Source organism: Engystomops pustulosus, chromosome 5 (genome assembly GCF_040894005.1).
Source record: "Engystomops pustulosus chromosome 5, aEngPut4.maternal, whole genome shotgun sequence".
Classification (NCBI taxonomy): domain Eukaryota; kingdom Metazoa; phylum Chordata; class Amphibia; order Anura; family Leptodactylidae; genus Engystomops; species Engystomops pustulosus.
The window spans coordinates 166,069,786-166,284,087 of NC_092415.1; the positions used below are offsets into that span (position 1 = coordinate 166,069,786).

The window sequence follows — 214,302 nt, forward strand, 5'->3', positions numbered from 1 at the left end:
TTTGTTTTTTTTCCTTGACTCGAGTAGTAAGCCGAGTTAGGGTTTTTAAGCACATTTTTTGTGCTGAAAAACTAGGCTTATACTCGAGTATATATGGTACTTAATTCTCTACACAGGTCCTCATTAGTAATCTGAAAACCTATCTCCTGCATCATCTCACCGGCCTCTCTAACCCCTGTATGGGTGGGCCTGCTACAATATTTGTTACAGTCTCCCTTTTGGCTCTCAACTTCACTAGTGAACCTGTTAAAAACCTATTTAAAACATCTGCAATTTCCTGATCTTCTCCCAGGTTATCTTTCTTTGTCTGTAAGCCAGTAATAAGTTTCATGCCTCTCCACACATCACACGCATGATTACTGGCCAATTTTTGTTCTAATTTTTCTTACTTTTCTATAACCCTGTACTGATCCTTGTCCTTTGAATGAAAAGCTTTTTATTTCCACCTTAGAAGCAGAGCATGTGCAACACCCTCGCCGATGCAATGGCGAGGTAGGGTTTGCGAATACGTCCCACCTGCATATACCCACATCACACTACATGGTCCTGATAGGACATAGGGGTATTGCAGTGGTGAATCCTGCCTGGCAAGGCAGAGGTTAAGTATTTTGTATGATGCAAGATGCTGTTGTCCAATGATATGTGTTACATCCTGTGCTCTGTAAGCTGAGATGTGATTGGAGGAGCAGCCACCACCTGACCAAAGGGAGGTAATAAAACCTCTGGCCAGGAATGTTCTGGAGACTAGATTATTCTAGTAAGGAGTTAGTGATTATTCTAGTGTGGAATCCTAGGAGAATCAGTGAGTGAGTGAGTAATCTCTGTCTAGCCCATACCAGAGCAGGAAGAGCCTAGCCCCTGCCTCTGAAGAGTGGAGTAATAGATTAGAGTTAGTGTAGTGAGGAAAAGGGGTATCATCTTACCTTTAAAGGTGATACCTGAAGCCCTACAGGACAAGCTGAAGCTTCCTACCAGGACACAGCTGCCTCCCAGCCTGCCCTCTACATCCAGGCTGGTGAACTATCTCCTGAGGCTCCCTCCAACTCACATCTCAGCACTCCATCTACCTGTTAAAGGCACGTTTGCTGCGGTTCCTGCGGTTCAAATAAAGAACTGTAAGTTGTTTTCTTCAACTTCTGTCTCCGTCTGGTCCCTGCTAATACGGCTGCCTTCATCACCGGCACCCTGTCCATCACCCAGAGACTCACACTCGGGACATTAAGGGGTTGCCCCAGGGAGATCCGCTATAGCAGCCGCTCCCTCATCTTTTCTTGCCAACACCACCCTGCTGGAGACCTGCCAGGCTGTAGGACAGCCCTCCGGTTCCCCCGTACCAAGCACCGTGACAATAGCGTGCTTAGGCCGCAACCGCCAGCCACTCCGGTACCGCGGGCCCCGGCTGTCTCCAGGCCGCACCTCAAGGGCTAGGCCCCGGTGGGGGATGTTGCAAGTGGCGTCACGAACAGGATTGATACTTCTGTGCCTTATTACGGCATTAAAGACTTTCCTTTATTGAAAAGACTGTGCTGCCTAACCCTGCTGCCATCCGGGTTTAGGCCCAAGTAATTGTGTGTTTCACATTGAACTGTTATACTGCTGCCACGTGCTGTCGAGCGCCGCTCCAGCACTCCAGAGGTTAATCCCTGCAAGAACTGTTTCAGCTCTGCTACATCCGGCGCTGCTGCGCCTGAAGCATTTACCTCAGAGGCGTGTGGCGCAGCAAGTATTTCCAGCCCGCCAAATCCTCACTGGCGGGAACTCCAGAGACGTCACTAGGCTCCGCCCCCTGCGCGAGTGGCGCGAACTACCGTGGAGGAGGAGCTGGAGCGAGTGCGGCCGGCAACGAAGAGGGTTAATCGGCCATCTTGGATTTCGGCGCAGGCGCAGGCCGCGCCTGAAGCCTGCCAGCAGTGTGCGCCTCATCCGGAGATCCGGCGCACATGTCCTGCGACTGGAGAACACCGCTGAGCATCACCGAGCCCTGCTGCCTGCCGGACATCGGGAACGGAGACCTTCGTGTACCGGAGCTGTCCTGTCACCGCGGCTGATCCTGAGTACCGCTGGGGAAGTTAAAGGGGGGTAGAGATTGTTTCCGACGCTAGGTTATTGGCTCACCTCCCAGGGAATAGTGACTGTGTCTTAAGGTGCCCACGTCCCATTCTAGCCATCGCCCATAGCAACGGACATTGTGTAACCCTACAGGCTTCCCTCAGCTAGGCCAGTCATGTCCGCCCAGGACGAAGATACGGGACTGGCGCAAGTCCCGTCCCCTGGTCCCTCCTCAGGGTACCGGAGCATGTTAAGTCCTCCAGAGAGTCCCTTCAGCCCTGCTACAGCTAGTGTCCCTGGGACTCCCACCATGATGCCTCTGACTATGCCCTACTATCTGGGGGCCCCCTGGTTACCCTACTACGAGGGAGAATCACATACTCTCCCTGAATTCAGGGACAAGTTGTTAGCCACCTTCACCTTGCTCCCATTCACAGAGGAACAGAAAGTGGGCATCCTCATCGGGCAGTTGAAAGGACCCGCTCTCCGGGAAGTCAAGTCTTGGCCCCGAGAACAGTGTCAGAACGTGGTCCGGATTCTTGATAGGCTACGCAACACCTTTGACAAGTGTACTGTCTCCGAGTTGAAGCAGAAATTCTTCGGGAAAAGACAGAAGCCCCAAGAGTCCCTCCGAGACTTTGCCCTCTCCCTACAGGAGACATGGAAGGCCATCACCTGCCTTGAGCCCAAAGACGCTGAAACCTCTGATCAAACCTTAAGGGAACAATTTATTAATGGACTTGTTGATAGAAATCAAAGGTGTCAACTAAAGATCATCTCTTCTCAACATGCCCAGGCCTCCTTCCTTGAGTTTAAGGAAATTGCCATTGACATATTAGGGGACCGACCGCCTACTGGACCGCAGAAAGAGCCTGAATCCGTGGAAATGGAAGAATCTGCTCTCGCTTGCTACCCAACGCAGTCGACATCACCTACTCCTGCGGCTACGGAAGTTGCTGACTTAGCAGGACAGGTCTCTAATCTGGCGGACACCCTGCATAAAATCCTCGATCGGTTGACCCAGTTGGAAGTGACTGTCTCCGCTATGAGGAGGAAACCTCCAGAGAACCCGGTACGGTCAGCTACTCCTCGTGAATCTCCGACTAAACAGCGCCCAAAGGAAGCGAAGTCGTTAAGCACCCTTAGTCAGAAGAAACCCCGCCAGCGGTGCAGCTACTGCCATAAATATGGGCATGAAGAGAATGATTGTCGTCAGTTAAACGACAAACCCTTGGAGCTAAGGGACGACCTCCAAGGGAAGAACTTGTAAGTCCCCGAGATGCTAACTGGATGCCCAGGTTCGTGGGGACTCGCCCCATGGTTCATGTAACCATCAATGGAGTTACCCTACCGGCCTTAATTGATACCGGCTCTCAAGTGACCACCCTCCGGAGTGCTGCCTTCGAGAAATGCCGAGGAAAAGCATCCTTAGTCCAGCCTCCAAAAGCTTACTTGAACATTATTGCTACGAACGGAAAACCCGTACCCATCCGCGGCTACTGGGAGCCCACGCTAACCATTGGAGACACTGAGTTAACCAGACAGGGCGTAGTGGTGACACGTGTGCCCGAAAACGGTAACTTCTCCCTGGTACTGGGTACCAATGTCCTCCGCAACTGCTACCCTGAAGTGCTGAAGGCTCTCCACGACTCCCTGCCAACAGTGCCCAACGGTTCCCGGAAGGTAATTCAGGAGACTATGCAGGTTCTAGCGGCGCAACAGAAGTTTGCTGGCCCTAATGGAGAAATCTGCAGAGCCCGGATCAAGGATCCCCAACCTGTCCGCCTTCAACCTGGGACTGAGACGTTAGTATGGTGTCGAGCCTGCATGGGCATCCAAGGTCAAGACTACCAAGCGATAGTAGAGCCTCTACCAGCTGATGAAGACCTGCCCATTCTAGCCGCCAGGAGCCTAGTCATGGTATCCCGAGGACAAGTGCCCATTCGATTACTAAATGTGGGAGACTCCCCAGTGGATCTGAGAAAGTACCAGGCCGTAGCCACTCTCTTCAGTGTCCATCCTGAAGACTTGGTGGAAACCTCTCTGTCTGCCTCCCAACAGTTGGAAGTGAAGCAAGGTGCTGAAGATGAGCCTGCCGAGCAATCCTGGTGGCTTGAGCTCAATATTGGAGACGACGATTTTACTCCTGCAGACCAAGTACAAGGTGTCCTGGATGTCGTTATGAAGCACCATCAGGCCTTCAGCAAACACCCACTGGATTTTGGGCAGACTACTCTGATCCAACACACCATCCCTACTGGCTCTCATCCTCCTATCAAGGAACGATATCGGCCCATACCTCCAGCCCGTTACCAAGAGGTGAAGAAGCTGGTACAAGAGATGAAGACAGCCAACGTTATCCGGGAGAGTCGCAGCCCATGGGCTGCCCCGCTGGTCCTTGTGAAGAAGAAGGATGGAACCCTTCGATTCTGTGTTGACTATAGGAAAATCAACAATATCACCCACAAGGACGCCTATCCTCTGCCTCGAATCGAGGAATCCCTCGCAGCCCTAGGGTCAGCTGCCTACTTCTCTACCCTGGACCTGACCAGTGGCTACTGGCAAGTGGCCATGGCGCCAGAAGACCGAGAGAAGACGGCTTTCACCACCCCAATGGGCCTGTTCGAGTTCAACAACATGCCGTTCGGGCTATGCAACGCCCCAGGCACATTTCAACGGCTGATGGAGAGATGTTTGGGTCATTGCAACTTCGAGACCGTCCTGCTATATTTGGACGACATCATCATCTACTCCAAGACTTATGAAGACCACCTCCACCATCTGGCGGAAGTCTTCCAAATCCTGACCCAACATGGGTTGAAGGTCAAGCCATCCAAGTGCCACCTGCTACAACCTAGCGTCAAGTACCTGGGACATGTAGTGAGCGCTCATGGAATTGAGCCAGATCCAGAGAAGATTGCAGCTGTTCACGACTGGCCTACCCCATCAACCGTACGGGACATCAAAAGCTTCCTGGGATTTGCCAGTTATTACAGGCGTTTCATCCCGAAGTTTGCCCAGCTGGCGGCTCCCCTGCAAGAGCTTCTAAGGGGCCTGCCAAAAGAGAGCCAACGTTCCCGAGTATCCATTGAGTGGACGACCGAACGAGAAGCTGCCTTCCAGATGCTCAAGCAACGGCTGACTGAACCTCCGGTGTTGGGATATCCAGACTACAGTCTGCCTTTCACCCTATACACTGATGCCAGCAAGCAAGGTCTAGGGGCGGTATTATCCCAGCTCCAAAACGGAACTGAAAGGGTCATAGCCTACGCCAGCCGTTCCCTCCGAGAACCGGAGCAAAACGACCAGAACTACAGTTCCTTCAAGTTGGAGTTTCTGGCGTTAGTCTGGGCTGCGACCGAAAAGTTCAAGGACTACCTAGCTGCATCATCTTTCACTGTCTTCACAGACAATAATCCGTTGGCGCATCTGAACACCGCACGTCTTGGAGCACTGGAACAACGGTGGGCCTCCAGACTTGCCAATTTCAGCTTTACCATCAAGTACCGGGCTGGTAAGACCAATGACAACGCCGACGCTCTGTCCCGTCTCCCTGACCAGTGGGAGGGACCCTCCACGGATGCTCAGTGGGAAGATGTGGAGATGCCAGCGTTCTATGCCCGGTTTGTGCGTCAAGATGCCCAGAGAGTTTACTCCCTACCGACAGAGGCAGCGCCAGCTACTCCTCAAGAAGAGTCAGAGCCCCCTGCGGAAAAGGACCTCTGGATGAGTCTTCAGGCTGATAGCCGTGCCATAGGAGAAGTAATGGACTATCTCTCTAGTGGGCGAGTGCCTGAAAGAATCCGGCGCAGAAGAGCTGATGGAGAACTGTCTCAATTGTGGCGCCAGAGAAAGACTCTGAGCATGCACCAGGGTCTGCTAAAGAGAAGAACTCTGGACCCTATCACTTATGACCGGCTGTACCAGATTGTGATTCCCAGGAGGGATGCCAAAATAGTACTGGAAATGTACCATGACCAGTCCGGACACTTTGGCGCTCAGAAGACTGAAGCCACCCTCCGAAGGCGATTCTTCTGGGTCAACATGAAGTCCGACATTGAAGCCTGGTGTCGAGAATGCCCAGCCTGCGCCATCGCTCGAGGAGAGCGACACAATCAAAGGGCCCCTCTACGTCCCATTGTGAGCCAACGGCCCTTGGAGATCCTGGCATTGGACCACGTGAAGTTGGAGCCCAGCAGATCCGGTCACAGTTATGCCCTTACGATCATCGACCACTATACCAAATTTGTGGTTGCAGTACCTGTCAGAGATCTGTCTGCAAGGACCACCGCAGCGGCCCTGTGGAAGAGCTTCATCCTCCCCTATGGCTGTCCGGACCAGATCCTTACAGACCAAGGAACAGCATTTGAGTCCCAAGTCTTCCAGGAGCTGTGCACTCTATATGGCTGCAAGAAGCTGAGGACCACAGCCTATCATCCCCAAGGCAACGGGCTGTGTGAAAAGATGAACCAGACTCTAATCAATATGCTGAGGACTCTGACCCCTGCAAAAAGGGCTGACTGGCCAAAACTGTTGCCCGAATTAGTGTACCTGTACAACAATACCACTCATTGCTCCACAGGATACACCCCGTATTATCTGATGTTCGGGAGACACGGCCATCTCCCTGCTGATATGACCTGGGACATGGAGTCCCCTGATTCCCAGTCTTTACTCCCCCAGACTGACTGGGTTCACGAACACCAGAGGCGCCTGGCGGATGCCAGAGAAGTTGTGGATCTGCGGTTGGAAGAGGCCCGAGAGAAACAAAAAAGGGACTTCGATCGTAATGCCTGTGCTGAGCCTTTTGCCCCAGGAGATCGAGTGTGGCTGCGCAACAACCATCCTACCAGTAAGCTAGATGGGCGTTGGGAGCGTGAGCCATACCTAGTTAGGGACAGTCTCTCCCCTGAAGTCTACGAGATTTCAAGAGGAGACCGTCCACCACTCCGGGTACATAGGAACCGGCTGAAGAGATGTCTTCGTCCTTTTGCCCCTATGTCCACACCTCTCACCTCGACCCCCAACTTACAGACCTCCTTGTGTTCACCTACCCCCAGTTTCTTGGAACTTGTGACTGTGCCTCAATTCTGTTTTGTTTCCACTCCAGTAAGAGGTACCTCGGAGAGACCATCATCCCCACCGCAGTCTCCAATACTGCTGCCTGTGGAGGATGATCCGGCTCCAGTGTCTGCAACCCCTGAAGCATCAGAGGCAGCTGAGACTCCGACTCCAGTGCTTGACTCAGAGGAGGACGATGAGGAGGTTGTTATCTTCTCCAGGCCGGAACTTCGAAGGTCTCAAAGGGAGACAAAAGGTAAAGCTCCTGCGTACCTGCAGGAGTACCAGCTGGTGACACGCAGAAGCAGGAGGCAGGTACGTTTTTCTGACACCGAAGTACTTACCACCGAAGAAGATGCAGAGTAACCCCTGAAGGGCTGTAGCCCACTTCAGGTACTGTACTATGTACATATTGTATATTTCTGTCCTTACCCCAACGAGCCAGAGACTTTCCTGAGACTCTTACCCTTATTTATCTCAGTCAAGAGACATACCTTGAACTGATTATTGTCCTGTGCTATGATAGCACCCTTCCTCTGCCACAGCAGAGATTTCTTCAAAGGACTCTGTCCCTCTACACATAGAGGAGACCCTTTGCTTCTCAGTGCACTTTTCCCCACATCAAGGGCTGTACCCAGAAGATGGACTTTATCATTAGAGACCTTCTGTGAGACTTTTGCCAGATACTACCAGGAAAAGTTGCCACTTTATTTATTAGTATTTTGCACTTAATGCCTTCCTTTTTAGGTATGGACATTATGTTTGCACTCCCATGCCTTTTCTTTGCAGGAAAAGAGACATTTGCTATCGCGCTACCCTGAGTAGCCTATCTACCTCTGTAACGTTTGTAACGTTCAAGATGTGTACCCATTGGGCTCCTAAGCCAATGTGAATTAATCTGTTGCACACTGTCATATATGCCAGTAGTCTGCATTAACCCTTTCATAGGCTTTTCAGGTTGTAGTGTGGCTGTGTCGGACCGTCTTTTATGTAAAACACTGACCGCTACCTGATCCCTCAAACCGAGGTTTGCACATGGGGGTAGTCCGTAAACTGCGGGTCCTACGGGGACCGGGGGTGTTACAGAGATAGCACCTGGATGCCACTCATACTATGGGTAAGGATACCAGTCAGGAGGTACTTGTGTCGCATATGCTAACGCAATGCAGATATACACACTATATAATTGCCGCCAGGGAAGAAGCGTTGATAAAACAAATATACAGGCCTTGGTGCAAGGAGTGGATTACAGGACATGACACCACACCTTTCCTACTGTACAGTTCGGTTTAATGGCGTCAGCGACCAACTGTCATACAGCTACATGTTTTTGTCTCAGTCCGACACCAACCCAGGTGCCTGTCTCCAGGACCATGGGCGGTTTGTCCTTACACCTCACACAGCCTGCACTTCCCAGAAGTGCCTTTAGCCCCCTCTGTGCCCCAAACATCTGTAGTCGAGCCGAGGGCGGCTCTTTCAATTGCCCCCGGGGTATGCAACACCCTCGCCGATGCAATGGCGAGGTAGGGTTTGCGAATACGTCCCACCTGCATATACCCACATCACACTACATGGTCCTGATAGGACATAGGGGTATTGCAGTGGTGAATCCTGCCTGGCAAGGCAGAGGTTAAGTATTTTGTATGATGCAAGATGCTGTTGTCCAATGATATGTGTTACATCCTGTGCTCTGTAAGCTGAGATGTGATTGGAGGAGCAGCCACCACCTGACCAAAGGGAGGTAATAAAACCTCTGGCCAGGAATGTTCTGGAGACTAGATTATTCTAGTAAGGAGTTAGTGATTATTCTAGTGTGGAATCCTAGGAGAATCAGTGAGTGAGTGAGTAATCTCTGTCTAGCCCATACCAGAGCAAGAAGAGCCTAGCCCCTGCCTCTGAAGAGTGGAGTAATAGATTAGAGTTAGTGTAGTGAGGAAAAGGGGTATCATCTTACCTTTAAAGGTGATACCTGAAGCCCTACAGGACAAGCTGAAGCTTCCTACCAGGACACAGCTGCCTCCCAGCCTGCCCTCTACATCCAGGCTGGTGAACTATCTCCTGAGGCTCCCTCCAACTCACATCTCAGCACTCCATCTACCTGTTAACGGCACGTTTGCTGCGGTTACTGCGGTTCAAATAAAGAACTGTAAGTTGTTTTCTTCAACTTCTGTCTCCGTCTGGTCCCTGCTAATACGGCTGCCTTCATCACCGGCACCCTGTCCATCACCCAGAGACTCACACTCGGGACATTAAGGGGTTGCCCCAGGGAGATCCGCTATAGCAGCCGCTCCCTCATCTTTTCTTGCCAACACCACCCTGCTGGAGACCTGCCAGGCTGTAGGACAGCCCTCCGGTTCCCCCGTACCAAGCACCGTGACAATAGCGTGCTTAGGCCGCAACCGCCAGCCACTCCGGTACCGCGGGCCCCGGCTGTCTCCAGGCCGCACCTCAAGGGCTAGGCCCCGGTGGGGGATGTTGCACATGTATTGTAGTACATGTACAATTCAAACATTTTGACTTCAGGCTACCCTTAAAGTTGCTATTCTTAACCCCCCACACCCCTTTCTTGGTCTTCACCATTTCACCCAGTGGGCCACAAGATACCATTATGCAACCCCTGCAGAACAATAAAAACAATGGTTAAGGACAGGCCGAAGTCAGGGAATGCAGAATTCATGCAGATTCAAGTGGACCAAGGGTCCTGTACAGGATCTGAGGTCACGCTGAGGGTTTCAGAACTGCCAATACAATTGAAAGCTGTAGCAGAATAGGGAGCAATGAAGCCCTTTATGGCTGTAATGTAGTTTGGGCGTGTGAAGGAAAACGTGATGTTTTGGACGCAGGAAGTGATTAAGAGTTGTCCACACAACCTCTGGATATGGCACAACAATAAATCAGAACCCTGAATGGCTGAAAGACCCCTTTCACTAGCCTTAGTGAAACAGAACCTTATCAACCCAAATAAGCTGCCACCAGTTCTCCTTTAATATAAGCCCAGTCCGTAATGGGATTATATAGGGTGAGGAACCAACCCAGTAGCTATATATAACCGAGACACAGACGTGGGGATTCGTGGACGAAGTAAAAGAGCAACACAGGTTAAAACAGTACACACAATATATATATATATATATATATATATATACATATATATATATTGTGTGTACTGTTTTATCCTGTGTTGCTCTTTTACTTCTGCATTCCCTGACTTCGGCCTGTCCTTAACCATTATTTTTATTGTTCTGCAGGGGTTGCATAATGGTATCTTGTGGCCCACTGGGTGAAATGGTGAAGACCAAGAAAGGGGTGTGGGGGGTTAAGAATAGCAACTTTAAGGGTAGCCTGAAGTCAAAATGTTTGAATTGTACATGTACTACAATACATGCTCTGCTTCTAAGGTGGAAATAAAAAGCTTTTCATTCAAAGGACAAGGATCAGTACAGGGTTATAGAAAAGTAAGAAAAATTAGAACAAAAATTGGCCAGTAATCATGCGTGTGATGTGTGGAGAGGCATGAAACTTATTACTGGCTTACAGACAAAGAAAGATAACCTGGGAGAAGATCAGGAAATTGCAGATGTTTTAAATAGGTTTTTAACAGGTTCACTAAACAGAATACAAAATAAAAAGGTAGAACTACAAGTATCAGCATGCAGTATGTCAGTTCCCTTGTGCGGGTCTAATGGGAACAGATAGCCAACCAACACTTCAAGCTCATTCCTGCGATTGTGATGGTAAGAGGTTCCGCAGAAAAAAGACGCTGGGTCTCAAGGATGCTCTGATTATATTAGGTGCAGAAACACCCATGCACACCCCGAGGAGAGCTTTATGGACCCTCCTATCTGGCATCAGGTCCAGAACCTTGGAGAAGTTTTAGCTTCTCAAGGGGAAGTCATAGGGTCAGCGTTCTGATCTCATTGGATCCGGGTGAATCCCTGGATCACATTGATACCAACCCAATCTATTTGCTATGGTTCAATTCAAATATATATGTATCTCTGTGCCCAAGACTGCTAGAAACTAGTGAGTCAGAGTTAAACAATCCTGATACAGATTCCTGATACATTCCCTTGGACTGAGATGGACCATAACTAACATGTTGGACTGGGATTTTATTATAATCCTTTGTCTGTTGCCAAACAAAATGGAGGTAAGCCTCTGAAACAGTGGGTGCCTGGCCGGCTGCGAAACTCCTTTGAGGCTATTCCTCCTGTGAATCCCTCTTATACATATATGTTCATCACAGGGCACTTAGCCTTTAAAAGGTTCACCATGACTGGTATGGGAGGTACCTACTTGGGATCCACATGTACAAGTCAGAGAAGAGTTTTTATTGAGAAGGTCCTCCATTATCATATAGAACAAAATGAAACTCTTCATTAGAATTTTCTGTTTAAAACTACTTTTTGCAGCGTTCCATAGAGAATATTGATGGGGGAATTGTGAATAGGGGTGTAATGATCGCCGTCTTAGGGTGACCGTGGGCAACTGTGACCTGGCCTGGCCTGGTTGTGGAGTGGCCCCACATCTGCCTGAGGTAGGTTCGGGCCTCCTCCACCACTTAATGAGGTGGAGCCTCTGGAGCCGGTGACGGCATCACGCTGTCCTTCTCATTAAAGAATACAGATATACCTCTGCTTGTGGCCTCGATATTATTTTTTTTAATGGCCACTAACGTAGCCATTGAATTATTTAACTTTGAATTATTTATTAATGAGGGGCCACTTATAAATATATAAATTTGGGGTGCTATGAGATGAGGAGGTTCTAGAATGAATTATATGTACATGAAGGAGTGCTACATAGTGCTATATATGGTATATATATATATATATATATATATATATATATATATACACACAATCATTCACGCATATACATATATATCTATTTTAATAGCACCCTCTCATGTATATATACCGTAGTTCATTCTAGCCACTCCCCACTCCGCCTGTGACTCAGGAAACGTCTTAGACCACGTTTTGAGCCGAAATTTTCACCCCGTGCTTTCCAAATTCCACTAATTACCCACCAAATAGAGGAGCCAATGTCTGCTGCTGTGGCAGTTGGAAGCTGAGCCGTGATTAGTTGCTGTACTGCCACAGGTCATTAATATGAGCTCTGAGCTGTGATTGGTTACTATAGGCAATGAGACACTTATGTGTGAGGTAAGATGGATAGAGATACAGAGATAGAGGGAGATTTATCAGAAATGTCTCAGGTAAAACTGTTCCAGTTGCCTATGGAAACCAATCAGAGATCCGCTGTAATTTTATAAACAGCTGTGTAAAAAATGAAACTTGAGGTCTGATTGGTTGCCATGGACAACTGGAGCAGTTCTGCTCTCAGACACTTCTGATAAATGTCCCCATAGACAAAGTGACAGTCGGAGACAGAGACAGTCACTGGAATGAGAGTGCCCAAGACCGACAGTCACTAGAATGAGAGTACCCGAGACCGACAGTCACTGGAATGAGAGTGCCCGAAACAGACAGTCACTAGAATGAGTGTACCCGAGACAAACAGTCACTGGAATGAGAGTCCCTGAGACCGACAGTCACTGGAATGAGAGTGCCAAAAACAGAGTCACTAGATTGAGAGTGCTCCAGACACAGTCACTGAAAGAGACTGCCAGAGATAGACAGTGTCAGTGTCAGTCTAAAGATACATATAAAATATTTTTGTTAACACTCTCTTCGTGTGCCCCCAGAGCCCGGCAGCTCTTACCTCCCATGGCTCCAGCGGCAATCTCCGCTGCTCCTGTGGCCGATAATTGGCGCTAGCCTGATATAAATTCCTGCCCCTTCCTGTGACCCTTGCCGGATCTTCAAGCCTTCCACTGAAGAGAAAGCTCTCCTGTGATTCCTGCGTTCCTGTGATTCCTGCGTTCCTGTGATTCCTGCGTTCCTGTGTGCCAGCCCATTCCTGTGATTCCGGCATTCCTGTGTGCCAGTCCGTTCCTGTGTTCCTGACCTGCGTACCAGCTCCTGTGGTTCCTGATGTGAGTCCTAGTGTGCCTTCCTGTGCTATTCTCCTGCCGTCACCCCGGGTACAGACTGTCTCCTGTATTACTACCTTGGCAGCCACCAAGGGCTAGTCACACCTGTGGAACGAACTGGGACCGGAGTCTAAGTGGCACCTGGTCTTCACCAGAGCATACCGCAAAGCGGGATTGACCCGCTGCGGTGGGCTCTGGTGAAGACCGGGTGCCACTTAGACTCCGGCCCCAGGTCGGCTAGTACCATCTCCCACAGTGGTCCAGGGGGTCCACAGACTCCCAGCCCTGACAATATATATATGGGTGCTAAAATGAATTATATATGTCTGAATATATGCATGAGGGGGGGGCTTGAATCAATTGTACTTTATATAGATGATGTGGTGCCACTATAAAATATATATTAATAATGGGTACTGGTACTGTATAAAGATTTGTGTATGTTGTATATAAATATATTTCAGTGGATAAAATATATACACAACTCCTCAAAAGTTTGGGGTCACCCATACAATTTTTCAAGAAAACTCATATTTTTATTTTTCATAAGTTGTAAAATGAATGGACAATATGGTCCAGACCTTTTATAAATATTAATTATTAATATTAATCTTTTCCATTTATTAGCCAGTCTTAGATAAGTCTTTTTCTTTGCCACTCTGCCCTGAAGACCAGCATCCTGGAGTCACCTCTTCACTGTGGAGGCACTAGCATTTGGCAGGTACTATTTAATGAAGCTGCTAATTGAGGACCTGTGAAGTGCTGGTTTCTCAAACCAAAGACTCTAATGTACTTGTCTTGTTGCTTAGTTTTCAGCGGGGACTCCCACTTCTGTGCTAAGTAAGTGATCTGTGCTACATTTATTGTTGCATTATTTATATATGCAGCATATTAAATGCTGGTATATATAAATGTGTGAAGTAGATTAATTTGGGTATATTTGCATTATATTCACTAAACATATACTGATGCATGTATTGTTTATATAGTAAATGTTTGTAATGTGTGGTTTGTGGACATCGATAAGGGTTTTGGTATATGGAGCCCGGACTCAAAGTTTGCACCAGGGCCCATCACAGTCTTGTTAAGCCACTGATTGTCAACAACACACTCCAAGTTTGTCACATTGCTATCCAGGCAGCATAGAACATATCTGATAGAGAGTTATCTGTTGTGTTCCCCCGTTAGGCCTTACCACTACTCCTTGATTCACATTGTCATGACAGAATATATTATACAAAAAGCAAATTAAGAATGCAATGGAAAGTATAAATGCAAATGAAATAATATTGTCTGTCATATCCCTTGCAATATAGCCTTCCTTTCATAGATCCCAAACTCCCCTAGCACCAATAATGTGAAGCCCAATCAAACCACCCTTTAGAGGTGTTGTCCACTTTCAGCAAATAATTGATATGGTTTGTGTAAGGAAAAGTTATACAATTTTCTGTATCAATTCCTGATGGTTTTCTAAATCTCTGCTTGCTGTCCTGCTATAGAAAGCTTCTATGTTTACTTGTAGTGGATAGAAATCTGACTGTGGTCACACAAGTGCACAGCTCAGTAGTATCACTGAGAGTAATCAGAGCTGTGTGTTGTAAAGAGCTGTGCACCTGTGTGACATCACATGACCAAGGATAGGTTTCTATTCACTAGAAGTGAACACAGAAGCTTTCAACAGCGTGCCAACAAGCAGAGATCTGGAGATGAGGAATTGTTACAGTAAGTATATTGGAAAATTGTATAACTGTTCCTTAAACAAATAATATCAATTACTTGCTGAAAGTTGATAATCGTTTTAAGTTTTCCAAATACAGACGGTCCCCTACTTCAGAACACCTGACTTACAGAAGACCCCTAGTTAGAAACACACCTCTGCATGATGGTAATTCACTGTACTTTAGCCTTAGGCTATAAATAATCAGCTGTAGGAGTTATAAATGGTGTCTGCAAATAAGTTTTATAGTTAATCCTGGTTCCTGTGACAATCCAACATTTTTAAAATCCAGTTGTCACAGAGACCAAAAAATTCTGGCTGGGGTTACAATTATAAAATATACAGTTCCGACTTATAAATTCAGCTTAAGAACAAACCTCCGGAAACCTATCTTGTATGTAACTTGGGGACTGCCTGTAGTACCAGCGAATGTGCTGAAAAGGTGTTATTGTAAGGCATTTATCAAATTGGACCCAGATTGTGCTATAATTTTCAATGGGATGTAAGATTGTGGTGCAAGGGGTTGATGAATTGGCGCAGGACGGAAAAGCTTTAGAACTATCTCCACATTCATGATGGTGAAATAGAACCGCACAGACCAGCTTTTGCAGCTAAAAAATTTGCCAAAAATGTCGGAAAACTAGATGTGCAGGAAAAGTGTCAGATTCCCAAGCTGCACCAAAATTGTATGCCCAAAAAAAAAAAAAATTGTGAGTTTCGGAAAACTAGCGGACGCTTAATAAACAGGCGCAGCTAGGGAAAAAAAACAACACCAGTTTTGTGAAGTCTCCTGGAAGCTGAAGTGATGTCCCATCTGAGAAGGCCATTCATTGGCTGAAGCAGTGACCACTCAGAACTTCCAACTGGACACAGGCCAGAAAACTTGAGGTATTGGAGAAATATGGGAGCCAAGAGCTAAAGCTGGGTTATGCACTTCTTTTCTTACCCGCCCCGGGAATGCTGCTAAGGGTGCTCCATGTCTGCCTAAGGCGAGTTGAGCCTCTTGCCTTAGGCAGCACTCCCTGCTGCAAGGTGGGGGACTATATCAGGAGTGAAGTCACCTGCTATAAAACAGGACCACCTGTAGGAGTACAGACCTACCTAAAAAATAACCCAGTATATTACTACAAGACAGGGAGGAGGAGCACTCAGGCTGCAGAGTTTAGGTTTACCCCTGGGTGTGGATCACAATGGGTGAGAACATATCATTGAGAGAAACTGCTATGCCTCATTTTATCACTCCACCTCTGGTTTGGAGATCAAAAACTGCATCTGAAAAACTGAACGTGTGAACACCCCCTTAGGGTTACCCTCAGTAAAATCACTTAAAATTAACCTACAGGAATGGGCAGTATCAAAATAGTGGGCAAGTGCAAAACTTGATTCTGGTTGCATGGAAAGCAGATGAGCATTTTTTTTTTTACATAAAAGTTACGGATGCTCTTATTTTATTTTTTGGGACACCAGCATGGGACTCCCATGAATGCATTGCCCACCATGAAATGGCAGAAACGTTCTGTAAAATACAATGTACAATGTGCATTAGCCCTCCCTGGCTGCCCAATACTTGTATGAGGAATGAAAGCAGTGACAGCACTTCCCCAGAGTCATTAGATAAAGTGATTGTACAGTTCCCAGAGCTCCATTCAATTATGCTTATGGCTCTGAGTTATGGTATATTGACTTATCTGCTCTTTGGCAGTTTTATGGCACTACGGGTGCTGCAAGATAATGAAGCGAAGCACACGCCTTAAAAATATTAGAAAATACAAGAAACAAGCTAATTGTAGTACAAAATCTTGAAGCTTCGGCTACGACCAGGTACCTAGAGTATCGCATTCAGCAGTAAAGATACCGGCCAATGCTTCCACTTCATTGTGGGTGATACATGAATTATGCACTTACTCACGGATACATCCTTCAAGGAATAATTCTTTTCATTTGTGTATTGATGGCTGGCACAAGGCCAGGGACCAGTAGGCCAAAGCGAGAGCAAGTTTTGCTGCATAGTCATTACATCTGCAGTTCCTGGGATCCAGAGAGCGATCAGCAGCCAATATGCAGAGAAAAACAAGCTGTCTAAATGATGTTAGAGGAAAGCGCTCTTACATTAAACTAATTACTGATGCTACCATACCGTCCATACTCCCCAATGTGCCCTGAAACAAGAGTGCATTAACGTCTTCACTGCTGGTAGGAGAGGAAGAATGAAGCATTGAAACTGGAAATGTCAGCTGTTGTAAATGGGGATTTTTGTAACAATGGGGATATTCTACATCCGGGGTGTCAAAATCATTACATTCAGCCATTTGTGGGTAGTTACAGAACTGAACTCCACTAAAGCAGCCACAGGATCCCCAGCACCCCACCCCTAGCAGCCACAGTGCCCCCCAGTAATCACAGTGTCCTCACTAGCAACACTGCTCCACAGTAGCCATAGTGTAATGTCTTTAGCTACAAAATCCAAATTCTGTTTTGCATCAGATGAACGTCAGTGCTTCAGTTCTGCTGTGATGATCTGGGGAGCCCCGCCATACATCAGTTTGTTATCACTAGTAATGATACAAGGAACCCTAAAAGCTTGACATGGAGGATCTGGCATTTTTCAGCAGGATGACTAGCAGGACTTCCTTGGCCTGCAGGTTACTAGATTCTGTTGCCAATGAAACATTTGTCAGCCCAGCCCCAATACTGACGCATATCTACTGCGAATACAAGTGTGCTTTCATGCCAAATAAAAACTCTATGCCTCTATGCCCAACCATTTGTGATCTGAAAATTGTATTGGCCCAGGACTGTTAAGTTTCTCTAAGGTGGACGTTAATAAAAAAAAGTAAATCCGCACAACTGCTCAGTTTGCCATCCCTTAAAGCCTAATTAAACTATTAAAACATGTCTCAATCAACAGTGCAGATAATAATAGTAAACCTGGTTATATACTTTTTTTAAAGAAATATTTTCCTGCGTCCTTTTTTTCCCCCTGCCTTTCTTCTTTAAAGGAAACCTACCACTTGTAGTGGCAGGTTTCTGATGGAAATACCAGGCACCAGCTCAGGGTGCCACTACAAGTTGTAGGTTTCCTTTAAGCAGTTTGTGTAAATCAACTTTCTGTCTTGTATCCACTGACTAATAAGAGATAATGAAACCTGATAATGTGTCCCTCAATACTCTTATTACTTCTGAAGTATAAATCATCAAGGAAATATCCACAAGTTATGGAAAGAGATATTCCTTAGTCTCCTTTCCTCATCTCTGCAGTGTACAGGACAGATCCACTGCTCACTACAGGACAAAGAAGAGCAGAAAAAAGGAGCAGAGGCCTGGACTCATCCCTCTCATCTCAGGTTACTTGAATGTTCTCTTATAAGTCTCATATGACTCTGGGGCACCACAAAATGTTACATGTTTCAAAGTGCTGTATGTCTATTATATGGGCTCAAAGTTAAAGAAACTCATTGCTGAGGTCTCATCGTATTGCAGTATTTTGTTACATATTGTGAATGTGATCTCTACCTGGGACATCAGTTACATTTAGCAATGGTGGATTGTAGCAGAAGCTGCACATAAATCTTGGTTTATCTGGAAACATAACACAACTGTTTGACTTTATTAAATTTCCGATGTGCTATTTTTAGTACTTACTTACAAATCCCTTTCCACATGGGAAGATTAGGGATTACTCTCTCTAATGTTTTTCTAACCCCCTTCTGATTCATCAGCCAGAGTACAAGCTCCCTCTGCTGGACACAAGGAGTAGGACAAGGAGTTAATAGTAAAGGACATTTCATACCAGTTTGTTCACAATTACAATAAAAAAGGAGAAATAACACACAAAACACAACGCAAAGCTTTCCATTACATCTTATCTCTGTGGAGTTGCACTCCTGGCTTGGTCCTACAATAATTGATGCAATAAGAATAAAAAAAAATTATTAAATAACTGAGGTGTGAAATTTTTCATTACATATTTTTAGTGTTCAGATAATAAACAGCAACAGTTTCCCAAAAATTTACAACAAGTGCAAGGTCACAAATGTGACGGGGAAGCCTCACTCTTACAGGAGTAATAGTCCATAGGGAAGTCAAACTTTTTTCCCCTCTTTTATTGCAACTTTTCTTGTGACTTTTGTTGCCGTTTCTTCATGTTGGTTTTTCCAGTGGAGCGCCTTATTAGTCATAAGTTTCCAGATGTGAATGTATGAAAAAAGTCGCAATTCTTAGCACAATTGTAGAAAAAAGTCGCATTTTTTTGCGTAATTGTAACTAAGCTTCACACCAACAGACTATCATGCCTCTTTTATCAAACACTAAAGCTGCATTCAGACGAACGTTTGCCCACCGGGCCATAGCCAGGTGGGTATAAGTCTGGCAACATGAACCACCATGAACTTCCAGCAAATCTATTTATTTCTGGGCAGAAAAGTGAAGACACGGAAAAATCTATCTGAGAATGGAGCAAATTATGACGTTTCCTTCAGTTTCCTAATCTGCTCTAAAGTTGCCTTTGAAATCAGTGGCAAAAGGTCAAGGGTGAGGTCCCTATAATGAGGCGACCACCCTTTGTGGTTTTAGCTGCGATTCCGCACAATACCTTTTTTTTCTCTAAAGCAATGGTAGACAGATTGAAAGTTGTTTTTCGAGCACATTCCAATGCAAAAGAGGCCTCCAAAAAACTGTGTGAACAACTTTCATAGGGCAAAGTATTTTTCTTCATTCCTAACCAGCTGGAGTTTTCTTCTGGACTTCATTCTGTGCCCATACATAAGATATCAGACAGCTGAATAAGCTGGAAATATAAATTAAACAATATGGTATCTCAGACTACAGACAGCAGATCCATAGTCCGCAGTGTGTAATCCACTGCCGATCCGTATGTCCTCAAAAAGGGGACATTTTTATGTGCCTCATCTATTTTTGCGGATCCACAGGAAAAAAAACCCCCCCAAAAAACAGAAGTCTTCCAATTTATGTAACAAGTAACTAGCAACTGATCCACAAATTCGGATCGCACACAAATCACACCTATGTGGCATCCGTCTTTTTCACATTCCCATGAAAAGGCCCAAGCCACAAAGACAACAGGAATAGGACTTGTTCTGAGTTTTCTCTATCGGATATCACATGCATGAAAACATTGTCTATGTGCATGTACAGTGACATGAAGACAAGATTCTTAAGCATAATATATATATATATATTGCTTAAACAAATGAACACGCTGGGGCTCATTTACTAAGGGTCCGAATCGCGCATTTTCATCGAATATTTCCGATTTGCGCCAAATTGCCCCGGGATTCTGGCGCACGAGATTGGATTGTCGTGCATAGGCGCCGGCTTTCACGCGACAGAAATGGGGGGCGTGGCCGTCGGAAAACCTGACGATTCGGAAAAAATCCCGGCAGAACCTGAATCAATGTCGGACAACACGCCGCGGGATCGCGAATGGACTGGGTAAGTAAATGTGCCCAAATCTCTAATCCACTGTTTTATCCAGCGGAGGGCGAGGCATAGAAGAGTTGACTGTGTATGTTATAGGTCAGTTAGCAGAGCGGAGTGTGTCATTGGGGCAGATTTACTTACCCGGTCCGTTCGCGATCCAGCGGCGTGTTCTCTGCGGTGGATTCGGGTCCGGCCGGGATTCACTAAGGCAGTTCCTCCACCGTCCACCAGGTGACGCTGCTGTGCTGAAAAGCATCACTCCGCACTGGAATTCACCGGGCCGGACCAAGTGAAGGTAAGCGCGTCCCAAGCGACACTTTTTTTGTTTTAAATGCGGCGGTTTTTCCAAATCAATCGGGTTTTCGCTCGGCCACGACCCCCGATTTCCGTCTCGTGCATGCCAGCGCCGATGCGGCAAAATCCAATCGCGTGCGCCAAAATCCCGGGGCAATACAGGGAAAGTCGGCGCAAATCGGAAATATTCGGGTAACACGTCGGGAAAACGCGAATCGGGCCCTTAGTAAATGACCCCCATTATGTTTTAAATCCTGGATCTCATTATCTCTCATCTCTGATCCTAGTAGACTGTTCAGTAGCTAAATAAAAGTGTCGATAAACCCTGTACCGTAATAATCTAAGCACATTGTCAGCACACGGCCTGTCACAGCACAGAGGTATCATGAAGTGTCTGCTCAGATAGTTCCCATTTTACACTAAGTTATAGGAGCTGAAACAGCAATAAAACTGCAGAATATTGTAAAGGGGGTTTCAAATGATCTTTATTGTGCAAACATCAATAGGGGTTTCAAATTTGACAACTTTCTTTCATGGGAAAACCCCTTTAACAGAGGTAAAACATACATGGACATACAGCAGAGCGCTCACTTTGCGAAATACTAATATTGTGGAATATTTGAAATATAAAAGTATATCTTTTAGTGTGCAGTATAGATAGAAGGTCAAATGTCAGCAAAAGGAAAATACCAAGGTGCAGAAGATGGGGCCATGTAATATAATAGTTATGAAAAATTGCTGAATATAATGTTGATGGAAACAACATCATGAAAACGGGAAACAAAAGAAGCCATTGATCTCTGGCCTTCCTGAGAAAACAGTGAGCGGTATGAATTTCACCTTAAATTATGTCAACTAATTTAGCATCTGTTCCTGTGGTGTTAATATTATCAGCTCGCCTGCAGTCTTCCTAGAGTAGACATACCGTACATACTTTCCTATAGGTCATAGTTTTCCACTTGGTTTTGCTCAACAGCTGGTACCCAGACTCCTTCCTGCAAGTGAGAAGTGGCTCATGGTGTGGCTGCGGCCTGCAGCGTCTTCTCCGCAGCACTCACAATCCCCCCGGAGTAACCCCATAGTAGCCCTAGTGGTATACAACACCCTGCCAAACTCCAGACACAGACTCTCCCAGGCATCAGGGGGCAGCACAATTTCCTCAAAGAGCATGTTGTTTGAAATGTAGAAATAAGGAAGCGCATGCACATATTTATACAGAATAACACAACAATGTGTGGTACAGACGCTAGAAACAACCTGAAGCCTTGTCATTCAGCATTGAAGTGGTTGTCTGGGGATGAAAAACATGGGTGCTTTCTTCGGAAAACAGCTACTCCATTCATTTATATTGAGCTGAGCTGCAATACCACCACATACCATGGTCAGGTGTGGCGCTGATTCGAGAAGAAAATAGCCATGTTTTCCTTTAAATTGCCTGAAGGCTGAAATTCACATGTGACGGATTCCGTTCCATGGGAGGAAATTATCAGAAGTGTCTGAGAGAAGAACTGCCAATCAGAGTTCAGCTTTCATTTTATAGACAGCCATAGGAAATGAAACTTGAGCTTTGATTGGTTGCTCTCAGACACTTCTGATAAATCTCCCACCAATGTGTGTGTAAATGGAACTTTAAAGGGGTATTCCCACCATAACTACTACAGTTAATTCAATCCCTAATCCCCCAAAAAACATTTCTCCAATTTATTATTTTAATAAAATTACCTATATTCCCATAATATACGGTAAACGGGGCGCTTCTTTCCCTTTGTTTACACTAGATATGGCCACTGCCGCTCATCAGCAGCGGTGGCCGTGCAGGCGCTTAGAATGAGGCTCCTCTGAATCCGCCGGGAATAAGTGAACATTTATAGCTAGCGCATGCGCAGTTCGAGTATTCCTGGCCTACTCACTTGCTACATCAGGACAACTGCCAGACATGCGCAGTAGCTTTACAGCTGTCCTGATCGTTTGAGCCTTACCGTGGGACGGCTGTGTACTGCAGCAAGCCGGCACTGGTAAGTTCTCTTCATCTAGTAGTGCTGGCTTGCTGCAGTACACAGCCGTCCCATGGTAAGGCTTGAACATTCAGGACAACTGAGCATGCCCGGCAGCTGTCCGGATTTAGCAAGCGAGGTTTATGTGAATTGCGCATCCACTAGCTATGCATGTTCACATATTCCCGGCAGGTTCAGAGAAGCCTCATTCTAAGCGTCTGCACGGCCAGAGCTGCTATCGAGTCAACAGAGGGCCGTTACTAGGGGGAGGTAAGCCCCAGTTACAGTATTGTGGGAATATAGGTAATTCTTTTAAAAATAGCAATAAATTGAAGAATTTTTGGGGGGCAATTAGCTGTAGTAGGCGAGGCGGGAATGCACCTTTAAAGCAATCCACGCACACAACTACTACCGAAACAATCTTATGCTTCGGGTTTTACCGTTATAAAGGGTAACTAAATCTTTTAAGCCAATTTTATTTATTGCTGAATAGAATAGTACAGGTAACAATGGTAAACTCTGTAACATACTTCATTAACCCCTTAACAACTTATTATTAGGTCACAAGTATGTTACGGTTGTATGGGGAATTCTCATGGGCCGAGCCCTCTTCATTAGAGGTGTGTGTTTGCTGGATATTGCAACAAACACCCACTGGTACCACCTGCAATCTGATTTTGGGTGTTAACCCTTTGATTTCCGCCAGCAAAGCAGCTGCCTGCAGCTTGCCCACATGTTTGGACTCGCATGTGGCAGGGAGCACGGAAAAATGTAATATAGTGTTTATATTTAATAAGGGCCGTGCGCCAGTTTTCTGTCGGACTTTGCGCGTGCTTTTAGGTATTTGAATGGCATATGCCCATTTTGTGTTGCGGGCATCATGTGGCACAAATTTCTTCATCGAAATGGCTGTTCCTGTGTGCATTCGGACCGGGAGCCACATCTATCATGCAAAGTCAGACAAAAAAGGTTGGTGCACTCTTTAGGAGCAGTGCTGGGGCCACCAGATTTATAAAGAATGTGCGAAGCAATCCTAAATCTGGCACCCCCTGCACACTACAAAGGCAAAACGCACCTAGTGTTTTTTAAACATGCTTGCACTATGTATTGCTGTGTCTACGGGAACCTGTCCCCTGCTCAAAAAAAGGCCTTCTGGTGACAGGTGCCCTTTAATAAAATATATTAAAATTTACTATTATCATTGGTACTATTTGACAGTATGAAATTTATGAAAGTTTAGTTTCTTGATGACCTTCATTCTCATCAGGACAACCTTTGTCCATATGTACCTCAAAATAAAGGGAGAGGTTTGAATTGGTGAATACAGATTGCTATTGGGAGCTAAGGGTCCAAGATAATATATATATATATATATATATATATATATATATATATATACATATATACACACACACATTTTTTTTGCATCATATAATATATATACATATATTTATTATATGATGTAAAAAAAAAAATAAAAAAAATAAAATAAAAGATTCCATTTGGACAAATAAAACAGCGGTAGACATGGGGGCAATATACAAAATCCATTTTACCATTTATTAAATACCCTTAATAAAGCAAAGGCCCAAAGCCAATAAAACTGGAGACAGGAGTACGTCCTGAGAGTTGTGGATATACAGAACATCGGTGTTACATCCTATGATGCCGGGCAGGGCTTGCGGTCTGAAGATCCCCAATTTTTGCTTTGCTCCTAAAGGGGCTATAGCAACAAGTCAAATTTTTGGTACTTAAAAAACATAATTATAAAAAGCTGCATCTCGTTCATGATAATGAAATCCATAAATAAAAATCAAGATTACAATAAAGAGATCCTAGATCCTCAGATTCCTAGATACAAAACTGGATTGTGAATGCTGAAGGCCACTTGTATCCACGCTGAGATATAGTAGGCCACGGAGATCGTCCATTCACCTCCTCACTAGTGCTCAGAGTAGAATATTACATCTCAGAATCCTAAGAGGTCACTGGTCATACAACTTCATCCGATTCTAGACCGTGCTCTTCATACAGAACATCCAAGATATTCAGCTGTCTCTCCATTGCCGGCAGGTAAATGTTAAGATCCCTCATCATGGCGTCATAGAAAAATTCATCTTTCTCGTCTCCTTCTGTTACAGTCAGTGCAGCCACGAATCCCTCATATGATGGGGCGGCTTTTAAGGCCAGCTGTAAGAAACGTGCAAAGGAGGAAGACAAAGAATTTGTTTGTTACCAAGGTTGCAGCAAATGCACATTACGCGTCCCTCCAGATTTGCCATGGCCATGATCGCATGAGTGAGATTTAAATCAGCAAATGTGTCTGAATTAATTTCTTATGATGTGCACGCATGCTTATTGATTAGAAACACGCAGCCAACACACACTAAAAGAGGATGTCTTGAATCCTACCCCAACACAAACCAAGTCTTGTGGGGTTTCTTCAGGATTGAAGCCTTTAAGGGTGGTGACACACATGGCGTTTTTAGTCCGTTTTTGGTCCATTTTCCAATTATCTTAATAGATAAACAGGTTGTAAGCAGCCAAATGCATGGTAAACTGGCAAAACGGACTGAAAATGGATGTTTAAAAACAGACCAAAACACCATGTGTCACATCACCCTAAGGCACATCATTAGTCAAGGTCATTTAAATAATCAATGGTCAAACAGCCAATCAAGGATTAGGCCAGGTGTAGGACCCCCACAGATTTGATGCTAGAGATACATCACTAGTAGTTCACAGTGATCAGCAAGACGTTATGTAATGTCAAAGCGGACAAAAGGGTAAACTGAAATGAAATGGCAATACTGCCCTTAGAAAGGGAGTCCATGGGAACATAACCTGTTCCAGACTGCCATCTACAGGTCTACAAGGGTACATCATCCTCTTGGACAAAGCGTCTGCCATAGACTATTGCAAATACAATTTCCAAGGTGTTGGGTGGTAAACAATGCCTCCTTTGGTTACCTTGAAAGGCAGCCACCTTAACATCAAGTATGACTTCCAAGAAGTCTAAAAACATGATGTGGGATTAAGCCAAAGCAATATATCTATTCCAGAAGGGGGCTGCCTTTCAAGGTAGCAAAAGGAGGCATTGTTTTCCATTTAACACCTCGAAAAACTTATTTGCGTATTTCCCAGAATTCCCTAGAGGAGCATCTATGGCTTTAAGTCTCCACAAGCCTTTAAGGTGGCCTTAATTGGTAATCTCTCCAGAAGGAGAACACCTACCGCCTGTCCATAGACTATTATCATATTCAAACAAATACACCCATATCTTCTTTTTGTCATGTTCACCGTTCTGTCAGGCCTTCAGTTATTAATAATGAACTAAAAATCTACAGCGGACAATCTCTTTTTTTACACAATAAATAACAGAAGCGTAACAGAAGGTGCATGGAAGCCAATGGGGAACAAAAGATTCAGTTTCCAGTTTCTATTACGTTCTACTCAAACGTAGAATGTAAAGGAAACCGCTAATGTGAACTGAACCTTACACGACAGACACTAACTGTACCCAACAAAGTCCACTTACCGCAAACACACCTCTAACCACCCAGCCATGATACTGACGCAACGTCTTACCGTATGCACTACCTGAAAAGATAAGTTATAAAGTTACATATGATTCACCATAGTCTAATACACACTTCCAATATATTCTTCCTATAGTAAATACAATGAGAATCCAAATCACCAGAATACCCCTTGGATATGTGATCATTCATATAGGCCCCAAATTGATATAAATTAAAACGTCAGCGTGTACCTCAAAAAAACGACACCTTACACAGGTGCGTACACCAAAGTGTGAAAAAGTTATTGGCCTCAGAATTTGAAAAAGTTTTTTTTTTTTATTTATTTTTTTTTTAAATCTACTAAAACCTATATAAATTTGGTATCCCTGTGATCGTACCACCCCAAAGAATAAAGAGGAAGTATGAAATGAAGTGCAAAATGAAAGCCATAAAACAGAGCCCGCTAAAAAAATGTGCAAATGTGTTTTTTTGGTCAATTTCACCACACTTCCAATTTTTTTTTCCAGCCTTCCAGTACATTGCAAGAAATATTAAATGGTGTCACTAAAAATTACAATTTGATCCAATATATTACAATTTGCTTACTTAATGCTGTTTGAATGTTATTTTCACCATTTTTCACTTCCATTAAAAATTGAAACAGGAATTTCAGTCCTCTGCAACAAGGAAAAGAAAGTTAGGATTTAGTGACTTGAGGTTCATTCAGTATTTCAAACCCTTCACCAAACATTAGGATAGTAAGTTTTCACTGGTTCTCATTTATAGTATACAGAGATATTCTCATTGCTTGAATACACAATTATTAGTTATGTACTGGGGCCATCACTGACCCAAATTCCCTTTTAGGCTCTTAAGAGAGACAAACAAAGTAGAGGTAAAAAGACAAAGGGTAAACACTCTTCCCCTGCCAGTGTGTCCAACATCTGTCCCATCTTAATATGGATACGGCTTCCTATTACTGAATGTCCGGTCACTTCGCTCACCTGTCAACTTTATCCCCCCCCGTGTCCACAGGGCAGGTTACTGGGGGCCATCTAAACAATACTGACCTGAGGAAATGGGCCGCAGCCGATAGTGATGTTGGTTGTGTCTATGGAAACTAACAGCATTACCCATACATAACTCTGGTATTCTCAGGATGACAACCCCATCGAGTGTGGTGGTGGGATGGAGTATCTAATCCAAGTATAGGGGGATGGCAAATCTGATCACTATGTGGAAGGAACACTATAGTGTAAATACAGCCATAAAGGGGCTATCACTTTAGCTAGTCATCCTGTACCTCTCTCATATGAAAACAAGCCAAGCGTGCATGTATTCTGAATAGAAGAGGGACATAAGGCAATGGCAGGTATTTCCATCAATGTCTAATTTACCTTGAAAACTTGGCTGCCCTCTAATGTGGAAGGGTACCATAATATTTAAGTAGGGGATGTTACATTAACTGACATATTTTGGAGCATGTTACCAATTCATTACATTCAGGCTACGTGTACATGACTGATATTGTCACAGCCACAATAGAGGTCTAGGGCACCGGGTCACGGTGTACTGAGCACAATTTTTCTCATTGCACCATTACCTGGTGGACAGGTCTTATCAGTTGCCGGATTGCGGCTGCTTGGGTATCCATGCAGAAGGGAGGGGTACAGTGCGCTCTCTCCCCTCTTTTGCACTTGTCCGGGTGCTAGCCTGGGATCTTACCTGGGCGAGCACACGGTAGGGTGCATGTAGCCTTAGGCCTCTTGCCCATGAGCTAGTTTGATGCGTCAAACATGCATCGGGAGCTTGCTGGAACGTGTGGCTCGATGCTCAGAAACTGACATGCTGAGATCAGTTCTGGTTTCTGAGCATTAGGCAGGACGTTCCAGCAAGCTCCCGATGCAAATTTGAGTCTGTGATCACTGATGCATGCTTCCGCTTCACACATCCGTCTCACCTTTTCAGCCACAGCAGGGCTTCAGTCGCAGAATTCCGGACTTGGGCCAGGTTATTGTTAACTTCATGGAGAACGATCTTCTGAAGCGTTGTCAGTTCTTCCTTATTGGTTATGTATTTCTGATTTATTTTCTGATAGGTTGTAATAAAAATAAAAATAATAATCAGCCCGGAGGGGCAATGTGGGGGGTGAAAACTGGCACATCTAATATCCATTAATGAGGGCCTGGCCTCTGGGATTTCTTATACATATCAGAACAATGAAGAGCGTGAAACAACCTCATCTGTCTCAGAGCTGCATTATTACCTTATTAATCAATTGTACTAAAAATACTGGATTCATCACTAGCTACCAACGCAAACTTATTCTGAAATATTTCCTGCTTCTTTACTTGCCTTCTTAATCTTAGGCGGATCTATACACATATAGCATATAAGGATGGAGTAGAAAATCCAGACAAAATTAGCTCTGAATTTAGTCTCACCTTTATGTTTCCAACAAAATCCATTTTCACAGGAGCGAATACCGTTGGTCCGAGCTTATCTGTGGAGACACAAATGTTACCAGCCCTTAATCCAATCAGACGTTTAAATAAAACTTACAACACGTATTTCAATAAATAATGTAACAAAACCGAAGTATCTAACCAGATCTAACCGGAGTGCTGCTCTTCTGCTCGTATTTTCTGGATATTCCCTGGGGCTTGAAGACGAACCCTTTGATCCAGCACCCACATCAGGTTATAATCCTATTGCTTTCACTGTGCCGACTACACTTTTTTCCTAACCATACACAGAATAGTGCAGTCACTTGTGGCTTTTGTACGGTATTTACAAACGCGATTAAAGTGCGGTACATACACCACTAGTGACTACACCCTAAAGGGGCAGTACCTCAAGTGACACTTGTACCCTCTTCTGTGCATAAAGGATAATCATCTAAACCCTGGGGTCTGACTACTCGGCACCCGCACTCAAGTTACTACTCTCTGGAGTCCTGGAAGACCTTTACAATTGAATGGAGTTGATCATGTGTACCCATCTTCCATTTGGTATGGGGTGTGTGTATATTAATAATTAAAAATAATAAAAAAAAAATAAAAAAAAAAATAATAATAAAAAAAAAAAATATATATATATATACACACACACATACACACAAAAGGACCTAATATATGACCATGTTAAACCATCAGAAACAAGAAGATACAAGCGATAGAACACATACCCAACACTGGGACTATTGCATAGCAAGAGTCCAAGAAATATTCTGTAGGAATACCATCTTCATCTTCATAGACAAGGTCATTGAATCTTAAAAAAACAAAAAAAACAAAACAAAGGTAAACATTGTGTTGTGGTACATGGATCACAGGCTCAGCATTTTCATTGATCATGAAATCCCAGCACACCAAAATTACACTTAAAAGATAGTATGTATTTTCGGCCATGTCTCATATAGAACGTGACGTTCGGGCTGTCACAGCAGCCATTGTCAAACACTGAAACGTAGAAAATACAAGTATAATGACATAAATGGAATGTCAATATCACATCGGTGCAGTCATGTCAGTACATGCAGAAAGTGAAAACAGGAAAGGAGAGGATTTAAAATTTTTTTTTTGTAATTTCTGGGGTTACATTTTGTCCTGTACTTTGGTTGTTGGTGCATCTAGGGTGCTGGTTACAGATGCGGCCCATTAATGTTGATCAGTATGACAGTGCGGCCCTTGGACCAATAAGTGTTGCTCATTAATATAACAAAGATTTCAAGGAAATTTCAGAATTTTAATAACATATTCTAGGTTTCTGGAATCAGTTGGTCTATTTTATCACAACTCCATCAAAATGGTCACCGACCGACTCTACAGCCCTGATTATTTGTCAGCTTTTAGATTTCCCTCTACCATTGACTTGAATGGTATAAAGCATTGTCTTCAGTTAAGATCACTCAAAAGCAGATCTGTCTAAAGATGATAAAAATAAGTCAGATGCATTTTTATGGGCAGTCGGCCCATACACAGGGCTGTAGAATCCATGGCTGTGGGCATGACCCCATAGAAGTAGCACGGTGACTGAGTGGGTAGCACTTATGCCTTGCAGCGCTGCCACATCTGCAAAGAGTTTGTACGTTCTCTCTGTGTTTGCGTGGGTTTCCTATGGGTCCTTCGGTTTCCTCCCACACTCCAAAACATACTGGTAGGTTGTTTAGATTGTGCGCCCCATGGGGACAGGGACCAATTTGCCATGCTTTGTGCAGCGCTGCGTAATGTGTAGGCGCCGTGTAAAAGAATTATTATTATTATTAAATGGGGATGTGTACTAGCTGCCGAAACAATGACTAGCACTCCAGCCATGTGCATAAGGCCGAAGATTGAGGACACACATTCGTACCTGTGAGTCATGGTGCTGAAAAACGTTTGGGGCAGATCTCTACCATTGCCCCCTCCTTCATCTCCATTCCCTTCTCCATCTTTTTGCAAGGCACCAGTGACTGTGTGCGAAGCTACATTTGCGTCATGTCCATTGTTTTGTAGGGCGCAGTCACCGGGTTCCTCTGGCCTTGACTGAACGCTATGTACATCATCTTCTGATCCTACAAGAAAATAATTACCAGCAGTTGCAAACTTCAAAGTGTTAAAATAATGTTACCCAGGTTTACACAGCCCCTAACCTCAACCCCCTTTTTTAAAGGGATTTTTACATCTTAGCCATACACAGGTGAGGTAGAAATAAACCACTGGGGAAAGAGCCTGATGCGGTTTTATAACTTATGTCTTTTAACCCTTAAAGAAGTGGACTGGAATAACGGAAACAGTAAAGCAATGAACTACACTGCCTCCATAATGTCTAAAGTTACGGAGACAACATGCGTCACAGCTTTTGTTACTCCAATCACCTCTAAGGGATTGGCCCAAATGTTGAGCAGCTCCCTTTCTTTTTTCTTTCCCGTTTTTACTTCACAAGGTGATTGAAGAACCATGTGGGAAGTGTAAGTTCCTAGTTTCATATGCTTAACTAGTGTGTACTTAAAGGGGTTGTCCAGTGGTTGAAACACATGGCTGCTTTCTTCCACAAACAGCGGCATACCTGACCATGATTTGTGTCAATATTTCAACTCAGTTGCATAGAGACGAAAAGAGCCAAGTTCCAATACCAGCACAAACTGTGGTCCGGTGTGGCGCCTTTTTTGGTAGATAGCAGCCATGTTTTTCTACCGCCAGGCCAACAGCATCCGCTTATTAAAGGGGTTAATATGAAGACAGTCGAGATACATAGTTTTACCTTCCAGGTTTTTCGATTTCTCATTTTCCTGTGGAAGCACAGGGGCAGTCTCAGAAATTTCCATACCAAGAACACGAATATTTTCAATTATGGAATGGTCGTGATGATTGGTCTCCTCTTTATAAGAGTTGTTTTCATGGTTATTATTCAGTTCCATTTTCCTGTAGGATTTGAAAGAATTACATAGCAGATAAGTTGAAGAAAATAAATTATATGCATCTCAAAATATAGTAAATTCAATATATAACTAATGGGAAAGTCTAATAGTAGATGAGAAGACAAAGTATTTGCTGCTTCTTGATAAATGGTTTTGCAAATGTCTCTTTGGTTCAAAACTTTAAAAAGGATGTAAAGGAAATCTACCATCAAAAGAAAGCATGGATAAACCTGGGACACTTAGGCCCCATGACTGTGGTAATCGTTTTATATTTGCTATCCATGGCCTTCTTCCTTCAAAAATCAACTTATAAAATTATCCTAATGAGCCAGAAGAGCTCCTGGGGGTGTTACCAGAGCCCTTCTGTGCTGCAACTTTACAGGCTGTTACACTCTCTCCCCCTCTACTCCCTCAACACTCCCCCCTCCCTCTGCCTGATGTCATCTCACATCAGCAGAGGAAGTTTAAGCACACAGTGGCGGGAGCCAACGCTACCTTGCACACTGTAACGGCTTATGAAAGTGGAGCCCAGAGGGGCTTAGATAACACCCCCCCAAGGAGTCTCTCTGGCTCACTAGCATAGATTTCAAAGTTGATTTTAAGAGGAAGAAGGCCATGGATACCACAGTCACAGTGCCTGGATCTATGAATAAGTGTAAGTAAGTTTTCTTTAAAGAGAACCTATCAGGGCAATTTGGAACACTTAACCAACTACAAATCTTTATGGACCTGTGGTTTAGTGTCCCAAATCACCCTGTATCATATTGTTCCATGACTGCTATAAAAACATTTGTACTTATCTGGAGAAAAGTCTGATAAGGTGCATCTCTGGTGCTCTAGACAACTGTGTGATGCTTCAATGAAGCCAACGTAGCCAATCCCAGCATCATTGTGCATGTGGTGTATGTACAGCGTCGGCTTCATTGAACTACCATGCAGGTGCCCAGAGCTCCGGATTTCGCTAAGTGCGAGTGATCAATGGTTTTATTTTCATTGCGGGACTGAAATAATAAAGGCTAATTTGCGATTCTAAACCACTGATCCGTAAAGACCTGTGGATGGTATAGTATCTGAAGTCGCTCCCCAAAAATGGGTCTCTTTCAGCCATCTTTGAAAATTATAGTCATCCATCAATGTATTATATTCTATACACTTACTTTTGTGATGAAATCTGACTTGATAAAGTAGATCGGCGTACCTAAAAAGAAAATAATAATAATCATAAAAAAACCAAAAAACGCCACATTTACACTGCTGTTGACTTCTGTTTTTTCATCATGTGATGCTTTTGCTTCATTCAGTGCTCTAATTATTATTATTAGTTTATCAGGTCATAGAACTACCTGCATACACCTTGCAGGAAGGATCCAGTGGCCTGAACACCTTTTAAATGTGACATTTTTCTTGATTACTCCATAGAGATAATGTATTCGTTCTACATGTTTTATAAAACACCTCCATTAGGAGTTCTTGGAAGAACTTCAGGCTTCATAAATTGTTTTTTTTTTTTTTTTTACCAGAAGTACATTATTCACGGTCTCATAAATTGTAAGCGCTCTCAAGCAGGGCCCTCACTCCTATTGTTTTGTATGACTGTTATTAATATGTAATATTAAATATTTGTGTATGTCCCCCATGACATGAAAAGTTCTGCGGTACATGATGGCGCTAGATAAAATGTTTTATTATTACTCTTATGGGCTATCCGTTTACTATGCCAAGATCGTGACCTTGACATACTTTCTAGGATAAGTTCCTATCAGGCTATCCATGCAGTGTATGACTAGTGCAGGCGTGTTAGATGTCACACATTACCTTGTTCGGTCTAAGGGCAGAGAGATGTGGAGATCCGGGGGGAGTGGCGTACACCAGGCGAGAAGTGAAGGTGTTATTTGCAATCTGCATACACTCCTCCAGGGTTTTCAGGAAAGTATTACAAGTCGACTTCAAAAGAGCTCCCATATCAAGGTTATCCTATTACAACAGCAAAAAAATAAAAAAGATTTATGGTCCTCTCAGCGGTGTAACATGAAGCTGCCTGTCCCCCAATGTATTGTTTATAATACTAGTCTTTTTATAAATGAATGGTATTGGCCATAAGGGCCCCAGTGGCCTCTCAGGCCCGGTTGCAACCGCACCTTTAGATCCCCCTCAATTTACACCCCTGTGTCCTCTACATTACACAAGTTCTTGTTCTAACAGAGATTGGAGTGATAAACAGTCTACCCAATGTAAGAAATACATGTATTAGAGTAATTAAAACGGATAACGTATTGTAAAAGGTATAGGATATGGTTTAAGCCGCTGCAGAACATCTTTCAGTAGAGGAAATATAAAAGTGATTCTTTCCGAACTGGGATATAAGGGGAAAAAGTATCCACAAATTTCAGGTTTTTAAGACAAAAGCTGGACAGAAGATAAAAAACCGTACAGGACAGATGATTATTTCTGAACATATACACATGCGCTTAGATATTGACTTATTGTAATAACTGCAGGTGCGGCTGATGCACCAGACACAGGTCTATGAGATGTTGCATTTGGCTTTAGTTACTCATTAACAGACCACAGGCGTCTGTGCCGTTACCTGAGCCTAACTACAAGGACAACAAGCCGGCCACACATATACATACCGGAGACTCCTGTGAGACGACAACAGAAGTCTCTTTCGTCTTATTCACTTGCTGGACCAAGATATCACAATACAGTCTCAACTCAGACATCTTTGTTTTAAGAGCTTCTGTGCCATCACTAAAGTCTGCGGAACAAAAAAAATAAAAAAAAACATTTTATGTAATTAAAGAAATCCTGTTGGTTTTTATAATTGTATAATATTTGCATTTCTTGGGAAATTCTGGATCACTATTTTCCATAACTACCAGAAAACCTGAGGCAACACATTCAGCAGACAGACGAACATAGATTTGCTTTGGGCGCAGTCAACACGGTGTAATCACCACACTGTAATTGTGCCTATTGCTTCCCATGGACATCAGGGTGGGGGCGGTGAGCACTTCTATGTCCCCTCGCTGGACCTTGTTTGTACCAGAGGTCTGAAAGTGATAGACTGTGGAGGGACATCCCTTATAAAACTAGTACCACCAGGTCGTAAATGTATTCATAAAGGAAAGAAAGATATTTGGCAGCGCAGTCGCACCACACTGATCCTCTTTTACGCAGGCGGTATAGTGACTGCAACTACACCCTGGAGATCAAAATGAGAGAACAATGTATGATCACTTGATTTTTTCAGATTTAATGTAATCTATATTGATAAACATTTCAAAGATATTTAGTCTTTAAGTTTATCAACATAAAACCTTTGTTTAGCAAAAAAACGTGATGTTCCTAATTAGAGAACATCAATGACCGTAGCACTGAGAAAGATTAGAACTACATTTTCTGAAGGTTACACCAGTCACCAATCAGTAGGACGTACACAGGCCTTTGCTATGGATGACTTCAGCACATCTGTGGACGTCACTAGTCTCTCACACTGCTGTGGTGGGATTTTGGTCCACTCTACTTCCAGTCCCTGCCATAGTTCTGTGAGAGATGGGGGCTCCTGAAGTGACACTACCCTGCAACCACTAAAGTTGACTCATCTCATACAAAAATGAGGTGATAAGAGTCATATTTGCCTGACTTTGGAGGAGATTCTTATAGGTAACCTAGTGAGATTTTATATAAAAGAGGGAATTCTAGAAAAGTCATCGGGGGATAGTAGTTTAGTGGGATTAAATCTGACGATGGGTGCTCCTTAAAACAGGTGATATTGCTCATTTACCTACTGTGCAGCTGCCATGGGCGTTAGTCCACCAGTTTGGGTAACAGTACTGTATTTTGCCCCCTGCTGGTGTTATGTCCCAGCAGCGGTGGATGCCATGTGATGCTGCACCCACTAACATAGAGACCAACTGCAACGAGGTCCTCTTAAAAAATGTTAGTGGGCTTATACAATTTGATCAAAATGTAGCGAAGATCTTGAATTTGATTTGTTAGCGTAACCTAGTGGCCATAGATCGTTGTATAATGTGTGGATGTGCGGTCCAGATCTTTCTCCAAATGTAGGAACAAGAATATGTGCTACAATAACCTGCTACAGAATATCCCATGTGCATCACCGGATTTGAGGAGGTGGCAGGTCACCAATTTGCAGATTATACATTCTAATCAGAAGATTAAATCTCTAGTGTGACAGATGTGACGTGGGCTGAGAGCGGCTCCTGCTTATGATGTGTAACATAAGGTCTGGAAGAGATTGCTGTCCTAGCTGATATACAAGGAAGGATTGTAAATATATGAACACTAAAGGGATATCCCAACCTTAAGAAGTGATTTACCTTTCTCCTTCTTTGTCCTGATGTCAGTAATACAAGCTTTTGCAGAGCCCAATGCCACAAGCCATTGTTGGCGCTCTGCCGCCGTCCTGGCTTTCAGATAGAAGTACTGCTCCCCGGGGATTGCCAGGTCCATCCGAGTGTTATCCGTGGCATTTACTGTCAACACAGAAATGTATAATTATACAGTGCAGGGGGCATTATGTGTCCATACGTTATACAGTAACAACATAATAAAATATATACAATATTTGTGAATTTCTGGGCAAACACTTTTCTGAAAGTATGGTGTGTAGGGGGTTAATCTTGGGCTAGAGGGGGGAAATATAGGAATACTTGTAAGGGGCTAGAAGCGAAGGCAAGAAAAAAAAAAAAGTTTAAAATCCAGAAGTTTTAGCGATCACAATGTTTGATGTGATCTAAATAAAAGGCTGTGTCACCTTTTTATATGATAGCATCATAGTAGACAAGGTTGGAAAGTCCAACCTTTAAGAATAAATGAATGTTTTAACCTTATACACAATATTCCATGTGTGGTCTGACCAGGGATTTGTATAAGGGCAAAACTATGTCTTTATCATGAGAATCTATTCCTCTCTTGATACATCCCATAATTTTATTTGCTTTAGCAGCAGCCGCCTGCCTCTGGTCACTAAAATTAAGTTTACCATCCACCAAGTCTTTTTCAGCTCCAGTTTTACTAAGTAATTGACTGTTCAGAACATAATTATACTATTTGTTTCCATGGCCCAAGTGCATAACTTTATATTTATCTACATTAAACTTCAACCATTTATCTGCCCACTCCTCAAGCTTCCACAAATCCCTCTGTAATGCTACACTATCGACCTCAGTATTTATTACTTTACACAGCTTAGTATCATCTGCAAATATTGAAACTTGACTGTGTAAACCCAATACAAGGTCATTAATAAATATATTAAAAAGAAGTGGCCCCAATACTGACCCCTGTGGCACTCCACTGGTAACATCAACCCAATCTGAGAATGTGCCATTAATGACCACCCTCTGTTTTCTATCACTAAGCCAATTACTTATCCAAATACACAGATTTTCCCCTAGTCCCAGCAGTCTCATTTTATGTACCAACCTTAAATGCCTTTGAAAAGTCCAGATATACAACATCCTCAGGGCCCCCCAGATCCAGTCTGGAACTTACTTCCACATAGAAGCCAATCAGATTAGTCTGACAGGACCGATCTCTCATAAAGCCATGCTGATACTGGGTTATAAGGTTATGTACAGGGTGTCCAGAACAGCATCTCTAACAAACCCCTCAAATATTTCCCCACCACAGCAGTTAGACTCACGGGTCTGTAGTTTCCAGGATCGCTATTTGATCCTTTTTTGTATATTGGTACCACATTTGCTATGCGCCATTCCTGTGGAACATAACCAGTCCTTAGTGAATCTTCAAATCTAAAAAATAACGGTCTGTCTATCACCGTACATAATTCATGCAGAACCTGGGGGTGTATGCCATCTGGCCCCGGTGATTTATCTATCTTAGTGGTTGTGAGGCAGCACCGTACCTCTTCCTGGGTTAAACTGTTGATATTCCAAAGAGAATTTACATCATTCCTCATTGTGTCTTCCACCAGGGGATTTTCATGGATAAAGACAGTAGAGAAGGTGCCAGTCAGGTAATACGAAATCAATGATATTATGATCACTATTACCCAGGTTCCCCCTAACCTGTAATTTTGATACCCTGTCAGGTCTGTTGGTTAGGATAAGGTCCAGCAGTGCCCCCCCTCTTGTTGGCTCCAGGACTATTTGCAACAGGTAATTGTCTTTTGTTGTTGACAAGAACCTGCTAACTTTGAAGGACCTGCATATTTCTGCCCCCCAGTCAATATCTGGGTAATTGAAGTCCCCCATGATAAGTACTTCACCTTGCTTTGAAGCCGCATCCATTTCACTTATCAGCATTTCCTTTGCTGCCTCCATTATATTTGGAGCCTTATAACAAACCCCTAGTAATATTTTATTATTCTTTTTTTCCTCCCCTCCCCCGAACATTTCTAAAAAGACTATAACCATCTATAGTAACAGCCCAGTCATAGCTACTGTCCAGCCATGTCTCGCTGATTCCCACTATATCATATTTGCGCTCCAACATCAAGAGTTCCAGTTCCTCCATTTTGTTTGTGAGGCTTCTGGCATTTGTGTACATGCACTTTATATGGTTTTCCCCTATTCCTATTCCTTTTGTTCTTATTCCCCAATCTTATTCCAGCCCCCCTTCCTCCCCCATGGACTATGACTATTCCCAGCTCTCTATCTACACTGTCTTTTTGCCCTGCACAAGTGTAGTTGCCCTCCCCCCAGGACTCTAGTTTAAACACTCCTCCAACCTTCTAGCCATTTTCCCCCCCCAAAACATCCCCCCCCCCATTGAGGGGCAGCCCATCCCTACTGTAGAGCCTGTAGCCGACACAAAAGTCAGCCCAGTTCTCCATGAACCCAAAGCCCTCCTTCCTACACCAACTTTTGAGCCAATTATTTACCTCCATAATTTTATGCTGCCTTTCTGGTGTAAGGACCTTCCACCTACCTCTTACTTTGTCATTAGTGCCAATGTGGACCATGATCGCTGGTTCCTCACCAGCCCCTCCCAGTAATCGGTCAACCTGATCCGCAACATGCCGAACAACACACTGGTCTTTGTGACAGATTGCCCTGTGTGTTCCCCTAATAATCAAATCTCCCACTACCAGCACCTGTCTGATCTTGCATGTGCTTCCATTACCCTTCTTACTGGAGCAGACATTCCCCTGGTTGCTAGCGGCCACGTCTTTCTGGACCATTGCTACCCCAGAGCTGATATCCCCCTCATCCGCCAGCCTGGCAAACTTATTGGGGTGCACCATATCAGGACTAGACTCCCTACAACTCTTCCCTCTATCCCGCCTTCTACATGTTACCCAACTAGCTGCCCCCTCACTCTGCACTTCCATACTTCCCTCCCCACACCCATCTTCCCCAGAGAGTTTGTGCTCCAGGAGCAGCAAACTTCGCTCCATATTGTCAATTGCCCGCAGCCTTGAAACTTGCTCATTTAGATCCAGAATCTGGGCTTCCAGATGAGCAATTTTCACACATCCCACACAGCAGTATTCCCCCTCGAACGGCTGTTCAAGGAAAGCATACATGGCACAGGATGTACACTGTGTAGCAATGCCACTTATGGAGTCCAGCTGCTACCTCTTACAAGTCCTCATATACTTCATACCTTGGAACTAGACCAAGCCAGTCGTACTATTGAGCACGGCTTTTCACACTGGGGACCCTAAACACCTTTAGGGGTGATGTTTCACAAGTCTCACAGGGAAAAAGGTCTGAGTGGGTATTAGAGTAGTCCTTTTCTGCTATACCACACTTCAAAAAACTTTACTCATGTGGGCATAGGGATATTACAAACATATGAAATAATTATATATTACAGGGATACATCATTAGGATTATGACCTTTACCACTACTCAAACATTACAAGTTATCATCTTTGTGATATCACTGCATTTATTGCCCCTTTACAAAGACATTGCTGCATTTATTGCCCCCCTTACAATGGCATCACTGTATTTACTGCCCCCTCACTGCCTTTATTGCGCTTCTCTAATGACTTTGGTTTCTGAACACAAACTAGAACCCTTTGTACTGGCTCTTGGGGAACATTATCCATAGACTCCAATTAAAATGAGTCTCTAGAGAAAGATATGTTTTTATCTAACAAAAATTCATCTATAAAAACAAGTTGAAGCTCAAAACTTTACAAGAAGGTTATTAAAAAGGTCTTGAGGAACCCGCATCAAGACTATGAATTAATCTGCTTATTTCTTCTTGCTTTATAACAAGATGCAAATAGCGTGGACAGGAACTGCATCGGATTGAAAAGCAAAAAATATTTGAGCAATATTTAATTAAATCTATCCAATGATACTGAAGTTTTCACCCCCGGGTGTGAGGGGAGGGGAATCAAATATTTAATGTGGATACTACATTCAGTGTAACCCAGGAACTACAATGTGGACACAAAAGTAGTTTTCTGTTCTCTTCGGGGGCTGGTGTAAGCAGAGTCCCCGCCTCTCACACATTGGGGGCTGGAGTAAGCCGAGTCCCCGCCTCTCACACATTGGGGGCTGGTGTAATGCAAGTCCCCACCTCTACCACATCGGGTGCTAGTGTAATGCAAGTCCCCGCTTCTACCACATCAGGGGCTGGTGTAATGCAAGTCCCCGCCTCTACCACATCGGGTGCTAGTGTAATGCAAGTCCCCGCCTCTACCACATCGGGTGCTAGTGTAATGCAAGTCACCGCCTCTACCACATCGGGGGCTGGTGTAATGCAAGTCACCGCCTCTACCACATCGGGTGCTAGTGTAATGCAAGTCCCCGCCTCTACCACATCGGGTGCTAGTGTAATGCAAGTCACCGCCTCTACCACATCGGGGGCTAGTGTAATGCAAGTCACCGCCTCTACCACATCGGGTGCTAGTGTAATGCAAGTCCCCGCCTCTACCACATCGGGTGCTAGTGTAATGCAAGTCCCCGCCTCTACCACATCGGGGGCTGGTGTAATGCAAGTCACCGCCTCTACCACATCGGGTGCTAGTGTAATGCAAGTCCCCACCTCTACCACATCGGGTGCTAGTGTAATGCAAGTCCCCGCCTCTACCACATTGGGTGCTAGTGTAATGCAAGTCCCCGCTTCTACCACATCAGGGGCTAGTGTAATGCAAGTCCCCGTCTCTACCACATCGGGTGCTAGTGTAATGCAAGTCCCCGCCTCTACCACATCGGGTGCTAGTGTAATGCAAGTCACATCCTCTACCACATCGGGTGCTAGTGTAATGCAAGTCCCCGCCTCTACCACATCAGGAGCTGGTGTAATACAAGTCCCTCCCGCTACCACATCGGGGGCTGGTGTCATGTGAACCTCAGTCTCTTTCGCTCTGGAGATGGGATTTTTTCTTGTGCCTTCAAAGTTTTTAAATAGAAAATGCTCTACATTAAGTGCTCAAACTTGGTAACATTGGATAGCTTCAAGAAAAATATTGCATATGTTTATTTTCAGACTTTGGCTCTATGGGTATTTATGGAAATATCCCCCATTGTCAATGTTTTTTCACACATTTTTTCCTGGGGAATCCAAATCTGCAATAAAAAAATGGGGGTTCCTATTTAAGATTTTTAAGTTGCTTCCCACCCCCAGGAACTTTTCCCCAGTAAATTCTGCAATTTTTAGAATTATGCGAACTTACCTTGAATTTCACAAACAGCCATCTGGATGCTTCCCTTACATCCCTTCCATGCGTCTTCTCTAGAGTCATAATAAGAAAGAATTCCTCCACACAGGAGAAACCACCTCGGCTGCCACCCTAGAAGAAAGGAATAGAAAAGCCATGGAATCATGTAGTTAGCAATGCTACAACTTGTTAGATTGGGAACCCATTTAGCAGATACTGGCCCATCAACCTTCTCCTTCACATCTTAAGGTAAGGTAACGTGCACCCAATTTTAAGGTATATTGCCATGAGGCATATTGGTTACATGATGCTTAAGCATAGGCCATGAGAAACACTCCATTCAAAATCAAAGTGTATTAGGCTCAGTTCATACTTTTGTTGGGGGTTTCAGCAAGAACAGAAGGTGATCAGAAAGTCTGTTCCCCATAGACCTTCCATCATTATAATGGAGGAAAAAAAAAACCCCAAAACATTAGCTGCTCTGCTATTTGATATCAGAAGGGGGAATGGAACCCAGGTGTGAACTGAACCTTAGAAATTTGCATCATTATACAATGTTGACGTTTTTGTTCCACGAAGCCCTATAAATACCACGAGTTTGTGCAGCTTATGATCAGTCTCAAGTGATTTTTCTGCTCCGGGATGTAGAGAACCACCATAAATAAACTTCACTTACAAGATTCAATCCAGGGCGATGAAAAGGTACAGGGCTGCACACAGCAGGTGACAACCATTAGTGGATTACTCCATCTGAATAACGTGTTACGGCGAGATAACAGCACGCGATAGCAGGTAACGTTTTCTACCTGTATTATATTCCACCCATTGCATGTCATTTACATGTCACAGGGGGTAAATATTTAGAAAAGGAACGTGCAGCTGAGCACACGGAACAAAATGCTGAACTGTATAATAAACTTAAAATACTGATTACTCCGCACCACGTTTAGTAAAAAGTCTGATAAGAACCCGTGTATATTACTGCTGCAGCTTTCCTGTATTATCAGTATTTGGACTGCTATGACAGATCCAAGCAAATCCTTGCCGATGCTTTGCTCCGTTTCCATGTAATTGTATGTTCACTAATACATGACAAACATGTCCAGCCCTTTAACCCCTTCAGGAAGCAGCCAATTTATAGCTTAAGGGGTTCAGCCCCATTTTTTGGATTCTGACTTGAGTCGCTTTATATGGTTGTAACTTTTAAACACTGTTACTTATCAAAGCGATTCTGAGATGTGATATGTTTTGAGTTTGTGTATATATATATATATACACCGTATATACTTGAGTATAAGCCGAGGCCCCTAATTTTACCACAAAATACTGGGAAAACCTATTGACTCGAGTATAAGCCGAGGGTGGGAAATGCATTGGTCACATACCCCCCCAGTATATAGCCAGCCAGGCTCTGCCCCAGTGTATATAGCCAGCCAGCCCCTGCCCCAGTGTATATAGCCTGCTGCCGCTGCCGGACAGATCGCACAGAAGATATACAGGGGTCACCGGAAAGGTGAGTTTAGATATATTTATTTTTTTGACTTGAGTATAAGCCGAGTTTGGGTTTTCCAGCACATTTTTTGTGCTGAAAAACTAGGCTTATACTTGAGTATATAAGTATATCGAGTATATAATATATACATATATATATATATATATATTGATTTTTTTTTTTTTTTTTTAATTTGCCATTTTCAAAATTCGAAATCAAGTTTTACCACCTAAATAAGTTGCTGAATAACTTTTCCATATGTCTACTTTACATTTTCATATTTCTGGGTAACTTATTTTGATGTCACGCGGCTTACAAATCGAATATTCATTTTCAGTATTTTCAGAATTGACTTGGAAATTATTACTGTTTTTAATTAAATGAATATTTAACATTGAAAAACCCCCTATATATCGACCTATTTTCAAATCTGCACCCGTAAAACTATCAGAAACACTTTTTAGGAAGATTGTTAACCCCTTGAGATCTTTGAAGAAATTAAATCAAAATGGAGGTGAAATTTAGATGGGTCAAATTTTGTCAGTTATACGTTCATTCAGCCCTAAAATTTACACATTTCCAAAAAATAAAGAGAAAACCCATTTTAATTTGTTATGCAATTTCTCCTGAGTACAGAGACCACCCACTTGTGGCCGTTACTTGTGACGGCTTTTTGGGGCCATGTGACGGCTTTTTTTTTGCAGGATGAGATGCTTTTTCCAGTGTTACCATTTTGGGGTTGGTATCCCCTATTGCAGGGGTCCCCAAACCTTTTACATAGAGGGCCGTTCACTGCCCCCCTCGGACCGTTGGAGGGCCGGACTAAAGTTTAACAATAAATATCAGTACATATGACGGCATCCATAATACACTGGCACCCCCCCCTCAATTAATAATTTAATATACTGCACCCCCTTAAGAACTATTTTAAATAATGGCCCAATTAATGAATTACCACACAAGAAAACAAGGAGCCACTCAGTTCTCAAATGTAAAATAAACAAAATTTATTCGTCAATATTAACCCCTTAAGGACGCAGCCATTTTACAGCTTAAGGCTCAGCCCGATTTTTTGGATTCTGACTTGCTTCGCTTTATATGGTTATAACTTTTGAACACTGTTACTTATCAAAACGATTCTGAGATTGTTTTTTCCCCACATGTTGTACTTCATTTTAGTGGTAAATGTTGGCTGATAAGTTTTGCGTTTATTTACAAAAAAAAGAAAATATGATAAATTTTTTGAAAAATTTGCCATTTTCGAAATTCTAAATCATTGCGTTTTCAGGCAGATAGATTTACCACCTAAATAAGTTGCTGAATAACATTTCCCATTTGTCTACTTTACATTTTCATAATTTTTGATATGTCTGGATAATTTATTTTGATGTCACGCGGCTTACAAAAAGAATATCGCTTTTCCGGATTTTCAGAATTGACTATTTTGGGGATAAATACAGTTTTGAATGAAATTTTACATATTTAGCATCAAACCCCCCTATATAATCTACCCATTTTCAAATCTGCACCCCTCAATCTATCAGAAACAGCTTTTACGAAGATTGTTAACCCCTTGAGATCTTCATAGTAATTGAATCAAAATGGAGGTGAAATTTAGAATGGTCATATTGTTCCCTTATACGTTCATTTAGCACTAAAATTTACACATTTCCAAAATATAAAAAGAGAAAACCCACCATACAATTTGTTCTGCAATTTCTCCTGAGTACAAAGACCCCCCACATGTGGCTGTGACTTGTTTTATGGGCGCACAGCGAGACGCAGAAGGGAAGGAGAGCCCTGCAGCTGCCAGGATTTTAGTTTCCTCATTGGCCCCTTTTGAAGGCTATAAAATTTTCGCTTTTTCGTTATTGGGGCCATGTGACGGCATTTTTTTTGCGGGATGAGATGCTTTTTCCATTGTTACCATTTTGGGGTTGGTATCACCTATTGTTGAAAATTTAGGAACTTTTTTTGAGGGCAGGAGTAGAAAAGCATCAATTCTGTACTGGATTTTTGACTTTTTTTTTTTGGTGTTCACCGTATAGACTAATAATCATGTTAGCTTTATTCTATGGGTTGATACGATTACGGGGATACCAGACATGAATATATTTTCTTACGTTTTACTAAATTTGTCAAACAAAACCCTAATGTGGGGAAAAATCTATAATTTTTGTATTGCCGTCTTCCAAGTGGCATAACTTTGTTACGTTTTTGGCTACGGAGCTGGTTGATGGCTTGTTTTTTGCGGGACATGTTGTACTTTGCACCAGTATCATGTCTAAGTACATATGGTTTTTTGGTCGCATTTTATAGCATTTTTTGTGGGATTGAAAAGGTAAAAATCATAATTTTTGGAGGGTTTATAACAGTTTTTTTTTACGGCGTTTATCGTGGGGGTTCAATAATGATTTACTTTTATTCTACGGGTTGTTACGGACGTGGTGATACTATATATGTGGGGTTTGTGTTATGATTTAGACTTTTTTTTTGAGTTATATGTCTCTTTATATGTTTTGGGGGTTTGGGGCATTTTTAGTGATTTATGGCTTTATTTTTTTATTGAATAACTTTTTTTTTTACTTTTTTACTTTTATACCATGGTACATGAACAAGAAATCCTCTGATTGCTTGTTCATGATAATATTCTGCAATACTCATGTATTGCAGAGTATTATCAGTGTCAGCCTATGCACTTGCATAGGCTGGCACTTTGCCAGTAAGATGACGTCACAGACGCCATCTTACTGGCAATTCTTGCTAGTAACTCTGGGGTCCAGATCGGACCCCAGAGTTACTATAGCAACGATCGGCGCCCCCCGAAAACGGTTCGGGGGGGCCGATCGTGGGGGAAAGACACCCCAGATGCTTGTTAGATGCCGCGGTCGCGCTGACCGCGGCATCTAAAGGGTTAAGCACCCGCGATCGGAGACAACTCCGATCGCGGGTGTTACACTGGGGTGCCGGCTATTAGTTACAGCCGGCACCCCGTGTTTCCCGATGCCGGTTCGGCTCTGATCCAGAGCCGAGCCGGCATAGGCGCCGTGGCGGATATATCCGCCACTGAGCGCTAAGTCACTGCGCTCCGTGGCGGATATATCCGCCGCGGAGCGTGAAGGGGTTAAAATTGATTACAATGGATGTTTAATGGAAGATATCCAATATAACAAGTCCGAGTTGACTAAACCTCCGCATAGCACTCCGCATAGCACTGGAGGGTTTATCCACCATACAAGTAACATATACCTAAGTTAGTACCTCTAAAAACATCTCCACTATATGTGGATACTAAACTAATGCACACTGCTGGTTAAACTGTATTCAGATGGTGAAATTAGAGATAAAAGACCAGTGTCTTACCCATTTTGTGGTATGCGGTGGTATGCGGGGGAAGCACTCGGACACCCCAACGCGCGTTTCGCCCACGCTTCCTCAGGGAAGTACTTCCCTGAGGAAGCGTGGGCGAAACGCGCGCTGGGGTGTCCGAGTGCTTCCCCCGCTCCTTGTTTTCTTGTGTGGTATAGATTATGTTTGGGAGTAGTTCCGTATTTTTGAAGGTGGAGGGCTTGATGCCCGGTCCCATTATGTAGCAAAATGAAGATGTGGTTTTCAATTAATGAATTAATTGGGACAATTAATTATTAAATATACTGGGACCCCTCTCCATTAATTATTGAATATGCCTCCCCCCATTAATTACTAGACTGCCCCTCATAATTAATTATTTCCTATACCCCCACCATTAATTATTTCCTATGCTGCCCCCCACCATTAATTATTTCCTATGCTGCCCCCCCCCACCATTAATTATTTCCTATGCTGCCCCCCAGTATATAGCCGGCCCCCTGCCCCAGTATACAGCCGGCAGCAGGGGAAGCCAGAAAGGTGAGTTTTGATATATATTTTTTTTACTCGAGTATAAGCCAAGCCTGGGTTTTCAGCACATTTTTTTGTGCTGAAAAACTAGGCTTATACTCAAGTATATATGGTACGTAAAAATCATAATTTTTGGTGACTAACGATTTTTTTCTACGGTGTTCATCAAAAGGGTTAAAAAATTATATTTTTTTTAAACGTAGGGGTTGTTGCGGATACTGATACTATATATGTGGGGTTTGTGTTATGATTAAGACTATTTTTCCGTTATATGTTTATGGGACTTATGGGCATTTTTATTCATTTATTTTTATTTAAGAACTATTTTTTTTTTCTTTTTTATTTCTTCCACCATGGGACATGAACAAGCAATGATCTGATTTCTTCATCAGTATTGTAGGGTATTACGAACAAGCAATAAGCATGAGGAGACACAGGTACACCCAGGCTGCAGCTGCCCCTCCCTAGGAGTCACCACATGCTGCTGGCAGGGATATAGGTAATATGAAATAAACTACTGAAATTATTCAGAATGCTGACAAAGGCATTTTTAAATCAGCACAGTATAGACCATTGGAACCTGTCGCCAGCTAAAAATCACATTCCTGGTGACAGGTTCCCACATTCTTATTGTGCAAATTGATGGGGAAATGTGATTTAATTATGAATGTCCCATACGGCTGAAGTCTATATAGACCCCATTAATCTCCTTTCATAACTATATTCCCCAATAAAGTTGCCTGCAGATAGCTGGCAAGCAGGTAGAACAATCAACACTACTTCACGGCTGACAGCTTACTCACAGGTCGCAAGGGAGGGAACAGAACTTAAAGTCCTTGACCTGAAGTAAGATGTCTGTAAAAAAAAAAAAAAAAAAAAAAAAAAAGTCTAAAAAAAAATAAAACAAGTCTAAAAATATTCTCATTGAAACAGGGACACAACTGCCCACACCACCCAGTCACTGTGGTAACAGCCGAGGAGGGGGACAGGTTATGCAGGATTTTATAAATTGTATGGGGAGGTTTTTTAAGACATTCATGGCAAAGTTTTTCCAACTGACTGGTAGTCAGAGAAGATTTGACGCAGAGTAAAATCTGCAGGAGAATAGTAAACTGTACATAGTGGGGCACATTTACTCACCCAGTCCTGTCGCGATTCCCGAGGTGCGTTGTCCGACGAGGATGAAGTCCGGCGTGATTCACTAAGACCGTACACCCGAGATACTGCATGTGTCGCTTCCCCGCTGAGGTCCGCCGGAGTTCACCTTCTTCTTCCCGATGTATGCGAGTATGTCTTGCGACACAATTTGAAATGTTAAATACCGTGCGTTGTCCGAATCCGTTGGATCATCCGACAGCCAGCCCCCCCCCCCCTGATTTGTGTTGTGTGAAAGCCGGCGCCATTGTGCCAAAATCCGATCATGTGCGGCACAATCCACGGCACGATCCCCCAAAACCCAACGGAAATGCGGCCGCAGGACCATAGTAAATAAGCCCCAGTGTCTCTATTAGCCGGCAGCATGCCATAGAGCAGGAGAAGCTGAGAAGCCTGTACTTAGTGTCCCTATTAGCAGGAAGCATGTTATAGAGCAGGAGGAGCTGAGCAGATTGTATATAGATCTACAGGCGGCATGCCATAGAGCAGGAGAAGCTGAGCAGCCTGTACTTAGTGTCCCTATTAGCAGGAAGCATGTTATAGAGCAGGAGGAGCTGAGCAGATTGTATATAGATCTACAGGCGGCATGCCATAGAGCAGGAGAAGCTGAGCAGCCTGTACTTAGTGTCCCTATTAGCAGGAAGCATGTTATAGAGCAGGAGGAGCTGAGCAGATTTTGTAGTGTCCTACGCTTATCTTGTGACATTGTCGCAGTCAGCTGCCACAGGTGGGGACAATGGTGGCACTAGAAGTTATAAGCAGAGTTGTGTGTCATGTGAACCAGTGTCTGGTGGCGGCTTCATGTGTCACTATGTGCCATGTACAGGCCGCGGGCCGCTGCTCCCGGCTCCTATGACTGATATAGATGCACATCACTCACCGCTCAGGTAATTCGTCCACTTGTACAGGATCCCTTCCATGTTGCTGGGGGTCACATAGTCACGTGTGCCGGACTCCGGCATGTCTCCCCCGGGTGGCCCTAGCCCCGCACTGGTCATAGAGCAGACACTGACAGGCGGCTCAGCGCATTTCCGTTGTGAGGAGCAACAAGCTGCGGCTGTCCCAGTGCACACTGTGCTGCAGAGGCGTCACTAACGCCCCTCTACGTCTCCATCAGCAGAGCACAAACATCCCCCTTGTCCCCACAAGTCCCGCCCCAACATCGCTTCCTGGACGCGCTGTGAACCAATCACAACTCATAACCCGACCAGCTGACTTACACTATTGACCAATAGAATACTCCCGCTGTAGCCGCGCCCAGGTTCGCAGCCAATAAGGTGAAGCGCTGTAAAAAAAAAAAAAAAAAAAGCGAGTTAAATGTCACTTTAGCGCTAGAAAGTTGTAGACTGCTGTGCCACGTCTGCTGGTGCCGGGGAGCGAGCGGTGCGATGCGCTGGAGCTGCTGGGGACAGTACAGTATGAGGACAGACACAACGATGAGGCTGCTGCTTGTGGCCGCCGCTCTCTCCTGTGCGGGCGCCGCTCTCATCCCTGAGCCTGAGGTGCAGATCCAGGTCCTGGAAAAGCCCTTCCTGTGCAAGAGGCACAGCAAGAACGGGGACATGCTGCTGGTGCATTTTGACGGCTTCCTCCAAAGTAACGGCACGCGATTCCATTCCACGTGAGTAAACCGATCAGCAACGTAGAAAACGCATCTGGTGCATCAGGCCGCGTTCACACGTTGCAGCTCAAACTGCATGGCAATCAGTTTTGAGGTGGTTTTAAGTGCAGTTTATTAACTTTAACATGAATTCATACAACACATTGTATCCATCCGTGTACTATACGTTTATTTAACTGGTGACACGTTATTTCAATGCCCACAGCACATGAAAGTGAGGGCAGGTCCTATTCCTGCTGTTATTTGTGGCTTGAGCCTTCCCATGGAAGTCTGAGAACATTAATAATACAGATGCTAAGGCTACACACTGATGGTATTAGGAATGCAGAATGGCACCTTTTGTTTTCAGCCTGACAAGAACAAGTTGCCTATAAGTGGTCAGAATTTGCATCTGCCAACAAATCCAAGAAGATCCCGTTACATGCAGTACTTGTATTGTATTCAATGAGTTTTGTCAGACCTGCATTTCTTTTCATGAACTCGTGTATGAAAAAACAGCACACTCTACTTTTGCAAGTCACGCGCATGTAAAACGCCACATAATAGTCTATAGAAACGCATTGCAGTCGTGAGACACATGCAAGTTCAATGTGGTTTTCGCAAAAAGATAAACCACAGTCATCAGACTTTTTCATGCAGGTTTGCACATGAAGAACTCGTTGAAAAATCCAAAAATGCATCAAACGCAAATGACTCCTATCACAAACTGACCAAAAACGTAGGCAAAAACGTCTTTTTCATGTATTGCGCTATTACGTGAAATGCAGCGCAAGTGTGACGGTGCAGGAGTTTGGCCAAAATCATGGGCGAGTTGCTTCACTGAATGAGCTGTAAAATCTGATTCTGATTAGGACATTCTCTACTTCGTGGGCTACATTCAGACGTGGCGTTTACATTTGCCTAAAAGTTTTTTTTTTTTTTTTTTTTCTGCCTATATCCCAAAGGTCCCCTATTGCAGGCTCCGGCCTCCTGACATATCTAGTGACCGGCTGTGTAGTGTACAATTGCACAAACTTTCATCATGCCTCCGTCGACTGACCTCCCTGCTCACTTGGCATGGAGGTGGCGTAAAGGAGGAAATCACAATTACTGGCAGTTCCCTAGGCATTGCGATTTATCTATGGGCTTGTGCACCAGAAAACGGTCCTGATAAATGTCCCCATGGTTTTTTTTTTTTTTTTTCCCACCGGCCACATTTGTTCCCAGAAAATCCTGTTCTAAATTCTGTGTGTCATTAAAGGAAACAGTTTGTTTTGATGCATTATGAACCAAACCTACCTTGAGAATGCTGTAGCTACACTGATGCAGGATCATATCTTTGGTCATCCCTGAGCTGAGATGTTTTGCACGATTATAAAATTATAAGATCTGTCTCTCCTGTGCTTGGGCTCAGCACTATTTCTTAGTTATGCACTGCACCAGAGGATGATGTAATAGCTGTTCTCCCTTCTAGGAAGAATAATCAATTGCTGCACCATCCCCCAGCTGCTGTGTGAGTGATCCAGCTCAGTTTGATTAGTCCTGTCCTGTCTTGCCTTGTGTGTAATGTGGATCCAGATGTCCCAAGGTCCTGAATTTTATAATAGATTTTTCAGCAAAACCTCTCAGCTCAGGGATTAAACACGATGTGTTTCTGCATCAGTGTAGCTAAAGCATTTTCCAAGTGTGTTTGGTTTATAATGCATGAAATCAAATGGTAGACTTTTTTTAACATATGTACGATTGTGTTTTGTTTTTAAACACTTATTTTTTTTTTTTTTTTACATATGCAATATCTGGCATTTTCTTGCATGTCTTTCAGGCTGTAGCTTCCCATCTTTTGCTGTGACTTGCAGCATATAGGAGTGCAGATCATGGTAAAAACAAGCTGCTACTTGTCCGTGTAGAATGCACAAATGTCTACATCTCTGTTCAAAAATGGTTATTGTACTGTGTAACAAAATAAGATATCAGATTTGTGTCACTTACAGGTATGCGGATAACAATGGTCAGCCTGTATGGTTTACACTTGGTATTCGAGAAGCTATTAAAGGCTGGGACCGGGGCCTCAAGGATATGTGCGTTGGAGAGAAACGGAAGATTACTGTTCCTCCTGCTCTGGCATATGGGAAAGAGGGAAAAGGTATCCATAGCTGACCTTAATCTCTTGCCACAAACTGTCTATGCTAATCTGGCAACTTCAGGAGAATGTCCTCACGCTGCCACAGGAGGTTCATACGCGGCTTTAAAGTGGTAGCATAATGAGAATAAAGTAAATCTGTCTGTTCGATTTGGGACAGCAAACCAACTACATGTCTTTATAGACCTCTGGTTTAGTTTCTCAAAAACCTTATTTAAAAAAAAAAAAAAAAACCTTTTAAATCCTTGCTGAGTAGAATCCATAAGATATGTCGGATTCATCTCTGGTGCACCATAGTATGGGACATGCCTAGTGAAGGTGTAGTGTATGATGCTGGCTTCACTGAATAGGTTGCCAAGGCCCTGAATGCTCTGTATTGGGGTAGCTGATTTGCATATGGTACTGTGTGGATAAATTAAATGTATCCACCAATATTAGGCCTCTTGTTCACCTTTTTGATTATAGAGGCAATTGTGGGTAAGAGATGTTCTGCTCTGTGTAATAGCCTATGAATCTGTAGCACTTAGGGGCTCTGCTGACACAGCCAGAACATTTCTGGCTTATTAGCATAATTTCTAAAGTTTATTTTGGCAAGAAGGTGGTCATGGATAACAAATAGATGCAGACACTAAGGCTGTGGTAATCTTCTTATGAGTAATTGTTCCTTGTTTATACCTGAGTTTTGATGCCTTTATTTCTTTAAAATGTTAATCTTTTATACATTACTTTATGCAAATGATTGAATATTTGTGGATGGGACATTTACTGAGTTTATTTAGATGGTGTGTGTGTGTATATACTATAGTCACATCATGGATGTAGTTTGCATGTTGATTGCATTGTTGCTATGTAGATAATATTCTTTCTTTTAGCTGTAGTCAGAGCACAGTAACAGTCTGTAAAACACAAACATGTCAGGCCTTATTGACTACCTTTTATAGACTTCACTTACACTAACCTCTTCTGTTTGTTGTACTTGATCCAAAGTGTGTTCTGGTCTTGCATGAATTTCTTCTGTGGGAAGCACCTCTACATCCACACAGGACTAATGCATGTGGATCCCTTCCCTTTTCTCACTGCATTCACTCTGACTGGTAAGCACTGCATGAATTGCTGCTAAGTTTCTACTTAGAGAACCTGTCACCAGGGAACCCATTCCCAAACTGCACACAGTACCCTTTAGATGTCTTCATCATTTCTTCAAAAAGACTTTTATTGATTGATCTGTTCCAGTCATGAAGGCGGAGAGCCGCTGTATAGTCTGTATACCCCTCCTCCTCACTGATGCTACTAACCCAACTGAAGAGAATTCCTGAGGGTGGGTGAGCAAGAGACCGTGGGTCTGTGTTCAGGCTCTGATATATCATAAACCTCTTCCTCAGAAAGGTGGTGGCTATGAGCACACTCTGGCTGTGAAATCAACAGTGTCAGTATCAGTGAAGAGGACTGGGTAGCTTGACTGTATACTGCAGGTTCCCGCCTCCATGACTGGAACAAAGAAGTCAATAAGCCTTTTTTAGAAGAATAAGACCTATAAAGACATTGAACAGGTTCGGTCTGTTTGTGGGCAGGTTCCCTGGTGACAGGTTCTCTTTAAAGGGGTTGGTCCTTTAAACTAAACTTTACTGGGGTAAGTATAAGGCCCTAATAGGTCAACTGGTACAATACTTCCCCCTGTTAAAACTTGCCGGGAACCTTGGGTATTCCTGTGGTGTCCTATTGGCTTCCAGTTAATAAGGGGGCTGTGCAGCCATTACTGTATGCACCCCCTCCCTTCATGATCACCACTCTAATATCAGTGATGAAGGGGTGTGTGGATGTTCTTGGCCCACTTTGTCCAATGATTGTTATTCCAATGGAAGACAACCGGATGTCACTGGAAGTCCCTAACACTTGACATGATTAATTATAAATTGTGTGACCCTACTGGAGTCTTCTACTTGCCCTGTTTAATTTTTTACTGATGGTAGATGTGTCCTATTGAGAAGTTCCTGGCTACCGATGTTCCTCAGGACTTTTTATTATAATTCTACTTGCTGTGATTGTGGCAATATAGAGTTATAAAAATTATCCTAATTACTACATGATGGGCTACATCACATGAGTGCCTCATCTTTTATTAACTCGCCCCTTTTCGATACAAGTACCATGCAGGAGAAGAGTCTGAGGCGCTCTGGTGACATATCTGCAGTACCCCAGATTGATTAGCATAATTCTTATAGCTGTATATGGCCGCAGTGGTGGCGTATACTGTTTAGTCCTGAGGAACATCGGCCAAACTGATGGTAGATGTCCTTTAGTATACGTGGCAACCCCTTTAGGTGCACTTTCACCTGACTATGGGAGTTTTATAGGGGATCAGCACACACTCATTTTGCATGATAACTCTAATACACTAATATGCTTTGTGTATAATGTGATGTTTACATACAGCATGTAAAAGCCGTGTAGTAGGGTTTTTTATTCTCTCTTCTTCCCCCAGATTTAAGTAAAATTTTTTTTTTTTGGGGGGGGGGGGCCTGATAAAGCTGTGTAAATTGTCATATTTGTTATGGTTATATTTATTATATTACATTTTGGCTTCTTAATGCACATTTCATGGCATGCGTTTTGTAACGCCTACAGTTTCACTAGCGTGTCCCCCACTGATAATTTCTGAGGGGGGGGGAGGGGGTTGTGTTTTTATTTCTGTGTGTTTTGTGCCTGCTGTAGATGACCAGTTTTAGGTAGTAGATGAACCTTCCAGGAACTTTTACTAGAAGTAACTTCTAGGAAGTGTCCCAGATCACCCTATAACATCTTTGTTCTTGGTGTTATAATAAAAACTAAAACAAAACTCACACTTCTACTTGGAGAAGAGTCCAATGTGTTTCTGAGATATGTCTGGGAGCTGCGGAACAATGGTCCACGTCTGCACTGGTTTTCTGTGCAAACTGCTTGCACTGGTGTTTAAGAAGTGCCCGAGACACATTTGTGGGGCAGCTGCACTGAAAGGGGCATTTTGTGTAATTTTTTTCCCCCATTTTCCTTCAAATCTTGTGAGTAGATCCTCTTTTGATCCTTAAGCTTATCTACTTTTATTTTTAGGCAAAATTCCTCCAGAGAGCACTTTAATCTTTAATATTAGTCTTATGGAGATCCGAAATGGTCCAAGGTCCCATGAGTCATTCCAAGAAATGGATCTGAATGATGACTGGAAACTGTCAAAAGAAGAGGTAAAGTTAAAATGGGCTAATATGATCTCCTTTGCTCTTTTGTATAAAATCTTTCACCTTTGGCCAGAAGTGGTAAATGCATTTTTTTTAGGTCTGTGTATGATTCACATATGGGCTGTACTCGCTATTAAGAGGAATCTGACAACTCCCAGGTCACACACAAACGAAACCTATGGCCAGAATGTACAAAAATATGAAAATGAGTATTTTGGTGCACCTTGTGTGTGGCTACAGGGACACTTGTATGTGGCCAGAGATGATCACTTCCCTTTAAAATTATCATGATGGTATTCCATTTATTACATATGGGTTATATCTGATTGATTTAAATAAATAAATATATTTTCTTTCAAACATCCAGGTAAAGGCTTATTTGAAGGTGGAGTTTGAGAAGCATGGTAGTCAAGTGAATGAGAGTCATCATGAAGTCCTTGTGGAGAGCATATTTGAAAAAGAAGATGAAGACAGTGATGGTTATATTTCTGCCAGAGAATTTACATATACACATGACGAGCTTTGAAGTGCAACCATCATGATTGTTTTATTAAACTCCACCCAAAACTCCTGGCAAACAGTTGGAACCACACAAATGTTTACTAAGGATTTTTTTTTTCTTTTAAAATATTAGTGAGTTCTAGGAATTGTCATCTTGGCATGTGTATAGGGCAGGACAACTGCGATGGATAGATTTTAAATGTGGCTGAAAAATCTTGGATTTGTCAAATTTTCAGAAAGCAATTTTAACATTTTGGATTTTGAAGGACACTGATTCCAGTTCTAAATTTTCACCTATAAGACTGAATTCACTTCTCCGCACTGGCCTGGTACTGTTTGTTTGTTTTTATTTACAATAAAATTAGGCAAAATACAAGAATCTCTTGAGGACTCCAAGGATGGTGCTTTGTGTATCTCCTCTGTATACAGCATAGCCCACATTGGGCATTTGAGAAATAAAATGAAAAAAAAAAATTGTCCTGTTGACTTTTTATTTGGGGAGAGGGATTATGTCCAATTGTAATGTGGGAATGCTTGAGGTTTGTAATGTATGTCTTGTTCATGTGGATTGGTGTTGTGTACAGCATTTTTGATGCAGATTAATTTTTTTTTTCACCTGTGATTGTTTTCCAGGTAAAATTTGCATCAATACAAAGTTTTTTTTTTTTCACTTGTCCATAGACTTGTAATGTAAAAATTCAAAAAAAAATTTAAAGCTGTGGCAAAATAAAGTGCCATGATTATTAACATATTTCCACATTGCACATCAATTACTGCACTGGAAAAGAAATGCATAGTGTACATTACTTTTATCCAAATCATTCACCTTAATTGAAATCTACCATCATAATCAAGAATGATTAACCGGGGGCACTTTAAAAAATAGTGTTTGAAAGTGTCTTCAGGAATGTTAGCAGTTGCAAAAGTGGACAAGGAAAGTGAAATCCACCACGCTGACTGATGTGAGTGTAGCAGAGCCATGTGACGTCCAGCACATGGTGTAGCGCGGTAATGAGCAGTACACTGGGTGCGGCTCATCACTGGCTCCGGGTTGGTGCCTGCTGCTCTGTGGAGCGGAGGTTCTTGCTTCTCTGTGATATCAGCTGCTCAGTGTCTGACCTTGAAGGTGAATCAGTGGTTGGTGGGATGGATGCTGGAGGTAGTCACTGGGATATGTGACTGCTCTATGTATTGGATATACTGTGTGATGTCCTCCTCTGATCAGTGCATATCTCCTCCTATACAGACTCCATAGTACTTAGTACTCCATAGTAATAGTACTTTACATGTTGGTAAGGGGTTAAATCAAGCGACAAACAATTGAAGATGTGATGTGTAATACAGCACATTGTACCGTTACATACTATACAGTGAATGGTTATGATTTATTAAAACAATTAGTTACATAATGGATTGGAAATTGAGCAGTTTACAAAAACAAACACAATGATTATTATCATCATAACAGATTTTGAAATTCAAATTTTACTTTTTATTTTTTAACAAATATTCACTAGCTCGCAATACAAGCCTTTTTTTCAGTAAGTTGAATGCAACCTTTCACTACAGAATTAAACTATAATCCCCTAACAGTACATTCTAGAATACTGTAATTGTGGTTCCATGGCTCCTGTGTTCCTTCCGTCCATTGCAGTCATGGCCCAAAAAAAGACTTATTCACCCTAGTTTCTGTCATAGATCAAGTCAAGGAGGCGGGAGAGCTCTTGGGTCCAGTGAAGATCCCTCACTCCCTCACAGCAGCTGTGCCTGGTAAACCTGCCCTCTACATATGCCCCTTGGCACTGCCCTGTGGTCACGTCACAGCTATTAAGTTTGAAATCTCTGCGCATGCACGGTCCACCTGTAAGTGAGGTCCTAGCTCTTGCTCCTACCTGGCACCGCGCAACTCTGGCATGCAAGTCGCATGGCGCGTCAATAACAGGCGCACTGCACATGCATAGGGACTTCTAACTCCATACCAAGATAGGGGGGCAGCACCAAGGGATGTTTGGAAGGGCACGGGTTACCTGGGCACAGCAGCGGAGGGCTTGATTGGATCCAAGAGCTCATTCAGTTTCCTTGACTGGATCTATGAGAGAAACCTGGGTGACAAAGTCTTTTTTTTTTTTTTTTTGGGCCAAAGCTGCAATGTACAGAGTGAACACAGGAACCATGGAGACACAAATACAGTAATCTATATCTGAAGGTACTATTTGGGGTGTTTAGCGTGATTCTGTCGTGACAAGTTCCCTTTAAGGATACCATTCTACAGGATGAATAATATAGTGGAGATCTAGCCTTTCTCTCCATCTGCTTTTTGGCAGTAAAAAGTAAATTTTTTTTTTTTGTGTTGCAAGGCCGAATTTAAGAATTGCAACTCTTTAAAAAGTTGCAATGCTTCTCCAGCCTCTTTAGAGTCCTGTATTGTTCAGCACTGCACAATGATGGCTCCCATTTCTAACCTTACACCAGTGCGGACAGAGTGGATATCCTTTTCCTCTTTTTTTCCTCTGCTACTTACCTTGGATCTAGACCAAGCGCATTCCATCTTCTATCCAGCACGGAGCAACCTTCAACATGCATTTTTGTGAGCATAAGCATTTTTTCTTTTTACTTTTTCTGCATCGGCTCCCATGTATGTCTTTGTTAACATTGATATTGGTGGATTTCATTGGGTTTCTCTTTGTTATTTTTGTGGAATACTACGAAAACCCTGGTCACAAGAAGGCGGACCCATCAATTATTGTAACTATGCTTATTTTAGTAATTTTTTTCTGTGTTTGACATACTTTTGTTACTTATAATAGAAGTACAGTACATATACATGTGGCTGTTTCCAGATAGAGGTGTGTGCCTACATAGCCTCACTTTGTCAAATACGTGCTTATAGTGCAGAATGTAAGGGCCCATCCCTTCAAAAATTCAATTGTCAATTTATAAATAAAGTGGAAAAAGGGAACACAGAGTTCTAAGAAAAGATGCTCCGGAATTGTGAAGGGTACAAGTATGTCGTTCGGGAGGCGTTACATGTCATTGGGCCTGTTGGTGACTATTCTGGTCTGCTAAATGAAGGTTTCCTTAGTGTCATGGCTTATGTTATAAATGGAGGACATGCAGCTATGAGTGTGTGCAGCACAGCTAGAAGGCACCACATGGTACAACAAGCAGCATTTACATTCAGTAGGTACAGTGTGTGCTGCTGCAATACATAACTAACAGCATTGAATAGGATAACTTTACCCATTAAGCTATTCCTTATCTCAATTGAGCTGTATGTGCTGTGGCTTAATCTTGCTGCCAAAACAAAATGTTTTCCATATGACAGACTCTGGGTTTTTGCAAGGAGTCTGCCTTGTGATAAATCCCCACGTGTCTCTAATTAGCTTGATATGTTAAGATACAGCATATTATATCACATACAGTAATAGGAAATCCAGGTGATCGCACATAATGACATTTGCTACCATTATGATAATAATTAATACATAAATCTGATTACAGATACAAAATCTGCAGACCCGGAGTGATATTCCTAGGATACAAAACGTTCCAAATTGTATTGGTATATCCTTACTTATAGTAATTTAGAGGCATAGCCAAACGGTTATGTTGTAACCCAGGCAGTCCCTGGGTTAAGTACATGATAGGGTCTTTGGGTTTGTTCTTATGTTGAATTTGTATGTAAGTCTGAACAGTATATTTTATAATTGTAGCTCCAGACAAAATTTTTTGCTGTAATGAGGCCAAGCATTATCAATAAAGCTTCATTACAACACATTACAGCTGATCATTGCAGCCTGGGACTAAGGTAAAGCTGCCAGAGACCTTCACCAGAGGTCACAGAGGGCAGAGAGGTCTGTCTGTAACTAAGAGTTGTCTATAAGTCGGTTGCCCTTAAAGGATATCTACCACCAAGATGAATTATTGTAAACCAAGCACACTGACATACTGGTGTGTGCCTCCTCTGGCAAGTTCTGCTCTTCTTTTAGCTTCTTGTGCCCTTTTTTTATTATAAAAAAAGGCTTTTAAAATTATGCAAATTAGCCTGAGGGGCTCTGGGCTCCATAGATATTATTGGAGCCCCTCAGGCTCATTTGCATGATTTTAAAGCACCTTTAAAAAATAAAAATAAAAAACAAGGACATAAGAAGCTTTAAGAAGAGCGGATCCTGCAAGAGGGGACACACACCATAATGTCACTGGGCTTGGTTTTCAATCCTTGTTCCTGGTAATAGATGTCCTTTAAGCAGGGGGAAGCCTGTATATCTAACACATGAAGGTCTTTGAATAAATTGATATGCAAAGATGTTCTCCTGAATTTCTCAAGATACAGTAACACAACAATCATAAAAACAAATTATTAGTAAAAACCAAGGCACGCTAAAGCTCACATAACATTGTAGAATACATTACATTCGGTGTAGTGTATAGGCAGCATCACAGTTGTCGTAGTTGTCCCGTTCATCAGTACTGATAGTCCAATCTATCTAGTCTCTTGATTATGGCTTTGTAAAAAACTGTGATACGTATCTTTTACTCAGTGCTTTATGTACATTTCTATACAGACATGTTTGCGTAGATATAACTACAGTGATATACTGATCATATCACAGTAACGGATAATTCATATCACAGAAACGGATAGCTTCTTTTTGTGCTTAATTTGTAAGAAAGATCTTCTTATCTCATGGGAGGCCTCTGGGGTGGAGGACCTGAGGGTACTAACAGGATATAAAAGAGAATATTAGCAGAGGGTAATTGTTTACCTAAAAAGTGTGATTCTATTTCTAAAAGAAAACACAGTTTATATATCAAAATGCATTCAATATTACATAGTAAAAAGTACCATATTTCCCACCCAGCACCCTGGGGGAAGGGCATGTTCATGGAAAACCCCTTTAAAGCATATGGTCAATGCAGCAATGCAATGTCCCGTGGGAATGAAGGGAGAAGCTGACTTATACACAACCCACATAAGACGCTGTGTGAGCTGAAGAGTCTAAATACCGGCCATAAGACACAGATAATCACCAGAAGGTAATGGAGAACTCACAAATATAGCTATCGAGAAGAACATGTGCTCTTTTGTTAAAAAATTAGATAATAAATTAGGAATAAAAATTTGCTGTGGGTGTAACTTTATAGGAGATGTGCCACAAAAGCAAAATATTCCATATCCACAGATCACTGGGAGTTTAACTTTTGGGAGAGAGTCCCCAATAAATGTCCGTGCACCATTCACTTCCATGGGGCTGTGGGATTTTACTATCCAGCTGACATATATAAGGGATCATGTATGTGCTCCATTCATAGAACTTCAGTGAACATCAAAAATGAAACATACAGTAAGTGCCAAATTAATCAAGTTCTACCATCCATATCCCCATTTCCCACCCCCAACGCCCCCCATGACAACTAATGTGCCTTGTTGATGGTTGTATGTTTTGCTTATTTGGATTATATTTCCTCTAATAACTTAGTTATAGGAGAACTTTTTGATCACAGACATCCAGCAATATTTGACTTATACCCTGTGGATAGGTGGTTGAGTTACTTTTGATGGACAACCCTTTTAAACTCGGATGTCTGCACACACCATTTACAGAACCCTGTATTTATGAAGGGGCTAAATAGCATTGCTCATAATGTAATTGCCTGAGATTTTATTTTAAGTGTCCAGAAGTGCTAGCAGTGGGTGAAAGACCAACTCTGCCATTATACTCAACACCTTGCGGTTACAGATCAAAGCCAAAATAGCACAATAAATGACTTTCTACATCAGTGCAACATGTACATCTGATGATGTGATGAATCTGCAATTACATCTGCAGTTTCATCACTAGGAAACAAGATTTTAGGCGTACACTGTGTTCATAGGTATGAAAATAGCTAATTCTCTATTCACAGTAAAGAACATACCAGGAGGACACCTGCTGGGGTAGATCTTTTGAAATGGTACATATGCTTCTGGCGGTGGCAAGTCCTCCAATCCATGAAAGATGAATTTAGATTCAAAGTCATCTGTTAGAAAGATAAGCAGAGTCACATATTGTGTAAAACAAACTTCCACATTAAAGGGATTGTACAGAAAGATTTCTCGGCTACTCCTGTCCTGACAGTTGGGACCATATCCTAGTTAGTTTCTGTACTTCCTGTTGAAGTGATGTTCCTGCAACAATCATGTGACTGCTACCGCCAGTGACTGGCAGATGTCCATGTATCAGAAAGTACCCAGATCAGTAAGGGAACTTAGAAGCATTGAAACAAAAGTGACAGCAGATTGGTGGTGTTATTTATTTAGTTATTTATTTTTACACCATTCTGACCTATTTTACGAAAAACATTTTCTTCAATGGACAATCCCTTTAAGAATGTAAAAACTTTACCAGTTATCTAAATAGTGGACAAAGTTCATTTATGATTGTAACCAAAACTTATCTATGTTGCTGTGTCTGCACCGGGATGGTACAATTTTGGGTAAAGCAATGAATGAACCTTATTTGTGCTTAGAAGTGGAAGCTCCAATCACAACAGGCCTTGCCAAAGATAAATACCACCACAAGTAGATATGTCAATCAAAGCACTTTCTAACCAATGAAATAAGTTTATTGGTCTTGCCCGTGTTTTTTATTGACGTAAGGCCTCTTCCACACTAGCGTTGCGTTTCACGTCAGGGTGCAATGCGTGAAAAACTGACGTTTTTGGCTGCGTTTTTGTTCCATTTTTCCTTGGAGTAATTAGCGTTTTTGCGTTTTTCACGCGCGTGTTGTTAGCGTTTTTTTTGCGTTTTCGGCGCATTTTTCACGCGCGAGTCAATGGGAGACTCAAGCATTTTTCAAAGGGACCATGGTTTGGGATTAAAATGTGTTATTTAATTGAAAAATAATGTCTTCTGATAAGTTGCAAACATCTGCGATCTATTCTTCACTGTTCCCCGTGTATATTATCTCCCGACAAGTTAGCAGATATATAGCATGTGAAGAACAATATATATGTGTGTGAAGAACAAATTGCAGATGTTTAAATACATCTGCAATGTGTTCTTCACACATATATATTGTTCTTCACATGCTATTTTGGCCGCACCGTTCCGCGCGTATCTCCCGACAAGTAAGCAGATGTGCCGAACATCTGTAATCTATTCTGCACTGTGTTCTGCACTGTGTTTTTCTCTTAAATGATCCTGTGGTCACTGTTTTCACTGTGTTCACTGGTTTTATTCTATTCTTCACTGTTCTTCACTGTGTTTTTTTAATTAAATGATCGTTCGCGAGCAGGGGAAATACTGTTATTCTGGTCACCTAGCAACCCTTACGTTTCAAACGCATTGCACTCGCATTGCACTTGCAATGATTGCGAGTGCAATGCGTTCTTGATGCATCTCCATAGACTTGAATGGGGCATGAAAAACGCGCGTGACTCGCAAAAGTAGAGCATGCTGCGATTTTGACGCGCGTGAAAACGAACGCAAGCACGCGCGTGCAAAACAACGCTAATGAAGAAAGACCCATTGAATACAATGGGACAGAGTGCAATGCAAGTTCTGCGCGTCAAATGCACGCGCAGAACTCGCGCGTGAAAAACGCCAGTGTGGAAGGGGCTTAAGAAACAAGAGGATGGGACCAGCACAACAACAGTGTGTAGTTACAAGGTCAATGCATGCGCACACAGCTGAACCACACACACAAGAAAGATGCATGTCATATGACCAAGATAATAGATTCTTTATTAATATAAAAAAAACACAATACAGACAAAAAGTAATAAAACCATTTAAAAATGTGCACAAAGACACCAAAAAGATCTGATACAAGGAAACCAAACACTTGGCTGTTCCAGGCACAGAGGTCAGGGCTGTGTGCTCTCCAGCCTCCTTCCAGAGAGAGACAACACTCTCAGCTCTGCTGAGCGGTTTAAAAAAAGACTGATTGGGCTGCTCCCATCACCTGTGTCCAAGGTGCTGGACACCCAACCTCAGCACTAAGGCCTTGCATAATAGCAAAACCTAGGGGAAACATACCGCCCATCCACAGTTAACCCCTTCAGTGTCTCACATACCCTCCCCCTCTGTTTGACCCTGTGGGGGCGAACACTTTTGGCCATCAGGCAGTGGGTACGAGACAGAGCATCGGCATTCCCATGCAGCTTTCCTGCTCGATGTTCTACCGTGAACTTGAAATTTTGTAACATTAGGAACCACCTTGTGACCCTGGCGTTCCTCTCTTTGGCCTGACTCATCCAGGTGAGGGGAGAGTGATCGGTCACTAGTGTAAACTGTCGCCCTATCAAGTAGTATCTCAGGGATTCCAGAGCCCATTTTATCGCCAAGCACTCCCTCTCAACTATGCTATAGTTCTTCTCAGGGGGTGTGAGCTTGCGGCTCAGGAATGTCACGGGATGTTCCTCACCCTCCACTACTTGGGACAGGACAGCCCCTAAGCCCACGTCCGAAGCGTCAGTCTGCACAATAAAGGTCTTGGTGAAGTCAGGGGTGATCAGTACCGGTCCCTCGCACAAAACTGTCTTAAGTCGCTGAAACGCCCCCTCAGCCTCTTCACTCCACTTTACCATCACCGCCCTGCTACCCTTGGTCAGGTCAGTCAGGGGTGCCGCTATGGTAGCAAAATCGGGGATAAATCGGCGATAATAGCCCACTATGCCTAGGAAAGCCCTCACTTGCTTCTTGCTCATAGGTCGTGGCCACTGCTGGATCGCCTCCACTTTATTTACTTGGGGTTTGATGACACCTCGCCCAATACGGTACCCTAGGTAACGGGCCTCTTCCAGACCCAGTGCACATTTTTGGGGGTTCGCTGTCAACCCTGCTGCCCTCAGGGAGTCTACCACTGCTTGCACCTTGGCCAGGTGACTCTCCCAATCGTTACTATAAACTATGATGTCATCCAGATAGGCCGAGGCATATCTCCGGTGAGGTTTTAGCACGAGATCCATTAACCTCTGGAATGTGGCGGGAGCCCCATGTAGCCCAAAGGGGAGTACCACGTACTGAAAAAGCCCATCAGGAGTAACAAAAGCGGTCTTCTCTTTGGCCCTGTCAGTAAGGGGTACCTGCCAATACCCTTTCGTCAGGTCAAGGGTGTAGAAGAATCTAGCCTGTCCAAGTCGTTCTATCAACTCGTCAACCCTGGGCATGGGATAAGAATCAAATTTGGACACCTCGTTCAACTTCCTAAAGTCATTGCAGAACCGTAGGGAACCATCAGGTTTGGGAATCAACACAATAGGACTCGACCAGTCACTTTTAGACTCCTCGATAACCCCCAGGTCTAACATCTGCCTGACTTCTTCGGATATGGCAAGCCGGCGCGCTTCAGGGACCCGGTAGGGTTTTTGGTGTACCCTGATGTGGGGTTCGGTTATGATATCATGCTTGATGACTGAAGTACGTCCCGGTAACTTAGAGAACACATCCACATTTCGGAGCACAAACTCCTTCGCTTCCTGAATCTGGGCCCTGGAGAGGGACTCCGAGATCCGTACTTCAGGCACCTTGGCATCGGGTACACCTACCTCCGGTGTCCCCTTCTTGGGGACAGACGCTTTTTCTACTCCCACGGCCATCAAGGACTCTCTTTCCCTCCATGGCTTTAGGAGGTTCACGTGGTATATCTGTTCGGGTTTCCTCCTCCCCGGCTGAGATACCTTGTAGGTTACCTCCCCTACTTTCTCCATGACCTCATATGGTCCTTGCCATTTTGCCAAGAACTTGCTCTCAACGGTGGGCACCAGAACTAGCACTCTGTCGCCTGGGTTAAAGGTCCTGAGTCTGGCCGACCTATTGTAGACCCTAGACTGGGCCTCTTGTGCCCTTGTCATGTGCTCCTTTACAAGGGGCATTACCGCCGCTATGCGGTCTTGCATAAGGGAGACATGTTCTATCACACTACGGTGGGGGGTCCTCTCCTGTTCCCAGGTCTCCTTGGCTATATCCAAAAGCCCACGTGGGGAACGGCCATATAACAGCTCAAAGGGTGAGAAACCCGTGGAGGATTGGGGAACTTCACGTATGGCAAACATCAAATAGGGCAACAAACAATCCCAGTCCTTCCCATCCTTGCTGACCACCCTCTTTAGCATCCCCTTCAAGGTCTTGTTAAACCTCTCGACCAGGCCATCTGTCTGAGGATGATACACAGAGGTGCGGAGCTGTTTAACCTGCAGTAACTTACACATCTCCTTCATTACCCTAGACATGAATGGGGTACCCTGGTCTGTCAAGATTTCCTTGGGGAGGCCTGTGCGTGAGAATACCTGGAACAGCTCCCTAGCAATATTTTTGGAGGAGGTGTTCCTTAATGGAATCGCCTCGGGATACCGCGTAGCGTAGTCCAGGATAACCAGGATGTATTGGTGCCCCCTTGAGGATTTGACTATGGGGCCAACCAGATCCATTGCAATCCGTTCAAATGGCACCTCTATGATTGGTAGCGGGACCAAAGGACTCCTGAAGTGGGACACCGGGGCAGTAAGTTGACACTCGGGGCAGGAGCTACAATACCGGTTTACCTCCTCCCACACCCCGGGCCAGAAAAATCTCTGCAGGATCCTCTCCCGGGTCTTCTCAGCACCTAAGTGCCCTCCCAGCACATGTTTGTGTGCCAACTCTAGCACCAGCCTACGGTGAGATTGGGGTACTACAAGTTGCTCAACCTCCTCACCCCGTATCTGGTCGACCCTGTATAACAGCTCCCCAACAATCACCATTCGGGGGTATATTTTGTCAGCCCCTGGTATTTGGAGTACCCCATTTATCACCTTAACATTCTCCCGTGCTTTAAACAAGGTAGGGTCCTGTAGCTGTGCAGCCCCAAAATTCTCACGGGAAAACTCAAGGTCCGGCATGTCGGCCACCTCCTCGTGGCCCTCGACCTCACCAGCTAGGACCTCTAGGGGAGAGAATTCATCACATGGGGTCACCCCTACTGCTGGTGTGGGTACATCGGCCTCAAAGGGTTCAGGGGCCAAGGCCGGACATACCTGACGTCCATTATCTGCAACAGCACCTGAGGTGGGTCTTCGTCTCCAGAGGTCCCAAAACACTAGTAAGTCTCTGCCGATAATAGCCTCATGAAACAGGGTCCCCACCACCCCCACTTCATGGGTAATAGTACCACAAGGTGTATGTAGGTTGATGACAGCAGTGGGATATTCGCGAGTGTCCCCATGTATACACAACACTCCCACTTTACGCCCACTGTACAGTCCAGGATCAACCAAAGTTCCCCGCACCAGGGTAACCAGACTCCCTGAGTCTAGCAAGGCTTCCACCGTGTGACCACCGATTGTGACCATACACACTTGGGGTTCTGCATCCGTGACTGACTCGGCAGCCAGAATCGGCCGGGCAAACAGTGACATTCGCCAGGTCTGGTTGCAGTCCATTGGCTCCACTGACAGGGGACAGTTGGCAGCAATATGGCCCATTTCATGGCATGGCCAGCACTGGATACGGCTATGACCTCTGTCACGAGCCTCACTGGGTTTCTGTGTATCCAAGCCCCCCAGTGTACCCCCTCCCAACCTGACCTGTTTCCCTTTTCCTGCAGTAGCAGTCCTACCAGATGGTTTAATGGCCTTGTCACTGGCACTGCTTCGTGTGGGAGGGATAAGTAGAAGATCCTCCGTAGCCCGATATCTCTCTACTAGGGACACGAGTTCCTCAGCATTTGTGGGACCGGCCTGTCCAACCCACCGCTGGAGCCGAGAGGGCAGAGAACGGGTGAACTTGTCAAGAACCACTCTCTCGACCATCTGTGCTGGGGTGCAGTCATCGGGTTGTAGCCACTTCCGGACAAGATGGATCAGGTCATGCATTTGGGAGCGCGGGGGTAGTTTTTCAGAGTATGCCCACTGGTGGACCCGGCTGGAACGAACTTGAACGGTGACCCCAAGACGAGCCAGAATCTCCGCCTTTAGCTGGGGGTACTCACGGGCCTCCGTTTCACTCAGGTCGTAGTAGGCCTTCTGCGATTCGCCTGTCAGGAACGGCGCCAGGACATCTGCCCACTGCTCAGCTGGTAACTCCTCTCGCTCAGCTACTCGCTCGAACACAGTGAGATAAGCCTCCACGTCGTCGGTCGCCGTCATCTTTTGTAAAGCCTTCTGCACTGCAGCCCGTGCGGAATGCTGGACAACCGGGTACCCTTGCAAACCAGTATGGGACCCCTCAGTAGTTGTCGCTTGCGGTGCTGCCATAACGCCAGAAAACTTTTCCATCATCAGCTGGAACATGGCTCGGGACTCTTCCTGCTGTTGCTGTAGCATGGCTCGGGACTCTGCCTGCTGTTGCTGTAGCATGGCTCGGGACTCTGCCTGCTGTTGCTGGAGCATGGCTTGCTGCTGTCGGGACCTCTCCTCCTGCTGCTGGAGCATGGCTTGCTGCTGGCGGGACCTCTCCTCCTGCTGCTGGAGCATGGCTTGCTGCTGTCGGGACCTCTCCTCCTGCTGCTGGAGCATGGCTTGCTGCAGCTGTCGATTAGCCTGGGATTCTTCCTGCTGCTGGCGGGACCTCTCCTCCTGCTGCTGGAGCATGGCCTGCTGCTGCTGCCGATTAGCTCTGGCCTCCTCTTGCAGGTATTTAATAAAGTCCTCCATCTTGGCTTTATCCTGCAATTTGCCTGCTGCTTTCACCCAGGCCATGCAATGTTGCAGGATGTAGCGAGCCTTTCAGGTGTGTGTCTTTTGAACTGCCCGCAATCCGAAGCACCATATGTGGGAATTTGGCCCAGTAGAGACCGTGGTAGCGGGGTGCTGTGATGCAGTTCAAGACAGTGACACCAAGGTACAGTCCAAAACAGGTCTCGCCTGCGTTTATTGTAGCAGCAAAATAAAACAGCCTTTACATTCAGGCATTAAATAAACAAAAATCCTACCGTCAGGGTGCTAACTATACAGGTGTTCACTAACTCACCACTATACAAAATCACTTGGCTGCTCCAGGCACAGAGGTCAGGGCTGTGTGCTCTCCAGCCTCCTTCCAGAGAGAGACAACACTCTCAGCTCTGCTGAGCGGTTTAAAAAAAGACTGATTAGGCTGCTCCCATCACCTGTGTCCAAGGTGCTGGACACCCAACCTCAGCACTAAGGCCTTGCATAATAGCAAAACCTAGGGGAAACATACCGACCATCCACAGTTAACCCCTTCAGTGTCTCACAGTTGGTTATCCTGAGATCACCAGCTCCCCCTGTGGACAAAAGGCCTTATGTAACATAGAACAAATATATGGCAATGATGTCCTATAAACAATGGCTCAGTGAGATAGATGATAGTACAAGTACACTTTGAAAAAGAGTGCAATGAACCTGGATGAATGTCCACCAGAAATATAAGAGTAAAGACTACCACTAGCGCTACACATGAGTCAAGAAATGAACCTGTGTTACCTGTGCGGCAGGTGTCCACACTATGGGGACACTTTTATCACGTGCACTACATGGAGTACTGGGCTGGAAGTGAGCTAATCAAGCTCATGGCACACATGGGATCTCCCTTCATAAACGGACACACCACACCATACAGGCACCCCTGAAGAAGTCACAATCGGTGGCGATACGCTTGGCGCATTCATCCCCAGCCCTCCTTAGTGTGGACACCTGTCGCACAGGTAACACAGGTTCATTTCTTGACTCATGTGTAGCGCTTGTGGTAGTCTTTACTCTTATATTTATGGTGGACATTCATCCACGTTCATTGCACTCTTTGCATAGTGTACTTCTACTACCCTGTTTCCCCGAAAATAAGACAGTGTCTTATATTAATTTTTGCTCCTAAAGAGGCACTAGGTCTTATTTTCAGGGGATGTCTTATTTTTCCATGAACAAGAATTTGCATTTATCATTGGACAAAAATTCTACTTCTATAAAACATCCTTATGACTCTCCAAATTCTGAATTTCATGCTGTATTTCTTGTGACTCCATTTCTATTAGAATCATTGTCCCCAATATCTCATGTTTAGTAAAAGCACTTTCCATAAATGACCCTTCTTATCCTGGTAGCTGCTGGTATCACATTTGCAGCACAACAGCTGGTGATTTCAGTCCATGAAGTCTTCCCCATGTCACAACCTTCTGCAGCATCTAAAAGATTTCCTAATACTAATGTATAGCGTGGGAGGAGCCTCAGCAATGGCTGCCGCTAGGTCTTATTTTCAGGGGAGGCCTTATATTCCTAAGCCTGAACAAAATTGTACTAGGTCTTATTTTCAGTGGATGTCTTATTTTATGGGAAACAGGGTATCATCTATCTCACTGAGCCATTGTTTATAGGACATCATTGCCATATATTTGTTTTGTGTTATATAAGGCCTTATGTCCACAGGGGGAGCTGGTGGTCTCAGGATAACCAACACTATCATATGTTTGGTTTTTGGTGTCTTTGTGCACATTTTTAAATGATGTTATTCCTTTTTGTCTGTATTGTGGTGTTTTTTTTTTTATTAATAAAGAATCTATTATCTTGGTCACATGGCATGCATCTTTCTTGTGTAACATTTACACATTTTTCATAATACAAGCGGTCCATCTACTTAAAAACACCCAACTTACATACGACCCCTAGTTACAAACGGACCTCTGGTAATTGGTAATTTACTGTACTTTAGCCTTAGGCTACAATAATCAGCTATAACAGTGATCACAGGTGTCTGTAATTAAGATTTATTGTTAATGCTGGTTCTTATGACAACCCAACATTTTTAAAATCCGATTGTCACAGTGACCAAAACATTTCTTTCTGGAGCTACAATTATAAAATATACAGTTCCAACTTACATACAAATTCAACTTAAGAACAAACCTACAGAACCTATCCTGTACGTAACCCGGGCCAGAACTTTTTTGGTCTCTGTGACAATTGGATTTTAAAAATGTTGGATTGTCATAAGAACCAGAATTAACAATAAATCTTAATTACAGACGCCTGTGATAACTGTTATAGCTGTTTATTGTAGCCTAAGGCTAAAGTACAGTAAGTTACCAATTACCAGAGGTCCGTTTGTAACTAGGGGTCGTATGTAAGTCGAGTGTTCTTAAGTAGGGGACCGCCTGTATTCTACATGTTTTCTTACATATGGAAGCTAAAGTTAAATCAGTGTTACCCAAGGGATGTGCATTTCTAGGGCTAGGAGGTCGATATCCCTGTTGCCGACTGGAAAGCTCCGTAGATGGTGATCGTGCAGGTGGCGGTGGGGGTGGAGCCAAACGTCCTCCATTATGTGCTGCTAAAAACAAAGGAAAATGAAACCTTCAATAAGTGAATTATATTGTATCAAGATATAATTATCATGTTACAGCAAGTATTACACTTATTTAAAGGAAACCTACCACTTAGAATGGCAGGGGTAAGCTGTAAGTACCGAGCACCAGCTCAGGGTGAGCTGGTGCCGGTACTTACTTTCCTAAGTGTTATAAACCGCGGTATCGCGGTTTTAACACTTTTTAAACTTTAGAGCAGAAGGGGCTTCAGCGCTGCGTGCGACCGTGCGCGTGCAACGTCTCAGCTATTTCCTATGTAGGCGTGCGCACGCAGCGCCGAAGCCTCTTCTGCTCTAAAGTTTTAAAAGTGTTAAAACCGCGATACCGCGGTTTATAACACTAACGAAAGTAAGTACCGGCACCAGCTCACCCTGAGCTGGTGCTCGGTACTTACAGCTTACCCCTGCCATTCTAAATGGTAGGTTTCCTTTAAAAGTGGTAAGAGACTCTTACCCCCACAACTTATCGGGGCAGCTGCAGTGTTTGTAGATTATATTCTCATACAGTTAACCAGTTTCTTCCACTGAGAAACAGTAGGAGAGCGATCAGCTATCCACCGTATAGCAATGGCCTTACAAGCTAAAATCAGAACCTTTAGGAAAATAGTTTCATGGTGCGACCAGTCATCCTCCCAGGTAATTCCCAATAGGCATAGGGGCGGTGATCTTATTTAGGATATCAGACAGCAGAGAAACATAGCCAGAATCCGGCTATGAAATCGCAAGCCCATATTAGGTGGATGAAATCAGCTCGGTCCGCCTGACATCTATGGCATCAGGCAATCTATGCGTATTGATCAATCTGACCGTAGTTATGTAGCATTGATGGATGATAAACAACTGAATTATCTTATTATTGGCTGCCAGTGATACCAAGGTGTGAGCCTCCTGGGCCGCCCCCTAGTCTTCATCAGATTATGAGGGAATAAGAGCCTTCCAGCGAGCTCTGACTGGCAGAGGGGGATCCTAGTCAAGTGATTTTAAATAGACATGATCCCAGATGTTGACAGTGTCCACCGTGTTAGCCACAATGTACTTGACTTCAACAGCCCCAAAAAACTGTAAATGGCAACCCCCTTATAGGTTAAATGGTCTTTAAGAACCTCACTTTATGCTTCACATAAATCTTACCAGGATGTTTTTGAGGTCTTCCATATCCTGGCACTGGTGGAATAGCAGGCCTTCCTGAAGGCCCCTTTGGTGGTCGAGCAGGAGCACCACCATGTTCACTGACAAAGTCAGGAGGTGGTGGTAACGGCTCTGATAGCCTTCGCCTGGCAGACATTGACATTGAATTAAGAGGAGGTGGTGGGGGTGGAGGAAGATCCCTTATATCAGGTGGTGGTGGGATAAAGTCTTCTATCCGAGATTGCACTGGAGGTGCTGATCGTCCCGGATGATCTCTGGCATCAGTCACTGAAGGGGAAGGACTTCTCCTACCAGGATAGCTCGGGGGTAATGCTGGTGGAGGATTAGGAGGAAGTGGTGGTGGAGTTCCCGGAAACAAATTAGAAGACGGTCTTTGATGTTTTGTTTTGTCTTGAGAAGTTAATGGTGAGGGTGGAGCGTTTAATCCTACAGTTGGTCTTGCGGACCTCTCTTTGTAGGGTGGAGGAGCAGGAGAAGACGGCATCAGTTGAGGTTTGCTGCTTGATGGTGGTGGTAGTGGAGGAGGCACTGGTGGTGATTGTCCAAGGATAGTTGGCCGTGGTGGAGGCGCTCTAGCTGCCACAGTGTGTGGAATAGGTCTTGAAAAATCAATTTTATTGGGTACATGATCTGGTTGTTTAGGAACACTTCCTTTCATTCCGGGAAGCTGTGGGGGATTCTTGTTTCCTATAATTACAGTATAAACATTTGACATGTTTGTCAGTAAAGAACACACTACAGGAAGAAAACACACTATAGACCTAAGTGGTGCGACAAACCTTAGATTCGCATTCCTCAACTCTGTCTCCCAATTACTCAGGCAATGGCAAATCTTCTAGGCGATATAGCAGGGCACTATATGATAATACGCCATTAGTCTATACTTACCTCCAGCTTCTTTTCTTCAAAGCTCCATCTTCTCCTCACGGCTCCGTCTCCTGCCGGACGCATTCACTATGATGCGACGTCATAGTGTATGCACCGCGGGGACAGGAAGAGAAGAAGGCGAAGCCACGGGGAGAAGGAGCCGGAGGTGAGTATAGAGTTTTTTTTTCAAGAGGGCCCTGCTGTGGACATTTCATTAATAGGAGGGGGTGGAGTCTCTACTGTAGAAATGTATGTAATGGGGGGCATCTGCTGTGGAAATTTGATTAAAGGGGGCATCTGCTTTGGAGATTTATTTGAAGTGGTGCATCTGCTGTGGACATTTCATTAAAGGTGGCTTTGCTGTGGACATTTCTGTAAAGTGGCATTTGCTGGGAACATTTTTGTAAAGGGGGCATCTGCTGTGGACATTTATTAAAGGCGGCATCTGCTGTGGAAATTTTATTACAGGGGGCATCTGCTGTGGACATTTATTTGAAGGGGTGCATCTGATGTGGACATTTTATTAAAGGGAGCATCAGCGGTAGACATTTAATTAAAAGGGGCATCTGCTGTGGACATTTCATTAAAGGTGGCTCTGCTGTGGACATATCTGTAAAGCGGCATTTGCTGTGGACATTTCTGTAATCGGGGCATCTGCTATGGACATTTCTTTAAAGGGACATCTGCTGTGGACAATACATTAAAGGGGGGCTCTGTTGCGGACATTTCTTTAAAGAACATCTACTACCAGGATGAAGGATTGTTCTGCTCTTTTTGTACTTCCTTATGCCCTTGTTTTTAAAAAATAAAGGTAGAGCTTATACACAAGTTAATATCTTTTCCCAGTTTGTGGTAAAATTAGGAGCCTCAGCTTATACTTGAGTATTTACAGTATGAGGGGGAGTTCAGCGCACAGAAGCCGGGCAGCCACATCTTCTACACTGTCTGGGAGATCTGGTCTGCACGATAGTCGGGGTGGATGGTTTCATGCAGTTAGGGAATGTGATTGGCTTTCCCAAATAGATGGGGTTATAAGAGAATGTTTGAAGTTCATGAATAAATTACTTTTATGAACAGTACAGGATTAAGGATATAGAGGGCACATGTTGGTGTGGATGCTGGGGGGCCCTAGTTGTGAGAACAGCCTAGGGCCCATGGGACACTTAATCCACAACTGAGCACGAGGCATGTTTAAGTGATACATTTACAGTAATAATAAGGCTTTTTATCACTATTATGATACAATAACCAAGTTATTTAGGTAGAACATAAAAATATTTATTGGAATACAACCTCAGAGCTATAACTTTAATAAATTGTAAGAGTAACAAACACTATAAAAAAAGTTCTGAACAAAAATATAGTGAATACTATTTGTTTAGTGAGTCTATGAATTTGTTTTTAGAAACAATGTTGCCTATATCAAATCCTCCTTCATAGGTGACCTTAAGTCTGACCTAATTACTTTAAAGCCTCTCTACACTGACTTGGGTTGGTGGCAATTCAGTAACCACACAGGCAACATCTCTAACAATTACTGGATATAGAGGAATTGCCTCATGAACAGTCAATTTTGATGAATGGTTGAACTTTCAATATCAGACTTTTCTCTTGAGTTTATATGACGTTTCACATCAGAATACTGCACAGTCTAGCTTCTATACATATAGTACTTTTTCATGTGTGTGTTTCTGTATTTCTGAATTTCCAAGATGTTAGAAACGCTTCACCTCTGAGTATATTCAAAAAGCGTGTTTACATTCATCTAAACTAAAAGCCTACACCCCTTCCCAAATTCTGATAAAAATAAATATTCAGCACATATTACAGTGAACTAATTGCAACAATGCAATCACCTCTCCCATCTTCACCCGGCTAAAAAAGGCTGCAAACTTCTTCCTGTTCGTGGCCCGTTTGAAGCATACATGTGCACCTAGCCTTAGAGAGTCTACCAGCTCCCGAAATACAAGGGCACTTGGGACATATCTTTCTTCTAAAAATACATTTCTCCTGAAGGTATGTAATCCCCTCCGCTTCTCCGGAGTACTGGAGTGGGTGTCCTCCTTTCTACATTCTCAGTCTACGTGATTCACAATTTCTCTCACAACCGGCAATGTGTGAACCATAACTTATTTCTGCTTTATCCAAAAATGTTGATGCTTCTCCCTTTACCTGCCCTCACACTGAGAGATAAAAAGGTCAGTCATCTATGATATGAAGTTAGTAACACATTTTGTATGAACATTTATTTTGCATCAAGTTGTAAAAGTCATTATAATTTATTTGACTTATTACCTGTTGCATCCCTTTGACCTGAAGGCTTAAGTACTGGAAATCCTCCTGCAAAAAGTCCACCAGCAGGTGGAGCCATTGCGCTCCTACCGTTTCCTGTCCCACCATTTTTCTTGGCACCTTTAGAAAAAGGTAAAGTATAAAATACACAAAGATTAAGACAAAGACAATGATCTGATTTGTAGTGTTACCCAGCTTGTATACTGTTCCAAGGTCATGTAATTTAGCAAAATCTTAAAAAAGCGAACATGTTTCCATTAGTCATCAGATTAAGACTGCAGATCCAAACTATGGAAACATAAAAACAGGCGTCCATGACATATGTAGTTGCCAACTATAACCTCCAGAATCCATAATAAGATATGTTGAAGGGAGAAGTCTCCAAACTCCCTAGAATATTTCCTCATTATTACAATAAGAGGTATATTCAACTACAAGATCCAGGATCCTTGCCAGTGATATCTTCTCTCAAGTAAAAGTTCTATCCAGTTACATGTACAACAGCGATTTTCCCATCATAACAAACAAAGTAAACATGATACAGATTGAGAGTGTTTGCTCAGCCGGGTTATAAAATGTGCTCTTCGTAGCTGAATTCCAGATTTTCAAGTAAAGCAGCTTTTAGCAAAGCGTATTAGCTAATTGTGGCCTGATAAGAGGCGCATTGCTCTGATCTGAAGGATAGGAGAGAACATTATAGATACATAAACACTGTAACCCTCTGCCTCTTCTATAATCGAGTTGGCTCTAACACTCACCCTCTATTACTGGAGCACTCCGATCATTGACCTCTGTTACTTTCTTGAGGCGGGCCCCTTTATGAATGTCTGCCAGTAATGCATTTCTCCCTGCTCCTCCTCCTCCTGTCTCCTTCAGTTTCGGAGCTGCAGATCGTGCCTGGCATAAAACATAAATTCAAATAATAAACAAATAATTGTTAATAGTTTTTCTTAGTTTTTTTAGCAGTTGTATAATGTTATTGACTTGATTAATGGGCACAGAATCCATGAAGATAAGTTATGTCACATTTATTAAAAGGACATAGCTAGGTAGGAACCCTGAAAATATTCCATTGTTGGTCTAACCTTTAGGTCGTGGTCGCACGTGCCACTAACGTTATGTTCATAACGCAACGCTAGCACATGGGGGCGGGATTTGGCCCGATTGCATTTTTAACCAGCTCCTGGTGTCTTGCATTTAAACAATACAAGAAACCGGGTCTGGTTATTTCCCTGATAATATATATGTGACTAGCTGAGGCACGGCAACACAATGCTAGCAGCATGTGTGACTGCGGCCTTACCTTTAAGCTGCTCAGTGATACAATCCTGGCTACAACAGTACATAGAGAAATGCTACTGATTCAGGAGCCCAAAACTGGAAAAGCTTCTCTTTAATTATATAGTATGTTGAGAAATGTGTGGGATTACTAAGTAAGATAATATTGACATAATCCACAAGATGGCAGCACTAAACATACAAACACTTCCTAAAAAATCCTATAGTGATCCCATACTACAGGTAATCCCATTTTCTAACCAAACAGCAAATAAATTCTCTTTCAGGGGCAAAGTTGTCCACAAATTTGATACTAAGACAGAGTAGCCACCATATCTTAAAACTAGGATTTGCTGCCTACTTAGACACCCTACACTATACACACCTATGAGCAGACTGGTAAATCAGTATCCCTATTCATGAAGTGACAACGCTTACTTCTACTTACTTCTGTTCTATGCTGTATAAGACAGTATTACTCAATATTACTATAAAATATAAAGCTAGGGTAACAAAACGTCAGAGATCACAGGATCAAAGCCGGCTCCTCTAATGAAAATAAATGTGATCACTTTGCAACCTGCAAGTTGTTGTGACTGTGTTATAACAGTTGCCAAAAATCCATCAGGTTTAAATTTCTGGCGACTTACAGATCACAATCTGATCACAATCATGATACCTTACCGAGTAATAATGGGATTGGTTTTCTGACTGAGGTTCGCCTATTAAACTGATTGACAGACCCCCAGGGGTCAAATTTTGCACAGAGCATGTGTTTGTATGCATCTAAACAGCATGTGGTTTTTTTCACGCCCAAAAACAGATGGTTGGCGCTAAAATAAGATCACAAAATACCTGAGTTAAAAATGCATCATACATGGATGACATCCATGTGCTGTGTATTTTTTGGCAGACCTATTGGGGCACAAAATGCTCGCTTATGATGAAAGCCAAACACCTCCTTTGCTGGATACATGAGGAGGCTCCGACCTACTGATGTATCTGGCACCGGCAGCACTAGTGTACAATCCTGTGTGGCGTAGCATTGAACTGTTACCAGGCCTGAACTGCTTCAGGCTATAGTAAGGGTGCAGGCCTCGTTCCCCTTCACGCCCCTCCATGCCCACTTGCTGTGGTGGTGACGTAAAGGGGGAAATAATCACAATTCCTGTCAGTTTGCAAGGAACTGATTTATTTCAGGGCTTTCAGTTTTCTGCTAAATCTCCCCCATTGACTTCTATGGAAGTTGTCTACAGGTAAGGGAAAACTACTGATGCCTGTGATGGCTATTCAAATGTCTGCGTTTTATTTGCATATGTGTGGACTGTGACAGAAAAAAACTCATGATGCACTATTATTTTCTAACCCGCAGACCTCAAACTTCTGTAGGAGTAAACGGATCTGCCCAAACAAAACAGACAAGTCCATTTTTTTCAGATGATGCCGGAAAAGCATCTAATTTTAGGCAATTTTTTATCCAGTTTTTGTGGACGTGAAAAAAAGCAGATGACATATTGATGTGAAAAAAATGAACATGAATACCACGTTCACGGACATGTTTTTAGCGGACGTGCAACAAACACGGTAGTCTGAAAGAGCCGTAACACTGATAGTAACCTCAAATTCAAAAGTCTTGTGCAGATTGACTATACCTTCTGCCATACTACTAGCCATAATATCTGGTATCATGATGAGGATTGCATACACCCAGCGATATGAGGATATTAATATATGAGTATGAGCAGATTCTCCTTTAAGGAAGGACTCTGGGAGGATTTCATAGCGGCGTGTATATGTTATGAAGGTCTGTGCCAGCAGATTTCCGCTGACACACAGAGTGGGGGCATGACAAGGAATGTCAACTGAGAACGGTGGGAGGAAAGAGAACTACAGTCTGATTACTCGGCTCATGTTCACTGCAAGGAACCAGATCTACAGATGAATAATCCATGCTGCCTGCTATACCTCCTTGTTGTCCGTACAGCATTGTACACTTTAGGCGGTGACTAATGTGCTCTGCTTGTGCTCCGAAGGAGCTCACCTGCAGCAAGGGAGTAAAGGTGACAGACGCTCTGATGATTCAGATGGGTGGTGGTACATAATCACTGAGTCCATCTGCTCACTTAAAGGAGTTGTCCAGACTTCAGTACGTTTTACTTTGGCTAAAAGAACCCACGTAATTACAAATAATTTAACTCTGTAATCTCTTTGTATGAAACTTTATGCTACCTTGACTATCTCCTTTTCTAGCCCTGGCCTTTGGGTCGTCTCGATTTACATGGATCTTACTGTTAACAGATCTAGTTGTGTATGTGTACCATGGGGGACATGTATTATCGTATCAGCGCCAAAAAAATGCCAGGATTTTACGTATTTTTTTGGTGCAGAATTGTTGCGGATCATTTATAATGAGTTTGCGCCAGAAAGAACAGATGTTTCTGACTATCCCAACTCCTCCGGTTTTATTTTCGCAAGTGGGCATGGCCTAACTTTTCCACATTATCCGTCACATTTATGTGTACTTTGTTGGCATTTTTAGGCACAAATTTTGGCGCAGAATAGACCAGGAAAAAATGGCCAGAATGCAAAATTGAGGCATAGTCCATGTAAGATTTTGGCGCACATCTAATTTATGTTGGCATTTATATGGCGCAAAACTGATTAGTTCCGTCTACCCATTAATTACCTACAGCTGTGCGCCACTTCAATACATCGGGTTGTGCTTTCAGGAGACTAGTCTCTGATGGCGACAGTCGTGCTTGCGCCAGAATCACCCCCCCCTCCCCCCAATATGTCTAATACTATTTGTGGTCATGTTATTTCCTCTTGGCTGATGGATCAAATCTATCCATAGGACATCATGCACCTGGGATATGGCACATACATTCCAATAATGAATAAAATGTTATACAAATATCATACAGTGTTGCTCCAATGGGTGTCACAGTGGCATTTGTTGGCTTCTAAGGTCCTCTGACAAAAGGGAATAGATCTTAAATAGAACCTGTACCCCATTTAACTACTTGCCCCCTTAGGTAGGGTATGAAATATACTTTTAAGAATTCCCTCTTTAAAGAGATCTCACCCGTTAAACTATAAAAAAACCTCCCTCAAAGTCAGGCAAATATGACTATTCTCACCTCATTTTTACATGAGATCAGTCAAGTTTAGTGGCTGCAGGTGGAGGATCACTTCAGAAGCCCCTATCTTCTGTTCTATAGTACCTAGAAACATTCTACTAATGTCATATTAAAGATAAGAATCTCATCTTCCAGATCACATCACACAAGCTTATGGTTCTGTGAGCTGCAGAACTGGACATACAGGCAAATAAAAAATAGATCTTTATCTGCAGCTTGTATTTCCAACTATGTCATTAGCTGTCGCTCACAAAGCCAAAAGCCTTATGGGATCTGAAAGATGAAATCCTTATCTTTAATACGATACAAAATTTATGGATGTAGGTGCTATAGAGCCAACTCTCACTCCCACCGCAACCGTAATACTTGACTCATCTCATGTGAAAATGAGATGAGAAGAGTCATATTTGCCTGACTTTGTGGGAGATTTTTTATAGGAATATGGGTCAAATTTCACAGAAAAGAGGGAATTCTAGAAAGGACATTTGATACCCCTGACACACAGCATGTTGACGGAAGAAAACGCAGTGTCCTTCACAGAGGGGGCTGTTTGGGATGAAAAACTAGGGAAAATTTTAGGGAACAGGAGACTGTTTTAGTTTCAGAATTTTTAATGTCGCCATGTGAGTTCACTACATTGGGGCCCACTGACGCTCTGTTGCCCAGAGACCTACTAAATTTTGGAGGTATATGTATATTGTATATGAGCTCAACCATGCAGTCAAGCTCCCTCTGCCTCCACATGGTGACTGTGTACTGAAACAACTACGCTTCAGTGTGACATCACTATCCATCTTCTGAATTTCTGCGCATTCCTTGTCTTCAGCTATCACTAGCCGGCTTCATTGCATAGCACGTTTTTAAGCATGCGATGCTGGTCCATTGCTCATGGATGACAAATGTGCACAAGCGCTGCACAGTTAAAGGGGTATTCCCATGAAGACATGTTTACTATATATCTACTCAGGATAACAAAATAAAACATTCTCTAATTCACTGTTATAAACAAAAATGCAGCATTTCACAGACATAAGTCCAAACTTTCTCTATCAGTCCTGGTGTACACAATTTCAGTCGACCCTGTAACTTCTGATTTAGGGTCGGGGAAGCCATCTTGGATTTCTGTGTGACGGCCGTGAAGGTGAGATTTCTGTCTCTCTGCCCCCTTCACTGTAGGACCGCCCCCTGCTCTCTAGCCCCGCCCCCTGCAGTCCAGCACGGAGCTCACACTGACAACTCATCACTTCCTGCCAGCAAAAACATTGTGAGGAGAGAGAGGCTGCAAACTACAAACTCCAGGCAGATCCGGGGGAAGGGGGAGGCAGGCACATATCTTAGAGAACAGATATGTAGGTCACAGTGTAAAAGTCTGTCAGCCTATGTGTAATAGGCGTCTCATCATCTCTGATCTGTCTCATCTCTCTTTCTATGTGTCAGTGTGTTAGTACAATGTCAGAAGGTAAATCAAAGTGTATATAAACCTGTACCCTGATAATCTGACCACACTGTCACCCCACAGAACTAGATACATCATGAAGTATCTGCTCATAGAGTCCCCACCCACACTCTGGAATCTTACACTGACCATAACTGCATGATAGGAGCTAAAACACTAAGTAAAATTGTAAAGTAAGGGGTTAAAATAATTTTTATAGTGTAAACATCACTAGAGGATTGAAATTCAAGATTTTTTTTTCGTGGGAAACCCCTAAGTGCCACATGCGCTGTGTGACTGTAAAACTGGTCGCCGTAAGCTGAAGAAGAAGAAGTGGGACTGAAATCACAAGATTTCTGCATCTGAAAAGAAGAATAAAATAAAGAATTGGCTAAAATTTAGGAGCAGAATAAGCTACTACTTGGTAGGTTGTGGGGTAGAAGCGAGGTGACAGGTCCCCTTTAAATGCTACAATCGGCACAGTGTGCATTTTTTTCAGTGTGGAGAAGAGAATACTTCCAAAATAGTGGGCCAAAATTTCTTTCTCCTGATGACAAAGTCAAGAGATTATAAACTATCAAACGGATATGGAATGTTTATTGTTCTTATAAGAATATGGCCTGAGGCCTGAACATATACAGAATATAATCCCCACCCTACAAAATGCCATAGAAACCTAATACAAGGGGTTAACTCTGACCCTTTATTGTTATACAATGTAGAAATGATAACATGTGGAAAAGGAGCATTGGAAAAATGAGTCAATGCGACCTTTTCACACTTTGGACTTTCCTGCCTCCTTTGCGAGCGCAATGCTCAGAAGTAGATGACATTATTGTATTATAAGACCATTGCTCTTCCTCTTCCCTTGCTGTTCCCGGAGAGATAAGCTCTGTATGGCTATCAGGGGACAGAGCCTGTGCCAGGAGCTCTTGTGTCCCAAAAATAGTACCTTTGTTTTATCATAAAGCAAATGCAATTGCAGCTAGAGCCGCAGTTATTGATCAATGGGAGAAAATGATAAAGGAGGTAGAGCCTGACGTCTATAAACATGTGACCTCTCCTGCTATTACAGGATCACAGGGCCTACGGGATCTTACCTGAAATGACTTGAATGATGAATGTGAGCATTTTTTTGACATTTGTGGACTGACATGTCTCTCCATTGAGCAACCAATAGAATCAACAAACATGTACAGCTTAACAAAAAATAATTATATAATTGATACAAAATTATTACAAAATGTATTATAAAAAATGATAAAAATAATATTGTTTGAGTTGTGTAAATAGGTTTCTAGTCCTATGATCCTGCACAACTAAAACCACTTACCTATATGTCAATAGCCAAAGTAGGAATGTTTGAGTCCCAACCCTGGGAATGCCCATTTTTTTGGGAGTGTTATACATTAAAGCTGCCTGTTTCCAGTTCAATGTTTGTGATTGTTTCAGTAAAATCGAGTATTTTCATTATATAAAAGGTGGAAACAGCTTGTGTCTCAGTCTCCTCCACACTCATCCCTTGTGCCTCCCCATCATTCACTGAGCAGGCTGCCCATGGGACTCACCACAAGTTGCTGGCAGGGAGCCGGATAATGTGAAATGAATTTTTATAAAGTATACAAATGAAATAGAAATCAGCAATAGAAAATAGCAGAGTATATTTCAGAATAGAATAGGATATTGAAACCTGTCACAAGCTACAAATAACATTCCTGGGGACAGGGTCGCTTTAAGAATGTTTGTATTTTTCCTATTCTGTGCCAGGGAGGAGATAGTTGCAGGGTATGGTATATAAGGATATCTACCAAACCCAGATCTAGTAGAGTCCGTTCCGGCTTTACAGCAGATGCACAAGAAAACAGGCCGTGTTTTCTCTGTTTTTACAAGACATTGCACTTGGCTGCACTAAATGCAATACTTATTAATGGATCAGTGCCCACAGCCATTATTTTATCTAACCGTGTGACCAATCCATTAAAAAGCAGAGCATGTCCTAGTCCGAACTGTATTTTTACAGATCACAGATAGACCATAGTTAACCCATGAAAAATTAATCCAGATGGAGACAAATCCGATGTGAAAAAGATAATAAAACATCAGTTCATAATGGCCGGGATTCAGTATGTTCCTACACAGGAAATCAAATATACATTTTCTTAGTGTTTTATGTAAAATTTGGATAGATTGTGATAATGGTAGTAAGCATTCCCAAAAGATCTGAAAAGAAGAGTGTTCCTATATGACCACTATTTCTCCAACAATTGGGTAGAATTGTTAACTCAAGTAACTGTTTCATTTGTGTAAATTTATAGATAGGCAACTTAAACAATGTAACCGATTTTAGTGGAGTGAAAGTGCTACATCTAAATGTAAAGAAGTTTTCCATATGCTGTAGTGGACAGCTGTACATTGTGTGTTGCACCTACACTACAGAAACAGGAAAGCTGCTGTAAGGTCATCCATGGCTATATCACACACCCAGGACAACTGGAGGAGCGACAGACGGAAGCAGATGTCACATTCCTCTGGTACATGAGAAGAGAGGTGGAATATCTCAATATTACACTCATTCTTGTACTGCCTGTGATGATAAGGATATTTCTTAACAAGTGTTCTATAAGGTTATAAAGAGAATTGTGTTTATCATAATCACAGAAAAATCACAGAAAATGTGCTGCCCATTCCATTTTAGATACTCTGAGGGGCATTTATCATTGCCGTTCAGATGGAAAACTAGCAGAATTTTTTATTTCCCTTACTGCGACTTATTCATCAAGTGTCAGCGGCACAATTTCGGTGGTTTTCCGACACTTACAACATGTTTTTTGGGGGCGCAAAATTGTGGTACTGCTGGTGAATCCATCACTTTTCTGGCACTTCTATTGTTCTGGTTTGTTTTGTGCCGTAATTTTTGGGGCAGAATTAGAGCAGCTAAAAGTTGTTTTAAGTAGTTGTGTTTCACCTTCATAAATGGGGACGCAGTTCTAAATCCTTTTCTTTGTGTGCCAAATTATTAATCCCTTGAGCCACAAACATACATCCCACTGAAAAGTATAACACACTTCCTGTGCCACCATGCGCCCAAATTATTAAATGCCTGCTTTTTTATTGCTTATTGGAAGTTATATGGTCTTAACATTTATTTGGTCCGCCATATAACAAGGAAGTCTCAACCAACCCCCTAAGGTTGGTATAAAATATCCTTTTTAGAATTCCCTCTTTCATGTTAAATCTCCCGTCTACCTATAAAAAAAAAATCTCCAGCAAAATCTTACACAATCTTGACATATAGCAACTAGAACCATGGTTCTGGTATCATATTAAAGATAAGAATCTCATCTGTCAAATCTGAGGAATGGTCAGTTAAAGACATAGGCAGGAATTGGATCTTTATCTGCAGCACCGATTCCAAACAATGCCTTTAACTGCCCGTATCTCCGATTTTGTAGCCCAAAGAACCACAATGTTGACCTGATGTGACCTCAAAGGTGAAATTCTTATTTTTAATTTTATATAAGCACAATGATACTAAGTACCAGATATATCTAAAGTGTTGCTCCCCTTCCAGCTTGAAAAAGAGACTCATTTTAAGGAAAACAAATTTGCATGTGACTGACTCATTTGCATATGATGTGATCATTTTATTGTTAAGCAGGTGAGATTTAATTTAAAAGAGAGAATGACATACATGACATTTTGTACCATATCAAAGGGATGTGTAAAAGATGATGACAGGGTCCCATGAAAGAAAAGATTACCATATATGCTGCATGCTCTGCCAACAAATACTGCAACCACCTGCATTAAATATAATTTGTCAAAAACAAGGAGCCCCACAAGTTCTAGTACCTAGGGACATTACAGAAACAAGTATCATAGAATAAATACCGGTACTCCAAAGGACTAGACACAAGCGTAATTCTATAGCATTACTGCAGAGGGGAATGTGGATAACTGTGATAACATCTTATTGCCAAGGCTTAGGCTTTCAGCTTGAATTGAAGCAATTGTATGTAGCGCAAACCATCCAGTTTCCACTTTGTAGCATTACATCCAGCTGCTAAACATATTTCAGTAAACTGGGTAGTTTGGTCCCATATAGGTTTAGAAGTCAAACTGTCTGATCAAGAAAGTAGAATGTGACATGAATAATAGTAATTATAAATTTGAAACTGTATTTAGACATTAATAATGATTTAATGTGAATACACTGCTAACATTTTCAGTTTACATCCTTAGTATGAAATGAGAATATAATACCTGGGAGAACGCAGCTGGTGGAGGAGGGGGTGGTGGCGGTCCAGCTGGTGGGGGAGCTGGAGGTGGTGGAGGGACTGGCATGGTTCAGGTTACTGCTTGTCACCCCTAGAAAATAACGTACCATCAGTTATTATTACAGTATGTATTTTTACTTTTATTATATCTTTTAAAAAAAAAAAAAACTGAGGACTGAACCTTCGCATCATAAAGTCGTAAAAATTTTGGAGCACTAAAATGTATTAAAGTTACAAGTGTAAAGTGCAATCAAGTAGATAATTGTGCCATTTTATATTGGATTCAATTTGTCAATTCTGTTTTTATTGAATAAAATAACCAGACACTTTACAAACAGACACAAAAGCATTTTCTAGCATATATAGTGTGTCCTTGCAGTGGTACACCAACTCAAACACACAAAACATCTTGTTCTGCTACAACTGGCTTAACATTTGTTGAGTCAGATACATCAGTACAACAGTGCATCATGTAGGCGGGCAATACGAATGCTGTATATCCAAAAAATAGACAAGACATAAATGTAATGAACATAATAAAAACATAATGAACATAATAAAAACATAATGAACATAATAAAAAAGATGGGGCATGGTAAGGAGGGCGGGGGTTCCTGGTGTTTCTGCAAGGCTACTAATATTTGCTGGTTCATTTGCTCGCCTCCTCGAGATGTATGTTAGCCGTGGTGTCCAAAGTTTATTGAAATGTTCGTGTGTGTTGGCTGACCAATTAGAAAGCTCTTCCATCCTACATATCTGGGTAACCTTTTCTATCCACGTATCCATTGGAGGTGTGTCTGTTCTCAGCCAAAATAGGGGTATGAGGGCCTTATATTGGATTCAATATGTGATTGCAGTGAATCCCAGTGGTGCACATGCACCTCAACCATCCTACTAAAGTGTTGCATGCATCTTTACCAGATGGATTGGGGGACCCTGGTTCTTCACATTGACCCGCATCCAAAAGCTGCATCTATCAGACATTCAAAGTATTTCTTATGGCTATAAATGTCTTGGTTGGAAATACTCCTTTAATGACTAATGAAACCAGTGGTGCTGTTCTTTGTAATACAGACAGTGACCACTGATGCTTAATGTAGTAGATGCTTTTTAATATTTCATCCATAATTTATCGGTGTCACCTTCCACCTGATGAATTGTGCACACCCATCTGCCACTTGAACGGTGTTACTTCCCGCTTCCAATGGACTGTGAAATGTATGCATTAGATAACCCTAGGCTCCTTGCAGCACGTCTGCTGTTTCAAAGGGCAAGTGACACAGTAAGAATACAAGGTAGAAATATAAGAAAGTGTTTACCACGTTGCTACTGGTCCCCAATTCAACAAACCAGGAAGAGGAACTTTCAATATTCAGTACAATTTACAAACTATAAAGGTCTACACTGCTGCTTTATGTATATGAATATTCAATGTGTCTCATCTAACAACACTGATGGTTCTGAATGTCCCAAATGACTCCAGCACTTAGAGGAATTATAGATGTCCAGTGCAGAGAATGGAGTCCATTATTGACATAGATATTTTTATCTTATCATATCAGCTTTTCAAAAGCCATAACTTTTTAAATTGCCTGTTTGCATACGTAGCTGTAAGAAAGTTCTTCAAATGACAAGGTATATTTTTTAATGGCACAATTAAAGTTTTGTGTGATGTATTAGATATAGGGGTTTTAGTAGATAGAAGCGCATACAACCGCACACATAACAAGAGCTATCTGTTGTACACAATCTTAAATAGATGGGTTTTCAGTTTACATGGATGGTAAGAGAGTGAAGCAGAAGGTCTTGCGAAGATCAGAGATTATGTGTGGGACGGCATTGGCTCATTAATTCACAATGGGCAACACACATTGTGGACAATGTTATCATGGTTAATATTTTTAACTCAAATCGGGGCAGTGGGTAACAAGGAAAAACAAGACTACAAAGAAGAAGATTTCAGTAGTCCAAGTGGGAGATTATGAAGGCTCAAAGTTGAGGAACGATCAGATGAGAGATGTTTTTGAGGTGGAGGCGGCAGGCTGTATTGAGGGTCTGGATGTGGGACTTAAAGGATAAGGCAAGGTCAAAGATTACTCCAAGGCAGAAGACTTTTGGGATCGGGGAAAGTTTGTAATCATGAATAGTAGTCTCTACTTCAAGGGGTTTCAAGTACTCCAAACCTTGTGCCTGGCGAGCTAGTCTCATTGTCCTGAAGAAGAGGTCTTCGCACTTCAAAACAAGTTTGATTAGAGACAACTACCCATTTTACTTTTGTTCGAATAAAAAGCAAAAAAATTGAGTTAACTTGTGTTACATGTTCCTGTGTGCACTTCCATCTAATGAAACCTCTAAACACCACATCGTACCTAATTTTCTCTAACAATATTACTCTTCCTGCTTCTATTTTGTTATTTTATAGTTTCTCAATATATTTTTTAAATACTTTTTTATACCCTGAGCTGCACATGTGAAGTATACTGCAATACTTAGTATTTGGCTTGACTTGAAAAATGAGTAAACTACTCTCATGGCAGACCCTAATAGACCCCAGTGGTCATGACATCACCTGCGTGCCCATCAACTGTAGGGAGCTCCCTCCCTCTGACTGACCATGACATGCGGTCATAGGAGGATTTACACATAAAGCTACATAAGCAATTAGTTGGTGACCATTTGGAGTGGAGCTATACATTAGGTTACCCCAATACATGACTTTGCTTACAAATTTCACCACTGTCCGCAGTCACTATTAACTGTGGTCTCTGAAAGGTTTATTATCTGGTATTACAGTTATCTCTAAAACAAGTCTTAATTGTGTAACAAAGTCAGCACCCGCTGTGTAAAGTCCAGGCTGAGCGCCGTCTGTGCTGAACTCCATAACAGGGCTGCCCAGGATGGGAAATTCTGATTTGCCCCAACTGTTGTAAAAATAATAAAGAAATTCTTGCGTCTCATCCAGAACAGCACCTCCCACCACCACCATACTCTGTTGGTATACAGAGGCATTCAGCCTAATACAAGCCATGGCTGTGGGCACGATGTCACCCCTGAACTTTTGTATACCAGTAGAGGCTCGCGATGATGGGAGGAGCAGTGCTTGAGTGGAGAAACAAGGACTATGTTAAATATAAACTTTATTATCTTTATTATTTAGGGCCATTAGAATTAAAACAGTTAAATTCAGTTATAAAACAGTTTATTCAATATAAGAATTATGTCACAAGTTCCCCAAAATGTAATTCCAAGCCTAATAATAATAATTCCTTTATTTATATAGCGCACACAGATTACGCAGAACTGCACAGAGCTTGCCAAATCAGTCCCTGTCCCCATGGGGCTCACAATCTAACCATCCTACCAGTATGTTTTGGAGTGTGGAAGGAAACCGGAGGACCCGGAGGAAACCCATGCAAACATTGAAAGAACATACAAACTCTTTGCAGAGGTTGACCTGGATGGGATTTGGCTTCTCTACAACACCTACCCCTCAGCCCTAATTATCACACAGACTTTGATAAAATCATGGAAATCTTCTTCACTTTTGACCACTGGGTGGATTAACATCCTGGCTAATAACTTTGAATAAAACAAAAATATCTCATCATAACTGCCTGTCATTGCTAGCACAAAAACATGTTAAATTGGCGGACTGCTATATATAGCATTGAGAAGATAATAAATGGGATACATAAAATATACAATTGTATTCAACTTCTATGCAACCTACAGATAACGGTAAAGTGTTACTTCTAAAATGAGCAATAACTATACAAATCGTCAAGTCATCATTTTAAAAGTAAGGGACGGGTTCACTAAACATGGATTTCCACAAAGACTTTAATTAATCGTTAAAACCTATGATCCCACATGTCGGCTGGAGGCGATGTTAGGGCATGTTTAATATTAATGATACTGCTGTTTGGAGTAATTATGATAAATTACATGTTGCATATAATTGCATTCACTAATGTATTGTGAAAACCATAAGGGAAAATGATTTATTATATATATATATTGTTGGTGCACCTTAAACATGGGCCGTACAACCCAATTCTGTCAGATATTTTATGTTACATCTAGTGCACAGTCCGAAAGCCCATTTCAGTGCCGAAATACATGTACAAGCAGTTTGCACAGCAAAGTCTGCCAGAAAATTGGTGCAGGCCCTTAGTAAATGAGCCCCTATATTGTTACCTACTTTAGAGAGGTATGAAATAAAAACACGCCACTATAGAGTTATCGTATAGATATTTTTTTCATGTACATGGAAATAATTTTTATATGTGAGCTATCTGTTGAATTTACAGATCAAGATCGTGCACATGAGGCCTTACACGGATAAGGATGAGTTCACAATAGCGTTCAGAAAGTTCTGTTCCCCTTACGTTAACAAATAGCGCCGCAGCCCCCGTCTTTTTTTCCGCTACAACGTAATTGTACAGGAAAACAACTAATGTACATCGAAGTCAATGATTCTTAGTTTCCATTACATTCAACTAAAATGAACAATCTAGTGCAGTGGTGGCGAACCTATGGCACAGGTGCCGGAGGTGGCACTCAAAGCCCTCTCTATGGGCACCCGCGCCACCACTCGAGTTCACCAGACAGGACTCAAGGCCTCTGGAAGGAAACTACAATGATAATCCAAACTTCTTCTTCTTCTTTCTACTGTATTGGTGTCCTCAGGTGCCTATACAATTTAAACCTGTGACAGAACAGGGAGTAATAAGTTACCGCTTAAATTGTCGCATTGGCACTTTGCAAAAAATACATGGATTTTGGTTGTAGTTTGGGCACTTGGTGTCTAAAAGGTTTGCCATCACTTGTCTAGTGGAAACCCCCAACGCAGGTGTGAACTGATCCTAACTGGTATAATTGGCCATCCATAATTTGGATGTTTTCTCTTAAACAGGGGCGACAATACAAACACTATTTTACATCCCAAAGTCAGAAATGCAAATCTATGCAATGTACTCCAGGGTTACAATGACACATGTCATTAGGCAGCAGCTGAATACACAGCGGAGCAGAATATCCACCTGTTATAGGCAGCTGCGGGAAGTATAACAAATCACTGCTCCCTATATAAATGGCATCTTATATTCATATAGTAGTAATGTAGATGTGGAACTATATGTGGACTTTGCACAGTTGTCCCAGCATTTGTTGACTGAATGTTATTTTGTATATGGGCTGGTGAAGCTTTTCTTCAGGCGTTCCACTATAGGAACAGCAGATGATATATAGGGGCACATTTACTAAGTTCCTTGCGCCAGTTTTCTGTCAGACTTCGTACATTCTTTTATGTGCAATCTGATTGCACAGGTATTTAAGAAGTGTTCGAGACACATATGTGGCATACGGGATCATTTTATGGCGCGGCTGCGCTATTCTTCACGCTATACAAATTTTGTGTTCCAGTGATCAGACGGACCGTGCGTCACAAAGTCTGACAGAATTGTGTGGCACGCACCATGTTAAAGGTGCACAAAAAAAGTGCGCCACAAATCATGAATCTGGTGCCCTCGCACACTCTACATAGTACAGATTGCACTGTTTTTATTAAATGTGCTCTATAGTATATTGCAAAGTGCACACATTCCCATATTGTAAAACCCTACGAGGCTCCAAAGTAATGTAATAACAAACTAGAACCCAAAGATTACACAAATTTGAGATTAAGATCATGTGATGTGTCCATGAATCTGCATCTTCTTGATGACATGTAGCTAAAACACATTGACAACGTTTGGTTGAACTTGATGGACAAGTGTCTTTTTTCAACCGTAGAAACTATGAAACTATGGGATGAATATTCAGATGTACTTTACACCAAGAGTAATAAAAAACAATGGCACTTGATACTGTATTTTAGTTATAGTAAAACTTATTGTGACAGTATCACAGTATCACCTTTGTTACCAGAATATGAATACAAGCTCAGTAAATATGTTAAGAACACCCAGGGCTGAAAGCAGCATAAACATAGTGTGAATAACATCCAGTAACAAAACAACTGACATACATTGTAATAATATCCCACCATACACCAGAACGTGTAGTAGTTTTCCATTATTACTATTCCATTTTTATTAGTATTTAATGAGGTATTATAAGTGGCTGTTTCCATGCTAATCTTATGGCTTTCTGCGAGGCCGGTGAACTGGAAAATCTTTCTAATGCTTTACACAGATATAAGAAGAGAAACGAGCCAGAAGCAGAGGAATTGCCATTCAACTTTTAAAAAGCCTTTTTCACATCTTGTTTTTAGGATACGTTCAGTGTACAGTACACCTCAGGTAAGCTCTGAGTCTATACACTGAGATACACTGAGCATATCCATCGGCATGCCTCCATCTGTCATCACATATGTGTGGATATGCTCAGTATACAGGCTAAGATTTATATGCTGAGCATATCCAAAAAGCTACATGTGAATGTAGTCTAACTTCGCATCCAGCAGGAAACACAGAATGGAAAAATGCCTCCTTCTACACTCAGCGGAGGCCATAATAGCCTATGGGAGGTGGATGCAACTGTTGTAAGGCCACGGTCATATGTTCCGCTAGCATTGCGTTCATAGTCAGTAATAAATGTGGAGCAAACTCCGACTAAAGCTACATTCACACTGGCGCATAGGGGACGTATATATGTCCGATCTACGTCTCCCATAGACAGCAATGGGCGCACGGCAGTGGTACGTGCAGCACTGTACTGCTCCGTACCCCGTGAAAAGATAGGACATGTTCTATCATTTCACAGAATACCGCGTCGTGCACCATATGTTCCTATGGAGAGGGGCGGGGGTGAGCAGCGCTCACCTCCTCCTCTCCCCGCGCACTGCCGTGTGCCCACTGTGCTACGGTACGGCGGGCAACGGCAGTGTAAATCTAGCCTAAGCAGTAACTAAGCAGTAACACTCAGTTTTTGGTGCACATTTTGATATGAAGTATCACACCATCATGATTAGAATTCGGCGATGTTTACCTGCTAAAATGCCCCTTTTACATCACTCATAAGTCACTATTATGCATTATGTATATTCCTACCCATATTTTGGCTCTTAAGCTGTAACTCCTCTCCTCCCTCCTATCTCATCCATTACTACACCTTGTCATTATCAAACTCTAGGCCATTTTTTTTTTTGACATTATCTATAATTTGTGGGTCAATATAATACCTTGTATAATCTGTATATATGTACATATGTAATAGTTCTACGTCATAAAAACTTAAGCACATCTTTCTTTGTTTTCAGATTCAGATCATGCTTGATAAAGGTTGAGATGACCGAAAAGTCATCATTTTTTGGTGATCTGTAGCACCTTTTGTATTCCACAAAATTGTCCTAGCTACGGTGAAGGTTTATATTAGCAAACTATGAACATTCAACAAACAAGCGAAAACGCTGGGTGCTTGCCTATTATTACTATTATGTATAGGGTCCTGTCCTCTCCACTGTGGTCAGTGTGTGAAATGTGTTCAGAGCATCCGTTCATGTGCTGGTGGCCTAATGGGTCCAATCAATTCAGCTCTTAGGTGCATTGTAAATCTCTATGTAAAGCCTTTATATAACTAGTTCCTGCACTGCTTAGATCTGTGTGTGACAAAAGTACCTTCTATTAGCTATTGCCATAGATCAGAACACAATAAAGAACATAATAAAGCCTTTTGACTTGATGACTTTTCCTTCTATACCGACAAACTAAAATTCCCTGCAGTGATGCTGAAGCATTTGTGATTTTAAAGAGCAAAGACTGCGGGCTCCATCCCACAGAGTGTATAATACTAATGTACTAATGCATGTGCTATGCTTTCTTATCTCATCATCAGGATACTCCAGCAATGGCTTTTCAGTCCTTCAGATAAGGTAGGTTTAAAGCTTTAGGATTGATTTTTCCTTTTTAACCTTAAAGAGGACCTGTCACCGCGGAAAACCCACAGAGCAAATGTGCCCCCTATAATCCTCCCCCCAGCCCCTTTCTCCCTAGCCGTTTTTTCTTTTAATTTATGTGCAGTAAATGGATTTAAAACGATCCGACCTCTAACCAAATAAAAGGTCAGATCGTGTATCTGGCGCGTCGGCGTTATTCAGCACGCGTCAGCGCGTGTCAGCACGCCCCCGCCAGCGGAAACATTGTAGAAGAAGCCGCTGTAAAGAAGCCCGGCTCGGCCACAGCTGCTGACAGTGCGGCGTGGCCGGCCGGCAATGTGAATAAGCCAGGTTGCGGCCAGGTTGTGCGATGCTGCCGGCTTCTCGTACAATGGGGGTCATTTACTAAGGGCCCGATTCGCGTTTTCCCGACGTGCTACCCGAATATTTCCGATTTGCGCCGATTTCCCCTGTATTGCCCCGGGATTTTGGCGCACGCGATCCGATTGTGGCGCATCGGCGCCGGCATGCACGCGACGGAAATCGGGGGGGCGTGGCCGAGCGAAAACCCGACGGATTTGGAAAAAACGCTGCATTTAAAAAAAGAAATGTGTCGCTTGGGACACGCTTACCTTCACTCAGCCCGAGCCGGTGAACTCCAGCGCGTTCAGATGCTTTTCAGCGCAGCGCCACCTGGTGGACGGCGGAGGAACTACCTTGATGAATCCCGGCTGGACCCGAAACCAGCGCAGAGAACGCGAAGAAGTAAATCTGCCCCAATGTGTCCGCTGGCGGGGGGCGTGCTGGGGGTGTGTCGGCACGCCCCCTAATGAATAACACCGACTCCCAGCGTGCCAGATACCCGATCCGACCTCTTATTTGGTAAGAGGTCGGATCGTTTTAAATCCATTTACTGCACATAAATTTAAAAAAAAAAAGCGGGTAGGGAGAAAGGGGCTGGGGGGAGGATTATGGGGGGCACATTTGCTCTGTGGGTTTTCCGCGGTGACAGGTCCTCTTTAATACACTCAATTGTGTTTTTAAATGATAAACATTAAAATTATGGCTAAACAGATCCATTGTGCTTGAAAGTAGAAGATTTCCAAATGATCCCCCCACCACACTGATTATTTTCATTGGTCAGTAATGGGACTTGCCTGAATTCTGATCCTACTCATAAAACACAGTTTCCCAAACCTATCAATTCAATGGATTATCTGCATAATATAGGACAGGTCCTTCAGAGTGCCTGCATCTCTCTTCACTTTGGGAAAAGGACCTTCTCCAGTGGACAACCTCCCTCCCAACCCATTAATCTACAAATAAAGAGTTTAGGACAACCCATTCAATGTGATCATATTTCCCCTACCACCAATTAGCAGGCACAGAATCCTTGTGTTATGTACCAAGGAATCCAAGGAAATATCATAGGTAAATAGTAAGAGTGTCAGGCACAAAGTATCTCAATGACCATACTATGTTAACTTGAAGAACAATAAAACACAGCACTGATAAAATCCTGCAGATTATATATACCATGCAGTAAAGGATATTTATTATAAATTGTGTAAAAAATATTGTTTCATTATTCCAATTGAAGGGGTTTTTCCAAAAAAGTTACTTATTCTCTGATAACATAACGTCGGGTGAATGTCGACAGCAGCAAGTGATTGGCTATTGCTGATGTTCAGGATGACTCTCAGATTAGGTAACTATCCTTACATGGACAGTTACAATACTAGGTAAACACCATAAGTGCACGCCCAGCGGAAGCTGGAGACGGATGCTGTACAGTTTCATCTGTCACCCATAGCCTCTAATGGCCTCCACTGAGTGTATATTGAGCTTTCCAGCAGGAAAAATGCAGTTTGCTGTGTTTTTTCAACCAGTGATTACTGCTGGATGGGACATGCACTGTGCAAAAGAATGGCAGTATAAGTCTATGAGCACATTTAGTGTATACAGTGGGAGCTTTCATGAGGTATACGCTGAACATATCCAAAAATCAGAATGTGAAAGTAGCCTAAACGTGCCTATTCGTCTTGTCCAAAGTCCTTTATGTCTGAGGGTGACCAAGAGTGACTCTTCTCTTTAACTAACTGTATATTTACTCGCACTTTGTAACCCTACCGTAGCCCAGGAATTTCCATTATTACATAAAATCAAAGTTTTCTCTGTGTTTTCTAAAAATATTCTCCAACTACATGGGAGAAACCTGTTCATTGAAGGCTGATACCTTATCTTCACAGTTTATTTTCTCTGTTTATGAAAATTGTAAAACTAGCAGACCAGGATGGGAAAAGGCTGAACCTAACAATTTCTGATTTTTATCTGATTTGTATGGCCAGCATGATGCCCCACCACAATAATGTTTAGGTTGATTAAACGTTTATTTTACCCTTTTGCCTCCATGTAGCCACAATTTCCCCTGGTCTGTAACACATGCTGAATGATATGCCCACAATAAATCAATAACATTTCATTCACAAGATGATCTGGTAGGAATTCAGGCAGAACTATAGGGTGACGTCACATCCTACTCATTCACCCTCCTGGACTGAAAGTAGATCAGAAACCATATCTTCAGCACATTGCCTACAAGTCCCATAATTCCATTTACACAGGACAAACCAAACACTGCAGCCTTATCTGGAGGAGAGGGATAAGGAGGAACGGAGATCAACATGGCGACTGACTAAACAAACAGGTGACATAAAAAGGTTATTGCACTGGTAAAAGTCGACATGCTCATAGATCCAGGCACTGTGACTGTTGTAATCTTCTTATACTTGTTATCCATGGCCTCCTTCCTTCTAAAATCAACTTTTAAAATTATGCTTATTAGCCTGAAAGGTTACCATAGCTCCTCCATGCTGCAGATTCACAGGTTGTTACACTGTGCTGGAGTACTTCCCAATTCCAGTGTGAGCTAAAACTTCCTCTTCTGCAGTGAAATTACAGCAGGCAGGGGGAAGTTCTGAGGAAGTAGCTGGGAGGGAGAGACAGTCTGTGATGCTAAAGTATGGAGGGGTTCAGGGAACCGCCCTCAGGCTTATTACCATCATTTTTAAAGTTAAAGAAAAAGAACCACTTTGTTTAACAAAAAACAAACTGCGCTCCTGGATGCCAATTATAAGTCTTTTCTAAGTGATCCTGGTGTGTCCCGATTAAAGAAGAACGCCGCCAGTTTTGGGATAAAGTGGAGCGCAGGTGAGTATTTTTAGTTTGCTTTTTGTTAAAATACGTGGTTATTTTCCTTTAATTTTTAAAAGAAAGGAGTCCATGGATGACAAACATAAGATGATTACCACAGTGCCTTGATCTATGAATAAGTGTCCTTGGTTCATCATGCTTCATTTTGATGGTAAAGTTCCTTTAATATGTTAAAGTGATCATGAGTTTAGGGTTGAATGATTGTTTAGGGTCTGATTGTTTCACAACACAACAATGGCGCTCGAGTTCACTGAAAGTGCATTGTCCATCTATAATGCTGTGTGCGGCGATTTACTAATGCACCTGAAATCATGAATGTGTCGCTTCCCCGCTCAGGTCCAACAGAGTTCACCATCTTTTTTGGGGTGCATCTTTAACATAGGGCGTGCGACACAATTTCAAAGTTAATTACGGCGCTCGGTTCGAATCAGTCGGACCGACTAACGGCATGTCTCCTAAGTTGTGTCACATGGAGGCCAGTGCAGGTGCGCCACAAAAGGGTTGCGTGCACCACAAGCGCAGGCACTTCTTTATTACCTGTCCAAGCTGCTTTAGCCATGAAGAACAGTTCAACTAATGAAGCCCTTAGTAAATGTGCCCCAATGTTTGGAAGGTGTATTCTCATTGGTTGGCAGTTTCCCATGGGACAGTGACTGGTAAAGAAACATGTTCAGGTGATCATGGCCTGTGTAAAAGGCTCATAAATGGGACCACCTTCACCGCCTCATTGCAGTCTTTTAGTAGGTGTCACTACGCTGATTCTCATGCAGTCCCAGATTGGATTACACACACTAGTACTGTCCAACAGAGAATTAAGTTCTGAAATAGCATTTTGGGTGCTGAAAAAAATTTCACTAATGGCTTGGAATAAGTGGAGGCTAGAGACAAAAATCAAACTGTGCCAGGATCAAAGTGAAACTACTGAAGTATAAAAATTGTGAACGTGAAAATGACCTCAGCCGGTGTTAACAAATTATGCCAATTTTATCAAGCTGTCTAAAAGTAAGGATGTTCTTATTTGCCCATGGCAACCAATTACAGCTCCCCTTTAAAATATTCATGAGCATGGATAAAAGGAAAGCTGTAATTGGTTGCCATGGGCAACTAAGAACATTCTTACTTTTAGGACAGCTTGATAAATCTGCCCCATTGCGTTTCAATTGCATTTGGTTGGATCGCAAATGTGTTTCCATTGAAACGAATGCGATCTGGAATGAACACCAAGTGTTTTTGGATGTAAATAATCCAAAATATCTGGTGCTCATTACCATTTGCATACATTTCAGAGGAAACCCATATGTGCTTGGGCCATATCCAACTGTTGCATTTCAACTGCATTTCAGAAGGTAACTGTGTGAACACGGCCTTACAATGTGTTCACACAAGATGTTTTAAGCGATTTTGAAAGCCAACCCCTGGTATGGCTCATTAGTAGACAGAAGGCACAAATCAGATTTTTTCCCCTCCATGTTCTCAAAGTCACCAAAATGTATAAGATCAAGTAATTGTAGCTGTAGCTCACCTGCAGCCCTACAGTAGAATACACCGGGGGAGATTTATCACGGCGTGCTCTGGCGTACAAGCCTTGATTGAGTCCCAATTTATGGCGCACAGAAAGGAATTCCGAATATCTCCTCCCTTAGGCCACCTCCACGCTAGGTGAGCATACGGGGGTAGGCTGGACTGCGGAGTGTGCACTAGCTATAGGCTGCGCATGGTTACTTGGTGTAGCATTGTCCGGCCACAGGATAGAGCAATAGGCCAGAGCCTATAGATATATCCAGCGCAGCAGGACGGGCGCAGATAGAATTAAGCACTGGCACATGATGCGCCAGCATGTGATAAGCACACACATTTATGTCTGCAGCCACCCTGCTTATGCATAGATTCAGCACCATATGGCACAACCACTGACGCTGGGTTTGCCAGAATGGATTGTATAGAAAATTATGGGATCGTTATCGGCATCAGATTCCCTCTCATATATTCCGCTTCACCCTGCAGAAGGTTCTGTGCCAAAGCTCAGGTATTATTTCGAGGCCTCCAGTGATAATGTCGCTCCACGTGGCCACTGCAGCCAATCTTAGGTCTCAGATGTCATATTTGTAGTTGGAAACTGCTGAAAAAGTGCCTCTGCTGTGATGACATTTACAATAGGACCAATGAGGCCGATGACTGGCTGCAACTACCATGTAGAGGGGTCCCTGACATTATGGAATTGATGCTATACAGAATCCAAATCTATCCATGAGGACACCGAAATCCCCAGGATTGTGTATTTTTACAAGTACAGCGCTTATTTCTGAAAAGTCTTTTATTGCTGTAAATGTAGATAAGTTTAGAGATGCACCATGCACTTTTTCGGGGTATTGTAGAATACTAATATTCTATTAGCAGAATTGTAACTAATTGTAACTGGATCTAGTAAAGTTTGCATTAAAAAAATCAATTGTTTATGTAGAAAAACATATAAATAAATTAAACAAAACTTTTAACCTAATTTCAGACAGTTTTATAATATGTTTACCCTCCAGATAATCTCCTTTACATATGGATAAATCTTTCTATTTTTATAGATGATTATGTCTGATGACTACTTTTGCCCCCATGTGCCACAGTGTTTAGTAATCACTCCTAGTGGTATGGGCACAAATAGTGTGGGATTTAAAGGGGAGGTATATATCAGTTTATTTCTAAGCTCTTGAACTTGCAGATCTATTGACTAATATTGACAGATGTGGGGTAAAGTCACCAGCCTAGTGCCAGGATCAGTATACTGGACTAACCTGGAAGAAAATCCTGTGCCAGCTGTGCCCTCCTGCTGCTATCATGTGCCAGGAGGTCTTGTCATGTGGACCTCCTCCCCCTGTGCCCTGTGGCAGGACACCATGTACCCGGGTGTGTACTCACTGTTTGTATATATATGACACCTGCACAGCGCCGCTCACTCCCCGGGTGACACCGGAGGCTGCGCTCTGTGGTCCGTCCGTCCCGCTCCCTGCGCCCGGAGACGACTGCTCTGTGCTCCCGGGGCGGCGCTGGAGACCAGGACTGGGGCGGAGGTTACGGGGAGGGACACAGGGCACCTGCTGCAGGGCGGCGCAGTCACTCCCACATAGTATGGGGACACTGAGTGACACAACAGCTGCACCCTCCCGCCTCCATAACCTGAATGTCTACTCTGATAATAAGCACCTACATCATGTACAACAAGTCTAAGATACTGCATCCCCTCTGAGGAGCCTCACACCGGGACAACAAGGTGTGTAACCCCAAAACAGGAGGCAGCCCCATAACCAGGGACAGGTCTACTAAACCCCAAAACAGTGACCCCATAAAGGTTAGATAAGAAGATATTACCATAACAGTGCCAGACCTCAAAGACAACCTGCAGTATCACCAAATAATACACCTTCATTATTACAATCACTATTACAATACAAAGTTTCTTGGTACATTTTGGTGGGTTTTGTGCGTTCTTGGTCAGTTCTCGGTTGTTTAACCCCTACGGGACACAGCATCTTTTGGCCTAAAGGACGCGGACCCATTTTTCAAATCTGCCCTGTGTCACTATAAGTGGTTATAGCGTGGGAATGCTATGAGATATCCAGGGGATTTTGAGATTGTTTTCTCGTGACACATTGTACTTCAAATTAGTTTAAAAATTTGGATGAAATCTTTTGCGTTTAGTTATGAAAAAAAACAAAATTTGGCAAAAAATTGGAAAAATTCTATATTTTCAACGTTCTAAATTCTCTACTTTTGATGCAGATAGTCATAGCACCCAAATAAATTCATAACTTACATTTCCCAAATGTCTGCTTTATGTTGGCATGGTTTTTTTAAGATTCCACATATTTTACTAGAATGTTCTGAGGCTCAGAATTTAGGTATCATTTTTCACATTTTTTGTAAAATCACCAAAACCCGTATTTAGATGGACCTGCTCAACTTCTAATTGACACTGAGAGGCCTAAATAATAGCTAGACTCATAAATTACCCCATTGTGGAAACTACACCCCTCAACGTATGAAAAACCACTTTTAAGAAGTTTGTTAACCCTTTAGGTGTTTTATAGGGGTTAAAACAAAACGGAGGTGCAGTCTGAAAATTGTAATATTTTTTCACAATACACTCATTTTGGGTGGAAAATTAAACATATACAATGGATTAAATGAAAAAAGGCTCCACAAAGTTTGATACCCAATTTCTCCCGAGTACACCGATACCCTATATGTGGTGGTAACCTGCTGTATGGGTGCACGGCTGGGCATAGGAGGGAAGGAGGCGTCATCCAGATCCAATTTGCTATGTCACATTGTACAGGCTATAATTTTTTTCTTTTTTTATTGAGGACCTATAGGGGCTTATTTCTTTTGCCACATGAGATGCACTTTTCTGGTACATAATTTTGGGGCATCTATAGCTAATTGGTGAGATTTAATTAAAGCTTTGTTGGTCGAGGAAATGAAAATCGTTAATTTTTAGGAACATTTTTATGTGTTTTTTTTTTGGCCGTTAACCATACCATAAAAATAGTATATTATTTTTATTCTATGGGTCGCCACGATTACAAAAATACTTCATTTATATAGATTTTTTATTTTTTTCCATTTTTACTGAATAAAAAGTAATTTGGCAAAATTGTTGTTAATTTTAGCATCACCGTCTTTCATATGCATAACTTTTTTATTTTTCACCTCATAAATCTGTTTAAGGGCTTATTTTTTGCGAGAAGGATTGTTCTTTTTAGTGGTCTTATTTTAGATTGCGTAACTTTTTTAAATCACTTTTTAGAGCATTTTTAAAGGGCATTAATAAAAAATCATCTTTTTTTCAGAGAGAGTTTTTTGAGGTTGTTTTTTACGGGGTTCACTCTGCGGGTCTAATAACGATTTTCTTTTATTATGCAGATTGTTACGGACGCAGGGATACCAAATATGTGGGGGTTTTGTGTATTTTATTCAATTGTACTGAATAAAAACTAATTTGGAGAAAATCGTATTCATTTTAGCATCACCATCTTTTCATATGCATAACTTTTTTATTTTTTGGCAGATAAATCTTGTTAGGGGCTTATTTTTTGCGAGAACAGTTGTTCTTTTTAGTGGGCTTATTTTAGAGTGCATAAAATTTTTTAAATCACTTTTTAGAGCATTTTTTATAGGGTATTAATTAAAAATTATCTTTTTTTCGGAACGTTTTTTGCGTTTTTTTCCTCCGGCGTTTACCGTGCGGGTCCAGTAATGATTCTGTTTTATTATGCAGATTGTTACGGACGCGGCAATACCAAACATGCGGGGGTTTTTTGTGTTTTTATGTTTTTTATACTTTATTAAGTGTTTTTATGGGAAAGTGACATTTTAGGGGCTTATATTTTTATGTATTTATTTTTTATTTATTATAATGTGTAGTGTTAAGTGTTTTTGCATAATTTTACTTCTACATACTTGAACTTAAACCAGTGATACTCTGATCACTGGTTTAAGTTCAATACACTGCTCTACAATACTATTTTATTGTAGAGCAGTGTAAACTGTCTGAGCAAGCTTGCGCATGCTCAGACAGTTTACAGCCAGACCCGGAAGGGTTCTGGCTGCCATGGAAACTGGGCAGCTCCGGGGCACATGCCAGTCCTCGGAGCTGCCCAGGAGAGGATCGGATCCCCCGGTAAGCGGCACGGGGGATCCGATCCATAGGGGGAAGACCCTTACACGCCGCGGTCATGCTTGACCGCGGCGTGTAAGGGGTTAACACCCGCGATCGTAGTCGGCTCCGATCGCGGGTGTTAGCGCAGGCTGTCAGCTGTACTAGACAGCTGACAGCCGCTGCTTCTGGTACCGGCTCCGTTCGTGAGCCGGTGCCAGAAGCAGGACGTTATAGTGCGTCCTGGTGCGCTAAGTATCTAGCCACCGGGACGTACTATAACGTCCTGGTGCGCCTAGGGGTTAAAACGTATGCGTTTTTGCATGTTTACCATGCATTTGGCTGGTTAAAATCCGTTTTTCTTAATTTGTGAAAGTTTAAGCAGCTGTGAAAATGCTAATACAGCTGTTACACTTCTAGAAATGAAGAAAAACAGATTCAAAATAACCAACCGCATTGGAAACTTGCAAAAACACATACGTTTAAAAAAAAAACAAGAACTCACATTGTAACCGCAATTTAACAGCAGGATACCATAACCAGTGGCAGATAGAAGGTACCCTATTAAATTTAGGGTATATAGCAATAGTGATTGTCAATAGGGCACATTTACTTACCCAGTCCTGTCGTGATCCCCGATCCGGACTGTCCGACGAGGATGAAGTCTGCCGCGATTCACCAAGATCGATTCACGAGATCCTGCATGTGTCGCTTCCCCACTGAGGTCCGCCGGAGTTAACCATCTTCTTCCCGATCTATGTAAGTGCATTGTCTTGCGACAAAATTAGAATTTTTAAACCCGCGCTTAGTCCGAATCAGTTGGGTTGTCTGACGGCAATGCCCCCCGATTTGTGTTGCAATCCGATCGCGTGTGCCAAAAACCCTTGTTAAATTCTGGCGCAAATCGGAAATAGTCGGGAAACAGATGGAAATGCGGTCCGCAGACACTTAGTAAATGTGCCTTAGTAAATGTGACCCCAGACCAGAAATTAATATGTAACCAAAATCAAATAATAATTGTAAGAAAGACCCCTATATAATAGAGACACTAATAATACAGAACCCATATCACACAATAACAGTTAATTAAAAGGGGTTGTCTGAAAATGCTTATTTTTTCATATATGGCTTTGGGGGTCTTTAAACATAAAAAAAAGGAAGTATATTCAGCTTCTCCCTGCTTCCGTTTTTCTGCGGCGGACTCCTATATGAAAAAATAAGTATTCTGGTACAGCCCCTTTATTAACATCAAAATAAACTGGACCAGGCAATAATAATGCAAACCTCAGACCAGATGATAATAATAATGCAGAACCCCCCAAACCAATCAACAATAATACAGACCCCAAAGAGACAATTGATAATACTGCAGACCCTAGAGCAAATAACTGATTACTATGAAGACTCCAGAAGAGACAATTATACCACAGACCAGAGAACAGGCAATACATAAGAATGCAGACCCCAGACCAGACAAATAATAATAATAAACATCTATTTTGTCTTTTCTTCTCCAAGCACTACACTGGATATTCTGCTGATAGATAGATTTACCACCTAAATAAATTGCTAAATAACATTTCCCATTTGTTGTCTTTACATTTTCATAATTTTTGAAATGTCTGGATAATTTATTTTGATGTCACGCGGCTTACAAAAAGAATATCGGTTTTCCGTATTTTCAGAATTGACTATTTTGGGGATAATTATGGTTTTGAATGAAATTTTCCTTTTTTAGCTTTAAAACCACCCTACATAATCAATCCATTTTCAAATCTGCACCCCTCAAACTATCAGAAACAGCTTTTAGGACGATTGTTAACGCCTTGAGATCTTCATAGTAATTGAATCAAAATGGAGGTGAAATTTAGAATGGTCAAATTTTGACGGTTGTACCTAAATTTAGCCCTAAAATTTACAGGTTTCCAAAAGATAAAAAGAGAAAATCCATCTTACAATTGTTATGCAATTTCTCCCGAGTACAGAGACCCCCCACATGTGGCCTTTACTTGATTTATGGGCGCACAGCGAGGAGCAGAAGGGAAGGAGAGCCCTGCAGCTGCCAGGATTTTACTTCCCTCATTGGCCCCTTTTGAAGGTTATAAAATTTTCGCTTTTTCATAATTGGGGTCATGTGACAGCATTTTTTTTTGCTGGATGAGATGCTTTTTCCAGTGTTACCATTTTGGGGTTGGTATCCCCAATTGTTGAAAATTTTGGAACTTTCTTTTGAGGTCAGGAGTAGAAAAGCATCAATTCTGTACTGTTTTTTTTTTTTGTTTTTCCCCCCATGTTCACCCTATAGCCTAATAATCATGTTATCTTTATTCTATGGGTCAATACGATTACGCAGATACCAGACTTGAATATTTTTTCTTATGTTTTACTAAATTTTCCAAATAAAACCCCAAAGGTAGGAAAAATCTATCATTTTTGCATTGCCGTCTTCCAAGTGGCATAACATTGTTACGTTTTTGGCTACAGAGCTGGTTGATGGCTTGTTTTTTGAGGGACATGGTGTACTTTGCAACAGTATCATTCTGGAGTACATATGTTTTGTTGATCACTTATTTTTGGCAGGTTTTTTAAAGTTTTTTTTAATGGCGTTCGTCATACGGGTTCAATAAGTATTTAATTTTATTCTACGGCAGTACTAATCGGACCCCAGGGCTGCCATAGCAATGATCGGCGCTCCCCGAAAAATAGGCTTGGGGTGCCGATCGTGGGGGAAAGACCCCCCAAAGGCAAGTTAAATGCTGCGGTAGCGATCGGAGCCCACACAGGTGTTACCGGGATGTAGATTACCGCTGCTACTACGGCGCAGAACGCTAAGGGGTTAAAAGCTGCTCAACTTTTTATGTTATGCAGCTGGAGCCACAACTCTCGTTGAAACTTCGTAGTCACTGTCCATTCGCCTCATCCAAGCCCAGTCAGCAGCTGATGGGCTCTAGGAGATACTGGTAAAAGGTACCAAAATTGTGTATCCTGCAAACGCTGCTTGTGCCAGAGGCTTCGGAAGATCCTATAGCAGTGATGGCAAACCTTTTAGAGTGCCCAAACTACAACTAAAATCAACTTATTTACCATGAAGTGCCAACATGGAATTTCAAGCAGTAACTTATTACTACCTGTTCTTCAACATCATTCAATTGTATTGGCTCTCCTAAGGCCACCAATGCAGTTGAAAGAAGGTGGGCAAATTCAGACCATCATTGTAGCTTCTCTCTGGGAAGAATGGTGGGTCCAGCAGGATGACCTCTAAAGACAATGCAGTTCAGTCAACACCTTCACTAAGAGCAGCATCCCTTAAGTGTCCTGGGACTGCAGGAAGATTTGGTAGATGTGGTCCTGTTTGGTGAAATTGGGGCGATGGTCTGAGTGCCCACAGAAAGGGCTCCGAGTGCCACCTCTGGCACCCGTACCATAGGTTCACCACCACTGCCCTATAGCAAGTATATGCATCAGACGGCCGACAGGAAATTGGTCTTATGTCAACAAGGAAACATAGTAAAAGAGGATTAGTGACCTTGTATTCATTAAAGCCTGATGAAGCATCCAGATTGGACACGAAACGTATTGCTTTAAACATTGTTTTTTTAACTTTTGGATTTTTAATCTAATTTAGAAATAAACATGTGGACGAAAGAAAGATCTAAACAGAAGTCCTGAGGCGCCAAAATATTGTCACCCCGTTTTGGGTAACTCCACCGTATAAAAGGGCACATGCACCTCGCTGCATAGATGAGCTCCATCTTCTTACGCTCAATAAACTCATGTGTCGTGAATATCTTGTTAGATTGGTCTTTGTAGTCGGTATATAAGAACACAATGTGCATCTACCCTTTGGTTGACTCTAGGTTAGTCCGTGTATTGTAAACTTGTTTGCTTAGACATAGAACATCAATATACTAACATAAAGACCCAATAGGGAAACAGCAACAACAGTGCCCCATATTTGCTTATTTTGGCTGTATGAATCAGACCACATGTATTTCTTTGCTTTGACTTGTTCCATTGTTGCATTTTAGCAGTTTTTATGAAGCTTGCTTCTTCTCTATACAATTTCCTTTTAATTGACACATGGTAGAAACATAATACTGTTACACACACTGGGCAGACAGAGCACCTGTTCTGAGGAGACTAAAGGGACTGTTCTTCAGAGGTTCCTGTAACTGTGATAAAAAAAATATAGACAAAACAGTATGTAATGAAATGATTGGAATAATAGGTTTATTGTAAGTAAAAACATTTTCAAAATGCATCCTTATATTAGGTTCAAAGGAAGAGGTACGGCTTGTTCATCAGTACATAAGATATGCATTTCAAAATACAATCTAAGACACAGTCACTGGGGGAGATTTATCATCAAGTTTGAGGTTAAACTGTTCTAGTAGCCCATGGAAACCAATCAGAGCTCAGGTTTCATTTTAGCTGTTGCAAAATGAAAACTGAGTTCTGATTGGTTGCTATTGTCAACTTGAACAATTCTGCTCTAAGAGACTTATGATAATTCTCCCCGAGTGAGTGAGTATATACTAGTTCTATTGCTCCAGGCTAGCTTCAGTGGGCATTGACACAAATAAACAAAATAGGGGAGATTTATCAGAAGTGACTGAGAGCAGAACTGTTCTAGATGATCTTGGCAACCAATCAGGACTCAGCTTTCATTTTCCCACAGCTGTACTTAAGCTGAGCTCTGATTGGTTGCCATGGGCAACTAGAACAGTATTACCTCAGATACTTTCTGATAAACAAACCTGCTTTAATAGGTTTGGAAAGTTTTATTCTGTGATTGGTAAAATCTCGCCCTCCTTATCCGCATAGCTTTATTGATTGCTCCATTCAGTAGGCATAGAAGCAGAGCTGGTCTTGTGCCCTCCTGGTATATTCTTTATGCAACATCCCCAACCAGGGACTGACTTTTTTTGGTGACTGTAGGAAGCCGGGTTCCTGAATACTGAAGTAGCTGGATAGTCACGGAGCTTGGTATCAGGAGCCGAGGCCTCATCCACAGCCTGGCAGGTCTCCAGAAGGTGGTGGTGCGTGCAAGAAAATAGGGGGCAAGGCTGACAGTGAAGGTTTCTCCCGGGGACGACCCCAGGGTCCCTGGGGATGAAGTATGGGGTGCCTGTGATGGTGTACAGCAGGACCCAGGGATCACTCAGATGCACGTTGTTGAAGTATAACTTATAGTTCTTTATTGGAACAGACAATGGCCTTAACAGCAGCAAAACTTCAGCTGGTTGGAGGTAACTTGTTGTAGCTCAGGCTTTCAGGAAGGTGTGCACGCAGCCTGGTAAATTAGTTTCAAGCTGGGCTATTAGGAATGAAACAGAGCCTTGATGTGGACCTCTGATCTGGGCCTAGTCTCCTGACTTGGCCAAGGTGTCAGGCAGCCTGATGATTCAGACAACTGCTGATTCAGGTCTCACTCATGCTAACATTGCCCAAGCAAATCAGCACTGTGCAAGCTTTATTTGTTCAGTATCAGTCTATATAGAAGAATAGGAAAAAAAAGGTAGACAGGGAGGAGCGTATAAAGCATAACAATACCAGACATCTTCTTGAATAGAGAACTTCCCTGCTGTCGCACATTAACGTCACGCCTTGCTTCGAAGTGCTAGGTGTGGTCTAAGATCTCGGCGCCATCTTAAGTTCATTGTTTCTATTACAGTATATTTTAGGAAAATAAGACAGGTAGAAATGACAGGAGTTGATCTATCAGTTTACCTTAACACTTCCACCCAGCAAGTACAAAGCATATAAACGGACAATACAATTAACACTTAGCCTCCCATGCAGAGGCTTACAGCTGCATACTATATTTCCATGCTGGAGACCCCCTAGCGATGTGATCACTCTCACCAGTCAGCTACTGACATGAAGAGGGATAAGTTCATAACACCTTCTAACCCTCTGCATTAATAATTCATATTTACTTGTGTTGCCTCAGTTGTGATTCTTTGCCCTTATTTATGTTTTTGGGATAGATAGATAGATAGATAGATACATGCATTCAGTCACCTAGGTACCAAGAGTGGCATTATTACTATGAATGGAGAGCTCATTTAGGTTGAAAAAACTAAGTACTGAAACCAAAGATGTGGTAAATTCTGCAGAGATGAAACATGGCTGAAATAAGTCATTATGGTGGTCTGGGCGAAATGGAGCAGAAAAAAATCCAATCACAGAATACATCACCTATGAATAACTGGATTTAACTCTACTGTAATTCCTTAAATGTTCTGTAGAGTTCCTGCTGAATGATGCTGCAATCTTTTACTATTTGGTTACTGGAATGGTGATTTTTATCACAAAAGGAAGCACATTTTTTTTAAAAAAAGGGGATTTTTATTGTGTAAAAGATTTAAAACTTAAAAAAAAAATTTCATATTTGGTATCACCATAATTGTACCATCACATAGAATATAGGTAAGGCCACCTTTACATCTTTCTTTTTTCACAACTTCAGCATGTATGCCAGGAAAGCCCCCAATATGTATACTAAATGTGTATGGTAAGCATACACGAGCAGAGAACATAGGATGTAGTAGACTATACTGTTTCATCCTGCCAGGGATGCCCATAATAGTTTATGGGAGATGTATGATAATGTACGCCATCCACCGTCAGCCTCCATTATTAGGAGACCTTAGTCGTGATGTAACTGGCCATATATGGGGACAGCCTGTACAATGGCAGCAGAAAATCTCAGCCGGTCAGTGATATTCACACCTCCTCCTGCTGACTTTACATATTCTTACAGACTGATCTAATGTTTTTGATTTAAAGTGGTTGTCCACTTTCAGCAAATATTTGATATGGTTTGTGGAAAATTTATACAATTTTCCAATATACTTTTTGTATCAGTTCCTCACGGTTTTCCAGATCTCTGCTTGCTGTCCAGTGGATAGAAATTTGTCCATGTGATGTGATGGAGGTGCAGGTGCACGAGGCGTTATTATCACAAAACTACTATTACTGTCTGTGATAACAGTTTGTGCACCTACACCTCCATCACATCACATATTTATATCCATTTGAAGTAAACAAAGAAGGTTTTTATAGGATGACAGCAAGCAGAGATCTAGAAAACAGTGAAGAATTGATACAGAAAATATATTGGAAAATTGTATAACTTTACCTTACACAAACCATATCAAATATTTGCTGAAAGTGGACAACCCCTTTAACCTTTCTTCTTGTAGTATCTGCCTTTGCGTATGCATTCCTGCACATCTAAAATGACCCTAGCCTTAGCCAAGATTCTTAGCCTTAGACTCCTAAGAATTCTCCACTAAGAGGAAAGTCCAGGATCAGCACTTCAATGGAGAAAAATGAAACTGCACTTTCAATAATTTGCAAGATGGGATCATGGGAAATGTTAACGCATCTAAAAAAAACCCTAAGAGATAACTTTATTTGGGGGGGGGGTCCTAGGCACCACAATTTCCTTTCCTTTGGAATCTTTTTCTGTATTTTAAAGTTACAGTTTTAGCATGTCATCATGTTTAAGGCATATTACTTTATCTAAAATAATTTGAAAAAGTAAGTAAAAAATTAAATAAACCCCTGATTATGTGTAATTTATGGCAACATTCATATAATCCTATAAGAGTAAATGCTACAGAGGAGACGTGGAGACGTGGACATTTTATCCCACTTGGTGATAGTAAACGTTGCAATAAAAGGAACACAACTTATTATTGAGAACAAAGTCCACATACTGTACAGTAATATATATATAAAAAAAGCCAATATAAGGTAAGTCTGAAGGCTTTGAATAATCAGAATCATAAAATGTTTACAAAAAATTCTATAAAGTGTTTTCTATTCTATTGCTTTCTATTCAAATCTAAAACACAGTTTTTACTGTATACAGGCAGTCCCCGGGTTACATACAAGATAGGGTCTGTAGGTTTGTTCTTAAGTTGAATTTGTATGCAAGTCGGAACTGTATACTTTATCATTGTAACCACAGCCAAATTTTTTTTTGGTCTCTGTGACAATTGGATTTTAAAAATGTTGGATTGTCATTAGAACCAGGATTAACAATAAAGCTTCATTGTAGACACCAGTGATAACTGTTACAGGTGTTTATTGTAGTCTAAGGCTAAAGTAGAGTAAATTACCAACATCCAGAGGTCCATTTGTAACTATAAATAAACTATGAATTAAATCTACATAGAAGTGATGAAAGTACTCCGAATAATGCAGGCGCTTACTTAACATTTCCAGCAGATTTAATATTAAATATAAAAATTTATTCTATTGGAAATCTTAATCCTAATCTTATCATATCCATATAAAAGGAGGTACAGACAATATAAATAAGTATTGATACTGAGCTATGTTATGATTGTGCGCCATTTTGGTTGATATGTTAATTTAGGTTGCATTTACATGTTGGGGTTTTTGCATGCAGCTTTTAACACTGTTAGTGGATTGAAAACAAGAGGACACACAGCACATGTCCATTAAAGGGGTTTTTCTGATTAAGGAAAATTCTAAAATTTGAATCCCCAAATCATGTCAATAAAGATAATTTTTAAGCCTTTACTTTACAATTTTACAGTTTTATTGCTGTTTTAGCTCCTATCACTCAGTCATGGTCAGTGTAAGATTCCAGGGTGTGGGTGGGGACTCTCTCAGCAGACACTTCATGATCCCTGTAGTGCCGCAAGATGCAGTTTGCATTATCAGGGTACAAGGTTTATATACACTTTCACTTAGCTTCTGAACATTGTACTAGTACCTGAAAACATAGAAAGAGAGAGATGAGACAGATCAGAGATGATAAGATCCATGAGATGCCTATTACACATAACTACACAGTCAGCTCTCCTACATCTCTGCTATTCCACAACACACTGCTACATATGCTGTGCCTTCCTCCCTCTCCCCAGATAAACAACTTATCTGTCTGTAGCTTTACACTCCGCACTCTGCTGCTAGCAGGAAGTTAGTGTCTGTGTATCTATATGAGCTCGTCCTCGAAGGGGAGGGGCTGGAATGCAGAGAGCAGTGAGAGAGACAGAAAAATCTCAGCTCCACAGACACAGAAAATCAAGATGGCGGCCTGAACCTAAGTCAGTGAGTAAATTTAAGAAACTTGTCTTCGTGGGAAATGTTCTAAGCCATTTTGCACTGGTATTGGCTTCAAAATTGTATGAAGAACCTGAATTTATAAACTCATCCTTAAAGCTTGTTTTCAAGTTTCTAGCTGCATCTTTTGTTCCAGACCTACTACATGTCAATTACCACACTGATTTTTTTTTTTTTTGGAGAATATGATATTATATATGATTTAATTCATGGGGCCACACTATTTAAAATAATTATTTTTGGGGACAGGAGTAATTATATGATAAACTGTGATAAATGTGCTACATATAATCTAGTCTGGAGCAACAGTATGTTGTATATTCAGGGGAAATAGTATGAATTAAAATATATGTGCGGGCACAATATGGTCTATTGTGTTGTTTATTTGGGCACAGTATGGGGCATGATTTGAATTGTGTGGACTTATTTTGTAAGTGGTATATTTAGGGGCAGTGTGAAGATGTCCTGCAAAAGCTGCAGACATTTGGATGGTCTAAAAAAGGGACCACACCCCTATCACAAATTGCTGACAACATTAATAATACATGATCTTCCCCTACTTTAGTATCACTGGCCTGTATTCACAATGCTGTGAGTTGGTCCACTAAATAAAACTACATGCTCAGAATTGACGTACAATGTGGAGGGTTACTCACCGAGTCCAGTACTGATTAGACAGGCAGAAGTGACATTAAGGAAGTACATCAGGTAGATATTTTATTACATATTGCTGCAGATAACCCCCCAGATGTCTTTTGCTTGGACACCCATGTCCCCACACTGTGCGCCTGTAAATATGACAGTCCCTGACAGTCCCTGCCAACTGGATAAAAACCATGTCCCATACTGTGATCTTAAATAAAAGAAATACCCCTGCATATACTGTGGGTGTCAGAAGTTTTCATTCGCCATGAGCCTTTCTTCATTTTTAAACGTGAAAGGAAATCTACCATCAAAATCCATCATATTAAACCAGGGATACTTACTTATAGATCCAGGAACCATGGGGCACATTTACTTACCCAGTCCTGTCGCGATCCCCGAGGTGCTTTGTCCGACAAGGATGAAGTCCGGCGCGATTCACTGAGATCGCGCGCCCTATGTCCTGCGTGTGGTGCTTCCCCGCTCAGGTCCGCCGGAGTTCACCTTCTTCTTCCCGGTGTATGTGAGTGCATGTTTTGCCACACAATTTGAATTTTAAATCCTGCACTCAGTTCGAATCAGTCGGGTTGTCCGACGGCCTGGCTCCCCCGTTTGTGTCGCATGAAAGTCGGCGCCAAAATCTGACCACGTTCGCCAAAAACCCCTGTTAAATGTGAATAGTCGGGAAACCCGACGTAAATGCGGTGGGCGGACCCTTAGTAAATGTGCCCCCATGAATCTGGAAATCTTATATTAGCTATCCATGGCCTCCTTCCTTCTAAAATAATAATTATTCTTATGAGCCGAAGGGGCTCTAGGGGTGTTTTCAGAGCCCCTCAGTGTTTCGCAGGTTATTACAATGAGAAGAGAAGGTCTCCCCTTCAATGTATGTTCATGCTTGCTTGGTACTGAGCAAATGGTCTCCATACATATGACCACGTGATATTTCACTTTTTCTTGTTCAATACATTTTTTGATCTTACCAATTGACTGTAATGAAACAAAGAGAGAAAAATTTAAAGGGATCTTAATACTTTCTATACCCATTGTAACAAGTAAAACAAAGGACTAAAAATATCACAGCTGATAAATGCTCCCTCAGTTGGTATAACATTACCAAAAGTGGCCAATGGCCCAAATTGATCAAAATTGGTGCAAAGTTTTCCTCGCTCATGTGCAGGTTGCGCCAGATAATTCAATAGTGGGGCACAGTGTTCAATTATCTGGTGCCATTGGCGCTTCTATGGAAAGTGTGCACCTTTTTCTTTTATGAGCACTTTCATTATACACCGTGCGATACAATTGTGTCGAGTCGCAGTAATAAACTCTTACTAAGCACTACCACGCCCTGTTAGGTGCACAGTTTTCTAAAGTTTTTGGGAAAAGTGCAACTGCGGCACAATTACGGCACAAACACTTCATAAATACATGTGCAAGCTCCAAAGATGTTCTTTTTAGTTCAAAGATAGACAAACTGGCGCAGGCACAATGAAATATCTGGGCCAATGTTATTAAATGTTTTTGACGATTATGCTTTACTGCCCTCTTCTGGTGAACAGGAAAAGTGCAGCTGACTTATCTGTGCAGAGTACTTAAAAGGTTTTCCAGGATATTCCCATTTCATATGGCAAATTCATAATTTATGCCATAAATACCTCATATGGGACAACCTCTTTAAGCCAATTTTCAAACAACACATCAGCCTAACACAACTATTCTTTCTCCTCCTTTCTGTGCGGTGCCCTTGCACTTTCCAAACAGACCTCCCTGCTTGCCTGCCCATCTACCAGGTGACCAATACTGCAGAAAGATTACACATAGTTACAATAGTGATTGCACATCCAGGCTTGTCACAGGCATATGTTGTTCCTCCATATTAAATGGGTTGTCCACTTTCTACAACTAATTTATATGGTTCTTGTAAGGAAAAGTTATACAATTTTTCAATATACCTTCTGTATAAATTATTCACTATATTCAAGATCTCTGCTTGCCGTCCTTCTATAGAAAGCTTCTATGTTTACTTCCAGTGTATAGAAATCTGTCTATGATCTTCTGGTGCACATGTAATCAGAGGTATGTGATAATATCGGCTCGTGCGCCTGCACGTCCATCACATCACCATGGTCAGATTTCTATCCAATGGATGTAATCAGAGAAGCTTTTTATAGCAGGACAGCAAGCGGAGATCTTGAATACAGCGATGAATCGATACAAAAAGTATCTTGGAAAATGGTATAATATTTCCTTACACAAACCATGTCAATTATTCACGGTAAGTGGACAACCCCTTTAAATATCCTAGGATCATCCATACAATATACATAATAAGATATAAACATATATATATATATTTCCTAGAACTGCCATTATGAGGGAGTGGATGGTGGCAGAGGTGGTGGGCGTTGGTAGGGGACGGGTAGAGGGTTGTAACTCAGGTTTGTAACAAATATCTATGATTATTTATTGGATGTAATTGGATTATATGGCTGTAATTTGGATTTTTTTTGAAAAATAAATATAAGTATAAGGCAATTAGATATTTTGAAATAAGAATCACAAACCCTTTGCTTGGTTAACATGTGTCAGCGTAATTTGGTTTGGTTATTGTGAATATCAGCCACCCCGACTGGGACCCTTTCTTCACTCCACAGGATAATTGCTATTATGGGCTTCCAGTGGTTCCTTGCTGCCTGCATCTGGAGTTGGTGATCCCCACATTTATTACATCTTTATTACTGTTGTCTAGGCTGTTAAATCAGGTCACTTGGTATTACTTGATCTTTAAATTATTCATATGGTTCATCCACAGTTACTGCTGTGTAGTATTGGTTGTCTGATAATTACTTTTTTATTATTTTAAGATTAAAAGTTACGTTTTGCACACCATTTTTGGAATTTAGTAACAGGGCATTGGTAGCCATGAGGAGTGTCTCACTGACAATATGACAGTACTGACTGTAATGTATAGTTTAACTGTGGAATAGCTTTTTTTGGTTGAACTTGATGGACATGTGTCTTTTTTCAACCATATAAACTATGATACTATGATAGGGTATACAGAAACCCTAACAGGTGTTCTAAGGAAGATTTTCATTCACACAGTAGTATTATCCCTCTTGATATACAGGCGGTCCCCTACTTAAGAACACTCGACTTACATACGACCCCTAGTTACAAACGGACCTCTGGATATTGGTAATTTATTGTACTTTATTCCTAGGCTACAATAATCAGCTGTAACAGTTATCACAGGTGTCTGTAATGAAGCTTTATTGTTAATCCTGATTCTTGTGACAACCCAACATTTTTAAAATCCATTTGTCACAGAGACCAAAAAAGTTCTGGCTGGGATTACAATGATAAAATATACAGTTCCGACTTACATACAAACTCAACTTAAGAACAAACCTACAGACCCTATCTTGTATGTAACCCGGGGACTGCCTGTACTTAATATACTGATATATAGAGATGCATTTACAAACATAGTGCACAATATCATATAGATTGGGGGCGGCACGGTGGCTGAGTGGGTAGCACCTCTGTCTTGCAGCACTGGAGTCCTGAGCTCTAGTCCCACCCAGGTCAACATCTGCAAAGAGTTTGTATGTTCTCTCCGTGTTCGCGAAGGTTTTCTCCAGGTCCTCCGGTTTCCTCACACACTCTAAAACATACTGGTAGGTTGATTAGATTGTGAGCCCCATTGGGGACAGGGGGCAAGCTCTGTGCAGCACTGCATAATCTGTGTGCACTTATAAATAAAAAAAATTATTATTATTATGATATTATATGATTTTCCTGTTTCTTATGCTTTATAATTATTATAATTACTTTTTCAAAACACCAGCAAACAATAGGGGGAGCTCAGTAAACACGAATCAATGCAGCTCCTTTTCAGCATCCACAAGTGGTAGGAATATGTTGTGATCTAAGCTTGGCCCAGCGAGGAATAGAGCCAAGTAGAGCCATTTTCCTAGTGAACTACAGGGACAATGCATTGCTGTCAGGAGCATGTGGGAGGGGCATTTGTAGAGGACAGCAAGGGCAGATTCTGGAGGGGGGGATAATATGAGGCAAAGCTGCTGGGGGAGGGGGACATAACATGAGGGGAAGCTGCTGGAAGAGGGGAGCACAATATTAGGGGGAGCTAATGACACATTATCGAGGTACCACAATGTGAGGGAGGGCTGGGAAGATACAATTTAAGAGGAGATTGGGGGCCTAAAGGGGGAGGTATACTGTGTGGCGACAGGGCTAAAGGCGGGGCTTAGCGCAAAACAAAATTTCCTTCTCTTTCACCAATGGAAACATTGGGAGGTATAAATCATGCCAGGTAGTTCTACCATCATTTATCATCACTTGTAGAGACACACTGATGGGTTGAAGTTTACAGTTAGGTGACAGAAGTGTGACATTCATCATGGCAGTGATGGGAGACATTACCTCATTTGTGATGATGCAGTTACACATAGACCTATAGAAGGTGTGAGATACCTGTAGATTATTAGTTACTGTCATAATCTAGCAGGATAGTCTGTTAGATGATCATTTTAGAGATCACTGGATACAGAGCATTCGAGTTATAACCCAAGGCACATGGGAGTTGTAGTATTCTGACCATCTTGGGAATGCCTACTTGTGAATAATATTTTGTCAATCATAAAACCAACTATGAGATTAACCCCTTAACGCTCCATGACGTACAGTCCCTTAATGTAGTGAGACCATGTGGCTAATTAATGACGAGGTTTGCGCCTTGTATATAAGAGACACATTCACACTGGGGGGCCAAATGCCAGTCTTTATATTTTCCCCCACTGAATATTTAACCACTGTACATACAACATTCAAGCTTAGTGCAGCACAATTATTTCTATGAAAGAAAAGACACCATAACAGAACCCAGAAAGTCAATGGGGTCTGATAAATACTGCTGGAGCCTATTATGTGAGAAGTTCAAACTGCTGCCTTGTATTTAGAAACCATGACAGCAGTGTAAACAAAGCCATATAACTACAGCATCATACACCCTCTTGCAATATATATCGCATATATTATATTTATATATATACAATATACACACACTATGCACATATATACTATCAATATGAACATATGATATATATATATATATATATATATATATATATATAAACTCATTTATGGGGGGGCGTGGCTTGGCGATGGCGGAGTGAGTCGCACGGACTGCGAGCTCCCGGCCATTCCCGCCTGACATCCGCAGCTAAGAGCGCACGGAGCCCCGATATAACCATGGTCCACAGGAGGGGACCGAGGAGGACCACGGCGCCCCCGGCAGCTGACCCGGGAGCCATAACCAAGTTCCTCAGGACAGCGGAGCTGCCTGAGGACGCGGCGCACGAGGCACCCAAGATGGCGGCCGCGACCGCCCGTCATCCCCACACTGCAGCGCCATCCTCACAGCAGGAGCTGAGCGAGATGGAGGACTCAGCCCCGCAGTCCCCGGGCACCACGGTGAGTGCCCCTTCAGAGGGGCATCATGAAGATTACCCCCCACTATCGGGGAGCGGTGGAGACTTGCCTCCAACTCAGGCCTCCCCTCTCTTAACCTGGCCTTCCACTCCTCACAGGGCTTTACCTCCCACCCCCACTACAAGCCAGGGGGGCCCTGCTTCCCCATCCCAGGGGGCAAGTGCCTCCCAACAAGAATGGGACTGGAAGGCACACATACGTGCTCCAAAATGATTGTTCTCCCAGACCTAGCGAAGAGAACCCTTCAACTGTGGAGGGCCTTGAGTCCTTTATTGACGGAATTACAATCCAGGGACATCCCGTATAGATGGGGCTACCCGTTTCAACTGATCGCTAAGAAAAATGGGAAGTCGGCTGTTTTCAGATCTCTCGGAGACCTTCCGAAATTCCTGGGGACGTTCGAGCTGCCACAGATTGCCCTACCTGAGTGGCCTATAATCAACTCGGCTCCGGTCCAACCGCCGAGAGAGAAGTGGCAGGAAGCGCGCAGAAGAGGCTCAGACCGAGCTACGAATCATTCTACCGGAACTTGAACGGTTTTTGTATACTTTTCTATCTGATATGTGATACCTGTTATACTTTCCTTACCATTTTGTTATAGTCTTTTTTCACGTGGTTTTATAATAATACCTGTACTCCTCGATTCATCACAGGTTACGATACCTCTGGGAGTTTAGCAGGGGCTTTTATAGTCTTTAATTATTTGATACTCTAACTTAGCAGCGCTTATTATATTTTCTCTTGTAATATGACTACACTTTTTTGGCGGAGATGTGCCGGGAGACTCGCCCCCCATCGATCTTCTCGTCTCCCCCTTAGGGTTGCGGTGCTGGACACCACCTTGGCTTTTTATGCCTTATCTTAGATTTACTAGGCTCATTAGGGGCCTGGGTTGTACATTTTCTCATGTATGTTATGTTTGTTATGTTTGTATACCCCTCTCTTCCTTCCCCGTTCTTTCCTGGTCTAACCTCCTCCCTCCCCTCACTACATCATCTATTCATGATCTAAGCTCTCCTTTACCTAAACTATGGCGGTATTAACTTTTTGTACATACAATGCCAGGGGTCTAAATAAACCGGAGAAACGAAGCCAAATATTATATCGCCTACATAAGAGAAGAGTTTTAGTAGCAATGTTTCAAGAGACTCACTTTAAAGCAGATAGCATCCCCAAATTCCATAACAAGTATTACCCTGTATGGCACCACAGCCCCCACCCCTCTAGGAAGGCTTGTGGAGTTTCCATAGCTTTCCACAAGTCGTTTCACCCATCCATATTGGCCACTAAGATTGACACGGAAGGCCTTTACATATTTCTTAAAATTGACTTATTGGGAAATGTTTTCACACTTGCCAATGTTTATTTTCCTAACCAGGGCCCGGTTTCCTTTGGCTTGGGGGTTCTGAAAAAATTGGCTGTCTTTGCTGAAGGATATGCACTGATTTTAGGAGGCGATTTCAACGTCCCTCTTGAACCTGCACTGGACTCATCCACAGGTAGGTCCTCTCTCTCTCACCTGGCACTGCGTAGATTGAGACGCTCATTATTAAACCTTAAATTGGTAGATATGTGGAGGGTGCTCCACCCGGGAGTCATAGATTATAGCCATCATTCTCAAGCACATAACAGCTACGGCCGCCTAGATTATCTCTTCGTGTCACACCAACTGTTAGATCGGGGTCCTAAGAGTTCTATCGATTCCACCCTTTGGTCAGATCACGCCCCTGTGTATGGGTGGCTAGGTCACCTGGGTAAACGCACAAAGGAATTCTCCTGGAGATTAAATGACAACTTGCTAAATGATGCCCTATGTGAAGCTGAGGTCCGTGGTGTAATCACAGACTTTATTTCCACAAGTCAGGCTCAACATCTTACAATGCCAGTTCGATGGGAGATTTTAAAGGGCTCTATCCGAGGGGTGTTTATGGCACATGGGGCGCGACTTAAAAAGGAAAATTCCGCAAAACTGAGCTCCTTATTTTCAGAACTGGGTTCTAAAGAAACCGCTAATAAATCTTCCCCAACTGATCTTTTGAAGGTGGAAATCTCAACTATTAGGCACAAGATCCTCCAACTATTAGATCAAAAGAGCCTATGTTTTAGAGATAAGGGGAAAAAAGATTACTTCGAATATGGGGATAAATGCGGGAAATTGCTAGCTAAAACCTTACATCCTAGGACCCCTCAGGCACCAGTTATGTCCATATACTCACCTCAAGGTATATTAGTTAACTCACCGAATGAGATTCTTCGGGAATTTAGAAACTTCTACTCCGCTCTATATAATCTAGATGTTCCTGCTGCTGACCCTGTACAGTCCGTAGAGGAGATCTCAGGTTATCTGGAATCCCATTTCCCAAACTCTATTTCCTCAGAGGAAGCCTCTACAATTGATAACGACTTCACCTCAGAAGAAATTCTGCAGGTAATAAAGGAACTGAAAGTGGGCAAGAGCCCTGGGCCAGATGGCTTCACACCTAGATTTTATAGAGTCTTCGGGGATGCCCTAGCTACACCTTTGGCGGATTTCTTCAACTCTATAGACATAGACAGTCCCTTCGACCCACAATCTCTTAGAGCCCACATTTCGGTTATCCCTAAACCGGGTAAGGACCCCAACCACTGCGGAAACTATAGGCCCATCTCCCTGATCAATATTGATCTCAAAATATATTCCAAGATTTTAGCCCTACGCATCTCCCCATTTATACCAAACCTAATTCACCCTGAACAGGTGGGCTTTGTCCCGGGTCGTGAAGCAAGAGACAATACCCTAAAAACGCTTGTTAGGATCAGTGGATCCTCTGGACCACCGCGGGAGATGTAACTAGCCAACACCCGGAACCGGAGCCTAATGGCACCTGGTATTCACCAGAGCCCGCCGCAAAGCGGGTTGGACTTGCTGCGGCAGGATACCACTAGGTCGTTCCCAGGTGTGACTAGCCCACGGTGGCAGCCGAGGTCGAGGTACCTTAGCGGATGACAATCTCGTAGACAGGTCCAGGCACAGGGTCAGGGCAGGCGGCAGAGGTGCAACGTCAGGTCCAAGTCCGGGGTCAGCAACAGGAGGTCCAGGCAGGTGGGAACGGGAACACAGCAACACGGAGGAACTCAGGTAACACGGGACACAGGAGCGGGAACACACAGGAATACACGGGAACGCAGGAATACACAGGAACGCAGGAATACACAGGAACGCAGGAATACACAGGAACGCAGGAATACACAGGAACGCAGGAATCGCTAGGAAGCTTTCTCTAAGGCTATGAGGCACAAAGATCCGGCAGGGGACACAGGAAGAGGCAGGATTCTTAAAGGTGAGGTTCAGCCAGTGCACCAATTAGCGGTGCGCTGGCCCTTTAAATTTTCGGCAGGAGCCGCGCGCGCGCCCTAGGAGGCGGGGACGCGCGCGCACGGCAGTCCGGGGAAGAGCAGGAGCCGGGAGAGGTGAGTCCAGCGACCGGCCTGCAGCGGGGGCAAACGGGGGTGCACGGATGCGCCCGCGATCCGAGACAGGGATCGCGGGAGCACCCGTGACAACGCTCACCCTGATCTCGTGTGCTCGGCACTCGGGGACCCCTCTGTGTCTGCTTACGGTGGACGCTGAAAAAGCTTTTGATAGGGTACATTGGGGGTTCCTGGGGGCCACACTCACGAGGTTAGGTTTGGGAGCAAAGACGAGGAACAGAATTATGGCCCTCTATACAAATCCGTCGGCGTGTGTCAGGGTTAATGGGTCGGTTTCCTCTCCCTTTCCCATTCGTAACGGCACGAGACAGGGGTGTCCATTGTCCCCACTTCTTTATATCCTGGTGATGGAATCTTTGGCATGTGCACTTCGCGATAACCCATCCATTAGAGGTCTAGAGGTCAAAGGAAAACCTTATAAGCTCTCACTGTTCGCTGATGACTTACTCATTTATGTTTCGGACCCGGTGGTAAGTTTACCTAATATTATGAGGGAGTTTGAGGCATACAGTAGAGTAAGCAATTTTAAGGTTAATGTCCAAAAATCTGAGATCTTGAACATTAATATCCCGAATCATCTGGTCTCCTCCCTGTCCTCCTCCCTTCCCTTTAAATGGGCAAATGGGCATACTAAATATCTAGGAGTGCACATTCCATCAGATCCTAACCAAATTTACGCTTTGAACTATGCTCCCCTGCTTAGGAACATAGAAACCGATCTCAAATCATGGAGTTCTCTCTCCCTTTCCTGGTTTGGTAGGATGAATATGCTTAAGATGGACTCCCTGCCTAAGATCCTATACATTTTTCAGACGGTTCCCTTAGATCTAAGCGCCGCTTTCCTAGATCACCTCAGGAAGCTAGCTACTAAATTTGTTTGGAAAAACTCCCCCCCACGGGTAAAACATAGTATTTTAACAAGACATAAAGAATTGGGGGGGGGGGGGCAGGTCTCCCAGATTTCTCACGCTACCATAGAGCGGTCATAAGTAAAGTGGTACTAGATTTGACAAGTCGAAACAGCGGGAAGCTATGGGTAGACCTGGAGTGTTCCCTACTTAATAATGGTCATCTCCCAGATTTGTTCTGGCTCCCCCTAGGAGTGATTGGGATTCCTACAATATTTCACCACTAATGTTGCACATCTTGAAAGTTTGGGGCAAATTCGCCATCAGGGTCAAACTTATTAATGTCCCCGGTCCGCTGTCCCTGGCCATGGGTCTCCCCGGAATACCGGAAACCTTAAAAAGCTGCCCTATCTTACTAAATGACAATGGTCGTCATAAGACTCTGGGAGAGATATTATCCACAACAGGGATACGCCCCCTAAATGACATATTAGGAGATAGGAGACCTTATCCTGGGGTATGGCTACATTACCTTCAACTACGTAGTGCTATTCAAGCTCTGACTCCCGGGGGAACCTTGATCTCCACACTTACGGCGTTTGAGTCTATCTGCAGATCGGCCAAACTGACGCCTCATGGAGTGTCTCTAGCCTATGGGATGTTGTCGGGGTGTGAGGGGGAGGACTTACCATTGCCATATATGAGGGCATGGGAAACGCAGCTGGGTAAAACCTTCACCAAAGAACAATGGGAAAAGTCCCTCCTCCTAACCCATAAGATGTCGGTGTCCAACAAAATCCAGGAGACTAATTTTAAAATCCTTACCAGATGGTATAGAACCCCCACTCGCCTACACAGCATGTTCCCTTCAGTTTCTCCTATTTGTTGGCGATGCCACAAGGACAGGGGTACCATGCTTCACGTATGGTGGGACTGTGGTGTGGTGGCAGCAGTGTGGAACGCCATTTGGGATCTTTACAAGCAGCTATACGGCTCCATAGGGAGCATTTCTCCTGATATTGCTCTGTTATCAATGCTCCCAGGGCGGCTTAGAGACATCAAAAAAGGCCTCCTATGACACTGTATAGTGGCAATGAGACTGGTAATCCCTAGATTGTGGAAATCCACTTCTCCACCTACCAGATTACTGTGGGTGGAAGAGATGGACAGGCTGAGACGTAAGGAGGAATTGAGAGCATTAGATAACAATCAATATGATGTTTTTCATAAAACCTGGTACAGATGGGACACGTTCAGGAACTCACCCGCTCTACTCTCTTGGATATAGATGCCGTAATTGTGGGCACCGCTGTTCCAGCAACATGGGGTACCCCCCCAACCTTGATGTGTAGTGATTGATTTCATGTCCCCCCCCCTTCTCTTTTTTCTCTACCCTCCCCTCTTTCCCTACCCCCCTTATTTTTCCACATCTGGATGTTTAGTTAATGTTAGATACGTTCATATTTGCTTGGTTGAGCTTGAGTCCTACTTGATTATGAATCTTTGTCATAACTAAATATGGGGCTGCGACCCGAACATGTGCCTGACTTGTAGGCTTCTCGCTCGCTCGCAATAAAGTTTATTGAACCATAAAAACTCATTTATTTATAAAAACGTGTACTAACCCATACATACTGTGAGACACTGAAGGGGTTAACTGTGGATGAGCGGTATGTTTCCCCTAGGTTTTGCTATTATGCAAGGCCTTAGTGCTGAGGTTGGGTGTCCAGCACCTTGGACACAGGTGATGGGAGCAGCCCAATCAGTTTTTTTTTAAAACCGCTCAGCAGAGCTGGAAGTGTTGTCTCTCTCTGGAAGGAGGCTGGAGAGCACACAGCCCTGACCTCTGTGCCTGGAGCAGCCAAGTGATTTTGTATAGTGGTGAGTTAGTGAACACCTGTATAGTTAGCACCCTGACGGGTAGGATTTTTGTTTGTTTAATGCCTGAATGTAAAGGCTGTTTTATTTTGCTGCTACAATAAACGCAGGCGAGACCTGTTTTGGACTGTACCTTGGTGTCACTGTCTTGAACTGCATCACAGCACCCCGCTACCACGGTCTCTACTGGGCCAAATCTCCCACATATGGTGCTTCGGATTGCGGGCAGTTCAAAAGACACACACCTGAAAGGCTCGCTACATCCTGCAACATTGCATGGCCTGGGTGAAAGCAGCAGGCAAATTGCAGGATAAAGCCAAGATGGAGGACTTTATTAAATACCTGCAAGAGGAGGCCAGAGCTAATCGGCAGCAGCAGCAAGCCATGCTCCAGCAGCAGGAGGAGAGGTCCCGACAGCAGCAAGCCATGCTCCAGCAACAGCAGGAAGAGTCCCGGGCTGATCGGCAGCTGCAGCAAGCCATGCTCCAGCAACAGCAGGAAGAGTCCCGAGCCATGTTCCAGCTGATGATGGAAAAGTTTTCTGGCGTTATGGCAGCACCGCAAGCGACGACTACTGAGGGGTCCCATACTGGTTTGCAAGGGTACCCGGTTGTCCAGCATTCCGCACGGGCTGCAGTACAAAAGGCTTTACAAAAGATGACGGCGACCGATGATGTGGAGGCGTATCTCACTGTGTTCGAGCGAGTAGCTGAGCGAGAGGAGTTACCAGCTGAGCAGTGGGCAGATGTCCTGGCGCCGTTCCTGACAGGCGAATCGCAGAAGGCATACTACGACCTGAGTGAAACGGAGGCCCGTGAGTACCCCCAGTTAAAGGCGGAGATTCTGGCTCCTCTTGGGGTCACCGTTCAGGTTCGTTCCAGCCGGGTCCACCAGTGGGCATACTCTGAAAAACTACCCCCGCGCTCCCAAATGCATGACCTGATCCATCTTGTCCGGAAGTGGCTACAACCCGAGGACTGCACCCCAGCACAGATGGTCGAGAGAGTGGTTCTTGACAAGTTCACCCGTTCTCTGCCCTCTCGGCTCCAGCGGTGGGTTGGACAGGCCGGTCCCACAAATGCTGAGGAACTCGTGTCCCTAGTAGAGAGATATCGGGCTACGGAGGATCTTCTACTTATCCCTCCCACACGAAGCAGTGCCAGTGACAAGGTCACTAAACCATCTGGTAAGACTGCTACTGCAGAAAAAGGGAAACAGGTCAGGTTGGGAGGGGGTACACTGGGGGGCTTGGATACACAGAAACCCAGTGAGGCTCGTGACAGAGGTCATAGCCGTATCCAGTGCTGGCGATGCCATGAAATGGGCCATATTGCTGCCAACTGTCCCCTGTCAGTGGAGCCAATGGACTGCAACCAGACCCGGCGAATGTCACTGTTTGCCCGGCCGGTTCTGGCTGCCGAGTCAGTCACGGATGCAGAACCCCAAGTGTGTATGGTCACAATCGGTGGTCACACGGTGGAAGCCTTGCTAGACTCAGGGAGTCTGGTTACCCTGGTGCGGGGAACTTTGGTTGATCCTCGACTGTACAGTGGGTGTAAAGTGGGAGTGTTATGTATACATGGGGACACTCGCGAATATCCCACTGCTGTCATCAACCTACATACCCCTTGTGGTACTGTTACCCATGAAGTGGGGGTGGTGGGGACCCTGTTTCATGAGGCTATTATCGGCAGAGACTTACCGGTGTTTTGGGACCTCTGGAGACGAAGACCCACCTCAGGTGCTGTTGCAGATAATGGACGTCAGGTATGTCCGGCCTTGGCCCCTGAACCCTTTGAGGCCGATGTACCCACACCAGCAGTAGGGGTGACCCCAGGTGATGAGTTCTCTCCCCTAGAGGTCCTAGCTGGTGAGGTCGAGGGCCACGAGGAGGTGGCCGACATGCCGGACCTTGAGTTTTCCCGTGAGAATTTTGGGGCTGCACAGCTACAGGACCCTACCTTGTTTAAAGCACGGGAGAATGTTAAGGTGATAAATGGGGTACTCCAAATACCAGGGGCTGACAAAATATACCCCCGAATGGTGATTGTTGGGGAGCTGTTGTACAGGGTCGACCAGATACGGGGTGAGGAGGTTGAGCAACTTGTAGTACCCCAATCTCACCGTAGGCTGGTGCTAGAGTTGGCACACAAACATGTGCTGGGAGGGCACTTAGGTGCTGAGAAGACCCGGGAGAGGATCCTGCAGAGATTTTTCTGGCCCGGGGTGTGGGAGGAGGTAAACCGGTATTGTAGCTCCTGCCCTGAGTGTCAACTTACTGCCCCGGTGTCCCACTTCAGGAGTCCTTTGGTCCCGCTACCAATCATAGAGGTGCCATTTGAACGGATTGCAATGGATCTGGTTGGCCCCATAGTCAAATCCTCAAGGGGGCACCAATACATCCTGGTTATCCTGGACTACGCTATGCGGTATCCCGAGGCGATTCCATTAAGGAACACCTCCTCCAAAAATATTGCTAGGGAGCTGTTCCAGGTATTCTCACGCACAGGCCTCCCCAAGGAAATCTTGACTGACCAGGGTACCCCATTCATGTCTAGGGTAATGAAGGAGATGTGTAAGTTACTGCAGGTTAAACAGCTCCGCACCTCTGTGTATCATCCTCAGACAGATGGCCTAGTCGAGAGGTTTAACAAGACCTTGAAGGGGATGCTAAAGAGGGTGGTCAGCAAGGATGGGAAGGACTGGGATTGTTTGTTGCCCTATTTGATGTTTGCCATACGTGAAGTTCCCCAGTCCTCCACGGGTTTCTCACCCTTTGAGCTGTTATATGGCCGTTCCCCACGTGGGCTTTTGGATATAGCCAAGGAGACCTGGGAACAGGAGAGGACCCCCCACCGTAGTGTGATAGAACACGTCTCCCTTATGCAGGACCGCATAGCGGCGGTAATGCCCCTTGTAAAGGAGCACATGACAAGAGCACAAGAGGCCCAGTCTAGGGTCTACAATAGGTCAGCCAGACTCAGGACCTTTAACCCAGGCGACAGAGTGCTAGTTCTGGTGCCCACCGTTGAGAGCAAGTTCTTGGCAAAATGGCAAGGACCATATGAGGTCATGGAGAAAGTAGGGGAGGTAACCTACAAGGTATCTCAGCCGGGGAGGAGGAAACCCGAACAGATATACCACGTGAACCTCCTAAAGCCATGGAGGGAAAGAGAGTCCCTGATGGCCGTGGGAGTAGAAAAAGCGTCTGTCCCCAAGAAGGGGACACCGGAGGTAGGTGTACCCGATGCCAAGGTGCCTGAAGTACGGATCTCGGAGTCCCTCTCCAGGGCCCAGATTCAGGAAGCGAAGGAGTTTGTGCTCCGAAATGTGGATGTGTTCTCTAAGTTACCGGGACGTACTTCAGTCATCAAGCATGACATCATAACCGAACCCCACATCCGGGTACACCAAAAACCCTACCGGGTCCCTGAAGCGCGCCGGCTTGCCATATCCGAAGAAGTCAGGCAGATGTTAGACCTGGGGGTTATCGAGGAGTCTAAAAGTGACTGGTCGAGTCCTATTGTGTTGATTCCCAAACCTGATGGTTCCCTACGGTTCTGCAATGACTTTAGGAAGTTGAACGAGGTGTCCAAATTTGATTCTTATCCCATGCCCAGGGTTGACGAGTTGATAGAACGACTGGGAAAGGCTAGATTCTTCTCCACCCTTGACCTGACGAAAGGGTATTGGCAGGTACCCCTTACTGACAGGGCCAAAGAGAAGACCGCTTTTGTTACTCCTGATGGGCTTTTTCAGTACGTGGTACTCCCCTTTGGGCTACATGGGGCTCCCGCCACATTCCAGAGGTTAATGGATCTAGTCCTAAAACCTCACCGGAGATATGCCTCGGCCTACCTGGATGACATCATAGTTTATAGTAACGATTGGGAGAGTCACCTGGCCAAGGTGCAAGCAGTGGTAGACTCCCTGAGGGCAGCAGGGTTGACAGCGAACCCCCAAAAATGTGCACTGGGTCTGGAAGAGGCCCGTTACCTGGGGTACCGTATTGGGCGAGGTGTCATCAAACCCCAAGTAAATAAAGTGGAGGCGATCCAGCAGTGGCCACGACCTATGAGCAAGAAGCAAGTGAGGGCTTTCCTAGGTATAGTGGGCTATTATCGCCGATTTATCCCCGATTTTGCTACCATAGCGGCACCCCTGACTGACCTGACCAAGGGTAGCAGGGCGGTGATGGTAAAGTGGAGTGAAGAGGCTGAGGGGGCGTTTCAGCGACTTAAGACAGTTTTGTGCGAGGGACCGGTACTGATCACCCCTGACTTCACCAAGACCTTTATTGTGCAGACTGACGCTTCTGACGTGGGCTTAGGGGCTGTCCTGTCCCAAGTAGTGAAGGGTGAGGAACATCCCGTGACATTCCTGAGCCGCAAGCTCACACCCCCTGAGAAGAACTATAGTATAGTTGAGAGGGAGTGCTTGGCGATAAAATGGGCTCTGGAATCCCTGAGGTATTACTTGATAGGGCGACAGTTTACGCTAGTGACCGATCACTCTCCCCTCACCTGGATGAGTCAGGCTAAAGAGAGGAACGCCAGGGTCACAAGGTGGTTCCTAATGTTGCAGAATTTCAAATTCACGGTAGAACATCGAGCAGGAAAGCTGCATGGGAATGCCGATGCCCTGTCTCGTACCCACTGTCTGATGGCCAAAAGTGTTCGCCCCCACAGGGTCAAACAGAGGGGGAGGGTATGTGAGACACTGAAGGGGTTAACTGTGGATGAGCGGTATGTTTCCCCTAGGTTTTGCTATTATGCAAGGCCTTAGTGCTGAGGTTGGGTGTCCAGCACCTTGGACACAGGTGATGGGAGCAGCCCAATCAGTTTTTTTTTAAAACCGCTCAGCAGTGCTGGAAGTGTTGTCTCTCTCTGGAAGGAGGCTGGAGAGCACACAGCCCTGACCTCTGTGCCTGGAGCAGCCAAGTGATTTTGTATAGTGGTGAGTTAGTGAACACCTGTATAGTTAGCACCCTGACGGGTAGGATTTTTGTTTGTTTAATGCCTGAATGTAAAGGCTGTTTTATTTTGCTGCTACAATAAACGCAGGCGAGACCTGTTTTGGACTGTACCTTGGTGTCACTGTCTTGAACTGCATCACAGCACCCCGCTACCACGGTCTCTACTGGGCCAAATCTCCCACAATACATACATACAAATATGCATATACTAACACACACCACTATCACAGACACACACCAGGCACTTATATACACATATACTACCACATACATGCACATATGATACACTTATCAATACACTAACATACACAGACATACTCCATGAACTTACAGTTTACACATACTTACATACAGTTTAATGCTGTACTTACAGCTTCCTCCTCCCTTGCTCTTCACAAACCTGAGCTGTGTCCCCTCTTCCTCCAGCAGGACCAACAGTGACAGGAAAACATCTACTCTTGTTCCACATTCTACAGCCTGCAGCTGCTCTGCTATTGTAGCGACAAGTTGATTCTTAACTACCGTATAAACTCAAGTATAAGCCAACCCAAGTATAAGCCGAGACCCCTAATTTTAACACAAAAAATTGGAAAAACCTATTGACTTGAGTATAAGTTGAGGGTGGGAAATGCATTGGTCACAGCCTCCCCCGTATATAGCCTGTCAGTCCCCTGTAGTATATAGCCTGTCAGCCCCCTGTAGTATATAGCCTGCCAGCCCTGTGTAGTATATTGTCTGCCAGCCCCCTGAGGTGTATAACCTTCCAGCCCCCTGCAGTATATAGCCTGCAAGCCCCCTGTAGTATATAGCCAGCCCCTGTAGTGTATAGCCTGCCAGCCCCCTATAGTATATAGCCTGCCAACCCCCTGTAGTATATAACCAGCCAGCCCCCTGTAGTATATAGCCAGCCTCCTGTAATATATAGCCTGCCATCTCCCTGTAGTATATATCCAGCCAGCCCCTGTAGTGTATACCCTGCCACCCCCTGTAGTATATACCCAGTCAGCCCCTGTAGTATATACCCAGTCAGCCCCTGTAGTATATAGCCTGCCAGCCCATGTAGTATATAGCCTGCCAGCCCATGTAGTATATAGCCAGTTAGCCCCTGTAGTATATAGCCAGTTAGCCCCTGTAGTGGATAGCATGCCAGCCCCTGTATTATATAGCATGCCAGCCCCTGTAGTGTTTACCCTGCCACCGGCCCCAGTAGTATTTAGCCTGCCTGCCCCTGTAGTCTATAGCCTGCCGGTCCCTGTAGTATATAGCCTGCCAGTCCCTGTAGTATATAGACTGCCACCCCCTGTAGTATATAGCCTTCCAGCCACCTAGTATATAGCCTGCCAGGCCCTGCAGTATATAGACTGCCACCCTCTGTAGTATATAGCCTGCCTGCCCCTGTAATATATATCCTCCCAGCCCCTGTAGTATATAGCCTACTCTTTTATATAGCTTGCAGCCTCTGCCCCCAAAATAATGCCTGTAAGAAAAAAACAAACAATGTACTCACCCTCCAACGCCCCCCCCCCCCCCTCCAGCAGGCTGGAGCAGAGGTCCACTGTCCGGACTCAGCTCCATCTTTACCAGCCCAGCCTGAAGTTACTACCAGGCAACCCTTACTGCGGACCAGCTATCTCCTACCAGCTTTCCAGCTTGCTGAACCTGGTGCTGATGTTAGGTCGTTGCCTGCCATTGAATTATAAATAAAGAACTGTGAGTTGAATTACACAAGGTGCCTCCATGTGATCCCTGGATTAGGCTGCTTCACCATCACGGGCTCCCCATCCTTCATCATCCAGGGATTTCTATATACACCTCAGGGGTTGCCCCAGGGAGAAACCCATTACATCAGCCTCTCCCTCCATTTTTCTTGCACACACCACCTGCTGAAGACCTGCCAGGCTGTAGGCCCGTCCTCCGGTCCCAATACCAAGCACCGTGACCATAACGTGCACAAGGCCATATAAGCCAGCCTCTCCGGTATTCTGGGCCCTGGCTGCCTCCAGCCACCAGAAGAAAGGCTAGGCCTCGGTGGGGGATGTTACTGATGGTAGAAGTGTACTGCTAAGAAGTTCCTGAGGTACAATGTTCCTTCTTTGGCTTTAGAACGATGTTCCTCACAATTTCTTATATTCTAACTCTATACACTGTGATTACAGCAATAAAAAGTTGTAAAAATGATTCTAATTAGCCTGGGTTTAGCCTCAGAGCCTCACTTATTTTATTGTATTCACCCCCCTCACCATAGCAGTTACACTTGGTACAGCCCATCAACTGCTCTATGGGGGAAAGAAGGTGGACGGTGGACCCGGTGGGATGAGGCGGGACTGCTAGCGCAACGGGTGTAGTGAATAAATTAATACATGAGGTGCTCTGAGGTACTATGATGGTAGATGTCCTTTAAGTCGGGGGCCGCCTGTAGTTAGTAGATAACATATAGTTCATAGTATCATAGTTTATATGGTTGAAAAAACACACTTGTCCATCAAGTTCAACCAAGGAAGGGAAGGAAGGGATTTAGGGGAAACAATTCTATATAACATAGCCATCAATGTTATTTAGGTGTAAAAAGGCATGTAGACCCTTCTTGAAGCTCTCTGCTGTCCCTGCTGTGACCAGCGCCTCAGGCAGGCTATTCCACAGATTGACAGTTCTCATAGTAAAAAAGCCCTGTCGCCTCTGGTGATTAAACCTTCATTTCTCCAAACGGAGACAGTGCCCTCTCATCTTTTGATTTGATTTAATATGAAACAACTTACCACCATATTTTTTGTATGGACCATTCATATATTTATATAAATTAATCATGTCCCTTCGAAGTCGTCACTTTTCCAGACTGAATAAATCTAGTTGTTTTAATCTTTTCTCATAACTAATACCCTCCATACCCTTATAATTTTTCTGGCTCTACGTTGAACCCTCTCCAGCACCAGGGCATCCTTTTTATGGACCGGTGCCCAGAACTGGAAAGCATATTCCAGGTGAGGCCGAACCAATGCCTTGTACAGTGGTAATATTACATCCTTATCCCGAGAGTCCATACCACTTTTGATACATGACAAGATTCTACTGGCTTTAGAGGCAGCTGATTGACATTGCATGCTGTTATTCAATTTATGATCAACTAGTACCCCCAGGTCCTTCTCAACATGGGACTCTCCCAGATTTACTACCGAGAGGACATATTTTGCCTTTGGATTATTAGCCCCCAGGTGCATAACCTTACATTTATCCACATTAAACCTCATTTGCCAAGTGGATGACCAAACATTCAGTTTGTCCAAGTCACCCTGCAGCCTATAGTCACATCCTCCATAGACTGTATTACTGTATTAATAGACAATGTTGCTGGATGGGTACAACAGGAATAAAAATCTTCTTGAGTGATCAGGATACAGCGTGTACTACCTTTTGGCCTGTATACGGCGGTAGACTGATCAATTACACAATGCACTTGATGGTATTCTCAATTATGAACCTTGCTATGTAACAAACAGTACAATTATCGGGTGAGGCACATTAGTCAGTAAGAGGTAGTGTGGCGTGTCTAGGGTTGCAGCTTTTTGTTTTTCTCCATAGAATTTTATACACGCCATGTCTATCACAACCTGAGATCTAGGGCAGTCACAGATCTCCTGCTCTTCTGCCTATAGACATGCTAATTAAACCTTTACTTGGGTTGTAAACAAGAGTTCTGGACCAGAACACGGATAGTATTAGCAGTTAAACACAAGCAGCATATTGTCACCTCAGTTGAATTCATCCTTTAGTCCCTTTGTTTACTTTAAAGCCTTCACATTGCATTGGATTGATCATCACTGTAGACTTGTTGGACTTCTGTGGGCAGCATCTATGAGTATTCACCCTTTAACCACTGGACTTTGTTGTTCTCCGAGTTTTGACTGCTGGAGAAAACTGGTGAAGTGCCTGAATGTAGCCAAGGGGTATTACCAGATCCCAACAGAGCAATGGGGATTCAAGGGGAATCCAAAACCAGGGTTAGAGCAAGGCAAAGAACTAATCTAGCTGTTAGATTGTCAAACTGAGCAGTAGTCATAGACTCCAGGGTCAATGCGGAAAATAAAGCAATGATCGTGATGATTTTTGACAATGTAGTTTATTACATTATAAAATGGTTAGAAAAGTATCAAGTCAATCACATAGGATAGCACAGGGTTGTTGCACACAATAATTGACACATGAAAGAGCAATAGACAATTTTATGCTCTGATTAGTCACTCCGTTGGCGCCTGAATAGGTCTGGTGAATAATCCTCCTAATTGGTCACCCAGGTGAGAGTTCTGATTGGTCGAATCACTAATACACTTGAAAAAGGTGATCCAAGGAAGGGAAGGGATTGGATGAGGAAGGGATTTAGGGGAAACAATTCTATATAACAAAACAGTCAATGTTATTTAGGTGTAAAAAGGCATCTAGACCCTTCTTGAAGCTCTCTGCTGTCCCTGCTGTGACCAGCGCCTGAGGCAGACTATTCCACAGGTTGACAGTTCTCATAGTAAATAAGCCCTGCCGCCTTTGGTGATTAAACATTGATTTCTCCAGCCGGAGACAGTGCCCCTTGTCTTTTTATTTAATTTAACCTGGAACATATTTCCACCATATTTTTTTGTATGGACCATTCATATATTTAAATAAATTAATCATATCCCCTCGTAGTCGTCTCTTTTAAAAATTAAATAAGTTAAACAATATTAAAACAATAACTGATACCCTCCATACCCCTTATCATTTTTATATTTAAATAGATCAGGTGCCTTAGTATGCAGAAATACATAATGGGGGAGGTTTATCAAGGCTTGTCCCTCGTGTTTTATGGTGTACCAGACTTGAAATAATCCCAATTCTTTGGCCTGGAATTGCCATTATTTGCCTTACGCCAGTGGGCTTGGAGGAGTGGGTGTGAAGGGGACCCTGTCTCAAAGCGGAGTGGGCTGAAGTAGAGTGTTGATGTGCACTAGCTGTAGCAGATCTGGCACAAGTTATAGCTAAAGCAGAATTGGTGCAGGTTATAGCGCAATGCTACAACTGGCAGCACGACAACCGCTGGATATATCACGAGGCCGGACCCTCTTGAAATATCTGGCATAGGGGAAGGGGCAGGGGGAACATCACTGCTGGTGCTCCATGCGCCAGCTCACGATAAATTCCCCCCAATGTGTTTAGCAAATGTGGTACCAATATACAAAAAAGGATCAAATAGCGATCCTGGAAACTACAGACCCGTGAGTCTAACTGCTGTGGTGGGGAAAATATTTGAGGGGTTTGTTAGAGATGCTATCCTGGAGTACAACCTGTGCACAACCTTATAACCCAGCGTCAGCATGGGTTTATGAGAGATCGGTCCTGTCAGACTAATCTGATTGGTTTCTATGAGGAGGTAAGTTCAAGACTGGATCTGGGGGACTCTGTGGATGTTGTATATCTGGACTTTTCAAAGGCATTTGACACCATGCCACATAAAAGGTTGGTATATAAAATGAGACTGCTGGGAATAGGAGGAAATCTGTGTATTTGGGTAAGTAATTGGCTTAGTGATAGAAAACAGAGGGTCGTCATTAATGGCACATTCTCAGATTGGGTTGATGTTACCAGTGGAGTGCCACAGGGGTCAGTATTGGGGCCACTTCTTTTTAATATTTTTATTAATGACCTTGTAGTGGGTTTACACAGTCAAGTTTCAATATTTTCAGATGATACTAAGCTGTGTAAAGTAATAAATACTGAGGTCGATAGTTTAGCTTTACAGAGGGATTTGTGGAAACTTGGGGAGTGGGCAGAGAAATGGTTGATGAGATTTAATGTAGATAAATGTAAAGTTATGCACTTGGGCCATGGAAACAAAAAGTATAACTATGTTCTAAACGGTCAATTACTTGGTAAAACTGGAGCTGAAAAGGACTTGGGGGTATTGGTGGATGGTAAACTTAATTTTAGTGACCAGAGCCAGGCGGCTGCTGCTAAAGCAAATAAAATTATGGGATGTATCAAGAGAGGAATAGATTCTCATGATAAAGACATAGTTTTGCCCTTATATAAATCCCTGGTCAGACCACACTTGGAATATTGTGTACAGTTTTGGGCGATACGCGTGGGGCATCCGTGGGCTCTCCCCCTCATACATTATACTAGGTAATATGATGCATTTACTTTCTGTTTTATTCACTTGAACCTACTCCCTTATGTTCTTTTGGCTGCTATTACTCTGCACACAACACTTTATTTGTGCACTATCATCTTTGTGTTTTATATTACATTGTTGTAGTGAAACTGTCTGTGATTGAATCCACGATGCACTTTATTTGTATATAATCTTTTCTTAAGTATTATTTGGACCCCATTATTGGGATGATGTGTATATATATTTAATTGACAGCCTTGTTCATTTTTTCTATTTTTGTTTTGTCATTTACGTGAGGAATACCATATTGAGGAGAGTCCTTTATGTTTGTTATTCCCTTCATTGGGTTTTTAAATGTTTTTATTGTCTTGTTTATGAATTAATAAATTGATATTTTCTACACATCCGCTGTTTTTCTTCCCTGACCAGTTTTGGGCACCAGTGTATAAAAAGGATATAGTAGTGCTGGAACGGGTGCAGAGGAGAGCAACCAGGATTATTAGGGGAATGGGGGGATTAGAATACAATGACAGATTATAAAGTTTGGGATTATTCAGTTTAGAAAAAAGACGACTGAGGGGAGACCTCATTACAATGTACAAATACCTGAACGGACAGTACAAGGATCTCTCCAAAGATCTTTTTATACCTCGGCCTGTGACCAGGACAAGGAGGCATCCTCTACGCCTAGAGGAGAGGCGATTCTACCATCAACATAGACAAAGGTTCTTTACTGTAAGAGCAGTGAGACTGTGGAACTCTCTGCCGCAGGAGGTTGTTATGGCGGACTCTATGTACATGTTCAAGAGAGGCCTGGATACCTTTCTGGAGAGAAAAAATAACACGGGTTATGGGGATAAAACATTTATTTAATTCTTAAAGGTTGGACTTGATGGACTTATATGTTCTGGTATAAGGATGATTTCAATTTTAAGATTTGTTAATTTTTTTAACAACACATTTTCAACCTATGACCATAGAGAGAGACCTGATCAGCAGCAAAATGGCAGTTCCTCTACACTGCTGCAGTTTAGGTAGGTGTTAAGGGCTCACCCTAGCCCCTCCACAACATACCGTATCATTGTGGTGTGTGAAGGGGTTAAGCAATTCTATATTGAAATAGATCTACAATGTGGGTTTTTAAAGGGAATTTACCAACCCCAAATCATAGCATTTAGTCAGGCGCAAGCTTTCCCGAGAATATTCTACATGTCTAAAAAATTGGTGCGCTGTGCACTGATAGACATTGACAACATGGGGCTCATTTACTAAGGGTCGTGCTGTGCACTTTCGTTGGACTTTGCACCTTTTTTGGGGATTGCACAACTTGGACAGATATTTAACAGGTGTCCGCGCTGGGATTGTGTCACACGTGATCATTTTCTGTCGCAGCTGCGCTGGCTTCCATGCAACACAAATTAGGGGGCGTGCTGTTGGACGATCCGACTGATTAGGACTGAGCACGGGATTTAACTTTCAAATTGTGTTGCAAGATAATGGACTTACATGCACCAGGAAGAAGATGGTGAACTCTGTCGGACCTGAGCAGAGAAGCGACACATGCAGGATATCGGGGGCACGATCTTAGTGAATTGCGGCACAGTGCATGATCGTCGGACAATGCACTTTCTGTGAACTACTTGGGAAATGTAAGTAAATGTGCCCCACTGAGGCAATAAATTATCAAAAGCTAAAACAAGGTTTTTATGTAAATTTATAGTAAGTGATTTATATTATTGACTGGTTGCAGATTTGCTCCTGATTTTCTTGAGTAAAGTAAAAATCTGCACAATTCCAGTTGCAGATTTTGTGTGGATGATGACCAGGAACTAGAACTAGGGAAGGACAGTTTTTTGTTATATTTTGTTTTTTGTGGCTGCCCCTTGTGCACTATATTTATAATGTGTCAATGCCATAATTTTGCCTTTGTCACTCAGTTTGGGTTGAGCTTTGGAAACCCATTACTCTTCCTGCGCTCCTAGGTTTCCAACACTTTTTTTTCCATTTTTGGCACATACGTAGATCAAAAATTACTGGTCTACCAAGGTCTAGTTCACCTTCATGAATGTGGATTCATTTCAGACCCTTTTTGATCGTGCGCCAATACATTAATCAGAAATCCCAGTCTTATAACCCACACAATTTGTGCATCAAAAAAACAGACCATGCTACACTATTAAATGAATGCCCCCCCAGTGTATTCAAGGAAAAAATTGTATCTGTCACATGTGGCAGGATGTCATTTCTACCAACTTTTTAAAAAAAGGATTTACGGTAATGTCTATAAGAACATCTGAATGTTGAGTTTGACAATTTTTGTATATGGCATGGAATATATTTTCAGTAATGTGTAATACTATCTCTTAGCCTGCAGATGTCATGCTAACTGTCTACTAACGCATGCACGCAAAAACTTTTTTATAGATAGGAACTGATACTAAGCCACTGATACAACAATAGCAAGATGATTTTGTTTGAAGAATCGGCTTTTTAAAATTATAAGTGTAAATATATTCCGAGTTTTTGTAGAGATGCAGAAATGTACTAAATATGGATAAGTAATAAAATACCATATAAGTTAAATTTAAAGGGACTCCATTACACCAACTTTTATATCAAGGAGAGGATTAAAACTGCCACAAGCCCTGGGATGTATGAATATTATAGCCCCTACAAGTCTAAAATTAATTTCCAAAAATGGTACTAGAATCAAGCTTTTTTGGTAATGGAGGATGTGCTCCTCCTGCCTGCCCTATATATCTGTGGTTTCAGGACCTTTGGAGGACCTTCAAAGGTTCTGAAATGTCTCTTGTGTATTGAGAGCAAGAACAGATATACAAGGATTTCATGAAGGTTCTTATTAGAATAAAATTTGGTTTGTAGTTTGGGTGGCCCAAGGCCCCTCTAGAAGGTTAGGCCCCTTAGGGTACAGCCCAAACTGCCTATACTATAATCCACCACTGTTTATGCCAATAAAATACTAGCACCCTCAATAGTATAAAATATCCTTTTTAAAATTCCCTCCTTTGCATTAAAATTTGCCCGTTAACCATAGTCTATTTGCTGTGGTTAATAATTCAAATACAGTTACATCACCCCCTCCTTAATTCATATGCAGCTCTTTATTAAGGGCTAAAACACATGGCTGTGCTCAGCTTGTGAATTCCGGATTGGGTGGTGGAACAGAGTTTACTGACTGGATACCGTGCTTGGGTCTAGACTTTAAGCATTATAGTTTGATACCTCTGGACAACAGTGACGTATTGTAATCATGGACGCAGGAAGTTATAATTGTATCACTTTAGCCAAAATTCATACTTACTAGTAATTATGTAGTACCAGTAGTACTCTGGCTTTATTAATTTATTTGAAGCACAGAAGCATCCTAAGTAGAGATGAGCGAACATACTCGTCCGAGCTTGATGCTCGTTCGAGCATTAGCGTACTCGAAACTGCTCGTTGCTCGGACGAATACTTCGCCTGCTCGAGAAAATGGCATCTCCCGCCGTTTTGCTTTTTGGCGGCCAGAAACAGAGCCAATCACAAGCCAGGAGACTCTGCACTCCACCCAGCATGACGTGGTACCCTTACACGTCGATAGCAGTGGTTGGCTGGCCAGATCAGGTGACCCTGGAATAGACTAGCCCCTGCCTGCGCTGCTCGGATCATTCTCTGTCTGGATGCCGCTAGGGTGAGAGCTGCTGCTGGTCAGGGAAAGCGTTAGGGTTTTCTATTAGAATAGTGTTAGGCAGGAGTGATTCTACAAGAACCCAACAGCCCTTCTTAGGGCTACAATAACGTTTTATTTTCCTTTTTTGTGGTTTGCTTGTGGCTGGGCTTGCTGGCATTAGTAGTGCAGCTAGTACCATATTGTGAGTAATTTGAAGGGAGACTTGTGTTTAGCTCTTAGTGACACACATATCCACCTCAAACACCAAAGTGGGACAATTTATTAGGGGTTTGATTTGAATTACACCGAGTCTGCTGATTTATTTTTTTTACGTTTATTTCTTTTTAGAACTCACATTAATCTGCCAAAGCAGTGTGCTTTGAGTGTGGGCTAGAAAATAGCCATAGGAGAACCCCAACGGCTTATTTAGGCCTACAATAGCGTTATATTTTCCTTTTTCTTTTGGTTTGCTTGTGGCAGGGCTTGCCGGCATTAGTAGTGCAGCTAGTACCATATTGTGAGTAATTTGCAGGGGGACTTGCGACCGTTGTGTTTAGCTCTTAGTGACACACATTTCCACCTCAAACACCGAAGTGGGACAATTTATTAGGGGTTTGATTTGAATTACGCCGAGTTTGCTGATTTATTTATTTTTTTACGTTTATTTATCTTATAACTCAAAGTCATCTGGCACAGCACAAAATCCAGTTGTGTGCTGTCAGTGTAGGTTAGAAACTAGCCATAGCAATAGGATAGCATCGTTTTGTTTAAAAAAAAAAACAAAAAAACACACACAAAAAAAAATTTGAAGTTTACACTTTAATTTTGAAAATGTTTAACCCGAGGGCTAGGGGTAGAGGACGAGGGCGTGGACGTGGGCGTCCAACTACTGCAGGGGTCAGAGGCCGTGGTCCTGGGCGGGGTGAGACACCACCTGCTGATGAGGGAGCAGGGGAGCACCGCAGAGCTACACTCCCTAGGTTCATCATGTCTCAAGTTACTGGGACTCGTGGTAGAGCACTGTTGAGGCCAGAACAGTGCGAAGAGGTGATGTCGTGGATTGCGGACAATGCTTCTAGCCATTTTTCCACCAGTCAGTCTTCCACGCAGTCCACCCATGTCACCGAAATCAGCACTCCTCCAGCTCCTCCACCTCAGCCTCCTTCCCCCCAGTCTGCCCCCTCCCAGCAAAATTTGGCATTTGAACCGGCATACTCTGAGGAACTGTTTTCTGGACCCTTCCCACAGTCACAAACCACTTGTCCGGTTGCTGCTGAGCAATTTTCCGATGCCCAGGTTTTCCACCAGTCGCAGTCTGTGGGTGATGATGACATTATTGACGTAGTGGAAGAAGTGTGTAAAGAGGTGTCGGACGATGAGGAGACACGGTTGTCAGAGAGTGGTGAAGTTGTTGTCAGGGCAGGAAGTCCGAGGGGGGAGCAGACTGAGGGATCGGAGGATGATGAGGTGACAGACCCAAGCTGGGTTGATAGGCCGGGAGAACACAGTGCTTCTGAGACGGAGGCGAGTCCTATAGCAGAACAGGTTGGAAGAGGCAGTGGTGGGGCCAGACGGAGAGGCAGGGCCAGAGCTGGTGCATCAGCGCCAAATGTTGCCCGTAGTCAAGCTCCCGTGACGAGGGCTAGATTTTCAGAAGTCTGGAGGTTCTTTAAAGAAACACCGGATGACCGACGGACTGTGGTGTGCAACCTTTGCCAAACCAGGATCAGCAGGGGTTCCACCACTACTAGCTTAACTACCACCAGTATGCACAGGCATATGAATGCTAAACAACCCACTCAATGGCACCAAGCCCGTTCACCTCCGGCCGGGCACACCACTGCTCCTTCCCCTGTGTCATCTGCTAGTCAGCCCCCTGCCCAGGACCACGGCCCAAACACCTCCCGTGCGAAAACCCCATCTTCGCCTCCACGATCCTCCACAGCATCTACCAGCGTTCAGCTCTCCATACCCCAGACGCTGGAGCACAAAAGGAAGTATAGCGCAACCCACCCACACGCCCAAGCCCTCAACGTCCACATCTCCAAGTTACTTAGCCTGGAGATGCTGCCCTAGAGGCTGGTAGAGACCGAGGCCTTTCGTACTTCTGCGGGACAAGTAGCGAGGGAGAGTAGGCGAGCAGGCAGCTTTTCCAGCACTGGCAGGGGTACACTTTTCTCGGCAGAGTAGGGCTGATCTTTACAGAAAGATGGTGAGGGAGTACGTAGCTGACCATACCATCGTCCTAAATGATCACACAGCTCCCTACAACTACTGGGTTTCAAAGCTGGACATGTGGCACGAACTGGCGCTGTATGCCTTGGAGGTTCTTGCCTGCCCTGCCGCTAGCGTGTTGTCCGAGCGGGTTTTCAGTGCAGCTGGTGGCATCATCACCGATAAGCGTACACGCCTGTCGACTGACAGCGCTGACAGGCTGACGCTTATCAAGATGAATAAAGCCTGGATTTCTCCGGATTTTCATTCTCCACCAGGTGAAAGAAGCTCAACCTGAATAATGTATGCACTCCTCATTGTCCTCCTTCTCCTCCTCTTTGTACACTAAAGCATAGGAAACTGGCTATTTTTGCCAGGGCCAACTGGCTCTAGCTATAGTACTCTATGTATTTAATTTTTCTGGAGGGCCACCTACCCGGTCCTCTGTTTTAAGCAATTTTTGGGAGTGCCACATACAGGCACTCAATCTATTTAATTTTTCTGGAGGACCACCTACCTGCTCCTCTGGTTTGAAAACTTTTTTGGACTGCCACATACAGGCACTATCCAAATTAAATTGTCTCCATAGCAGCCTCCACATGTCGTCTTTTTAGCTGGCTCCACACGTTGTCTCCATTGCTACCTCCACACGTCATCGCCATAGCTGCCTCCAAAAGTCGTCCATATAGCTGCCTCCATACATGGTCTCCTTATCAAACGAACTGTGTCAGGCAGAATTTTGGGTTGTTTTCATGGATTCCACATCAAACTTGTTAACTTTGTCGCCACCCTGCTGTGTAATCCACAAAATATACTGGCAAACTTTTATCATTTACCGTTATTATTTCAGCGTTTCTTGCGCATCTGTTTACATTCCCCTCACCCGCCATATCCCAAACTTATAAGAACGCTACTACACTTGATCTTATACAAAAGGTTCTTAGAAGTGCTGTTTGGGGAGTAGCCTAGAGACAGGGGCTTGGATTGGCGAAAGCTCGCCTGGCAGCGGAGCACCAGCTCCATCTCAAGATCCAACTAACATAGTTTTAACTGCAGCACCTTTAATCTACTACTAGTTCACTGCCTCCATACATCGTCCCCTTATCAAACGAGCTGTGTCAGGCAGAATTTTCAGGTGTTTCACCAGATACATAGTGGAACTCGGCCCATCTGTCGCCGCCATGCTGGAGACCTGAAGTTGCAATCATAGCAGCGCAATATGAATGCCCCATACTGTCGCTCTTAATCATGGAAGTCGTCTCCATGGCTGCCTCCACATGTCGTCCCCTTATCAAAAGAGCTGTGTCAGGCTCATTTTTCGGGTGTTTCACCAGATACGTTATGGAACTTGGTCACTATGTCGCCACCATGCTGTGTTATCGACTAAATATACCGTCAACCTTTTGTTCACATAGGAAATCATTTCACCTCCTTTGGTGAAACCTGAGTCCATTTAGGGTATGTCGCCATGAGACTCTCTAGCCTGCCACTGCTGCCGCTGCCTCTGCATGCCGTCCCCTATAGTGTCAGGGTCAATTATTGGATGTTGATGGCCATGCTGTTGCCCATAATTTTGGCATAATGGTGCGATTAAGCAGCCTCAGAGGCATCCATGCATGCTGCCCCTGCTGTTTCCTGTCCATTTCCGTGGTGTTTCCATCCTTTTCTGAGGTTCCCAGGTGTTTGGCCAAGCTTCCCTGTGCAGAGCCTTGGTCCCCTTGAAAAATGCTCGAGTCTCCCATTGACTTCAATGGGGCTCGTTATTCGAGACGAGCACTCGAGCATCGGGAAAAGTTTGTCTCCAATAACGAGTACCCGAGCATTTTAGTGCTCGCTCATCTCTAATCCTAAGTCATTTATTAATATGTAATACAATACCCTGTCATTAATTAAAATTTAGCTACTTAAAGACACACATCCATTTGATTCTATTGAGAGGTGGCCGGTGCCACCACAACGCTCAGACCCATGATCAGCTGTCTGAGACAATTTTACTTTTAAGTGTAAAGCCTTATTATCATATGCCCTTGTGCTGGATGTCACTGGTACAAGCAGGGATGTATGTGTTAAAAGCACATATTGATTTTATGTACTCTCAGGCATCATGCACACAAACCTTGTTTTGGGGTGTTTGCTAGCCACTGTTTCAATAACTCCACAATTACGGTATATACTCAAGTATAAGCCGACCCGAGTATAAGCCGAGACTCCTAATTTTAAAACAAAAACTGGAAAAACCTATTGAATCAAGTATAAGCCGAGTGTAGCAAATGCATTGGTTACAGCCCCCCTCCCCAGTATATAGCCTGCAAGGCCCCGTTAATATATAGCCTGCCTGCCCCCCAGTATATAGCCTGTCGGCCCCTGTAGTATAAAGCCTGCCAGCCTTGTAGTTTATAGCCTGCCTGCCCTCCAGTATATCACCTGCCAGCCCCCTGTAGTATATAGCCTGCCATTCCCTGTAGTATATAGCCTGCCTTACCCCCAGTATATCGCCTGCCAGCCCCTGTAGTATTTAGCCTACCAGCCCTTGTAGTATTAAGCTTGCCTGCCCCCCAGTATATAGCCTACCAGCCCCCTTTAGTATATAGCCTTCCTGCCCCCCCAGTATATACCCTGCCAGCCCCTGTACTATATAGCCTGTCATCCCCTGTAGTATATAGCCTGCCAGTCTCTGCCCCCCAGTATATAGCCTGCAGCCCCCCCCCCCCCAGTGTATAGCCTGCAGCCCCTGCACCCAATATAATTCCTTTTGGAAAAAGACAAAAAATGTACTCACCTTCTGACGGCCCCCCAGCAGGTCCTCTTCTATCCATCGCAGCTTCGGCATCGGCTCCGTGTCCCTCTGTCGTCCGTTGCAGGCACCATGATCTCAGCCGCTCGGTGACACAAGAGGTATAAGAGCTTATATAATGGCCCAGCCATTCTTTATAAGGGAACTGTATAAAATAATTTAATAAATTCTGCTGCTTGAACCATTCATCAGCCCCATCCTATATACAAAGATAGGTGAAAAAGTTAGCAAGTGTGATGGGCTTGCTTAAAAAGATGCACATTTGAAACTTTGCGGTTGTGTCTTACAGATTGAGAAGCACCAGAATGGATCGCAAGGGAATGGGAAAGGTTAGTATGTCTACTTTTATTATTATATTACATTTATTAGCTTTTCTTTTCATAACTTGCCTGGATATGGGTACGTTCACAACTAAGTTGCAGGCTCCATTAGGAGCCTCTGTTGTGGATTCCAGCAAAAATTGCAATACAAAACATTATGGAAACCCAACAGACTATATTATACTCAACATGACCATCAGGATCAATTTGTGGCAGTCATATGAGGCTTTCATTTTCGCTCAGATTTAATTTCCATATAAAAATGGAAATCACAAAGAAAATGTAAACAGCCCAACTCCTAGGTCCTAGCAGTAGTAAATAATTCCACCATTCCCTTATTAGAATATGTAAATGTAACCTTGACTATGTGTTGTGGCTAGTATATCAGGTCAGCTTCATTCAAATGAATGTAGCTGAACTTTAATACCTTAGTCAGCTCCATAACACCAAGCAATACAGATTTCTAGCTCAACTTATGAGTTAAAACATACTTACCACAGAAGCTTTTATTCTATATCACCAACATTTACCATAATTTGACATGAGTCACAATCCCGCACTGGATTTGTCAAGACTAGTCATTGTCAGCAGGCAAGTCTGCATTTCATCCCATGACTGATATGTATATACATTCCACACGTCTTGTAGCTGGCTGGGTTAAGACTTTATTCTACCTAGAATTAATTAACCACTAAATACTTTGACTTTTAATTCATCAATAATTACAGGGATGTGTCATCAAATAAAATTATACACGTAAGGAAATTAAGAGAACAGATAGATTTTCGTTTATAAATACGAAACATCTGACCTTGTATGGATATTTTACATTATGAGTGTTAAAAAGGTTACCCCTTTTTGTTTAATTTTGGATGCAACTGAATATTGAAAATTGGTTGCATATGCGTACTTAAATGGGATCTGTCAGGACCATTTGGAACACTAAACCACCCACACTATTAGACCAACGGTTTAGTGTCCCTGATTGCCCTTTACCAACCTTTACTTACCTAGAGATGGGTCCGATGGGACAACTGCCCCATCTCTTGTGCTCCATGCACCTGCGCAGTACACCCCGGTTCACGGAGAAGAAGTGAAGCTGGGGTGCAGTACGTCCCACTTTACTTTGTGATGGTGCAGGCTTGGAGAGCACTGGACCGAAGTAAGTATAAAAGTTTTTTTATTTCAATAGTGGCCACATAGCAACTTGGTAAAAGGGGTTTTGGGACACTAAACCCCTGGAACATAAGGACCACTGTTCCCAGTACAATATGTCATGGCAAGAGTTTTTATCTACATATATCAGAGGGCAGAAAGTGTGCATTGATTTCTGTTTATTGCCCGAAATTCACACCCTCCCATCAGCGTGCTGCCAGAGAAATCTAGATTCATTGCTAAACAATGGGGCACATTTACTTACCCGGTCCAGTCTCGATCTCGGTCCAATGAGGATTCAGGTCTGCTGGGATTCACTAAGGTCGTGCGCCCGATATCCAGCAGGTGTCGCTGCTGCTCTGAGGTCCGCCGCAGTTCACCTTCTTCTTCCTGGTGCATGTGAGTGCGTGTTTTGCAACACAAATCTTTTTTTTTTTTAAATTCCGCAGTTTTTCCGAATCTGTCGGGTTGTCCAGCGACCACGCCCCCGGATTTCTGTTGCGTGAAAGCCGTCGCCAATGCGCCACAATCCGATCACGTGTGCCAAAAACCCAGGGCTATTCTGCGCAAAACAGCACAAATCGGAAATATTCGGGAAAACCCGACGGAATCGCAGCCGCCGGACCCTTAGTAAATGAGCCCCAATGTTTTTCCACTGCTGTTTTCCTTCACTGAAGTCTTTCTTCAGAGGTGTTACTCACATGTATCACACATGTGATATACTTTTTATATCCCATTAAAGGGGTTGTTCCAAATAAATTGGTGAGGCACCCGCACTGATGATGAGAAGGGGGACCCCAGCAAATAGGAGAATGGGAATCGCTTTCTCACCAATGAATGGAGGGGCAGAACGTGCATGCTACCCCACTCATTTCAATTCTTTGAGAGCGGTGGAAGAGGGCACATGTTTGTATAGCTGCTCCGCCCACTCCATCAGTGAGAACTGCAGATTACTTTTAAGTTTGGGTCCGAGGTTCGGGTGTATCCCACACGGCCAGCACATATTGCCGGATTTGTGCCTGTGACAAAACATGACATTTTTGGACTCCTGCAGGGTACGCAAGGTAAGTTGATTATTATTTTATACTGACACTCCATCCATAAATGCATGGGTTCTGGGAGGCTCAGGAAGTGAGTTAGGGCTGTCCACACAACCTTCGGATATGGCACAACACTATCTAACAACCCTGAACGGCTGAAAGACCGCTTTCACTAGCCTCAGTGAAACAGAAGCTTATCAGCCCAGTAGACCACCACCAGCTCTCATTTGATATAAGTCCCAGCCCGGCAGTAGATTGGGTGAGGAGACAACCTGGTATCTTGTATATAAGACACGGACGTGGGGATTTGCGGATCGAGGTAAAAGAGCAACGTAGGTAAAATTTTATATTTAAGTGCCTTAAGGGCACACTAGACAAACAGTACACACTATATATATATATATATATATATATATATATATATATATATTAGACTGCAGAGTACAAAATGCAGAGGTAGGAATACAAGTGTCATCAAGTAGTGAATTAGTTACCTTGTGTGGGCCTAGTGGGGATGGATGGTCCACACTTAAAAATCTTTCCTTCACTTGTGATGTTAAGGTTCCCCCAGGCAAAGACCATGGGCACAAGTGGTGCTCTGATTATAATAGGTGCAGACACACCCCTTCACACCCAGGGGTGTCCAGAACCTTGATGGAGTTCTAGCTTCTCAATGGGGAATCATAGGGTCAGGATGAATCCTTGATACTAGATACTAGATACCTGATACCAGACATGATACTATTTGCTATGTTCCCATTCAGAGATATTTATATCTTTGTGTCCAAATATGCTACAACCTAGTTAGACACAGGTATGCGTCACCTTGGTTACCGCGATTCCAAAAACGTATCTGGCCTTGGGCTGAGATGGACCATATTAATATTTCCTTTGTCTCTTGACTAAAAAGTGGAGGAAAGCATCTGAAAATCGGTTTCCTTTGCCGCTGAAGGAAATCCTTTGAGGCTATACCTTCCGGAGGGTTAATGACTCTTCTAGCTTTGACTCAATTAGACTATTCAGATGAGGCTGGAGACAGTGGGTGGCTAGTACTAGCACTGATGAATATAATATGCCCCCTACCTGGGTACATGTGGCTTATATTCATCACAGTGGCCGTGCAGCCAATCCGGTAAATTGATGCCTCTAACTTCTAGTCATGGCTGCGATTCGTCAGGGGTGTCCCAAACTTAAACTTAATTTGAACTTAAAGTTCGGATCTGCTCTTCTCTAGTTAGAACAGGATCACCATTCTCCTAATTTGTGGGGTTCCCATTCCCATGATTGGTGGGGGTACGGGCCGGCAGACCGTGAGTGATTAGGAAGTTATCAGTGAATTGGGGATAACATCTAAAGTTGGGGCAAACTATTCCATGTGAAAACCTTTTTAAAACATACAGTAACTGACTGGACAGAAATACAAAATACATATGGGGAATGTATTAAGACCAGTGTCTTAAAATCAAACCCCCCTCCTCTGCTCTGGCACAGGTATTTACTTAGTAGATAAGCAGTGGCGTAACTTGAAGCTGAAGGGACCCAGTGCAAAGTCTGTGCCAGGCCCCCCAACTATAATGTATGGTTCATAGTACTAGACCTTATGGGCCCCCAAAGCCTCTTGGGCCCGGTTGTGACCACATCCTTTGCCCCCCCTCAAGTTACGCCCTTGTAGATAAGGCCTAATCTACACCAGTTCGGACATAAAACCAGATCTGGACTGGCGGAGATTTCTGCTATAGTCTCAAACAGAAAAATGGCTATAGTAAATGCTCTCCTGCTCTCTGCAGGTGTAAGGGAGGGGGAAACTGGCATGGAGGGGGAGATTTAAGTGCCTGGCGGAGAAGACATAATGAGTCTCCCCCATAGCTTTTATATATGGGCATTTAGAATATAGTTCACCTCATTCATCTCCTGCTTGGGCGGAGATGACTAGACTTTCACCTTTATAATGCCTAATGATGCAAAATTTACCTCAACAAAGCCATAAACTTTCCTTAATAGAGGTATTTTATGGTTCACTGGCCCCTGAAAATAAAGAAGTACCAGACTCTGCTCTTGATATATTGCTCTGATAAGTTTCTTTATCTGTATTTGGGTGGCTACTCCCTTGCTTAAAGGTAACTAACTAGTCATCCAGGTATATCTTACTAGAAGGTAAAATGTGAATATCTAGAAATGTGACATAAATAGAGCGGTGTATATATAGTATATATGGCCTTTTACTGCTTTGAGCATATAAGATAAACTTCTCTTGTATGAAAGGTACATTGAGGCATGATAAGACTCTCTACAATGAGAGGTAGTACAAAGGAAGGCAGGTTTAGTGAAACAACACGCAATGCTCAAGGCAGGCTGTTCAAAGGATACCAGTCATACAGAAGTTCTCATAGGTCCTGGACGGGATCACTGTTACATAATCTGCTGGAATAAATGCAATTCAGCGACAACAATAGATACATAAAGAATGGAGCAATTGATGAAAGGATGGGGCAACAAAGCAAATCGGTAATACAGATGAGACAATAACACAATTCCGTGTTTTATAAGTACAGTAAAACTTGCAAGTCATTTCAAGCCATTGTGGTAACTATGTGTGGCCACCCAGTCAAAGCATAACCCATAACAAAGGGTTATTATATGAAAAACCTTGCTTGGATAGTATGGCCATGCCTTAAAATATAAGCCAAACTTAGTTGGTAGAGATATACTGTATATACTCGAGTATAAGCCGACCCAAGTATAAGCCGAGACCCCTAATTTTACCAAAAAAAAATGGGAAAACCTATTGACTCGAGTATAAGCCGAGGGTGTAGTATACAGCCAGCTAGCCCCCTGTAGTATACAACCAGCCAGCTCCTGTAGTATACAGCCTGTCCCAAGTAGTATACAATCAGCCTGCCCCCATGAAGTATACAACCTGCCCCCAAAAAGTATACAGCCTGCCCCCAAAAAGTATACAGCCTGCCCCCAAAAAGCATACAGCCTGCCCCAAAAAGCATACAGCCTGCCCCAAAAAGTATACAGTCTGCCCCAAAAAGTATACAGCCTGCCCCAAAAAGTATACAGCCTGCCCCAAAAAGCATACAGCCTGCCCCAAAAAGTATACAGCCTGCCCTCAGTATGCCTAGCGAATAATAAAAAATTAAACTTAATACTCACCCTCCGACGATACTCACCTTTGATGCTTAGTGGCGGCTCCCGGTCCTCGGCGCGGGCTCCCGGTCCTCGGCGGCGGCTCCCACTCCTCTGCGGCGGCTTCTCTCTTCTATCTTCACGTGCCGGCAGTCGCGTCCATGCGACTTGCCGGCGGGCGCACTGTGCGATGCGGCGGTGTCGCTGCTGATGACGTCATCAGCGGCGACACCGCTACATCATATTGTGCGCCCGCCGGCAAGTCGCATAGACGCGACTGCCGGCACGTGAAGATAGAAGAGAGAAGCCGCCGCAAAGGATCGGGAGCTGCCGCCGAGGACCAGGAGCCGCCGCCGAGGACCGGGAGCCGCCGCCGAGGACTGGGAGCCGGAGGGTGAGTATTAATTTTTTTTTTTATTATTATTGACTCGTGTATAAGCCGAGATGAGGTTTTTCAGCACATTTTTTGTGCTGAAAAACTCGGCTTATACACGAGTATATACGGTATATGTTCTTGGAGCTTTAGCCCCCCTTATGCTTAGTTAGACATGAATACTGGTGAATGTTTTTTTGTGTGTAGGCAATCAAAATGTCCCCCTAAATGTGCATATTCCATTCTTTTTAAGAACATAAAATAACCAACACTGATATTTTTCTTTGATAGTATCAAGTCATTAATAAAATTCTCAAATTTCAGTGATGTTTACACAATAAAGATACATTTACCACCATTACTTTACAATTTGACTCAGTTTTATTGCTGTTTTAGCTCCTGGTGGTCAGTGTAAAATAGCATGTGGGCGGGGACTCTCTGAGCAGACACTTCATGATCTCTCTAGTGTTGTGTGCTGACAATGTGGTTAGATTATCATGGTACAGGTTTATATACACTTTCATTTAACTTCTGAACATTCTATAAGTATCTTGCACATTGAAAAAGAGGGATGAGACTGATCAGAGATGAGAGATTATGAGATGCATATTACACATGACTCTACTATGACAGGCATAACATACACAGCTCTGCTATACCTCACCTATAACACATACTATCAGATCTCCTGTGCCTCCCCCGGATACAGATCTTATCTGTCTGTAGTTTAACTCTTCTTGCCAGCTGCCGGCAAGAAGTCAGTGTCTGTGTATCAGTGTGAGCTCTTCCTGGAATGCAAGGGTGGGGGCTTGAGGGAGAGAGCAGCTCAGCGCAGCATCAGACAGAAGGCAAAGATGTCTTCTCGACCCTAAATTCAGAAGACACAGGGTTGGGTCTATGGGCAACCAAAATTGTGTATACCAGGACTGATAGAGGCAGGATGGAATTATATCTGTGAAATGCTGCATTTTTGTTGATAACATTTAATTAGATAATGTGTTATTTTTATATCCTGAGTACATTTAAGAAACTTGTCTTCATGGGAATATCCCTTTAAGAGATCTGTTTATATATTCTGAATATGTCAATAGATTGTAATACTTTGCTTAGAGCTGGATAACATGTAGCTTCTTTTCTGTTCCTACATTACATAGTGTGGGCATTTATTATAGACTTTGAAACGGAAAACTGTCAGAATATTTTTTTTCCTTTCTGCTCCTCCACACCACAATATTGGTGCTTTTCCGACACTCATGACTTTTTCTTTCTTTGGGTGCAAAATTGTGGCGCCACTTGTGAATCCGACACTTTTCCGGCACTTCCATTTTTCCGACTTGTTTTGTGGTGCAATTTTAATGCACAATAAGAGCAGCTAAAAGCTGGTCTAGGGAGTTCTGTTTTACCTTTATGAATGTGGAGACAGTTCTAAACCTTTTTGTTTGTGCGCCCAATCATTAATCCCTTGCGCCACAAACTTACATCTCACTGAAAACTATAGCATGCATGTGTCTGAAGTGGCATACAAATAGCTTTAGATACAGTTTCATTGTTATATACGTAAAAGACTTTTGTACAAAACAATAAGTGATCTTTTAGCCTATTTAGCTGTTGTTAGGTTTGCAAGTTACAATGCAACCCACTTACTCAGCAATCGCTGATTAAACATTCATGACTTGGTTTGTGTGCAGTGAACCTGGGCGGCTCAAGATAACTGTAATGTGACACTGCCAATGTTTGCAAGAGTTGGCATAGCGATTACGAGGGAGTTATTGCCATTTACCCATTCTTCCCTTTAGTTTCAAGTTTTCTTTCCTTTTTGTATCCTCTTTGTAAAAACACTTTAATTTTAACAGAGTTTTTCTATACTTGGCTTATTTAAAGGAAATCCACTGTCAAAATAGAGTAGGATAAAACACTCATAGTCCAGGTAAATGTGACTGTGGTAATCATCTTATATTTGTTATCCATGGCCTCTTGCCTTCTAAAATCAACTTTTAAAATCATGCTTATGAGCCTGAAAGCCGTTATTATAGACTATAAGTGCTGTAGCTTCACAGGCTGTTACGAGCACTTTCCTTCCCACTAAGCATTGAAACCTCTTGTGCTGTTGTGAGACTACATCATGCAGAGGGATGGAGAAGTGCTGAGCGGGAACAAGGGGTATGGTGAGACAGTGTAACAGCCTGCGAAGATGCAGCAAAGAGAGGCTATGGTAATGCACATGAGCCCTTGTGATTAGCATAATTTTAAAAGTGGATTTTTTTAGAAGGGTGGTGGCCCTTACCACAGTCACGTTGTCTGGATCTATGAGTAAGTGCCCCTGGTTTATCATTCTTGATTCTAATGCTTTATTTAGAAAAATGCACTACAGACTTTATTGGGAGAATAAAGAACTTACCTGGCAATAATCATGATTTTCTTACGTCCAGACATTACTGGAAGGTGTTTGAGGGCTTTGATGACTATAAAACCCAATAGACTATCTGCCATAATAAAGGTAGGAGAGATGGAAAATTGGGTTTCTTAGCTTTACCAGTTTCTCTCCGTCTTCTTATTATTCTTTTTATTACTGCGGTATTCTTCTTTTTTTTTATAATGGGGATGATTTGTCCAACCTCCTTAAATTCTTGCATGCTTTGATGTATTCAAGCTCATGAAAAATGTAGAAATGTTTAATAAATAAAAAGAAATAAAACGGAATTGACTGTATCCATTATATTACATTGATTTGAATTCTCATTTTGCCTCTTGTAGCTCTGTAGTATCCAAAAACATTGCAATAACTAAATAAGTTACTCTTTGAATGCCTTTTGGATATGTCTATTTGCTATAATTTCCATTGGGGCACATTTGCTAAGGTTCCGTCGGATGCATTTCCGTCGGGTTTCCTGAATTTTTTCGTTTTGCGTTGAATTTCCCCGGGTTTTTGGTGCACGTGATCGGATTGTGGCGCATCGGCGCCGGCTTGCATGCGACACAAATCGGGGGCTGTGGACATCGGACAACCCGAATGATTTAGACAAACCCGCGGAATTGAAAAATGAAATTGTGTCACAAGATCAGCACTCACATGCACCAGAAGGAGATGGTGAACTCCGGGGGACCTCAGTGGGGGAAGCGACACATGCAGGAAATTGGACACACGATCTTAGTGAATCACTGTAGCTCCGAATCCTCGTCGGACATTCCGGATCGGCGGCTTCAACGGGACGGGTAAGTAAATGTGCTCCATTATGTACCACTGTACAGTACTAGCTCACCATGCCATTTCTATTCTGATTCTGTACCAATAGGCACAAAAGAAAGAATCACATGAGGTGAGAATGCAGATACCATATATACTCGAGCATAAGCTGATCCAAGTAGGCCTCTAAGGCCTCTAATTTTCTAATTTAAAAAAACTGGGCCAAGGGTGGGAAATGCAGTCGCTACAATTTAATAAAATAACAAGAAGCCTCCTATCATTAATAAAATGTTCAGTAGACTCTCCTCATTAATAATGACATGCCCAGCAGAGCCCCCTTAAAAATAATACATTTTGTACTCACCTCCAGCTCCTCTTCTCCCTGCAGCTTCAAGGGAGGGCAGGCAGAGGCACATACTATGAGGTCACGTGGCAGAGACACCGCTGTGTCATAGTCTGTGCGTTGACGTACCTTTGCTTGTACTGGCGAGAGCAAGAGAGGTAAGTACTTATTTTCATTTATACTCGAGTATAACCTGAGTATATACATTAATTGAATTTATTAGTAAAATGAATAGATGATGTTTTTGGATCATCAAATCCAAGTAACCATGTAGCGAATAGCCCCGGTAATAAAGCAGAGAATGCTTATCTTAGACAGGCCACCCTGCTTAAACATAGATAGATCAATAAATGACTAGTTATACATAATCTTTTTTTACAAATCTATATATCAATCTGCTCTTCTCTATAATATGTTGCCTACAGATTTCATAATTTTTTTTAAAGTTCTATTTTAATATATACAGTACACCTGTCTCTGCTCTTCAGCTATTACAGGGGAGCACGGGACTCCACAGTAGCTTCTTTATGAAGCTGCCTTCCCATATATCTGAAGAATGGATTTATGTAGAATTACAGTCTTTATTGAAAACCTTTTTACCACTTCAAAAGAGTCAGCACTGCCTTCTCAGAGTAGCTCCATCCCTAACAGAAACTTGGCACAAGAGCTATGGCGTCTGAAACGTCAATTTATTATCCAGAACAATGACTGAAGAAAACATCCATTTCTTTATGCAGAGTGCTCTGGGACACACAGTATAGAACTTTATACAATGACTCTCAGACATGGATTATAGCATTTCCTTTGTGTTTACAACAGATTGGAGCAGGTACAATTCGGTCACTGACTTCTAACAGCGTAAAAGGGAACATGATGCAAGTTAACATCCAGAACATTTAATGAAAACAATTGAATATAAAGGGGTTGTCCAGGCTTAGGTATATTTTAATATACCGTATATACCAGCGTATAAGACGACTTTTGAAGACTGAAAAATCTTCAGTCTGGTCTGGGGTCGTCTTATACACCGGTAATGTTTCTCACCTTTCCCACGATCCACTGAAGCTCCGCTGCTACACTCCGGCCGCCGGTGACAGCTACGTGGGTGCCGGCGTCGCAGAGAATATGACGTCAGCACGCGGCTGACGGCATATTCTGTGAGCCGCCAGCGCTCAATGAGCTGTCACCGCCGGCCGGAGTGTAGCAGTGGAGCTTCGGTGGATCGCGGGAAAGGTGAGAAGCTCTAGAGATCCACTTGCCATGCGGCCAGCAAGCCCCCAGTATACAGATATACGGTAATTCAGCAGAATACTTTTACAGGCTGGCAGTATACTAGGGGGGGGGGCAGTTTGGCTATATACAGGGGGTTGGCTGTATACTGGGGGGCAGGGGTGTACCAAGCCTGTCTGCTTCCTGAGGCGAGCCAAAGAGAGGCGCCCCCCCCCCACCGCCCATATATGTAATATTTCAGGGAGTTTCAGGACCAGATCCATAATATTGGTTTGGTGTGAAAATAAAGCAATGCAAAATGCATACAGCGTACCGCCATGTAGTATAAAACGCATACAGCGTACCGCCATGTAGTATAAATTGCATACAGCCTACCGCCATGTAGTATAAAATGCATACAGCATGCCGCCATGTAGTATTAAATGAATACAGCTTGCCACCATGTAGTATAAACTGCATACAGCATATTGCCATGTGGTATAAAATGTATACGGTGTGCCGCCATGTAGTATTAAATGCATACAGCATGCCGCCATGTAGTATAAAATGCATGCAGCATACTGCCATGTAGTATTAAATTCATACAGCATACTGCCATGTAGTATTAAATGCATACAGCGTACCCCCATGTAGTATAAAATACATACAGCGTCCCCCCATGTAGTATAAAATGCATACAGCGTCCCACCATTAGGTATAAAATGCATACAGCATACCGCCATGTAGTATAAAATACATACAGTGTCCCCCCATGTAGAATAAAATACATACAGCGTCCCCCCATGTAGTATAAAATACATACAGCGTCTCCCCATGTAGTATAAAATACATACAGCATATAGCCATGTAGTATAAAATGCATACAGCTTCCCCCCCTTGTAGTATAAAATGCATACAGCGTCCCCCCATGTAGAATAAAATACATACAGCGTCCCCCATGTAGTATAAAATACATACAGCATATCGCCATGTAGTATAAAATGCATACAGCTCCCCCCCCATGTAGTATAAAATGCATACAGCATCCCCCCCAAGTAGTATAAAATACATACAGCATATCGCCATGTAGTATAAAATGCATACAGCTTCCCCCCCATGTAGTAAAAAATACATACAGCATATCGCCATGTGGTATAAAATGCATACAGCATATTGACATGTAGTAAAAAATACATACAGAATATCGCCATGTAGTATAAAATGCATACAGCATCCCCCCATGTAGTATAAAATGCATACAGAATATCGCCATGTAGTATATAATGCATACAGCATATCGCCATGTAGTATAAAATGCATACAGCGTCCCCCCATGTAGTATAAAATGCATACAGAATATCGCCATGTAGTATATAATGCATAGAGCATATCGCCATGTAGTATAAAATGCATACAGCGTCCCCCCATGTAGTATAAAATGCATACAGAATATCGCCATGTAGTATATAATGCATACAGCATATCGCCATGTAGTATAAAATGCATACAGCGTCCCCCCATGTAGTATAAAATGCATACAGAATATCGCCATGTAGTATATAATGCATAGAGCATATCGCCATGTAGTATAAAATGCATGTAGTGTACCGCCATGTAGAATAAAACGCATACAGCGCACCACCATGTAGTATAAAATACATACGGAATACATATATACACATATAAACACATACACATCACATACATATACACATTATATACACACATCACATACATGTGCGCATACATATACACACATACATACACACATCACATACATATACACACACATATATATATATATATATATATACACACATTACATACACACATCACATGCATATACACAGATATATACACATTACATACACACATCACATGCATATATACAGATATATATACATACATACACACATCACATACATATACACATATTATATATATATATATAAATATATATATACATTACATACACACATCACATACATATACACATATATATATATATATATACACACACATTACATACACACATCACATACATATACACACATATATACACATACATACACACATCACATACATATACACACATATATATATATACACATTACATACACACATCACATACATATACACAGATATATACACATGCATACACACATCACATACATATACAGAGATATATACACATTACATACACACATCAAATACATATACACAGATAAACTTACTTTATTTTCTTTTATTCTCCAGGAAGGTTCTCCAGGAGCGGAGGGGGGGGGGCGGAGCGGAGTGGAGGGGAGGAGAAGAGAAGGGGGGGGGGGAGCGGAGCGGAGTGGAGGAGAGGGGGGGACGGAGCGGAGTGGAGGAGAGGGGGGGGACGGAGCGAAGGAGGGGGGGAACGGAGCATAGCGGAGGAAGTGGAGGGAGCGGAAATTAACAGGACAATTAACTCCGAGCGGAGTAGAGCGAAGATGAACGGGACAGAGGGAATGGAGCAGAGTGGAGGAGGGGGGAGCGGAGATGAACGGGACAGAGGGAGCGGAGCAGAGTGGAGGAGGGGGGAGCGGAGATGAACGGGACAGAGGGAGCGGAGCAGACAGGTGCTCAGGAAGATGTGGCGGCCAGTGGGTAAAAGGATGTGCGGGAAAGAGGATGTGCCAGCCGGCATTTAATTTTTTTGGGGTTTTGTATGCGTTGGAAAAGGGGTAGTCTTATACGGCGAATATATCTATATTTTAACAGGAAAGTAGGGGGGTCGTCTTATACACCAGGTCGTCTTATACGCCGGAATATACGGTATATGGCTCCTGACGATCTAAAAATAATAAAGGCTCATATTTATCATGTTCAACGCCACCATTCAGCTGTTGTACTGCCTGTCACCCACTCTTTGTATACGGATGCCTGGTGGTGATATCACATAGGCAGGGCATGCAGTCGCTACAGTAGGGGTTGGGAGCCTATGGCTCGCGAGCCAGATGTGACTCTTTTGATGACTGCATCTAACATTTCCTTTTTTGTTGTTGATTGAGCTGTACTAGAGCTTATTTTGTGCGGAATGAGTTTTACTTTTTAATGGAATCATTGTGGTGTAAATGTGACATTTTGATCACTTTTTTATTGCTTTTTTTTTTGTTTGGTTGGATGCAAAAATTGTGTTTTTATTTTTTTTTTTACGGTATTCGCTGTGCAGTTCTAATTCAGTAATGATTTGATTTTATTGTACTGGTTGTTACGGACGCAGTGATACCATATAGGTGTGGATTGTGTGATGATTTTCACTTCTTTATTATATGTGGGAGTTTTAGAATATATAGGGCATTTCGGGGACTTTTATTATATTTTTATTTTATTCTTTTATTTTTTAAAAATATTATCACTTTTTAAAAATAAAATAAAATGTTAATGTCCCCCTCATTGACTTGAATATGCAATCATCTGAACGCCTGTTCAAACTAATATATTGCAATACTGATGTATTGTGGCGTATTAGTGTAGTCAGCCTGTGCAGATGCATAGGCTGAAATTCACAGTAACAGATCCTCTCGGAAACATCACATGACATCACAATAAAGCATGGGAACAATCGCCCATTGGGACATCACAATTTGCCATTATGAAAAGGGCCAGTTACGACTTCATAATATCCTATTGTGACAAAAGCTCTTTTTGACATAACAATAGGCCATTGTGACAATGCCCCATTGTACCTTCACAAAACACCCCAAAGAGAAATTGAACCACTGTGACAGTGGCCAGTTGTGACATCACAGTTTTCTATTCTGACTATGGCCCATTGCGACATCATAACAACTCCTTGTGTCAACAACATATGGTGACATCAGGGTGAACTATTATGGTATAGCACACTGTGACATCACAACATAAGGGGACAATGGCCTATTGTGGCATAAAATTCCCCATTATGACAATCACCCATTGTGACATCATAATGACCCATTGTGACAATGAACCTTTGTGACATCACAATATCCCATTGTGAAAATGGCCAATTGTGCCATCACAATGACCCATTCAGACTATGGTCCACTGTGACATTATAATGACCCATTAGGACAATATCCTGTTGTGAAATCACAATGACTCATTGTGACAATGAAATGTATTGACATTAGAATTACCTGTTGGGACATCAGTTAGCTCATTGTGACATCACAACCTTTGGGGAAAAGGCCCACTGTGATGTCATAATTCACCATTATGACAATGCCTACTATGACATTGTAATGACCCATTGTGACATCACAATAACTCATTGTGACAATGACCCATTCAGACATCAAAAACACCCATTGAGACAATGACCTGTTGTGACATCACAATAACCCATTGAGATAATGACCCATGATTAAACCATTTTGATAATGGCCCACTGTGACATCACAATGCTCTATTGTGAAAATGCCCCATTATTCCCTATGTCATTGTTTCCTTGCTAGTGCTCTTGGATATCTCTTGTTTTCTTGTCACACATAGATTCTCAGGTCAGCACTAGTGGAGAGGATATCAGTAGCTGTCATCTTCTCCTTTTGCTTTAATGATCAGTCAGTATAGCTGTCTAATAGCAAATGTAGCATTTTTTACAATTCACCTTGAGGCATCAGTCTGTATAGGGTATTCCATATTTCAATCTCTGGGAATAAATCTTCATGAACGGTGAATTGCTGCAGGATAAAATATGGTTTGGCGCTTCCTATTGATATGGATGTAAAATCAATAAGTACTTCCCTTTCCAGTTATATACAGTACAGCGTCTAGGTCTTCTTCTGTCTATTGTATTAGGCACAGCACTCTTGTTAAATTTCTCAGGGACATGCCGTCTTGGCAACTAGAGGCAAATATTAAACATGAGCAAAGGTTGGCACCACGCCCTTGCCCTTCAATTGTCTGGACTCATGCTTAGCCAGTTCTGCTAGATATAATCAGACAGTAATTCATCCTCATGTTATTTCTTAGGTGCAGCCAAAATTTCAGTGTTAGCACAAGTTAAGAGGACATTTTCATAATATAGTATGCTGCATATGAAATAGATTGATTGAGAGATAGATAGTTAGATAGATAGGCGGATTAAGACTGCCATGGGCCCTGGGCTGTATGACTATGATGGCCCCTACATGTCTGTGATTCATGTCTTTATAAGGTACTATAATCAAGCTTCTCGGGGAACAGAGGATGCGTCCCTTTTTTGTGCTTTCGATCTGCGGTTTCCTTTGGAGGACCTTCAAAGACCCTGAAATCGCTCTTGTGTACATATGTATTGAGAGCAGGAAGAAGATGTATGAGGATTTCATGGGTGAATGTCTGGTGGCTAATATTTTAGTGGCTAAGAAGGCTTGAGCCCCAGGCTACCGCTCAAACCAACTACTGTATATAATCGAGAATAGGTCAAGTTTATACACGAGTATATGAAAAAAATAAACTCATATACTCACCCTCCTGTACTCCCCACAGGTCCTCTTCTCCCCACAGCTCCTCTTTTCACTGTGGCTTCCTGCTCATGCACACGAACAGCCACACCAGAACGTTCGGCAGACAGAATGTCAGTGCATTATGTATTTCCATATAATGCAGGAATTCCCATGCACTGCACTGTGTGCCGTCCGTGGGGAAGAGGAGCGTCGGTGGGCGTTTGTACAACAAAGAGATTACTTGGGTCATTATATTACTGGGGAAGGCATTTAATTAGTAGGGGCAGGGCTGCATGGGGAATTTCATTAGTGAGGGGAGGGTGCATGGGACATTTCACTAGTGAGGGTAACCAGCATGGAGCATTTCTTTACTTGGGGGAGGCTGGTGGGCATTTCATTAGTGAGGGGAGGCTGCTGGATATTTCATTAGTGGGGGGAGGTTGCAGGTTATTTAATTAGTAAGGGGAGGCTGCTGGACATTTCATTAGTGAGGGGAGGCTGCTGGATACTTCATTAGTGGGGGGGGGGCTGGTGGGCATTTAATTAGTAAGTGGAGGCTGCTGGACATTTCATTAGTGAGGGGAGGCTGCTGGACATTTTATTAAAGAAGGGAGGCTGCTGGGCATTTCATTACTACAGGAGGTTGTGACCAATGCATTTTCCACCCAAGGCTTGTACGCAAGTCAATAAGTTCTCTCCATTTTTAGGGGGAAAATTAGGTGCCTCGGCTTATACTCGGGGCAGCTTATACTCAAGTATGTACAGTATATAATAATCCACTACAGGATAGCGAATTACTTTTATCTATAGCTGTAAATATTCCTTATATTACAAGTTGTAGTTCTGACGTTGCACAAACCCAGAGATCCTACAATATCACATGTCTCTTTAGTATCGCGCTGCAGTATTTCTTTCCACTTTCTGCTTCCTCTGGTAGGTCCAGTTACTTTATACTTTAATTATAAAGTTGTTTGCTTCCTTGCACATTCTTCTTACGGTATGCAATAGAATAAATTAATTATTACTGTGGTTGTGCATGTTATAAAAAAGGATTTCCTTTTAGCAATGTTACATGTAAAATGTTTTTGTCATCAGGTAATTCTTTTCTTAACCAGTTCTTGAATTTTTAGTGCACCTTTGGACGAATACAATTTTACCATTTAATATTGCTAATAATTTTTTGATGAGCAAACAGCATTTGTCAAAATATGCAAATTGGGCCCAAATGTGGTGGGGCGTGTCAAAGCCTTGAACCTGGGTGCTATTATTTAACTCTGCCTCCTACAATAAAGCCTGGGCTAGAGCCGTCCACATACATTTAATTGACAGCCTTGTGTTATATAAAAGCCAAAAATAAAGGGGGACAGTACTGGCACATTCCTTCCACAAACAATAATAGGTAGTTCACATGTGAGAAAGATTCCGGGTATATGGTGCAGTAGCAATAGTTGTGCTCCAGAAATTCCGAAAAGAACAATATATCAAGGTGAGAAGTAAAAAAAATCCAGGTATTAGCCAATAAATCCGCTCAATCTTTATTCAGGTCACTGGTGGTGCACAGTTCTTCTACAGGCTTATGATTCCTGTATTATGAGCTGGTAGAAACACAATCACACAAAATGGCCTATCACTCTGTGTGTGCGGGTTTATGTCCTGCACTACAAGGAGCCTGAATAAAGATTAAGTAGTTTTATGCTTGGATTTTCTTTCTTTTCCCTTGAGCATTTTGTTATATCCCTTTAAGTCTCTGACACACAGCTATTTTACTGGAGTTTATTTACTTTCTGATGGTGCTGATGTGCAGCACATATGTAGGATAAGTAGCACATTGGGGTGCTATATAGAATATTACCCTGTTTCCCCGAAAATAGGACAGTGTCTTATATTAATTTTTGCTCCTAAAAAGGCACTAGGTCTTATTTTCAGGGGATGTCTTATTTTTCCATGAACATGAATTTACATTTATCATTGAACAAAAAAGTCAACTTCTCTAACATCCTTATGACTCTCCAAACTCTGAATTTCCTGTTTTATTTCTCCTTTTCTATTAGAATCATTGGCGCCAGTCTCTCAGGTTTAGTAAAAGCACTTTCCATAAATGACCCTTCTTATCCTGGGAGCTGCTGGTATCACATTTGCAGCACAACAGCCGGTGATTTATTCCATGAATTCTTCCCCATGGCACAACCTTCTGCAGCATCTAAAAGATTTCCTAATACTAATGTATGGGTGGGGGGAGCCGTTGCAATGGAGGCCCCTAGGTCTTATTTTCAGGGGAGGCCTTATATCTCTAAGGCTGAACAAAATTGTACTAGGTCTTATTTTTGGGGGATTTCTTATTTTAGGGGAAACAGGGGTACATATGCCCTTTCTTTACCTGGTGACCTGAGAAAAAAGGTTGTGTTAGAAGCAGGGGAAATAAGGGTGCAGGCTGCGTGAGAAGGGGGACATGAGGTTCATGGCTGTGTGAGGAGGGAGACGCGAGGGTGCAGACAGAGTGAAGAGAGAAAACATGGGGGTTCAGGTGTGAAAAGACACAAGACATGGGGATACAGGCTGTGTAAGAAGTCAGCAGGGTAGATGTGGGTGCAGGCTGCATGAAATTCGCTAAGCCTACTGTCAGTGATATAGAAGATCCCAACACTCTGTTCTTGTCATCCATTTAGAGGATCCTTGCATTCAACTATTGCGTCCATATAGAAGATTCCTGTCCTCAACTCTTTATGGCTACTTGTGTTTGGAGGACAGAAACTCCAGACTGCAGGTTTCTCCTTATTTGTGTATAATGTGAAACCCATAAATCACGTTTGGTCAGGCAGAAACTGGAGGAACGCTGCCCGTAGACTCTTCTCTACATGGCCGGCTCCTCGAAAACGATATAGTTTCTAAAACACTGTAATATTTCAGAGTTATATGTGGGCTATAGAGGTGGAATATACATGTTCTGTAGTCCAAAGGATGCAAGTAATTTAAACTGAATTGAGTCATGAAAGTCATACTGTAATAATAGGGAGAATACTCCATCAAAAATACAATTCCTACATAGAAAAATATCTTGCAGCTGCTAAACTAAAATAGTTATTCCTCTTGAAACCATTGATTTAAAAATAAGCATGAATCTGCTTGGACATCAAGGAGAAAATAGGCCTGGTCACTAGGTGGTTATTAGAAAAAATTATAATGTCTATGTTTTAGTTGGTCCAGCAAGGGACATTAATATGTTTATACTGAAACCACCCATTGTGGATTTTTCATTGTGCTCTGGGCCAGTATTCTGGGAACTGGCTCTCAGGTTGTGTGTCTTGGTGTATCCATGCAGTGCAAACATCACGTGCAGTGCTGAGTTCAGAATGTTCAATATTCATCTCATGGGGACAGAAAACTCTATTTGCAAATCATTCATTAAATTTTTTTTAACAAGAATTTTCTATTATACTTTCACAGTCACAGATTTGTAGTAAGTTTATCTGAATATCACTCAAGAAAAGTTTCTTCCATGTTAATGTCCCTATGGACCTTATCAATATTCATTTTTCAAGGGTTACAATTGATAAACAACTACTGCGCTACAAAAGTCTCTAGTCAATTGGCAGAATGTGTAACCTTAAAGTAAATCTACCATTTGATTTGATGCATTATGAAGTAAACATACCTTGAGGATGCTGTAGCTACACTGATGCAGGATTATATCTTGTTTAAAGGTGTTGTCCGAGAGTTATGAAAAAAAAACTAAAGGTGGCCGGAGGGGGCTGCTTAAAAAAAATAAAGATCTACTTCCCTTCCGGCGCCCTCTGGTGTGCCGCGCTGCTGTCGCTCCGGGCGCCATGTAAACAAACATGGCCGCCGGAGCAGCGCTGGACTCAGCTTCCGACTGGCCCTGGCCAGCAACGCCTACCCGTCCCTATTCACAGCACTGTGTATGCGGGCCGGATGGTTGCCGGGTCCGGCCAGAAGCTGAGTCCAGCGCTGCTCCGGTGGCCATGTTTCTTTACATGGCGCCCAGACTGGAGCGACAGCAGCGCGGGACACCAGAGGGCGCCGGAAGGTAAGTAGATCTTTATTTTTTTAAGCAGCCCCCTCCGGCCACCTTTAGTTTTTTTTTTCATAACTCTCGGACAACCCCTTTAATCCCTGAGCTGAGGGGTTTTGCTGAAAAAAACAATTATAATATTCAGTACCTTGGGAAAACTGGGTCAGACTGGCTGCCTACATAAACACATTAGACACGGAGCTTTTCATTAGACATGGAGGTTAGTCAAGACATGACTAATCAACCTAAGCTGGATCTCTCATACACAGCAGCTGGAGGATGGTGCAGCAATTGATTATTCTGCCTTCAGGCACAACACAGGGATTACATCATCCTCTCCTGCAGAGAATAACTCACATGCTAGGGGAAGTGCTGAACCAGCCATAGAAGCGAGTGATGAAGGTGCACTCTCTGGAGTTTAACTGGATGAGCATGGGGAGGGCCTCTATGCTTAGGAGGAGGGTCACCTTAGACTGTCATTTCCTCTCCATTTCCCACTTTGTAAGTACATAGTGATGTGAGGGTTTTGAGGTAATATGTAATTTCTTATACAGGCGGTACCCGACTTACGGACACCCGACTAGACACTCCTTAGTTACAGAAAGACCTCAAATTTTTGTCTGGATCTACAAGTATAAAATATACCTTTTCCAACATACAAATTCAACTTTCCAATGAACCAAGTTAGGCCCTTGTGTATATTGTACAACACTGGAGAAGTGAAAACACGCCCATTGTGACTTTGTGATTCTGCTGGCAAGGTGCCAGCTACTTTTTGTTTTAAAAAAAAGATTTAATAAAGAATTGAGCTATGTTTTTTTTTTTTATAAAAACTGAATAAGAAACAATGAGAAGACTTCTGTGGGAGCCTGTCATTGGGTTTAATGGTGAAAACCTGATGAAAGTTTCCCTTTGAGACAAGTGGCACTGCTGTGGTTACTGTTATTTATAGTTCTGTGTGAATAAGGTTGGACCAGCAGGTGAGACTTTGATCCACATAAATTGCATATATTACTGTGATGTGATGTTATATATATGTTATTGTTATGTTAAGATGTACAGTACATTACTCACATTTACTGTGCACCTATAGAAACCTGCCTATTATTTTACAACTTTACATGGCTAACAATAAGAAATTCTTTTCCTGTTAAACTTGCTGTAATTTTTTTACTGTATTTGATTTTAGGTCGACATTACAGCTGAAAGTTATATACATACATATGAGGCTGTCACAATGTTTCGTGACTGTAAAACAGGAAGGTTGTAAAGAATAGATGTCATGATCAACATCATAGTCATCATGAAATGAACATTGGGGGTCATTTACTAAGGGCCCGATTCGTGTTTTCCCGACGTGTTACCCGAATATTTCCGATATGCGCCGATTTCCCCTGAATTGCCCCAGGATTGTGGCACACGCGATCGGATTTTGCTGCATCGGCGCTGGCATGCACGCAACGGAAATCGGGGGGCGTGGCCGAACAAAAACCCGACGGATTCGCAAAAAACGATGCATTTTTTTAAAAAAATTTGTCGCTCGGCACGCGCTTACCTTCACTCAGCCCGGGTCGGTGTACTCCTGTGCGTTCCGATGCTCTTCAGCACAGCATCGGAGGAACTACCTTAATGAATCCCGGCCGGACTCGAATCCACCACAGAGAACGCACCGCTGGATCGCGAATGGGCCGGGTAAGTAAATCTGCCCCATTGTTTTCTGAAATGCTGCAAAATTACATATGGCAGCAACATTTTACCCATGGGTTATTGAAAGTCACCTACCCATGGGTGACTTGCAATAACCCATGGGTAAGATGTTGCTGCCATATGTAATTTCTTTGGATTGAATACTGACCCGTGCCTTTGACTTGTGGCATGCATTCACTTTGTACTTAGGCATCAGTTGGGCTACTCATACTATATGTATACTGATACTATATATATACTGATTTTCAATATTTAATATTGGCAGCTCCTTGCCCCATGGGACCTGGTATATACATTTGTGAATGCACTTGCACTTTATTTATATGAATTCATGTATCTATTTATTTGTATGTATTCCTCGAACATGGACAACTTTGTGTAAAGTTTTGAATAAGTGAGGATCATTCATCCAAGTCATCAATTTTCTGTCAGGGTACACCTGAATGCTGTATTTCCACCTTTTTATTAAGTATATTAATTCAGGTATACTTGGTTTGTTATACTATAGTGGTCCCTCCTTTTTGTATTATATGTAATGTAAGATGTATGCTATTTCGACAGGACACCGTGGTCATACCAGTCCACTGTTTGCTGTCTATCTCTACTGGACATTTGGTTGTCCATTAATCATCTACGCAAATTTTTAATAATCGTTGCATGTGTAGGACATGTTCTCTCTAAAGGCTAATAGGTTACCTAACCCCTGTCACAGATGCACCCGCGATCCTTGTCGTGGATCGCAGGCACACCCTTGCCCCCTAGCATGGCACTGCACTCCCCGGCCCCGACTTACCTCTCCATGAGCCTGTTTCCCGACTAGGCCGCATCCTCGCTCCCGCTTCTATGGTGCACGCGGGCTCTCTCTCCCAGCCTTAAAGGACCAGCGTCCTCCTGATTGGCGCTGGCTAATCAGCCCTTATAATCCGGCCCCTCCCTTCTTTCCTGGCTGAATCTTCAGCATTCTAATGGAGCTTCCAAGGTTTCCACACATCGCTTCCCACATCAGTTCCTGTTGAAATGATTGCCTATCAGCGTTTCCAGATGCTCCTGTTACTCCAGCATTTCCAGATGTCTCTATGTTCCTCCAGCGTTTCCAGATGCCTCCCTTTTCCTCCAGCGTTTCCAGACACCTCCATGTTTCTCCAGCGTTTCCAGATGGCCCTGTGTTTCCTGTCTCCAGCGTTCCCATACGCTCCTGGTGGCTCCTGTGTTCCAGCGTTCCCAGACGCCTCCAAGCCACCAACTTTCCTCCAAGGATCTTTCCGTTCCTGCCCGCCTGGGTCCTGTGCCAGCTACGTCCTGCTTGCCTGCTGTGAGTTCCAACTCATCCTTACAAGCCGCTCGCCTGCTGTCATCCCAGACTCAGACTGTGTCCTACATCCCTGTCATCCATGGCTGCCACCATGGGTTTAGTCGCACCCATGGAATTACCTGGTGGCCCCCCACCACAGCAAGACCATTCTGCTTTGTGGCGGGCTCTGGTGAAGACCAGGGTGCCACTTAGACTCCAGTCCCGGTTTGTGGCTAGTACTCTCTCCCGCGTTGGTCCAGAGGGTCCACTGGTCCACAGACTCCTCCCTCCTCTTCCCATAGAGACTTTCCTCCCGGGTACTCCCAAGTACCTTCCTGTTGTGTGACCGTTACAACCCCTAAGAAATCTAGCTTAATGATTGCTTCCAAAAATGCTTGTAAATGCCAGCTGGTGAGTAGTGGAACCCTTGCTCCTCAGGCTGGATAGTTAATATCTACACATACACATGGGGGACATTTATCATACGTCTGTGCGTGGTGCGCCGTCATATGATATAAGCCCCACCACTCTACCACACTGGATACATCAGGAAGCTCAGGCTTCATGATGTATCTGGCGAGCGGATGCACCAGTGTACAATACCTGAACAGTCTGAGCAGGGTATAGCGAGTACATAGGTTCAGGGCACAAACACCCTGCAGCAGCCCACTCTGCCACCGGGCACTTCCCCTTCACACCCCTCTATACCCACTTCCCCCTAAGAGGGAAATAATCACAATTCCTGGCAGGTCACAAGGAATTGTGATTATGTCAAGGCTTGTACTTAAAAAAATGGCATACAAGCCCTGATAAATGTCCCCCATATGGTGAATCCAACTTCCAACTAAAAGACAACATTCTCAATCTAAGAGTTGTATTTCGGTCATATTAACTGGTAGCTAACTTTTCAGTGACCGCACCCATCAACCCTTCAATCCCACCTATCTGTAGCTAATACGTGCTTTACTAGCCAACAGATAACTTATCTGGGTCCTGATAGTAGTTCTCCATAATAGTGTATCAACAAAAGTCTACACGCACCTACCTTGTAGACAAACTAAATCTATTTTGACACTTTCTGATAATGTTTAAATACTGCTTAGAGATAATGTTCTCACATAGTAGCGTATTCATTTGAGCTTTGAAAGTTTTGTATTCTGGGCAAGTATTTTTGTGCTGTAAATGGATTATTTTGAGGTTAAATGGTGAAATATTTCTTGCTCTTAGATATCTTTATCTAAACAAATTGATATACCTTCTTCTTTAATTTATTTGCCATTATACAGAAGCTTTGAAGTGACCACAGGAGGAAAAGAGTTTGAGGGACTGTCAAAAAATGAGTCTTGTGGTTTGTTACTTTAAATTCTACGACCTTATTTTATATGAAATATGGGTGATAAATAGAAAAATAGACAATGTATTTTCCTGTGCTGTTTCACTAATCTGTACATTCATTTTAAGGTCAAGAAAACAGCCTCTTTAATTATTTAGTACACTACTAGCAGTGGTAGCTTTTGATGAGTCAGGAGTCCTCCTCCTGACATCTCCTCCGTTGTGGGTCATATGGTATTTGTTTCTTTTTCTCTGTCGGATGATCCAATATGACATGCTTTCCCGACTATTCAATCTCTATTCCATTGATGAAAAGGCCTACATTAGCAGTTCCATTTTAACATTAAAAGGAAACTACCAAGTTTAATAATTAAAAAAAAAAACTACACATACTCACCTACTCTCCTCTTCATCTCGTTCCCAGCTGTGTCCTTCTTCAATCTTGATCTTTAATCGGAGCACGGGGACAACATGTCTGTCACACAAAAAGCATGAATAATTAGCAGCCCGGAACGCGGGAAATCTCCTCCCCATGCCCTGGCCTGCTAATTATAATTCTTTTTTTCAGGCAATCCTGGCATGTCAAGATTTATGAAGAACACCGTCGGGATTGTGATGAAGAGAAGCATAGCTGACTATGTTTAATTTGTTATTTGTTAAACTTAATGGTAGTTTAAGTAATGGTACTTAATTGACTGGAGCCAACTCACTGAGGTCTGTGGAGAACTTTCTATGCAGATAGAAGGTGTAGGTAAGCTGTGACATTATTGTTCGCAGTGATGGCAATGACAAGTAATTTGTCATTCTTTTTGTCTTTTATGGGTTGCACCATAAACTGCTTTGGAATTAGCAAGTGTCCGTCTTTTATTAAACATAGTACAGTTATTAAATATTGATAGTGACATGGACATTTTGGAATTGAAATCATTAAAAATACTTTAAAAAAATGTGATGGTTTACACTATTAATCTAAACTATACATAAATTTAGGGGGGATTTATTATCCGCTTTCCACCAGTTTTTGGCTGCCTTTTTTTTGCACCAATGATAACAAAATGAATTGTGCTCACTCACCTTCTAGAAATAAACAAAAGTGGGCACCCGATCATAAAATTCCCCTTGGTACAGGGGACAAAAAGTAAATGAAAATAAATGAGTATAAAATTAATGTGAGCTGCTACACCACTAGCTTTAGGAAATAGTCTGCATTTCATTAGCAACAGCATAAATGCGTGTATATAAACATCAGCATCAAATATTTTCAAATTTTTCAGTCTTTGTTTTATTGCAGCCAATTTGTAAGATTAAGGAAGTTATGTTTTTGCTCATTAATGTACACTCTGCCCCCTGTTCTGACAGAAAAAAAACTGAAATGTAGATATTTTTGTTAATTTATTAAACAATGAAAATTTTATTATCACATGGTCGTAAGTATGTCAGACCCTTTGCTCAGTATTGAGTCAAAGAACCTTTAGAGCAGGGGTCTCAAACTCAATTTACCTGGGGGCCGCTGGAGGTAGATTCTGGGTAAGGCTGGGCCGCATCAAGTTTTCCACACAAAATGCACTTACAAAATATCATTATTCAGATTCAAATGTCATGGCGTCTCCCAGCGCAAGGAAAGCCCCATGCTGGGAGACGTGTTCTCTCTATGAACGCGTCCTGTGCACCGAGGGGTCCCAAGCTCCTACCGCACTGAGCCCAGTCAGGGACACTCCATCCCCCCCTCCCCCCCGGTACTTGCCTCCCCGTGTCCTTCCCATCTAAGAAGATGAAGTCGCCGCTCTGACTTGCACCAAGTGCGTTGAGAGCGGCGACTTCATCTTTTTCAAGTACCGGAGGGAAGGGGATTAACCGGTTACGGGCCCTTTCCTGTTTTTTCATGTCCATTTTTCACTCCCCACCTTCAAAAATCTATAACTTTTTTATTTTTACACGTAAAGAGCTGTGTGACGGCTTGTTTTCTGCGTAACAAATTGCACTTCATAGTGATGGTATTAAATATTCCATGCCATGTACTCGGAAGCGGGAAAAAAATTCCAAATGCAATGAAAATGCATTTGCGCCATTTTCTTGTGGGCTTGGATATTACGTCTTTCACTGAGCGCCCCAAATGACAGGTCTACTTTATTCTTTGGGTCGGTACGATTAAGGGGATACCAAATTTGTATAGGTTTTATAATGTTTTCATACATTTACAAAAATTAAAACCTGTACAAAAATTATTTTTTTGATTTTGCCAACTTCTGGCGCTAATAACTTTTTTATACTTTGGTGTACGGAGCTGTGGGTGGTGTCATTTTTTGCGAAATATGACAATATTTTCAATTATATCATTTTTAGGACTGTACGACCTTTTGATCACTTTTTATAGATTTTTTTATATTTTTCAAAATGGCAAAAAAGTGCCATTTTCGACTTTGGGCGCTATTTTCCGTAACGGGGTTAAACGCATTGTAAAAAACTTTATCATATTTTGATAGATCGGGCATTTTCGGACGCGTCAATACCTGATGTGTTTATGATTTTTACTGTTTATTTATATTTATGTCAGTTCTAGGGAAAGGGGGGTGATTTGAAATTTAATGTTTTTTTATTATAATTTTTTTTTTAAAAACTTTTTTTTATTTTTATTTATACTATTTTTCAGACTCCCTAGGGTACTTTAACCCTAGGTTGTCTGATCGATCCTATCATATATTGCCATACTACAGTATGGCAGTATATGGGGATTTTCCTCCTCATTCATTACAATGTGCTATCAGCACATTGTAATGAAGGGGTTAAAACGAAATAGCCTCGGGTCTACGGAAGACCCGAGGCTACCATGGAGACGGATCGCTGCCCCCGGGGGAGGGGCGATCCCAGGTAAGATGGCGGCGCCCATGCGCCGCTATCTTTTTGAGGCTGCCGGCAGCTTTGCCGGCAGCCATCGCTGTGAAAGCACCCGCGATCGGTGCTAGCACCGATCGCGGGTGTTACCGGTAAGCCTTTGCTGCAATATTCAGCAAAGACTTACCGGCTATGGAGAGGGCTCAGCCCGTGAGCCCTCTCCATGCAGCGCGACCCGACCGCCGCCGTGAATACACGGCGGGCGGTGCTTTTCCAGGTGGGGGCCGCAAAATGTTGTCCCGCGGGCCGCAGTTGGCCCGCGGGCCGCGAGTTTGAGACCCCTGCTTTAGAGTTAGTACAGCCATAAGTCTGCTTGGGAAGATGCAACAAGTTTCTCACACCTGGATTTGGGGATCCTCTGCCTCTTCCTTGCAGATCCTCTCCAGTTCCCTCAGGTTGGATGGTGAACGTTGGTGGACGGCATTTTCAAGTTTCTCCAGAGATGTCCAATTGGGTTTAGGTCAGGGCTCTGGCTGAGCTAGTCAGGAATGGTCACAGAGTTGTTCTCAGGCCACTGCTTTGTTATTTTAGCTGTGAGCTTAGGGTCATTGTCTATTTGGAAGGTGAACCTTCCTCCCATCTGAGGTCCAGAGTACTCTAAAAGAGTGTTTCATCTGTATGTGGGCTTTCATATGTCTTCCACTGAGGAGAGGATTCTGTTGCCACACTGAGCTGTGCCCATATCTACAGAAAAGGAGTAGTAGTAATGAACTGTGCCCATATATACAGTGATGGGGACCCATAGGTGGAACAAGGCAAGCCTGCTGCCAGCTCCTCCCACAGTCCTGGCTTCAGCTCCGTGCCTGGGGGGTGCACTATGAAGGAGAACTGCTACTGGGGGGGAACTATGAGAGGGAGCTTGTGCTGGAGGGACACTGAGGGGATGTAGCTTGCTGGGAGGGCACTATAAAGGGGAGCTGCTTACTGGGGGGGGGACTATAAAGCAGAGTGTCTGCTGGTGGGCACTATGAGGAGGAGCTTCTGCTGGAGGGACAATTTGAAATGTACTATGGGTGCTATGAAGGAGAGATGCTGTGGGGGCGCTATGAAGGGGAGCCTATGGGGAACATTTTGGGGGGGGGGCTGGTGGGTTCAATAAGAGGGAGATGCTGGGGGGCATGCTGGGGGGGAGCACAGTATAAAGTGGCGCTGCTGGGGAGGCACAGTATAAAGGGGCACTCCTGGACAAGCTACAAAATGAGGGTAGGGGGGCTTGAATATCATGGAGCCACAATGTGAGGTGGAGACAGGAGGCACTAAACTGTTTGGAGGTGGAGCAAGGGGAGGGGTAAAAGGCGTGGTTTAGCTTTCACCCTCTTTCACCACTCTAAAAGTTGAGAGGTATGTTAGTGTTGTGCTGCAGTATAGTATAGGATAGGAGAGGCAGACATACACACATAATTACACATGTTTATCTATCTTCCCTCAGCAGTGCTGCACAACCAGGACCTGTGGATGACTCATCTCACAGGTCCTGAAAGGTAAATAGTAATACATGTGTGTCAGGATCGGGCACTCATGTATTATCATAGACAGCAGAGCTGCGCTAGTCCTTGCTTTGTGTCCTAGGTACACCGATAGAGCTGAAAGCTCCTCAGTGGGCCCATCAAAGTCAAGGGACCCTCCTACTGCCCCACAGGAGCAATGCCACTGTACATACATTTTATTTTTATTTTTTTTGCTGCTGTTCCTTGTGCTCCTTATTTATGATGTATCGGTGGCACAATTTAGCTTCTTTTCCGACAATCGCACAGTTTTTTTGGTCATAGCTTCTGAATCGCAACACTTTTCCTGCACTTTCCTGCTGTTTCCAACACTTTTTTTGGCTCAATTTTTGGCGCAACCAAAAGCTTAGAAGCTTTTAGAGAGTATGCTGTTTATACCATCTACAATGGCTGATTTTGTGCAGATTTATGTGTCGAAATATAGTTATTTATCCAGTGTCTCTAGTGATCACTCAGTTAGGTAAGAAAAATAACCACTGCATTCTACATAGAGAAGAAGCAAATACTGTATGTGGAATTTGTGTGCTGAACAGAATTTCCAGGATCAGCAATTCTATAAAAGACTAAAGCAAAATGACTGCTAGAGCAAAAAAGCAGTGTCACTTAAAACAAAAATAAAATTTGGTTTAAATGTGTTATATACTATACAACTAAATATTCAAAATTATTACTTGCTTTGAAAAGAACTAATTCACGAGGTTGCTTTTTTCACCGCTGTCATATTCTTATGTTTGCTAAGAATTCCCATTATTCTGCTGCCTTTCGGAGCAGAACAACCTGAAATAATGGAACTTAAAGAAGTACATTAAAAGGGACATCAGTGATAGCCAAACCACCCCATTCCTGCATGCAGTCATTTTTAGTCTGTGATCCCGTCAGGCAAAATAACCCCCCTAATCTAGATATATTTTCATAAACTGCCATTAGAAAGCATTCCCTCTATCCATTCATTGTCCCTCTACAAGCCTGTAAATCTAAGCAATGAGGTCCTAAAGCTGTATGCAAATGACCTGTGAAATGTCCAATGAGTCATTATCATATTCAAGCTGTCCAGCTTATTCATGAGTGGGAGGCACAGCCACATCCCCAGTGCGTGACTGACAGCCTGTATAATGGTGTGAGGTATAATGGTGTATAATCCTTTTCATGTGCTTCCTGGTGCTGGCGGCCCCTGCAGCCTGTATGTGTATGAGATACTCCTATACACATGACTGACAGCCTGTATAATGATGTGAGGTATAATGGTGTAATGGTTCCTCCATGTGCTTCCTGGTGCTGGCGGCCCCTGCAGCCTGTGTGTGTATATGAGATACTCCTATACACATGACTGACAGCCTGTATTTTGATGTGAGGTACAATGGTGTAATGGCTCCTCCATGTTCTTCCTGGTGCTGGCGCCCCCTGCAGGGTTTGTTTGTTTATAGTAGAGATACAAAAGCTCCAGGATGCAGCCATGTGTATAGGAAAATATGTCAGGTACTTGTGTAGCTGATGTCTGTGTCACACCTGTATATTAGGAGGATGCAGAATGTCAGCAGATGCAGCACACACACTAGAAATGCTTTACTATACATTACACACAGACATGAGCAGGGAAGGAGAGGGGAGGGGTAACAGCGGTGACATCACTGCCTCTGACCATGTGACCAGCCTCATTTACATAATAAAGAAAAGATGATTTTACATTGATTAATGTATGCATTCACTAGATAAAGGCTGGGATTGAATCCCTGTGAGCTGCTCCAACAGGTAGTGGTGACAGAATAAGTTCCAGAGACCTGATGACAGGTGTCCTTTAAGCACAATCTCTGATTTAAACATAGCCCTATAAAGATGGGTTTTATATTGTGTCAAAAGGATATTACAAAGTTATTTTCTTCGGATCAGTACACTGGAACCCCTGCCCATCACAAGAACGAGGGTATTGTTCTCACTAAATAATGGAATGGTAGTATTGAGCATGCCTCCTGCTGGTCCATTGAATACTCTTATAGTGCTAGAGATTTCTGATCGCAGTGCTTGGGTATCTCAGGCACTCATATTCAGTATCATTGAGAGTGATGAAAAGTGCAGTGCTCGGCAAATTCCATCACTCCCATTGAAAGTGAATGGAGCAGCAGGACAAATGCCACTCCTTTCATTAATGAGAACTTCTTGTCATCCGTAGGGGTCCCAGTGATTGGATCCCCACTGATTAGATCAGAATTTCCTACATACAGTAATACACATGTTGTAACAATATAAGGCCTCATGCACATGAACGCCGGAATCTGGGCGTAAAATACGACCGTCTGAACAAGAGGAGGGTTGAGCACACCTCACACCTCTCCTCTGCATAGGGATATGTGCAGCTTCTCTGTTTTTCTGGAAAAAGATAGACCATGCTACAGTAAGGTGACATGTGTGTGCTCACCATACCGTGCTGTGGACATTGCACTTCTATGACGGTCGAATACTAGCTGCCTGTCAGGGCTCCGGGATCAGTGGACCCTATGTACCACCACTGGAAATGGTACTAGCTGAAACCTGGGACCGGAATCTAAGTGGCACCCGGTCATCACCAGAGCCCGCCGCAAAGCGGGATGGACTTTCTGCGGCAGGGTGCCACCAGGTCGTTCCACAGGTGCGACTAGCCCGCGGTGGCAGCCAAGGTCGTAGTACAGAATCAGAATCCAGGCTCGAGGTCAGGTATAGGCACTTAGTCAGGGCTAATGGCAGAGATGCAAGGTTACAGGTCAGGTCACAAGGAGAGATCAACACAGAGGCAGGGAACGGGAACAAGGGAGGTCACAGGAACACACAGAGAAGCTTTCTCTAGGGCTAATGAGCGCAAAGATCCGTCAGGAAATGATGGGAGACGCAGGTCTTTATGGAAACCCGGAAGTGGCTAGCACCAATCAGTGCCTTTTAAATCTTCGAGTGCCAGTGCACTCGCTCCCTAGGCAGTGGATGGGAGTAGGATTGTGGAGAGGTAAGTGAGGACCAGGGGGCGCCACGCCACGGAGAGGGGAGCGGGTGTGCCCACAATCCGAGACATGGATCACGAGGGCACCCATTACTCTGCCGTTCGTAAGGCTAGTCGTATAAATATGTGTGCATTGGACCTAACTTTGTTTAACCCCTTAGACATGGTTATTGCACTATTAACACATAATGGATAGGACCATGCTGACCTTTAAACCTGGGAAAGATGGGAGAATACAAGCACTGTTTTTTTCAAGCTTCAATTAAGGTGTGTATATTGGCTGTACACGACTCTAAAAAATGACCTTATTAAGTTGTTGTGGGGACACTGGGGCAGATTTATCAAGCAGTCTGAAAGTCAGAATATTTCCAGTTGCCCAAGGCAACCAATCACAGCTCCCCTTTAAAATATTCATGAGCACTGGTGAAATGAAAGCTGAGCTGTGATTGGTTGCCATGGGCAACTGGAAATATTCTGACTTTCAGACTGCTTGATAAATCTGTCCCTATGTGTCTGCTATATACACCTTAAATGTGAAAAATGCAAGCTCTAAGAATAACTTTCTAGAGGAACAAGCAAGTATGACAGCTGAAGACACAGATACAATTTTAAAAACTCTGATGCAATTTTCCTTTTATATGCTGAAGTTTAAGTTCATGCAGTTGAAAATTTATAACCAAGTTGTCTACTCTGAGTTGTAAAATCTACATAATTATATAAAGTATTTCACATTACAGCATAAATATTGAGTTCAATGTATCCATAACATATAAACAGTTCTGGCAAAACATTAACCTCCAACGAAATAGTGTAGTTATGAATGCAATTTCTGCTGTGCCTTAGGTTCTAGAGATACAGTAGCTTGTTTTCTGACCAGAGTTCTGCAAAAGCCACCTATGCCGGTGGCTATCAAGTTGCAAGCATTGTAAAAATTAAGTCTTATTTCTGGTCTATTATGTACAGTAAGTTTTCTTACTGACTGTAAAATCTCTAACCCCTTTTGATTTTTTCTTCCATTTTTGCAGTGCAAGGGCCATATGTTCCTAAAGGGGTATTGCCACAAGTTTCTTAAATATACTCAGGATAACAAAATAACACATTCTCTAATTCAATGTTGTTAACAAAAATACAGCATTTCACAGACATAAGTCCAACCTGTCTCTCTATCAGTCCTTGTGTGCACAATTACAGTTTCCCCCAGTTTCCAACCCTGGATCTTCTGACTTTTGGGTTGACAGCCATCTTGCCTGACAGTGTTCTCTGCTTTCTGCTCCCTGCAGCGACCCTTCCCCGTGGCTTCCAGGAGCAACTTACACTGATACACACTGGGGCAGATTTACTTACCTGGTCCATTCGCGATCCAGCAGCGCGTTCTCTGCAGTGGATTCGGGTCCGGCCGGGATTCATTAAGGCAGTTCCTCCAACGTCCACCAGGTGGCGCTGCTGTGCTGAAAAGCATCGTAACGCACTCAAGTTCACCGGCCTATTCCTAGTGAAGGTAAGTGCAAGCTCCGCGACACATTTTTTTTTAAATGCGGCGGTTTTTCCGAATCCGTCGGGTTTTCGTTCGGCCACGCCCCCGATTTCCGTCGCATGCATGCCAGCGCTGATGCACCACAATCCGATCACGTTCGCCAAAATCCCGGGGCAATTCAGGGGAAATCGGCGCAAACCGGAAATATTCGGGTAACACGTCGGGAAAACGCGAATCGGGCCCTTAGTAAATGACCCCCACTGACTTCCTGCAGACAACAGCAGCAGCGAGAAGAGAACTACAAGGTACAGGGAGATAAGTTCTTTATGTGAGGAGGGGGAAGGAGGCACATTATATTTGTTAGTTTGATAGAGCAGAGATGTAGTAGTACTGACTGTGTCATTGTATGTAATATGGATCTCATCATCTCTCATCTCTGATCTGTCTCATTTCTCTTTCTATCTGTCAGATACTGGTGAATGTTCAGAGACAAATGAAAGTGTAGATAAACCCTGTACCTTGATAATCTAAGCACAATGGGGAACATTTACTCACCCGGTTCCGCGGAGTTCACGAAAGTGCATTGTCAGACGAAATGCACTGTGCCGCATTTCACTAAGATTGTGTGGCCGATATCCTGCATGTGTCGCTTCCCCGCTCAGGTCCGCCGGAGATCACCTTCTTCTACCTGGTGCATGTAAGTGCTTGATCTTGCGGCACAATTTCAATCTTAAATCCCGCGCTAAGTCTGAATCAGCCAGATCGTCTGATGGCGCGCCCACCGATTTCTGTCGCATGAAAGCCAGTAGAGCTGCTCCACAATCCGCATGTGACACAATCCCAGTGCAAACCTCTGTTTAATATGTAACATGTTAAAGCTGTGCAAAAGACGAAAACCGTGAACAGTCAGACGAAAGTGCAATCCGTGACCCTTAGTAAATAAGCCCCATTGTGATCACACAGCATCTCATAGCACAGAAGAATCATGAAGTGTCTGCAATACACAATAACAGGAATAAAACTAATTGTAAAATTGTAAAACAAGGGGTTAAAAATGATCTTTATTGTGTAAACATCAGTAGGGGATTTAAATTTGAGAATTGTCTTTAACCCCTTAACGCTCTGCGAGGTATAAGGAGTGTATGAAGAGGGCTCACGGGCTGAGTCCTCTTCATACAAAGGTGGGGGTTTTTGCATATTGCACAAAACCCTCACCGCTAATAGCCGCGGTCGGTGCTTGCACCGATCGCGGCTATTAACCCCCTTGTTGCCGCCAGCATTTAAAAGACGGCGGTGTGCGGGCGCCGCCATCTTTTTTTCGATCGCCGCGCCCCCGAACGTCATCGGGGGGCGGCGATCGGTTGCCATGGTAGCCTCGGGTCTTCGTTTGACCCGAGACTATCTGGCATCTGCAGATTCGTTACAATGAGCCACTGTGCTGCAAAAATGCCATATATTGCAATACAGAAGTATTGCAATATATGGTAGCACCCTAGATGGTCTAAAAAATAGTGAAAAAAAAAAGAAAAAAAAATTTTAAAAATAAAAAAAATTTATAAAATATTAAAAATTCAAATAACCCCCCTTTTCCTAGAACTGATATAAAACATAATAAACAGTAAAAATCACAAACATATTAGGTATCGCCGCGTCCCAAAATGCCAGATCTATCAAAATATAAAAACGGTTACGGGCGGCGGTGACTTCCGAGGCGGGAAATGGCGCCCAAATGTCCGAAATGCGACTTTTACACCTTTTTACATAACATAAAAAATGAAATAAAAAATGATCAAAATGTCGCACAGACCTCAAAATGGTAGCAATGAAAACGTCGCCTCATTTCGCTAAAAATGACACCTCACACATCTCCGTGTGCCAAAGTATGAAAAAGTTATTAGCGTCAGAAGATGGCAAAAATTTTTTTTTCTTTTTTGTACACATTCGTTTAATTTTTGAAAATGTATTAAAACACAATAAAACCTGTATAAATTTGGTATCACCGTGATCGCACCGAACCAAAGAATAAAGTAGGCGTGTTATTTGGAGCGAAGAGTGAAAGTCGTAAAAGCTGAGCCCACAAGAACGTGGGCTTTTTTCAATTTTTCCACATTTGGAATTTTTTTTCAGCTTCGCAGTACACGGCATGTTAAAATAAATAACATTACGGGAAAGTAAAATTTGTTACGCACAAAATAAGCCCTCACACAGGTCTGTACACGGAAAAATGAAAAAGTTATGGATTTTTGAGCGAGAAATGAGCCGAAAAACCCTCCGTCCTTAAGGGGTTAATGGGCAAACCCCTTTAACTTTTATTATATAATTCTCTATAGACTTGTTTATTTTATGTAATTCCATCTTTCTTCTGAGATTTTTGGTGTTCACTCTGCTGGTTTAAATCCAGTGATCCCAAATATACTTTATTTTTATTGGTATAATTATTAGGTGATTTAAACTTTTTATTCTCAACTTTGGAAAGAAAGATGAAAATAACAGCGGTTCTGACTTTCTTTTTACTTTCTTTTGACAGTGTACACCATAGGGTCCAAAAGATATTATCACTTTATTCTCAGGGTTGATATGTTTACGATGATACCACATTTATTAATTATTTCTATGATTTGTTACTCTTGCATGGTAAAAAAAAAGTAAAAAGAAAACAAACAAGTTTTCTTTAGATGCATTTAAAAACCTATAATAATTATGGCATATCCATGTCATGTCATAGTTGGTATTTTACATTATTGCATTTTAGCCAAAATCTATTATGATTCCAGACTGAAGAAGAGATAAACATCTTTCCACGATAGTTTTTCCCTCAGTCTGTTTTGGGGGTTGTAATTGCTATATTTTGTAGCTCCACTATGGAGGTCATTGCCATATTACTGGTACTTCCTTACATTCAAATGAATAACAAGAAGGGTACTCCGGGGTAAAGAAAGGAGCTCTTACAATATAAATAGTTGAAACGATATATTATGAATAAAATATATATTTATATATATATATATTATTTATATATATTTTTATTCATAATAAACTGCTTCATCTGTGGATATAGTAGCAGCACTTTTCACTACCCCAGAGAACCCTTCTTGTTATCCATTGTCTGCAGGACAACGATGTTCTGGACATCCACCCTGTGTATCCCTGTGTTGCACTACTTGATTATATGACTACGTGCCTGCACTTCTGTACCACAGGTAATAACTCAAAAGCTTTGGTTAACTGCCCTTATACAGTGGGTACAAAAAGTATTAAGACCCCTTTAAATTTTTCACTCATGGATGGTGAACGTTGGTGGAGGCCATTTTCAAGTCTCTCCAGAGATGCTCAATTGGGTTTAGGTCCAGGCTCTGGCTGCTCCAGTCAGGAATGGTCACAGAGTTGTTATGAAGCCACTGATTTGTTATTTTAGCTGTGTGCTTAGGGTCATTGTGTTTTTGGAGGGTGAACCTTCGGCCAAGTCTGAAGTACAGAGCACTGTGAAAGAGGTTTTTCATTCTTCTTCTTTCATTCTTCTTCATCATCTTTGTTTCCTTTACAGTTTTATGCTGGATTCACACAAACGCATGTCGGTGGGTCCATAGCCGGAAGGTCATACGTCCGGCGTGATGGAGAGGACTGAACCCTCCCCTCTGCATAGAAATGCACACTCTCCATCAGTAGCCATTTTACATGCATCTGGCTAGTCTCTTGCCCAGCCTCCCCTGTCTCTTACACGGTACTCCATTCTGTCCAGATCGGTTTGCTCCTTTCTCTTTTTGTATTCCACCACTTACGATTTTATTGTGCTTTTTAAGTGTAAAATGTTACCAATAAAGATCTCTTTGTTTCATATGCATCTTATTAGTCGGTCCTCTTTTCTCCCCTCTTTTGGTTAAGGGGTACAGTTTTTTTCAATATTGTCTATTAAGGACCAATATGACTAAGTGTGTTATTAGATAGGGTGACCGTACAGAGAGCCTCATACTTGGCCCCGGTTTATATTTGGGGATATCTTCATCTCCCCTGTATCCATCCTTCTATTTAAATAGAAATGCATGGTGTACGGCCGTGCCCTATCTGTTTCCCGTGGATGTAGCGGTACGGTGCAGCATGTATGTAGCACCATATTACTCCATGCGCCCATTGCCTTCTATGGGGGGCGTATGTACGGCTGCAAGCTTGCGACCATACATTACCCCATAGGGTCGTGTGAATTCGGCCTTACATGAATAAGTGGTTAAATTATTGCCATTCTTGGCTATGCAAATTGTAACTCATATTTTGATTGAAGGCTCTATTTTTGCATATATATTAAGATGTGCGTTTTAAGTTTCCAACTTCCTCTTCCAAAAATTCATAGTAGCCCAAAGAGACTCTAGCATGCCTCTATACAGTGCATATACTAATATCCTTGGCAGCGCAAGTTGATGAATTGGCATGAACATAGTGGTTTGGCTAAACAAAATGTAATAAGATCCAGCTGACATTTGAATTTTCACTTTCACTTTATTTGTGATGGATTAGAAGGCTGCGTGGGATCATCTTTCCTGTATTTGCAGCAGGAATCGCTTCTTGTATTGAACATATAAGTATTTGTAGTGGCCAAAAAAAGATTTCTATTATGCCTGTAGTAATGACTACATAAAATACCTGTCACCAGCAGGTGACAGGTTCCAATAGCCTAGGGTATGCTGATTTAAAAAATGCCTTTGTCAGCATTCTAAATACTTTATACATTATTTTGTATTACCTGTTTCCCTGCCAGTAGTGTATGATGATGCATTCTTCACCTCCTCCACACCATCTCCATTACTTACCCTGCCTATTTTTTTTACATTTTTTTAGAACCCTTGATCACGGCCTAGTGTATATAAACTGCTGTGAACTTACAGTTCCATGCATAACAAAGACAGCTATTATTCTCGATACCTCACTATCAGATATACACAGCCTCAAAAAGGTATCGCTTGAGTTCTTCACTCTTTTTCTTCTCTCTACAGCTTATTCGGTTTGGTGGTGAGGTGCACTTTTTGATCCTTAGATCTTCCACTATATCATGTCCACTAAAAGTACCAGGCAAAAATTAAAAAAACCACTTACCCCAAAATAAAAAAATGCTGACAAACAGCAATGGTGGCTCGCAGTCACAAGACAGACTTGACCCAATAATTCTAGACTTACAAATCAGACAGTTCTACTCCAGTATTGATCCGACATGGGGAGACAACTTTCTGGAGATTTTGTTTTTACTAATATCTTCATGATATCATCACATGGTGCCCCTGACAATGCCACAGTCATTTACGTTATACAGTGGTCCTAAGCTTGATGCTTGGACACTGGGCGGCTCCTTAAACCGCCAACATTATAATCTGCCATGGGTCAGCAGTATTATAAAGTCACTTGTGTCAGTGTACTGGTGCCTCGTGACCTGCATGGTCATTGAGTCATTGGTAAATAGTCAGAATTCCAAATAATTGCTTTGTTTGAAAATAACATTTTGGTTACCTTGCCAAGTCATAAAAAATAATCAGCCTAATCCATGGTTACCAGTTTTTCTTCACACAGTCGTCAAGGTGTGCACAATGACACATTTGTGGACATAGAACATTACTGATCTGTGATCTTTTGATAACTCGACTGATTAAGATTAGCTGCGGACTTTGTCATGTTGCATGCTTTAGCTATTAGTTCCACCCTACTTCAGAGCAAACAATATGATTTTTATTGTAGTTTATTGAGTTTTTCTTGACATTTGTGCTGTTTTTGAACTACTAAAATGTACTGTAGTGTCAATCCAAAAGGCTGTATAAACAAGTAAACCACAATGTATTTATACTATCTGAGCAACAAACTCTCTGCAATATATTTATGATTTATCCCTTTAGAACTCTCTTAACCTGCTGACCAGGGGCAGATTAAGACCTACCATAGGCCCTGGGTTGTATGAATATTATAGCGCCTACAAGGCTGGAATCACGGTACTAGAATCAAGCTTCTTGGGGAATTGAAGATCCGTCCCTTCTGCCTGCTTTAAATCTATGGTTTTAGGACCTGGAGAGGATCTTCAAAGGTCCCAAAATAGCTCTTGTGTATATGTGTATTGAGAGCAGGAAGAGATGTACAAAGATTGCTTGTGTGAAGATCCTTCACTGTATAAAATTTGGTGGGTAGTTTTGATGGCCATGGACCCTCTACCACCTAAACCGCCTGTATTATAATCCACTTCTGCTGCTGATCTTCACAGTAACAGCGGAATAGCCTGTACTTTGTTGTGTCCCATACCTGTAAACAAAGGGAGTAAGATCAGCATGTCTACTTATTCCCAATATTACAATTTCTAGCCATGTCAATTCTCCAGTCATTCACTTGTAATATTGTCCTTTAAGGTCCACAATCTCCTAATGTTTCTCTTATTCTAAGTTCAAATGGTGTTGCACTTCTCTGAGGGTATAGTATCTGCCCCATTACCTCCCCATGTAAATAAAAAGTACCCTCTTTCCTATGTAAACTAAATAAATATTTCCTTTAATTACAATGACCTGGCCTGAAAAGTGTATTTGTGCTAATCAGTGGGGGTGTCAGTGCTGAGACTCCCACAGATCGCGAAAACGAGGAGTCTCGCCGCTCCTCAGACTAATGGAGCAGCTGCCGCGCATGACGGTTCTGCTCCATTAATCTCTATGGAGCTGACGGAGATCGCTGAGGCTATTTTACAAATTCTATTTTTCCTGCCATATTTTTTCATTTTTAGTTTTCATTGAGTTTTAGTTGGATCAGTCTACCTGGCTCCACCCACCTGTCAGCAACAGTATAATTAGCATTTTAGCTGTGAATTTTTAGAACTAGTGGGGGCTAATGTAAGAAGAACCCAACCTCACCTTATCCAGTGAAGTAACGTTAAAGTACGAAAAGAGTTTGAATTTTTGAAAATTGGTAATAAAGGAATTCTTTACACAGTAAACAAGTATTTCAATGTGTTTCAGCATTTACATGATTCATAGCTTTATATTCCATACAATCAGGGGTGAACCTAAACTTTCTGCTGCCTGATGCAAGATATAGAATGGCGCACTCTCCGTCCCATCTAATAGTAATCTATCAGGTTATTTTTTAGTAAGTGTCTCCCACCCAACCTGACATCAAGTGTGAAGAGACATCAAATGTATCAGATCCTGCTTCGTAGCAGCATATGATGCTAGGAATAATTCTAATTACCCTTTGTATCTCAAATATATATTCTCTATAAATCTCTGTTTATTGAAATTCAGCTCAGATTTTATGAAAAAATTGAGAAGTGACTAGATTTGTTTGACACTTTTTTTGTACTTTTGCCAATAGCTCTGTGTCTACTTTGTTTCTTTCTTTCCATGGAATATGCTAATTTGCAAACTTGTTTTCTTATGGGCGTTGGAGGACAAAATACATCCGAATGAACAAATATAGCAATATTACTTGCTTGCACATGTCACACACCTTTTCCTTATCTACACAAGCCTCCCATTTGGTTGCTATCCACAATTCTATTTAATAAACCACAAAGTTTTGACACCTTGTGATCCTAACACCTCTCCTTCATTCCTATATAGTTCTAATAAACCACATGATCAGCCTGGCCAAGTGTGCATGTGTATTTAATGGGTCAGACAGTAGGTGTTCTCCTCAAGGAGAGTTTGCCAATTAAATCCACCTTAAAGGCTTGTGGAGACTTAAAGCCATAGATGCTCCACTAGGGAATTCTCAGAAGAATGCATATATGTTTTCCAAGGTGTTAATGGAGAGAGCCACAGCCAGACATTAAAAAATCAAACTTTGTGGGAGGCCCCATATATTTTGTATGTAGGCCTTTAGAATGCCTATCTATATGTCCTATAGCAGTGATGGTGAACCTTTTGGAGACAGAGTGACCAAGCTACAACCAAAACCCACTTATATGTTGCAAAGTGCCAACATGACAATTTAAGCAGTAACTTATTGATCCCTGCTCAATTGCAGGTTTTAATCGTATTGGGGTCCTGAGTTCACCAATACAATAGAAAGATGATGGAGACATTTGGATTGAAGCTTTCCTCCAGGGTCCCTTGAAGAGGAAGAATCAGGGGATCCAGTGCAGGAGCTCCAATGACAATCCATCGTTATCCACACCTTCTGGCTACTTTAAAATAGGGCTGAGCATGGCACGTCCTGGGCTGTCTTGGCAACACAAGAGGAAGCCTTGAGTCCTATCTGGCAAACTCTGTGTTGGGGTGAAGGCCTGGGTGCCCACAGCAAGGGCTCTGAGTGCCACCTCTGGCACCCGTGCCATAGGTTCGCCATCACTGTCCTATAGTGAGCCCCCTTTACAAGCAATGTTGTCATCCCTCACCTTACTTACTTCTAAGTCTTGCATTCTGTCTTCCATAACTCCCAATTTAAATTCTGGCCACAAATGAGAAACCCCATAAGTGAAAACAAATCAATAGGTTTGCCTATGTATTTCATTTCTTATGCCCTGCAGTTTATTTGCTTTCTTTCTCAGTTTAGCCTGTCCCTTTAGTTGCTGTATCCCCTGTTTTTTTGGAAATGGCCTTATTCCCCTTCGCAGAATAATGAGCATATAAGCCTTTTCACAAATGAATAGTAATATATTTAAATCATGTCTGAGTGCTCCAGACTATCAAACCAAAATATATGCTTTTATACAGGTGGTCACACTTACTGATTATCAATAAATCAATAAGCAGGATTTTATTTCTATGGAAGCTGTAAGGATGTACTTCATTTGTCCCATTTGTCCATTTTGTCTTTATTTTTGTTAATGTCCACGAGTTGTTGTTTATCCTTTATTACATTCTCCTGATTTTAAGACCTTTTTGGGAACAGATTTTTCTAAATGATGTCCTTATATGTAAAACCTTATTCTAGTAAGCTATGTTACATTAGAACAAAACTTCCATTATAAAGTGACCACTCATATATCTCTTTCTCAACTTTTTTTTTAATATTCATTAAAACAATTGTATTTTAGCATTCACCTTCATGAAAAAATGCCAATTACAAAATACTCGATCAGATTGTTTTCTTTATACATACAAAAGCAGCCCATCCCTTATTACACGACTAGAAAACTACTAAGATATTCCAGTTCAAAGTGCACTTGCGGAGAGTGATTTTTAATAAAGGTTCGAAATCAGAACAAAATGAATCTGCTTAGTGACTCTTCAAAGCAGTGAATCTTTTTATTTAAACTTTCTTCAATGCAAATTTTTTATTCATTTTCAGAGTCATTTTAAATTTTATCAGAATATAAAAAAAAATATTTTGATATAGAAATCTCCTCTATCGTTAAAAAAATAAATAAGGGAAAATGTAATCATGAAATATTTAACAATAAGCAAGCCGCCATAACTCATACTACAATTTGCTTCAACCCTAGGCTTTTTAAAAAGCATTATACTATAAGATCAGTAATGGTGATACAGCTGAGTCGTGAGATCAGGTGGATGGGATGGAGTGATCTCCTACCTAAGGCCGGTTCCACACTTGCAAGTGTGATGCGATGAACTCGCATCACACTCGCAACGCATGCTGCTCAGAACGCACGGCCCGAACGCTGCACACCGGGACTGAACTGACATGCTGAGTTCAGTCCCGGTTTGCAGCGTTCGGGCCGTGCTTTCCGAGCAGCATGCGTTGCGAGTGTGATGCGAGTACATCGCAGCACACTCGCAAGTGTGGAACCGGCCTAAGGGTCTTCAGTTGTCGCGAAATCACTACACCAAACATATTTGGAGTTGTAGTTTATTAACAGCTGGAGAGATTCAGCTTGAAGACCTCTGTGGTACAAGATCTCAATCACTAGTAATTCAATAATAATTAGCGCGAAATCTTAGCACCATGTATCAAATACAAACCATAATCTCCAATTTAGATGAATTTCTAGTCCTTGTTTTCTCTAGAGATTTATCTCTTCATCGATAAATCTTACAAGAACATTTTATAAATGCAAACAACTTTCACTTAAATCATCCTTCAGACAGAAAGTGTTTTTTTTGTCCTCAGTTTCTGATACATCCATCTTAAATGTCCTTATTAAATTGATGTAAAGGACTTCATTGTGCACCAATAAGCATGGCATTAACATAAAGCAAAGTGCTAATGCCAATGGAAAAAGCAGAAATGGCCATAATCAGCACTTTGATATAAAGTTTAATTGGTCTCTAGCTTGGACGATCCTCTTAACTTCATTGTCTTTCATCATTTGGATGTGAAGATGGGTTATCTTGAAAGAATTTAGAGCTTTCTGGTATAGTGGCCCGAACTTTCCTCTTCTCCTTGAACCGTCCAGAGCGAGAAATCTTAAGGTTCCTCCGACCAGTGTGGGCTCCATTTGACTTGTCTAACTTGTTATCATTATTGAGTTCTGTTGCACCACTAGACATGGAATTAGGATGTTGATTTTCTCTAGACCCAGGAGAGGAACTTAGAGATCCACTACTAACTCCCCATGATTTATCCTCAGTAGTATCTGAAGCATAGACAGAAATCTCCTTAGGCTTTTTACGAACAGTCAGTGATTTCCACCAGTTGGTGCTACTCTTTCCTGTAGCACTTTCTGCCATGATTGACTTTATGCAAAGGGCCAAGTTAAAATGTAGATGCTTTTCTTAATCCACTCTCTGTTCCAATCTGCAATATTGATAAAATGTGCATCAGATATAAAGTTATATGATATAGTACAAAGGAAAATGTATTAAAAAATCCTCTAGAACTATCAAAGGAAAGCGAGAACCTCAAAAATAAAATGGCAAAACATTAGTTTGATCATTGATCAGGTTATGCCAACATTGATTGATTTCAGTTAAGGTACTTTTATTTAAATTGCCATATATTTAATATATTACAAGATTTTCTAAAATAAGTGTGTCTGTGTCCCCTGTTGTAATAGTATGTACCCAGCCTATGTCATTCAACACAAACAGTGGTCAGGCAAAAGCAACATAACTTGTCACTGGACTTTCTAATCAGACAGGTGAGTAGGGCGTGTTGTGTAAATTCTCTGAAGGAACACAGATACAGAGATGGACAGATACTCCTGTTAGATTTTGGTTTCGACTGTATGTTTGGTTTACTTAGTTACTCGGAGCTGACCAAGAAACACCCAGCAAAGCAAAACCAGTTCTTTGTCATCTCAAACAAGTATGAGCACTTCTTATAGAAACTTCTGTTACCGAAATGTCTATCTATATACCTAATACATCTTTTCATCCAGTCTCCCTTTGGAATGTACAAAGTGAAAGTACTTATCCATACGATCACCTTTTCTGTTCTATACCGATGTTGTGTTAAGAGAAGTCAACACACACCAGACACCCAAACATGGGTCATCCTGTCCATCTACGAACAATTATATTCTAACCATCCGCAGTGTTTTTCAAAGGAAATTGCTGATCCGCCATCATCAGCCAAGCAATATAGCTTTTCACATTGCCAGCAAGAGAGGCTGTACTGGGACACAACTATTTATCCCCTTACACCACCTCCATGCCAAGTGACCATGCTGGGCCGTTAAATGGGCTGGTATGGGGTGGGGATGTCTCATACACTAGCTATAGGGCGTAGAATTGTCCATCCGATGCGACCCATGGGGCAGGGTTAACATTAAGCACTTTTTTATTTTACCCACAAGTGTTTATATAAAGAAAGCTGAGCTCTGATTGGTTTTCCAGGAGCAACAGACACTTTTGATTAATCTCCCCCAATGTTTCAGTTCAGTACAAATACAGAAGAGTATGTCAACAAAGTGATGAACAGAGTGCCCAACCCATTTCACAATATCTAATAATGTTAAAAATCAGTAAACTACAACTACCACTGAAACATTAAAGGTAATGAGAGGTTTAGTTTAGTTTTTAGAATTCATTTTTCATTGGAACGGCACCTTTCACAAAATTTTACAAGAAATCACTCTTTGATTTGTCTGCCAAAAATAAACATAGCGTGGTGGAACTTCTATGAAATCATTTTTACTAATACTCCATTCTTTATTGTTTTTTTATGTTTACTTTTGTTTGTTTTACGTTTGTATTCACCAATATCTATATTGAAGAGCATTCACCATTATGTGAAAAAAGGAAGTAACTGATTACAGTACAATAGGCACATCACACAATGAACTAAATGATTTTATTATATATGGGGAAGGGGATAAGTGAAATGTTATCACACTGTAAACAGTAATGATTACTGTACAGAGAGTCTTTCGAGGAAGTTGTCGCTAGTTCCTCTGGCCATTCTATCTAATTATATCTTTCTGTACCACTACTAGTCAGTCCTACATTAATATCTACGCAACCCAATAAGGAGCACAATGTTACTTTAATAAGTGGATTGCTTAAGTGGAAGCCAAACCCACAACATCAGATGTATCTCTAAAAACTACAATGGACCAGCTGATTTAGGATAAAACAGGATATGTTGGCGTGCAAGTTGGGTTTTCATATAGTCGTAATGGCCCATATATATATACGAAAACTGGTGCAATCTGTCTTCTAGCTGAGACATCTGTTCTCAGCATTTTAGACGTCGAATTAAAAGTTATATTTTATATTTTATTATCCACGGTCCGTTTACCCCAGTGAAAAGTTTGATATATTTAACGGCTAAGAATACCATTTAATTCTGTGACTTGCAATCTGTCTTAGGCTACATTCACACGAACGGACACACGCTGGCGCACAGGAGAGGAGGAGGGGGTAAGTACTGCTCGCCTCCGGCCCTCTCCATAGAGATACATGGCGCTGTAATACAGGGAAAGATGTCCTATCTTTTCCCCGGGTATAGAACGGTATGGTGCTGCATGTGTGAACCCATTGCTGGCCTATGTGGGACGTATTTACGGCCGCAAGCCCCAACGGTCCTGTGAATGTAGCCTAACTGCAGTTTGCCTCACTAATGTGAAGTTTCCACCAGATAATCCAATAGTGGCACAAATTTGGTCTGTTTCCAGAATGTGACATAGTTGCACTTTTTTTTAGTGCACTTTGCTTCATGCTGCAGAATTGTGGTGCAGCTCAGTAATAAATGTGGCACAAACCGTAACTAAGCACTACCATGTAGGTGAACAGTTTTGTAAAGTGTTGAACAATATTCAACCGTGACTCTAAAGTGGCGCAAACACTTCATAAATACATGTGCTGGGCCAATAACGCTTAGTGATACTGCTGATGTCAGTGTGATCCATATGTACAACAATCTGTTTAAGCAGGAAACTTGGTCCCCAAGTGGTTAATGTTTTACTTTTTCATTTAGGATATTGATGGTAAGTGGCTTTCTTTCTTATATATTTGAGGGTCATCAGATCACACAATCAAGTTGACGATGATCTTATAAAGAATAACTTTTTATTATGACCCCTGGGATTTGCCCTCAATCCTGTGTCCTAAGAATGAAGTCACCTTAGTGCAAAAAAATAAAGAACTAAATTTCAGTATCACATGAAAGGCCACATTGTAACACATGTTTTTTTGGTTTGTATCAATGGGAGAAAACACCAAAAAACAAAAGTTGCCTACTAGTATAGTATGAATATAGGGTTATGTAACATGGGTAATTCATCTGCCTTCCATTGCCGTTGTCAAGTGACCTGGCCCTGAATACACCTGCACATTGCTTGCAGGGTAAACATTCTTCTATGCTAGGAACTTGGAATTAACATTGCTGTCAGGGTTAAAGGGGTTGGCCACTTTCTTAGTAAATCTGTTTCATTAGACAGGTCTCTGCATATATATGTACCTATACCACCTGTAAGAGCTTCAGCCTTTCCCTGTTATCCATATGCTGCACTTTGCATCTCCACACAAATTCCTGTTTTTCACTCTTTCAGTCTGTCCGTGGAGGACACATGGAGGCTGGAGGAGGGACAGCGGGATGAGTCATAATCTCCTGCTGTTGGACCCTCCTATTTATCAGTGTTCAGACATGTAAACAAACATCCTACAGAGTGCACAAGGAGTCTGCACACAGCGCTAAAGGAAACATCAGGGATAATGAATGAATTGGTGAGCATTCAGGGAATATTATTAATGCAGTAAAAGCACATGGGAAATTCATGTAAAATAGTGGCCAACCCTTTTAAATATTTGGCAGATAATTCTTACAGTATGCAAAACCAGCACTGCCCTGAGAATCCTGAAATCACAAGAGAATGATATACTTTGATTTATCTATTTACCTCCTGAGGGCTTGGTGTTATCAAATTTTACCTACAATGTAAAGCAGTCTATAGGGAATCTAAGTACATACTAAAATGACCACATGCAGTCAGTCCTGTGTATAATTGCTATGATGATCACTGTGAAATGTTTGCACTGTGCCTTTGAACCAGTGCTTACCATGACTTTCTGTAGTGTTCTAATTTTCTTCATGATGATATCTAATCATCTAAGTAGACAACAAAAAACATGGAAATGGTTTACAGGCGGTCCCCTACATAAGAACACCCGAATTACAGACGACCCCTAGTTACAAATGGACCTCTGATAATTGGTAATTTACTGTACTTTAGTCCTAGGCTACAATAAACCTAAATAACCTAAATAAAGGTGTCTGAAATTAAGCTTTATTGTTAATCCTGGCTCTGATGACAATCCAACATTTTTAAAATCCAATTGTCACAGACACCAAAAAGAATTTGCCTGGGGTTACAATTATAAAATATACAGTTCCGACTTACATACAAATTCAACTTAAGAACAAACCTACAGAACCTATCTTGTACTTAACCCAGGGACTGTCTGTATTTAAGACTCCTAGCCAACGTTTTGTTAAAGGGAACCTGTCACCAGGAGACCCATTTTTAGCACTCCCTCAGTCCTCAAAGAGCATAGTACATACGCTGCCAAAGTGTTTTTGTATTAAAAATTGGTTTTACAGAAAAAAATATCTGTTATATTGTACCTTTCATTAGCATCTGCTGTGTGACTAGGCAGTTGCCAAATGGGAGGGGCTGGAAAGGAGCTGTTCCCCCCCACCCTTGGGGAACTGCTACTCCATGTGACCTTTTCAAATATATGAAAACACCCATCACTTGGCTTAGCGACGCCCCCTGCTCCTCTACATCCAATCCTGAGTGTGGGGAGTTATTCATATATTTGAAAAGGTCACATGTTTCCCAATGGTAGGGGGGAACTGCTCCTTTCCAGCCCCTCCTATTAGGCAAAACCTATTTTTTTTATACAAAAACACTTTGGCAGTGTATGTACTATGCTCTGTGGGGACTGGGGGAATGCTAAAAATGGGTATAATGGTGACAGGTTCCCTTTAAAGGGGCATCCTCGTGTATTTACGCGGGTTGGACTGAATTTAGAGTTGGTTGCGCACGGATGAGTTTATTTGAATACAATTAGGCCGCGGTAGATAGTGGTGGGTTATACCTATCATGTATTTATGCCAAATTGTTTGCATATTCATACATTTTATACATAAAAAAACCCCTCCAAGTAGAGCTGTATTTATGCAATCCAATCTTCCTCAACTAAAATTAGTTGTAGTATAATTAGACAAATCGTATTAATGACTATAACTTCCTGTAGAAAATACCTTTGTCTTTCACGCTCTGTTTTACTACCAAATTAGATTTCAGAAAAGCATAAAGTGTAAATAGCTATTGACACTTTGGGAGTCCCATTCTTTGCTCCATCACTCTACCCATGATCATATAGATTAGAGTTTTACAGTCCAACAGTGACCTCCTTGTCCTATTCATCACATAAAACTGCCCCAAATCATAGCGAATACAATTATCAAAAAGTAATGTTGACTCCAATACAGTACTAAAAAAACTCTAGTTCTCCCTACAAAAAAATTCAGTCCTCAAACAGACAGAAGAGTTTTTAAATTTTTAAAATAAGCAAAAACTATTATCCTTCACCTTGACTGTTCTGACCTCAAGGAGCCTTTGGCTTTGGCTAATCTTCATCATCATGGTCACGGCTGACCTGCTACATGCAGCTCACAAAATCAGGAAATGCACATAAGTGAACTATGCAACAGCCACATCCTTCAAAACAGGTCTGTCTTGTAAATCACAAAAAGGTATCAGTCTTTTACGGCATAATTATACTCTAGAATAGCCAGAAAGTTATAGTTTTGGTTGCTAATAGTTATACTATTATTACTGTTTATTCAACTTTTTATTTAAAGTGGGTTTCATGTCTGTTCAGAACATGAATGGTCTCCATGGACATCACTATGGGCAATATCCAGTGCAGTTCAACTAAATGCTATTAATATATCATGAGAAGGAGAAGGGGGAGTGATAAGGTGGTTTGGGGAGTTAAGTTGTGCATCCTTATGGCCAACTGTGCTGAAACCACAAGAAATTTGATGATGACAGATCTGCAACACATTTGAAGCAAAATATTAAACTTTTGCATTACAAATAATTAAAAGAAATTAATTATTCCTCGTGATCTTGAAGGGTTTATCCACTGTCAACTTAATTGTATTGTTTGTAAAACAAATAGTCAAACAAATTTCCACATTGCGGCTTCACTGCGCTCATCCCTTAGTTACTGCGCCTGCTCAATGAAGTCGGGGTGTAGCTCTCTGGCTTCATTGATGTGTGTTCCCACTCTTTTAGCTTCTTATGCCCTGGTTTTTACAAAAAAAGGCTTTAAAATTATGCAAATGATCCTGAGGGGCTCCGTGTTCCATAGATGTTAATGGAGCCTGGAGCCCTTCAGGCAAATTTGCATAACTTTAAAGCCTTTTTTTCCAGAAAGGGAAAGTACAGCAGATTGTACGTTATACATTATTTTACTGCAAGTTCCTCCGAAAGACCCCTGATAAGGGGCACAGTATGTATGATTAACAGAAAATATTTATATAAGGTATATAAACAGGTGATAAACGTCCTGCCCTTATAGGTATATGTGTACAGTTCTGCTGTTATTCCTTTAAGACAATTAACAAGTAGCAGTTAAAGAGCAGCACCTATCACCGGGATTAGCATCCACGCAGTTACCAGCTATAGCCAGGGACCGATCACCTTTTTTGTCAAGGTGAATTCTCCTAACAAATGACCTGCAATTAAACTACTGCAAACCCTTTATTCTAAGAAAGTGCCAGAGGCAGATCCGTCCTAGAATTAAGCTAGTTATTAAACAAATGAATAAAAGTGGAAACCAGGACACGAGTGCAAATATAAACAATTCATTGAGAAAAGGACAAGTCATGGTTTTGGCCTGGTTTTTAAAGCCACAATATGTGGATAGGATTTGTATAAATACCATTTATTAGGCTTGAATGAATTTTCCAAATGAAATAAGTGCGGGGGAGATTTATCAAGAGTGTCTCAAAGCAGAACTGTTCCAGTTGCCCATGGCAACCAATCAGAGCTCAGCTTTAATGATATAAACAGCTGTGGGAAAATGAAAGCTGAGCTCTGATTGGTTGCTATGGGAAACTAGCACAGTTTTGCTGCCAGACACTTCTTATAAATCTCGCCCATAGCACGTGCAGGCGCTTTTTTGTGACTATGAGATGCATCCCCTTGGTAATCCCCCAACTATTGTGCAAACCTCAAAAACAAGCTGAAATCATGTTAAGTTTTTTTCTTAGCACTTCTTACCCACAGGTAGGTAATGAAATGTTCTTACTAAAATTTCCTCTTTAATGTGAAATTTCACTGTTTACCTACAATAAAATTACCTCAAAGTCGTGTGAAAATGAGAAGAGAAGAATCATATTTTACCCGAGAGGAGTTTAAAGGCTGCAGGGGAAGAATTACTTCAGATGACTCTATCTTTGGTTTCATAGTACTTAGCATTTATCTCAAGCATTTGTTGTCTTTTTATTTTCTTTTTGTGACTTTTTAACCCACCCATAAAGTTTGCCACAAACTGTTTTATGTTTTGCGCCTGATATACCTTTAAAATACAGATGTGAAAATTTGCAAATTTTTGTGCAGAAATAGGCAAAAGAATAGTATGGGTAAAGTCGCAAATCCTAACAAACTCAGCTGCCATATACACTCACCGGCCACTTTATTAGGTACACCATGCTAGTAACGGGTTGGACCCCCTTTTGCCTTCAGAACTGCCTCAATTCTTCATGGCATAGATTCAACAAGGTGCTGGAAGCATTCCCCAGAGATTTTGGTCCATATTGACATGATGGCATCACACAGTTGCCGCAGATCTGTCGACTGCACATCCATGATGCGAATCTCCCGTTCCACCACATCCCAAAGATGCTCTATTGGGTTGAGATCTGGTGACTGTGGAGGCCATTTGAGTACAGTGAACTCATTGTCATGTTCAAGAAACCAGTCTGAGATGATTCCAGCTTTATGACATGGCGCATTATCCTGCTGAAAGTAGCCATCAGATGTTGGGTACATTGTGGTCATAAAGGGATGGACATGGTCAGCAACAATACTCAGGTAGGCTGTGGCGTTGCAACGATGCTCAATTGGTACCAAGGGGCCCAAAGAGTGTCAAGAAAATATTCCCCACACCATGACACCACCACCACCAGCCTGAACCGTTGATACAAGGCAGGATGGATCCATGCTTTCATGTTGTTGACGCCAAATTCTGACCCCACCATCCGAGTGTCGCAGCAGAAATCGAGACTCATCAGACCAGGCAACGTTTTTTCAATCTTCTACTGTCCAATTTCGATGAGCTTGTGCAAATTGTAGCCTCAGTTTCCTGTTCTTAGCTGAAAGGAGTGGCACCCGGTGTGGTCTTCTGCTGCTGTAGCCCATCTGCCTCAAAGTTCGACGTACTGTGCGTTCAGAGATGCTCTTCTGCCTACCTTGGTTGTAACGGGTGGTGATTTGAGTCACTGTTGCCTTTCTATCAGCTTGAACCAGTCTGCCCATTCTCCTCTGACCTCTGGCATCAACAAGGCATTTCCGCCCACAGAACTCACTGGATGTTATTTCTTTTTCGGACCATTCTCTGTAAACCCTAGAGATGGTTGTGCGTGAAAATCCCAGTAGATCAGCAGTTTCTGAAGTACTCAGACCAGCCCTTCTGGCACCAACAACCATGCCACGTTCAAAGGCACTCAAATCACCTTTCTTCCCCATACTGATGCTCGGTTTGAACTGCAGGAGATTGTCTTGACCATGTCTACAAGCCTAAATGCACTGAGTTGCCACCATGTGATTGGCTGATTAGAAATTAAGTGTTAAAGAGCAGTTGGACAGGTGTACCTAATAAAGTGGCCGGTGAGTGTATATCACCCGCCAAGATAACTTAAGCAAGCACGAAACTCAAAAAAAGAAAAATTCGATGCAAAGTCCCAGACTGTTTAAAAAAACATTTCTAGGTCCTATATAATTGAAGATAGGGGCATATGAGTTCTGAGCTCTACCTGTAGCCTCTAAACATGACTCATTTCAGGCAGATTTTTTATGGGTAAACAGCAGAGCTTTCACATAAAAGAAGGAATTCTAGAAAGGATAAATCTTGGCCATCCATACCCTGGGATAAAAGGTGACAGGTTCACTTTATTTTTTACTTTTAGGGCATAAGCATACTGTCAGTATTTGATCAGTATATTGAATCAGTGTTTGAAATCTCAAACCAGAAGATAAAATGTATCTATTAGATGTTTTGGATCATTACAGATTTTGGCTTTCTGGTGATATAAATTGTGATATAAAATACTGATCAAATACTGACCGTGTGCAAATACACTTAATAAGTATTGCAGCCAATTAGCCATTAGTACAATAAATAGGCCATATCTAAGGTTGGGGACACATGAGTTGAGTATGTTGCAGACGTTGAAGATATTCCATTGCAGAAAATTTCCCTCAACATTTTCTGTATTTTTGTGGCTGTTATCAAGTGTCCTGCAGAAGTAAACCAGCGGCAATAGGGCTGGAATCACACTGCAATTTTCAGAGCACCTCTTTTTTTTATAAGCCAAACACATGAGTAAATACAAAAGAAAAATATGAAGTTTTGATTATAATTTGCTTTCTTTTTGGAAAAAAAAATGGATGGGAAAAAACGGCATGTGTCTTTAGAGTGAATAATATCAGTGAGAGGCAACAACAAGAGGTTCAGACAAGCAGCTCAGCTAACAGGGGACACTAAAACTGGTTGCATATAAGTGTATATTATATACTCATGATAAGAGGAAGGTCCTCAGGACATAAAGAAATTGTCCATGTAACAACCTCAGATGAACAATGATACTTACATGACAAATAACACAAGAAAATGTAATGATCAAAAACTAAGACAAAATGGGGAAGCAACGTGCCAAAAATGAAGTGCAACCAACAAGCTACAGAATATGGATCCAGCCTTAAAGTTATTGGGGCACATTTACTTACCCAGTTCAGTCGCGATCACTGAGGTGTGTTGTCTGACGAAGATAAAGTCTGGCGCGATTCACTAAGATTGTGCGCCCGATATCCTGCATGTGTTGCTTCACCGCTCAGGTCCACCGCAGTTCACCTTCTTCTTCCCGGTGTATGTGAGTGCATGTCTTGTGACACAATTTGAATTTTAAATCCCGCGCTTAGTCCAAATTAGTCGAGTTGTCCGACAGCCACGCCCCCCGATTTGTGTCACATGAAAGTTGGACCCATTGTGCCAAAATCCGATCGCGTGCTCAAAAAACCCCTGTTAAATGCAGCATGAATCGGAAATAGTCGAGAAACCCGACGGAATTGGGAAGTGCGGACCCTTAGTAAATGTGCCCCATTACTTCATATCAGAATCTTAGTCTCATAAAGTAGTTGCTTAAAGTGGTTTTTCCACCAAGCACGTTAGACCCTTTCCACAGGTGAGGGCCTAACTTGCTGATCGGTGGGGGTCTCAGTGATGGGATTCCTATAGATCACAAGAATGGGGGTTCTGACGGTGTCCGAAATACCTTGCTTGGCGGTAAAACCCCTTTAAAGATGCATATAGACAGTGTGGCCATGACAAGGCCGCATCAATAAAGGAATTTTGCTGATAATTCATAACAAAATTATTACTTAGTGACCGTTTCATGTAAACATTAAATATTAGTTTTGTTATGAATTATTGGGAAATTCCTTAATCGGTGTGTCAGACGCATCATGTCATGGCCACACTGTCTAGTGGCACCCTCAGGTTATTTTAATCTCAGAGTAGCAGAGTAAATTCACTATTTCTTTACCTCCTCAACAGTTTCAAATAGGGTAGAACAGACACATTTGGTTGTGTCCTTAACTCCCAAAGCGGTGATTGGGAAAATCAGCTAATTATACTCATTTCTTCCATGTTTGGCCATGGTAGGGTTGCCCCATTAAGGCCTGGGAAACACCGTTTGGGTATTGATAGCCGAAATTCTGCAGCATATTCTAGCCATGGCAAAAATTTTCTGAACTTTCTGAAGATGATGCATGGTGCCTTGCTGTAGCCGTCATCTTGTCAGACCCCAAGTCATCATAAGAATCAAAGTCCACAAGTGTCACCAAGTGTTCCATATGAATGGGGCTTTGGTCAACCATTGCCCTATTTACACGTGGAACTTAGATATCATGTCCATCAATTACTATTAATATGGAACCTTTTATGGTTGCGAGTCACACAGCTGTCACCATTTTCAAATTATCTACTTGTTGTCAGTGGATAGAAATGATCATCACATCAGTCTGAAAATCTACAGACCAAATTCTTCTAATAGCGTTAAAAAGTAAAGGCAGGTCTTGAGCCTATGTACTGTTCTAAAGTGGTGGTCATTTAGCTTACAGATAATTGGATTAATATATTATATTAGATACGGATGAATTGATATTAAATTGTCAGAACTGTGAACTATCAGCTGTATTTGTTAGTCAGCCTCAAGGTGTAAAACAGAAAGTTTACATTCAATGACAGCAAACAAAAATCTTTAAAAGGAATCCTCATTCAGTGCTTTAGCACTTCTCACAGACATATTCCTGTATTATTCTGAGGATATAAATCCTAAGTGAGTTGGTCTCCAGTGTCTATGCATAACAAATATGGTGCTATGGTATTAATCTCCTACCATCTACAAATACTTTGTACTATACAATATTGAGAAAAACTGAACAAAGGTTCAGCCGTAGAGAACATTGACCTCAAAGGTAAAATCTTCTGACTCCTTGTGTGGACTTGATACCTCAAGTAGTTTTGCAATGCTGGAAGCTCTTGACACACCACATGTAATCCAGCGTTAGTTATTTCAATGGCATCAAGTACATGAAGGTTGGAGATTCCCGTCACTGGATACCTTGCAGTGGCATCCGAGGGGTTTAAGTGCCTCTGTCTTACCCCTTTACAAATCAGATCTCATGGATACCCAACAAATCTTATTCTCCTACCAATCTATATGGCCACAACAGCGATATATATGGACATACAAGACATATATATGGCAATGTGATTAAAACCTGCAAAAATTATTTTTATAGACGGTCCCCGGAGACAGATGTTATCGGTTTACAGGGTTATTTTCCCTTTAGCGCAGTCAACGTCAAACAGATTTCTGATGCAAATGGCTGAAAACAATCTGCTGTCAAAGGCTGTGATAAAATGGTCAAAGTTTTAACCTTTTTCTAGATTTTTTTGGGTGGTTCTTTATGCTGTATTTATAACATGAAAGAAACCAGAAAAGAAATGCTGAAAAAACGTAAAATAATCACATCAAACCTGGTTCTCGTAACCGTGCTTATAATAACTCTACGTCTGGAAAATATCCTAAACACCTTGACTCATGGAGCAATATAGCAGCGAGTATAATATCCTGATACACAACATCTCAGCTCTCCTACAGTCCTGTGTGACACTGCCGTACAGTCCCAGGGGGAAAGTGCTCACCTGTAAGCAGCACCTCTGCAACTACTAGTAATTCCCACAGGTTTAGGATAGGACACCAGCATCAACAACACCACCAGCTAAGCAAACCCAGCAAAGTGCCAGCTACAGCTCCCTGGTCAGGGCAGCGGGCGACATTCAGGAGTCTTTGTGATTCATAGTCCTTGGTATTTGAGATCCAGGAGGAGAGACGTTCCAGCCCGAGCACTGAGCAGCTAGTAGTGTGCAGGAGGCTGAAGGATTGTACAGGTAGCACAGGGAGGAGGAGGCACACGTCACACGTCACCGCAGGCTGCCCTGCACCTGTTCACCTCCAGCACAGGACATGCTGTAAGGAATGTCAGCTCCAGACGGTTTAAAGGGATGCCTCAAGAAGATCATGGGAAGACAATACAATAAAGATTTCTTCCTAAATAATGTCTATTTATAGGAAATGGCAAGTTATTTAGGATCCACCACATACTTACACTAGTTATAAACCTCTGTATGAGGTCCACTACAAACTTTGTTGGAGTACGTTACCATACACTATGGGGGTGATTTATCATCAAGTTTCTGAACTTTAATTTAATAAACAGCTGTGGAGTAATAAAAGCTGACCTCTGATTGGTTGGGCAACTAGAATCGCTCTGCTCTAAGAGACTTATGATAAATCTCCCCCTATATGTACCTGCTATTTCATGTCACATTTCTGTAACAAGATGAGTCCTTCTTACGTTTGCTCTTGACTATAGATGAGAAAGTTAGCTTTTTTGACAATATTTGTTGGGGGGGGGGGGGCATTCATTATTCTTGGTACTAGTTGTTGTGTTGTCACCCGATTTGAGCAGTATTTTGCACCGTGATGCCATATTGTGATGTATTTGGCGCACCGTAAGAAGAACAAATGAGCATCAGAAATGTCAAACCACATTCATGAAGGGGTTTAAAAGATGGTAGACTTGCTTTTTGTTGATCTAATTATTCACCAAAAATGTGCCATGTGTTGGGATTGAAGAGCTGTGCCAAAATTGAGTAACAATATAAAAAAAAAAGGCGTAATTTTTAGTAAAGAAGCTACAGTTCATGATTACCATACCTTAAAAGAAAGAGTGTGGGTGTCCAGAGTGTGGGCAGGGACTTTCTAAGCAGACACTACATGATCCCTGTAAGTCTGTGCTAGCTGCTTTTCAGCAGGAAGTGTCTGGGAGTGTGTGAGCTCATCTTGTGATGGAGGGGGGAGGGGCAGAGATCACACTGCATCGAGCAGACAGGAGAAGCAATTCATGAGAAGAATTGTCCTGCCCGACATTAAAAATCAGAATATTTACGGTCGGATCCCAGGGAAACTCTTAATGTATATTTAAGAATCTTGTCATTGTGGGAATACCCCTTTAAAACTACGCCGGGTAGGGCTTTCCGTAGTTTTGTCTTCCAGCCAGTATGGTTCGATGATACATCATGAGCTCTAAGCGGTCACCTAGTGGTTGCGTTGGGGACTGCAGTATGTCAAGGGTCTTGATCACATATTGCCATAATGTATTGTACTGATTTCATGGGAAGTAGGCGTCATTTACAAACTCAAGCTAGGCTTTAGGGGAAAATAACTGTATCTAAAAGGGTTGCTGTTTTGAGTATATCCCCTGTAATCTTAAAGTTGATCGATTGGGGCACATTTATGAATCTGTCATAATACTGTCGTGATTAGCACCAAAAGAGGATTTAAAATTCCTTGTGCCACATTAAATAAAGGTTTTAGACAATTTTTATAAACGTTTCTGCATAGTATGTCAAATAGGATGTGACAGTTTTTTGCTTTTTGATGTATCTTTTTTTTGTTGCTGTGCCATGTGCATCATGTTTATTATATGTTGATGTCACAAATTTGCTTCTTTTCGGCATTCATAACCCAATTTTTCATGCAAAATTAGACCACCAAAAAGCAAGTCTATCAACTTTTAAATCCCTTCATGAATGTGGTTTGACATTTCTGACGCTCATTTGATAATCTTACGCTGTGCACCTTAATATATAATTACAGCCCAAAACACTGCTCGGGCAACTTTAAAATTAAAGATGGAGGGGCCCATCGGGTTTGACCGCAGCATCTAATAAATGAACTGCTACAACTGGTGCTAGAAGTGACCCTGGAAGTTACTGGCAAGTGTCAGCTGTTTAATACACTCCATATTAAATTATAAAAATGAATGAACATATAGATATCTCATCTATATCTAATATTTCTCATCTTCACTTATATTTATTTACCTATAATATAAACATTGTACATGGGGCCTTAGTCCAAAATCGACTACCAACTAAATGAATATCCAGACTACATAAACATGTCATGGTAGGTAAGAAAACGGATTTCAGTCAGATGGTTCAATTGCTATTTATTATATGGACTTTGTTCATTAGCATAAACATCATTATGCGACTATATATGTACCGAAGGTGTAACTCGGCAGTCATCTACACATGGGTCACCTAAAGTTTACAATGTTTCAAGTAAAGTTCATTCACCTGCATCATTCTGTATCTTTTAAACTTTCCGATTTATATTGTCTAATCTTTTTCATCAATGCAGTCCCCGGGTTACATACAAGATAGGTTCCAGAGGTTTGTTCTTAAGTTGAATTTGTATGTAAGTCGAAACTGTATATTTTGTAGATTTTTTGCTGTCATGGGACAGGGATTATCAATAAAGCTTCACTACAGTCACCTTGTAGCTTTTACCGACCTGTAGCAATCAATGCGTTTCAAGCACTGAACATGCTCTTAGTCATGATTAGATCAGCGTGAGTTGGCTGGGTATGGTACACACCTGTGGGCGCTATTGACATACCCCCCATACTGACATCACTTGGGATATATACATATACAATTAAATAATTCAGCAACAACAATTAAAAACAAGCATATACCTGGATACCTATATATTGGGGGGGATGCAGTGTGCTAGATACTTATATACTGGGGGATCAGTGTGCTAGATACCTTTATACTGGGAGGTCAGTGTTCTAGATACTTATATACATGGGAGGGTACAGCGTGCTGGGTACCTATACACTGGGGGCAGTGTACTGGCTATCCATATTCTTGGGTGGCAGTGTGCCGGATACCTATATACTGGATGGGCTGTAGTGTGCTGGATACCTATATACTGGAGGAGGGCAGTGTGCTGGATACCTATATACTGTAGGGAGGGCTGTGTGCTGCCTACCAATATACTAGGCAGGGTGGAATATCCCAGCTACCTATATACTAGGCAGAGTGGAATATCCCAGCTACCTATAAACTAGGCAGGGTGGAATATCCCTGCTACCTATATAATGGAGGGGCAGTGTGCTGGATACCTATATACTGGAGGGGCTGTCGTGTGCTGGATACCTATATACTGGATGGGCTGTAGTGTGCTGGATACCTATATACTGGAGGGAGGGCTGTGTGCTACCTACCAATATACTAGGCAGGGTGGAATATCCCAGCTACCTATATAATGGAGGGGCAGTGTGCTGGATACCTATATACTGGGGGGCTGCAGTGTGCTGGATACCTATTTACTGGGGGGGCTGCAGTGTGTTTGGATACATATATACTGGGGGGGCATTGTGCTGCCTACCTATTTACTGGGGGCAGTTTGCTAGCTATCTTTATACTTGAGGAACGGTGTACTGGGGGGCTGCAGTGTGTTCATTTTCTATAAACTGGGGGAGCAGTGTGCTGCATAACTATGTACTGGGGGAGGGCAGTGTGCTACCTACCTATATACTGGGCAGGGCCTAGTGTGCTGGCTACCTATATAATGAGTGGCCAGTGTGCTATCTATACTAGGGGGGGAGCAGGGTGTTAGATACCTAAATACTGGGGGGCAATGCGCTGGATCCGTATATACTAGAGGGGGGATTTTTATTGTCTTTTTAAGCTGCCGTTATGAATATTGATTGTTTGGATTCTTTAGTTATCTCCTTGTGGTTACCAGCGCAGTGCTCCAGTCCTGTAGGTGTAATGCCAGACCTGTTTCAAACACATGTGTTTGTATATGTTTGTAAATACATGTATGTATATATATATATATATATATATATATATATATATATATATGATGGCAATGGCAAAGGGTGGTGCTATAGTGCCACACACATGAGGCATTGTACCTTACTGTGCACAGGGAAGAGATAGAGTAGCGCTCACCCCTCCTCCTCTCGAGGGCAGCATAATCCAGCCCTGTAAACACTGTATATCCAGCCCCTCCAATATAAACAGCCCCTCTACAATACAAACAGCTCCCTATAATAAATATAAACAGTCCCCTACAATCAAAATATACAGCCCCGCTATAATATGTACAGAACCCCCTATAATAAATATATACAGCTCTCCTATAATAAATATACTCAGCTCCCCCTATAATAGATACAGCTCCCCCTACAATAAATATATACAGCCCCTTATAATATATACAGCTCCCATATAATGAATATACATAGCCTCCCTATAATATATACAGCTCCCCTGTAATGAATATATATAGCCCCCTATAATATATACAGGCCCCCTACAGTATAATAAATATATACACACCCTATAATAAATATATATAGCCCCCTGTAGTAATGATACGTTGCACTCTGTAACACAATATAATATACTGCCCATGATAAAATAATAAAATTGTACTAATATTACCCTGTTCCCCCGATGCGGGCCAACCTCCTCTTCCCACGCAGTGTCAGCGCACTGTCGCTGGGGGCGCAGAGAGTGACGTCACTGTCCCGCCAGCGGCAGGATGCCTACCCCCTGAGTGTGCTGCGATAGCTAATGGCAGAGTCGGGAAGTTCAAGGGGCCACAATATGAGGATGGAGGAGGAGATGTGCGCCAAATGGTGGTATGGAGGACATGGGGCCACAATATGAGGAGGATGGAGGGCAAGAGGCCACAATATGATGGGGATGGAGGACAGGAGTACACAATATGAGGGGGATGGAGAACAGAAGTCTATAATATAAGGAACATAGAGGACAGGAGGCCACAATATGAAAATGATGAAGGACAGTGGCCGTAATAGGAGGGCAAGAGCCACAATATAAGGAGATTGGGAGTATGGGGAGATATATAAATATATAAAAGTGGGGGACCAAATGTGGCTTGGAGCTTTAAAGGGAAATTATAGGTTGCTTCATTTTCATGATAAGCAATACAAAGTATTGTAGAGATCCAACATTGACTATTGATGAGATTCTGACCCAGTTGAAAGCTTTTGCTGTTGCTATGTTGAGAACTTGTTGCGCTTTGGACCATTTCCTCGCAATATAGCTTTTTTGTTTTGACCAAGAACCCTTTCTGTGACCAGGAGGGCAATGGGGCTAAAAATGAAAAATTTTCTCTATTACAAAAGTAATATATTTTATGTATATTTTACACAGTTTTGAAGCAGTAGAAAAACAAATCAATTGAACTCATAAACATTTTCAAGAAATTCATTTCTGTGGACAGCGATATTCGCTCAATATCAAAGCCTCTGTGTTGCCTTTGCCTTATTGTTTTAAAAAGGTTCATCTAGTTTGTTCCTCCTTGATATTTTCCTACCCTTTTTCCTGGAGCAGAGTTTCACTGCTTGACTTCAGTTAAACAATTACTAGGTCACCCATTTGCACACTTTAGATATGTATAGATATTAAATGGTTCCTTTATTTACAAAAGCTTAAACTCAACCCCAAGTAGTGAAGAAAATAATAAAATGCCCTTTACCTTGTACCTTGAGATGATCAGGACTTTGTATAGTATTAAATGTCTTTTTATAGCTGATAAAATATACTGTATTGCCCAGATAAAAACAATAAAACATTTAAAAATATGTTTATAAAACCAGGTCCAACAATCCCAATTAGTGCACAAAGGACCCCTGTGATGTAGAGATGTGTCCTTCTTTACATTCTGTGACGTATCTCCAACCACTGATATGTGAATGGTTAAGTTTAATTTGTGAAAGGGTAAGTTTAATAGGGTTGATCCTGTTAGGGTTTTATACTTACCCAGCTAAAGTTTGAAACAAGTGGCCAACCCCTTAATTTGCATTTGGTGAAACGGGAGTCATTTCTTGAACTTGCAAAAAATTAAAGGTAGATCCATCTTTACAGTGAGGTCTGTAAGGTGAACTCATCCAGCATTGTGGGGCACATTTACTAAGGGTCTGCGGACCGCACTTCCATCAGGTTTCCCAACTATTTCCGATTTGTGCCACATTTAACAGGGGTTTTTGGCACATGTGATCGGAATTTACGCTGACTTTCATGCAACACAAATTGGGGGTGTGGCTGTCGGACTAAGCGCAGGATTTAAAATTCAAATTGTGTCGCAAAACATGCACTGACATATACTGGGAAGAAGATGGTGAACTCCGGCGGACCTCAGCGGGGAAGCGACACATGCAGGACATCGGGCGATCTTGGTGAATCGTGCCGGACTTCATCCTCGTCGGACAGTCTGGATCGGGGATCGCGACAGGACTGGGTAAATAAATCTGCCCCTGTGTTTCTAAGCTAACCTAAAATTGATACTTCCATTGTGTACAGGAAGGCCTTTTGACTGAAAAAGGAATATTTAGGGGAGAAAATTTAGAGGAGAAGTTTTGTTTATTTAGATGGACTCTGGAGAAAGTGTAGGAGTTCATAAGTGGCACAATATTGATAGAGGGAATATCTATCTCATATAATGTTACAAAAAACGTTACAATTTTGGTTCCATCAATGCTTGTTAGTGGTTTCTGCTGACTATTGTGGTGTTTTTTCCTTTAATTTTTACTAATACAGGGAGTCCACATGTTACGTACATGATAGGTTCCATAGGTTTGTTCTTAAGTTGAATTTGTATGCAAGGCGAAATTATATATTTTATAATTGTAGCTCCAGGCAAAAACATTTTTTTGTCCCAGTGACAATTGGAGTTTAAAATTTTTTTTTGCTGTAATGGGACCAAGGATTATAAAAAAAAAAATTCATTATAGACACCTTACAGCTGACCATTACAGCCTGAGACTAAAGTAAAGCATCCAGAGAGCACAGGGGGCAGAGGGGTCACTAGGGGGTGTCTGTAAGTCAAGTGTCCTTAAGTAGGGGACCGCCTGTACCCTACCTTGAGGCTTTATGAAAAAAAAGGGTTCACATGGTTAATGTGCACATTGCTATAGGAACAGGAGCAGCAGGTATACACAGCGCAGAACCTAAAGGTGACAGAATATTCCCTGTGTAAGCCATGCACATGATGACTCACTCTAGAAGGTATGCACTTCCAGACTGTGACAGCGTTTGTTACATGGGTGAGTTAAATTCTGATTTAATGAAATTACACAGTGACTTGTCGCTTCTCTTTCAAGTCACCAGCATCTATATACTTCATACCACACTTGAAAGGTGCCAAGCCCTGAGGTGTGTTTGTTTTCCATTCAAACATGTTGTACATGTAGAGTAAACATTTCCAGCATCTTTTTGTGTTTTCTTAAAGGTAATTTACAGTATACTATGATTTTCTACAGAATTTTCGTTCTAACCAATAAAAAACATAATTGTATGATATAATTTTTATGCTCCAATTTTATTGACCACAATAATTGAATGAACTGTGCAGTTATTTTTTGTAACCAAGGACCAGCTGCACCTAAATATTTCCCCGTGGTCAGGTGGGGGTGCTTCCTTGCCCACAAAATTCCCAGAGGACAAAAATCATATAAATCATATGACCTTATGAAGCCCGCTTTCCTACGACCCCTCTTATAATGTCCTATTAATTCCCCTATTTCCCTTGCCCCCCCCTCTTATAATGAAGATTTTATATTTCCTTAAGTCTAAAGAAATGTCATTTGCACCCAAATATGACAATCAAGGAGCAGATGTGCATTCTGTTTGGAAAGAGGGGTAATAATTTGAATTTACCGTTTCCACCTCTGGAATCAGTAGAGGCTGTAGAAAATACATAGGTTCAGATTTACCAAAAACAGGGCCTGGCGTAGAAAAAAACGCAGCTGGCGACTTTTCACGTATGAAAAGTCGCCGGCAGCAGCAAGTGCCTCTCGGCCGGCAGCGCCCCCCCCCCCCCGGCGTGAAGGTGGCGGATTGGGGCAAATAATCGCAATAAGCTAGCATTTGTGATTATTTCAGGGCCTCTGCGCCACTGGCGGTGTGCAGAGGTCCTGATAAATATCTCCCAAAGTGTAGTGTGCAGAGGGCACCAGATTCATGAATCTGGCGCTCCCTGCACTGCTCCTACTTTTTGGTGTACCTTTAACATGGGGCGCACAACACATATGTCAGACTTTGCATGATAAATGTGGTGCGCAGCCGCAACACAAGAGGGTAGCATGCGACACATATGAGGTCACGTGGACACTTCTTAAATACATTTGCAAACAGTTCGCAAAAGTCTGCCAAAAAACTGGTGCACAGCTTTAAGTAAATCTGGGCCATAATGTTTCCTTCTGATATCACTTGCAACTAGCTTCCTTCCACCCCTTAAAGATAAAACCCGGAGCTAACACAATGTTCCCCAACTTTAAACATGTGCTGAATCCCAAATATTTTTACAAGAATAATCTCTTTATCATTGGAGAGCTAAGCTCTAGACATAATATGACATGTAGATGTGTTTGGCAGTGAAAGGGGTAAAGACGCTATAAAACGGTATATCAGTGGTATAAAAGTGTTTATTAGGTATTATCCATGATTTTTATACTATGTATGGGCGTCCTGTTACACGCACAACATCGGAGAATAGAAGGGAAGACATTTAAGTGTTTCTCTGAACTGTAACTCAGTGTATTCTGAAGGAGTCCAGTTATTTTTATATTTTTCATGAATAAATGCAGAAGAAAAATCTTCTCTCTCACCCCCTCCATCTAAAGAATATCTCTCACATCCAATCCTTCCTCAACCCAGAGTCTACAATATTACTTTCCAATCCATCCTTATCTATCATTCTCAATGTTTCTACTCTGCCTTTTGCAACATCCCCCACCGGGGCCTAGCCTTTTCTCGGGGCCTGGAGTCAGCCGGGGCCCGCAGTACCTGAGTGGCTGGCGGTTGCGGCCTAGGCACGCTAGTGTCACGGTGCTTGGTATGGGGAACCGGAGGGCTGTCCTACAGCCTGGCAGGTCTCCAGTAGGGTGGTGTTGGCAAGAAATGATGAGGGAGAGGCTGCTATAGCGGATCTCCCTGGGGCAACCCTTTGGTGTCTAGAGTATGAGTCTCTGTGTAGTGGACAGGGTGCCTGTGATGATGGCAGCTGTAGTAGCAGGGACCAGACGGAGGCAGAGGTTGAACAAAAACAACTTACAGTTCTTTATTGGAACCGACAGGAACCGCAGCAACGTGCCTTTAACAGAATGGTGGAGTGTTGAGATGCAATTGGAGGGAGCCACAGGAGGTAGATCGCCAGCCTGGATGCAGAGGGCAGACTGGGAGGTAGCTGTGTCCTAATAGGAAGCTTCAGCTTGTCCTGGAGTGCTTCAGGTATCACCCTTAAAGGTAGGATGATACCCCTTTCCTCAATAACTCTTAGCTATTAGCTCCACTCTTCAGGCAGGGGCTAGGCTCTTCCTGCTCTGGTCTGGTATGCTAGCTGTATAGAGTTTAGACTGGGGTTACTCCAGTCTGCTTCTGCAGACTCCTAGGTCTGGCTAGAACTGCTCTCATCTCCCTCCAGGGAGAGACTGCTCTCTTCTGGAAGTTTCCTGACAGGGTCTTGTAACTCCCCTGGTCAGGTGGTGGCTACTCCTCCAATTACATCTCAGCTTACAGAGAATAGAGTGCAATTCATGTGATTGGATGACACATCTTATACCACATAAAACAGTTAACTCCTGCCTTGCCAGGCAGGATCTACCACTGCAATGTTCCCTTGTGTCCTATAAGGACTATGTAGTATGATGTAGTGACATGCTGTGGGACGTATTCGCAACCACCCCTCCGCTTTGCATCGGCGAGGGTGTTGCACTTTCCTCTCTGCCAATCTGTCCAATGGCTACCCATTCCACAGAGAATTCAATTTAAAATAGTAGTCATGTCTTGCAAAGCCGTCCACCACCAGTCCCCTCCATATATTTCTCACCAAATAAGTCAATACTGACCCTCACAAGACCTTACACAGTACTCTTCCACTCTTTGCTGCTCACAACCGGCTCAAGAACATCTCCTTTGCACCCACCTCTTGAACGCTCTAACAGACCCCATCAGTCTGTCCTCCACATTCCAAAACTTTTACAGAACCTACCTATTTGGTCAGGAAAAGCTACGATTCCAGTGCTCAGGGGACACCCTGGGTGCATCAGCTGCCATGTTAGGATACATATTTAGGCTACATTCACACAGACGTGTGCCCGCCGTACCGTAGCACGGTGGGCACACGTTGGCGGCACAAGTCAGACCGTGCGCCACTCTTCATACGTTCTGAACTGTACCGCTCTTGTACAGCGCTGTGTGCCCATTGCCGGCTATGTGGGACGTATATACGTCCCCCATACGTGTGTGTGAATGTAACCTCACACAAGAATTTCTAAGAACAGGCATTATGGATAGAAACAATAAAGGTATCACAGAGAATTTCTCTACCACAGATGACAACACATGTTAAGACTGGTTTAACACTACATTTGATTTGCATCAGAATTTCATCCATTTTTTTCAAGTGCCTCAAAAAAATCAATGAATGTGACCTGTCATTTTGTGTACACTGACTCATAGACTTGAAAAGTTTGTTTTTTAATGCTCAAATTTCTTGCAATGGTCCAAATGTGTCTTCAGTAATAAATTGGCCCACATTTATCTAAAACAGCGCAGTGCACTAGGTGCAGTTTGCCTGTGTAGTGTGCGGGATGCACCAGATTTAGGAATTGTGACGCACATTCTTTATGAATCTGGCGCCCCTTGCACTGCTTCGGCAGAGTGCAACAACTTTATTTTGGTGCACTTTTAACATGGGGCGTGCAACACACTTCTGTCGGACACTGAATGATAAATGTGGCGCACGGTCTGACTCCCCTTTAGTTGTAGCTTTAATTCATAAAGCGTTGCAGACACTTTATAAATACATGTGCAAGCCGTTTACACTGAAAAGAATGTGCAAAGTCAGACAGAAAACTGTCTCAAAGCCTTTAATAAATGTGGACCAATTAGATTAATAGATCAATGTGTAATGTAAATCGTGTCTGTCATAAACCCAGACAAGACTCTTGCGTGAATAAATGTCCCCGCTCCATCCACTATGATGTGATATGTCACTTTCTCTCCCAAGTTACCTTTCCTAAAAGAAGAATGGAGACTAGGTCAAAAGGAGCATCTAAAAGAAACATACATAGGAAGGTGTGTAGGAAGACGAGCTAACAGCTAAAGAGGTATCTTTCATGATGTAAAAAGTAGTCATGCATACATGTCAGCTCCGGAAGTCTCCTGTAGATCACTCACTCACCCAGGCAATATTTGCTGTCACCTGACCTTCAGGATTCCCCACCTGCCTGCAGAGCAGAGACAGCAAACACTGGCAGTGCAGAGGAATTCTCTGTGAGAGGGAAGTCCAGGAGCCGGCACTGCGGGGATACCCATTGCTCTCACAATGCTGAGAGATTCTCATACATTTCATCTGTTTTGTGAATGTTAAGTCTCTCCCAGGACTCAAACCCACGACCTTCCATACATGAAGCAGAAACCCTAAGACACTGTTCACAATGCTATTTGAGTCAAATTTTATGTCTGGTCACATGCCAGGTCAAAATATTCTGGCCTTTGACAGAAATGGGCACACACCCCTTAGAATACAGATCCTGTTCCATGTGGGAGTCAGGGAATTTCCGGATTGATTAGTAACCTTATTTCTTTTTACTTGCAGAAAAAACTGTTATTTAGAGGTATGTTTGATATATAACCCTGTTATTCAAGACATTGGCCCCCAATTATCAAATCTAGTGCAGTCTGTACTATGTGCAGTTTGCCTGTGTAGTGTGCAGGGGGCACCAGATTAATCAAAACTGGCGCCAGGTCTTCATGAATCTGGCACCCCCTGCACTGCTCGGGGAGGTAGCAGTTTTTTTGTGGTGCATGTCAGTAATAAATGTGTCACAAACTCAGACTAAGCAGTAACTCGCCCCTTTAAGTGCACATTTTTTCTGTCTTGTCAGACACAGTGCAGATGCAACATTATTTCCGTCGCGTGCATACCGGTGCCGATGCGCCAAATTCCGATCGCGTGCGCCAAAAACCCGGGGCAATTCAGGTACAATCGGCGCAAATCGGAAATATTCGGGTAACACGTCGGGAAAACGCGAATCGGGCCCTTAGTAAATGACCCCCTCTGTCTGAGTAGTGCTGGGGGCGCCAAATTCATGAAGAACGTACCTAAGAAATCCTGAATCTGGCGCACTCTGCACACTACACAGGTAATTGATAAATGCACACTACACAGGTAATTGATAAATGTGGGCCATTGTGTGGTGTCCATATACACAGGATAAAAGTAGTACTGGATAGTGGCAGTATATGCAGGATAAGAGTAGTTGTACTATGCAGTTTCTATATGTGCAGGATACAAGTAGTACTAGATAGTGCCAGTATATGCAGGATTAGAGTACTGTGCAGATTGTGTGACAGATACACAAAAACAGACACAAATATAAAAACACCTACACATACAGTATACACACTTACCTCATACTTCAACTTTACAGTCTTAATGCCTGGAACAACTTCTGCATAAAACTATGTTGATGGATGACACACATAGCTGGACCTGGCACACATAGAATGATACTCCTATCAGCAGTGGAGCATACCCCGTGTCGGATCTACCCCTTATGACTCAGAACCACTGCTCTACAGCAACAAGTATTATATAGTGACAACCCTAGTTTCATGAAATACCTTCTAAATTCAATTATTAACAATCTAATAAATCATTAAATAATCCAATAAACATGTAACCAAGGTAAAGGATCAATTGCTTTCATTTTCAAGGGATTGCACATTCATACAAAACTACCGCTCAGGTCATGAATGCCAGTTATGTGTTGGCAGGAGAACTGCAGGTCCTAATGTGAAAATGTGTCTGTGATCAAATGGGTGGTAAAAATTCCAGAAGATCAGACTGTGACCAGAACATGACTGTGACTCTCTGGAATCTCAGCAGGGGCAGAAGTGCCCTGAGAATGACCAAAAAGTAGATAAAATACAGATGAGCACAGGAAACATCTCCGTAATAAAGTTAAGATTTAATTTAAGGAATGATTGGCTAGCTGTCCTCAAAAAGCAGTCACTTTTCATTAGATCAGCAATGTCAACTGCAAGGAATGTTAGAATTCTAAAGTATGACATAACTCCGTAAGGCCGGGGCCGGGGACGCACAAGTTGGCCCCGCAGCAGAATTTCCACGGTGGATGATCCACATCAGAACCAGCAGTAATGTTTACTAACTAAAATCCCTGTGCGGCTGGCCTCCAACCACATAGGTTCAAACCAGTGTAAAATCCAGCGGCGTAACTAGGAGAGGCAGGACCCTATAGCAGACTTCTAAATGGGGTCCCCCCCTTCCAACTTAAAAAATATGCATATTTGTATACTCACACATGCAAATTAGAATCACACAATTATATACTCATGCTCACACATATAGAGGATGTATACACACAAACAGTGCGATATACAAACATACAGCATATACACACCTTACACCATATACATATACAGCATATACTCATTACAGATACAGCATATATACATCACATAATTTTATATACCTATTATGCTGCACAATGTGCAGTATAATAGGTATATAATGGTGCTCATCCTCCACTCTTTAGTGTGTCAAGTCAGGTGACAGGGCCTCCTGACACTGTGGGCCTCATAGCAGCTGCTACCACTGTAGTTATGACCCTGGTAAAATCTTATGTATACTCACACATGCAAATTAGAATCACACAATTATATACTCATGCTCACACATATAGAGGATGTACACACACAAACAGTGCCATATACAAACATGCAGCATATACACACCTTACACCATATAATATACAGCATATACTCATTACAGATACAGCATATATACATCACATAATTTTATATACCTATTATGCTGCACAATGTGCAGTATAATAGGTATATAATGGTGCTCATCCTCCACTCTTTAGTGTGTCAAGTCAGGTGACAGGGCCTCCTGACACTGTGGGCCTCATAGCATCTGCTACCACTGTAGTTACGACCCTGGTAAAATCTTATTGTGAGGCGGATAAGATAAACCCAAACGGACCTAGTGCCATGAGAGGCCATTAATAAGTTATTGCTGGTGGTCTGACCCAGAAAAAGAAAACTATCACTGTTCACTTCAACTTTAGAAAAATTACATTCTTATCTTTATGCAAATGAGTTCCATGGTGTACCATGGAGCATATGATATCAGTGCCTTTTGATTCACCCTTGACATCGTTTTACACCTTATTTCTACAGAAATTGACAGGTATGGTGGATGGTGTTAGGCAGCATTAAAGGATCTACAGGATAGGGCCTAATTAGCTGATCGGTGGGGGATTCAGTAAAGAAAGAACACAAGAACAGGGGTCTTACGGAGTCCGAGGTAAGTCCTTTGAACCTCGCTCCTGGAGATGAATGGAGCAGACGGCCGTGCATGTCCGTTCTGCTCCATTCATCTCTATGAACCTGACAGAGATTGCCGATTGCTGGGCTCAACTCCGGGAGTTTCATCACTGAGACGCCCACCGATCAGAATGTTGATCGGTAATTGGTGGGGCACCCCTTAAACGAAGAACATAAGTACACCTGTAGTCACATACACACCCCTGGTGCATTGAGAAGTGAATTTTAAAGATAACTGATAAAGTTAAAAATAAAAACTGAATTTTCCCTAAAATCATTGTGAAACAGGAAAAGTATGCTTCAAGAACTTGTTCAAACGCCTCATCGCCATCGTGAACCACTTATTACTTGCTGATCTGACTTGTAGATGAGTCTGATGAATTAATAGAGTGTAGATGAACAGATGTCCAAAATCCATTAGCCGACAGATAATAAGAACTTATTAAGCGATTTATAAATACCTCCAACCGTCTAACGTGTTTGACAGCCGAGAGACAATTTTTTGCCGATTAGTATATTACGTACTATTGACACAACTATAACAAGAGAGTGTCAGTGACGTAAATAGCTGCCTGGGCCTGTTCAGTTACAATTGTACTATTTGTGACACCATTACATGGCCACCTCCCCACCCATGGAACACTGGAATGTGGAGACGGAGCGCTGCTACTATGCAAAGATGAGAAGGTGAGTCAGTAGTGAGGGAAAGAATACCAGGTGCAATAGGGTGTAACATCGGAAG

At 42.6% G+C, this 214,302-nt stretch overlaps 4 protein-coding genes and 1 long non-coding RNA gene across 7 annotated transcripts; 2 read left to right on the top strand and 3 right to left on the bottom strand.

The window, feature by feature from the left end:
- Nucleotides 1–24,086: 24,086 nt before the first annotated feature.
- Nucleotides 24,087–48,775, bottom strand: PLEKHA8 (pleckstrin homology domain containing A8). Its single transcript, XM_072153696.1, has 14 exons — nucleotides 48,491–48,775; nucleotides 41,100–41,216; nucleotides 35,818–35,973; nucleotides 34,108–34,232; nucleotides 33,290–33,448; nucleotides 32,632–32,672; nucleotides 31,318–31,478; nucleotides 30,427–30,628; nucleotides 29,261–29,346; nucleotides 28,518–28,576; nucleotides 28,034–28,164; nucleotides 26,680–26,750; nucleotides 26,091–26,152; nucleotides 24,087–24,742 (listed from the first exon to the last, which is right to left on the bottom strand). The coding sequence occupies exons 1-14, from the start codon at nucleotides 48,606–48,608 to the stop codon at nucleotides 24,545–24,547; spliced, it is 1,686 nt and encodes a 561-aa protein (XP_072009797.1). The 5' UTR covers nucleotides 48,609–48,775; the 3' UTR covers nucleotides 24,087–24,544.
- Nucleotides 48,776–48,898: 123 nt separating this feature from the next.
- FKBP14 (FKBP prolyl isomerase 14) lies at nucleotides 48,899–55,612 on the top strand. Its single transcript, XM_072153699.1, has 4 exons — nucleotides 48,899–49,231; nucleotides 51,202–51,353; nucleotides 54,438–54,565; nucleotides 54,927–55,612. The coding sequence occupies exons 1-4, from the start codon at nucleotides 48,999–49,001 to the stop codon at nucleotides 55,083–55,085; spliced, it is 672 nt and encodes a 223-aa protein (XP_072009800.1). The 5' UTR covers nucleotides 48,899–48,998; the 3' UTR covers nucleotides 55,086–55,612.
- Nucleotides 55,613–56,380: 768 nt separating this feature from the next.
- Nucleotides 56,381–98,921, bottom strand: WIPF3 (WAS/WASL interacting protein family member 3). Of its 2 annotated transcripts, none has more exons than XM_072153698.1 (8): nucleotides 98,772–98,921; nucleotides 84,759–84,863; nucleotides 75,401–75,539; nucleotides 74,646–74,762; nucleotides 71,466–72,170; nucleotides 70,179–70,298; nucleotides 60,980–61,081; nucleotides 56,381–59,781 (listed from the first exon to the last, which is right to left on the bottom strand). In XM_072153698.1, exons 2-8 carry the CDS (start codon nucleotides 84,837–84,839, stop codon nucleotides 59,741–59,743), a joined length of 1,305 nt encoding a protein of 434 aa, XP_072009799.1. In that variant the 5' UTR covers nucleotides 84,840–84,863; nucleotides 98,772–98,921; the 3' UTR covers nucleotides 56,381–59,740. The 2 variants fall into 2 exon arrangements, with proteins under 2 accessions (XP_072009799.1, XP_072009798.1); XM_072153697.1 differs by having other exon boundaries at nucleotides 70,179–70,301.
- LOC140133470 (uncharacterized) lies at nucleotides 92,561–179,910 on the top strand. The gene is made up of 3 exons (XR_011855899.1): nucleotides 92,561–92,645; nucleotides 143,045–143,084; nucleotides 179,687–179,910. It is a non-coding gene; the product is annotated as an uncharacterized lncRNA (long non-coding RNA).
- A 5,176-nt stretch (nucleotides 179,911–185,086) lies between these two features.
- Nucleotides 185,087–211,764, bottom strand: PRR15 (proline rich 15). 2 transcript variants are annotated; one of them, XM_072153701.1, is made up of 2 exons: nucleotides 211,617–211,764; nucleotides 185,087–186,795 (listed from the first exon to the last, which is right to left on the bottom strand). In XM_072153701.1, the coding sequence occupies exon 2, from the start codon at nucleotides 186,726–186,728 to the stop codon at nucleotides 186,351–186,353; it is 378 nt and encodes a 125-aa protein (XP_072009802.1). In that variant the 5' UTR covers nucleotides 186,729–186,795; nucleotides 211,617–211,764; the 3' UTR covers nucleotides 185,087–186,350. The 2 variants fall into 2 exon arrangements, with proteins under 2 accessions (XP_072009802.1, XP_072009801.1); XM_072153700.1 differs by lacking the exon at nucleotides 211,617–211,764 and adding an exon at nucleotides 198,948–199,182.
- Nucleotides 211,765–214,302: the final 2,538 nt, after the last annotated feature.

What these genes read in the sequence shown, in the direction of transcription:
- PLEKHA8 (XM_072153696.1), bottom strand. Translation starts at nt 48,608, where the DNA reads ATGACCAGTGCGGGGCTAGGGCCACCCGGGGGAGACATGCCGGAGTCC. An exon ending in GGCTGTTTGTGAAATTCAAG is followed by an intron (nt 35,974 to 41,099) that starts GTAAGTTCGCAT and finishes CTGTGTTGACAG; the next exon opens with TAAATGCCACGGATAACACT. An exon ending in CAGGACAAAGAAGGAGAAAG is followed by an intron (nt 34,233 to 35,817) that starts GTAAATCACTTC and finishes TTTGTTCCGCAG; the next exon opens with ACTTTAGTGATGGCACAGAA.
- PRR15 (XM_072153701.1), bottom strand. Translation starts at nt 186,728, where the DNA reads ATGGCAGAAAGTGCTACAGGAAAGAGTAGCACCAACTGGTGGAAATCA.
- WIPF3 (XM_072153697.1), bottom strand. Translation starts at nt 84,839, where the DNA reads ATGCCAGTCCCTCCACCACCTCCAGCTCCCCCACCAGCTGGACCGCCA. An exon ending in CACCAGCTGCGTTCTCCCAG is followed by an intron (nt 75,540 to 84,758) that starts GTATTATATTCT and finishes GTTTTATGCCAG; the next exon opens with GCACGATCTGCAGCTCCGAA. An exon ending in CCCCAGCAGGTGTCCTCCTG is followed by an intron (nt 59,782 to 60,979) that starts GTATGTTCTTTA and finishes ATATCCTGTTAG; the next exon opens with TACCCTCAGGTCCTCCACCC.
- FKBP14 (XM_072153699.1), top strand. Translation starts at nt 48,999, where the DNA reads ATGCGCTGGAGCTGCTGGGGACAGTACAGTATGAGGACAGACACAACG. An exon ending in GGCACGCGATTCCATTCCAC is followed by an intron (nt 49,232 to 51,201) that starts GTGAGTAAACCG and finishes TGTCACTTACAG; the next exon opens with GTATGCGGATAACAATGGTC. An exon ending in GGAAACTGTCAAAAGAAGAG is followed by an intron (nt 54,566 to 54,926) that starts GTAAAGTTAAAA and finishes TCAAACATCCAG; the next exon opens with GTAAAGGCTTATTTGAAGGT.